Source organism: Aythya fuligula, chromosome 4, assembly GCF_009819795.1.
Source record: "Aythya fuligula isolate bAytFul2 chromosome 4, bAytFul2.pri, whole genome shotgun sequence".
Lineage (NCBI taxonomy): Eukaryota > Metazoa > Chordata > Aves > Anseriformes > Anatidae > Aythya > Aythya fuligula.
In genome coordinates, this window is record NC_045562.1 from 20,518,566 (window position 1) to 20,771,834 (window position 253,269).

A 253,269-nucleotide genomic window follows, 5' to 3' on the forward strand; every position below is an offset into this window, starting at 1 on the left:
TGTCATTTATATCACAAAGAATATTTTTGTTCAAAGAAATTAGTTATTCTGATTCCTATATTAATGGCGAGTTGCAATACCAGAAGCGACACAAGAATTAGATTATCTTTCTTAAATACTTGATTTATACTGAAGATATTCCCTATATTTTGTGTCACTCCACGTTGCGGCTCCGTGACAGTTATAGCTTTCCCCTCCCTCCCCGTTCCCCCCTCTACCTCCTCATTTCTGACTCTGGAAGGTCAAGTCGCAAGTCTCATACATAAACATCTCTCATACTTCTGCAACACGAAAGGGGAAGCTGTCTCCCTACCCACCCTCCATACTCTAAAAGAAAGACCTCTTTTTACTCACTTAAACAGGTATTTTGCAAAATTGTGTCCCAAAAACACACAGTGAAAATGACTGATTGGTACTAATAATTCACAGATAGAGCTGAGGTCACCACTTGTCACGTTTGGCATCGTTTTTCCTCATGGTGATCCTGGCCGGTTACTTTCAGCAGTGGCTCAATTTATGAAGTAGAACAACTCTGCAGCAGAGCTTAGCTTCTGACCGGGGGCATCACACATCTGTGGCATTTTTTTTTTAAATGAAGTTGGCAACTGCATGGACATTGAAAATGCAGATTACACTTACAGTGTCTAGACTTTCATATATGTGCTCAGTTACAATTAAGTGAAGCAAAAAGTGTACATATTATCCCTACTGCTATTCTGTTGCTACAGAGCCGCAAATGTGAAAAGCAATACCTTGAAATAAAGATTTCTTTGTTGCCCCTAGTCTACATAGCAGCACAGTTTAAGTAAACACTAAAACTGTGGTTGAGATGCTTTTTTTTTTTTTTTTTTTTCCCCAAAGATGTAAACATCAGTCCCAGTGTCGTAAACTTTACTGTATAGGATGAGACAGAAATTCTGAGGCAGGATGACTATCAGACACTAGTGACAGAAGCTTGCAGGCAGTTAGCTGGTTTCTGCAGTTTCTCAGCTTCGCTTGTCGGCGGGTCTGCGGTGGCTCGGAAGTTGAAGGTTGGGCCTGCCCCGCCGTGTGCAGGGCTCAGAGCGGGGTTCTGACGTCTGTTGCTTTCAACAATACTCGAAGTGTTGGATGCCAGGCTCTCCCGAGTACTAGAATGGAAAAGAAATATATATACACACTCGTATGTGACATGCCTATATATCTGTGGACCAGACAGGAAAGGAGAATAGAGTGTTTTATAATAGGCTTCCTGTGTTTGTATGTAATGTCACATCAATAAACCATCTCATGTTGACGGTTCACATGTGTTCCTCCAAAACGGGTTCCAGAAGTACTCAGCAGCCACCGTACTGCAGCACAGGTACAGCACCGAGCAGGGCTGAAGCTGTCACACAAGGTCTGTAACCTGAACCCGTATCAAGCATCTGGATCTTACGCTCAAGGAAATCAAATAGCTCCCATTTTGCACGTGGGGCATATTAATTTTATTTCCCAGATGGTGAATTTTTGCACAACTTCATCAAATCAGCACTGTGACTGGGCAGAGCTAGGAGAGTATTGTGTAGCACAGCCTCCTCTGCTGTCCCCTCTTCTCTCTCTGTCTTTAATGCAGATTATTTGTAAGCTAAAAACGCTACTTTACATTAAACCCATAATGCTTCTGAACACCACGCTGCAATTCTGCTTCCCAGCTGAGACAACTGCAACTTACAAGGCAGTGAGAGATCTTACCTGCCCGGTCTGCAGTCATTCTCTGAACACGAACGGGTGCTGTGACTGCATTTATGCAACAGACCAAGTCCCTTTCGCTCTAGCACACTGCTTGTCCATGGGAGTGACAGCACACTTGGCGCTTTTAAAGAGTAAACCTTTTAATAACATATCTAGCTATGAATGCAGAGAAGCCTTTATTTTATCCTACAGCTTTTAAAAAACTCAGCCAAGATATGCTAAAGGTAGTTTTTAGCAATACTACTCTTTTTTGCTCTCTTAGCACTCTTTATCTCTAAATAACGTTTTTCCATGCAGAGAGAAATTTGGTTTTCAGGTAGTGCATGGATCTTGGTTATGTATCTTTCACTGTACTTCTTTGTAAAATGACACCACATCTTGCTATGGAGGTGTTTGTAGGGTACATTTAGAGGACTGAATGGGTGCTATATAAGCACCAAAAGCAGAGATACTAATGACAGAGTTTCATGGTCGGTTTAAAATCAACCTAAATTTACCTGCTACTGAAAGGAGCAGCTCCCACCTGCCTCGTGTTGTCCTGACCCTGCAACATGTTCCTCTCCCAGTTAAATACTAGTCCTGAGAAAAAAGATAAGGGCCAATAACAGGGGAAGAGTAGGAACACCCAGCCTGGAATGCAGCAGGGGAGAAACGTGTCAGTGCATGGCACAGGGGAAGAGAGAAACACCTCGTGTAGCTGTAGTAAAAAATGCAGCTGCAAACCATCCGAAACTGACTGGATCTGGAAAAATCAATGATGCTTTCAGAAAAGCTCTCGTAGATACTTTTAATTTGATCAGAACTGGTACTGATCACCTCCTGCCAATCACCTTATTGTAAGTACCTCCAAACAGCGACAGGCGACGCTCACACTAAGCAACCTCTGGGAGCTGCAGTGATGTAGGGCGTGCTTCTGTTGCTCATTTTTTGATCCCTCTCCCTCTGCTTATTAATGAAAACAGATGCAATCTTTGTTTTTCAGAGATCAGCCAGCACTGTATCATTCTTTACGGGACCACCAATTCCAGATTTTCAAACCAATTTCAATTCCAGTGTTGCAAACTGACCATTGTTAACATCTACGGATGATGACTGCACTGAGAGTTCAGCATGCCAAAATTAGCTCTTAGGTGACCAGAACAGCAGTATTACACAAATTTTAAAAATAAAGGAAAAAAATAATATTAAAAGCTAGTGGATACTATATACCACTTGTATAAATGTGCTGAACAAAATACAGCGAGGCTGTTTTCCCAATGGCAACGTATTCATACAAAATACTCTTGAAGTCAAATGACCATTGCAAATCTCGTTAACTACATCCTGTGTTGGTGTTGTTTGCTTTTTTTTTTTTTTTAAATGCACCTTTTTTTCCTTCAGTTTGTCACACTTTGAAAATATCCTTTTTCTTTCACAGTGTAGAACTGGTAATTTTGATTCCCCGAGCAAGGCTGCACACTGCAGTTTAAATGAAAGATGAAAAGATACCACCACACCCCGGGAAGTCCAGTTACACATCAGTGGAGGCTAGGAGACTACACTTGAGAAATATCCCTAGAAACGTGCCCTGTTTTGATCCTCTTCCTGAGGTACCTGCTAATGGACACTCAGATCTAGGGGAATCTCAGTAGATGGATGCTGGATGGTGCTTTCATATTTCCTGGAAAAGGGCTGTGGAGTACATTTTTTATAAGGTAGGAAAGTAATAACAGCATGGTAATTATAGCCAAAGGGTTGAATTCACCCTCAAGCTCCACTTATTTTTATAGTTATATCAAGGAGTGACCAAAAGCAAGCAAAAGCATCCAATTTAATCATCTTGATGCAAAACTCATGACTTGGACATATAAAAGCCTTTGAAATACCCAGAATATATGCTGGCCTTATGAAACAAATACACAGAAAAAAAAACCTACAGAATGCTGCATTTCTGTACAAATAAAAAAGTTTACTTGCAAAAAAAATGTTAATAAATAAACAGTAAAATAAAAAAGGGATGTGTAGAGCACAATCATTATTAAAAGCTGCTTATCTGTTCCCCTTTTAATCTTGACAGAGTGGTATAGCAGTGCTAAATCCAGTACGCTCACAACGTTCTGCTCTCTTGCTAGCTAAGTTTAAGCTGAACATCAACAGAAATTTTAGCTTTTGTGTAAACAGTTAGGGAAGGAAATATCTGACTTTGCATTAAGCAGAAACGCAAGCTTATATTCAGTGTGCATGCAGCAGGCAAGACAGCAGTCTAAGAACTGATTTTTCTCCAGTCAACACCCTGTCCTGTAGATGAAATGCATGCTGCGGAGTGAGGCAGGCTGGGCAAGCAGCAGCACACATCATATCCTCCCCTGCAAAAACTGCCTGCAAGTATAGCACTTCAGCTTAAAGAAATGACATTTTTTAAAAAAAGCAGTGTACTCAGCCTCATACAGCACTTGTGTGTGAAAAAGATGCCGAGCATCTGCAGAACTGTAACAGGAGCAAATTCAACCCCTCCTTGTATTTAAGTTAGATTCAGTGTAAGTGCAATGACTTGCTCAGATTATTTTACAAAATTTTTACTCGGAAGAATCATACATGTGTTAAAAGCCTGCTCCGGTAGTTTGATGTTCCCTGCATGCTGCAGCAGGCCCAGCAATTCCTGCCTTGTCGTTAACATCAAGCAGGAGTAACCATCAAATCCAAAGGAATTTATTCCAGAGTGACAAGACTAACCGAAAAGGAAATTTAGTCTTGTGTCTAGGAGCAGGAAACCCTTCACATGCCTTTCTGAGAGCCTTGGCTATAGATTTAAAAGAATACCTAATTTTGAGGAATAAGAACACTTTTTATAGTGAAATAAAATAAAAATAAAAACTAACACCACAACGCCAAACAACATTTTCTTTCACCTAACACAAATCCAGTCTTGGAGGTTTTATTTTTAAACACAGCCAATAAATAATTTAAGCCTAAGCAAGACATTATAAGAGAACAACCATCGTAAATTATTTCTGCGGGTTTAGAGCCTTTGTTGTGAACCCTGATGGGTTGCTATCCAGGGCAAACAAAACCAGGCAAGCCCCACTCCAGCAGGGACCTACGGCTGCCAAAGGCCAGAGGGAGAAGGAAGAAGGCTCAAGTGAAGGATTCTTAACCTGGAAATGAGCTGGTGAAATCTTCAGGGTAGGACACACACCAGCAACTCTCTCCTCCCTGTGTCTGTGAGGCTCCTAGTGCAACTCCCTTCCCATATACCCTAGGCAAGGCACCTCTCTCTCTGCTGATGCAGAGCCAGGTCGCCTCTGAAGTTCAAATACCCTGAGCACTTTCAGCTGTGGAAGGAAAACAGCTCTTCCAGTCTCACCAGCTTGGAATGGTGACAGATAGATAAATACACTTCCAAAATGTTTTAAGAAAACAAAGAAAAAAGCACAAACCCTCAAAAATCTTTTTTTTTTTGGTGTCTGAGCCAAGGATAATGGCACCTGGTTATGTCTACTCTTCCAATTAGTCTTGATGGGGAAGGGGAGGGGGGAATATGCAGGAGCTCACCCTTTCTACTCTAAATGCAAACACAAGAAAAAAGGATACAGGGAGATTTTGCAGCAAAAGGAAAATTATCTAATGCACTCAATGCCGCAAACAGCCTCTGGTTACTCATGGTATGGGGGAAGACCCGCACCTCTGAATTGTGGATTCAGGGCTGCAGGAGACACGGTCTGAGAGCCTCAGTGTGCTTAGCACGGCCCTGTGCTCTGTCACCAACACTACACACACAGCTAATGAGAGCTTCCTAGCCGGTACAGCTGCAATTAAGGAGACAGTCCTACCGTGGGGAGTTGAACCCGCTGTCCACAGTGATGCTGCTGCTGTCCATGCTGTCCAGGCGGGCCGAGTGGGTGGCTCGCTGGTTGCTGCTGCTCTCCGACTCCTTCGGGGCGAGCAGCGTGAGATTCTTCTCGAACTTGCGCTGCAGGTCCCGCTCCTTCTCTCGCTCCAGGAGCCACTGCATGGTGCCCACGTCATCCCTGTTCTTCTCTTCCTCAGTGTTTTTGTTGGTCCCCTCCTCCGAGTCGTCGTCGTCGGACACGTTGTAGTAGTCGAAGGAGGCCTCCTGGTTCCCGGTCGTCTCCTGCTGCCTCTGCGACCCGGGCATGGCCTGCGTGACCGAGCTGACGATCGCTTGCTCCAGCTTCTCGCAGCGGACCGGCAACGTGTCAGAGGGGGTCTTCTGGTGGGGCTTGAGCAGGGGTGTGCTAGCCTTGTGGTAACTGTTCACCGAAAGAGTGTTGTGCAGAGGTTTGAAGAGCGTGTCCTTGCTAAATATCTCTTTCCTTTTATCCAGGCTGCTTGACTCAGCGCTGTGGTGTTGGACCAGCCGCCCGTTGGCGATCACCTCTGGAGTCTGGCCAGCTACTGCCGAGCTGCTGCTCGGGCCCTTCGGGGACTCCTCCTTGTGCACCCCGGGCTCCCTGACAACGTGCTGAGGCTGTCTGTCCGAGGGAGCCAGTTTTTTGAGCCCATCTGTCCCTGTCAGCGTGTCGTGATCCTCCTTGTTCTTGCCCAGCGGTGACGGAGCGGTAAGCACGGTCTCGCTGGACGTGTTGCACTGGAAATAGTCGTCGACGGCAGATTTTGTTGTGCAGGAGTTGAGCTCGCTGTAGGACGGCAAGTTCTCCGTCGGCTTGTTTTGTTCCAGCAGGCCACACGAACTGGGGGTTTCTGCGCTGCCACCGGCTATTTCAGGGATGCAAGTCTCTTTGTAGCCCGCGGCTGAGATCAGAGCCCTTTGATGACCGAGTGACTGGGACGGCCGTAAGGTACTATCGTCGATGTAAGTTTGGCTAGTCGTTTGGTCATCTGGGCTACAGCCCTCGCCTATGTCTTCAGGCGTGCCTAAAGTAGCCGAGCCCAGAGGCCCTTTGGAGTTATCCATGGATCTAGACCTTTCTTTAGCCTTACTGGACCGCTCGTTCCTTGATCGTCTGTCCTGCGTATGGCTGTGGCTCCGGTGGACCTTGGAGTGGGAGCTTCCCCTGGAAGGTTCAGGAAAAGGCATTTCAGTTCTTCTTTTGGCCAGCTCACCAGACACGTCCCATTCTGGTGTCATGGGAAAGTGAGATTCGATCATGTTAGGATTGCTGTGCATTATAAAATTATCTCCCTTGTGTTCTATTATAAAACAGCCTTCCCGCGGGGATCGAGTCAAGGGGTCGTAGAAGTCATACTCCCTTTCGGCAGGGATATCCAAATGAGAGCCATCTGATGGATCTCCTTTGGACACCCGAGTCTTGCTGTGCGACCTCGACTTCCCATGAGACTTTCTGTGATTCCTACTTTTTTTGCTTCGTCCGCTGTGGTGAGCTGAAGATCCTGCTTTGCTTCGTTGAGCCTTTTCTTCTTCAAGTTTCTTCATTAGTGCAGTGTGCCTCATGACATTTTCCACAGTCAAGTCTGGGTTAATGCGCCTGATAATCTCCATTTCTACTTCTCTAGGTATAGTGGTAGGGGTGTCCTCGTCCCTTAGCGGCCACTCCTCTGGAGGAAACTGGGCAGAGAAATTTGCCAACTGTTTTGTCTTGTCCTTCTTAAAACTTAATCGGAATAATTTGAGTCCAAATTTCTTAGACTGCTTTTCTACATCCTTGGGCTTTGTGAGCGTCTCTGCTTTATAAGAAAAATTGACAGTACTTTTACTTTTCTCAGTAGGTGGGACCTGACATAACGAAGGAGGACAGTATGAGTCTTTACAGTCTTTTGCTGATTTCCTCTGTAGGGTAGATGCATGCATGCTGTGCATGTCCTCTCTGCAACAATGGCAGGAGTCGCAGTGGTTTTTGGGTAGTGTTCGATCCCTGACGCATCCCGAGGTGGAGGGAGTTATAGTTCCTTGTTGCGGAGAGGTACACTGAGACCTGTCGGGTATCCTCTCGTCCAAATGGTACCATTTACTGTTAGTTCTTATGAGAGATGGTGTTATAAAGTAAGTCTGCGGGGTTACAATGAAATAACCATCCGGAGTTGGGTATATTTTCCTCTCCCGTACGAGCATATTCAAGGTATGTCGAAGGATTTCTGGGCTGGGTGTTGGAACTCCTAGAAATGACAGCAAACAACAATCAGGGAGTGCGTAAACCTTGGAGGACCTCTCTGGCTCCCCCCCTCCCCTGCAAAAACCTGTTTTCCCGATGTGCAGGCTGGAATATGCTGAACAAACAGCTCCAGTGAAGTACTTTGCTAGGCATTCTCTTGTCTGTTTGTTTTTCCACTTATCTCCTACACTTTAGGTGTATGAATTATTAAGTAGAAAGGAGGCCATTAATGGAGTGTTTGGGGGAAAAAAAAAAAAAGAGAGAGAGAGAACAACTAGTCACTTCCATTGCACAGGTGACCCTAAGCTACAAGATGAAATCACTGGAAAGCAAAGGGTATCGGGGGAATACTTCACTTTTTTTCTTCTTCTAACCAAATACCGATATCCCAATTCACCAGAAGTATTTAGAACAATGTACAGTCATGTATAAAACAGTGGTTATTTGCTTACTTGGATGCCTAGTTTTTTTCTCTATGGAAGAATACCACAAAGGAAAAAAAAAAAAAGCATCCCCCAAATTTAAAACATGTCTGAACTACAACAGCAGCTCCAAAAGATACACTTTGAGTGATACGGTTCAACTTACCCACGTAAACTTTTCTACTGTGCTGCAATGTATAGATCTAGCTCCTAACATGCTGCTTCTGAGAGTTCACTGCCTTTCACGTGAGACATGAGGGGTGCTTACCTAAGTGAAAATATCACACACCACGAGAGGGACAGGCTGTCAACCTTGCACCAGCGCCACACTAGACACATGGTAGACCTGGCGCTGTGAACCTGGTCCTTCACACTGCCAGTACTCCTGCTGGGTTCAGTGGTGCAGGAGCAAGTCTTTAATACTTTATTAGATAAAATACCGAGTTAGCATGCTGTGCACAGGAATAAGCTCCATCTAGAGCTAAGGGAACAAGAAGTTCAGTTCACAAGCTAGTTTAAAAAACCTGTTTGTGTTGAATGAAAAATAAAAATCTTGGATTTTTTTCAGTGGAAAAAGTTATCTTCAAGCAATAGTTCATAAATTTCTGGGTACTAACCTGGTTTACGTTTTTAGAATTGAAGAAATTGTTTTAACCAGTTAGAATTATTTACTCTAGGTTTTAGTTTTCTTTTTATCAAAACTAATTTAGCAAACAAGTACCAGAAACAGAGAATAAGTTAGGCTGGAAGGGACCTCCTGAAACCATGTGGTCAGCCCACCTACTCGAGACCAGGCCAACTTGGGTCACGCTGTTCAAGGCCTTGTCGAGTCAAATTCTGCATACCTGAAAGGACTGGAATTCCATGAAATCATGCATGCATTTCATCAAAGTATCTGCTTTTCACAAAAACACCTCATGGCAACATCCCAACCAGCTGTACTTGTCACAGACACAGTTACCTTCTGCGGCACCCAGTGTGTGGTCACCAGCTCTTCACTTGCCTGTCAAAGGCTGGAGTCTGCAAGCTCACCGAGCTCCTTGTGTGAGCAAATACGAGGATGACAGCACGGGCTGTGGCACTACCACCAACATCCCACCAAACGGGCAGCGTGCTGTTGATGGCACACATAAATGGGCTCCAAACTTCAGCTCCCAGTACCATAGCATAAATGAAAGGTGAGGCAATGAAAAGTTCACTATCTCAGGGTGTGCTCCATGTGACAAAGAAACCAAGAATATCCAGCTTCTTCACTGGCTAATCTGGGATGCTGAAACTGGATCAAATAAATAAACAAACAGGCCTGGAAGAAGGTTCTGCATTTTACCAACACTTTTCAAAATGCAAATGGATGCCACAAAGCTCATGTACACCACCGCTGAAATATGCTACCAAATAAAGAAGCTCACACAATATTTTTTTCAAAGGAAGTGGGAGGGGAAAGCTTTTGTACTTCGTATTTCAGAATGTCTGTGTTGAATGAACTGGAGAACTCGCTCAAAAACAGTTTCTTGCTGCAAGGGTAGCTCAGCACAGGCACGTTCTTCAGGACTGGATGACAGCCTGTAGTAAAACACTTGGTGACTCAAGGAAGCCCAGCCTTTGTGAACAAAGCAAGTCTTACAGTGCTGAACAAACAGCGGGTGACCAGTACCACAGCTTACAGCAGCTCTAGCATCCTGTAAGCCTCAGAAGTTTTGCTGCCATGCACCCTCACGCTTGATTTCATGATACCAAACAGCACACTAAGTAAGGAGAAACAAGTAGAAAGATGCTAGTCCCTCTTACGCATGTTATTATTGCACTGCTTTGATCTGCCAAAATCTGAAAATCCCCTTTTTGCCCAAACTTGAGGAGTGGTGCAGGTGCCTGCTCTCTCAAAACTTCCCTCCTCCACTCTTTCTGCAGAGTTGGTCACTTAATGAAGGAGAGAAAAAAAAAAAAAAAAAGCAACACAGCACTCAGGTTTATTTACAATAAACCACTTATAGCCTTGCCCACTAATACTACAGCAAAAGGACTTTCCTTTGTAATATTCATCTCCTTTTTCTTAACATGCATTCTTAACTTCTGAAACACACCTTTACCAAAAAGGCACACACTAAAAGCAATGTGGAGAACACCGGTGCCCACCTTTCATTTGAATGACTACATGGCTTTGTTTCTGTATTTTGGTAGCTGTAGCTGTTTTGTACTTGTTTTTGTCTTGTACTTAGCATTCAGCCTTCCTACAGACTCAGTGACAGCAGTCAAACAGCACAGGCAACTCAGTAAGTATTCTCATGTCTGGCTTCAAGTGTTATTTGAATTTAGGGGCATGGCCATACTGCTCATATCCAGTAGCATCTGGATACTACAACTAAAACCTTACAATGGAAACAGCAGTGTTAGGAGTAACACAGACATACGAGAGAAAGCAGTTAAAACAGAGAAGGTACATATATATGGGTCAGTACGCAGAGTTCACGGGCAGTCCATGGAGCTCAAAGGTGGTGCCTTATCCAGGGGAAATAGAAGAGGTAAGGAAAGTACATACTTTGAGAGAGTACATGAGAGTGAAAAATGGAAGGAATGCACAAATGAAAGGGATAAACAGAAACATGCCTCTTTTCCTCACTTCGTGTGGTAATTCTGGAGAGACGACACTTTTTTTTTTTTTTTTTTTAAAAAAAAGGAAGACATTCTCCTGTGAGTTTACAGAAAAGTGAGGGGAAAGAGACTGACAGGGATCTTCTGATGCCTTGCAAATACATGGTAGAAATAATCACGCATATTTTTCACCCAACAAACCATGATGACTACGTGTTGGGTAGGCGGGTCTCTGAACGCTGGGCGCACTGTGGTTACATTAATCCACTAAGTCCTGGGAGTGGAGAACGGGCAGACGGACATCAAGGAGGAAATAATCAGCGTGGCTGGGCAGTCAGTGATGCTGCACGTGAACTGTGCCAGCCTTCGCTCTGGAGTTGGATCCTGCCACTTCTATCCACAGCACGCAGACTTCCCCGTGCTTCACTGCCCCAGCGGTGATGGTGGCAGGCACAGCTCCCTGGAGTCCTGTGCTGCCAGCTAACGCTGGCTACAGGCTTTGTCCGGGTCTCCGTCAGGTACTTATGAAAGCAGGAACAGCCCCAAACCTGAATTATGCTGTCCTGTAGCACGGACAGGAGCAAGGACATCGCTCTGGTTCCCATTTTTGCTATTTTGAATACGTCTTCATCCTTAGTACTTCTGTGAGTACTGCACATGTGGCACAGCCTCAGCAGGGGTACACTTGAGTGGTGCCTACTGCTCATAGCCAGAGCCCAATGGCACAACGATCAGGAAGTGTATTTATACTGGGAAGTGTAAAATTTATCCTACCTAGCAATTCCTTTTTCCGCTGGGTTTTGTTTTCAAACTTGAAGCAGCGGGGCAGTGGCTGGCAATCCAGCTCAGTGCAGTTAACAGAAACATAAGATCCTAAGGCCCAAATTTACTCCACTGTGGGGTATGAAATAGAATTACACAAATTTAGAAGTCCAATCTTCCCATACTAACATCAGGAAGAGAAATTCTCCCATTTCACAATTCATATTCATAGAGTAAAAAAAAACAACAAACACACACAAAAAAACAAAAACAAGAAGCCTCCTTGTTCTCCTTGTTTAGTGCCATGGTTGGTGGGGTCTCCATATTAGATTGTGGCAGCTCGAATCAGAAGTAAAATAAATGCTCCTCTGTGTGGGTTTTTACTAAAAGGTCTACAACCTTTACAGATTAAAAAAACAGGTTAAAAAAACAGCACATGGGAGTTCTGTGGATGAAGACCCTAAGACAGCAGTGGGTCATTTAACTGTTCTGCATATGGCACTTCCAATGCCATTCATCAGGTGAAAAAATGAAGACACTGATGAGAAAGCATAAAACGGGAACACGCTGGGACTGGCCCTGCTCCAGCTGGAGCCACTGGCCAAGGTTCTCCTGACTTCAGCATGAACAGAGCAGGCCTGAAGGCTCTCAATGAATGAAAAGAGGATCTATTTTCTGTCAGTGTGCATTTACCGTTTGACAGCTCTACACCTTTTCACCTTTCGTGAGCCAGGGAAGCAATGGGCCAAAGTCGTTTCCCGTTGCTGTTATCAGCTCACATATCCCGAGCTGAGAAGTCCAAGCAGGAAGATCTGCACATTTGCCACTGGCCACTGCAAATGGGAAACCAGCGAGGTACAACTTGATGAGGTAACTAGCACAGCAACACTTTCATGCCCGCACAGCCTCTCCACAGTTACCACCGCCAGGACTGGGTTTGCCGGGGCTTGTTTTTAAATCAAGCCTCTTCCTCGGTTAGATCTGCAACTCCCCCACACCACCTCAGTTGTCTGACTCTTCTCTCACGTGGCTAGATACAACCCGTGATCGACACTCCAAGGACAACAAAGCATTTAAAATAGTCAACAAGACTTAGCAGCCCTATTGTGTTGGAAATACCAACGAGATAGAGAGGGCAAGGGACTTGTCAAAGATTGTGGCAACTCTGCAGTGCAAGCAGATGAAGCAGTCAGATCTCCTGGCTTCCTCGAGATTTTTTTCTTCATAGTAACCTGCCCACACCGTTTCTATATATAACCTGCCCCTGCGTTCAGAAGTCTCCTTATGGTCTCCCTTCCCGCATTAAACAGGAGCAAGAGGAAAAAAAAAAAAAAAACACAACAGTAGTTTAGAGACTAGAGTTTATCATTTAAAACACTGTATGACAGGAGTGGTGTTATTTAAGATTATGTAGCGTTTTAATAATTCAAGAGCAGAAACTGTCTGGACCCTGAATCATCAGACATGTACATTTTTTGCATCTCAAGAGAGTCTACTATGCCATCCACTGAGCTTCCAGACAGAAGATTATGTCTTGTTTGCTGCTCACAAAGAACACTGACCTAGAGTGAACTCGGTTAATGTAAGACACTTATTTTAAGCGTGACATATACATTTCACATATTCAAAGAGTGAACAGATAGGAAGGTGGACGTCAGAGGGATTTGCCAGCTTTCAGAAAAAAATGTTTGCTTCAAAAGTGACCTAGCCCAATGCACAGACAAACTTTCCCCACTGAAATCATGAACACCTTAATAAGATTTTAATAACTATGTGGACAAAACTGGAAAGAAAAGAAAAAGCCTTCCTAAAGGCAGCATAGTCTAAAACTTGATGCTTTCTTCAGCCATGGTCACACCGGTAAGAGGGTCTGGCTGCCAAACACAGGACCAGAGGTTACGCTCTTAACTCCTGATACTGGATTTCAAAGATTTACATTTAGTGCACGGGATTAAAACTGTGGTCAATAAATTATAAAGTGGGGCTGTACAAACATCCCATTGTTTAACTCTAAGTTAGAATAATGGGAGCACGTGCAGCAGGAACTCCTGCTTTTTAAAAACCCTAGCAAATAACAAATGTCACAGATAAGATGTGCATTATCATTACAAACTTTGTCAATAAAATAAATTCATGAAAAATACATCCGAAGTAGTATTTAAATGGTGTTAAATCTGCTAAAATGATTTTCTCCTGAGCTGATGCTGAGGCTTAACAAGGGATAAAAGAAATACTCTGATTGGCTCATGAAATACTAGTTAAGGATGTGGAGTGGTTGCTATGTGATGTTATAAATAATTAGCATACCTTATTTCACATAGAGCCATGGCCCAGATTTATGCCTGCACAATGGCTCAGCAAACTAGAGGGCTAGACTGCTAGTGTAAGACCCGCACTGAGGAAAGAGGTTTATTATTCTTAGGCAGTTTGAGAATGGCATCTGGGGTCTTAGGAAATTTATACATGCCATGAAACGCAGTGAAGCATCTGTTCATTAAAACACGAATGGCACAGGCAGACAAGTGCTGCTACAGGGTGAGACACAGAGAGGTTATTTGACAATGACAGATACATCTACACCGATAATGCTCTCCTCTCTCTCGGCGCATCAGAGCCTAATTAGGAAAAATAAACTATCAGAGTATGGGAGGACATCAGGTAATTGAAAATAGCCACAGTGATCACAAGGACTCAAAAAAAACCACAGCTGATTTTTGGGACAGTTTGGGCAGACAAGTGGAAATATTCTGCACAAGAAAGAGGCTCTGTTTATTGGAAAAAGGTGTGAGATGTATAGATAATCCTCATACACTGACAGAACATGGCATGTTCTGTTACACGTGCTACGGATGAGAGAGAAAGGCGTTCCTCTAGAGAGGGGAAAAAATTGAACAAAGGGTGGATTGTTTAAATGTAATTTTATTTATGTTTTGGGTAGGAGAAAAAAACAAGGCTCTCCTCTTTCAATCCCCGACTTGAGAAATGCACAGGCTCATGGCTAGTGGAAAAAAGAGGCAGCAAGAGACTGCGTGCTAACTTGCCTCAGGCTTCTTGTGAGCAGAGCCTACAAAATAATCCAGCCTGTTGAATTATTTTTGATGTATGGTTCTGTCCTGCAAGAATAGCTAGACCTGATAGGCACCTGATAACCATGCTCCCAGGAAACCCAGGGGATGCCACCAGTAAATTATCATTTCCACCATGCAATCATGTTTGTATTAAATGCATTGACAGAATCATTGGAAAAATATTTGCAGTCTACGGAACCTGTCTCACACATGGCTATATAGAAAACATGACTGGGAAAAAATCATCAAAATAAATTAAACTAGGATTAAAACTGTGAACTTTACCTTCTCTGCATGCTATCCCTTACAACTTTCACCATCATTTTCAAAACCTGCAAAGCATACTGATATAAACCCTCACAAGCAAAACCACAAACTGGGTCAGAAAGTCAGTATTTACAAAATATATTTACAGTAAGTTTTTCCAAAGTGTGAATGTCAAACATCAGACAGAATTGTTTACTTCAGGCATGGCTCCAGATCCGGAATTACATTTTAGAATTCAAGAACCTAGTGCCAGTCATAGTAAAAGCCTACATAATGTTCAAGGCTTTAAGTAACTCTTGCTCTGTAACTTAAAGCAGAAAAATTCAAGACAACACATCGTGGCTGCCCAGGTGAAGCAGATGCATCAGTAATTTTCTTACTGAAGAATTTTTAATGAACTGCTTTTACAGCTGTAAAAGAAGTACGATAAAGAGGTTTCTTAGCTAGTTTAGAGAATTGTAAACTGAGGCACAGAATGGTAAAACATCTCATCCAGGATCATACAAAGTACAAGTGAAAATATTGGGCTCTCTTGAGCAGTAAACCTCTGCCCAGGCCTTTACAGCACACTTTTGGATGTCTCTTCAAGACGCATTTTGATTGATTCACCAACTTCTGAAACAGGCTGCAAGTACAGAAGTGGCATATTCATGCATATATTCTTAATACAGTTTACTTTCGTTGATGTTGCAGTATCTTTAATGCAAGACATTTTCATTTTACTGTTTGATAAGTATTAGCAAAAGCTCGCAAGAAGTTCTCCTGAAGAGAACACAGCAAGCAAATTTTTGGTTCCCAAACTTTTTTGTCATGGACAATGTTATCAAGTAAAAAAATACATTTAAAGATTTTCAAGCTAGTGCAGTGCATAAGCAAAAGCCAGAACTGCAACCAAGATGACTCTGAAAGGCCCTGGACACCAGGCTGGCAGCCTCCTTTCAGTTTAATTTTAGCAATCCCCTGCTGATAGATCATCATCACTGGACTCAACTGCTTATATCAAGCCCCCTCACCCCCAATTTAAGAGTCTGTCACAGGTGGGAAATCTGTTATTTAAGAGAATGCTCTACACATAGACCTCTGTGAGGTTAGCCCTATGTTAGTCAATGATGACACTTGAAACAGGTTAATGAAGTCAAAGCTCTTATGAGTTAGCTTAAAACCAGCTTGAAAGCCACAAGGCAGAATAAGTCTGCTCTGGCTCCAGCATATGCTTTGTTCTCTGTAAGTACTAAGAAGTACTAAACTCTCCTGAGTATGATAATAAAGAACATATTTTGTGAGAAAAGAAACAAACAAGGTTATTCTAATATTGGTTTAAAAATAAAAATTAAAAAAAAAAAAACTATCCAATCCAGTTTGTTGTTTAGTACCTCAAGACTGTTTTAACAGTTACAAAAAGTCAGGAATTGACCCTGCAAAATGCATCACACGTGAACAGCCCTGTCAAAGAGAACTTCATATTCTGGATGTATGAAAATAAAGAATAGAAAAGGTTTAAAGATTAAAACACAAAGGCCTCCTTTACTTCTGGGTAGCATCATCTCTTGGATAGGATGGAAATATTAAGATAAACAGACTACTAAATGCTGAAAACTCCATCTTCTTACAAGCAAGCTAAAAATACAAGCATCTTTCGGGTAGTGAATCCTTTAATCGCCCTTTTACAGACATGAGCTCATCTGACCAATGATTTATTAATGTACAGTTACCTGGGAAGCAGGTTGTTAGGTGCTCCATTAGTGCTTCTTGTGTGACTTGTTTTCGGGCAGAGTTCATTGCTGAGATGGCCAGGCAAAGGATTTCCCCAAGTGGAATAAACTGTGACTGACTGATGGGAGACATGCTGATTGGTGATACATCACCTGCAAAAAGACAACAGATGTGCAGTGAAGCATTTCATTTGAAAGTGCTGCTCACAGAACGGCGATGAAGAGAGATGACTGGAGATGATGCCATACAGCTCTGCAGGCTCTGAGCTGTGCAGAATAAGAACCACCAGCTCGTTTCAACCAGCAAGCTAATTTCAAAGCTCAGACACAGTGAACTTTTGAAAATGGGATATATACAATGTGGACACAGCTTCCCAAAGGATGCAATAGAGAGATTCAGAAAAATGCCGACAAATCAGCACTGATGGTTGGAAAACCTTGTTTGAACATGCTACCAGGTAACTGCATAAACAAAATAGCTTCATGCATTTTTCTGGACATAAAGCTCTTACTCCCCTTTCAGAAGCTAGTGGTGTACTTTTAGAAGAGGAGTGTTAATGGTTCCATGATGGTCTGTAAATAAACTTTGTTGTAACTTCACTCAAATACTTTTTTCTCATGTCATCTTTAAAAATAATTCACTAACATGTACTTAAAGGATCACTGAAAAGACCTTCAAAATGAAAGTTACTGGAGAAACGACAATTTGGTAATACTAGCATGACTGCACAAATACACTTACCCATGTGCATTTTTACATACTTTATATATATAGAATTGATTTTATATGCTGCTCTATACCTCCTCTTGAAAAGATAACAGCTCCCTGATGATCTCAAACACAGGGAAGAAAGCAACTAGGAGATTTCCTTGCTGGTGGAAAATAAATAAGAGTAACAGGCAGAACAAGGGGTGCCAGACTACAAATCTTTTTCTGGCCACAGGTCATTTAATAGCCAGGGATTACATTTTACCTAAATTGCTTTGAAATCTCAGGAAAATCACCCTGTTTCTGCTGCCTCAGAGCATTGTTTTGTGATCAAAATCAGGAATCAAATCACTGGATATTAATCTAAATTCAAACTTTGCTCCCCTGGTATTTGCCCTATTAATCCTATATTCCTATTATGTCTACTAAACAGGAACAGCAGTCTCTAAAACTGATTACCTAAATGCATTTAGTCTTGTGTTATGCTCAACACTTTGAAAAAAAAAAAAAAAGAATTGGTGGGAGTAGCAAATTGCATAACCGTTTCAGTGAGACATATGAGCAATATTTTTCAATATACCAGCTGCACAATCTGTTGTACAACAGTGATACACATTACCCACGACACAATGCTGATTTAAAATACACATTGGTGCTACGCTGCCTCCTGACTGCTTCTGCTTAATCAGGCCTGACCAGATCATTGCCTCAGTCCCACCACAGCAGCTTTCCTCCAGCTTCACCGCAAGATCCTCCTCGTTCTTATATGACCGCAGAATTGCCTTAAAATATAAACTTTTCTGGACAATTTTTGTTTATACATTCCTGAAAAGTTCCTGCTACATGTACTTTACATACAAACAATGACGAAGAAGAAAACTGCAAACAGCTTACAGAGAAATGTGGTAAGACGCAATTTCACATGGCTCAGGAGCAAACACCATTTGTTCCCTCGTCGTTTGAGAATGGATAAAGAACATCACAGATATTAACTACTGTTTATTAATAATTTTACCTGCCATCAGATTAAATGTTTTCATAAATGAATCTTTGCTATCAGCAAGACCCACAAGTCACCACCTGCACTTTGTCTAGGGGAGCGGTTTCTTTAATGACTAAATTTCATGTTTAGAAAGCACCGGAATGATGATGGGAATTATGCACATTTAGCTAAGCAATTTAAGAAATTACTGCCCCTCACATGGAGATTATCTGTGCCATGGGTGTCCTTGTGAGCACCACTAAGTTTCAGCTGAGTGCAATGTCAAGCAGATGGGCATGTATCACCTTCAGCTGCGGTTTAACCTTATTAGCTTCACCAGGCACTGCAGTGGGCTAGCACTGCTCCCTGGGTAGCTTTCAGGGCATCCAGGTGAATGGCAGTAACTTCCTGAATTGCTTTACCTGCATCATCAAAGAGCTGGCGATTTCTTAAATTGAAGCCCTGTGGGAAGAGCATCCCCGTGCCTACCCCCAGCCACGCGTTCACCACTGCCTGCACGGGCACCAGGCGAGGAGAGCAGGAGGGAGTTCTCTTTCTTCCCCTCGTGCCCAGAACAATCCACTCACAGCTACCCAGTATTTAGGATGTAATGAATGGACCTCAGTACCACGATCAGCCCTCTGAAGTGGGAAAGGGACTCCAGGAACCTGACACACGAAGCCTAGCAAGTTTTGCTCCGCAGCCTCTCAGCTGTCCCCCGAGGGACACCAGGACAGAAATCCCACCATTTATGCTGCTCACCCTGGGAGCACCCATCCCTCTCCCCTGACTGCAAGGAGCCTGCAGGGAACAGTTTTGGGATCACCCCCTGATGACGCTTGTTAACTTAAAACTGGCTAAACACGAGTTAAGAAATAGCAAAGTTTCACTGGTTTTTAGTAACCGTGGGCTTTGCACAAGTCCCCATTCCGAAACAGGCCTCCAGCACGGAATGGCTTTTCTAGGTCAGCGTGCAGAAAACCTTCAGCCCATACATCTGATCCCTGCCAGTGGGGTCCCTGTGGTCAACAAGAACAAGCCAAGAGTTTCCACTGCAGCATGAACTATTTATACTTCACATAACTCATCAGTATCAAACATCCACGCGGTATCGGTTCCTCGACGCTAACACAATCTCTAGCAAAGCGTGCTAGGATGCCAGGGTAACATACATCCTGCTTGCAAATATCTGGGAGCTTTATAAACATTATAATTAATGCTACAATTATACATAAATACGTAAATTAAACATCTTTGAATGCCATGGAAATGGTCAATAAGTATTTGTTTATGAGGGAGCCTTCTTTTCTGTTGTGTATGGGACTACCACCAGCCAAGGCTTGCACTCTTCCATGGAATATTTTTTAACTTTCTCTATGACAAGGCAACTCTCGTTTCACCTTCTTTGTGTCAGAATCACCTCCCTAGCTTGTCGTCAGTAACGGTCTGCTGGAGGTAATTAGTGCCTCTCGGTTTAAAAAGGCTAGCACACATCTGTAAAGCTTTCAGTAGACCTAGTGGTCGAAAGCCAAAAGCCCCTTACTCAGGGAGGCTCTAATTTGCCAAGTTTTATCTTAAATATCCTGCGGCTCTGGGAAATTACAAGCACTCTGTGGTTATAGTTAAGTGAACAAACTTCTTTGATGCACAGCAACAGAAAATATCTTGTGTTTACGATTTAATATAATATATTAACATCAATTATGTGCATAAATACTGCACGTTTAGCCTCATGAACAGAAGGTTTACTACAATTCTTTAGGAGAGATCTGTTCAAAAAAAATCAAATATGCCTTTCCTACTTTTTCTTCTTTTTTGGAAGACCACATCACTTACATAAAACATCCAGCATATGGCTCCTGTTAGCTCTGACTGATGCTTGTCTCAAGCAGCTTTCTTTTGAAATCAAATTACTATCCTTGACTTTCATATGTTTATGTTCCCAATTAAATGAAAACTGGAGCTCAGAAAGCAGTTTTCACCAGCTGACTGCCTGTTTTGTTTAAATACTGTATATGTATATATATAGTTTCAGCTCTGTTTCTGCAGCGTCTTTGCAAACTTCTCTTTAAAGAAAAATTTTAAAAAGCTTTTCTACACTTTTTAAGTGGTACTTCATTTTCAAAAACATCCAAATGTCTAGCAAACAATGAATGGGATCTGTCCTCTATGCCTTGGGGATTTTTAGCGCTACCCTGTGGGAAAAAAATAATTACTGTTACTGAGAACAAAAGATTACACAGCAAATAAAATAAACACTTAGCTCTTACATAGCACATTTCTTCGGTGGATTTCAAAACATTCTGAAAACCTGGGTAACCATAACTATCTTTAACATACAGATGAGAAAATGACAGCCTGCAACAGAGCTGGGGGTGAAAATTCACCACACCAGCCAGACCCTTTCCAGTGCCAGTTTATCTACCCTCTCTGTCCTCGAAAAGTCTGGGTGCCACCATCTTGGGAGAAAATTGAGCAGACTGTATTCCACACCATGTATCAGTAATTAAACTGCCAACTACATACTGATGACAGAATTTTTATAAGTGATTCTGCTGCTGGAAAGAAGTGACCTGGAAGTCAAACTCCCTGTCTCATGAAGTTTGCATGAGGACTGTTTGAAAAATCACCTCTTGACTTATAAATGGAACCAATTCGGTACAGCCATTCAGAAGGAAAATTAAGGAAATTACAATGCAAAGCCACACTTTATTAGAATTTATACACACAGTTTCCTTGAAATGGGGAAGAGACCCTCTGACTACGCTCTGCATCCTGTGAAATACAGGAAGCCAAAGCCCAGCTTCTCTTCTCCATCCTGACTCTCAACACCTTTGCAACCTTTTGCCTCCTGTGGATCAAAACAAGCTTTAAACATGATTTTTAGCCTGGTTTCCACAGGAAACAAAGCTTGCACAGTCACAGTTTGAGGACGGGCATGTGCCAGAGAGGTCAAGACTCACTAGACAACAGAGACTCTGCAACAACGAGATTTGCGAGGCATGCTCCAACTGCACAGAGCTTCGGGCACGGCCACGTCCCACTAAACAGGGAAGAACTTGGTCAATAAACACATATCGAGTTACTACTTTTGCTGCTTACAGAGCTATGTAATTAATCAGAAGGCATTAAACAAGTAGAGTGGCTTCGTGGTACCTTGTGATAGTTTCAACAAAAATCCCCTACGTAAATTTTCTTGGCAACAACCTGTTTTGGTCAACAATCAACCACAGAGTCACTCCAGGAAGAAGTACAGAAAGCGGCTCTTCAAACAAAAGATAAGCGACAAAAACAAAACTGGTGGTAACGGACAGGAAGAGGGCTCTTCAGCCTAGAATATCGTCACCTTTTTTTCAAGAATATTTTAATTAAAAAACTCTTCTAGAAAAAGACAAGCACATATTCAGGTTGACTTACAGAAGGGACAGATGCCAAAGAAGTCAACTGTCTGGCCTGGATTGCACTTTGCCCCCTTTTCGCCCAAACCCCGACATGACTGAATCACTCTAATCACAGGGTACTTGCATACATGTGGCAAACAAAACCTTTCATATGGGAACTCACAACAATGACATATAATTGCCATTTTAAGCTAGACAATGCTTTCATCTGATTAAACCACAGGAGGGAACAGGAAGAATATGCAGATTTCTGTATTACGCAGATCACTCTGAAACACCTTGGATCCACGCTAGCGTAACAGAGGAAAGAACACATTTTACTAAGCAAATCTGAGATATAGAAAATCAGAAAGCATATTGCTTGCACTGTACTCAGCCATAGCTAAATCCTCATTTTAAAACACAATTCCTGGAGTATTTTATGAGAAAACCTGCAAGTTGTGTTTACTAGATCGTTACACATATCAGAGTATTCATTTTCAAGACAAAAATAAGTTAAAGATCCAGACATTTATTCACATTTAAGAGAAGCTTAAACAAAGGCTTCACAAGTGCACTAACACACATTCTCTCACCAGGAAGATCCTTCTGCAACTCCAGAACACATGCACACCAAAACATACCTTCCCTTGCAGATACAGTTATGAACAATTCAACAATGCAACCTGGCAGGGTGACCACTCCAATTCTAACCAGCCTGAAGAAAGCACAGCAATCGTAACAGTGACAAACCACATGGTAAACACTTGCCTCTGAACAAAGTTCTTCTCTTTTGCCAGTTATTAACTTTACTTCAATCACGTAAATTTATCTTTTCACTTGGTCAGACCCAGCTAAAAGCACAATCTCCAGGTTCACCAAGTGCTAGTATGTTTGGAAACAGGTGCTAAAACACCCCCAGTCACCAAACTTGTCTTACATGCATTCATCCTGTGTATTTTCTGTGATACAGATTTCCTTTTCTCAGTTCATGTCCTGTGGCCAGCTGCCTCCTGATCCAAAGTGATATCCCAGCACGTGTTATGACTGTAATCACAAAAAGTTTCTGCTGGAGCATGGAACTTTCCCAGAGAGGATTCAGTTGAGGAGATTTTTGTGGTGTTGCTTGCTTATCCTGGGACAAAAGAGGGCAGGATTTTTGTGGTGTTGCCTTTTTTTTTTTTTAATATATTGTGTGCTTTAGAATGTGTTTATTCAGTATTTTTCAAATGCATTTCTTAATAAATGTCCATGTCCATATTCCTGGCACACAATATGTTAAAAAAGGGGGACTTACCTGAACCCCTATGGTCTGGTTCCATGCTCCAGTACAGCATCCAGAATAGCTGTGATGTAACAACATTGTGCATACTGGGGCTTTATATCACTGTGGAAGCTGACTACAGCAGAGATCAGTGCCACAGGACCTGAAAGAAGGAAAACAAAGCATGTTTTTAGGCAGCAATATGCTGAACACCCACCTCTTAAAGCAGGAAGTAGAGGCTTCCAGAAAATAAAAGATAATGCAGTATCTAAGCAGTTCTTCCGAAAGCAATGCTATTTCACACTTAATTCTCACATACGCACAAGAAACAAACGGTTAAGAAACAACAGAGGAGGTGGAGGCAGAGAATCTAAAGGGTTCTACAAATACAACTCCCACACGGTGTTTTGAAAACATCTCTCTCCTTTTGCCCCATTTCCACGGAAAGGCTGGAATCACGCTCTGACACCACCCCCTGTTTCGAAGGCACTCACAGTCTTAGCAAAGCACCTCTCCACTGCAGCGCCTCAGGATTCTGCAGTGTCACTCCTCTTCTGCCTGGCTCTCTGCAAAGTGAAGTCATAGGAATGGATCAGCCAACCTGACTTCTCACTACCCTGCCCAGAATCCTTTGTGAACTGAAATGAGTCATCGCTCTGAAAAAATCCACCACGGCGCAACGTTCCAGGTTTCTCCCTACGTCTGCGCTGGCTTCTTTGTCTTTGAAACGAAGTGCCTCTGCTTCTGGAACTGTGCCCAGCTGCATTGTACAGGATAACAAGCCAGCCTCCTCATTAAGTGGACAAGAAAGCTATTTACATGCATTAGCAAAGACAAGTTAAAGCTTTAACCCTCTAGTCAAGGCAAGAAATTCACCCCTAACATATCTTCCTGATTTAACACACAACCGCACCGCACACAAAAACACGAATGCACAGACATATGTGTACACACACACAGACTTACAAAGAGCACTGTTTCCTTGAATTATTCGCTATTTAAGCATGACACCAATTTTTATTCTATCGATTAAAAGAAAAGACTTACTCTCCTTTGTCAGTCCCGAAGCATGCTGCAGACCTGCACGTAACAGACAGCTCTACTGTACTCGGGATCAAAGTTATGCTGCTGCAACTGTTTATCAAAAAATTAAAAGCAGTGGGCAAGTTCTTGCAAGCTCATTTTTCATCATCCTATTCACCGGTTGGGCTCACAACAAAGTGAGCCCTGAAACCATGCCAGGCAGAAAATGTCAAACTGCTCCAAGTGCCGAGAGCCAGCGGAGCTGCTTCAGCTCCTGCCGCTCCTGACAAAGGAAGTAATGCTCAGAACGAGGTCACTGTGTCACGATCTCGCTCCCGACGCTAGATCTTCCTCCTCTTCGTGAGGATACGCTAAGCTGGAGCCTCGGAAAAACACAGGCTAAGGGGTAGCAACAGCGTACAACGAGGGACAGACGCTGCGGCTCTGGAGAAACGTTTTCGGTTGTTTTGGTGTTTTAAGAGAGAGAAATGTTTAAAATTGTCTTTACTGCAAAAAGCTATTTTTAGTTGTCATCTGTCAAAATGAGAAGTCTGATAGGCAGAAACAGAGGGGCAAACAAAAAAGGAGTGCTGCCATGGGGCTCTTCTTTAAAGGCTCCTGTATGCTAAGCACTCCGAAGCAATTTGGTAGGCACCTAATCCTTAAATGCCTGCAACGCAGCACTTCAGGACTCACCTGTGCTGTGTTGGAACAGGCAGTCACCCCCAGCAGCGAGCACAGCAGGGGTTTAGGACTGTTAAACACAAAGGTCACCATCCCACTTTGCTGTGAGACCTAGCCTTACAACGACCCCCCCTCGCAGTGAAAGAGGCGACCCCAGCCTAGAATAGGTCTCTACAAGTGCTCCAAGAGGACAGCAAAGAGCTGGGTTAGGCAGCTAACAGATCGTTTTTGTTCACAGGTCTGTGCCAACTATTATGCAGCGAAGCCATATCATAACCAAGCTGATTTACAAGTGTAAGGTATGCAGGGTGCTCTGCTACACCTGTAGTTACACAGTAGCCAGGATCTCAACACTGAAAGCCGGGCTTTGTGCTATGCACACACTCTTCAACTCCCATGTTCCCTAAAAAGGCCTCATTCCAGGAAATCTTCCTTCAACTTTACAGGAGTTTTGCCTTCCCTAGGGCTGCAGGATCAGCCACAAAGCCTCTAATGAATCCAACTTGGCATCTGCAATGTTTGGGTCCCCCAGGATCATCCTGTGGAAACTTGGGTTGTTTGTCTGCTAAGCCCACACCTACTTTACAGCAACGAAACTCATTCCAAGAAGAAAAATTTCTGTGGGCTTAAAAGCGAATTACAACACACACCTACTGCAAGAAAAAACAAGAGCTCCAGCCTGCTTTTCCTTTGCACCAGACAACGTTCACGCACCGGGGAATAGCTGGGCTGGTGCGGGCGGCAGCGTTTCCACACACCTGCACAGATCCTTGCAGAAGCACTCACACTTTTATCACCCAAGTTAAAATAAAGGCAGAAGGAAGAGAAATGTAAAACCGGGATCTGAATGCCCTTCCTTTGTAACAATTATTTCTAGTACTTGAGTCTGACTCAGGGCAGCCTGATTGCTCTGAACAAATATATCTGTGAGCTCTCTGAGTCAGAGGATTCCTCTAGCATGTGAAGCCTGAGAGACAGCGAAGGCCTGCACATGGACCTTGTGTGCACAGGCACCTAGGCATGGCTTTATTTGGATTCAGCAGCTCAGAGCAGTACCACGCAGCCCTCTGATCGGCACTGTGACCAGCAACAAGTGCCTGACACCACAGGAATGGCAGAGAGCAAATGGGAATGGAAAGACCGGCAGCAGGAAAATGTGAACGGGAATGTCTGAAGGGCTGAAGTTGATGGGCACCCCAGCACTGCCATCAGCTCACAGAATCATAGAAAGGCTCTGGCTGGAAGGGACTTAAAGCTCATCTCAGTACAGCCCCCTGCACAGGCAGGGATGCCACCCACCAGGTCAGGCAGGCCCAGGCCCCATCCAGCCTGGCCCCGGATCCCCTGAGGCACCCGAACACCAGGCTGCGAACACAACCCACTGCTTCTGTGGCCGCAGAAGAAACCAGACTAAAGAACATCAGAAAGACACAAACTTGTGCTTGTATTTCCTGAGGAAATCTCTACATCCTGAAAATTTCAAGTTGTCAGTGCTCTGCTAGTAACGACTTACAGGCAGCATGCTAAAAAGTTCCACTTCACTTACCTGAACAAATCTCCTGGTTGTTTAAGAAACCACTTAAGAAAACACAAGAGGCAACTTGATCAGGATATTAAATTGAGCAATATCCCAACAAGGAATGCCCATCTGGTTTTGTGCTCCTGTTGTCTGTGAGTCTAACTACTCCTTCATACCCCCTCCAGCTGCTGGCACCCCAGTATATTTGCAGAGAACACACCTTGCTCCTTCAGATCTCGTCCCGCTGGCTTTAAAAGCACGTCCTTGTAGGGGTCTCAGATACCTGCCCATCCTGTTTCGTTAAGCTTTCTAACTTACACAACTATTCCTTAAAAAGCAACAACCAAAATTCTGCATCATATTCTAGCAATCCAGCTAACCTCTCACCTCTGTCAGGTAGAAGGAAATTCAGATTTCCATACTTTCACTGGAAATACCCTGCCACATACATCGTAAGAACAAAACTTGCTTTTTTTCACAGACATATTACCTTGGTAGTTCATTGTTACGCCACGCCTGAATTATCAGTTGCAGGTATCTTTTTTTTATGAGGAGTTTAAAGCATGCGTTCCTGGGTTTGACTCCCAGACCATGATCTTGCCCAGACACTTTTATCAGCTCACTCTTTGGATCTCCGACTATCCAAGTCTTCTAATTAAGCATTTCCACCTTATCGCACACTGAAGAGTCACAAAAAAATAAACTGAAAAGCAAATGATACTTTACAAGTTACCTAATGCAGGACAAAACCACAACCCAGTGCAACTCTTGCTAAGACAGCATCTCAATGAGCCCACCAGTCTTAGCAGGAAAAACAAAACAACCCACAGAGCTCCCCCCTCAAAAAGCCCAGTGGCTGAAACAATTGTGTTTTTAGAAAATTACAGCTCACTGGAAACTATGTGACATTTTAAATCACATGAAGAATTCACTAACAGATTTTGTAGCCAGGACTATGACAAGGGAGGAGATTTTTTTTTAGTATGTTTTAAAATATTTTTTGCATAGAAAACTTTACTATTGATTTAAATGATTGATGCTAAAGCTACAATGTCACTAACAAAAAAAAAAAAAAGCTACAATGTCACTGGAAAAAAAGCCTGCATATTTTCTGGCAGTAAACAGTAAATGCAAGGAAAGACAGAAGCATTAAAAAAATCTGACACTAGAGGAGACTTGGCAAGAAAAGATGAGCACATGAGAAAGAAAAGGAGAAAAAAACACCAAAGCAATAAACATAGATGCTTTGTTTTAGGGTGGAAATATTATAAAGGAAAACATTCCTTTGCAAGTACTCCTGAAGGCACAGAACATGGCTGTTGAACACAAGCAGCCTGCTGTAGCCACGCATTCTCCACTGCCATCCTCAGCGTAGCCAGAACACATTTTCAGTGTGGCTGGGGATGCTGCAGCAAACACACGGCGAGAGAGTCAGCAGCTAAAATTCCTGCGAGGTGGAGGGCTGATTAGCAATACGAGCCAACGACACAGCACACCTTCTCTCATTTCTATTGATTGCTGTAACCATGGAAGGATTTTCCTCCCAAAGACGATACTGCGGTGGTTACAGCTTTTCAAACAAATAGCGATGACTGGCAGATAACTTCAGGTTAAAATAAGAATCTGCAACACTGAACGCAAGTCCCAGGGTACTGCAGCAGCCTTTAACAGCACGGTTTTTCCTGGCTGGAAGAGACCTGATGAAAAGGCCAGGCATGGAATCAATTAAAACAGTGCCAAAGTGGTTTTAAAAAGAAAAGGTTAGACACTCCGAAGACTTAGCAGTTGAGAGTTTACTGGGTCATTTTTTTTCCCTGTGGTGGAAAGCAAAGGTTTTATTATGGCTGGAGTCGATTCAAGAAGATATATCTTAATGCTTAGAAAACTGAAATACCCTACATCTTTTACAAAAAGTAGCCATACTACAAGATTCTGCCCCTATCAATCTGAGTGGGGCAGATGCAGTGGCCCCTATTTCCCAGTGTCTCGACACACTTCAAAATCCTGTCCTTTGGTCTCCCCTGTAATCAGCTGTGGGATGGGAGCATGGGAAACACCATGGAACAACAGGGCAGCAATTCGCCCGGTCCTGTCGTGCTGGTCAAGTGTCTTAAGGAAGCATTAGAAAACCACAGCACGCGTGGCTGGTGTTGTATGCTGCATCTTAACGGGAAATGCCCTTGCTCCAGACAGAAACAACTTGTTCTTTGAGACCCTCAAGGCCCAGCAGATTTTCATTTTTTTCTTCCAAGCAATATAGCTATCAGCAAATGCAGCAATCCAAAACTACCTGCCCAAATAAACGACAGTACCTGGAACCAAGGGTTCCCACGGTTAAACAATTAACTAAATTAAATGCATTTCCTCCTGTCCATTTCACATGGTTTTTGCTTAATTTTATTGAGTACTCACTTTATTACAGGAAGCCATAAACCAAAACCTTCAACAGGCATTCTATTACAGCAGTAGCATCTTCCTGCCTCTTGCACTTTTCTTTTTTAAGCAAAATTTCAGGAATCTGAAAGTCTCACTGGCTGTGAGATACAAACCTGAACAAGGTATTCAAACCCGACAAAATTACCAATTTCGTAGACGTACATCTCTTGTGCGATGACTTCTTACGTACTGCCTGATTTACACAGCCTTGCGCTTACATTTTTAATTACCACCACCCGCTCATCTCCCACATTCACCACCCTGACCCCAGTGGCATGCAGACCACACTCCTAAAACAGCAGGAACCTGAGACGTGATTTTTTCCCCATCCACTGCGTTGCCTTGCACTACTACATCACCGATGCCATTATTTCGCAGGATTGCTCAGCTGTTTCACTCAGCTGTTGCTGAGCCTCAAGTCCTCCTTAGCACTGTTAATGAACCTGGCCAACTGTGACCTGACAGATAGGGTTACCACTTCCTTACCCAGCCCAACCTTCACATTTCCAATGTCACCACTAAAAAGCAACCATTTGGTATTGATCCTTGCTGCATAGGATCTTTTCCTGTGATGAGCATTGGCCGTTCCCCTTTTATCTCCTCTGTATTCTAAACAAGCCCTCGACGAGACTTTTGTGTTGGGTTTTCGGCAAACATTTATTAAGCACTAGAACCTGGAAGAGTCCCTGTGCTCCCCAAGTGTTGCTATGGCCCAATTTTCTGAATGACAAAAGTACATAAAAATAGTTGTGTCTTGTGTCCTTTTACCCAGTATAGAAGAGCCCTAAATTAGGACACAAAGACTAGGTTCCTGAGATGACCACAGGAGCTGCTGATGGTCTCAATTTACATTAAACTAAATCAAAAGGCCAGCAAAAGAAAAGATCGGGGATTATTTCTTGAACAACAAATTTAGCGAATATCCACTGGATACGGAGAGGAAACCCCACATACGGTTCTGAGATCAAAACTGCGGGATGCATAAATTTAAGTTCTGTGTACGTGTATTTTATGCCATAGCAAGACAACATTTTCTTAATGCACAGTAAACCAACAGAACTACAGTCATTCCCTATCTTGTCTTTATGTCATCATTCCTTACTCTGGACTGTCAGAAAAATGGCTTACAGTTACAGCCATGTCCTTTCAATGAGCTACAACCACAGGCAGTATGTTAACTCACGGGCACACAAATCCCATTTAGAAGGGTAAAATGTGCAGGGGGTGGTGCGTGACCCTCTCCTCACCTGGCCGCCGCCAGGAGGCTGCTGCATGGGGCCAGCCGCTGCCTACCCGGGATGAAAGCTAGCAGCCTTATAAGTGGTTTTTGAAACCTTCGCTGTTTCTTCTGCCTGTTTGGTACCTAGAAGTATTAGTGTTAAGAGCTAATGTACAGGCTGCTTCAAGAAAAACCTAGGCTATGAGGACTGAAATATGATCAGCAGCAGATTGCAGGGCAAAACAAGGAACAATAGACGTAAGGAAAAACACAAGAAAGGTTAAAAGGAAACGCGAGGAAAGAGATGAATTTTGTTTGACTCCTAAAGCAGGCAATGCAGCATATGTGACGTTAACGATGAAAGAGGACTTGCTAAAAGAATCCAAATGCTTAGCAGGGCTAAACGGAAGCAGGAATAACAACCAAATGGTGAGAAATAAACTTTCCAGCTGTACGAAGGCTGGGAAAATCCAAGGGCCTAGAGGATTGCTGGAGTAAGCAAAGTGGGAACGGCTGCATGTTTTGGTGAAGAAAGAAGTGAACAAAAGGACAGTTGTTTCGCGAAGGCTGATCTGCATGTGCTCTGCATCCACTGGGCGCTTGCCTTTGTTTTGTTTTCTAGGCTGACCTTCACCCTGTGCCACACAAAGGACTCAATGAAAGCCTCCCTTCCAAGTCTCAATTAAAAGCCTGAGGGAACAAATGCCTCTTGCATGCAGCCCAAAGCCTGAGCCCAAGTGCCAGTGACCCAGCAGAGGGAGCATCCCCGGCTGGCTGAGGGCACCTGCATCCTCCCATGACTTTGAATGAGCTCCCCCAGTCTTTGGAGCAGGCAGAATAACTAAAAAGGAACATTTAGCTTGCTCCCCAATGGGTCGCTCCTAAGCCTTTATAATGCAGAAGCAAAGCTAGTGGAAGGATGGGTGTTTAGGGGGACAATGAAGAAAGCAGAGAGCAAATTAGTAGTGTGCATGCTAATAAGGTACATGTGCAGTATCACTCCAGCGAGGAGCAAGCACTTTGGGCAGTCTGAACCAGAGCATGCAAAAGCAGTTAAGCGTGTCATCACCAACACTGTCTTCAGAAGTTTACTGCTGCTTTATGAGAACCTCTTCAAAACACACATGCACGTGTAGTTTCTAGAAAGAAGGAGTAATCCGCAAAGACTTGAAAAAGTGTGGCTTCCCAAAGAGCATCTTGTGTGCCATGTGTGGTCCGCAAAGCCTCTGCAGGAGGAGGTTTTTTTTGTCTTTAATTTGTGGTGTTTTATTTTAATTGTGGTACTACATTGAATTGAGATGTCACCCTGCACATTTGTTATGCAGCATCTGGTCTGGTACATCCCTGAACACAATCTGGGGAACCTCCATGTTACGGGGATAAAATGGAAACTGACCTCAAAGCTTTGGTCTAAGAATGATTTACTGCCAGAACTACCACCACGTAATCATACCTATGTAAATCCATATTTATTCTGGAATAAGGGTGCTTTTTTAACCTGATGTAGCTTATACAGCTTCCAAATATTACATCAACGATGGCAGTTGTATGCATATAATCCTGCTAAATTCCTCTGCAGGAACTTTCATACCACACATAAAACAGTAAAAATGAAAATCTGAATAATCAATAGTAAAAACAGAATACTAATTTTAATAGAGGCAAGTATGTGCCTTCCTGCTGTTCAATCATATTTTCCCCAGCATATTCAAAAAGAAAATGTTAAGACAAAGGAATTACTCTTTTTTAAAATAATATTTCTTCCTGAGTTCTGATAACTTCACTTTTGAAAATAGAAAACCACTGACATTTAAAGCTGCAAGTTCTATTTCTCTAAAAACTTCCTGTTATGGTGAAAGGCAGAGATCTTAAAAGCGCCAAGTTTGGTTCCTATTGCCATATGTTGTTTCTAATAGTCACAGCTTGAGTTTCAAAACTGATGTAGATTTGCACTTCCCTTTATCTCCATTGAGTGCTGCTGTACTCTAAGTACTTCTGAAAATAAGGACAGTTACTGAGGAGCCTAATTTTAGGCACTCATTTCTGGAATCTGGCATAAAAGCTCAGACTTGAATGTGAATAGAAACCATGCATGCGAGTTGCTTGGTAATATCTGAAAGTCTCGGGCATAATGCCTAAAATTATGCGTCTCCTTCATACCTCAATTTATAATTAAGAGCCTAGCAGGCTACTTTATGGCATAAAGGTTTAATTTGTGTTGTTTATCTTGTACCTGAGAAGCTTCTTTAAGTGGAAGTTTTAGGGCTTTTAGTATTTCCAAGAACAGTTTTGGTTTTGACAAAATGATATTTATTCTTCAGATGAAGAAGAGAGGGATACAAAACAAGGAGTTCTTGGTTTTAGACACAATAATTCTGCCATTCAGTGTCATTTCCTCGTGGTATCTTTGGAGGCAGAGGATGAGAAAGCTTTGTGTAACTTCCCAGTGACATTTTCCTTCTGGTAACATAACTTCTTTCAAGGACAGGAACAACCTTGCCAAACACAACCACCACACATTTTCCCCTGACACGACACGCAGCCTCTGACTGTATCGTTCATCACCTATGCGGGCAGATATTATGCAAACCTGTTCGCCAGGTATTGCTCCTTAGGAAGTGCTAGCTGAGCACCAGAAGTACTTAGCATCTCCCCCGGGGCCTGCAGAGAGCAGACGTCTCTTTCCAAGAGCAGTGAAGTCAGTGCCAGCCCTGTGATATCACAGCATTCTCCGTAGCAACAGCCTATGAGGTCACAAATGAAGGATTAGCACTTTGCCGCAGGATTAAGGGAAATAAGAAGCCGGTCTGTCAGGAAGATGGGTTTTACTTCAAATAACGGGAATTAGGAGAATGCTGAAAATAAATGGGCCGTAAATTGTCTTTGTGTGACAAGTTGGCTTTCTTCAATAGTACTGTAAAATAAGATAGTGCTTTCTTTGACAGTTTCCAAGTAACTGAGTGAACTAGAGCCTGTCTCTTGAGTTATTACACAGGAGATGAATCTTGAAACAACTTTCATATCTTTTGACTCATCAGTCATTTGGTTTTACGAGTGCAGACAGCAGCCAGACCCCTCTCCTCCAACTGCCTGCTAGCCAGTCTGTTCACAAGTGTTCAAAGTTGGCACTAAGTATCAGAAAGTGACCAAACAAACAAACAAAACAGAAAAGGAACAGGAAGCCTGGAAACTACTCGCATTAGCACATCTTATTGTTAAGGAGGCGAGGATCTACAAAGATGAACCAGATTGGGATTCTATGTTCCTAAGAAAGATCGAAAACAATACAAAGTCTAAGCTACAGTGCTCTAAGTTCTTGTTTGAAATGCCAGAAACAATGATTACTTAGGCCATTCCCCAAAGAACATACTTACAGTCACAGGAAGCATTACTGTAGAAAAATAAAATACTTATACAAACAATTTCTTTACATTTTTAAAGTTTTTGTTTTGTTTTGTTTTGTTTTCTCCAACCATAATTGGTTCACTTCCCCGTAAATACCTTGTCTGAAAGTTTCATAAAGTACAGCACTCCATAACCTGCTTGAAACTATTCCAAAGCCCGCATTTCTCCACTTGCCCCTCAAGGAGCAGATCAAGACCAGCAGTGACACGACCACCTTATGAACGCTTCCTGGCCCCTCAGGGAACCACAGAGGCTTCCATGCAACCAGTCAGAGCACAAGTTAAAAGGAAATTTGGTCTCAGCTTTTAAAAAGTTATATCCCATAAGGGGATGAGGGGAATGAAAGGAAGGATGACACGAGGTGAGAACATTTATAGTATTCCCAGAAATCTTATGTCCCATGCATGCTCGTACACGAAATCATCTTTCCCACATTGCTGTAGTAACTGCCCACTTTTCCAGACGCCTGGCAGCTCTAATGTCTGCACGCTAAGTACTGCGCTCATGTAAATTCATCGCACATGTGCAGCAAGTCCAACACATCAGGTGTACTACCCATGCATAATGTATCCAGCTGGGACTGTCCCAGATTCTAAGATTAAAATCTAGCAACCCTAAAACAGCCTGGTTTGTAATTTACAGCCAGGGCAGTGATGCAACCATAAAGTAGTTTTACAGCATGAGAGAGAGCATCTTGCAACTTCAGGAAAATTTGGAGTAAGGCTCTCCTTACAGCTTATTCCAGCCAGGAGAGACTTCCAGCACCCGAGTGTTGGCAGCAATAGTGGATTTCCACTCCAGGAATAGGAGAAAATACTGGGACAAATTTGCAGCAGCTGACCAAGCTTTCACCTGTGGTCTCATCCTGGAGTCTGGAGAATTTTGATCTCTATATTGCATTTGGACACGTGTAAATAAATGAATAAATAAGAAGAAATAACAGGCAGGCTGACGGTATGCCTTGAAATGCTGTAACGTATTTAAAACCTTCTCTGCCGTGCAGCGCAGCAGCGCAGAATCCCAGTGGCAGTGTTGAGCTAGACCAGCCCTACCTGCTCTGCCACCAAACCCTACAGCTTTCTAGGACTCACTAACGGCCGGACCCAGCCGTGCTGCAGAGCCACAACCAATTTCGAACAAAGTTAGGGGCTCGGTGCGACCTGCATCGCCTCTGAGGCCTCCACCAAGCCGTACCTCAGCGGCGGCCCCTCCCGCCACCCCCAGGCCGAGGCCTGCCAGCCTGGCACCCCCCTGCCCTCTGCTTACAAGGATGCTGGCGACCCCGAAATCAAGGAGGAAAAGCAAGAGCTGCCTGACTGGAAGAAATTAGCCCTGCCTTTGCACTTTGCCCAGTCCCTGCATCTTTTGAGCCAAACCAGGCACGGCGCTTCGCTTCAGCAAAGGCCACCCGTGGCCCTAGGCTTTCGGGCACATGAGACCTGAAGCAGGTGGAGCTCAAAGAATAAAATAAAACGAAGGCTTTTGTTGGTTGGCTTCTTTAGTGTTGGGATTGTAAAGGTTCAGGGTTTGGGTTTTTCATTATAGCATTTTATTTATTTACTTTATGAAGGAATAAAGTCAATTTCTATCCAATTCTCCTTCATCATGAGAAACTTTCCCATCTGAAGCAAGGGCACGACAGGCACTTGGTACTCCAAAAAGCAGTACGGGCACAAAAACCCCACTGCACATCACCTGACAGGACACGCTCTGGAGGCAATGCTAGCCAAGTGCTTCCAGAAGCGAACCAGAGCAGCTGCAGAAACCAAACCAGTACAATACTAAACCCTTCAAGTATTTTATGTGACTTTTTAACTCAACACTGCTTCACAACTGGTCTTTAAGAAAGCAAACCAAAGGACCACCACCAAAATATTCTCCTATGACTGGTATTAACATAGGCTCCACACTTGCAGCAAAACTCAGGTTGATTTTCCACCTGTCTTAAAAGATGTTATCATCTAAAAAGACAACTGGAAAATAAACAATGTTTTCCACAAGAAGGGTGAGCCCACCAGCCACCTCTATCCTGAATGAATGTAGGAGTTTCTGTCCCAAAAGTGTTTTGTAAAAAGAGACTAGCACATGAAATCCAGAGCAAACCAGAAAGTTGCAGCAAACAGCATGCTCAATTGCTTTTGGTTCTGCTTTTAAAATGATGTTTGACAACACGGGCTTAAAAGCAAGTGGAGAATTTGTTTCTAGAGCCAAATCACCAGGTAGCAAAGGTGCCTTGCCATGGGTCCAGAGCTCTGAACTTTGGCCGAAGGCTTTCTTTTAAGTCTCAATGGGCTTCTTGGTTTTTAGGGCTAGTCAGTCTCACGGCCCACTGGCATCAATGACGTGAACATCCCAACCACACAAGGCTGGTGGATGTTTAGGAGAAAGCTAAAAGAGCATTTATTTCAGAGTAACTCTGTGTTTGGGATGCAGCTGACACAAGCCCCGGTAGGACACGGGAGGTCAGCAGCCTGTTGTGGTCAAGGACCAGCACCATGACCTCATCCTGCTTCGGCACTCAGACGCAAGGAGGGGAGCTGAGAAGGGATGAGCAGACAATTAACCACTGATTCAGCCTGAATTTCAATGCTCTTTCCTTTATGAGCTCACTCATCACTTGAATCACTTATGGAAGCTGCATAGACGCTTTTATTCCAGTACTTGACTGGCAACCCATTACCAGAGTTGGCTAACCTGAAAGAAGTGGAGACTTTCTGCTTGAGCAAGGAAAAAACCTCAAGAAGGTAACATGGCAGAGTCTTGGTAACACTGAAAGGCGACCGCCACCGCACTTAAGCTAGACTGAGAACCGCTGCATGGCACCAGAAGTGCTGGGATCTTCCCTGCCCCGCAGCTACACACAGAAAATGCACACATGATGGACAAGATCACTGGTAAAGTCCTTTAAAATTAAATAAATAGCTGGAAGCTGAAAAAAAAATAATTAAAAAAATCAAAAAATCCAATTTTGCCATGCCAAGCAGTATAAAAAACAACAGCAGGCTGTTTCCTGTGATCATGGAGCATACAGGAAATCCCAGGCCAAGGCTCAAGGTAGAATATACAAATTCTGGGATAGTGCAAAGGTTTTAAAAAAGGCGTATCCCATATTGTGTCCACACCATTTTCTTGCTGACACTGCTTTCCCATAGTATTGTTTTGGCTCCTCTATTTGTCATTTTAGCCTTTAAATGTTAGCTCCTTCACTGAAATGACTGAAACCCATCACTTTCTCTTCAAGTCAGGTATGAAGAAATGGTTCCTTACAAGGTGACATCAGCAGTGTCTGGCATTTTACAAGATCTGGAAGAAGACACGTCCTGCCCCAAGGAGTTCACAGCCTGCTTCAGACAGAGCCAAGTCGTTTCAGATAGAATCTATGAGGCCATGCAGGCATGAGATCACTTCCTCCTTGTGATCTTCAGCTTTACATATTTATCAATTACTGCCATTTAAAAGGTTCCTTTGAAAAGGAGAAAAAAAAAAAAAAAAAAAAAGGCTCTTAATGATTTTATCAGCTTTGGTATTTGGCCTTGGGACCAACCCCGTATCTTTAGCTATTAAACATTCACAATTCCCTTTTTCCTCAAGTACAGGAGGAGGAACCTGGCAAACAACAAGAGAGGACAAGATGAGGAGCAATACCTTCCAGCAAAACTAGCAACTGCTCAACCAAATTGCACAATCTACAGAAGAAATGCCACAACTGTTAGCTTAAGGATAAAAAACTTACGATCAAAACCTTTAATTTCAATTGAAACTTTTTGTTTTTACTTAAAGAAAATAATGAAAAATCTGATGCTTACATATTTCTGCAATACAAAAATGCAAAATGATTCCTTGGTTTTCTCCATCTACTTTCTGTTACCTGGAAGCCTAGAAAGATCTGACTATCCACATACAGCATTTGGCCAGTTGCTAAAGCTCTGGATTTTTTCTGGAGGCTTACTAAACATTTTTGCTCTTTTCCTTCACTGCTAAATGGATTGATTATGGCAAAGATTAAACTAGGCTAAACACCATTTGTTCCAACTTCCCACTTCTCTCAGATGTCAGCCTGAACTGAGCTAACAGATGATGACCAAGCAAATGAGTTACAGCAAGAACCAAATTTGAGGCCCAGCACTGGCCAGTGGTAACTTCAGGAGGAGATGCTTAAACAGCACACGTCGATTCTCCCAGCCTCCAGGAAAAGCTCCAGGACAGATCCAGCACACCTAGCGCCTGCAGACTAATCATCATTACTCCCTGAACTGCGCCAGGAAGCAGCTGTGATTCAAAAGCAGGGGGTGGTAGAGATATGTAAAGCTACCCAACACATCTGTGGTGCGTTCAATGCCATGACTGCAACTGAAGGAAATGTGCCTTGGGCCAGCTTTACACTACCCTGTGGGGTAACTCCCCAAATATTCAAATATTTTTTGCTGTGTTGAGCACTGTGGTGCAGAACTACGCTGCTTATGTTACCAGAGCTGACTAGGTTAGAGCTAGCACTGGCCTGCCTGTACCAAATGAAGTCATGCTTACATACTCTAGCACTCAGCATATCCTAGGCATATGCTTGGCCCTCTTAGACTTTTTTATTAGTAGTATTTATTGGAAATCTAAGCATCTGGAAACCCCTGCTGAATGGTTTATGCAAAATGGTCTCTCCCGTGCCAGAAATCTTCCATTTATAACTGACAGATAGGGTTAAACAGCCAGTAGATAAACATACGTATCTTTATTGCCCTTGAAACACATTCGTGTCAGACACATACATTAGAAACGATATATTCTTGTCTATGCTTAAAAACTAACTAGCAAATTGGGTGCTTTCAACAGGCCTACCTAAGCTGGCAACAGAACCAGCACAAACAGAAGTAAACACTCCCTGCCCAGCAGCCTGACCCACTGCAGAAAGCAAAGCCATTGCAAATGACGTTTTTGCCAGGAACTTCACCCTGAACTTCTACTTTACCTACCTGGATCTCACACCTTGTAGAGAGGAACCTGTACATACCACATACACAGAGGAACCTACATTTGTCATTCCAAATGGCTGACAGGCACCAGCCTCACGGCAAGCCCACGTGACAGCTGGAATTTTCAAGGAGGGTTTAAATGGTTTTCTAAATTCCATCTGTTTTTATGGCACCTGGGTTTAGGTTTATCAGCACTGTTTTTATCAAGACGGCAACTTCTACAAAAACTCCCTGGAGCGGGCAAGCATTTTTTGTCATATCTGATAGACCACTGGCACTTGAACCAAGTAAGGACACATAGCTGGAACAAACAGGGATAAAAGTAGCAAGGACACATTCCAAGAACATGCTTAAAAATAGTGCTTTTCTGTCAGTGACAGCGTGTACCCATTTCTACCAAGGATCTGTTAAAAACCGTCACTGGCAATAATGAAGTTTCCCAAGGAATATGGTGTATTAGACATGAGAGCAACCATTCCAGTGGAAAATAACATGCAAGAGAAATAAGGCAGAATCCTGCATTTTTCCATCACTGCTGGAATACCTCCAGAAAGAATGGCTTCACATGAACAACATCCTGCTGTGTAGGTTACAGTTCTACCAGAATTAAAATGTATCAGAAAACCGTTCTGATATTATGAAATATTAGTTTGAGAGAGGGAGAAACACTTTGACAAATGTCAGAACTTCCTGTTACTGTATTCCTAAATGAAGTGCTTCTCTCTCTCCCTTCAAATTAGTTTGTTCTGAAAGGCTGCATTAGGTGAAGCAATATTTAAGACATTTAAGCAGTCAAATTTGAAATAGAACAGCCTGATCCTGATGGAATTAAGTATTTCATCTGATCTAAAACTACTGTTTTGGGGATTTTCTTCCACATGGAATTTGACTACTTCTGAGCTCTGTTTCAAATCAGAAAACAATTTCCTTTGAATCTCACAAACCTCCACAGAATAGAGCTTCTGTCTACGAGTGAACCGTATGTAGGACTTGAGTTTTACAACATGAGTGTCAACATGTGTCCTAACAAGAATATCCAGTATCATGTATTTCCTCATGTGAAACCTGAGAATCTTTACATATTACTTTCAAAATGAACACTTTTCATTCAGTGTGAGCAGAGCCTGAAGAAGCTGAAGCGTTTTTATTGCCTTCTTCTCTCTCTCAATCCCTGTTCTGGTAGTTTTTCTTGCAAATGCAATACTCGATTGGCTTGCATGTGTTTATAAATATGCATGTACATCTCAGAGTAGGAAAGCAGCAACACCATTACATCAGCCTGAACACCTGCACCATGCTGACTGAAGCAGGGAAGGCTGTCTATTGTTTCTCTTTCTTATTAACATCTTGCTTCCTACCCGTACGAACTTTATTTCTTTGCCAGTAAGAGCAATCAAGCTGACTGGAGATGCAGGTCTTTGAGAAAGAAACAGTGAAAATATCTTAACAATTATTCTTATAATTTTTATAATGTCATTTGCCCCAAGTGCCCATTTGTGTGGAAAACGTTTAAACTGTTTCATTAAAAAATCTCCAGTCCTAAGGGAGCTTTTAGAGTTATACACAAAACATTTTCATGCAGATTGAGGGCATTAAGCGCTTTATGCATGCAATAAAAAAAAAAAAAAAAAAAAAAAAAAGAGCTTGAAGAAATGTTTCAAAAAGCAAGCAGGAATATTTTAAATCCAAGACAGAGATCACATACATCACATTCATAGGGAAAACAAACTGAAAAGAAACCAAAAGGAAACAGTTGATAAACTATAGAACAGATTACTTCCAAATCCTTACTCAGCAACTAATGTAAATGACCGTCGCAATAATTTTTCTTCCAATTTAAAATGTAAACCTCAGAAAAAAAAACAAACTCATTCTGCACTGCAGAATTTTGCCAGTCTTTATGCTAAGCTATGTGTTTCAGCAGAACAGACAGCAAGGATCCAAGGGAGACTGCTAGGGGAGACTCTCACCATGTGTCACCCTGAAAATTCCTTGTTTCAGCAAACAGAAAACTCAGCCAGGAAATGAGATGAAGACTGCTAACCAGGACAGCGGTGGGGTAATGACACAGCCTTCCAGCAGCAGGGGCAAAACCCCAGTCTGTTTTCAAAATGGATCTAGAGCCATTTGGGGAAAAAGCTTGTAACAGTCATTTGCAGCAGCAGGAGATGGAAGTCAGAGGCCCCAAAAGCTTGTTTCTTCCGATTCTGGCCCCTATCAGAAGGCAGCTGTGGGAAAGGCATTAGCTGGAGAGGCATCTGAATACCTGGAAGACAGGCTACAAAGGAGCAAGCATTAAGACAAACCCCCGAGGGGCAGTAGGGTTGCTTTGGAAATGTTTATTTTTCATTTCAAATCTTGATTCTGACTTGATAAAGAGGAGCCCCGAGCAAAGGAACCGGAATGGTGATAGTCTGGAACATGATTTCATCTTCCCCACCTCACGAATCACCTATCAGCTCAGGAGGAAACCGTAAAAGCTTAGCAGCCCAGGCTTGCTGCTGGAGGAACGCAATCCCACCGGGAGAATGTGGAGCTAGCAGGGTTTGTCTGGTCAGGCTGGGATCTGCTGCAAGGCTGTGGGTGAGCGAGGCAGGAGGCTCGGGAGCAGACAGCGTACTGCTGCGAATAAGATTTGGAGTGTCACACCAAGCATTTCTGACAGCCAGCCCTCGGTTAGTTCCCACTTGGATGTCCGAGGGATCAGAAAGGGTAACATTTCTGTAAGTGAGCTAGAAAACACTCCACGGCACCCATCTCTAATGAATACAGAAACACTCTGAGAAATCCAGGGTTTGGTTGCTGCACTGCAAAAACTCCACAACTGCTCTAAAAATCTGCCGTGCTTTTGCCTTACAGTTCAGCAACACTCAAAGCCCATGAACAGCTGCTATCTTCCTGCTGCTAGTGAGCGTACAGAATAGCAATAATAAATAAGTGCTGTGAGAAGGATCCAACTGGTGGAGAGGGTCTTGAACCCTGGACATAACAGTTGGGCATTAGTCTGGTATCTCTGTGACCATGTGCCTGAGCTCGGTGGTCAAGAATATTGATTATTTGTGAGTCTCTTGTATTGGAGCCCAGATCCTTCCTAGGATCATTTATGATTAATTACCTATTAGCAACACGAAACAAGAAAGTCCCATGACAGCCTCACTACCTCTCACAACGATGAGCACCTGACAGCAGCTGATTTCAATGGATTAATGATGGATAGTGTCTCACAAAACAAGGTAGACATACCACAGGGAATGTCCCCATGCCTCTGTTGTACTGGATGCATCATTCTTGTAACAGTCAGGGCTATTCATTAACCAGCTACTAGCTGAAAAAAACAAAACGTCTGTTAAAAAGCAGCACCGACTTCTGCAAAGTGCAGTTAAAGTAAGACACAGCAAAACTTTTACGAATTTTGAAAGAATTTTAGCCAGAAACTTCATCCTGAACTTCTACTTTATCTAACTGGATCTCATACCTTGTAGGAAGCTGCCACAAAAATCCAGATGAGCATGTGAAAAAAAAAAAAAGAAAGGAAAGAAAATGATGAATTTCCAGGAATACCACAAATGAAGCCATGCAGCCTGTTCAGAAGAGAATCTCTCAGCTCAGGAATTAATTTCGTGCTGCCTTCTATTTACAAACCCCAAGGATGTCCACAAAACTGTATGGGTGAAAGTCGTATTTTAAATGTGTTTATAATTATGCTTGAATGAGGAGCTGCTTGTGGAGTCATTCATGCAAGCTATTTCCATTTGTTAAAGCCATTACCCCGATTCTTTGACTACTCCCCCCGCGCCCCCTTGAAAAGAAAAATAACAAAACAAAGAATAATTTAAATGTTTGGATGTGACAAATGCCAGACCCCAAAACACAGATTTAAATGTGCTCGAACAATGCACTTAAAACTCTCATCACCTTACCCCTTCAAATAAACTTCCTGAGCTCATTCAAAACGCAAGCACGTTAAACTTGCAAACCCGGGAAGAAATTTCTAGCCCTCGTAAAAAGATAATGAATCACAACGTTAACTTTTTGCTTTCAAGAAGACTCTCAATTGTTGCTTCAGTGATCTCGCTTTCAGCCTCACCCTGTCCCAATCCTGGCGTGCTCCGCTCCAGAACACACACAGAGATCAGAAAGGGTTTGCTCGAGATTCAGAAAGAAGATAAAAAGTCCTGGTGATGAGAAGTGTTCAGTATCAGGCTTGAAAGGATGGGAGGGAGGCCGGGGAGGGGCTGACTGGGGGGAGCAAAAGAGCACACATATAGTGAGAAAGGGGGAGCTCTTCCAGAGAGGTGGAATGGGGGAGAGCTCTAATGAGTTAAAAAGGGGAAAAAAGAGGCAAACCATCAGTTTTCAAATTGCAGCCTCAGCAGACACTGTCTTGCAGAAGACTGCTTGAACCATTTGTTCCTGCAATGCCTGCTCTCCTTTCTCCACAGCTTCACCCAGGTCTGTCCAGCAGCAGGGCAGACCTCGCCCTGCAGGCGGAGCGACACCCAAAAGGACACCCTAGACTTCTTCTGAGCCCCAAGGACGAGGAGCAAAAGCAATGTGATCTCCCAAGATGTTCTCAAGTGATGTAAATGACCAGTAACGAAGGACTGACCCTCCCCACTGAGCAGGCTGCACATCCAGGACAAATTTTCCGAGCAGCCAGGTGAAGGCAGACCTGGCTCACAGGCTCAGGGGGAGGCAGCCCTGGGAGCAGGGTGGCACCCACAGCCTTCAGATGGCACCCAGCACTTCCACCAGGAGACAAACTGGTGCCACCACGAGGGATCGCTACCCAGGTGGTTGCGCAACCCAGCAGTTCCCTCATCTCATCCCCACGACCTGCTACCCAAGAAGGATTCCCAAGAACTCACTTTCTCGTTAGTCTCTCTCTCTCTCTCCATTCTCAGGATGTAATTAAGGTTCAAAGTGAAGAAAGAAGGGGAACCAGCTCCGTGTTAGCGATTAGCTCAACATCCTGTTAATATCCAGTCGTAATCTCTCCCAGTCTAGGCATGCATCACCTGAGAAGGCTTCATGGAGAAGAAGTTCAAGGCATTTTACGAGACCCTGAACAGATTAATTTTCCAGTGGTTGCCTCAATGGGTTACCAATCTCTTCCATTTCTTGGTGTACATTCGGTTACACAAGCAACGAATAACACCTCCTATAAATGCAGACAGCTATTACACTTTACCTCCCCGAACCCTATCCTTCCCATACCAAGGCCTGCATCCCCCACATATGAGGACTATGATCTCAATGAGAAATGAGAAGCCCCGTTCTCCCATGAACTAGGACATCCTTCATTTTGCACAGTTAAAGCACAATACAGCTGAGAGTGACCTCAAAAGCCTTATTCCGTCGCTGTTTTTTTTTTAACTTCAGTTGTTTGGCTTGCTAACAAATCAAGCTAGTTTCACAGTCCATGGGTGTGAGTGCTCAAAAAAGAAGCAGGAGATCAGAAGTTATAGTCACAGCTTTTAGCAAGATCTCAAAGTTCCCCCAAACCCCACAAACAAGCATCACTTACGTACTAATCACCTACCACAGCGATCCTTACCAAACGTGCCCCACAACAGCAACCGCATGCCACCTCCCGGGCCGCACTGCTCAGCCAAGTCAAGCTGGCGTGCGAGAATATGGTACCCTACATTCCCATTTTTTACCTTTTCCCAGCCTAAGTGATGACAGGCAGCAGGCCTGAAACCCAGCACCGTCTGGAGAGCCCCCCAGGCGAACACTGCCGAGTCTCCTCGCCCCGCAGGCGTCGCGGAGGGCTTCACCAGCCTCTCTGGTGGGACAGTGCTGGCTGCCCTGGGAGGCCACGGGATATGGAAGCAGGCAGGCAGTTTTGCCTTTAGCCTTCCCAACGTCTTGAGAAAACAGAGAGATTAACATAAAACCACTAGAGTGAAGCGACCTAAAAGCTAAAAAATATACTGCACACTTGCTGCTGACATAGGGCTACTCGCTTCAGAGCGGAGGGGCCAGGTCTGTCTTACTGACACCTTACTCACCTTGCACACACCCTCTCAGCACACACAGGTCCCCACTGCTGGACGGTGGGTAAATGACAGAAGGTTGGGAATCATTCCCACCTCTTTTTTCTTGTTACTATTTTTAAAACAAAAATCTATCCGCTTTATGCATCATTTCTGGAGGTTGTTTTTAACTCAGCTGTTCTGCACACAGAGACAAGGACGGGGAAGGTAATGGCTTTGCTGCAAAGAAGGGCACAGAAGCTCCCAGAAGTGATTTATTCCACACTCCCTCAATTCCAAAGTGAGGCCTCTTGTAAACTATAGCGAGTAATGCGACTTCTTTGCTGCACTATTCTTTCACTGACAGAATTTACTGACAGTATAAAACGCAGAAGAATGCACATATTTTTCATCCCCTTTCTCTTACAGGACTCTCTGAGTAGATTGTTTAGATCCTAAGTCTTCAAGGCACGTACTATCCTTTATTTTCTGTGCCCAGCACAATGGGTAGCCCTTAGCCACAACTGCAACGCAAATAAAAAATGGTAAGAATAAATCAGGATCTTCTCTTCAGCTGCACACCACATGCATGGAGCTTGGTGAAGTGTCCCTGCTTGCAGAGTTAGGATCTGAACTTCCAGTCATGGCAGGTCACTGCCAGTACAAGGCGAGAGAGCTGGGCTGGGTTGGACTGGGACACAAAGGAAGGCCAAGTCCAGGACTTACCCAGCAGAGGTCAGGCTAAACCCAAATTTTGCCACCATGAAATTGTCTTCAGTCTTTCTTTCCGCACCATTTCCCCTCCCAATCATCCAACAAGTATTTTTACAACGTGATGGATACCTACATGGTACTGTGAAAAGTTTACTTAAAACAATAAGGCTCCAGTCAGTTGGCCAAAATACTCCCCCAAAAGACTGAGACAAAACAAAATATCTGACTCAGTATTTAAATATCTCAATGCTACCCTTGGGCAAAACTGTTGATGTATTAATTTACTGAAATAATAATAAAATTTCATTGTAGCTGTATCAATAAAACATTATACTCGATCTCCAAGAACATATCAACTGCATTTTGCTCAGAGAAATGAAGCATAGTAAAAACTTGTAAAAATATATATTTATGAGTATTCATAATGAAAATATTCACAGGGAAATCATGAAGGTTCTCAATGTTTGTCAACTATCCATAGAACCAAGGCAATGGCATCACAAATATGATTTATCCCACAGTCCAAAGAGCAGAAGACAGACAGAAAATACTTAAGACGGAAAATACAAGACATAGAGACAGAATAAAGCAAGCCTGCATAGCGTGCTCATATGCATGACAAAGAACCTATATAGGCCCCCACAGCTTTCACTTGAAATTGTAAAAACAGTACAAAAATCTAACAAAGCATGTGTAGTGCTCAGTACCACGGTATGCAAAGGTGAAATAAACTACAGAACATAATACGATATACTACATAATACATATACAATATACTACAGAACAAAATACAGAACAATAAAAAGCACAGAAAGGATTAAAAACAAAAACAAACAACAAACAAAACCACAACAACCTGCTGAATCACAACCAGAAACACGTGCATGTCTGTGTGTTTGTGATATATACGCATGAAGTGCATTACCAGCTCAATAAGCTTTTCTCGTACAGGCAGCATAAATGTTGGGGGTGTGAGGGCCTGAGTAGGTGACAGAGACTTCAGCACAGGTAAGATGTTTGGTTACGATGCTTTCTTTTTCCAATGGTCTGCCTACCTGGGGCTTGTGCACTGTCCTCTGAAGGCATCCCTACATTGCCTTCCCTGTCTCTGCAGAAAGGACCATTTCCCTCGGGCAGGTGGCAGCTGCCACTCTGCTCCTCTTACTCCACATTAAGGGAAACATCCAGTCTAAACGTTCCCAGTGACTATATTCGGAGCACAACTAGATCTGTTTTGCAACCTACCTGTACTGATATTTACACTTTCACTGAAGGCTGCTTTCAAGTGTTGGCTCTGCACATAGTCAAAAAGAAAACTGCCTGCTTCCTGGGAAAATGTACATCATAATACAGAGTTCCAAAATCAGTGATGCAGCACCATATGGATAAAATTATTCACACCCTTATAGGACATTCACAAACTATTCAGCTCTGAATAAGGGAGAAAAACATGTAAAAGATGCTGCAGGGATGCCAGAAAGAGTTACTTTCTAAAAGACACCTCCCCTGAACACGGCTTCTTGAACATGCAAGTCCTGCCAGGACAGAAATAACAACATGTGAAATTCTAAAGAAATAAAGTATTACATTTATTAGTCCAGCAACAGTTTGAATTGAGGACGGAATGAAATTCAAAATGAGCTGTGACACGGGTAGCAAACTTTGCTGTTTCCCTTTAAATACCTTTTCTGCCAAGCAATTACCAATTGCAGTGATTGAAAAAGCTGGGGGCAGTCTCCTGCATGACCTGAAAACCATCTACTGAAACTTGGGATGCAGTCAAAAGGGAGACATAATTCAAGACACGAAAACAAGACAGACACCACCGCTGCTCCTCCAGACACAGCCCATTCATCTGGACATCCAGCAGACAATTTTGCTTCTGTCTGCAATGCCAGCCACCCTTGTTCCATCTCCCGATAGTGATTAATCACTCTTCAGCAGAGCAATTCATCCAAACCTTGGAAACAGAAAGACACTGTGGGAATCTTACGCTTCTGAGTGCTTTCCTCTACTGGTGAAAATGAAAAGTCACGAGGAATCTGAAGATAGTTATTTCTGATTGTAGAGACTAAAAAGAAAAAGCATCTTCATATTAGCCACTTAGCTGCCGTTGAACACTTATCACATGGTGTATATAGTTCAGTGAAAGTTTCTTTGATGGAAGTGAAACATCCTTCAAAACCAAACATGAAACACACACACTGTACAAGCGGCACTGCATTCTGTGGTGATGTGTGCTGATATTCCAGCTCCGCCTTGGCTGTGCTTTGCCAGCCGCAGAGCTGCCTTCTTACCTCCTGCTTTTCCATTCTGGAACCCACGGCACTGCTGCTCCCACCACTTCATCTTCCTCCATGCACTTTGTGACAGTTCTCCTTAAAAACTAGCCACAAAGTAAGCTTGATTTATACGGCCAAATTACCTCACTTATATGAAAGCAGCCACCAAGCTTGCCTCAGTAAATTAAATTTACAATAATAATAAAGCAATGAGAACCATTCTCTTGGGCACATCTGAAATCCAGTGCTAGCTGTGATATACAGCCTGGCTCACTCTGGTACAGCTCCATCCCAGGAGGCAAACTGCACAAGATTTGTGAGCAGGTTTGTTTTTTTTTTTTCTTCCTTCTGTTTATTCTTGCTCATGTCACTGCATAGTCAGAGTTTTTCCATCCACTGGATGCAAGCGTAGACAAAAAATGAGTAAGGTAATAGACAAGTGTTGTGTAATTAAGAAAACTAATATTTTTGCCATTAAAGCAAAAATGGTATAAAGCATGCCGAGATGAATTGAACGGGCTTGTAGGTAGGGTCATTAATGACACAAATCGGTGGGCCTTAAATTAGGGGTACGGTTTATTTTAGCATGGGTTTCACAAGCTTTTGCCAAAGGCTCTTTTGTGTTTTGAATGTACTATGCTCCAACTAAATTTCCAGAATTACCTTTGGTTTGGTTTAAATAGCATTGTTTGTGCACAAATACTCCAATCCACTTGAGAGGACCGTCTTGCATCCACGTGAGGTGGAAGTTGGAGTACCATCTCCAGAGATCCCTTCCACCCTAAGTTTTCCTATGGTCTTAACGCTCCAGTACGTAGATGTTCAATCAGCTGCCAAATTGCACAAACTACTGTGCAACACTGAAGGCAGGGTCTAGAATCCAATACTGACAACGCGTGTCCCTTCTCAAGCTAAACTTCTAATGCAAATCATGCAGCAGTCAACACGATCAATACCAGGTCTCAGGGTTGCAAACTCAGACATACCTGGATCCTGTGACTCGCACCATCCCCTCGGGTGTGCTAGCGACAGCAGCACGATTAAGCAAATGTGCAGAATCTAGGCCTCAACGCTATCACTTGTGTCTATCTTTTGAACAGAATATTTATTAGGAAAACTTCACAGTCAAATCTAAGTAGAGTAGAGTCCCTGTTACCGTTGCTAATGCATCTTTAGATTTTGCTGATGATGCTATGGGTTTTGTGCAAGTTTGGGATTTTTTTATTTGTTTTGTTGGCAGGACCAAGGAAGTCCAGGGCTGAGACTGGTGGAGAGACAGCGTTCCCAAGGACTGTACAATAGAGCAGTGTTTCCTAAAGTAGGTTATGTGAAGGACAAGCAGAAAGGCACAAGAGGGAGGGGTGACTGTGGAGAGTATAGATGATGTCATCCTTAGGATGAGCACATCTTCAAAAATATACGGCAAGAAATTATTTTCTGAGTGGGAACTCTGCTTCCTAAAGCTAGGACAATCCAGATCGATCCCGGCGCCCCTTTGTTTAACAGAATCCCGTTAACAAACTAGTGCTGGAAACGTGGACAACCTGGTTATAACGGGCCACGTGCTTAGCCTTTGTCTTAAGCCTATGCCCAGATGACCCATTTTGCGCATTTCAACCAAGAATAAAGTGACCTCATTCTCAAAAGTGCTGAGCACCAGCTGTTCCCATTGTGCTCACAAGCCCCACTATAGGTTCCTGTTTTGAAATTCTTGTCCTCAAAAGAATTTCGAGGCAACGGAGTGATTATATGTTCTTCTACTTGCCATATGCCTATTTATTTTAGTTCAGATATAAAAGTCTGAATCAGCTACTTTAAAATCCTGAAGACCCAAATTAGAACAAGTACTCTTGCCACTGGAACAGAAGTGCACATAAGTGAGCCGCGTGATCCTTAAAGAATGTTTTTTTTTGCACAGAATGATGACTAGATTGAAGGTCACAGTATTTCGACCTTAATGCTTGGTTTCTTTTTTCTCTTCCTTCTTTTTAGTGAATGGGTTAAGAATGGGGGAAAGCTATCATCCCAGATCATTTAACACTTGACTTGCTATCACTGGGATGAAGTTTCCTGGCTACCTACTATACAAAGCTAGGTAAACAAATTCAAGATTATTTTAATACAGTTGCTAGCTAACAATTTTACACAACAAACCTGTATTTGCCTCTAAATAGTTTTTAAACTGTTACTTCAATGTATCACTGTCACCTTGGAAGCTGATATATCACATTGCTTGTGCAAAAAACACACGATTACATTATCTCCCCACCCAGCACTAAGGCTACAGATTAGTGAAAACAACCAAAACAAGCTACCCACCGATAACAAAACATGCCATGCCAACAGCTCAAATGTCACAGGAACCCTAAAATTGCAGGCAAAGCACACAACGAGAGGTAAGAGCTTTATTTTAATAACTCACAACACAGCCATTCACTGTGAGGACACCGACGGTCCTGAGATGCCTGAGGAAGTTTGAGGTAACACCTCAAGGTATCAATGAAGAAAATAAATAAAAATCCAGTCTCTCTTAGTGACACCACCTTCTAAACACGGCTTATTTTCTTAATGTGAGGAACGTTTATCAGTGACATTTTGAGGGTAGAAAAAAAAACAACATAAAACCTGCAGAAGCACAACTTACAAATCCCCTGATACTACAATACACTTGGCTTAGGGTCCTTGAAATACTTGTCCACTCTCCCTTAAAGGCTGTTGCTCCAAGTACCTGAACTCAGCTTCTTCCAGGCAGACACATTCCTCTTCATACAACTGATGCTAAGCTGTTTCTCTCAAGAACCAGATGTACAATCGGAATTTCTGAATACCATATTGCTCCTGAAGTCCGCTTGACCAATGCCTGAAGAGGTAAGGCTGGATGGGTAGTAAAAATCACAACATGGAAGCTGTGAAAGTACTACTAGACATGGAAGGAGGTGTTAAGCAATGCACCAGCACAAGCACATCAGTACCACCAAGTTGCTGGGTTTCTTGCCCCATCGGTCATGAAGAAGTACCTGCTTTTTTGGCTTCACTAGTCTCAGCAAAGAGTAAAATCAGGAATTGTGGTATCTATCTTTCTATTTATTTCCAATTGCAATATGGGAAGTGAAATGGAAGAGTGGAAGAGAGCAAGAGGGAACAAAGAAGAAAACTTAATCTCTGATTAAATCAAGATGACAAAAACAGGAATGCTGGATTTGAAATTAATAAAAAAAAAAACAACCCTCACACTTAAAAGCATGTGCATTTACAGTTAAGACCTTAAAAACACCTTTACTTGTTCCTTACAGCTGTTGTTTTGAGAACCATCAGAAAGTGCATCCCGCCTTTGGCCTCCAAAGTTAGACTGTGTTATTTCTGAGGTTTACTTTGCTGGGAGTCATGGAGCATTTGCTAATTCCAGATGAAGAGCTGGCTGGTTTATCCTAAGAAAAGCTATATATCCACTATTAATTGGTTCCCTAATGTCATTCATTCCTCCACGTAAACTATAGCTGCAATCACAATAGAGACTATAACTATAGAGACTATATATATATATATATATATAATATTATATAATATATATATAATATATATATATATTATATATATATATATAATAGAGACTATAACTATAACTATGTTTTCTAGATCTCTAAGAAGAAGCCATGCCTTGTTAGATCCTCACTGTAGCTCCGAGCTGGTTTCAGGCAGCTTTGACAGTATACAGCACAGCAGGAGCCAAGACACATCCAGCAAATTAACTCACGCTGCTTTCACAGGAGCTCGGTCAGACAGGCTTGGTGGCAGGCCATCGGCTCCTCACACGAGGGGTCTCCCAAGTCCTGCCACCTTGCCCCTGGCCACAGCCCCCTCTGGGGCTGGGAAAGGAGTGACAAGAGGGAACATAGGATTTACCCTCATATGATACTTATATGACTTTATTAGCTATATCCACATTTGCATTTATATTATTATGGACCTCCAAGAATGGCTACATTGAGATACACATCAGCTGGCAAATGTTGTGCCAATTTTCAGGACGCGCAAGAAAGAAGACCCTGGCAATCACAGGCCTGTCAGTCTCACGTCAGTGCCTGGTAAAATTATGGAGAAGATGATCCTTGAAGTTACTGAGGCACACCTGGGGGACAACACAGTCATTGGTCCCAGCCAACATGGGTTCATGAGGGGTAGGTCCTGCCTAACAAATCTGATTTCCTTTTGTGATCACCCATCTAGTCGATCAAGGGAAACCAGCTGATGTGATCTTTTTGGACTTCAGCAAGGCTTTTGACACAGTTTCCCATAGGATCCTACTGGACAAAATGTCCGGCATACAGCTTAACAAAAACATCATATGATGGGTGAGCAATTGGCTGACGGGCAGGGCTCAAAGGGTTGTGGTAAATGGGGCCACATCAGGCTGGTGGATGGTCACTAGTGGGGTCCCTCAAGGCTCCATTTTAGGGCCAGTCCTCTTCAATGTCTTTATACATGATTTGGATGTAGGACTAGAAGGTGTTCTGAGCAAATTTGCTGACAACATCAAACTTGGAGGAGTTGTGGACACGGCTGAGGGTGTAAAGGCCTTGCAGAGAGACCTGGACAGATTGGAGAGCTGGGCGATCACCAACCACATGAAGTTTAACAAAGGCAAGTGCCAGGTCCTGCACCTGGGACGGGGCAACCCTGGCTATACGTACAGACTGGGCAACAAGACACTGGAAAGCAGCCCCACAGAGAGGGATCTGGGGGTTGTGGCTGACAGCAAGCTGAATATGAGCCAGCAGTGGAGGCAACCAGGAGGGCCAACCGTACCCTGGGGTGCATCAAGCACGGCATCGCTAGTCGGTCAAGGGAAGAGATTGTCCTGCTCCGTGCTGGTGCGGCCTCACCTTGAGTACTGTGTGCAGTTCTGGGCACCACAGCACAAGAAGGACATTAAACTGCTGGAGAGTGTCCAGAGGAGGGCGACGAAGATGGTGAAGGGCCTAGAGGGGAAGATGTGTGAGGAGCGGCTGAGGGCACTGGGCCTGCTCAGCCTGGAGAAGAGGAGGCTGAGGGGAGACCTCATCACAGTCTACAACTACCTTGTGAGGAGGAGTGGGGAGGCAGGTGACCTGTTCTCTGTAAACACCAGTGACAGGACCCGCAGGAATGGTGTTAAGCTGAGGCAGGGGAGGTTTAGGCTGGACATCAGGAAGAGGTTCTTCACCGAGAGGGTGGCTGCACACTGGAACAGGCTCCCCAGGGAAGTGGTCACTGCACCGAGCCTGTCTGAATTTAAGAAGCGATTGGACTGTGCACTGAGTCACATAGTCTGAACTTTTGGGCAGACCTCTGCGGTGCCAGGAGTTGGACTTGATGATCCTTATGGGTCCCTTCCAGCTCGGGATATTCTCTGCCTCTATGACTCTACATGCTAGAAAGAAGGTATAAATGCAGCTATGAACATCACCTCCTTGCAATTAAAGTCATTAGACTTTGGCTTTTTCCTTGTGACTACATTATTTTTATGTCTTCAGAGATAAAAGTAGTCAGGCCAAAAAAATTACCCCAAACGCTCATGCATCAAACCCAGCTGCTTAGCATATTTCATTACCACACTGACTTCAAAAATACTGAGCAATTTAAACCTGCAAGCCACTTGGCTTTAGCGAGAGATAAGTGCCTGAGATAAGAGAGGTGTAATTGTTCAATGTAATTCTGCAGCGTGTTTTATATAAACATTTGCTAACACTGCACTTCGTGTATTTTGTTTCAGAGTTGTGAAATTCTGATGAATATTCCGGCATTTTTTGTGGTACATTCCATTAATTTTTCCAAGTCCAGGGTTCCACTTGATGCTGAATTAAATAAATCACCCTTCCCTCAAAGCACCAGTGGGGCAGTTATGCTTTGCAGCAGAGACAACAGCCTACAGGCTTCTGGGAGTCACCCAGCTTACGCCTTCTCACTGCCGAGAAGACGGGGGAAATCTTCAACAATTTGTTCCTGAAGAGCTCTGAAATTGGGATTAACAAGATAAACCTTTTGCTCGTAACAAAATGATCTGGGTGTAGCCTAACACGGTATTTTTTCCATAATCTAACTATTAAGTAAATTAAATGCTCTGAAGTTAGGGCCCTTGTATGTTTCTTGGATACTTTTTTTGGGGGGGGACGGGACGGGACGGGACGGGACGGGACTGGTTTCACGGTGTTGTCTCTCAGCCCCATGCTATCAGCTCTTCCACCCCTGTCTCTTCAATCTCTTGGACGATACCATGCAAAGGTCTTCCGTCCCCACAACTCTCAGTGACCCATCACAAGATCTCCCGAGGAAATGACTGAAGCCAAAGCTCAGCCAAGCAAGGAGACATCAGAGCACCCACAAGGGAGGGAAGCTTTATGAAAGAAAGCCACAGGAAGCAGGGCTTCAGAAGCTCCACGGCTCACAAAAACTTCCTGGTTTTCTTGACCTCAATAGCAACTTGCGAGTAACTGCTGGGGGTAGCCCTGCAGCCTCCACTCGGAGAGGTCTCCCTTTGAACACCAGAGTTTACCGCCTGCTTCCAGACCTGGAATTACTCTCGCTTCTCCTAAGTGTCAGGCTCTGGTCCAACTCCCTGCCCTCCAAACCATTGGTAAAATCAAAGGGAGAGACTGCCACAAGGAGATGGTGGCTCAGCATAAGAGAGAATGGTAAATTCTGATGTCACACCATAGCATGATCTAGCAAGGCGTGACATCTTGCCACAAAATCTGTCTTCTTACCCCAGGTTCAGAACTGTTTGCACGACTCAGCAAGAGCCACGTGATGCTCCAGTTCTCCTTCCCCTTCCCTAACCTACATAACTTTGACAGAAGTACCCCGGAGTCTTCGTCTTCACCTCCACCTGAGCACCAAGAGCTCTGGTCCCCTAGCGAGAAGATTACCAGTCTCCAGCTGCATGCAGGACCAGGCAAAGCCCACCGCTTTCACACCACCACCACTAACGAACAAATGATTACACAGTGCTGATCCCTGGCCCGCCCTGACCCTTTGCGGGTCACCTGGTGAAGTTCAATTTGTTGCCTGCCTTTCTGTCTGAAGAAACTATTCTCCTGTTGGCCAGAAACGGGCTGAAGGTCCTTCCTTTTGCTCTTATGTTAAAATAAACTAGTAACAACTCAGTTAACATCCGCAGAATTGCACTCATAGGTAACAAAGAATCAGGCCCCATGACCTATCAGGTCATTTTCAGTGATCCTATAATTAGGAAAGCCAAATTAAAGATTTAACATTTGACCTTTGCTGTTGCTTCTAGGTTAGCTAACACAGATTAAAAGTACATAATTTTTTCAAGAGTTCATAAAACACAGGTTTTACTTCCCGTAAGGAACATTTGACATGTTGTTGTTATTGTGCACTAGCATTTAAAATGCTAAACTTTTTAATATGTAATACTAATTTCAGACTCTAAATCATCTGCATGGGAGTTACTCGGTGTATTCTGCCTAAGAACACACTTGAAAGAGATTAGATCACAGGCTGGAGCGAACAAAAAACAATCTCACGAGAACCTGAGTGGTACAGTGGTGGTTAGCAACACTCCTGCAAAGCAAACAAGAAGTGACAGATTCTAAGATTGCTGAGACCGAATTCTTATTTTTTTTAAAACTATTTCCTTAAATTTCATCACATTTCTGTCACTTTTACTGTTTTGCATCCTACATATTTTCTACCATTTGCATTGTTTTTCCAGTGTTTGTATTTTGGTCTTGCTAGGAAAAACACCTACAACATCAATTATAATTACTAACAGCACGCACATCTAAATTAAACACCTGCAGATATGTACAAAGCATAAACAAAATGCACTCAGGCTGGTATAAAATTTTGCCTCTCCATATAGAATACATGAAATGGACATGCTCTGGTGCTACATTAGCAAGTGGAACATAAAAACTTCAGCAGGAGGGTGAAGATTAAAGACAGCAATCTTTAAAAGCATGTAAATATAAGGTAAAATGATATATAACATACATAAATATATTATTTATGCTATGTGCATTAGTATATGTACATATGTATAAATGTACACACAAACATACAACCTTTACCTGTTTCATGAAGTGAGATTAAAGAGCTCCTTCTGCTTTCCACCATTTGCCCTTTTGCTATGCAGTGAAGTTCTCCTGCAGAGTGTCTGAGTTTGGGGCTTACACTTAGCTTTTCCTGGTGTGTGAGACCAAGAAGCAAGCAGCTAGCACCCATTTGCCATGTGAGCTCCTGGAATACGTGGGGGAAATGGAAAGAGCACTGCAGTTTTCTGAGCAGCAAGAACACGAGAAGAAATTACCTGAATGGTAACAACAGAAGGGAGCAGATGCGTCTGAAGGTGGACGTGGCCCACCAGCGCCACCACCAAACACATTTGCTCCAACAAGGATCCCACAGGATCCACTTCTGCAGTACTTCCTCAGGACCACTCTGTCTTGAACCAGCCGTTCTGTCTGATTAATAAGTGGAAGACTTGAAGCTGGTAGTGTCTTGGCACCAGACCCTGCTCGCAATGTGAATCAAGAGCTGACATTTTGGGAATGTCAAGAGTTGATACAACAAGAAGCTTCTGCTTAATGCAAGCCTTTCATCTAGGCATGTGTCACCTTCGAGATGAAACAGCCCATGATGCTCAGGATTCGGAGGGGAAGGGAAGGGAGGGACTAAGGGAATAAAACAAACTGTAAGCAGGAATAAGTGGAATCGTAGAAATAATTGAGCAACTGCTCCTTCATGACCTCACAACCTATCTTACTTAAATAGAGAATGTGTGATGACATGCATACTATTAATACCCCGGTTAGAGGAATCTGGAATTTGTGTGTGTTGTATCTGGAGAGAGAGGATTGATGTTGCCTCTTGACCTAGCGGCTGATACGTTGCTATTCCACCACCAAAAATACCAGGAGCCTCAAGAACTTCTTCACAAGCACATTTATTCTTCGTTTGTGAGAAATACTGTGAAGCAGGGCAGGACGAGACCTAAACAAGTATGGCACTGATAATGCACACAACTCAGGGCTGCCAAAGGGCAGCTCCTCATATAGCAGGCGAGCCGTTGTCACTGCCCTCACACTTCCACTGGTACTGCAGAGTGTACCTGCAAGAGAAACTTGCTGAGGATTACTAAACTGCATGGCCTGAAAAAACTGGAGGCAGGGAAAGTACCACACTGCTCTCTTCTTCCTCTTCCCAGGGCACCTGTTTGTGGTCACAACTGGACACAGCACAGTGGGCAAGACAGACCTTGGCCTTATCTCATACAGCTACTTCTGGTTCTCACCTTAAAAAAATCAGAAATTCTTTGGTATATCATCACAGAGTCCCCAGTTTTCACACCATTTTTCCTATCTAATCCCTTGAACTAGCCAGCCTTTTTGTCCTAGCCACACTCCTTCCAGCTCTTGCACTTTTTTTTCATACACCACCTTTGCACGGCAACATATACCAGAGTGGGTTTGGATTTTTTTTCCTTTGTTCTTGCTGGTCCTCATGACAAAACAGCCTTTCTAACATTAAGCACAACAATCACATAACACATTCAGTTAGGAATATGATACCTGGGTCAAATGCTCCACTACGGAATGTTGGGTTTGAAGCTAACTTGCTACTGAGATAAATGACAGTTCCCAAAGGTTGCTGCACTGCCAGACAGTTTTGCCTCAATTAGTGTTTACAGACCTTGGTTAGACACCAAACCACCAGTAAAATCAGTCAACATAGTTTTCTATGCTTTTCTTTTTGAAATACACTGTCCTATCCAAGTGCCCCATTAGCTAGCGACTGAATGACAATGATACAGGAAGGTAAAGCTTTTTCCTCAACTTTTTAAACTTAGCTTTTCATTATTTAACTCTAAAGGCACACTACAGTGAAACACTTCATCTTAGTTGTGTACATTTCTTGATGTAAAAAAGTGAAAACTGTTGGGAGAAAAGGGGATATCATGAAAAGCTGAGTGCACTGCATTGTTGCATGCATATTACTCCATTTGGAAGAATCAGCAGTGGGATGGAAGCTGAATGAGGTTATCTTCTGGTAGGCAGAAAAAAGTTACATCAAGCATTATCCTTTGAAATGAGCTCAGAGACACTCAAGTGCAATGGTCCTGATTTAAATCCAGTGAGCTAAATGACTTCCATTGAAATCTAAAGGTGAGCTGGGGGAGCCTACTTCTCGTGGCCAGAACGCCAGGATACACGCCTGCTCCAGCAGAACAGCAATGCTGACCTTGATTCCTCTTTTTGTTCGCTGCCATCACACCCGCCCTTGCTTCTGGTTAGCCTGTCCCAGTTTCTCTGGCTTTCCAATCTATGACCCTTATTCAAAGGCAGACTTCAATTAAAAGGGAGCATTACTCAGCAGTTGGAGCTATTCGCTCCTCAGCCTTTATAATTCCCCAGTGTAGGCAAAGAATACATGCAAGAGAGACAGGTACATACGTTGGCTGTGGAGGAACAGCAGCGCTGCTGGCAGGTAAGATTTCCTACCTGAACAGTTGGACAAAAATGTGTGTACTTTTCCATTACGGACAGAATGGGACCCTTGGGGACTCAAGTGTGTATTCTGGTGTATAATGAGTAGCACATCCACACAGAGACCACTTTTGCAACACTACTAGTCAGCAACATAAAAAATGTAATAAATAGGGCAACACTTCAGACCATGTATCTGCACACACAAAGTTCCTGCACACATCTCCAAAACAAACAGCTACCTATCTAGCTAGCGCACTCGCTTGTGAAAAGTGGCAGTTAAGAACTTGCTTTCTAAAATGAGGTCTCCAAAAGACACCTTAATTTTATACTCGTAGTTCCTTGAGAATATTTCTGCAATTAAATGCAGAAACTAATGGATAATGCTGTTAATAATATGTTTCAACTTTCAGTTAGCCGGCCAGGCAGTTGGGCTTCGTGATCTTTGGAGGTTCCTCTCCTCGTCTCGCGTCGTCGGACGCCATTTTGTAGGCCCCTTCTGACTCAACTCTCCTCTCCTCTCCTCTTTTTGCCTCTTTATTCTGTGAAAACATTCCAACCAGGTCAACACTAATGCAGAGACCCCATGCAAATACGGTTTCAAGCTTTCACTCCCGAAATTGCGAGTGCCCCACGAGCGGACAACCAGCAGGAAGGCCTGGCTGCGTGACAGCCGCGAGCCCTGCTGCTCCCACCCACCGCCCAGCTCCCCCTTAGTCAGCCAGCCCTGAAGTTAACCCACGAGGCTGAAGGCCCCCGTAACACCAGGGCCTTGGGTGAACCCTCCACGTCTCCCAGCAGAGATGCTCTGCAGCCATGCCCGATTTGCACCTGGGGGTTGCAGCTGTTTCAAACTTAGCGTTAAAACCAATAAACCTTTTCCTCTGAAGTTTTTGTTCCCTCTACCCACCCAGACGGCCATGCAGGATTTACACCTAAAAGCACAAAGATCTTAAGAAAACCTTGTAAAAATATTTCCGTTTCACCCTGCTTAAAAAAATATTTAGATTAAGGCTTATGTGTAGTAAAACAAGGTCACTGTATGATCCAAGAATGTAAATTCTTTGGAGAGCAGAATTAGAATATCCTAGGAAAACGAGGATTGATCCTTTGCTCTAAAACGCTGTGGAAATTTCAGAGGCGAAGTGAAGTACCACAGTGAAATTCAGCACATCATCTTACTTGCCCGTGAGATAAGCAGTTCAATTTATGGCATTTACAGCGTTATCGCATATGGTCAGAAGTTCATCCTCTGAAATTAGGTCATCACAGGTCATCAACAGGAAATTCATAGGAAATTATGAAGGAAATTAAAAGAACACAAACGGGCATGAAAATTAGTTTATACAATCTAGGTTCTCCCAACACTGCTTCCTGTGTTATGATGTACTCAGCTTTCTTACTGAACTTTGCCTTTGCCAGGCCACATTAAGTAAGGATTGCTGAATTGTCTATTATATTCCTTGTGCTTCAAAACGCCGAGGTCAAATTCACCACAAAGGGCCATTCAGTTTTTCCTTTAAATGATGCAACTGGGGCAGAAAACGGTAGCAGAAAGAGGTGCTTTGAGACCACCAAGTACAGGTTTCTAACCTGCATATGGGTGCGCGAGGTACCTCATGGACCTGAACACCAGGCAGAGGACAGAGTCCAGAGTGAGGTACAAGCGATGCTCTTTGCTACCCATCTGCTACCCATCATCCTACTCTTCTGTGTTGTTTTCACATCCTATCAGAACCAATAAAACCATCAAGATTTATTTGTTCAACACTAAAGTTTGATTTTTATAATAATAAATTGTGTCAGCAATAAATTGTTTTAGCTATTCCCTATAGATGTTGCTCTCTAGTGAAGGAAAGGAACCACTCCTATAATTTAAAAATCGTAGGAATTGCATCTTCTACGATGCGTTGAAAAGCAGAGCTACCTTTGGGTTGTGAGGAGTTGGTCGACATGGTAGAAGTGCTAACACAGTACATAACAACCAGCACTCCACATCGCTTACTGCTGGCAGGAGCAAGGTTTCTTTTCCAGCTTGCACAAAGGAGAGATGGAAAATTCCTGTGAATGCCGTTGTGTCCAAAGGCTGATGGAAGGGAGAATTTCATTTGCAGGAGGACTTCTCTGTTCACACTGAATACACCTGTTCTGGATGTTCATTCTTACCCTGTAAGAATCTTCTGTTATCAGTTCCAGGCCTGGGTTGAGACAGTCCCTCTTTTGTGACAGGCAGCCTGGCAGCACAAAGCAAAGGACAGTTCTACTGAACAGATGACCACCTAAGTGCACTGAGCTGCAGAAATGGTTCAAGAGCTGCGGAAAGCAAAGCCAACCAGTGACACAAGTGGGATCACCTCCCTCACCTTCTCATCTCTTAAGGTCTCTTGGAGGAAGGGGCAAGGAGAACTTGCTAGGCTTTCTACAGTGAATTCAAGCCTGCTGAAAAGAAGTTTTCCTTTTTTCGGTTACCTTCTGCAGAGTGCTTTAGGAGCTGCCAGCAGGCCCCAGGGCTCTGTCTAAACTAGACAGCTCTACCCGCGCCACCATACTGCATGCCCAAATACGCTTCCTATAAAGTCGTGTCTTCCTTTCTTCCCATTCCCTGCAGTCTGTTTGTGCAAGAGCAACATCATCCCAGTGCCTATGTATTGTCCAAGAGCATGATACAAAACAGCACTGGTAGAGTACCCATTCAGGTCTCATTTTTTACCAATACTATTCCTTTTCCTTTTTCTGGTGTTGGACAGAATTGCATCAAGTATTTCTTAGATACTTCTTACAAAGGGCATCCATTGTGCACATCTAAGCCCGGATCTACATCCACTCCACCGAAGCATCCAATATCCAGTTTTGATAGTTTAGCGGTAGCTTGATCATTTAAAAATAATGCAATGTATCATTTTAATTTTCAAGAAAAAGAAAAAAAAAAAAGTATTGTATTATTTAGAAATTCTTACACAAGCTCTAAGCTATCTGACAATTTTTCACTGTGACTCTAATACTGCTCGGCCTTTTCCAGCCAGGTAAGAGCATGCTGAGGAGGAGGAGCCAGGAATAAACTGTACCTGAAAATATTTTCCAGCACTGCTTTGTTTCAGTCACAGGCTGGGCATCATGGCCTAGCGTTTAGATGACAGGAAGCTGACTCAGCTTCAGTGCTATTCATGGTAACACTCTACAACCTGCTATGGATTATGAAAGTCACCCTAACAAGCCTCCCCAGAACACCGAAAAGGAACCCCAGACTTTGGAGGACTTCTACAGCATGCCTAGAAAAATATCTTCCTTTCATTCTTCTCACCTGATTCTACTTATACTTCCCTTACCCGTATACAGAACCTTACAAAGATGGTAGTTTACCCTTCATTTACTCACTTCTGTGCAAACGAAGGGTTATTGTTGCTCACAATTGCACAGGTCACCGGCCTAAACCAAGGTGATCTGCAAAATCCTCACATTTCAGCCTCCTCCAACAAGTGATGCATTTTGCAAAGATGTGGCTGCAATTCGATTCCAGAACGGCCAGATATCCAACACCCTTCGGGTTTATCAAAACCTCCCAACAAAGGCGAAGTGTAGCTTCTGCACCTGTGACAGCTTGGAAGCTATTCATGATGAATCGGCGCTGTGTTTGTCCCGAGCAGTTGTCTGCTCTTGAAAGAGGAGCCTCCCGTATCATCAGTGAGCTATCGTGATGTCTAGCTCCCATATAATGAGTTACTTCAACCACAGGACTGCAGAAAACACACCTGGAAACGCACTCCGATTCAGAACCGGATGATAACTCTGCACAAAAGCCCTTCGGTGACCCGATCCCCATGCCCCTCAGTGCACCCTGACCTGGCCCAAGGTTCATGTGGCTGAGCAAAGCCGACACAGCCTGTGAAAGGGAGAGGGATCCTGGTAGCTCTGATGGAGCCTGGGGAGGAAAAACAGCCTGAAACTTAGCCCTGCAGGGTGAGTGCTTTGAAACGAGATAGAAACATGAGCAAGTCTAGCTAGGTAAGATAGACACACACACACGGCCTTCTGTTTCTTTCTTGTGTGCATTCCTCTTGGATTTTAATTCTTCTGCCATGACCGAAAAAGCTGCCCTGGATCCCCTTGCTCACAGGTCTCAGCTGGGACTCAGGTACTCCAGTGCAGCTTGCTCAGCTGGGAGGATGCACAGCCCATGCACTGTCCAAAGCTTGGTGTAAAGGGAAGAGTCAGGGATGTGCAGAAACCATCCTGCTACCTGCTGGGAAAGGACCAGGCCCGCAGACAGTGGCACAGCTGACAGGTAACAGCGTTGCAGTTAACACTGCACAAGGAGTGAAAGGCAGGGCTCCCTCTGCAAAGGGTGGTCAGACAAGATGTGTTTCGTACTCTCTCTGGCAAGAAGACATAGGGAGAAAGCAAAACTAGCTGGAAATGGTGCAAAAAATGAGTGGCCAACAAACTTAGACAAAGTTTGTGGTGTGAAGCCAGGAGCCTCCTCTCTCCTCAACAGGACCCGGTGAAAGCTCCTGCTTCTCTTCCCAGGCAAGCGGATGCCCTGGGGGCCGAAATGGACTGGAAGGCAAAGGCAGCCCAGAAGCAGCTTCCCAAGCAATAAAGCAAGCATAAGCCCTGAAGTAACTGAACGGAGCCACCCAGCCGGGTTCCCAGATCAGCACAGGCCGAAGCAAAGGATGCAGGGCAGGAGCTGAGGGGCAGGAGCTCTGCGAGCCACCAGCTCCTGTGGTTTTATGGTTCCAGGACTGGTCTAACACAGCCTCAACTATTCAGAACTCGGGGAGGCAAAGAGATCACATTACTGTTAAGCAGACAAGTTGGAAGGTGTTTCTTAACACCACACGGAGAGAAGAAGGTGATGCAATCCCGATTATTCCATTAAATATTAATTACAATACAGCTACTTTCAAGCTAGAACATATTCCTGTAGATAACTGAACTGAGGGACAGGAGAACTGAGCGAGCTCCAAGGCTCTGTGTAGATCTGTCATTTCTCAATTATGTTAAACTGCCTTCTTCAGATCACGCACGGTTATCTCCAAATATTAATTTTTGTCAGAAGTTGAAGCTAAAGGGCAAAAAAGAGACTCAGGATTCTGCAATTTGCTCTAATCTGACTCTCAAGATCCTTCTTTCTGTTCAAGAAGGCTGAAGAGGCAGCCCTAGACCTTCCATCAAACACCCTTGAAACGCAGGGAGGTACCTCTTCCTCCTAGGAACCCTGATTTGCACACAGATAACATCGTTGGCTAGCTGGTCAGCGTTACCTCCTTTCTCGCCCTTCTCTTCTGCTTCAGCTTGGGTAGCGAAGCTCCGGGAGCTGCACAGCAATGCTGAGACTGAATTCCACCGTTCGACTCCAGAGCGCTGAAACATGTGCAAGGAGATTTTATAGCAAAGAGCAATAAAGGCATTGCAAACTTTTTGGAAGGTGACCTTCAAATAAGCGAGCTCTGGAATTAGCTTTTACCGTCGTGGAGAGCTCTTCAGACACTCCTTCATGCTGCGTGTGCTAGACTGTCACCCCACGCCACCCCCACCCCAAATTGACACAGCACCTCCAACACCAAGATCTTCAACCCAAATAGCTCACCGAAGGCTGCAGAAGAAAAAAAAATAATATATATATATATATATATATTTCTCTGCAGAGCACTACTCAGTTCTGGTAACGTTTTACACCTGGGTCAACCACAGCGAGCAGTTTGTCTCCCCACCGAGAGAAAATCCAGGATTTCCCTTCTTTATTTAGGGGGGGGGGAAAGCAAAAGAAAAAAGGAAGTTCTGACATTTCAAACGCCACACGGTATTATTTCATGGGGCCTTTTGGAGCCCTCATTCCTGAGTTCCAGTGAGTTTTATTCTGCTTGGCAGTTTTATATGATTTCTTTATTTCCCCTTCAATTAAGTAACAATCCATCAAAAACATCAAGTACATCTCCCCCCTTGCAGCAACTTATATGAAATTTATTGGATTCAAACTTTTCAACATCTCTTTTCAACGCAAGGTCAAAGCTCTACATTGTTGTAGTTTTCTTTTTCGGTGTTTTTTTTCCAAGTCAGCCCTCCACTGGGAAATTAATATTCAGCATGAACAATGAACTCCTTGCATGGCCTTTGAACCTCGTGGTTGCTAGGAGGCCTAAAGAAACCCTCGAGTACAGCACATTTAATAGCACGTATCAAGAGATTATTCAGCGGTAAAAATGTGTGATTTTCTAAATTCCCTGCCTTTTTTTTCCCCCTCCTTACTACCACCTCCCTTGATCTGTCAAACGATCTCTAAATTTCTCATGAACTGCATCTGCATCCGCAGTAATTTTCTGCAATTATGGGCAGTTTGTTCCCAAAGTATTGAAAATGTGACTGCTAACCACCCAGCGCTGCTTCTTGTCAAAGAAATACCAAACCGGTCCTTTACTCGGCTTTACTGAAAAGGCTGCTTAATACCGGGTCTGCTGCACCATGCCAGCGGGAGGTCTGCCCTTCCCTGCAAGCGGGGTTCTGCTTAGAGGCTGCATGTCCCCCACAAAAGCTCCACTGCAACACCATTGCTCGGTATTTCTGTGCTGCTGAAAGAAATGTATATATACACGTATATGATTCTCCATAATATTAACGTCCCAAGCTTTTTAGCATCTTACTGAAGGCCCTTTGACTGTTTCGTATTTTCCTAACCAGCGTAATTGAGGCAAAAACCCAAGGTTTCTTTCCCACCCTCCACCCCCACCCCAAACAATGAGGCATCTAATTAAAAGAGAACCACAACAATGCTAATGGTGATGAGGTTAAATGGTTGGATAAACAGAATGCAGCCCTCTGAAAAGCCCATGTGTTTCAGGACACTTTCTCCCCTACGACATTCTGGGTGACAAAGACGGTGTTTGTATTCCCCATCCCCACAACTTTGATGCCAGAAGACTTCCTACAGGTTTCCTGCGAGGAAGAGAGTTTTCTTCAAGTACCCAGAAGTGTTTAGATACAGGAGCCCTTCCTCCCAAAACTAATATTTGGAAAGGCAGTGGACAACGATCCTTTAAAAATAAATGAACGTGGAAACTACCCATCAAGAGAGAACAACCGCATGTCCAGCCAGATGCCAAGCAGGCTCCCTTTGAGGCGCTTCTGATTTTAATTTCCAGTGTAGCATCCCTCCAACAACTTGAGCAGGTTGCTCGCACTGAACATGACATTTGTCCTTCTTCAGTTGTTGCAATTTAAACCAAGGCGTTGTATATTCATAAATACAGCACTCCAGGGGTCCGGAGATTACCGTAAAACATTCGTAGCACATTTCATATCCACGGGCCCCCAAAGACACAGGTATCAGCCAAAAAACGCAGGGTGACACATCTCGTTCTGAAGATCACTCGTGCTTGAGCACCTACTTGGGTTGCATCAATCTTGCCAAGATAAAGCTTTTGCGGAGCCCAAGATTTTCCCTGAAGAATTAAAAACAAGCAAAACCCACACCACTTGGCACAAAACGCTCCTGTGAGCTCCTTCTCTTTTAAATAGGGCTTTCCACACTGGAAGAAAGGCCTTGAAGTACTGCCTTCAACAGAACTGACACAGCATTGTATCCTTCTGTGACGAATATGAGCACATCCACGCAGAACGACCAAAACCTTCGCAATTTGGTCAGATCTGGCTTCGTGGCTGCCTTCAGAACCTGCAGCACCAACAAAACAAACACCCCCCCCCCCCCCCCCCCCCACACACACACACACACAACCATTCTCGTTTTCTTCAGCTGTTCAGGCATAAATTATACTTGTCATTTCCTCTCCATACGTGGCTTCCCAGGAAAGAGAGGGGGGGGAGGAATCAAAATGACTACTGCCAAAATAGCGCAATTTTCTTACACAGGCAGATTTTTTCAATAAAAACGCGTTATTTTTCCCCCTGTGCTCGGGGGTTAATGAAAGAACGGTCACAAGACATTTTTAAAACACGAGAAACCAATCCTGGCCAAAGAGAGCTGTTTATTGGAGACAGCGATAGCACAGCGAGCATTTAACTGACAACCACAATCTTTGGCTCAACCTTCGCAGCAGAAATGGGGAGGGGGGGGGAACACAGGACTGGAAACGTTTTCAGTAATGCATAATAAATACCTTCATTTTCTCCCGCTCCCTCTTTCTCTCCTTTAAAGGAATCTGCCTACTCAACCTAAATTGAGCCTTAGAGGGAAAACGTGCCTTCGTGATAAATTGGAATTTGACATCGTAGTAATGAAATGTTATGTCCGATCGTCACAATAAGCAGGCAGCAGAACAACAAAGAAGGTTTCCAGGATTTTCTGCCCCCGTCCCCCTCCCCACCAGCATTTTCCCAAGTCTTCTTTCTGGTGTTTATGAAATGTCTGGATTCCAAGGCCATTAAGATGCATTTCAGGATGGAGCAGCTTCCATTAACATTACTGAGGTTTGCTGAAATTGCACCAGCACTCCGTCTGAGGCCAAGCCTCTCCCTGATGCCTGCCTTTCCCTGTGCTGGTTTTTGTTTTGTTTGTGCTCTCTCCTCCCCATGCACAAACATGTTGGTGCAGTGTCCATTATTTCCCTACAGCCTCCCTTGCAAGCAACGACCAGATGGACATACATGCACGTGTGCGTTCGTTCCCCCACATACACGGCTCTGCTCCCCTTCTACACCTCAAATAACGAATGCAAACACGTTCACAGTCATTTTCACCAAAGCATGCTTTGCCACTGCAGAAGCATACAGAAAGCTGGAAAGCCTGCAGCAAGGCGAGAGAGCATTTGCAATCGCAGGTGACCCTCTTTCCTTCCCCAGCAGAAAAACACCCCGGCGCAATGAGTTAAACTAGAGCTAACTGCATTAAAAGGAGGCCGTGTGAGGCAGCAGTAAATATCCAGCACATGCTCTTATGCACAAAAGGAGCAAAGGGCTCCATGCTCTGCGCACCCAGTCATTTTTCTCCGCCTCTGCACGGCGGAGAGCCACGGCCGCTTCCCCCATGCATTTATTTCACCCGACTAATAGATTTTAAACACCATATTGCGAGGGCCCTGCTGTGAATCTTGCTGAGGTACAAAATGGTGGATGTATGCTTTTCTCTCTTTTTTTTTTTTTTTTTTTTGAGCATTATTCATAACAACTTACGCTCCCGCTCGCAGGCTCCCCTCTGTACCTACTGCCACAGCCCGCAGCCGCACACCTGCATCCCGCAGCCGCCTGGCACACACACACACACACACACACACACACACGCACAAATCGTGTTACAAACCTGATGTCATGTAGCCCCGTGATGCCTGCTGAATAAAAGCCGGTGGGAAGTGTTTGTGCAGCCGGTAGTCCTTCTCGCTGCGGGACCTCATGCGGTCGGAGGCCCGGTCGGAGAAGTCGGAGCTAGGCCAGGCCCTCCGCAAGGTCGTGCTCCGCGTCTTCTTCATCCTGAGGATGCCCCAGCCCAAGCCTCCCGCAGCCGCACGGGCCAGGCCTCGTGGCTCCCCGACACACGACGCCTGGCATCAGCCTAGCGCCGGCACCGCCGGGGCGCAACCTGCGCCCATGTCGCCGCCACCTCTTCTAGGGCGCGGGCGGCAGGTCCCTTCCTCTTTTTTTCCTTGCTCTCCCCCTCGAATGATCCAATTTTACACGCGTCCCACAATGCATTACACTTCATTTGCAAGCGGTCCGGCTTACAGCTTCCAGATTCGTGGGGAGGAAAGGCACATTATGTGGCTTCCCAGGCAAAAAAAAAAAAAAAAAAAAGGCAAATGATAAAAAAAAAAAAAAAACGGGGGGGGGGTGGGGAGGAGAGGGGGGGGGGAGGATTTGCAGCGTGAACGCTCCGGGATCCCAAACAATAGCCCGATTGAGCCTAGCGGTGCTTAGCCAACTGTGAGCCGCCGCACAAAAGCCCCACACAAGCGAGGCGAAGCCCAAGCCCACGGCCGCCGGTGATGACCCGAATCGCAGCGCGCCCGGCGCGGGGAGAGGCGGCGGCAGCTCCCGGCACGGCGGCGGCAGCAGCAGCAGCAGCAGGAGGAGGAGGAGGAGGAGGAGGAGGTGGAGGAGGAGAAAGAGGAGGGGAAGCAGCAGCAGCAGGAGGAGGAGGGAGCCTCGCCCGGCCGCGGGACCGGCGCAAGCACCGCCACCCCCCCGCCGCCCTCCGGCGCCCCGCGACATGGCGCCGGCCCCCGGCCCCCGGGCACTGCCACACAAAGCCCCCGGCCGCCTCCTCCTCCTCCCCGCCGCCCTCCTCGTCCTCCCTCCGCCCTCCCGAGCCCCCTCGGGTCGCCATCCTGCGCCCGGCTCCCCGCGGGCAGGAGGGCAGCGGGGCAGGGGGGTGTCCCCAGGGCATCCGTGCGTGGAGCCCCGCTCCGGCTCGCCCAGCCTCCTGACATTTTCGCTCCCCCTCAGGGCTGGGTGGCCCAGACCCGCAGCTCGCCCAAAGGTGGCCCGGTGGGCCCTGGTGGCCCACGAGGATCCCTCTTGCTCGCCCCATGGCTCATCCCATGGGTACGTGTGCCTGAGCGCCAGGCACCATCTTGAAGCGTTGTGGGCCCGGCTGGCAGCGAAGCAGGGGTTTGCCAACCAAAGCCACACAGGGAGCCTAAGTTCCTTCTAAATGCAGCTAATAAATCACTTGCGTTCACATTTTTTTACATATAATTCATTAACCATCCTTGCTGTGGGGTTGTGTCACATTTCTGAAAGCATGGAAAATGAGAGGACTGTAATTTTGACGGTAATTGAACACCTTCAGTAGTGTCGAAACATGGAAAGGACAATAGTCAACGAGCAGGACATCAAAGCCAACGGATGTGTAGACGCTGTCCCTTCCCGGCCACGAAGCACGGGGTTTATCCACAGCATCCTCCTCAGCTGGCCCTGCCCTACCACCAGATGACACACCAGAGAGTCATTCACGGTTTCCTTTGCTTCCAGCCCTTTCACACAATATACAAATTATGTGAATGAAACCCAGCAAGGTCTTTGAAAATGAAATACTTTGGAGGCCTTTTTCATCTCATTCATCCTCATTTCCTTCCAATGGTGCGAAAAGCCATCAAGAGCTACACGTTTCCATTGATGCTCGGTGCACTGGTAGCAACAGGCAGAAGTAACACAAGCAAAGAAACCTGGCCTAGAGCACCACTACTGAAGATGTAAGATATTTTCCATCATGCAACTTACTCATCCAGCAATTTTACTCATCAACCTACGCAAGGCTTATAATAGACCATGTTTTCATCCTCAGACCTGAAAAACCATAAGGAGAACTTCTAGAATCGTTCAACTTTTCCAATCTAAGACTGAGGCTTGAGTAGATTGGTTAGCACTACCTAGCTAAGTCAAACCTAAAAAACCTACCCATTTCAGCAGACGTAAAAGCAAATTAAATTCTACCCAAGAGCATAAACTCTCCTACTGTCTGCACATTGAACAGATGGTGGCCACACTGTACGAGTGGTTGAAAGTAGCCTGCAGTTGGCCAACTAACGTCAACCTACGTCTGAACTAAACTCAGTGTTTCTTCTACTCTAGACATAGCCCTAGATATCAATCTGTTCCATTAAAGAAGAAACAAGAAAAAGAGGCATAACCTGAGATGAGACAAACAGGAATAAGCAATGAGGAAGAAAAATGAGGTCAAAAAGTAGGAATACAGAACAAAGTGGGGTGGGTGGTGGTGACAAACAAGACCACAGTGATCCTGACACTGGCTTTCTGCATAATTATTCCTAACTAAAAATACTAGAGTCTAGTTTTAGGGCTAATCTAACAACAATCAGATCAGGGACAGCTCTACCACTGACAGAGCTGTGTGCCCAACCATAACCATCAGACAAAGCACCCAAATCCCAGTGCTTTTATAGCAATTTGCTGAACAGTAACGAACTAGTGACAATGCACGGGTTAAAGTACTTTTAATTGATTTCATTTGTACATGTGCAGGAATTGTCACAAGAGCAGTACAGTATTTAAAATTTCCATATGCTGTCTTCTCTTTTACTCATTGACTGTAGGAATTGGGCAGGTTTAGGGGCAGATAACAGGATGAGTTTGCATTGTTTGATAATTTTGAGCAAGTAATATTTTTATATTAAAGTTGAGGATTGGAGGAAGAACTAAGCAATCCATCTAGCAAAGCCAACTTTCCCCTCCCAAATGTAAGGAGATTTGCTTAAAAAGAATTTTAGAAGCTTTCCCTCAGTAATGAGACATTGCCACCATGGTCAGCTAAAGCTCCTTGTATTCCATCTTCCCACTGTTATCTTTTTAGGTTTCAGCTGAAAGTGTTCTTGACGTGGTATCTGAAAGAGTTCTTCACTTTGAAGAGAGGAATTCAGAGCAAGTTTCCTCCTGCTCTTGCATTGTTTGAAGTCAAGTGTTGTTATGGGGATGAATCAAATATGTAATTAAAGACCAAATTTAAGTTTTGGCTGTTTTCTTTGGAAAAAGGGCTAGAACTATGAGTATAATTGATTTTTTTTTGCTTCGGTGGCCAAACTGAAATAAACGTTTCCTTCATATGAACTGAAAACTAAAATTTGAGGGCTTTTGAAAAGAAAAAATAATCTTAGACATTTTATTATTTTTTTTAAATAAAAGAAAGTAAATGTCTGGATTCATACAGATATGTTGAAGCAAGGTAGGGAAAGAAGAGTTTCCAGCTACAAATGGCTCTCCTGCTTGGTGAGCAATGAATGGTACAATACCACTTTAAGCACAGTATGAAATAAATAAAAATTTGCTGTTTAATTAGACAGTCCCAACAGATGGGGAGGGGAATTTTAATTGTATTTGGCTGAAACAATGGGGAAATTCTGCTTTAATATACAAATATTATTGCGTACTTATGATATATTGGTAAAGTTTTGCCCAATTCTATAAATAAGTATAGAAATAGTCTATAAGTGGAGAAATAGCCTAATTCCTGTAGGAATATGGGAAAGCAGAAATATGCTTCTAAGCAGGAAATGAACTGATGGGATTTTGATACTTGCTATCAATGATGAAGAGAAAAAGGATACAGTTTTAAAACTGGTTTGTTTGTTTGTTTGTTTGTTTGTTTGTTTGTTTTAACCATTTGGTACTTAATGTTCAGCAGGTACCATCTCTTTCTTGAATTAGTAGAAGGAGAGGCGGGACTAGGTTGAATAGACCATAGAAACCTTGAGGGGGAAAAAAAAAAAAACTGAACTAAAACAAAAATCCTGCCTCCCTCTTAGCCTAACAGTTACATATCAGGAATTGGCAACAGAACAGTAGCCATTTCAAAGACAATAGTTTAACATTATATATTTTAAAAAAATGAAGAGGCCTAGGTACATTTAAGATACTGCAAAGGATTCTTACAGGTTCAAGCTTTTCATCACAACCCTACTTCAGCCAAAATTCATTGGGAGCCTGAAGGCTTTTGGAGAAGCAATTAAAAATGTTAGCTTCTGAAAGCCTTCTGTGTTATCTCTTAAAAAGTGAAAAAACAAATATTACCAAGGATATCTATTGCTTTTGATCTTCATAAACACTTACTAGTTGCTAAGCTGGTCTATTCCTATTTTCTTTATGGAAAAAGGCAAAAAGAAAAGCAGACAAGTGGCCCAAAACAGCATAGGAAATCCATGACAAATATACAGCCATATAATCAAGGGTCCCAGCCTGAAGTCCTCAGTTGAAAAATAATAATTATATGGCATGGTACTGTATGGTGATATATAGATATATAGAGAGAGATTTGCATGTGTGTGTTCACGTGTGCTTGTCCACGTGTGCATACACAGCAACTATTTTCCTGAGAGAGCAATACCAGATTATGGTATTTCCAGTTTCTCTCATGTAATCTGGTATTTCAAGTTTCAGCTGGGGCAACGTTCCTCCTCCTCCCCATGGCAAACGAGTTTTCACAGAGGAGGGGGGCAGACTTCAGCAGGGTGGGCTGGTGTCACTGCAGCAGCTGGACTGGCTTGGGGACCAACTGCATGAGGTTCTCAACCAGACAGGCGTTCAAGCCAAACAATAAAATAAAAATGGTGAAATAGGTGAAATAATAGGACCCACAAGGAGGAAAGCAGTGCTCCTCTTTGCTACGACAAGCTGCACACCTCCCCGGTGAAATTCTCTCTCAAACTATGCATTCAAAGCCAGGTTTCTCCCTTACCCTGTCACTACCTTGCCTGTTGCACGTAGTCAACGGGCTGCCCCGCCAGGAGGAAATTGAAATGTCTTTGCTTTATTGCTGCTGGACGAGGTGGTGTCTCACAGGCACCCAACACAATCAGAGGAATCAGCTCTGCTGAGATGCCGAGCACTCGGCACAAAGCCTCCTTGCTTCGCAGGTCGGATCGAGGAGGTTCCTCCCACGGGTCCCAGCTCCACAAGCAAAGACTGCGGATGGCACTTGTATGGCTGGGACGCAGGGGAGACCTTGCCCTAATGACAGCAGCTAGGTTATAAAACACAGAGCACAGGGGCATTTTGTCACCCATGGAAACAAAATCCTCAACTACGTAACTGCTCTGACATCCTATGCTGTTTTTTCTAAAACTAGCTATTTCCAAAATGTCTAAAACCAGACAGTAGACTAGTGCTATTTGGCAAAAATCCTCTGCAAGGGGAGCTAGCTCTGCTCCCTGTCTTTTATGCCTTGCTGGAAGAGGGAGGGTAACACAGGGGGCACCACAAAGGTGGTCTTTGGGCTCCTGTGTTCCTTCGCCCTCCCTCTGTTTTTAGACCACTCTTCTTTGGATAGTGCACTGAAAAAAAAAAAAAAAAGCATGCTGCAAAAGGAGGAAATGGCCCAGCACATCACTAAGGAAAACCTCTGTAAACATCTAAAACTTTATAAACTTTATATAAACTATACATTTTTTTAAACTATATTTTTTATATAAACTTTTTTTTATCTTCGTCTTTTCTGAAGGCAGAGACAGGATGCCGCAAGATGCTGGGAAGGAAATGCATGACCTAAGAAAGTGAAAAAGGGAGAGAAGAAATGAATAAATAAAAAATAAAGAGGAAAAAAAAAAAAAACTGTAGTGCAAGCAGTTGATAAGTAAAAGGAGTAGGGGGAAAGAAAATTTAATGAGGGAAGAGGAAGAAAAAAATGTAATTAAGAACTGGAGAAGAACACTGAACGAAGCCATAACATCCCAAATCTTGGCAATATGTGGTTTTATCAGAGGTACAGCTCTGCATAATAACATCCCTGGGAAGAGGCATAACCCGCATTTTTAATATTAATAAATGCAGGAAGAGGAGAAATTGTCCAGTGCACAAACTGCTCAGTTCTCACACGTACTCCTGTGTCTCTGCATTATCAAACGTGCCACCACCACCCGGTAAGGTGGGAGCAGGCCAGAACCCAGCCTCTAAATAAAATGCTTTTGTGGGACCCCCTTTTGGTTACGGAGGTCTGGCAACTGGTTGCAACTGTCCTTGGCTTTGGGAGGTCCTTGCTGTCCCTTCCAGGCCTTTGTAACCAGATCTACTGGCAAAAGGAGGCCAGAAAGCTGGTGGCGCAGCATATCCTCTTTCACAGGAGCTCTCAGGCTTCCGTCAGGAACACTTGCAGTTTGTCACCTCTCACTGGTACTCGGTACTCAAAATGCGAGGGAAGCCAAGCACTTGCAGTCCTTGCTTGTGGCCCAGGTCACAGAATGAGGCAGCCTCTCTTGGTGGGTTTGGTGGCTCTGGGCTTGCTCTCTCCTTGCAGAGAACATTGGAGAAACTCCACCAAACACAGAAAGAAAAAATCCCCAAGTCCAAGGTGCGAGTGAAAAAGCTTCCAAGTATTAAAAAAAGAGGAAAATATTTCAGAGCTTATCACAAGCAAGTCTTCAGTCCAACTCCAGAATGCTATCAGGTTATGTTATACCGTGGTAGTAATCCTGGCTTAATTACAGCACCTCTTAAACCAGTTTCGGATCATATTTCTCCCACTGTTATGTTTTGGGAATGTGTGATGACAGGAATGCAGTGCTGCTGCTGCACACATGCTGTAGTTCACTGATTCATTTCTCTGTGTGCTAGCTTATACACTGCGGTATTTATTTTAACTTGCATGACTTTTAGGAAAAACCTGCCTCTGTTACGAGAAGAAAGACTGCCCTGTATTTTTTTCGGTCCAGGCCTTTCTGATTGCATTTGTGCTTCCTCTGCGTTGAGGACAATTGATGCAAAAGGTTTTGTAATCTGGGGACCCGAGACTAACTCAAAAGGTAGCAGGGAGAGGCACACAGCCCGCAGGATGCAGCCTTCGCCTTGAGGCACGCTTCTCCCCTCCTGCTATCTGACTCAGAGCGGGGTAGCTGGAGTGGATGGGAGCTGGGGCTCCAACTCCTCGGCACACAAAACCGACCCGAGAGGGAGGGAGGCTGTGAATGCACAGCACGGGCTTCCCAGCAGTCAAGCGTTTATTGGACCCCTCACATGTAACAGAATTCAAAACCCTGGAAAAATGGAGCTCCAGCATTCATTCATTGGCTGCTCTTACAAAGGATATGGTGGCAAAAGATGTGCCAAAAATGTTGACCTCAACTTTTCTTGTTTTCCACTGGTGTCACATATCGTTAGTACCCTGGTATTTAAGTAACCTACTGATATATGGGGGCCAGCTGTACTCTGCGTTGGAAAGACAGCCTATCCTTCTGGTTTAGGAGGTTAAAAAATAGAGAGCGTGCGGCGTAGACCCCACCAGCAGTAGAAGCCATTATAGATCGTGTTTTTAAAGACTAAGTCACACGTCTCTTCTCACTCCTTCGTAAGCCCGTGTTTCTGCTGTGTGCTCGTGTAACACCTCACACGATCGCACCATCGCGAGCGAGCCTGGGTGAGCTCCTCGGTGCCACAGCAACACAAACCACAAGCAGCTTCTGCATGCCAGGTCGGCACCCGTAAAGGGAAAGGCCACTAAGAAAGGAAAAAAGCACTTGGCTTTAATGAGTGGGCATGGCTTTGCACATTGCATGGCTGTTATTTGTCCCTGTATTAGCTTCAACTTCCAAATCCTTGCCTGTAAGAATTACTCGCCATACTCAAACCTGACCCAGAAGCTGCAGCCATGTTTGCAAAAGGGACAATGAGCGCATTTGATGGGCAGCCTTCAAAACCCAAGCAGCATACCAAGGGAACTAAATCCCAGCAGCTGCTATAGCTCCACAGAGCATTTGCTGAACAACCCAGTACTAAGCTCCCTCTAAAAATTCTTGCTTATACAGCTGTGCAATATAGCAAGCATATTTTATAGATGTATATATATAGCATGTATAGCGGGCAGAGATCTTTAAAACCATAGAGAAGTTGGGAAGCCTGAATATACGCTACTCCACCCTTTGTAAACAACCTCTTGTCATGAATTTACTTCCATATGTGTGTGAAGCTCTGCCTACATAAAACGGGCTTTCAAAAGAGTGGCTTAGCACTGAAAACGTATGTTTTCCACCCATCAGCTCGAAGAGAATGCAAGCGAGATAAAATCCCAAGAGTGAAAAAGCCCTGATTCATCACGCCACCAAAAAGCAATTTAATTACTTGTTGGATATTTTATTAGAGTTTTAGACTCAAAGGCTGCCTCCTTGGCATGTACCAGTCTTTGGGCAGGGGAAAAACAAAAAAACACACCTCTAGAGAGGAGTCATAAACACAGGCAGAAATTAGGTGACTCAACACATGCCTGACCAAAAGGCAACACAAAACGCTCAGCCTGGATGTTCTCAATGCCGACCTGCGTCGTCGCTGTGTTTCAGCGGGATGCTGGAGCATCTCCATTCTCTCCTGATGCTGCATCAGCACCCATCACAGGGAGGGCTCTGCTCCTGGGACTGCTGCCCTGCCTGGCGCTGGCTGCCACAGCTTGCTGCCCCTCTCTGCTTAGCTTTGGAAGCACGGCGTTACCCTCCTGGGCACCCAATTTCCCATTCCTCTGTCCAGACGAAGGTTTAAGCTGGCATCGCTTGCACGTGCCTCTCCATGGAAGTTGTTCCAAGCATTTTTCCTGAGCGCGCAGGTTTTTGTATGCAAGTAGAGGAACGAGAGGAGGCATTTTACAGCATCGGGGCTCGAGTTTCTATCATCACCATGCAAGAAACTTAACTTCTTCAGCTGGGGACTATTCCAACTGAATAATTTCTGTTTTACTAAGTGACGCCCTACATATCAGCACAATCTGTTAAAGCAAAGTACCAGCCACAGGGAGCTTTACTGCTTTTTCTGCATACCCTTCTACATTACCGGGTGGCTGCTGGTTGTTTTATTATTAATTCATTTGGTTTTAGGTATGAAGAGGGACTGGCTTCCAAAGGAGCGCTGTTACCTCCCAGATTGTCTGGAGGTCAGTGCAAGATCTTTAACTCTTCCGTGGTGCTAAGCAGAAGGGAGCAGCACCCCAAGTCTTGGTGTGGAGAAATGCTTATAACGCAGCACTTCAGTGTAGCACTGGATGTAAGAGAAGTCTCTGGTGTGAATTTTTCAACCTACGACTTTCCTACCAGAATCAAGACAGAGTAAAGTGAAACACGTAGATGTTATGAAGAAAAACATACCTTATTACAAAGGAATATCATTGGTATAGCCAAATTAAAGTAGTGAAATTAAGAAAAAATAAACTAAAATCTAATCAGAAAACAACAACAAAAACAAGCCTCCACTCTAGCTCTGAAAAGCATACTCCTCACTCCCACCACAGAGGAGTACTTACATCTTTTAAAACGTGAACAGCACTGGCACAGGATAAGGTTTCTTTCAAAATGCTTTTCATATTATAATGGCTGTTTGTGATGCATAGAGAACCACTTATACTTAATATTTCTGGAAATCTAAAAAGATCCCTCTTTTTTTCCAAAGAAGCAAACATCTTAAGTGAGATAATTCACATGAAAGTGATAAATGTCTTAGCACTAGAATTCTGTTTGGAAGAATTATGCACAAAATGAAGAGCTGGGAAGTCCTTAGTCTTCATTAAAACTGATCACTATTGAGCTGAACTCAATACCTTCACCAACCAACTGTGGTAAATCTTATTAGCTATGGTGCTCATCTCAGAAGCTCACGTAGGGAGCCACCAGGTTTCCATGCATAAAAACTTCACGTGCTTTTCACCCCAGCTGTCCCAGGAACCAAGAAATAATCATGCCAAACAGCTCTTAGTTTCGGACAGAAATTAAGAGAAACTCCTTAAGCAAGTGCCCAGCAACTTGCTTGTGAGCTGTTTCGTGATGGGGGAGATGTTGGGCAACCTTTCCATCTCCCAGACAGGGTAAGGTAGCTCAGGGCACCTTCCTTCCCAACTGGCAGATTTCAGGAGATTTGTCAGATCAAGTTGCTAATGCCAAATCCTTTTTTTCCCTCCTCTCCAAAGATGGATCTTGTTGTTAGCCCAGCTGATGGAACCAAGACAAAATAAATACAGACATCAGGGACTGAAACAATGACAGACAGTCTTGAGAAGGCATTTAGGGGCCCTCCGTTACCCAAAGAGTAAAAAGTTAAAAAAGCAAGTACTTCTTTCTATTGCCCACACCCTGTTGTAGTACTTAAAAACAGAAATACAACAACACACAAACCCTACCGATTTCTACCCACCATCCAGTAATTACCGAAATAACAAAGAATAGGGAAAAAAAAAAAGTATTTCCAAATCCTGATGCTATTACTGAACTGCCAATGAAAAAACTCCCACTAACACCTCCTAAGTCTATCCTCCTGCACTCCTAATCTGAACACAAAGGGTTGGGTTTAAACCCCCACCACCCCGGGATTAAAACCGCCTGCAGTTTTCAGCTTCAGGCCAGCAATGACAATACTTTAAATCCTTGGCTACTTGCTTCGTGAAGATGCAGCCTCCAGACAGTCCCAAAAGTTCTTTGAAATGTTAAATACAAAGCAGGAGGAGGTCATAAAGGAAATATTCCTTATAAAAGGAGCAGATATCATATGCAGGCTTTTCAAACACATTCCTCAATTGCTGTGCTTTCAGCCACCATATTCTCGATTCTGCATTGTCTGAAGCTTTTGAAATAAAATTCGGGAGCAAAATGAAACACACAAATTAATGCTGAACACAGCTGCCAATATATGCATGTGTTACCTTTTAGCACTCATAAATCTCTCAAACGTAAATGGTATCCTAGTCCTTATCTGGAAAGACTAATTATTTACCTAATAAACGGTCCTACAGCAATTACCAAAAACCCAGCCACTTAAAAGTAACATCCAGGTTTTATCACATAATCTTCTGCACCATCTACCCAATTATTTCAATACGAACCAGCATGGCTCCCTGCTGCATTGGAAATCCAGCTATCTTTCTGCCCAAAGCTTTCCACTGCATACAAAAGGAATGAGGATTGAGAGACTTGTTTTATCCCCTCTTACCCCATACACTAACAAGCCTTTTCTCAAGCAATTTTTCTCAATAAGTGCAGGTAATTACGTAGGAGGACGGGACTTTCAAGGTAGGAGAAGAAAAATCAGTTTAGCTTGCCAGGTTTGCCAAGAAATGCTGTCAGCTTTAAGCTAGGAGGGGAGCAGGCACAACACGGTGCCCTGCTGCCAAGCTGGAAGCAAAGAGTGAAGCTCTGTGGTGCAGGACTGCTGGTAGGTGGCCAAGTTTTCCTGCCCACCTGCATTGCCCTGGAGGTAAGCAGGATGGCCCCTGCCCCACCCCAAACACTCAGTGTCTCTCCTTCCCCATTTGGGTACCTTAAACTCAACTTGAACTAATTGAAAAATGAGCTTTACATCCATTTTGAGAATGTGTGTATTTGGGCACCTTCACACGTCTCTTCATGGAAATATTCGAGCTACAGAAAAGAGTGCAAGGTGATGGCAAGCTCAGGAACATCACATGGTTTGGGCAAGGTGGGAGGGAGGAGGACGATAGGTTTATTTTTTTATTTTGATTTTTTTGACTGAAGCACACTGTAGAGCAGACTCTGCTGGACATAGCCCTGGCAGACAAAAATCCTCGCTCCTCCTGGCCTGATGCAAGGCAAAGTGCCCGGTGACCTCTGCCTGCTGTGCGGTCTGCTGGGCTCCTTCCCCCGACAAAACAAGCAAGAACAAACTCCAAGCAGTTGTAACCTGCACCTAGGCTACAGCAAGGTGTGAAGCTAAAAACTCTCTGTCCCACTAAAACCACCCATTTGCCTCAAAATAATTTTGATGGTTCCAATATTTATAAACAAATCACATATTTCGGATGAGCAGCCCTTCTGATTTCTTGACAATGTTAATGATATAAATGCCAATAACATTATAAAAGTATGTTTTTCTTCATAACTGTATTGCATCCACAACTCATTTAAGTTTTTGTATTGCTTCTTGTTTCAGTGCAACCAACTAGATAAGTTTACAACACATCTTACTTTTTCCCATTCAAAGGACAAAGAAACCCAAAGAGCAACACTGATCTCTGAGCGCATGGCTGCAATAATGCCGAATCCTCTTTCAGCAAGTTGAGATGTTGAGCAGGCCACTTCGAACGTGATAAGACCTCGATTCACAGGGTGTCTGAACAGATTCCTAATTGTCTGTGCCACTTCAGAAAACCACATTCTCTCTGGCTGCTAAGTCTTGAAAGTTAGTGTGAAACCTGGGGATTTGAGAACAGACCGAGAGAAGACACAGCTAGAAACACAAACCTCACCGTATCTGCCTTCCCGTAGCAATATTCCACCACCCTTGGAATGGTCAGGTGAGTAAGTCAAACCTCCTAAGTCATAACATAATGTTCAAGAGAAGAAACCTGTGTTTACCAGCTGTGAGAAACTCCAGGGTTCCAAAACCAGAACAAATTCAGAAATTCAGAGACTTTCTTTGCTGTTGCAAATTAAGAAGGGGGACATTGAACACCTTTAATGGAAGGAACTGCAAAAGTCCTTACCAAAACAGGATGCAAGTTTTAGTGCCAGTTATGGAGACAGCAACATGAACACAAAGTATTACAGGTACTATGAGCAGGGACGTCTTCCAACTGATGGAAGCCACTTACTGGGTACTAAATCCTCCTTGAGAAACTTAATTCTGTTTCCCCATCTTTGAACCAATCCTTGCACAAGCCTGGGCTCCATATCTGCAGAAATCTTTAGATTAAAAACAAACAACTCCAGCAGCAAAATAGTTATTGTGACAAACTGATTAAGTCACGTTCATAATTCATGCATCAGTTCACGGTTTGCTTGGCTTTCTTAGAAGTCAGCTTTTTTTTGGATATCATGACTTTCGTGGCCAGAAGCAAACCGTATCACACCCCGTTCCCCAGGATGGCCACAACACCTGACCGTCTGAAGACGGCGGGCAGAAGCTCTGTGATATATTTTTGTATCCGAAAAGCAGGCGATGAAAACAATGTCGCAGAGAGAAGCAGATGGCCAATGAGTTATCACTCTCGGTCTGATGACTTATGTGGGCTGAACTTGTTTATTTACTCACATATTTGCCAAAACGAAGCGTTCCTTGTGTTGGCAGCAGCTCTGCTATGTGGTCCTGAGGTGGCCGCAGCTACACTGCACGTAGCGCTACCTACACGCAGCACCGAGGGATCAAGCACATACCTTCAAACCACCTCTCATTTTCCTACAATGATAAAAGTTGACCCTTCCCCGGGCCAGGGAGTTAAGCAGCAAGTATTTCTAACAGTGGAGCCCGTTTGGAGGAACAAAGCCGCAGCCCCGGGATGAAGGCGGCAGCAGCAGCCCCTGCCCATCCTGCCTGGGCTTCCCATCCGCGGGGAGCATGCTTTGGAAAGAATATTCACATGGAAGAAACATTTCTTTGAAAGAGACCACCAGCTTCTTCAGCTCTTCGCCCATCTTCTCCTCTGGTATTTTTGACAAATGGAAGTAATGCTATTTTAACACTACCACACTTTTCCTTTTCTCCCAGCATCTTCATGCTAGGAGATGAGCAACTGAGATGTGAAGTTGAGCAATTTCTTGCCATGCTAAAGCCACCGTCATTCAGCGTGCAGGCATGTGCCGTGACGTTGTTCCCCGGCCACAGCAGCTTTGCAAGGAACGTTTTTAGGCTGTCCTTGCCTAAACTGTTGATGCAAGCCCTGTGCTCACCCGGGATGAGGCATGCTGAAGCTGCCGTCATATGGGTGTGAAGCAAAAAGCACGATTTGTGTGTCAGTGAGCCCTGTCACATGAACCATCCCGGAGAATACACATTCTTCTTAGATCATCTCACCCCCTCTTCAGAATTGTTCTCATTATCTTCTCTTTGATTGTTCTCATTACCTTCTGGGTATATAAAAATAACGCAGCCTTTCTCAGCACATAACAACCAATTATGTATAAATACAGTATTAAGAAAATAACTCGGATATTTTTGCCGATAAATTAGCTGCTGAAAACAAGGGGAAAAAATGTCATTGTGTGACCATTTAACCCGCTGAAAATCATCGGAGAGAATCGTCTGTCTGCAGTTACAATAACGCCACTGCCCTCAGCTACAGCTAGCAACCAGCCTTACTGCTGTAAAGGTCACAGACCTAAGACCTAAAACCCTAATGTCTTGGGTTTTCTGGACAAGGAGCTTCTATGTTATTTCCCCCCTAGCACAAGTTTCACCATGTTCCTGTCCTGCACCTGAAGCGACTAAAGGCTTAAAAGCAGTCAGCGTGCTTTACGTACTGCCAAGAGTACTGGAAGTAGATCGAGCCATCCCTGAGGGTTCAGCAGGTCTGAATGACCAGGAGGTGGATGTGACACTGGAGGTGCTCATCGGTGCCCTCGCAGACCTGTATGCTCTGAAACACGCGGGATGGCCGCACGGACCCGCCAGCTACGGGTCAGATCCTCTTCACACGCCCTCGCCACATCTCGTGCAGCATCCGAGCCCCAGCGCCAGTGCAGAGAAGCCTGCCCCAGCTCCCCGCCCACCCAGCGGTGTGGGAAGTGTTACACAGCGAGACTCATGAACGCCATCTGCTCAGCTGGGGAGTCGGACTTTTTTTTTCCCCTTGGTGTATAGCAGTCGGTGACAGTATAAAGTAGACTAATACAATCTCACTTCTTCCATTTCTGTACGCAGTGAAGAAAAAACAAAGTCCAAATGTACTTTCCGTCTCCCACAATATTGCTCTTAGTTTTCTAAATGAATTTGCTTGTACTGTTTCTTTAAAACAAGAAAAAAATCACTGGATGCTTGAAGTTTAACTAAAAGAAACTCTTATTCCAATAAAAAGTAAGAGGCGTAAATATGCACAGTGCTGACACCTGCACAGGAACATCACGTCTACAGAGGAAACAACCTTTTCAGCGGTGCCTTTATTCACTCTACTATGAAGAAAGAACACGAAATTTCACACGTTAATGCAAATACAATGAAAACTTCAATGCAGACATGGAAAAAAAAACCACAAAACACTCCCTTCGAAACACATGAAAACACTGCACATCTTTTTCCTATTCTTCACATCCACCAGTAAGCAATCTTTTTTTTTTTTTTTTTCCCAAACTATCCAAGTACTTGGGCTATCAGATCAGTGGGGCTGATTAGCCCCACACAACAGTGTGGTCTGTTAATTACAGCATGTGTTACTTGCAGCATTTCTGTGGCTTGGAATACCAATAACCCAAAGAGCCTCCCAGCTCTCCGGAAGATATGGCAGCTGGTTAGAGGCACACAGCCCAGGACTCCCCATTTTTACAAGCTGCCCAGTGTGATTTTCCTTGCTTCACCTTTCCTCTTGAAAAAGCTGATGTTTCTCATTTTTTTATTATTTTATTTTGTTTTGCCCACAGAAGTCCCTCAACTGCACATGCAGCCACTTGCCTCTCATGGGGTTTCCCAGGGGATAAAAAAAAAAAAGTAAAAAGGGAGAAAATCAGTTCCCAGCGGGCTGCAACTGAGTGTCCCCAAAGAGGAAGACCCCAGCTGACTCTCAGCAGCATCAGAGGGAGCTCGCCCTGCACCACGCAGGGAGCAGAGGTAGAAACAGCACTGCCATCTCCTGCGCACCAGCCCTGCATCCTAACAAGAGAACAAAGAGATGTTCCTCAGGCATGTATTACCTATGGGCTGCACATCAGCTTCCCCTAGACTGATGAGCAGATAGAAGGACATCAGACATGCAGATACAAATGATCCCAAACTTTTCTCTATCTTTAATGCTAAATCATCTGTGCAATATCCCCTAAAAATAATAGAAAAGGATTTTGTTTCGTTTCTCCACTTCACTAAAAAAGAGTTGTTTTGTTTGTCTTGGGGAAGAGTGGCAGAAGAAAAAGAAAATGTTTTTAACGGTGCAGTGATTTAGGGCAGGAAGAAGAGAGGAGGCTGTTCACAGGGCTCATTAACACACCAAAACCTTTCACCTGTAAGAGTAAGCCCCACCAGCCCCAGGCTCCTGCTGTGATCAGCTTACATCCAAAAACTAGTTCTGCTCCTCCTCAGCCCAGTTCCCAGTGGGCATGCATCCGCGCGCCTCTAGCCGATCCCACCATTTCCACAACCAGCAGTCTCTCTGCTCAGAGCCAGAAAAAAAGGGGAGGCAAGAGGATTTGAAGTGCTGATGCTTATCTGAGAGCGTATCCGCAAATAAGCTGAAGGCCGACTCCAAGCAAGGGGGTTGTTTCTGACTCCTGCAAGACACAGCAGCCACCAAATATGAAACTATTGAACCAAACGCAAAAGGGTGGCACAGTTTGACACTTGCGAAGCATTTGCATGTGGACGGGACTGGCTCGTTGGGGATGATTAAAGCAAAGTAGATCAAACCTAGGAGCGCACGCTCCTGAGCGCTCTCCCAGGCGGCCAAGCCTGGGCAGGCTGCAGCAAAGCCCAGCCAGGGGAAAAGCCATTCCTTCAGAGGCTGGAGAAAATTCGGCACGTACCGCGCGCCAGGAGCCAGGCATCCGCAGCACTGCGGTACCCCCGACATGTCCACACCTCGCTCAGGGAGCGTGAGCCCCTCCTGGGGAGGGGAACAGCCCTCGCCACTCAGAGTGGCTGTGCCACAAGCAGCCGGGCTCCCCCGCTCCACAAAACCCCTCGGCACAGGGCGAGGAGGGTGAGGCATTGCTCAGAGACTGTGGCTAGGTGTGGAGAGATGCCTTTGATGCCAGCGATGCTCTGCTGGACGGAGATGCGGCGAGCGCAGTGAGCGCACCCGCAGTGACCTGCTTGCTACCAGAAGACAAGCCCGGGCTTACTGCTGCGGCCGTGGGACTCCTGCAGCAAACACACATTAACTTCATCCAGTCGTCTACGTTTTTCATCACTTGAATAGCAGATGGCATTTGTAACCTGCTCAAATGCATCGGCTCTCAAGACTACGCGAAGACATTAAATAAAGCAACTAATTCGACTTACTGTTCCAGCATCTTGCAAATTAGAGATCTATTTGTGGAACTGACGGAACATGGGAGGTGGGGGGAGGAAATGTTAATAGCACAATTATGCAGTTAATACCAGTTTAGTAAGTTATTCAACAAAAAAAATAAAATATGAGAAAGCGGCATTTGAAAACATTTAGCAAAACACATTCTTAAGTGAGGATCGAAAGCCATCTGAATAAACTCGGCAGAAGTCTTCCACGGGCGTGGGTTTATAACTATGATTTATGTCCTGATAGCCAGGCAATGAATGCAGTTTGTCAGGCACCTGAGACAGCTTTACATTTATGATTCATTTGCACAAGAAATGCTTTCAACAGCTTCATTTTTTTTAATTTATATTGTAAGACTATCACATGATAGGAAAGGCCACAGCCAACCCAAATAGGCATCTAGCCTAATATTCGGTCTCCTGAAGTGACCAACAGTGCGGAGCCAGGGAATAACACGGAGGCAACGCTACCTGCCCGTAGCACTCTGCTGTCTCCCACCACTTGCAGCTCAAGGGACTCGTGCCCGCCGGGATCCCCCTGTTGAGTTGCCTCCACACATGAGCACAGATTTGTACAACGTCATTGGCCTTGCCTGATTTGGTAGGATAGCAGCTACTGGGCACCTGAAACGGTGTTATTTTTTGAGGATAGCACCACTCTCAATACAGAAATAATTCAGTACAGGCATTACTGAACACTGGGATATGTTCTCCAGGCTGCATGCACAAACATGACAAAAGCCTGACCACAGTTTGTTCTTTCTTTAGAGAAGAAGCAGTTCACCTTCTCATGTCTTACAGAGAAGGAAGTTTTCACCCCCGACGTATTGCATTTAAATACAGCGAACTCTTGCCTTATTTTAATTTATTTTTGAACCAGGCGAGCTGAATGTACTAAAGAGACGGTAGTGATATAAACTACTTTTTAGTGTAGGGTGATGAAACTTGTAATGAACCATCCCACACACTTTTTATATCAGACGGCTTCCAGAAAAGTTATTTTAGATTATTTTTCTGTTGAAAAGTGGTTATGGCACTGTGAAAAATAGCCTACCCGTAGAAATCATCAAATACTTAAGTCCCCAATCTTTCAGTCTAGCTCTAGGCTGGCAAATTATTCAAACTCTAACCTTGTTTTTCAAGGAATTCACCTACACCCTCATTGCAGGATCAGGCACCTCATCACAGGGATCTGCCTGGGTCTTCCCCAGTTTCATCATTATTGTGCTTGGATACTTAGGAGGAGTCATAGTGACAAGGATGACTGAGGATTAACAACAAATATATATATATATATATATATATATAATTTTCATTTTTTTCAAAATGCAAACCACCGTCAGACTGCCTTTGCATGGGCCATCTCCCTAGATTTTATGAAGACATAAAGGAAAGGACCTGGCAAAGCACACACCGAACAAGCACTAGACGGTGACCGAGGCGCACAAGAAGTATTTTCAAAGCAGCTCTCTGGGAAATGAAGACAAACACGCAGAATTTCGCTGTGCTCTAACCTGAGCACCACACAGTGCCCCCTGCTGCATACACAAGGCAACAGGCGAAACACCACCGAACAAGGACATTACCTGATATCAAACAAGATACGCTGCATGCTTGACTACTACTTATTTCCATGATTACTCTTGTTTTCTAAAAATACTAATAAATTATGCAAGCATCTTCAGTACTGGCTGGGAGCAGATGTTTTTCATGCTCCCTCTTCCCATCCAGCCTCCTGCGTTGTGTCTGCGAGCAAGCTGTCACCTTTCCTCCCACCACCCAGCAGTGGGAAATTCGTGCTGAGAGGGAGCCGAGGCGCTGGGCAGCCGGGCAGGGGGAGCACCCGGTGCTGTTATCATCAGATTTAATCACAGGACACTCATCGGGGCTAAACAGCACCGCGCGGCGTGGTCTATACGCTGCCCTTGTCCTAAATATCTAGAGTAAGAAATCTATTGGGGAAGTGATGAAGCCAGGGGAAGCGCCCATCTCCCTGTCCTCTGAGCTAGAAGAAACAAAACAAAGAGAAACAAACATAAGGGAAAGTCAAGCGTTTGATGTAGTTTCCAACTTCCAAATAAACGTGCATTAACAGCCTATAAAAGGTCCCTCACACGCAACATGAAAGAGGTAAATGCAGACTGAGGAACCGTGAGCCTGAAGAGGATTTATCGATTGTCAGACAGAGCCAGGGAGGTCTCCTAATGTGGAATACAAATATTTAATCTGATTCCGAAATCTTATCTGCTGCCCTTAAGAAGATTAACATAAATTCTCTTTCAGCAGACTATGAATTTCTGATCTATTGCATGAACTAGAAATATTTATCAAGAAGCAAGAGTTGAGCATTTTAACCATTTTATTAGCATTCTACTCAAAATCACATTCAACAGAGGTGGCCAAAGTTCGAATCAGTTCAAGGAAATTACATCACACCAATGTTATTTGCATGCATGCGTGTTGCATGATGCAGACATGTTGCACCCATACACAGAGGTGAAATCATAAGGAATTTGTTCAAGATCTCTGTTCTTGAACAAAAAATAATAAAAAAAATCAGGCATGAAGATGTTACAGCAGGAAAGTTCTTTCTAAAAAAAAAAAAAAAAAAGTTTAAAAAGTCCCAGACTGATAATATCTGCACTAACCTGGAATGAAAGGAGATATTTAAGAGAAGAAGCTATATTCAGGGGGGGAATCCATACACACACCCTTTTTTCTGCCGTACACAGACTGAGTACAAGGCAGACTGCTAACATCATGGCTGTGCACTGCTAGGCTCTGGCCTACGAATCCACATAACTAGCCAGGATTTAGGCTTGTCCTTGACACTTCTCTTCCCCCAAGTGGAAAGGGATGGGAGGAACAGCCATGCCGCAGAAAACTTGCTCCCCTGGAGCAACCCTTCTCGTTTCTCCCATTTCTGCCCATAAGCTCAGCTGGCACAGGGCCAGATAGGCGAGTCAAAAGCTTATGGTATGTATTTGCTAGAGATCTGAGGTCCCCGGTATGGTTGGTCTGAAGTAAGAAAAGCATGGTGGATGCCACGACGGAGGAGGCGGGAGGCTGCACAACCCTGCTCGAATTCAGCCTCCTCCTGCCCAAAAGGAGCTGACCTAGGTAGGGGTTCAGGTGGGATCGGACAGCACGATGAGGCCAACCCGGCAGCACACGTACTGACATTCCTGCTTTTTCCCTCAATAGCCAATTCTTAGGTGAGCCAGCAGGCCACAGCCAAGCATTATCTCTGTGCTATTAGCCCTGGGGCTTTTACCTGAGATGTAAAGCAAGTCAAATAGCCTTGCGCTTGTCATGAGCAACACACAGTTGCAGCACCTCACCTAACTGGAGCTGAGCCTTTCATCTAGCCTTGACCCAAGGGCACCACAAATGAGTCCTCAAGTACCATGTTGTGTGGGCTTCTGCTTGCAGACTTGGAGGCAATGTAACGAATGGCACATGGACATGTGAACGTTTGCATGTTCCCTGTAGTCAGTAAAAAATTAGTTTCATGATGAAGTACGAAATGCATTACCATCCTTAGGCTCTATACTAATTCTTTGTACTATCTACAGCAGAAGAAAACAGCACAGGATCACAGAGACAAATCATTTCCTTCCTATCCTGTTGGAAGCCCACATGGCCGAGGCCTGCTCTTCAGCAGGGCACAGGGAATACCTCTTTGTTCTTGCTTTTGCACACAATAGCTGCAGTCACAAAATGGGTCTCCCCTCAAAAGTGTACACCTTGCATAATTTCAGGCCGAGCATTTTAATTTCCCTGCATTTTCTTCTGGAGGTGCCTAGTTAGTGAGATGTATGAACACCCGAGGCAAAGCAATAATGTCACAGGTCAGACAAGTCCACTGACATGGGACACTTTTTCTAGTACAGCAGCCTAAATTCAAGTGCCCCTTGCTGTATTTTCCTCATCTACCTACTGTGCAGCTAATATGAAGCAGAAGTCCTGTGGAAAGCCACAGTAGACGATCACATATTCTCTCCTGCTCTCAGCTGTAAAATGGCAACAGCAATACATCCTCCCCTCAAGGAGTTTCTGTCATCACAGGAATGGAAAATCCATCATCCACGTTCTGCTATGGAAACAGTGAGGCCCACATACCTACCCCAATGGAACCTCACTCCATCATAATCCAGAGGCAAAAGAGTGTCAAAAGTTAAGTTAAATTTGTACCAGAAATTACAGACTTGCCATTTCTTAAGCCGTGAGCACTTGCCTTGTGAGCTTTTAACTTTAGGTTTTAGCACATAAATTCCTGAGGTACCTTAAGGAAAACAGAAAGGCTGCTAATTACGCGTGCGCACACACAACACACACATTGCACGTGTACACCCCTGGATTATCTGCTTTCTTACACTGGGAAAGCCATTCTTCCAGAAAGTACTGCCCTGGTGGGCCTCATTACTGAAGGCTAATCTCGTGTTGCCGCTACCACTCCTGCCACCAGGAGTACTTAGTGCCAAGAATACAAGCTTGTATAAAACTTTAACAGTTTTTCTTCCTTCTGCTTTATCTGCAGCCAAAACACTAATTTTCTGTGCGATATACCCAGTAATACGTATGGAGAATACTTACTGGCACCAGCAACTACTGCCTTATGCTCGTCACGAACTTAAACTAGCCCAAAAAGCTCCACGTGAGGCAGGTTGCATTGGACGCTGCCTGCTGGACTCGCTCCTGAGCTTCCTCATGCGTGTTCTCCACTTGAGCTACATCGGATGATAGGGACGGATGGTGGCTGCTTGGGGAGGAAGCAGGAGGAAGAAAGCCATGCAGTGCCAGCACCAAGCGCAGGGCCCGGGGGCGCTCCGGCCAACTCCCAGCTGGAAGATGAGAGGCTCCTTTATCAGCTGGTGCCCTCCGGCAAGGTGCTGAGGGTAGGAGCTGGGCGCTGGGAAGCTATCCTCAGCCTTGCAATTTCCTAGGCAATCCCAGAGCTGTTCTGGATGCTGCTTTGAAGGCTGCATGGTGAGACAGAATACATATTTTGCTGGCACACCTCAAGTTTTCTCAGGGGATAGAGACCACAGTAAGAAAATTTTCAGTTTCTCGCCTCCCCTTTGTAAAAGCAGAACTTCATGAATTGAAGAAAAGATGCTCCCCCGAGCCAAAGGCACCTCCTCAGGGGAATTTACAAGCCTGCCACAAACAAAACCAGTTTTAGAGCTCCTCTCCCCCAACCCCTGCTCCTCCTAAAACGGGGGAAAAGCAGTCTTTCATAACACTGTGCATTTGGTGGCCTAAATATAGGTGCTACCAGATGCCCCGCTGACGCAAGGGGGTCAGAATTTGAGAACGCGAGAAAATGACTCAGTTTCCGTCAGGAAAGTCGACCTGGCACAATTAACCTGAGAGCGGCAGCGGGACGAGGCTCCAAAGTGCTCGTTCCTGAGGCGTGCTTCTGCTGGGAGAAGTCAGGCAGTTCAGGACGGCCGAGGGTCAGTTCTCACATTTACACCTGACAGCATTAATTCCTCTGGACATGAAACACCCCCGGAGCCCATCTGAAAAAACAACGCCCTTCTGCCGCGACATCCTGATGTCATTTCCCAACCTCCTCATTCAGAGGCTGCGAGTAACACGCCGCCACATCCAGCCTCAGTGGCGGCTGCCCCCAGTGCAGAGAAAGGAAAACTTGGTTACGTGCCTGCAAAGCCATCGGGCTCCTTTGAGAAGCGTCCCCTTTCGCTTCTCACACGGGTACCCACTGGCCACACACCCCTCCTGATCATTTTTCCAAGTTCTGATGCACTTAAACATGCTTTTTGCAACTATAAGCAGTTTAACACTTTTTCCCTTAAATGTGAGAAGTAAAACACCATACTGTGCTCTGTCCCTCCACGAAACTGCCCACACAGCTTCTTCTGACCCAAGAACGCTTTTCCTCCCTCCCATTTTTCTCCTCAAGCCCACACACATCAGGCAAACTTACATTACTTGATTTTTATGATTAGCCGCCTGCTGGACCTCTGTCAGAGCAGATATACAGGAGCGCATGGAAAAATCACAACCAGAAAGAAGAGAGGCATACAAACGGGCTCCCACTAACCTTTCGCCAGGGTGGGGGAGCTGGGAAGGCTGGATCCACGGGGGCCCAACCCGGGCAGCAAAGTCGCTCCCGACGGCGGACGAGCAAGTGAGCAGGCAGGGAGAGCTGGTGGCTGGGCGGGGAGGAGGAGCGTACCCGGGCAGACGAGTGGTTAACAGCTAGGCTGGGGAGCAAGCAGCCAGGAATTGCAAATAACTGTCAGCTGCCTGGGAAGCGGCGCGGAAGGAGTAGATGTTCACTGCCAAACTGCCCTGAGCTGTCAAGTGGATGCTCTCCTCGCTCCACGTGGGGCTAACCCTAACCCTAACCAGCCCTAACCCTAACCAACCCTAACCCTAACCCCTACACCACCAGCAGGCTTCCCCGCAGCTCCCTTGCTGGGAATGATGGGCAGTCAGCAGGGAACAAGCACATGCATTTGAGAGCTACTATCATTTTTGGGCACGACCTGCTCCTGCAAGCTTTCCTTCATGCCAGCTTCAAGGCTTTGTATTGCCAAGGTAGCTGAGAAGTTGCCGAAATGCTGAGATTGCCACAGCTGCACTGATGGCCTCAGAAGGTCTCCAAAAGCCCAAAGCGAGGCAGACATTTAATAAAATTTCCAAATATTACTTTAGTGAGAAATAGCAAGCAAACAAAAACAAAAAAAAAACACAACCTCTGACCTACAGCATTGCTACCCAATTTTCTGTTAGAACATACCTCTGATGATTGTAACTCTCGTAATTACAAAGCTGAATGCATTTTCATCATGGATGGATTGTTGTGGGTGAAGTAGCTTTTGGAAGCCAAATGACTAAAGATCTTTCGCAACCACAGTCTCAGAGCAGACGTCATTCAAAAACCCAAGAGGATTCAGGTCCAAGCCCACAGACTCAAACCTCAATGAGATTGAGCTGAAGCCAAAATGGCAAAGACCTTAATTTTCCAGCCAGGATGCAACAAAACTCTCATACAAGAGAGGAGATCCTGGGGGTTGCCACTGGGGATAACAACCTCCGCATAGCTCTCAAAACATTTCTGGTTTAAAATAATCAAATTCTTGTGAGAATAATCAGCTCTTATTTACAGCATTTTTGACCAAAGACTTTGCAGGATGCATTCACAAGATTTCAATGTCACTGAACCATGTAAAACTTGGTCCTACCTCCAGCCCACATGAAAATATATTATCTTTTAGTTAAAAAGAGCCTTTACAGCACCACATCCTATTTTGACTCTCCTTTTGTTCACGTTTCCACTCCTAGAAGTGGTACTTAATCACCTTTTTCAACAGACTTTCTGCCTAGTTTTCCGTAAACATAATTTGCGTCAGAAGGCATTACCAGGGAGCAGGTCATAGCATCACCACACCTCGCTGCCTTTTCTCCAGCGGCATGCTCGGCCCTGCATTGTACACAGAGGCAAAATTGTTGTGTGGTGGTTAGTGTCAAGCTTTCATGTTAATGGCCAGCCTCTAGCACTGATAGTCTTCAGCGTTTTGTGCAGGCCTAGCAAATAATTATGCCTGTAGTGTTTCTGGCTATTTGATGCAGCTTTGGTTGATCCTAAGAGTCAAGTTCCTTTCAACTAGCAGAAATGCAAATACGCGTTAGAGAAAAATGCATCCTTGGCATTATAATTTCTACTTATGCAATCTCCTACTGGTGGTTCCACATAGTTCTGCTTCACGGGCTCTTTGTAACTGAAATTTACCTTCAGATGCCTACAGTTGTAGCACAAACACACTGAAGAGGTTTCTAACACCCGTCCCCAACCATTTTCTGATGGCAGAAGTGTTACAGGCAGCCTGGCACACCTTCCATCTGCAGCACAGCCCTCCTGTGGACAGTAAGGAGGGCTCTGCCTTCTTGTCCAGCCAAACAGATACATTTAAACAAGTGAAGAGCAAAAAAATAAGCGAGGAATAGTTCTACAACATAATTGCATACTTACTTATAAATAGCATGTTTTCCACGTGTGTCAGATATCAAATAGCTTAATGACAACTGATAACTGGCTGATTTCTGCAAGCTGCCATCAGCTGCTATTTTCAAGAGAACACGAGCTATTCCTAATACTGCAGTACAACTCCACTTAGTTGTGTAGGAAGCTTACATTTTTCAACCAGATGGCAGGTATATACTATTTTAACCAAAATCCTGTTTTAAGAACGCTGGTCGATATAATGACAGTGCTTGACAAGCCAAGAGGCAGATGAAAGTAGATAACTACATAATACCATTTAGTATCGCCCTTTAAAAAAAATAACATACTTATGAACGGCACCAGATGGGCTGGGCACACAGGCTGCATGACCTCATTTACTGAAAAAAAAAGGAAAAAAGTGGTTTTTTGTTTGTTTGGATGTGTTTTTTTTTTTAATTAAACTTCAGCCTTTATTTCCGAAATACACTTTGCAAAACTTGGATGTGATTTTTTTTCTCAGTCCAAAGCCTCTGTTCCCGAGTCCCGTGGAACAGAGCTGTTCTGCCCTATTGCAGCGTGATTAATGCACGCAACTGCATCAGCACCCAGCGAGGGAAAAAAGCCCAAGATGCACAGCCACCTCTAGAACACAGGGCTCGGTGCGATACAAATAATCTGGTGTAAAAGCTCTCTGTCATTAGAGCAATGTCTACTAATTAGCAAATAAATTATTTACACTGGCATTTCTATTGCAGCAGAAGCCCATTATCCTGTTCTGTCTCATTGGCATCTCTTAAATAGCAACAGCAAACAGGAGCTGTGAGCTACAGATCACATCTTGCAGAAGCGAAATAACTCAGCATTTTTAATAGGCAGGAATTCAGAACTGCCTCAGCCTGGACACATTTCCTCTTCCTTCCCAGCCCCTTTCCACGCCTGACCACCCGCAGCCCCATATTCCTCCCGCTGGCACGGGACGTGGTTTGCCCTCCCATACTCACATGGTGCCGGGGGTCCTTCCTTCAGATGCAGGCGCTGGCTCACGAGGAGAAGCAGGCACAAGTGAAGCAGCCCAGGTGATCCCCGCGGCTTCTCCTCTCCTCAGTGGCACACCCTCACAGGTAATCTGAGCAGAAAAGACCTGATGTCCTGCCAGTCACATACACCGAGCCTTTGGGTTCTCTAAAGCCATACCAAAGCACTTAGGAATAGCTGTCTGTATATTTACTTTTGTCTTTTTTTTTTTTTTCCCCCCTTGGATGTATGCCTAAGTGAGAAGGAAGCAAACTCTCTCCATATTTCACACCCATTCACGCTGCATTTTTTTAAGGGTGTTGCTTAGAAAAAATAAAAAAAAAAATAAAAAAAATTACAAGCTCGTTCAGCTCCAAATGTCCAACCAGACAGTCATGTATTTTCCTCTGGTTATACTGACTCGGTTATTTTCCCACACACTCCTGATGCAGCAAAGGACTTGTCTGAGCAAGCAAGACAACGCTTTAGGCAGCAGATTAAAAAATACAAATGCTCACGGAGCCCAGCACCATGTCCCATCCGGGAAGGCTCAGCTTTCCATCAGCAGCCAAGGCATCGGGAGGTGCACGACTCTCTGAAGGCTTACACCAGGGACACGCCACCAGGTTCAGGCACCCACCAGTGCAGCCCCAGGAGAGCCACGGGGCTGTGTGGGCTCCACGCAGGCACTGAGGGAGCGGAGTCATTAACAAAAAGATTCTCAGGAACATCTGTAAAGTGAGGCATGAACAGCACATCATAAGGAATGTCCTGGAGCACGTTTCCCAGCAAGGCTGTGCTGTCTGAGACCTTGGAGGCTCTCAAAACCCTGAGCAAGCTGGTCTGATCTCAAAGCTGGCCTTGTCCAGAGCAGGAGGCTGGCCTAGAGACCTCCTCAGGTCCGTTCCCACCTGAGTTTTCTTCTGGTCTTCTTGTGTCTGATGTCCTCACTCACTCCCAGCCTCATTCTCCCAGGTCACCTAGCATTTCACCATTGCAGATCAGTGCGCTGCTGGCCACGCACTACCCAGGCCAGCAAGCTCTCACGAGCCCAACACCCTCAGAAGAATTTCAAGGCCCATTCACTACAAAGGCCTAGCAAGGCACCCTCCTCCAGCCACGAAGGTCTCAGGCCTAAGATTTCCCTCATGGCCCTCACTGAAGAGCTCTTGGTTGACCCAGTCCCCACGAGGCCCACAAGCTGGCTGTCCAGCTAGCCCGACAAACCATCCCAACCTCCAGTCCCTCAGGAATGGTTTCCAGCAGATCCACAGCAGCTTTTGCTGGGAAACGAGCAGAGAGTTGAGCTCCCATTTTGAGAAAAGATGGTTCTGGGAATTACATTGGAGGTTGAGTCCTCAAAATTTTTCTAAAATGTCTGAAGGCTTTACAAAATCTCTGTGAAGCCATTCCTGTACCTGTGCAGAACACCTGGGGAGATGTAGCCGTACACTAGTTAACTGAAATGGTGTCAGGTAGTCATGGGGCAAATGCAGTCCAGGCAATGGGTTTGCCCCCATAACCCTTGGCCTGGGCAATGCAACCGATAGTTTGTCTTTCTCGGCTCATTTTCTTAGTAGCCAGCTCTTCGAAAACAGTCAGTTTGTCAGAAAAGGAAACCAAGTTAATCTCTGCAATTTCAGGTATTTGGAACTACTTTTAGCACACACCCCAACACACAACACGCAGGGGGGTAGGAGCCAAGAAATGCAGAGATAAATAACATCTCGGCTCCAAGGAAGGATTTTCTAGATTTCTCTGTGAGCTTGTACTACTCACTTTTTTTTTTTTTTCATTGAAAGAAATCTGCATGAATCTAGCAAGAATAAAGACATCACTAGAATAACTGAAAATTTGTGTCACGTTAAAATCTTAGCTGGAATAAGGAGTGAATTTTATAGGTGGCAATAATGAAACAATGCTGAGAAGTAGCACCCTGACACCTCTTTCCACAGACTCTTTGCTTGAAAATGCAATTACAGTAAGTAGGAAGACAAATCTGACATTAAAAAAGTGACGTTGTAACAAAAGAAGACACTGTTTTCGGCTAGAGAGGAGATCCTGAATCACAGGCATGGCTTTACGATGGAGTACAACCCCCTGGCTGCTGAGGCCCCAGCAGGTCATGCAGGGAGGGTTGGGCAGGGTCATCTCCAAGTTCCTGGCTCGTGCTGTGCTGAAGAGCACAGCCAAGGTGCCTGGGACCACGTCCCACCAGTCAGCAGCACAGAACAACTCGATTTTGTCTCCAGTCACTTACGGGAGCACCGGTGGTCTCCTGCAATGCCACTCCCAGAAAAGGGCTGGGCCGATGGTCGTATTCAAGAAAAAAAAAAGTGAAAAAGATGTGTCTTAATCAGATACATCAGATACAGACACATCTAATAAATAAGATGTGTCTGTTTTCTTTATTCAAGAAAAAAAAAAAGTGAAAAAGATGTGTCCACAGAACCCTGAAATGCAGACAGACAGCGGCCCTGCTATCACTGCTGCAGTTCATTTAAAGCTAGTATTTTTCTATGCTTTTCCACGCTGCAATCACATTTCCAGTTCCTTTGCAGACCTACCTGGAGGGACTGAACAATTTGCATCTATCTTCTCCCACCATTCCACATATTATTTGCATCTATCGTGAATGGGTGGAGAATAATAGTGCTTAGTGCAAGAAATAAATACATTTAAAAAACAAATCAGTCAGTGCTGCCAGTCAGACAGATGCAAAAGTTGACAAAATATAGCCTTTCATTATTTTTTCATTCCAAGCAATGCACAAAATACATGAAATATAAAAGAGTGCCTCACATAGATTTTTTCCAGCTGAATGGAGCTTTGACAGTCGAGAACACTGCATTTTTCACATAATAAAATGTGATTTTCCATCAATTGTGCCGGTAATGAAAATGTAACATACAGCACAATCCCTTGAAAGCCAAGGAGCCTATGCCAAGGGCGCGACTGAGAGTTGCAAAACCAGGAGCCTTGAGGCAAGAGGAGCAGGGGAGAAAGGAAAACGGGTCCTCCACCACTCATTGACTTTTCTACCAGTCCTTCCCCTAAAGGGCTCCCCCCTTCCCTTTCTTTCTGTTGGGTGGGAGGGGCAGCCCGAGCACAACCATCCATCTGGTTCCCATCACAGGAAAGACTGCCTATTCTAGCTCCTGCCAAAGCCTGTCATTAGCAATCAGCATAAGAGAGAGCATGAGAAAACACAGTACAGCTAAGACAACAAACCTAATACTTTTAATACACTAATCATAACAGCAGTACTCAATTTCGTTCTTTATAAAAATATCACAGGAGTCAGGTGGGTCATCCTGGTAGCCTCGCTTTATCAGAGAAACTAATTTAGCAGGCAACGCAAATGTCATTTTCTTCTGCCACAGCACACCCATCAGCACCTATTAGAAGCATCTGCAAGAGTGAAATATGGCAAAGAAGGATAATTTGGTTAAGCGGATGCAAAACCTTGCTACCCATTAATACACTTTGTCTCCTCCAAGCTACAACAGGACAGACAGGGTGCTTAAATCCCGAAGCAGCCGCTACATCCCAGATCTAGTGGTTTATGAAAGCTGGGAGGGATGACCACCAAACTTCCTGTGAAGGAGTCTTTTAATTACCCATCGGAGCTAATTAAACGTGACTGGGGTCAAAAGTGATCTGCCAGCAGGGGACAGAGAAAGCAGGCAAGCTCTAATCCTCTGCTATTCTCTGAAGCAGCCTCAAGGCTCGAACCAGAACCCACCAGAGCTCCCTCTTCTCCCTGAGAAGAGCAGCACCTGCTCCCGTTGGCTCAACCCCACAGCCCCGGAGGAGCACATCCGTCAGGTGAGCACCCCGAGATCTCCAGGAGAGCAATCTTTGCCCCACAGCTCCTCCCCTCAGTGCCTTGCACAGAGCAGCACCAACAGCACCACTGACACGTGCAATGGGTTTCTTTCTAAAGCCTTCCCCTCCCTCTGATGCTCTGTACTGGGGGCAGGGGGCAGAGATAAGAAGTGGGGAAGAAACCTCCTCAGGAGGAACCACCACGTCTCCGTGCAAGGATGACATGCCTTCAGCTCCTTAGGACATCCCTGTCACCTGGCTTGCCTCTTGCCAGCTTCCTCCTTTTGTTAGGTTGTTCCCACACAGGCCTAATAATAGCCTCAGCAGATGAGTGAATACGAGTAACAGCTCTTTCTGCCTACTTTCAGGAAACTATTCCCCCCGTTTGTTTCTCTCATCATCCTGCTACGGTATTTAGCTCCAAATTTTAATGGCCCATTTAACAAGGGGAAAGCGTCTTCTAGGAATAACTTACCCTGGGCTATTCCACAGGCTGCTCAGAAGTGAAATCTGATCATTTATACTCCCTTCAGTAGAAGGGGATCATCCTCTGAACCCAAATAAAGCACAACTAGACACAGAGATGGAAAGCAAGAGTATTTTTTTTTTCCCATTCTCCCTCTCATGCCCCTTTTGCCGTGTTTGTTATCAAAGTGCTTTGGAAAGTAAACATCACTGGGAGGCCAGAGCTGAGCTAAGTCTGCTCTGACTTCAGGTGGAATAATAAATAAGAAATGTTACCAAAAGTCATTAATGTTTGTGGGGCAGGGCATTTATTTCTCAGCCCACAGTGGTGAAGTGACACTGCACTCTCGTGTGCTGGTTGGTGACGCCCCAGCAGTACTGGAAGATGAGATAAGGAGAGGAAGGAGAGGCAAGCCCTTGGGCAGGAGAAAGCACTGAGACTGTGGGGTAGGAATGGGGGAGTGATGGACAATGAAGATGGAGAGAGAGAAGGACCAGGGATAACAGGGAATAGAGCAAGTGGAGGGAGGTGGAAGAAACATGACTACAATAGCAGGAGGAGGGGGAAAAAAGGAAAAAATGATGAGGGCTGAACAACCAGAAAGACTTGGGAAGGAAGATGTGGGAGGAATGGAAAGCGCAGCACCTGACCAAATTTTTTCCTATTGATCTCCCCAGGGTGCTCGACAGAAGTCTGTGCTGCAATTCCCCTCCCCAAAGGTCACACGTTTTAAAATGATTACTGGAAGGTGTAGCAACTCCAAAAGCAGCGTTACTCCTTCCAGACAGCCCGCGGCCCTCCTCTTTCACTCCTGTGACCCACACAGAAGCAGGGCTCAGGCCCCCATTTCACTTCTTACCTGCTACCACCTCACCCAAATATACCTTTTACACTGTAAAGAACGTGTAAATGTAAACTTTATACCAAAATTAATGCATCTGCATAGAGGAAAACAAATTCCTCTGTAGAATTCAAAAAGGAGCCCAGGATAAAATAAATATTGTACATGCAAGCCACTGCTATTCAGGGCATCCTAGTTCAGCCATAGAGAGATGTATTTTGTAGGAAAGTGAGCTAGTAGGAATTTATCTTTATCTTTTAAGTTATTGATCTTGAAGGCTTTGCTTCCCTTTCACCATTATTCTAGGTTCCTAAACATTTTTGCAGCTGTTTTTCACTTTGGAAACTCTTACTCTTAAATAGCAGAAGATACTATGCATGCGAAGCCTGTGAATTTTTAAGACAGTCACTCAGACCTGAGCAATACGAAGAGGAAAGAAGTGAAGGGTTGGAGACAGGCAGACGGTGAGCTGTGCAGACAAGCAGTGCAGCCGCAGTGTTATTGCAACATGCTAAAGCATGGCTTGCCAGAACTTCTAACTCCCTACTTTTACAAGCTTAAAAATGCAAATACAAAGTCTCACTGTAAGGCTGAAAGTTGGGAGCTCAAGTTTCAGCTAAAAAGTACATTCCTCGTGCTGCCATTACTTAAGATTATGAAAGAATTGCACGCATATTGAAAAACCTGATTTGGTGTGTCTCAGAACTAAAAAAAAAAAAAAAAAGAAAAAGAAAAAAAATAAAGCTGACTTTGTAATGATTTTGGAAAGGTAAAGAAAGGGATGAACAGCATGAAAGGTGCTTTTCATCAGTTGATTATGTATGTTTGTTTTGAAGTGATTATATAGGTATCGCTTTCACAAAAGTGCTCACCCAAACTTCAATGGAGGTTTTGAATGTGAAGGAGTACTTCAGTGCTGCTGGGTTACCCTGTGTTTGAAAAAATAGTTTGGGACATTTTTAAAATGCATAATGCTTACTATTATATACACACGACATACACTTTCTATACTAGAAAGTTACAGGACAGAACCCAGTAACACCAGTAACATGAGCACCCAAGCAGCTCTGGATTGGGTCTCTGAGCTGCCCTCCCTGCATCTCAAACTATGTCAATGCGACCGGGCTGTGATGAACTATCCTCATTAACAGTGAACTTCTGTGTTTTGATGAGGTAAATGAATAACTACGTTTCCTCCCTAAGTGGTCTATAAATCATCAAGGCATTTAGCCACTTAGCTGGGTGCTGTCAAATATACTTTGCAACGGCCAAACACAATCCATATGATGAACTTACACAGCTGGAATTTTCTGAGCACCGGTAACTTCTTCCCTCATGACTGAAAACAAAAAAAATTGGATGAGGAGCAAAGCTACACCAGTACTTTGTTGTCTACCTGAATCCACAAGCAGCCTGACCCCAAGATGCTGTAGGATGTCAAAGGTGTGAACTGTAAGAAAGGGGGAGAAAAAGAAAAAAAAGTAGGAGACTCACAGAGAAGGAGAAAAGAGAGAGAAGAGGGGGAAAAAAGGAAGGAAATAGATAATAAAGGAAGAAAAGTATCAGTGACCCAAGGGGGCAGATTTCCTGGATAATGTGCAAAGTAGAGGCAGAATAAAATAATCTATAGCTAAAAGGCAGAGATAATATTCACCACTTAGCTTTCGTGCACTGTCACACTGTGTGCCAGCAGAAAGACCAGTGTTCACAGATACACCGAGTCCGATTTGGAAACAGAGCTGCCCCTGTCCGCTGCTGGGGCCGGACTCACACCATTTTCAGCCACTTCAGCTCAGCTCAACTTTGCCTGTGGCACCGCTGTGGTGATGTGGTGGACAAAGAAGCAGAGAGTTTAGAAAGCATCTCCTCTGCCTTCCTTTCTGCTGAAGTAATTTTAACCTAAAATAAATGGAGGGGGGAAGGATAAAGGATCTGACTGCGCCTGACCTTCTTGCCCCTGGCAGCACAGTGAGCAGAGCCTGGGGGCAGGAGGCTGGCAGGATGCTTTCCGAGCCTCTGACACAGTCAGACGTGCAGCATCACCCAGTTCAGCTGGTCCTGCCAGAGCAGCAGCCAGCCTGCTCCCTTGTGCTTGTTCAGACCCATCGTCCCCAGGGGCTGCTAAAAGCGGAAGGATGTATTTTCCCTCACATTAATTAAAAAAAATAAAAACATTTGCACCCTTTGTGCATTCAGTTAAAAATTACACACCGAAAATCCCAGAGGGCTCACAAGAGGGAAGGAGCCCGCTTGCCTTCGGGCTAACCCCGCTAAGCCGGGCTAACCCAGGCCCCAGGCGTGAGGCCCGCAGGCCCCGCCATGTCGCCATGTCGCGCCCAGGCCGGCTGCCATCCCCGCGCCTGGAGGGGCCCCTAGCGGCACCGGCCCGTCCCCGGGAGCAGAGGCCTCTCCCTGCTGCCTTCCTAAAGCTGTGTATATATCGCAGGTGTTCCTCTGTACTCCAGACATATTTGCGAGCTTCACTTCACCCTGGGGCCGCGTGAGAGCACAAGCACAAACGCAAAGGGGCGCGGACACACAGCCCGCCACCCCTGCCCGTGATGGCGGGGGGGGATGTGATTAGGCAGGCAGAAGTCAACCAGCAACAGAATCGCCCACTAACACCAAGTTTAATGCAGACAGCACGGAGTCTCTACAGGTCCCACAGAAGCGGGGTACCAAAGGCCACCAGCTCAGGCCATGTGCATTTGGCTCCCCTCCAGAGGCGATGTGTTAGGGGAGGTCACTACATAAGGCTGATGAGGTGGTGACGGACCTCGGGAGGTCTCCAGCCCAGCCTCCTGCTCCAGCAGGGCCACCCTGACTCCACGCGAGGTTGTGTGGGGCTTGGTCCAGCTGGGCACTGAGAACCTCCAAGGACAGAGCACCCGCAGCCCCTCTGGGCAACCTGTCAGTGTTTAATTATCCTCCCAGAGATTTACTTTTTTTCTAATAGTTGCTCAGAAAATCCCATTTCAGTTTGCAACAATTGTCCCTTGGAGGCTGGCTTCATCTTTTTAACATCCCCATAGGTACGGGCAGGCTGCAGTAAGGTCACCCCAAAGCTGCCTCTTCTCCAGCCCCTGTCCCTCAGCCTCTCCCACAGCGCACGCTCTCCAGGCCCCAACCATCAGCAAACCCAGCACTCTGACTGGTATACATGATTAGCTACTGCCATATAAACTGGCATAAATGCTAAAATGCATAGATGTGAAGCCACAGCTGGAAGATTAGATAGTTGTCCAGCACGACAGCAACAAACTTCACAACCACGCATTCACTGAAATGAAAGGCTGGCAGCAGAGATCTTGTATGGTTTAATAAAAGGACAAGCCCCTGTCAGGGCAGCAGAGGGAACCTAGCTACCATTTTTCACAAGGCATGACTCACTATGAAATGCACATGAATATGCTAAATGCCTTTAAAACTTAATGCTTTCAGTATGAGTCATGCTCCAAAATGCCAGTGTGCTTTACACCAAGAGAGCCCTCTGATTCACATACCAAGGAGGAGCATAATGAGAATTCGATGCAGGTAAATTATTTGTAGCAAGACAGACGTCACACTAGACAAATACGAGCTGCAGTCCAAGAGACCGTGCTCAGTGCCTCACACTTGGGGAAAACTAGAGGAATGATTGGCACCTTCGTATACATTGCTGGGAGTAGCAATAATTAGAAGAGCATTAGTGGGGGAAACATACCTCTTCCAGGAATTTTGGCTCAAACTTGAAGCCTACATGACCACAGGCACTTAGCATCCGATGACAAAACACTTTGAGAAAATGCGGAGCTCTGACAGATTGCCGGAGACCCCTTCCCTTTGCACACCATCAAAACCCACCTCTAGCAGAGAAAGGAGGCCTGAATAAACCTCACAGTCAAAGGAAAGACAGGAGGTGGATCTGGGCACCCTGGGTGGTTCTCCGGGAGCAGCTCTCCTCTGATGTGGCCAGGAGCCACATCCCTGGGCAGAGGCAGAGCAGTGCTGCACCCAAGCTGGTCCCTCGCACCCACTCAGGTGCCCTGCAAGTCACCGATGCGTACACAGCAAATTCAACCCCTGTGCAAAACGACCTTGGTACACCCAGTAAGCTGACACGGTCAAGAGCTGCTGCACAGAAGTAGGCACAAACTCAGTACCCTGGCTCAGGGACACTGAACAAAAGTCACAGATTCAGCTTCTGCAGCCTGTGAAGACAGCATCAAAACCGCCCAGTCAGACTGGTTAGCTGGCCACTCCACTCCCCTGTGCTGGAATCAGGATTTCCAACTTGCTCCCCGAGAGAGCTGGAAAAATAAGTTGTCACCATTACAGGACTGCGGCAAGACTCCCACCGACACAAGTAAACTCACCCAGGGACCCCAATGGGCTCTAAAGAAACTTGACCCAGAAAAAAAAAAAAAAAAACAAAAACAAACAAACAAACAAAAAAAAACTGCTATTCTGAATGTGGGAAAAATAAAAATGGGAAAAAAATGGAAAAAAAAAAAAAAGAAAAAGAAGAAAAAAAAAAGTACTCCTTATCCTTTCTTTTTCCTTCCATTTCTTCCATTTACAAGCTTGTCTCTGCCTAGCAGCTAATCACTCATTTGTCCATGTTTCTAAGGGAAAAGCACTGAACATGCCCAGCACAAGAGAGTATCAGAACGGTCAGTGCGGTCTGCCCGTGAGCTGCAGAGCCATTGATCTCAGAGACACAGACACACATTTCTTCTTTCAGCTGCCATCGATCACTATTTTTTCAAACTAACCAATGCAGAAAAAACACCATGAACGTTCGGCATGCCAAAGCATACTTGAACTGCTCCGACACGTTACGCTGGAATTAAAACAAAGAGTTATTTCTGGTTTGTTTTATTTCCTTGCTGGTGTGTCAACTGCTTCAGGATCCCTTGCCGACAGCAACTACCCTTTGCTGAGAGCTAATGAAGTTAACTTCAAAAGCAGCCGTGTCCTGGGCTAGACCTGATGCTGGGGATCAGGCGGAGGCTACGTGGTGGTACGAGGGCACTGACGTGCTGCTCGAAGTACGGATGGGATGCTATGGATTGTGAACTCCCCAGAAGTGAATCAAAACCTTAACACACCTGTGGGGTCTCTGAACAAGACAGGCTTCCTGCCACTGCAGCGGGGAGAGGGTCTGCACACTTGTCCTGGCTTGAGGACATTCACAGCACAAGAGCATCCCACCAGAGCTGGGGCTCAGCTACAAAGGGCTGGCAACCAAGGTGCTAATTCATAATGTATCCGTAAACACTTTTATTTTTCTGGAGCTACATCAAGGTCTGGAAGCAGAAAAAACAGTTACTCCAACCCAAAACTTGGCACTGTGACCCTGCTTGTGATTATTTCAAAGCCAGCAAATTCCCAGGATAGTTAATAGCATAGTGCTCTGCTTAGCAGGGAGAAAATCCACAAAAACAAAAGTGGAATAAAATGGAGAGGCAGCGGTACCCCTGAGACACCGAAAGTACAGAGGGCTGCAAACCAACCAAGGGTCAATAGCACACAGCTTTTGCAAAGACCACCAAGGCACAAGCTTAGAGGAAACCACAGACACATCTTGAGAGGTAGCAGCTACTGCTCTCTGCTCAGCCGCGGTGAGGCTTCAGATGGAAGACTTTGCCTGGCCTGGGAAATAACCCTTGCAAAAAGAGGTGGGCACATTTGGGATAGCGTCCAAGAAGCAAGCAACATGTTTAGAAGAATGATCTATAGATAAAAGCTCAGAAGACTGAGTGGAGAGAAGGCAACAGAGGTGCCAAATACATCCCAAGATGTATTGAGACCAGGTAACTGCATGGAAGGGGCAGTTATCAGTTCTGCAAGCAGAAAAACACCTTCCTCTACAGCTTGCAAGTTTTAAGTAGAGGGTAGTAAGAAAATTCGTTTTGACTGCACGGAGAACGAAAGCCTGGCATTTTTATTTTTTTTTTAACAGGTTGTGAAATCACCCTCATCAGAGGTTTTGAAGATAAATATCTATCCTTCTTGGGGGCAAGGAGATGGACTAGGAGATACCTTGAAGTCCCTTCTGGCCCTAAATTTCTAGAAGTATTCTACTTGCACTGTTATACACTTCCTTGTCAGTAGGCTCTTATAACAAGTCTTAAATAAAAATAAATAAACAAATAAATTGCCCTTAATTTAGTTCTGTGAAGATGATTCTCATCTTCCCCCTCGCTTTGATTTTATTGAGTCATCAGCCCGTACCTCTGGGTCACACCTCGTTGAACAGAAGAACCTCTGGTGCTCACACGTGCCATAAACACGGTGGATGCAAAAGCCACCGGCTCTGGCAGTGTTATGGCAAAACAATGTCACAAGGGGAGCTTTATGACTGCATGGCAGCATAACCCCGGGTCTTGCACAACACCCACAGATCATGGCTTACTGAATATACTGAATTTCACCGAGGAGCGGAAAGCAAGTCAGAGGTGAGGGGCAGCAATGGATAATTGAAAGATTTAAAACAAATATGTAATAGTCATATCTGCTTCCTGTTTCCAGAGTTAAAGGAATTTCCTGTTTCCAGAACCAGCTATTTAAGGAAAATACTGACAACAGAGGGTGTTTTTTTTTTTCCCCTCAATACCGCCAAATAAAATAAGTTAATAGGGCCAGTGTTCCTGAGCACATTCTTTGGGGAGGAGTGGCTGCTCGTTCACAAGCTGCGCAGATCAACGCATCCCTGGTGGACGAGCCACCAGCCTGCCCAGCCACCACGCGTGGTGGCCACCTCGAGAAGAAGGACGGGGAGAGCTTAGAGAGCACCTGCAGCCCCTGCACAAAGAGGGTTCGGCCTTTCAGCTCCTTCTTTCAACCCATGACACTCTCACCTGCAGTAAAAATTGGGGTCAATCCAGACTGAGTGGAATAGCTCCACCGGCAAGGTGGGACCCTGTGTAGCAGGACCAAGGTCTGCAGAACAGCCTCAGCAAGGAAAAACATGACAGCTTCAGTGGTAGGTGCACTGAAAATCAGGCTGGATTAATCCAACCTAAAGACACACAGTATGTTCAGCTCCATCCCTATCTTCTCTATATCGATATTATCTTTAAATTGAAAAAAAAAAAAAAGTGGTACAATAGATGAGAACAGAATAGTTCAGTTGGAAGAGACCTAGGAAGATCATCTGGTCCAACCGAGTGCCCACCCCAGGGCCAAACAGAAGTTAGAGCACATTACTGAGTGCGTTATCCAAGTGCCTCCTGAGCACCAACAGCATGGGCATCAGCGATCAGATGGGTGGGAGCTCCTTTATCACTTGGTGCTGGATATCAGCACAAGTACAAGGTTTTCAAATATGCACTCGGGGAAACTAGTATTCTGGTGGAAGGCAAGACAAAAAGCAGCAACGATTTCCATGCTGCAAGAGGAAAATGACTGCACCCACAAGGGTGGCCAGAGCACCAGAGGCAGGTGCTGCAAGAGGGGGATCTCCGAGGGGCCTGGTGCCATCCCCGGGGCCACCCGCACCGCAGAGGGGAGAGCCAGCACGGGCGAGGGGCCCCACAAGCAGCCCCAGCTCTCTGCCCCTGCGATTACTCGGCAAAATACCTGAAGACTTATTTTCTCCGAGGATGAAGCCGGATGCCTTTCATTCCAGCTGTTTTTACAGATTAGTCAGTCAAGGAGACACAAAAGAAATCCTAGATTGCTCACTTGTGCAGTATTGCTGTCATGCTGTAATTTCAGTAGTTTCCATCTCCGCTTCAGGGCAGCTCAGACATGTAAAAGGAAAAAAGAGGGGGGTATCTGCAGTTTACAATAGCAGCTGAATGTTTGCAAACCGCTTTAATGTAATGTTTAGCGAGGCATTAGAGAGAACCATTTGCTCACTTTTAAGTGACTTAAAGGTATATCCTTGCTGATAAATGCATCAGGGCTCTGACCTCCCCAGAAATAAATATGAAAAAAGTTTGTAAGCAGGACTTCATGCCTGTTTAAGAAGAAAAAACAGATGGATGGGGTTGGTGAAGGGTTTGCTGGGCTCAGGGCTTTCACGTGGGAGGCTGTGCAGGCAGAGGGGAGCTGGCGCTGCTTTATGGGGGGCAGAGGTGGGTCGCATGCCCCCTGCCACCTCCCTGCTCGTGGCACGGGGCCCTTCCAGGGTGGCAGTGGGTAAAAGACGTGATGAAGCACTTCTGCTGGTGGAGCAGCAGCCTGTGAGCAGCCTTCTCCTTCCCGTCCTCAGGGTCTGCTGCCCTCCTCCATACCTCACACGGCACGGGGCTCAGCCCTAGCCTTGATCTTGATCAACGAGTCTTCAGACACAAAAATGTTAGGGCTCTGCCATCGTCCTGATCTCCAAGTAGAAAGCGGAGCCTGAGAAGTCGCACCAGGCTTCATGATCCAGGAGTTTCCTGATGGTCTTCTTCTTCCTGCCTCCGCAGGAATCCACGGGCTCATCCATCTGCGGTTGCGCAAAGCGCATGTAAGCAGGCGCAAATTTGGGGGAAAGGAGGGGAAGGGAGTTGGACGGGATTGCCGCTGCCCTTGCATCACTGCCATGAGTAACCGGAAAGATTTGTTCTGGGGAAATGCACCAAACGGGGGGAGCAGAAGGCAGCGACAAAGGCCTGGCAATGCTCAGTCTTGGTGTGAGAAACAGACAAAAAAAATGTTGGTTCGGATTTTTGCAGTATTTAAATTAAACGTTCTTGTGTTACTGATACTTCTGTCCGTGAAATATTTGGGGTGTTTGAGTTAACGCACAGACAGGTGTCCAAGCGATCTGTTGGTCCCATTTCCTGCCGTTTTGCACCAACAACCACAGCGCTGGATGGAGACACGCCTGTCAGCCCCAGCTGCCAAACCACACGTGCGTATTGCACAAACCCGGCGTGTTTTTCCTGGACACTTTTTCCACCTGTTTCCTGGAAGGTAATGACAGCCAGCGGGGAAACAGCAGCGTGTCGGGGTCAAGGTGCTGTCAGCGGCCACGCAAATGGGTGCAAAATCCATACACCAGCTCTGTTCCCTTGGGGACGCCATCGCCCCGTTGCACCCCTGTATGGTTTTCTGGTGGGGATGAAACACAAATCCTCCCGTTTCTCCTCTCAGGCCCATGCCCTGCCCCTCACCCCAGTCAGAGGGAGCTGCATGGAGCTCAGGTAGGTGAGCGGGTGCTGTAGGACGTTCCTGTGGCCAGCACCTTGGTGGGCTTGCAGAGACCTCCAGCACCAGGCTGTGGCACTACCAGCTGGCAGCTTCAAGGGCTGGGCCAGAGCTGTGAAGGCGCCGTGCCCATCCGACCACGGAGTAGCTGCAAATGTTCTGGGACGTGATCAGCAGAGCCTGTTTGCCACAACACCGTGGGATTCCCAGCATGCAGCCACCGCGGCGTTCCCGGGATCCCAGGGCCTGAATGTGTGGTGAGCTCAGGACATGTCCCAACAGCTCCAAGTGCTAGCTGGTGCTGAAAGGCAAATCCTCACCGCCTCGCTCGCACTCCCTGTAGCAGAGCACGGGGCTGGACACACCAGAGCTGCTCTGCGAGCCCCTGCCGAGAGCTGTGGGAGATCCTTCGGACAAGGGAAGGACCAAAGTTGCCTCCAGACCACGCAGAAACGGAGCACACAGTGAGACAAGGCTGCAGAGCCGTGCCCAGAAGCCAGGACGATGCACCACCAGCAGCAATATGTGACTCAGCGACCTGAAGCACCGAACCTGGAGGACCCGCAGTCGCTCAGGAAGCCTGGAAGAAGGCAACCTGGGCTCCGATTTCCCAAGCAGCTGAACAAGTGCAAGCTTGACAGCACCTAATCTGCAGCTCCTGACCTTCGGAAGGTAGTGGAAAAGGTGTTGAGCAGGGGGGAAAATAAACATTAAAAATATAACAAAGAAATCATCCCCAGACTGGCTATACCCCAGCATTTCACAGCCGAGCCCTCGATGCCATGAGCTGGAGGTGGCTGCAGGGCTGAGCAAGGAGGGTCCCCGAGGCTGGTGGTGACAACCCGAGTGATGTGACCGGTGGGAGCCACGAGCCGTAAGCCTCGCTGCAGCCCCCTGCCAGCCCTGCCAACACCAGCGGGAAGCATCTGCCAAGAAAAACCCGGTGCAGACCGCAGCAAGGCAGGGAGCTGCCTGCCGGCCGGGGAACACAGCCACCAGCGCTTGCCACACCGCGCTGCGACACCTCACTTCATCTGGAAGAAATGGACGCGCAGGAACCAGGTCTTGTTTTCTTTTTCCTCCCAGTGTCAGAAGAGTAGGCGGCAGCAAGTTGGTCTGCTTTCTTGGCCTGTGAGCTGCGCCCCAGACAGCACAACCGAGGACACCAAGGGAGGGTTTGCTGAAGGGGAGTTTTGGTGAGGGATGCCGCAGGGTTTTCCTCCCGCGCCAGGCACAGCCACTGGCCTGGATCCTGCATACCTCTGGCTTTCTGCACTGTGATTTTGTGCTACCGCGGCTGCAGCCTGAGTTAGTAAGACAGCTTGCATACCAAGAAAATATTTCGCTAATATTTACAAACGAGTTCTGGGTTTGCATGCTAAGCATAACTGAAAGAGAGAAGTTAAAACACTCCGCGTAGGCAAGGTGCGTGAAAAAAGTATTGCAAGATATTCTAACACCGTTCCTATGAAACCTGGGTTACCATGAATTGCTCCAAAGCCAGATATCCACAGACCACACACATCAGCAGAACCTAGGTGGAAGTTATGCAGAACGTTCAGATAAACAAGCAATTGCTGATCGTGTCGAAATCAAGCCCAGCCACTTTCCCCTTGTTCTTTTACAGGTACCTATAATGAAATTATAGGTACATATATTTTTTTTAATCTTTTAAGTGCTGTTGAGATGCCATTTACATTTAGCAACTTCCATTTCCCATTGTTTCAGCTACCGGGGGTATACCCCCAGAAATCCCAGGCAATTTTAACCACATTTTACCCCTGGTGAACTGGCAAAAATTGACACAGCAGAAATTCAGGCATTTCTGTGCATGAATTTGTCCCAAAGGGGGGCTGGGACTCCCTGCCACTGGCTTGCACTTCTGTGAAAGCTTATCACAGGCTCATCGAGAAGAAAAAATGGCTTTCAGAGCTGTTTTAGGGGAAAAAAAAAAAAAAAAGTTTGGCACATGCAGCAGTGGAGACAAAATGGGTTTGCAGGTGAGAGAGTAAGAAGAGCAGACGTGAAAGGTAAATTCAGAGAGGAAGGAGCTGTGGAGGGCGGGCAGCTGGAAGACACAACAGCAGCGACGCAGGGAGGGAGGGGGGACAGAGAAGGCTTGCACGTGCAGAAGGGAAAATATAATCCTCACCTCCACATAAAAGGAGAGAACATAGCAATGGAAGGGGAAGAGGAGAGAAGTGGTGAAGAAAGGCAGGCACTTTGTCAGGCAGCGCATGTGATGCAGCAAGTGGCCGGACTGGAGCAAGCTTGCTGACATCGGGAATACCCTGAGACTGGGATTTTCAGGCTGCGTCCATTAAGTTACATTTCACATACCCAGCAGGGAAGTCAGGGCTCTCCGCTCCACCTGAAGGACACGACTTTTTTACTGAAAGGTACCACTGCTTGCATGAACTGGGCAAGCACACTGAAATCAAACAAGAGATGCAGCAAGACAAACCCATGAAAAACAGGGAGGATTTCATCAGCTGCTAGACAGCAAAGCACCTCAGGGCTTCTAAAACCTCGGGGCACTTTGATCTAGTTTTATGCTTACTACTCGTTTTACCTAACAGCATCTGATGAGAACAAAATGTAACCTAGCCAGATGCAGTCCTACTAGTGGCAGACACAGCAACACGCAGATCCAAGGCTGAGTTAACAAATCAAAGCAGGTGACATGGATTTGGTCTCATATATTGATGTCCACACAAACCTCCTGGATCACTATCAACTCCCCAAACTTTTCATGGAGGAACGCACGACTCTAATCAGATCACTCCTTGACGACATAAAAAATGATGCGACATTGAAGATCAGCTCCCAGCCACGTGAAATGGCCTCATGGGCTGCCCGCTGCTTTCAAGGCTCCTTGAAAAGTTCCTCCTACTGAGGAGACGGAGGAACTGCTAACAACAGGTCTCGCTTCTCAAAACTGTTGATTCCCACATGCAGCTTCAACAGTGAGATGGGGACACAGCCTATGTGCACTGAATCCGAGGCCTCAGCCTTTGCACATAGGCTTTGCACAACTGGTGTAACGCTACGGTGCAATGCAATGCTTTGTGTCATTGCTTCATACTTTTTTTTTCAAAGCCACTGGTTTATTTGCAGGGTTTAAACATTTACTCGTGAATGGAAAGATTAAAGACATACAGACAGCCTCAGCTCACATATACCTATCGTCAGACCCCAACACATCTGGAAGGCACGCACGCTGCTATCAGCCTGCCTCCAAAATCTGACAGTCCCCTTCTAAAGCAGATTCTTCCCGAGATGAGTTTACCTTTGCCGGTGCTGAAGGCCAGGGCCCAGCTCAGCCGTGGTGCGGTGATGTGGGGAACGCAGCGCTCACCCTCACGGGTGTTCCCCATCCATGGCCGGGCTAATTGAAGTACGAGCAGGCGGCCCAATAATTACATGTTGGGCTCGTATTTGGGGCTTTTCATTCGTCCACCCCGAGTGCATTACAAGAGGAGAGGTGTGTGGCTATTGCTGTGCGCCGTGCGGGGAAACTGAGGCACGGAGCGGTGAATCTCCCTGCTGCGCTCACCTAGTGGGTTGCAACAAAGCTTGGGAGGGGACCTGTTAGCACAAGTTTGAACCTAAATAGCAAAGAAAATGAAGTTATTATCTGCATTCCATCGAGTGCCGTTCCATATGGTTACAGGTGGGCACGAGGCCAAGCTAAGCACCCGAACGGCTCCTTCGGCTCTAATGAGACAAACAAAGCCCAAAACTTGCATCCTCCTATTAATCAGAGCACTCCTTGCAGCTTTCCCCACGTTTCTGCTGACACTGAAGTATGAGGATCCATGTTGAAAATTTAACAAAGGACAAACCCCGCAGATGAGAACAGCCTTTAACGCGATGTGTACCTGATCCTGTCTGCTCAAACATCGCAGCTTCCTGAAGGATTTTATTTATTTTTTTTTAACATGACTACAGGCTCTTTCCTCTTCTGGCAAGACAGTATCTGGAAGTAAATTTTAACAAAGCTCTTGCTAAGAGCACCTTGGTTCCTGATTACATCTGCAGCGTGTATCAAGCAGATACGCATTAATTATTCTTTAGCAAAATCAGAGATTCTGAGATTTAATAATTCAGTGCTCGTGATACAAGAACTAGCAAGCCTTTCATTATTCAGCAGCATGCAGCTTCCCAAACAGAAGAAAAAGCAAATGAAAACTGGGTATAAACTGTTTGGCTTTTCTTGGAAAAATTCCTTTGTCCTGCGGCCCTGCTGCTTCAAGCATCTGACCTCTCCCACTCCAAACTCGTGTGAGCTGGGGAAAAGGAGGCAGGGGACAAAGGACAGGGCAGGAAAGTCCTCACCTGGGTGCCCTGCGCAGACGGGATGGGCATGCAGAGAGCTTCAGCATGAAAAGGCTTGGTTTTGGTTTAAAATGATGCTTTCCTGGGTTTCTGCTCTCAGATGTAGGATCCACCCGTTCTGGATTGCACCTTCTCTGCTGCCAGAGGGTTTCCACGGAAAAGCGTAGAGAAGACCCAGGGTGACACCTCTGTTACTCCCACCACACCAAAATCAGACGAGCACATCCAAGCCGGAGTGAATGCAGCAACGCTACTCCGCTCCCACGTTCAGAGGCTCTTCCTCCTCTGCACTGTACAGGCTCAAGCATTAGCCCAAGAACCAGAGGCAGCCTGCTCACACAGCACGGGGCCAGGCAGCCCCCAGCACCGCGCAGGTTCCCGTGCTGCGGGGAGGAAGGGGGCATTCCTGACTCAATACTTACATCCATCTTCAACTCTGAGCTTTATAAGATCTTAACACCTCTTCCATACCTCTTTCCCCACAGTAGGATGTCACCAAGCCACTTCTCTAAGAAATCCTACTTTCCTTTTATGCCCTCCATAAAGGTACAGACACCCTTGGGACTAATTGCCAAAGTGCCAAAATGCTTTTTTCTTCTTTTTTTTTTTAGCATGTAAGGATCAGTATAAGAATTTAACCTCACCAACGGAGAACATCACCCCAGGAATGAGTTGTTAATAAGTATTTTGGTACCAAACAGGATGCTGTGCACTGTCCAGAAGAGGCTGAAATCTAAAAGCACCCTTATCTAGATGGATGCCTGCCTGCCTCAGACAAGAGGGGCACTAACAACGACAAAATCGAAGCAGTTAACATGAAGCTGGGTGTTGGAAGGGGGCGGGAGATGCTGAAACAAAGGGATCTCCCCACAAAGATTAGGAAGGCATTCAAAGGAGACGAGCACCGAGGCTATTTCCATAGGGCACAAGCAAGGCCTGGCCAGCCCAGACAGACACAACCCCCCCTCATCATCCACATGGGGAAGGGGTGACCGAGGGTGATACCTGGCTCAGCAGACGGCAGGAAAATTAGGCAGAGCCCAGAGCAGCTCAGCAAGGGGCACGGAGAGGCAGCGACAGAGCAGATCCAGTGAGGATGACCCAAAGTTGCCCAGGCTAAAGAGGCGCGGGGGAAGCGGGGATGCTATATAGGTGTACGTGTTCGGATGTGTGCCTGCGTGAGGTAAACCAGAAGGAAGGAGGTCTCGGCGATGACAGAGAAAGATAATTACAGCCTGCGAAGGTCGGAGCTCGTAAAGACGGAAGCAGATTTCCTCGAAAGTTCGCAGCTGAGGATTTGTACATGTAGCCTGGACGCAGGGGGTGAACGAGAGAAGAACTGCTCCCTGCATGCCCAAATGGGATGGGACTGGCAAAGGCTGTGCAGGGATTAAGAGAGGGTGTTTGGGAGGGAGTCGTGGCCTGGAGGCAGAACAGAGGGAGAGTGAGAGGAGGGGAAAAAAAAGAAAAAAAAAAAAGGCAAAAAAAACCCTTTGTATATAGTGTTAAAACCAGATCCCCAAAGTGAGGTAGCCCAGAGGTGAAAGGACTCAGGAGCTTATACAGGTGTTGTGCCTCATGCAGCCCATGCAGGACTTCAAACTGAAGACGTGCAATTTGCAGGTAGCCCATTTAAAGCCTGCTCACCTCCTCCCCTCTCCACAGAGGAGGATAAAAGGCTGGCTGGATCCCTTTTAGTTCATGGTTTCATTCCTCCTTGCACCACGAAGTCTGAAGCAGCGTGGTGACAAGATTCAAAGGGATCTGTGTTTATTTCCACTTGTAATGTGCAGTGCAGCCCAGCCGGAACGCTAGCAACAATTATTTCCTACAATTATTACCACATTTCACACCCTTTCCTCTGGGTTATGAGAAGCAGCACCCCTTCCTTGACAACAGCCACAGCCAGCTTCCTTCCTCAGAGACCCGCACAGCCCCCATGTGTTTCTGGCTTTCTCCTAATATCCCGGCTCCCCTTCCCCTCCCTACAGAAACAGCTTTCAGGCCTCTACCAGAAATAACCTAAAGAGTCTGTCACCATTGTGCAGGGTCCTAAAATGCTTCAAACCAAACACACACCCCGTGCAGGTCATCTTTAAACCCCACACACCTTCTCACCCCTCTGCAGAGGACAATAAGTATTCTTACTAGAGGAAAATACTTTATCTCAGTTAGGCAGCAACGCCCCATGAATGGACAGGGTGATGTGAGGAGAGCATTGTAAATGAAATCTACATCAAGTGGCAAAAAGAAAAAAAAAAAAACACAGCACAAATTGGACTCTGAGGGAGCAGAAATCTCTTTTTTTTCAGTAAGAAAGACACGGTGATGGCTAGAAGACACTTGCACATACTTTCTTTGCAAGATGCTTCCTGTCCGCAGGCCCAAACACATTCTGCCTCAGATCAGTCTCAAGCTCCAGCTTCCTGACCCACCTCCTCTCACTCGTTCCCAGGTAACACACATTTAATTACAACCCAGATAAAACAGCTAAATGGCCACTAGCAGGCTAATAATGACAACACACCTACATGCATAATTTCGGGAGATTACATCAAGCATTCCTAGCTGAGCTGAAACTGCTCGCATAACTGTGGGGGGAAGAGGAACGTGAGCTCACCTCTTCACCAAAACTTGTGGATGTTTTAGGAGAAAAAGCAGGAAGAAGGTCCTGTGTCACCTTTAGGAAAGGTCACTGGAGCAAAATAAGGGTAGCCAGGTCTTCAGTCTGTGGGAGAGTATTCAGTGGATCTGTTGCACCCTCTCGAATCACAGAATCACAGAATCACAGAATTTCTAGGTTGGAAGAGACCTCAAGGTCATCGAGTCCAACCTCCAACCTAACGCTAACAGCCCTCCACTAAACCATATCCCTAAGCTCTACATCTAAACGTCTTTTGAAGACTTCCAAGGATGGTGACTCCACCACTTCCCTGGGCAGCCTGTTCCAGTGCCTCACAACCCTTTCAGTGAAGAAGTTCTTCCTAACATCTAGCCTAAAACTCCCCTGGCTCAACTTAAGCCCATTCCCCCTCGTCCTGTCACCAGGCACGTGGGAGAACAGACCAACCCCCACCTCGCTACAGCCTCCCTTGAGGTACCTATAGAGAGCGATAAGGTCGCCCCTGAGCCTCCTCTTCTCCAGGCTGAGCAAGCCCAGCTCCCTCAGCCGCTCCTCGTAGGACTTGTTCTCCAGGCCCCTCACCAGCTTCGTCGCCCTTCTCTGCACCCGCTCAAGCACCTCGATGTCCTTCTTGTAGCGAGGGGCCCAAAACTGAACACAGTACTCGAGGTGCGGCCTCACCAGAGCTGAGTACAGGGGGACGATCACCTCCCTAGCCCTGCTGGTCACGCTGTTCCTAATACAAGCCAGGATGCTGTTGGCCTTCTTGGCCACCTGAGCACACTGCTGGCTCATATTCAGCCGACTGTCAACCATCACTCCCAGGTCCTTCTCTGCCTGGCAGCTTTCCAACCATTCCTCTCCCAGCCTGTAGCTCTGCTTGGGGTTATTGCGCCCCAGGTGCAGGACCCGGCACTTGGCCTTGTTGAACTTCATGCAGTTGACCTCAGCCCATCGGTCCAGCCTATCCAGATCCTCCTGCAGAGCTTTCCTACCCTCAAGCAGATCGACACACGCACCTAAATGCCTGCCCAGGAAAGCACCACACTTCTGTAGACAAGAGGTAGCTTGGCAAGCAATGAAGATGAAAAAAATAAAAAAAGACGGTGTGAATGCTGGATAGTGCTCTGGTATTTGAAGCATTGTGGCTATTTCTTAGACTTCTTTACCTGTCAGAAATGTCTAAAATGCAGCACTGCTTGACAGCAGCACTTAACCGTCCTACATTCTTTATCGAGATAATTACACCCATAATAGCTGAACCTCTGCTCTGTGCTGCGTCAAAGCATTTTACCCTTTGTAATATAAACTCAAGAAATGGCTTAGAGCAAAATGAACTACGCTTTACCCATCGGCTAGCGAGATGCACATATCTTAGCTTCCACAGGGCAGCTAATAGGCTGGACGGACAGAAACAAGAAAGAGTAAAAGCAGTTTGCTTACACAGCCTGGTGCAAGATGCCCTTTGCTAGAATGCTGCCCTGTAGTAAAAAGAAGCTCACCAGAAGTAAACATAAAAGCCCTGTTTTATAAAGCTCTGCCACTAGTTTAGAAGCTCAGGGTGAGTACCCACAACGTCAGTGGAGCCAAGCAGGGATAAGTCCTCAAAATGTGCACGAGTACTTGGCAGAGCAACCCTATGTGACAGCAAGGGAAGCCACTGGATTCCATTCCAACACGTATCTGATCTGAGCTTTTTAATGGGAATGAAAGGTTTGGAAGGAAAAGAGCTCACTGGCATACTGAGAACCCCATGTTCAATCTCTATTCGATCTTACATTAAATTTGTAAACTATTTCTTGATTTTCAAGGGAAAGGGTCCTTTGGACACTGCTCAGAAGTCCACAGCAACGCAACCCCAGGCACGTCAGGCACACAGCCACAGCACAGCATACACACAGACACGTACAAGGCCCCGAGCACGACATGCTCTGACTTTCCAGTGGGTTTGCTCTTCACACAAATGCATATCCCAACTGTTCTGTTCACTTTTACTATTTCTACTTTTCACCCCTTACATACAGCCCGATACAATAAGAAAAAATTGGCAGATCATTCTCATCGCGTGGCCCAAGCTGAAGGAATGACGCCAACAGAAAGAAAGCCCACCATGACTCCTTAATGCCACGTAATTTGCCCCAATCAAGTATTCCACCGGGAACATTAAGCAAAACAACAACACACAAACCTATGCAACAACCAGAAATTGTCAAAAATCCTAAACGAGACCCCATGTTCCAGAAGAGTTCACCGGGTATGTTTTTACTTGCCAAATAGTTTCACAGCACACAGGTAATGCTCTTTTTTATTTTCTTTTTTAATTTGTTTCTTGGAGGAATTAACAAACTGTATTACCTCTGTTCTGCTCATGCTACTCAAAAGAGGTGGCAGAAAGAATTCTCCTCACCCCCCTAGATTACATGTTACCCCAAATGTTTGCACGTTACGGTCACGCTATGGAAAATACTCACATGAGTAATCACACTGAAGTCATTATAACTACCCCTGCGAAGACGCATTTAATCTCTTTACGCATTTGCTGAGATCAGGACCTGAAAGACACGAACGTGCTGAACTCATTTTGTGCAACGCACAGCATCTGTAAGTTAAACAGTCCATTTCTAAATGAATGCCACAGTAAAAATCTCCTTTTGTAATGAGCGCCAGACACCAGGAACCCCCGGCTTCACGTAGGCCCCTGCAATCCTGTAAGCTCTTGGGAGGTCCCCATGTTTTTCTTTCAGTGTCAGGGGCAAATACCACAGACTCACTCTTCTGGTCCTTGAAACAAATTATCAGATGAAGAAAATGATGTGTCTGTACAAGGAAGACTGTACAATCAGCGGCATACCAGTGCACTGACCCCATTCAGCCCCACAATGGGGAATTGAAGCCCAGCACTCCCAAGCTGGGATCTTTCACTCAATACACCCACGCTCGGGCTTTCAGCTCGAAGGGCTCCCTGTCTCCAATTCCTACTGCCCAGCTTCTCAGTGAAGTCAGACCATGGATGGCAAGCCATAATTGCTCCGAAACCACAGCCAAGACACTTCCCTTTGGCCCCTTGGAGTCGGCGACCACCTGTGTTACCTGGAGCAGAAAGGAAACATCTCCATGTGTGTCATCTCCTGTAACCCAGGAGCCCTCGGTGGCTACAAAAACTAGCTTCACATGTGGCACAGGCGGAACAAGGCAAGAACTGGCCGTGCACAAAGAGGTTCCTGTGTATGATAGATTTTTTGTTCTATGAATGTATCTATTTACTTTTGAACAGAAAAAACCTTCAGGGTTTTTCATTATTATTAAGAGAAATGTTTCATAAAGAAATATAGAGCAGGCTAAACCTTTAAAACATGGCTTTCTCATTATTTAATTACATGTTGTGAAAAAGTAGCTCTTTTGTTTGTTTCAAACTTACCTCCTAATAACTTCACTTGCATGCTCCCAAATTCTTACATCAGAAAGGACATAAGAACATCATCTCCCTATTAATTTTCTCCATAGGACTCATAACTCAACAAGCTCCCACAATATCCCTCCCTCAGACACCTCTTGTCCACGCTGTCGAGTCATGACCTATTCAGCCTTTCCTTGTACTGAAGCTGCTCTGTGCGTTGCAGCACCCTCATTACCTTCCCTTACATCTTTTCCAGTTCTACTTCTTTGTGTGTGTTTTGCATTCTTGTTGCTGTTATTGTTGTTGTTTTGGCGTTTTTCTCCAAGATGGGGAAACAAACTTCACAACATATTCTACATTCCTATGCACCACAGTAGCTATGCACTGGTATAATATCAACTTCAGTTTCATTTTCTATTTCTTATACAATAGCTTTAGAGACAGAATCACACAGTGGTTGAGGATCACACATTACTAGGTTTGAAACAAACTGGTAAAACAGTATAAATTTAAAAAATCAGGGAGGAAGCCTAACTTCCTGTCTTGGTTTCCCCAATTCTCCATCTACCTTACTGCTGTCAACTGTATGTTTCTTGAATATTTTTCTATCCTTTCGGTTGAAGTGCCTGAGTACTTGGGCCACTGCCCAAAGAAGACTGACCAAAAACTTAGTCCAGTTGTCTTCTCAGCCAGAATAAGTATGCAAAAACTCCTCCTGTGGAAAAGCTGTGACTTTCAACAAATAAATAAACCAACTCCAGTTAACAAGGTAGTCCACCCCCCTGCAGTTAAACTCCCATGACAAACACGTTCTGATGAAAAAGAACAAAGACATTTGAATTGTGTTTGTAGTGCATCTGCCTTCTCAGCACTGTCCACTCATCATCAGTCATGAGCGTTAGGAGCACAGCATGCCCAGCGCCACCACCATCAACTCTAACACACACTGACACCCAACACAAACATGGGATGGCAAAGGAAAAGAGATTTCATTTAAATATGTGGCAAGCACACAGAGAGAAGGAAATAGAAGCTGCACCAACAGCAAGCCTTTTGACATAACATCTGTATTTTCCCCTCACATGCTATTTACGATGCACAGCAATAAATTTCAAAAAGGAGCAACACCACAGCCTGGTCAGGGTTGAAGCTTCCAAAGCAACAGGACAACGTTTTACTTTCAAAGAGTCAGGAGCTAAGAGTGTGAGATAACTTGCCCAGACACTGCTAGCTAATCAGAAAAGAGAGAAAAAAATAGCTTTAGTGACTTGGTCAAAAAATAGACTAATAAATAAGTTATCACTCTAATAAAGTGAGGTGTGCCCTTACCAATATATTAGTCAGAGAGGCACCTCTGCCTTCTACATTTATAAAATTGTGTGTATAATTGCCTGGGCTTGCAAATGACACTATATGTATTTCTAGCAGTGCTTTGAGCAGCATATTTTGTATGAGCTCTACCGTCAGGAAAGGTATATATTCTCACTCAACTGGCAGCAAACTTTGCTTACACAGAGACACTGCTGTAATGTTTAAATGCAAAAGTGTTCCAGAGTAACTGGAATACACAAGGAGGGAATAGTTTGATTTTATTCCACTGTATCTTTTATAATCCACCTGAAACCAGACACTTACAGCACTAGAAAGAAAGACACAGTTTGTCCAGAAGACAAGAGAAAAACTGTGTTTACTCCTACTAGCAACTAAATAACATGAATATTCAATTTCATCAGCAGCCTTCAGTGTTAGCCTGGAATAACTAAAAAATGTGACCTCTCCTCTCTACTGAGTCCAGGGTGAGTTTGGCTCCAGCACTTACAGAATAGTTTTACCCAGCTGATGTTATTGATGTTATCTTCACAACCATGAGGAGAGCTGTAAATTGTTTCTGAAAGAGCACTCTCATTTCTGGAGACCAAGAAAGTATTTCCTGGCTGGACTCTTAGAAGCTGATCTGTTAATAAATCAACAGAAAAACATATTTTCTTGAGCAAGAAGGGGATAAAATGGATATTGTTAGTAAGAAGAAAAAGACAAAAGAAATCACGTAGCCTAGGTTTTCATATATTCTCTCTCCTGTTTTCCTCTTAGCTTGAGGCATCTCTATATCTCATTTCTCTGGAAACACAATCGAACTCTTGCTGTCTTGATACAAATAAAAGTTGTTTGTCTTTTATTCAAGAAGGAGTGAGAAGCTCTAAAGTTACCAAGCTTGCTTCCTCCTCCAGCAACCCAGAAGGGTTTAGGTAACTGCTGCTAAAAGCACATTGGTCAAACACCTAGATGGCTTCTTCCTTTAACTAGTCCCTGTCCAGAAACTGTGGTGTAGTCAACCGTATCTGCTAGCCTAACCCTGCATGAGGAGCAGATAAACAGATCCGTCATATTAGCAACAACAGCAGATGGGCCAGAAAGCTTACAAACTTTATGCGGTTTCTGTATTTTAGTGACATCGTGGTCCATGCAAAAATATGTAACTAGAGTTTGAGGTAGTCTTTTTTTTAAATTCATTTATTCAGAAGATGAATGAAGATGAAGCATTTTCATAGCCCAGAGGGTATCAACCAGGCTGCATAAACACTGAAATTAAAGCATGAATGGTCAATGTCTCCTCCAACCTGCCTTCAAGGAGACCAACTTCAAGGCCTGTAGCCTCTGTAAAGTGTTTTCCGCCCAAAGGCCGAGATAAGAATGAAAGGCAGGAGATAAGAAGGAAATGCTCACTAACAAGAGTAGTTAGTAAGTCTAAAGCCAGACTGAAAGCACGATTTAATGAGCTGAGCAAAGACTGGGGCTGCACAAGGAGCAGGTCAACTGCAGAAAGAAAAGTCACACAAGAAGTAGAAAATGAGGTTATAAGACTTAAAAAAAAAAAAAAAAAAAAAAAAAAAAAAAAAAACTTGGTTAGTTTGTTTTCTGGCACTTCCATTCACCAAGTCATTACAACCCCCATTTCTCAGCATTTAAAATAAAGAAAGGTCAGGCTTCCTGGCCATTTCAAAAGGTCTACTACAGTTACTTACAGCAGCTATAGCTGGGTTTCTGGCAAAAAAATTGTAAACCATGGAAGTGGCTGGCACAAAAAACAGTCTTTCCCAAGAACAAGCAATGTGGTAATAAGTGATCCTCCTTTAATAAGCCGCTGGCAACTATGGCTCTGTCAATCACCTTAAGGTCTGTCAAAACAGACAAGTGCGGCTGAGGCAGGCCAACATTTTGTGGTGTTTTTTGCTGTGTTTTGTTTTTCTTTAAAGAATGAGCCCATTGCATCCGAGGGCAGTAGCTAACTAATCTTGCTCACATCTCTGTGATTCAAAAAGTTATCCCATTTGCCTCAAAAAAAAGTGTGTCCAAACAGCATGGGTGGAACATGCCAGACGGCACTTGGTGCTCCCGGGTCTCCCATTACACAGAGAAACCTGAGGCTGGAGGACCCAGGGGAACCTGTTATACAGGAGCCAGTTACAAAAGGACCCGTCCACAGCAAAACACATAGGAAATGTGGAAATCATCCACCAAATCTGCTGTTAGGTGCCACCACCACATTCAATGGGGCGTTACATCTAGATGGCCTGGCCTACTTTCATGGCTGGCCCTGCTGCAAGCAGGAGGTTGGGCCAGAGACCTCTGAAGGCTCCTTATGAGCCTTACGAACTAATTTACAATCCCACAAATATCCGTTCACAGACTGTAATGCAGAGATAGGATTGCATGTCCGTAAGGATTTATGCAGATCTCTATCCTACATTAGGACCCGGCTCACTGCGGGTTCCATGTGAAGGGGAGGGAACGGGCGAGGAGACCTTCACAGCGCTGACCCACGCCAGCTGAAACCGTGGTGGCGGTGCAGACCAAGAGGAAGATTTGTTCCTGCTAAAAATGTGAAGGAGGGACTGTACTCCTGTAGTCAAACATTTGACCCAAGTGCTTTCCGTAGCTACCCTATGAGCACCGAAGACGTCCCCATTCTCTGGGCCCCAGCAGGCTGTTTCTCAGCCCGGTTGTTCCCACGGCTGTTTGGCACCATGCCTTGCCTTAACCATCTCATGGTTTTAAGGGTCAAAACCACACTGTTTACAAAACGCGTGGTCTGACTTCACAGCGAAACACCACCATATCCACTCCGAGAGCCAGCTTTTGGCAGCTTCGCCCCGGCTAGCACCCCCTCCAGCCTAAGACACTTCTGGAAACCACTAGGAGCGACCAGAGGAAGGACGGTGGTTGCAGAAGCAGCTAGAGGAGCTGGGGAGGGCAGGCTGTTACCCACACTTCATCAGGCTGGCGAGATCCTGGCACAAAGCCACCTGTGGAGAGGAAGATGAGAACCTGCATGACAGCACCAGCTTTTAGTCAGCCAGACAGCGTTAAGAACAGGCCAGTTACGGATGAAGGTAAAAGCCACGCTTCCTAAGCTGACAGAAAAAGAAATTCAAAAGGCAGGAAGCAGAAAGCCACAAGGAATTCACTGCAGCAGCTCAGTTTGTAAAGGAGGGTTGCAGTATCCCAGCACTGCAGTGTAGTCTACAAACCTGAGCTACTTCCATCCAGGGACTGAAGCCACTTACTGCAGCGGCTCGTCACAGGCTGCCAGAGCAGCAGGATGAGTTAGCCACTGCTGAAGTCCATAATTACTGCTGGAGCTGAGGAATGCAAACCAAACCTGAGCTGGCCACTTCGAAACTAGTTCACATGCATTTATGTTCAGCTGAAACATGACCAGGAAAAAATCAAGCAGCCTAATGAGGCAGAAAAGTTTGGTCACCTTGCAAAAGCACTGAGACCTTGACTTGAGGTGCAAATCTCACTTTTTTCTTTTTTTTTTTTTTTTAAAACAATAATTAGGAAAGAATGAGCTTGCAAGAGAAGCCATGTATCTAAAACCTACCTAACATCATTCAACGACCATTACCTTGCCGTTCATTGAAAGAAACACCATATAACCATGTAACAGGCTCCAGTTCCCTTCTGCAACACACTATGCAATTACTCCTGGCGTTTCTACGGGATATACTGAGAGCACAATACCACAGACTAGGACAGTATGACATGCCTACTGACCCAATGGGCTCTGTACTCATTTCTTAAGTGAACAACCATAGCAAATAAAATACAAATAGCCATTTATGAAGCATTGTGTGTTTATGCCTTCATATTCATGCCAAACGTATCTCTAAGCATGTGATTGCAAACTCACCACTGCTCTCTACTAAAGCTTTCAAAAACCTTATGCATGCAATTCATTCACGAAGGAGGCTGAGAGGTGCCACAACACGTAATTACTACAGCCTAAGTGGTGAGAAACAGGTAAAGCAAATCCAGGCAGGTTTTGAGCAAGAACTCTTTGCCCTGTTGCCTATTTACAGACTACCTCTCATTCACAAGTAACCTCGTGTGTGAGTACAATCACCTAATTGTTTGCACTGCAGGAGCACCTACGGACTTCGGCCTTGAGTCCGTGCCCACACAACATCGACCTGACAGAGCTACCACCAAAGACCTTGGCCCCAAAGCACGTGTGTTGTCAAACACAGGCAAGAAACAATGTTTGGACACACCAAAACAGGTGGGAACTATGAGAAGGCAAGTTTTGATGAAATCTGCAGCATGCTGGGAGTGGAGCACAAGCTTCGGTAGCACAGGTACCTGCACACTTGGGTGTTAAACATAGGGCTTGGCAAGGTCATCGGTTTTCAACTTGGTGTCTGCATAAGCCCAAGTGACCTGTAAACTCCTTTTGAAGAGCCTACGGAGAGGTAATAGTGAAAAGCGAGGCTTATATTTGCTGTATTTCTGCTGGAAATAGAAATAAAAGCTGAGGACCATTACACCATCTGGTCATTACTCACTGAGACAGGAGGCAATGTAAAGGATTCAAAACCATGGAAAATCCTCAGGAATTGGAAATGGATGCACAAGCCACTGAGCAAATGTGTTCATCAGCATGGAAACAAGAAAAAATTGAAATAGTGTGTCTCAGTTGTTCAACAACTTCCTAGCTAGTGGGAAAAAAAAAAGCCAAACTTATTTCCTTTTTACCTTCATCATTTGTCACAAAAATCAACCTTATGAATTTTATAGCTCACTTTTCTTCCAGCTCACAAGATGATTGGTGTCTAGCAACTCCCAAAAGATAGGATATATTTTGCCCTCTGTCTCAATATAAACATTGGAGACACTGCAAAGGAGGCACTAGAGCTGATTTAAGTAATCACTGAAACCAGAAGCCTAAAAATCGTTTGAGCAGGAAAATGAAAGAGACTAAGGCAATGGGCTACAGATAAATCTGCTTTTCCTCTTTAAGATCAAATATGTCACTGAATGAGGCTAGCTATTGACACAAAAAGCAGAACACTGATAGATGTAGTGATTCTGACACTAAAAAATTTCACAGCCATGCTGTGCTTGAAATGTAGCCAAGAAGCGTGTCCCTACAGACCTTCCAACAGCTCTTTGGCATCAGCCTCACCAAGGAGCTCTGGCTGTACAACTCTAACAAAAACTAACAACCAAGAGAAATACCTTGGAAATAAAAGCAAAGGACTTGAATTAATAAGAAATCTATAGACTAAAGGCTATCACCATAAATGAAAATGACAAGGTGAGAGCTACTAACTCCTGCCCAATGAAAGAAACTGGAAGGATTGTAGGTCAAGCTGCCTGCTTTTTGTTACTTTGTCTTTATTGACAAAGTATTAATTAAGATTTTTGCTTGATACTTTTATTGATAAACTATTAATTAAGACTTCTGCTTGATGCTTTACCTGAAGGCACTTGGATTAATTCTTCTGCTGTTTATTCTTCAGAGCATTAAACACATCAAAAATAAAAATGGAAAGAATACTAGTTCTGATTTTGCAAGTGTAAATCGCAATTAAAGGGCTCCTGGCTTAGACACAGACAACCCACTCTAGAAACAACCAGACAGACCAACTCCTAACAACAGTCAGGCAAGTACAAGAACATGCAGCATGCCTACATATAGGAGTGTGAATCCTCTCACTGAAGTCAGGCTTGAGCAGCTACGTTCTCATGCAGGCATCGGTGTCTTGCTGAATTTGGACTACTCAGGGAAAAGCAATGGGAAACCTCTGTTCATACAGCTTTTAAAACCCACACAGATATACACCTGCACATACACATCTATATGAAGGTTACAAGAACTCCAGCTGAAAATCACTTTAAGCCTCTACTGGGGGATGCTGCAGGAAACAAAATTTCTCTGAGAAAAGCTGTAAAGCTTCACAGCCCTACGAGACCTACGCTCGTCCTTCTACACCTCGCAGGCATCTCCTGGTCAGCTGAAAGACAGGATATGATAGTACGTAGCTAGCCCTCCTAAGAAAATGCTTGAAGTACTATCAAAGCCTCCACTTTTGATAAAAACAGAACAGACCTAACACTATCAGACTTGCTTCCCTACCAGAAGAAGCACTGTGTTCGAGACTACCTGTCCATACCACTACAGCCCTGGCTGGCCTCCCTCCTCTCCGAGTCTCCCACTCCTTCCAGATGTTCGTATTCATAAAGGAGGCTTCTCTACAAGGGTGACACCTCTCCTGAAGATGCTTGTTTGAAAAATACTACACTTGTTTTTAGAGCATCTCAGATTACAGACTGGAAGTTTTAATTTTCACGCTCCCTTTACAGCAACTGTTTACATTACCTCTTCACGACTATTCTTTGCCTGTTTTGGCTTCCCACAAAACTAGGGTTTTCCTCTTTAACTGCATAGGTTTTCTCAGCCAGTAGGAGAAAAAAAAAAAAAAAAAAAAAAAAAAAAAAAAAAAAAAAGGAAGTATAGTATTTCTTTTCAACAAAAAGGAAAACTATGACAAACTAATAGTGCTGTAAGGAAAGCTCAGTGTCCTCAAACCTTTCTTCAGCTCCACTTTGAAAACAGTAGGTTTGTGTGCTCCTTAAATTCCCTTTTTTTGAAAGAATCTAGGGACAAAATACACACCCGCTTAAAGAAAAAATAGTAATAACCTGACATGCTATGTTAATAATGCCTAGTGTGTTAGATACAATCTTTGCTTGAAAACAGACCTTAAAATCCTGATTTGCAACTGGTTAAAGACCTACCTAGTGAACAGCAGATGCAAGTCGTTGACCACCAGCAGACCACAGCCGCTCATAACATGACAGCAAGCACCTGAGAAGCCCCATCCAGGCTCACTCAGCCACCATCACTCAGCTGGTAGGTGAGCTGAGCAGGATGCAGGCACCTCGCTGGGCGCAGGGAGTACCCGGGCACAACCTCCTGCCGATCAGCTCTGGAAATCTTCTTTCTGTACGGGTGCTGGCTTACTTCTGGCTTCAGAAGCCAGAGCACCTTGACAGCACACTGGGATTAAGCAAGGTGTACGGGTTTCCCTGAGTGGAGACGGTGAAGACAAAGGAGGCCCTTTAGGGAAGCCCAAAGAAAACACTGGGCTTGCTCTGAACGCCAGCTATTGTTATTTCATCTGTCAGTGAGAGGGGAACGTGTCTGGGCACCAACCCTGCTGTACACGACGAGCACAGGAGCAAACGTTCAACGCCGGCCTGCTGGAGCAAGAGGCAAGGCCGGAGTCTGCTCCCACACGGGCTGAGCAGAGGCTGGCAAGGCTGAGGGGCAGCTGAGGTATTCATTAGCTATCAAGTCTTACTCACAATAACGTGGAGAAAGACTTATGCGTCCAAAAACCTGTTTCTTTCATATCCACTGCCTATAGACAGAAACATTCATGGACATTATTACCAAAGTAGAAAATATAACTTGAGTCTGAAAGAGTGAATAATAATTTGCCTATTTTTCTTAAGCTGAGAGTTTCTCTAGATTTTACACAGTTTTTTTTTTTTGTTTGTTTTTAAAGGACCAAAAAAGTTCCCTCAAAAAAAAGTCACACTCATTTTATAGCCCCACAATACCTCATAAGACTCCGCTGCCATGCCTGAAACACATCGTCAGCAGCCAGCTTCCCCTAATGCTAATAATACACGGTGAGTTTTACAGCCCCGGTGTTAAACACCGTCCTTGCAGTTTTACTCCTTTGTTCCCTCTGAGCACCCAGTGAAAATGCACGTTGCAGCATGTGCAGCTGGAAGGGAGCAGATGAGCAGGAGCTACCACAGCTGTGGTTTCAGGTGAGGGTGGACACAGCGATGCTCTGTCCTGCGACCAGTGCAGGGGCTGAAACGCTGCTCTGCCGCAGGCCAGACCCAGGTCTTCCCCCCAAAACACGCCTACTGGGCTAGTGGGAAAGCCACCGAGGCTTGTCACCTTCCCTCTCCTCTCTCTTGGTGGGATTCCCCATACTGGGCCTAGCACTGCGGCCTTTGGTATCTGCTCTCCTCCCAAGACAGGTAGCCTACAGACCTTCTGAAGCACTAACAGCTAGCAAAAACTGCTACAAAAATACACCTTCATGGAACTACCCAAACTCTTCAGATAGAGGCATTTTTCACTGTCACGGTGTATAAATTTTGCAAACAAAGTATGGAGTTGTTTCATAGAGTTCAGGTGGTTTGCCTTTCTCACTGATACACCCTCGTTAATCGCTCCATTAATCAGCAGACAGTGGAACCCAAGGTTATGCTAATACAGCACTGTGTTTGACTGCTTCCAGACTTCTACTTTGGCCTCCCCAGCCCAAGGCACAAGAACAACAAAGTCTCATGTTGCGTGGTTTAGAAGCATGTCCAGCTCCAGAAAACATACTACAGAAGTCACTATGTGGTACGTGTTTAAGTGCACTGCATAGTGACTTCCTTTCATAAGAAAAAAACAGAATAGACTTAGTGAAGAAGAAGAACCCTTTGACCGCATGCTCTGCTGCTGCCATGACTCAGAGCAGGAGCCTGATTAAAAAAGAGCTGTGAAGATGCGCTCAGATGTCAACAGGAAAGCACCTTGGTTCATCCAAATATACACGCCTGTACGCTCTTAGCATTCACACACATCACACACAGGGCTCAGGTGAAGCTCCAGGTCAAACCGAGGGATCAAATACACCGGACAGAAGAAAGCATGTTTATATATTAGGTGAAGGGATTTTATTCCAAGAAGAAATTAATATCCTTAAAAACCTTTCCCGATCTGGCCCACCCAGGGAGTCACTGCAATAGTGGAAACTGGATATTGCAGTAACATTTCCAGCAGTCAACATCATTAGAAAACAATCAAAACATTTATGCTCTATATTTAAAGCAGAAACAAGTTCGAGGGCTTGAAATTTCAGAACCCCATTAGATTTCTGCTGCTGCAGGAATTGATTACTAAGATGTTCCTTCCATCCCCACATCTCACAGCCACGGTTTCTGCGACGGAAACCACCAGCTGGGTGCAGCTTTTGGTTTATTTCCTCCAAACACTTCTGGCTTTCCTTGCCTACCAGGGAGGGAGAAGCCCAGCCATCGCGTGTTTGCTGAAGCCCAAGGCAGGCGTGGTGCACTCCCAGGGCAGGCTTGAATGCCAAGAGCCCCGGAGGACACCTGATACTCCCGGGCTGCAACTTTCCTGTTACTCTCCCTAACTAGACGTCTCGAATGCAAACACCAATGTGGTAAAGCTCTTGGCATGCCCTACCTCGGGGACAAGCTGCAACGCTGCTGGCCAGGAGGACAGGTTCATGATCTGGATGAGTGGCCCAAGGCAACAGCACGAGAACAGCTTGGAGACAGGGCCCACGTCCCGGCCTTCCACTTCACAAAATCGCTGAATGAAAAAATCACCAGTCTTCAGCATGTTTTCATACACAGCTGACTCTTCCTGTAACATCTCTGCACTGAAAGCATACTTCATGAATCCAAACCAACCCATTCAAAGCCAGATTTTAAACTATGGCAACATGCGTACAAGGTCCAAACTCAGCCCACTACAATCCTTACAATCTGATAAATATAAAATTGGGCAATATGCCTCCACAAGCAAATTGCAAAGAGGACCTAACCGTGACACAAAAGGAAATCACCGGCAAGACTTGCAGTCAGAGCTTGCTGAAGGCTTCAGCCTGCCTTTGACAGGTTAGGAGAAAGTACTCGCCTCCTTCCTGCCGAGTTCCTGCACTGGAAGTTGAAAATTAATAAAAAGGAGAAAAAAAAAGCTTGTTTTCCTCTTTAAAAAAAAAAAAAAAAAGGGTCAGGTGAAGAGGAAGATGGGGCTCATTCGGCGCACAACGAAGGCAGCCCAAGAGCCCACTCAAATAGAGTTTGCTGCTAAAGTCACAGCCACCACCAAGGGCTCTCCTCCACACAATGGCACTCTTTGTGGGGGAAAGGAGGTGGAGAAGGCAGAGAGACAGCGCGAGCTGTCCATTAACTTATAAATCCTTGACTTGAGTTGCACAATGAATACAATGCATCAGTGTGTTTGACTTTGCTTCTTCATGAGGAGTGGGAAGGGGGGGGAGAAAAAGAAATTAAACGAAGTCGTATCTTTCCTTCCTGCGTGTTTCTCATTTTCACCGTGCATTTTAGATAAAGGCAGTAACCTGCCTGAGTCTTGCAAGACCTTCTGCAGCTTCCGTTAAAGAGCAAAAAGCATTTCCAGCTCCAAGGTTTCACGACCAAAACGTGAGCACAAACCCCAGACACAGAAATCAGGCACGTTTTATGCAGTCCGTGCTCACTTAGCTCTTACCCCCCTCTTCCCAGCCTCTAAAAGCTGCTCCAGCAAAGTGCATTGAAGGCCCAACCCAACACTTCTGAGCTCTTTGCTCAAACTTGGGAGCAAACTCATAAGCACCTCAGTCAAGCTACTAGTTTAAATATACCCAAATCTACCTTTTGTTTTAGGTTGCAGTAGCCACCTCACAGAAATAAAAGCAGCTCTAAGTTGGGGTGGGAGAGAAGAAAAAAATGTGTAGTTTGAATCCCCTCAAGTTCCCATGGCAATACTATGAGGCATACAAAAGGTGTAGATGAGTGTGCGGTCAGCTCCTCCTCAGAGGTTTTATTACTATGAAACCTAAAACTCCCTTGCTGAAAAGAAATTTTCTTCATTTAAAGGAGATAATTGGGAGGGGAAAAATAGACACTTCATGTTTTATGACTGGCTATAAATGAATAACATTTAATATCCAATAGGGTACGTAGCACCATAATCATCCACTAATGACTGGGGAAAACTCTGTGAAAATTAGTGCACCTAAATTGGTGGAGTGTTAATTTAATTTTTGGTGCCAAGAGGGAACGGGGCAGGGAGAGGGAAGAAAGGGAACACTTAGCTCCAGCTCCCAGCGTGGCAAAAAATCCTCGTCCCCCCCTGCGCCTGGCTGAGCACAAACAATGGGCAGCAGCCCAGCCCCACCGACCTCGCTGAATTATAACTCATGCTAGTTAGTTTAATTATTGCCCATACATTTCTTGAAAACGCCGATTGAAACCTCAGCTTGTAATTGCAGAAATTGCTCTGGGCATGACCGCGGGAATACTGCAAGGTTTGGTCACTTCAGTGGAGCTCACTCACTGCTAGAGCAGCCCTTGCAAAAGGGCATGGCCCTTCCACAGAGCGTGTGAAAACCTCTCAAAGACGCCCATTGTCCAAGACGCAGAGCTCAAGTGCAAGAAATACAGCAGGAAGTCCCATCTGCGAACACAAAAGGCGATGGAGACAGGGAAATGAGGTGGAGCACCCTCAAGCCTGCTACACCAGCAGTGCCTTGCTTGGGGAGGCACCGAAGAGCTGAAAACGGGGGGGGGGGGAATCAGCTTCCAGGATGACAAACACTAGTGGGAGCAAATGGAAGGTGTGTCAAAGAGATCCTATTAAAATAATAACGCTCATTAAAGACTTAAGTTACAAAAGCCTTGCAAAGTTACAAGAAAGCTTCAAGTCACTCTTAGCAAAGACGCCGAGTTTCATCACGGGACCTACGGGATTTACAGGCGGGTTCCTCGACCCTCCAAATCAGCAAGCTTAGCACACGCTGGCTTTGTGGCTTTGTTTGCTCAAAGTCCACGTGGGCTTCCCAACGTGTCCCCCTCAGCCAGCTCAAAGCCCAGACACACTCACCCGTTTCCTAACACGCGAGCAACTCCGATCATGGCAAAAACGGAGGCCAAGCAAGCTGCTCTGATGCAGCCCTTCGGCTGGAGGACAGCGCCCCAGAAGTGCATTTTCACGTTACACGCCAAGCACTAAGTAAGTGCCTCTTAAGTAAGGCACAGTCACTTACACCTAATTGAGCTGAAAACACAAATACACGGGTTTAAGCAGCTGCTCATGCCCACAGGCCAGGCCCGTTACTTTGCCTCCTCTTTAACTGAGAAACTCCCCCGGTCTCTTTGCAGTAAGTGCATGTTGAATCTGCTTAGACAGACGACCGGCATGATCAGTCTGGCCGTGGAAAAAAGGCAGTGAAAGAAAGCATAGATCAGTTGTTCCCATCTCCTTTAGTGCAGCTGAGGACACTGCACTACAGGCAAGACTCTGGTGCAAGAAGCAGGTCCCTGCTCTTCTTCCATAGCTTTAATCAAAGACTGAAAGGCACTTTCTATTTTTAAAGTCAAATGAAAGCTTTGGGTTCAAGCCTCCTGCAAATTCACACTGAAGATAACCCGCCAGGAAAGCACATTATTTACACACAAGGCAGCTTACTTATTAACACAAACCCCTAGCAAAAGCTGTGCTTCCGTACTTTAAAGCGGGCTGCAGAGAGCTGTTTACATTCCTTTCTGCCACCAGCAATGCCAAGGTCTGAGCCCGGCACTCCATGGCCCCTCTTGCGCCACGGGCTGAGGAATGTCACCCCTTGGGCAGGGCCCACAACACCCCCAGGATCAAACACCGACCCCTGCACACGGCCAGGTAACACTGCCCATTCTGGAGCTCCTCCGCAGCCAGAAGGCCCAGGGAGGTACCCCAGCAGCCAGCCTTTCCCACAGCCTTGTCCCCATGCCTACCACCACACTCTGTTGTTCCCCAAACGAAGGCACGAGCATCTAGCAGCCCTTGGTGGGAAGCACGTGCAGGCTCTCCCCCCTGGCTTGCTGGCTGCAAACGGCAGCCCTGTCCAAACCCCAGGCACAACGTAAGCCCGCTACCTGCCATGCAGTTTTCATGCTCTTATACACACCGGTGGAACGCAGAAAAACTTTTGTATCCCCGTGGTGGATCTGCCACCCATTCTCCAGTGCTGTTTGGTTGCCAAGGTTCATAGGGAATTTCTGTATAATGAGCAAAAAGGGTCTATCCACTCATTTTTAAGTGGGCAGCTTGTCTCGAGCTTCCCCCTCAGCACAGGACAAATGGTCGTGTTTGAGCAGATCCAAGGGGAAGGCAGCAGGTGGCAGCGAGGTGGTGGCTGGGAGCTGTGCGAGGGACACCACTGTGCGTGTCCCTCTGTGCTGCCCACTCCAGAAGGCCAGTGACAGCTAAAAATACTCAAAGCCAAGATTAAAAAATGAAACCGAGAAGCACGGAATATGCAGGTTCCACTCTCAGTGCTGCAAACATTTCTGCTGTCCATGCTGGGATTTAAATTTTTCCCCGAAGGAGTTTCAGGGAGAGCTGTGCCACTTCCCAGGCTATATATACCACAGGCATGTAGGATTGTGAAGGACTCCCCTTGGGGCACAGCACCATAACTCAAACCTTCAACCTACCGTGGCATGACCGACTTCTCCATTCACCGCTCCGAAAGCCACCTGCCTTACACCTCCCCAGGTTTCCACCCCTCCATCCTCTCGTGCTTCCAACCACCCCACAGCGACACCCGGACACAAGACCGAGCCCCCCCAGCATCCCACACTTCTGCCGAGACACAGCTTGCCCCGAAACACGCAAGACTCCTGCTGGGGACCGAGGGACGAGGGCTGGCACCAGCACCCCACAAGATGCCCCACAACCTGCCAGCATCCCGGGGGTGGCCGGGCCGTGTCCTGGGGCCGCCTGCTGTCCCCTGCTGTCCCCTGCTGTCCCCTCCCGCCCCGTCCCGTCGCGGTGGCACCCACCCAGGCACTTGATGTGGAAGCCGCTGGGGGGCTTGAGGGACCGGCGCGCCCAGCCCTGGCGCAGCACCTCGAGGTGCTCCTCCTTGCCCTGCACCAGCAGCACCTGCTCGTCGATCCAGCCCAGGAAGAAGGTCTCGGCCACCGCCGCCGTGGCCCGCCGGTCCCAGAAGTGCTGCATGTTCTCCCGCTTGAAGTCCGCGAAGATCTCGTAGCCGATGCGGTGGCGACCCAGCTCCGACGATGCTCCCCCAGCACCCGGACCCGGAGCCGCTCCCGGACCCGGTCCCGCTCCCGGAGCCGCTCCCGGCCCCTCTCCGCCGCCCCCCGGCCGCCCCCCGGCGCCCAGGACGATGGCCAGGGAGTGCGGGGCGATCTGCAGGCACCGCTCGGCCCTGCGCGGCATGGCCCTGGGGCATGCCCTCCGCACCGGGCACCGCACCGGGCTGCCCCTATCGCAGCCCTGGCACGGCTCGGCACGGCTCGGCACGGCTCGGCACAGCCGCTCCGCCCTCGGCACACCTCCGGCACGGCTCGGCTCGGCTCGGCCGCTCCGCCCCTGCCAGCGTTATCCTGCCTCCTCCCGGCCAGAAGCAGCGCGGCGCGTCCCTCCCATCCCTCAAGGGGTGCTGCCCTGTCCCGGCGCCGAAGGGGTCCGCCAAAAAGCGCAGCCAGCCCCGCTGCTCAGCCCCGGGTGGTGCCCGATGGGTTGGGGATGGATCCCAGCGAGTCTCCTCTGCGTGGTCTTTGAGCTCCATCCGGACCCCACCAGCCCTGCCGAGCCCATCCATCACCGCCCTCATCACCCGTAACAACCCGTTGGTGTCTCGGGGGTACTGAAATCCGGTAGTGATGGGGAAAGTACAAAGTCCAAAGTTCTCAGAAAGCAGTTTTAAGAAGCTCACCGCACCATCTGAAACACCCAAGACCACAGCAAAACCTCATGTTTTAGAGGAGGGGGCAGAAGGGGCGAAAGGGAAGGCAGAGGAAAGGGGGACGCGAGGAGAGAGGGGGCAGCAGCCAGTTGAGGAGGCTGCAACCACCACGCTCTGCATAAACTGTGGTATTTTACCTGTTTTTCCCAAATTCACTCACAGCAACATCCCTTAGCACTTTTTGCCCCCTCGAGCTATCCCCCACTCGGTTCTGACCTCATTCAGATCCTGTGGCACTCTGTCTGTTCGCATTCATTGCCTTCCCCGGGGCACTGCCTACCAGCCCAGGCTCCTCTGATATTCCCACTCCTTGCTTTTTGTTCTCTGGCCAGTGCTGTCTAGAAAATTTGTAAATTTGTAAGGCCAAATTTACCAGCATCCCAAGGAGTTTTACAAGGAGACAAGCTGTGTGAACCCATCGTTACCAAAGGGGAAATGAGAGGTCAAATAAATTGCCCAGAACCACAGCAGGTCCGTCAGAGTCAGGAGCAGAGCGTAACAGCTCACAATTCTGCAGCCCCTGCTTAAGCAGCCAGCACAGCAAGGCCTTGGGACCCCCTCGCCTCAGCACCCACCAGTTCTGGTTGTGCTGCTGTCAGCATGTCCCAGGAGCACTTTCAGGTGCTCATTCAGCCCTAAGTGTTGAAAAAGAACCCCCCAGCATCCTTATTGTCCTCCAGGCTGCTTCACAGCATTCATCTGAGCCATTGATTGCCTGTTAAAATAACTAGTCTTAGTGTGTTGAAACTACTGTCATGATCCTGTCATGCTAGTGTTGTTATTACCTGGTGCCTTCCTCCTCTCCCATTATGCCAGCCTTTTATCTCTCCCATCACGCTTCCATTTCAGCTCTGCTGGGCAGGGCTTACCTTTGTGTCGCCTTTGTGCGGAGCACTTCATGCTGACATCTCAGCCGCTGATCAGAGTCAATAGGTAACTTCAGGGCTTGGTTGGGCTCTTCTGTTTCCTTATTCCTACCTGTAAGAACAAAGGAGCCAAATTACACCTCTGGGCTTCTTTTAGGTTTCTGCTCCTGATAGGCACTGAGCGTTAACGTCAGGGCCGCCATTTTGTCTACGCCCCCGAGGCCCAAGTGCCAGCCACATCCACCACCCTCCTCTCCTCTCTGGCAGCAGCGCATGCACAGCACCTCGGCCACCACATTGGCCTTGCTCTCTCCATTACCTGAGTTTCTTCTTCCACCACCACTGCTTTCTGAAACAACCAGTGTGGTGAAATATGCCACACAGTTGTTTCCCTTGCACTTGTAGCAACACTTTGCCCACTGTCAACATCTTCCCTGCCCCTGGCTGGTTCTCCCCTAAAGGCTACTCCTCAGCCTGCTGGCCCACTCCCACCCTGCTTTCATCACCTCTTCTCTCACCTTGTTTGCAGAACTGTTCTCTCCATGGGGCACACCACCTTTCCCTGCACATCGCCCAGTTATCCTAGGTGATAAACACCTGGGCTCATCATGCCCTGAAGTGATATCGGGAGGATGCTGGCATTTTGTGGGTGCTGGTGGCACCCGCTCTGCTGGTCCACAGCGCCCGAAAGCAAGAGCAGCAGCCAGGACAGGTGGGACGATGCTGGAGCTGGTCCCACAAGTATATACTGAGTGAACTTCATCATTCCTTATTCCCCATTCCCCCTTCTTTCACCTCTCATTACCAATTCAATATTTTTTTCCTCAGAATTTTGGTGGGGGTCGGTTTAACTTTGGTTTATGTACATTTTGTAGCTTCCTGTTTTGGGTAGAAGAGCATCTCCTTCCTTTCCTGGCACTCTCAATTCTAGGGATTTCTTCCTTCCAAGCAAGCAATGAAAGCTGACCTGGTATTTCCCAGTAGGGATACAGGCAAAAAGACAGCCTACAATGTTTTTATAGTTGAGTGCTGAAAATGGGTGAAGTGGCACTTCTAAGTACCCCTGAAGTGTTTGGAAAAGTAGAAGTTTACCTTGCTGCTGGTGAGAAACCTCTGAAGACCTAGACTGGTCTCTTTGAAATTTATCTGCAGTGGCAGGAGGTCCCCAGCAAACAGCACTATTTATGGTGTTAAAGGGCAGAAAGACAAACCAACCTCAGGGAAAATAGTATTCCCCTAGAAATCAGCAGGGCCACAGAATGGAAAAGAAATGCTGAGGTAAAATATGTATATTTTAACAGTGGTTGTGCATCTTTCACTTGTTTGCAGTTTTGCAGCATGCAAAGTGTGTTAGCAAGGGATATGTGTGATGATTTGGGGCAATTCAGAGTTGTCTTCTCCTCTTGCCTCAGCGGAGAGCTACACGTGGGCAGCCAGCATGGCCCTGAAGCACACGTGGAGTCAAGGTAAGCTGGCTCAGGCTGCTGGCTTTGAAGCAGTGGACTTTTGGAGAAGAGAAGGGCCAGGAGGAGATGTGCCCACAACATGAAGGCCTGGTACTCTTTTTGTCATGCTCTGAGAAAAGGCAGGAGCACGGTGTTTTTTTCAAGTGAATGCCCTAAAACAGTGGAGATGTGAGCACTGATGGCAACTTCTGCCTAAGAAAAGGAAGATCATGGAAGAGGACTTCTGTTAGGTGTTTCTTAAAGCTTTTCCCAAACTCGTGACAGCCTTTGTAGGTAAATATAGATCCACATTCACTTAGTTCACATCATATGAAAACTGGTTTGCAACCAAGAGTCCACAAGGCAGCACTTTGTTTAGCTTTACCCTTTGGTTTTGGTAACCTGTTTTGTGACATGGGGACAGTAATACTACTTGCATTTGTGAAGTTCCTTGAGACCTGCACTTAAAAGTCACCACAGGAGTTGCTATTTGATGGTCCCTGCTCTGCCAGGAGCCAAGCGTTTGTGCCCTGAGCCCTATTCTGCCACCCTTCCTGAAAAGCCCTGCACAGAAGCCCTTACTCAGGCACTTACCCAGTGAAATCTGTGGGAGCCTCCTTGCGAGGAGTGATGGGCCAGCCCCAGCCTAAACAGCAGCCAGGAAACAGCTGACTGCTGGCTTTTTAAGCCCTGCACCTCTGCCTGACTCAGCCCTGCTGGCATCAGGGATGCCAGGGCAAACCAGGCCGTGGGACACAAGCAGGGAAAGGAGCGGAGATTCCTGGCTGTAGCAGCTGTGCCCATCTTCCTCCTCAGGAAAATCCTTGGTGATTGAGTTTTGGCAATGAGGTGGCTGCCATCTGGGTAGGGGAGCAGGTGGGGTCCACTTAGCTACAGTCTGCTTAACAGAACCCAATGCATACTGGGGAAGTGAGGCTGGATGCGGTCAGGAAAGCATATGAAACTACTGGCTGGCAAGGCTAGGGAATTGATGAGAGCAGAAGGGCATTATGTCTTAACCCTCTAAATGTAGTTATCTACAGGAGAGAAACTTGCATGTGCCTTCCGACTTTAATTGCCTTTTACTTGCTGGCTATTTGGGGCCATTCTGATGGTGGCTTTTGACCAGATTACAGCCAGGCTCGAGGGTGAGGCTTAGGCAACGTATTTGACAGAGGTAGGATTACTGCTTCAAACTATGCAGCTCAGCAATATCGCCATCATAAAGGACTCATACTTGCAGGTAACATGCAATTTTAATTATGAAAATGGCACACCAGTTTGCCTAAAATATCCGCTTGTCGCTTTGCAAAAAAAATAAAAAATAAAAAAATAAAAATGCCTTCAGGCAGCTCATGCGCTGATATACTGAAAGAACTGTGGTGGTGTTTTTTTTTTTTTTTTTTTTTTTTTTTTTTGTTTGTTTTTTGTTTTTTTATGATTCCCCTACCAGTAATACAAAGAAATTGTGAATGAAACAGCCATTAATTTTCATGAGTGCTCTGGAAGAAAGTGCAATAAAATCCATTTCTCTGCCCATTTCCCTATTTCCTTGCGCAGCCTGTGGCCCGCAGCAGGTGGGCTCTTCTGATCCCTGACCCAGCCAAGCAGAGGCGTGGCGCTGGCACCCGATGGCTCTCACATCACTGACTGTGGCTCCCAAGTCAGGCTGGCTGGAAGAGAAGACCTCAGGCAAACACTGAGTCCTACTCCACACCTCCACAAGCAAATTCCCAAATGTTTTTGAGGTGCTCCTGGCACAAGCCTCGTGATGTCCCCTGTGCCATCATAAAGTTGGTGGGGTCACTGCCACCTGCACAATGAAGTCCCCAAGGGATCATCATGACCGGTTGGGTCTCCATTCACTGCTCCCGCTGCAGTCTGCAAAAGGCAGGGTTTGCTCTGAGGGCCATGCAAAGACCCGCAGGTCTCCGGAGGGCCAGCTCTGGGGCCTGCCATCTCTCATGGGCCTTGTTGGCAGCCATCTTGCCTCCTCCCTTCGCCTCGGCTTGTCAGGATCAGACAGTTTAACCGGTGACCCTACTTGTCATCAATCTCAATGCTGAACGCGCCGAGATAATGCAGACAGCTCTCCTCTCTGTGGAGACGGCTGTTTATGAAGTATTTGTGAAACCATTTTAGCTAAAGAAGACAGACAGCTCTATTTGGTGCCTCGTATCGCCTGACAGGCATAGGCACACCCTGGGATAACTCCCTTGTCATCCCGCTCCAAGGTCAAGAGTCTGCACTCGACAGAGAAAATCGCCTTTGGCACTCAGACAGAAAAATGAACACACAGCAGCATCCAGGGTGAAAAGAAAAGAAAAAAATAAAAAAGAAAATCTTTGTAAACCAGGTGTGCCAGATTTCAAGCTTCCCAGAGCTTAATGCCTTTTAAATTTTGTAGCTTCTCTTTGAAGATTATCCATGGACCCAGCACCAGGCTAAACCAGAAAGTTCAGCTTTTGTTCTTCCTGGGACAATAGCCATTATCAGCTTATTGTTTTACGAATCTCAGGCACCATGAGCAGTGGCTATCAGCGGTGAGCAGAGCACGAACAACCCTTTATAACACCATCTCTTCATACGGCTTGGTGTGCTGGTGGATGTTCACCCCGATGCTGAATTTCTGCCTCCTATTTTGTCCCTGCTGTGCTCCCCTTCTCTGCTCTGCCCTCTCCTCTCCCTGACACATCTTCATACACCCTGCCCAGCCCCATCAGGATGCACAGGGCTGGCTTAAATGGAAACTTTGCCAAGAGCCCCTCATTCTCTGCACTGTAAGCCATACCAGGGATTTTCTGAGCCCTCCTGGGTTAGTTCCTGCTCTCTTGCAAATTTCAGCAGCTAAATCTGAGCCTACTTCACTGGTAAATGTGAAATGCAGGAGGAAATATATTTTTTTGCTGGGGCAGCAAAGATGACTCCTGCACATGAAATTTCTGTTGATTTTAATGTAAATGTGTTTGTCTATTTGTTTATAAAAATGAAGACACTGCTGCTTCATCTTCGTGCAGAAGAGACGTGTGTGATAACAGCCAAGAACAAGATAATTTCTTTCAAGGAAGAGACAAGAATGAGTAATTTTTACCATGACTGCATATACAGGAGGAGCTTTGCCAGGGCATGTGGTAGAAGTAGAAAAAAAAATATTTAGACTTTTCCTTTTCCTTACTCTTGGAAATCCTGCAAGTTACAGAAATGAACAGGTAGCTTTCACACTTCTGCTTCCTGGAGCTGAAGGAGCATATTGAGAGACACCACAACTATCGACTGCTAAACCTGTACTTGACATTGATGGTCCATTTTGAGGCCAATCCACTGTTGCTTTTAAAGGGTGGTGTGGCTTCTGGTTGTTCATACTGGCACGGGCTGGAAGGAGGCGTGAGCTTATTGAAACGGGAAGGAAGGAGGAAACCTCCTCCCAGAAGAAAAAATTAAAAAAAAAAAGGGGGAAACCCCAAGGAAGCCGGCGGCAGAGCTGCTACTCCACCAGCGCTGGTTTAGGTGCCTTTGGGGTTGGTCCTCCAGCCCTACATCTCCCCCTTCCCAGGGCCAGGGGCTGCTGCCCCACCAGGAGAAGGGGAGGAAGGAGGTGGCACCGAGGCCAGGGCAGAGGTGGGAAGGCTGGGTCACCCCTCTTTTTGGGACACCAAGCTCCAGCTGGGGACCGCTTGGGTGCAGGGCAGAGCCCAGGCGGGTGATCCCTGCAGGGCTGCCCCTGGCTCTCGTCCCTGTGCTGGTCGGGCCATGCTGTATCACTCATAACGGGCTCAGAGCACACAGGAAACTAAATACAATGGGAAAGAAGAAAAAATGCAGTTTGAGATTTATGTAAGTATGAGGGCTTTTTGCCATGCACTGTGTGCTTTTGGGTGTGCAATCATGTTGTGACACTAATTGGCTTTTCCAAGGAAAATACCGAGCTGATTTTGAAGCCCAATGTGGTCACCAAAACGTGATTTAATTATTTTGTGAGTTATTTTGTGGGGTCAGTGCAACGCCCATACAGTAGCACGCAGTGGGAGAGGTGTGCGGGGCAAGCCTCAGCTCCACGGGCTGCGGGTTGGCACGACATCAAATACAAACCCAGAGCGCAGATCAAGCGTGCTGGTGCTACAGAGAAAAAGACTTTCTAAAAGCAAGAAAAGGAAGTTTTAGCTAAGTATTTACCAAGCGTCAGTAATGCAAATAGAACCGAGAGCTTCTCAGAAAACTGTTTCTCTGAGGCTTAATCGTTTTGCTCAGAGATGTACACCTGAAACCTCCTCCTGGAGTCAGGTATCTACCCCCTGACTTTAAAAGAATTTAAATTACAAGAATTAGAAGTTGCCCAGAAGATTTTTTAAGATCTCAGTTCTGGATTTAAGACACGTTTTATTCTACTCTCATTTTGCCTTGTGTAATTCCTTCCTGGGTCTGCTTTGTGGTCCTGTAGGTAGATTTGGTTGAGATCCATTCATTGAGGTCTAGCAGAGGCACAGGCAGACACAATCCTGTCCCTCTAGCATCCATCCCAACCCTGAGGCAGCCCCAGGCCTATGAAAGCAAAATCTTGGAGGGATGCCAAACCTTTCTTCTTCTTTTGAGGGAGAACTGGAGAAAATTTGCAAGTGGAGTTGGGCAGAGTCCCTCTACCTTGGGCACAGCAAGCCTTGTGGAACCCAAGTGGGAAAATCCGTCCCCTATTTAACAGTGAAAGCAATGTGAGGAGCTGCAGCGTGGCCGGTGGCTGCCCCAGGAAGACGAGCCAGGGGAGCACCCCATAGCTTGTTCCTGAGCCACAGCGCGTGCTCACGGAGGGGAGCTCCAGCGTGTCACGATCCTGGGCTGCAGGAAGCTTTGTGGCCAAAGGAGGCAGCTACTTGCAGCAAAGCCGTACAGCACCATTCAGATGGCTTGTTGAGTTCCTCACAGAGATAATTAATAAAACATCAGCTTAATTTACCTAGAAATTGGACAGCAGTCGCAAGCCAAAGCTTACCGCTGTGATTAGCATTACAGTAACAAACATGCAGGTTGATCACAGCCATACATCTCCTCATGGAAGATGCCATGCCCTCTCCCCACAGTGGATAGCTCGTCACTGATAGCCAGGGCCCATTTACCCCTAGCAGTGAAATCCCAGGTGTGCCAAAAACTCCTTCACTGAGCACATTCGCCATCCTTACCAGCATCCCTTTGGTCTCAGGTATGCGTGTTTGAAGTAAAAGCTTCTCAAGTCCAAATCCACTCTGAGCGATCGGCATCTCCAAGGTCATCAACTAACAGAGGCGATTGCTGCGCTCCTCGTGTGATTGCCCTCATGGAGCGGTGGCCCTGAGAGAGGCCTCTGAAAGATGACAGCCCTCTGCCCTCCCTGCAACCTCCAGGCCAGACAAAGGGCCTGCAAACAGGATTCTTCGTAGTAGAGAGAGAATAAATTAATTTTCTCTGTTATAACAAGCCTGGTAGTTGAAAGCTGCATTAAAAGACCTTTATGTTGCTTTTTGGCTTCCTAATGTTGGTCCACAGACAAACTCACACAGAACATTACAGTATTATTAAGCACATTTCCGATTTCCTTCCCCCTGTGATGATCACACAGGCTTTGATATTCGCTGCAGCTGCTTGTCCTGTCACCCGTGCAGTACCCCGAGGAGCACAGCCCTCACAGCCTGTTACGGATCAGGTTTGGGTACCGCACAGGCTTCCAGGACAGGCTGAGGCACTCCGCGATCCCCCGACACCGATCACGGAACAGAGGAGGTATGTAATATACACGCATGTACACACGTGCATGCATGCAGCTCCAGGCCTTTACTTTGCTTTTAGGGGTGAAGCAGACGTTTTTAATACCCTCTGGTTGATGCTTCGCAAGGAGCTGCCCGCAGCAGCTGCCAGCACGTTTACCTCACTGCGCCCTTGGGGTAGGGCTGTCAGCAGCAAACAAGAGCAACCAGGACACCAGAGCAGAGTGCTTTATGCTTCAGGAGCATCCCTGCACTGCATACTGACCGCAGGGCTTTGCCTTTCCTCTCCTCCCTTATCGTGCCTAGTTCTGTAGGCTACAGAGAGAATTTAAGCCCCCTTTTATCGCACTGCAATAGAGCTACCACTGCTTGGACAACTCAGAAACCGATGGCGAGATTTCTAAGACGGCATCACGAAATCTAAACGGTGAAGAGAAATCCAGCTAAGTTCATTGAGTGCTGCACATTAATGGCACATTTTCTGTGCAGGTCAGGAAATTCAAATACTGTGTGTGTGTGTGTCAATCCTCATTTGGGTATTTATTTCGCTGATGTACATAGGTGTGTGTACACACACACACAAATATGAGCTGCATAAAGAGAAGCATCTGGATTCAATGCATTACATACAATAACTTATTAAAATAGTTTGGGAAATGCATAATTTAAAAAGGAGGTGGCCAAAATTTTATTCGCATAGGGAAGAACAAATATTCTTGTAAAATAAGCTCAAGTTTTTCCTTTAGCTACTTTAAGATGTTTGAAAATCACACAGTAATTGCTAAAGAGTGCAGATAACATAGAAATGCCAAACATTTACGTGCAAAATGGTTTACAGACAGAAAGCATGTGCATGCTCTGGAGCAGGAAGACTGTTGGGTGATGAACAGCTGAACTTCTGGAAAGAATAATTGAAATCTCAGCTCGAAGGTCAGGTTTGAACGTCCCGATGGAATCAGATACTTTTCAGCAACTCCTAAACGCGGGAAAAAGAATGCCAGCTACGTGTTTTCACTTACTTTCTAGGGAGAAATTTTTTGACTCCCATATTTCCTCATCCCACTGGCAAGTTCAGACTATGGTAAGCAGCTCGCATAGTTAACATAGTTTTGCATTGATACAACACATCCTATGAGCATTGCTATATAAACTTGATCGCCTTCACACAGTATCATGTTCTCTAGCAAATCTGGAGATTTGGCATGGAAACCTGACATAATTTTCTTTAAAAAAATTAGAATAACATTTACATTCTGTTCAGGTGAGGGAATTCATACTGTCTTGAACAAATCCTTTGGGCATTTTAAAATTGTATTTAAATACATGAATGTCTGGTTTTAATTATCCGACACTTGCTATCTCTTTGGAAATAAGAAGAAACTGCAACACTGGAAAACTGTTCTGCTTTCCTATATCCTGATCCATCCCCATTTGTGTTTGCGGATCTTTTCTCCTCTCTTCCAAAATTAAACCTGCTTCAGGACAGTATGCTTCCTTAAGGCTTGCAAAGAAAAAGGGCAAACAATCTAGCCCATTCTTCTCATCCAGCTTATCATGCTCAAGTCTACCTATTTCACATCCTGCAGTGTGATCTTGCATTTAGTGAATTTTCACTGACTACAAGACAAAGCCCTCTGCAGCAAAAGGTGAGGAAGGCTCCTTACTCCTCACCTGAGGAACTTCCAGATATATGACCAAAGACATACACTAACGTGGGAGGCTTTCTAAGCTCTACAGCACACACTTTGGGGTGCAAAAGATGAGGGGATTCAGAAACCAGGTAATAAATGAGCAGAGCTCTTAGACAATTTGTCTACTTTCCACCTATCCATGGCAGAGTCAGAATTCCTTATGTTTTTTCCCAGGGGAACCTTGAAATAAAGGAGAAAGTACAAGCATCTATTAAGCGCCCATGTGAACATGCACATAAATACCGCACCTTGAAGAAGCTGTGGTTAAATGTTAAAGGTAATCATCCTCTTCCTGCGAGCTGCTCCCCAGAAGTGCACTAAGCCAAATAACAGCCATTCAGCATCCAGGCCGAAGTGCACAAAACTAAGGTTTGGGAAGAGCTACGGAGATGCTGTAAAAAGTGAGGTTTGAAGAGAACAAAAGCTCCTAGTCTTCTGAACCAAGAACTGAAACTGCTTTGTCTTCTGACCCTTTAAGAGCTTAAAGCAATAAAAAACATTGTGTTGAGTACTTCTAGGACACAGGTAGGGATAACTAGAGATTCATCAGCTATAAGGAGGAAGTAGCTCCCACAAAAGTTAGAGGACCTTGTGTAGTTCCTCTTCTTGCTCAGACAAATGGGCTGCGTTTCCTGCAAACAACCCAGTAAAGCAGATTGTGAGGAACAGCAGGAACGCAGAGCTTGAGAGCTCACAGCCTCAGCAAAATGCAACCTTCCTGGGAACCCAGGAACCTTGCTGCTGCCTATGAGCAAAGGGAAGGGTCATCAAATTCCACATGAATAGCATGGTTGCTGGTGCAGAGATCTGTCTGAGACATCTGAGAAGCAGAGCAGAACAGCGGGGATGAGTTTTAACCACTTTGTGTATCTCAGGACCAGTCCATATCTGTATTAGCTGAAGTCACCTCTGTGCTTTTTGTAAGCGCACATAAATGTAGCCTACCATACCAACTCTTAATTTAAAATGAATTGGATTTGTTACTTCCACCAGGCTTGTTCCTTATCCCCCACTTAAAAAACAACTAAAATTATTACTGTTTACTTTAGCAGAAGCCTCAAAGTAGTCAAAACTATGCTTCCACTTCTCCCCATCACCAGGGAGAGCTCCAACAAACCAAACTAAAGTTATTTTGTAAACTTCTTTTTGAGCCTTCTTTAATCATAATGGCTAGTTAGGATACATCTTAATTTTCATTGACCACAAAACTCATTTTCAGCAGCACTTCACCGCTATCAAACAACCTGAGTAAAATGCTTTACCCTTGGGTTAGCCCTGAAGTGGCCAGGCAGTTGGACACGATGATCGTTGTAGGTCCCTTCCAACTGAACTTTTCTACTCTAACCACGTTCTTTGCATGGTAAGCAGCGTTATAAATGAAGTCTTTTATAAACCAGTGTAGTACCTGTAGTTCAGGTGCCTGAAAAAAAATCCATGCTTTGTCTTTTGACAGGTTTTTTCTTCCTACTGTACATGTGGCAACCTCAAACCTGAAGGAGTCATAAGAGTATATTTACCTAGAAAATCCCAATCTCCCAGAAAAAGGCTAAGAAAGCATGAAGACATTTTGTTCATTATGACACACAACAACGGAGCTGGTAGATCTCCAAAACCTCTCCGCAAATCGAAGATCTGAGAAGACATAGTGCAAGGCCATAAAAATTTATAGGGGATTAGAGCCTTTTAATTCTTTACTTTTCCTGAAGTTCACATAACTAGAGCTTAGTTAGGCAATGAAGAAAGGCCAGAGCTCCTTTCTTGGCTCCAGACTTCACTGTAGGCCGGATCTGAGGTGATGGGACATTTTCTTCCCCTCTCATGCACTTGGTAGTATACCAGGGGAGGAAATAATGTTACTAGTGCTAAGTTTCCAGTGCAGAAGCAGTCTGAACATGTTGATCTCAGTTTCTTTTTTTCCCCTGTAAGTTATTTTTAAACCGTTCTATAAGTAGCTTCTCTTTTCTTTGATGCTTAATTAGTTCCAATTAAAATAGACTACATTTAAGTAGTATACGTTTAAGTTTAAATAGTGCTCATCAAAATACAGTAAGCAATAAAAAACTGCACTTATACTCAAGTAAATGCACCCTTTTCATCTCCTCAAGACTTCCAAAGGGATTTGTGTTGTGAATCGCAAACATTCCCCCTCAGCATTAGTCCTATGAGTCAGTAAGATAGTCATCATTAATCACTTCTCAAGCATTTTTAGCAAGGTGGTTCCTGCTTACTGCATGTTTTCATTCACATCAGTCATTTACATAGCATAAAAGGCGTGCCTAGTACTTTACAGACAACTAAGAAAAGTCTTTGCTTTGTAGTGTTCACAGCCACAGTAAGATCACAACAAAAAACAAGAAAAGATTGCCTTTGCAGATGGAAAAAGAATAGGAATTACAACTATAGCAGAGTATTAGTTTTTCCTCCATGGGGTAAGATAAGTTTGCATTTCTGTGTTATTTTTATACAGCTCCTATTTTTACTGCTCATGATTTAAAGTAAAAATCTATTTATGCCATTCACTCAAGACTTCAGTATCACTGTAATCATGAAAGCATTTATGCCCTCCCCTTTCTCGAAGGAATGCACATTACCATTTTGCAGGTAGGCTGTTTTCAGAGGGGGGGAAAGAAGGCACCCTAGTTCTCCACTAAGTTCTCCACTGTGCACTTCCATCACTTGCATCAACATGTCTTTTGTGAAGCAGCAGCAAGGATTGCAGCAACTCTAGCACCTAATTGGTTACCTGAAACCAAGAAAACACTTCTGGAAATGAAATACTTTTTCCATTCTTGTCTTTTAAATAGAGATAAGATACTTATTCCAAGACTGCCACCTCAGCAAAGACTAAGGAAGGTTTTGCATGTTCTTCCTACCATAGTTTGTCAGTCATCTTCTTTTCCTTCTCTACACTAACGCTTAACCACCTCATAATACAGCTCCATCTGTACTCTACAGAAAAGCTACCTATGCTCATACATATTTTCTCAGGACTGCCCGTGAGCCTGCAGTCCTTTCATTGTGTGCCCTGTGACCACGCTTCTCCAATGCTTTTGTCTGAGTATCAGAGCTGTTATTTTAGACTTCAGTGCCATAAAGGTATGTCGGCGCACAAGACAGATCAAAGTTATGACAACAGCTGTGAAAACAATAAAGGACACTGTTTCAGAAGTACTCTGTAACAAGCTGTTTATTAGAACTTCACTTTGACAATAAATAAGGTATTTTCCAAGCAATCAAAATGTAATTATTCTGAAAGTTAAACAACTGAAGTTTTCTGTTTATTTTTAAATATATACATGATTTACTCTATTTTAAACACCAGTTCATCTGCAGCTGTACAACAGTAGGATTTTTATTTTTAATTTTTTTAAATTCACGCACCAGGAGACTATCAAAACACGTCTTTAATCTGGAAGCTGTGTGGGTAAAAATAATCCAAAGCCACATCAAGTCGAGGTTGGATAGTCCACCTGTTATGAATGAATCTCCGTTCATTAGACTGGCTGTTGCTGAGTTCAAATTCAGATGTATGGCTTGCCCAGAAGAAACAGCGCCTTTTAGATTTATGGTTTTAAACGACCAGTAAGCCACTTGATTCCAACAGTACGAGTTAATCATTTGAAGTTTGCTATGCTACTGCATAACCTGTGTTCTGTCCTCAACACAAGTGGCACAGAACACATTTCTGTAAAGAATAATCATTTTCAGTGTTGTAAATCTCAGTAAAAAGTGCAAACTTAGCACTTAGCTTACTGTTAATTAAGAAAAAGTATTTTGGTTTTGGTCAAATAAATCTGCATTTCTCCACTTAAACATTCAAGACATTTAATATGCTTATAAAATAATACCTTTAAGAGTTTGACGTACAGTTAACTTCAAAAGAATGTTTCTGTTAAATAAAGCACCAAGTTTTCTCTATGATTCTTCCTTAAAGACAGTCTGTGAAAGACTATTTTTTTTTAAACATTAGTTCTGTTAAGAGGTGTAATTTAAAAATAAAATTCTTATGGTTTGATCAAAGCCATGTTTCCAAAGCAAGTTTTACATATTCTGTGCAGCTTCTCCTTTCCTTTAAGTGCAGAGGTACGAGTCTCGAAGTCACGCAGCTGCAATTGAGTTGTCATCTGCTTGACGACCCTGAGGCTTTAAGAAAATAAAGATAGAGACTTTTAGACTATGCAAAAGACTAAGGCTGTCATGAAACTCACTTTTCAATACATCAACTGACTCCAATCTTTACTTCTAATGGTTTCCAGTAGTAGTGGTACAAACTGGAAGGATACCCAACTGAAATGAGTTTGGCCTAGTGAGTACCTAGTAAAGGGTTCAGCTCCTTATAGATGTCCTGTTAAATATCAACAGCATCTCCATACACATTTGAGCAACTCAGCGCAAGGACTGGCTGATCAGAGTTCTGAGTGTTATTGCAGTATAAAAAAGTTGTTTAACAAGGCACAAAACAGGAATGGGACTGAAAGCTGCTTCTAAGAACTTTGAACAGAATCACTAGAGATGGGAGAGAGCAAGGAAGAAGTTTTAAAGAAAAAACAACCTCCTTACAGAAAGGTTCTTTGAGGTCCTGACAATTTTAAGGCAAAAAAACAAAGTATTCTGAATCCTGAGAGGTTCAACAGAAGCACTGAGAACACTATGCTTTTGAGGAAAAAAGCCTTTTGTATTGACTTATGAGGACATCTTGACAACCAATCCAGAAGAGCCACTGATTGACAGCATACATAAAAACTAAGTTCTGCCCATCTCTTCGGGCTGAAATAAAACTGGAAGAATGCCAGGCCTGTGTCCTGGAAGCAGGATCACATACGTCTGAACAAGTCCAATTCAAGTCATATAAACAAACTCTTCAGCTTCCTTGCTTGCTCAGAGTCTAAGAGGCGAATACAATATTCTGGAGACAGAAGCAGTAGAACAATAAAGCACTGTTTTGGGCAACTGGATTTAAATTATTATGAAAAAATTAAAAAGGCACAAGATCTATTTATTGTGGTATGATTGAACTGTCTTCAGATCCACACTCCTTAAAAAATCTAGACAGAGTGATTCGCAGAGAGCATGTTTTTAGAAGTTATTTAGGGAGTTGTGGGATATTACAGTGTTTCTGAACCTAAACTCAAGAGATGTTACTCAACCCCTATGACTTCAGCCGTTAAACACAAGACACTTCTCAGTCTTACCTTTACAAAAATGTGTGTAGGTATGAATCTTCTGAGCAGCTGATTAGTGAAGTTTGGGAATCGCAGCAGGTTAACATGAAGAGATGGTAACTGTTGATACCCAGCCATCAGAGGATAGAAGTTGTATAACACCTCCTGCTGTGTGCCTGGAAGGATTCTTAATCGGATCTTAGAAAGGAAAGTAAAAAAAAAGCCACAGTCAGACAAGTTCTGTGACCAACTGCAGATTCCTATTTACTTTCTATTTATATTCTTCCTACTTTTGGAAGTTGGAAATAATGCAACTACATTTTCTCTACTGGTTAAAACCATTAATTTATACTGAAAGACCGTGTTACCTACAAACACAACACACAGCTCCTAGGCAGGCTTCCATCTGACTCTTCTTTAAAAGGAATCTGCATGTACGTGTCCTTCCAGACAGAATTTACCACACATTTGCAAGCAGTGAGCTTGTCATCACTGCAAGTCTAATCAACACATTCTTCACTACCAGAGAAGCCAGGATTAGAAAATGTGACATTTAAGTACCTGCTTAAGGCCGGAGAACATGAAGGCATCACTTGGTTCCACTGACACCTCCACATCTTGGACTAAATTGGTCTTATTTTGCAGGTGGTATCTGACAGGGAGGGATTCTCGGACTCGACCAAATGAGGGTAGATCTTTGGAAAGAAAGTAAGCCATCTCAAATAAATTGTGTTTTAAAGTTCCATAAATAAAACCCAAGTCCAACAAAGAGCACTAAAAAGTTTCAAGAAAAAATAACTAGGTATTTAACATATTTCTGATGAGATTAAAAAAGACTAAGCAACAGAACATAACTTCATTAAAGTTTTACAGTTGTTTTCCCTCCCTCTCCAGTTTTTCACTCATTCAATACCTAGTTACAAAACCCCTTGACTGTTCACAGTATGCAGAAAGCTAACTAAGAAATCACTTTGTTGCTGGGTATTTTCAGCTTGCCAGCATTTTCAGATATTGTGAGTAAGCTCCTCCAAAATATAACAGGAAAGGATGATGGAAGAATCTCAGTACAAGAGAAAACAAACTGAAGAAAGCAGAGGAATTGTGTGTTCACAGCGTGCTCCGCACTCCTACTCTGCTCTCGTGCAGGTGAAGTGCTAGGAGAGAAACAGTTCACCTGCCCGCAAGCAGCTCCAGTTCTCCAGGCTGTTTCTTTCCTGGGATGTGGCCAGAGCGTGGGTGGATGGAACAATTCTTGCCATAGGCATCTAGAGAAACCTACTGGGAAGGCTGTGTCAGTAGAGGTAACTGTGGTCTCCACGCTGCCACGTAACACAACTCAGTTGCTTTTAAGAGAACACATTCACATACCTACCCTTGAATTCTTTCTAGATGAGGGGAGTGGGAAGAGGGGCAAGGCAGTTTAAGTGATAACGCAGTTTCTTTCACTACCTCCATAACATTCAGCACTAATTTCCTGTCCCTTGCAACAGTAAATGTAAGCTCCAGATGCTATAAAACTCATCAGCTATTTACTTTGGAAGATTTAAAAATTCTAGGCAGCACACACGCGTTGCCAAACTAACATTACCTGTGTTAACATGGAGGGGAATGGTCTCTACAACCACATGAGGCAGAGTGATGACTGTACTAACAACAGGCACGCTTTCCACAGGTGAGCTTCTGCAGAAAAATATCACAAACACACAACACATTGAGAGCTGCACAGCATCAAGTGAGCATGCCAGAAGAACATCACTTACACGTGACTAAAATAAGATGACAGTTATTTCAATGGTGGGAAAAAATTCCATTATGTTTTTTGTTTGAAGTGAGCGCAAAAAGTGTCATAGCATGGAGATAAACCAGCAATAGGCACATAAGAACATTGAACAGCTCTACATCAAAATAAAAATAATTAAACAAAGACAGATATACCTGAGCATGTATTTTTAAAAACTGAGTGAATACATAAACCCATAGTCTAGGGTGATAAAACCATTTGGTTTTCCCCATTTTAACCAATTTTTGTTTGTTTGTTTGTTTTTGCTATCCCAAACTATTCCTTTGACTTGGCTTCAAATGAAATGTTTCATGGTTGGAGGAAACAGAAGTAGTTAAAAGAACAGCTTTGAAATTGACTGAAGATACTACAAAAAAAAAAAAAATGAAGCTTCATGGAATGTTAAGACCATAGCCATATAACATTTACTAAGTAAAATAAGTATTTGCTCAAAAGTCTAACCAAATAATTACTTAGATCCAAAGTCTAGACAGTCCCTGTTACTGGAAAACCCAACACCAAAGAAGTCAAAAAATAACCATCAGCCCAAAACCAAACCAGCTTATTTCCTCTCCCCCTTCAGGCCAAGAGCTGCCTACCTCTTCCATGAAATGACGTAACATCCAGTTGCCACTCCACTAGCATTAGTGACTGGAGGACATCGAAGACAAAAGCACTCACTGGCACTCTCACCTGTCTGTAAAACAACTATCAGCAAAATTTTGTTTAAAATCAAAGCATAATCATTACTGCAGAAGCCACCAAGTCTAAAAAGCCAATATTACACAGACACAATTGTTCCAACAGAAAGGCATTGAAGTACTTTGCAAACTATTTCTACATACTACAAGAATTCAATACGGACTGTGCAATATCCCAGTACTTGAAAGTACAGCTTACTTTCTGAACAGCACTGTGAGGATCTTTTGTGTCTATAAATTTGCAATGGCTTGTTCTATAGAGTTTGTATGCAGAAAAAAAAAAAAAAAAAAAAAAAGGCAAAATAACACCAAATCAAGTTCTATACTTCTTTGCCACAGAAGATTCCAAGACATCAGCATGTTTTAAAGTTAAAATAAAATAAAAATTAAAGCCACTGCCATGGACATTCCTCCTTTCCCACCCAAGTGGATGAGAGATGGGGAAGAGGGGGAACACAAGAAAGATCTACCATCTTTGAATTCTCACTTTTTATTTAAAGTTATTTCAGGTTTTTAAAGAAGCCAGTACTTTTTTGATTAAAGAGGAATTTTTGAAGACAAGAGCACTCAGAAAATAATTGCTCAGTCATTCAAAATTAAAGTATCTTTAAGTTTTACAAGGAAAAAAATGACAAAAAAAATTGGCAGCTGAATAGCTTATACATGTATTTGAAGTGGTTCATACCTCCTGGCTGTTAGCTCTTTAGAAATAGCAACTGGAAGTCAAGAAGCACAAGTGCCAGAGCTAAAGATGCAATCTCATACTTGGGCTAAAGGACCTGGGAAATCATTGCTTTCTAGAACTATAGGCTTGCAAGCCCTTGAACACATAGGTGGGCAGCTGCCCCACAGTCAGTCCAGGTTGCCTTCTTTATATTCCAAGTTTGAATAGAACACTTGTTTTCTGTCTCTTAACTCGGCAAATGCAAAGACAACATTTTATTGAAAGGTTTTGAATCAGATCTACTGTGAAGTACTCCATTTGATTTCAGAGCTGACAAACTGAACTCAAAGTTTGAGACTTGTAAGATATACATATATTTTACATAAGTAATAACCTATTAAGCTGCGTTAATGTTTTAAGAAACTCGTTTGCTTTTAATTGATCTTTTTAGCCTACTCTGTCTAGCTTCACATCTTCCAGTTTCATGAATGTGCAGTCATGGACACAGACCACTTTAGCCTTTGGATGTTCCTTCTGTAAAGTGATAACTTGTTTGCAATCAACAAAATGTACATAGTTCATAAATACTGGAAATACTGAGTAACTTTTCACACGGATACCTAAGAAGCTAAAGACCAGAAGAACTCTCAGCTGCTTTCCCTTACATCTGTTACATTTAGCATTTTGGTTACCACCTATATTAGTCAAGTCTATTTGTTTGATCTAGCGAAGCAAAACTATGTTTGTAGCCTGTTCTAAATTCTGTTCTGGCAAGCAAATAAGGCGTTAAGCAGCTTGCTTCTACAGTTTGATGAGTAAATACCATTTAAAATGTCACCTGCTTTTACTCCCAAACTACGCAAAAAGTATCCTCATAATAGAAAGCATAATGTAAGAAAACTCACCGTTCTCCACATAAGATTCCAGCTGATCTACTGGAGTCATGGAAGCTGACAGCTGTAGCTGGCTGGTTACAATAGTGAGGGGCCAAGGAGAGGCACTCAGGATGTCTGTCATCAGTAAAAACGGTATATCTACAAAGACTCTGTCCAAGTGCTCCAGCTGTCGAGACAGAGACAAAAATCTGACTATTTCTAACTAAACAGGGTAAGATTATTGAAAGTAACTTTTCAAAACACATACCTTTGTGGAGACAAATTTCACAGCAACATCAAAAGGAAACACTGTTTCTATAGTTACAGTTTCATCCTGTATAGGTAATGAAAGGGGTGGGTGGAAAAGGGGATAAAATTATATTCAGTTTCAGACCTGGCTACTGATGTCAAAGGTTACTAACATAACATTACTTTTAGTCATCATTTTAACTAACTTCTTCCAAGGGCAGAATATATCTGTGTTTTTTGTTTTGTTTTGTTTTTTTTTTAAGAATAAATATTGAAAAACTTTCTTCCAATTATACTTATGAAGCTGCTCACCTTAAATTAGACTACTATACTGCTGATTTTGCATTTTTTTCCTACCTACTAGAAATGCTTTTAAGAGACTTGGAATTACATTAATGAAACGGAAGAAATATTTTCAATCTAAAGGCTGCACCTCCAGCAATTGGTGCATCTCATTATCTTACCCGGTGGCACTTGCAGAGAATTTCTTTCCCCTCAACAGTAGTGTTGATCAAGTAAGAAACATAGACCAGAAACATCCTTGCACCAACAGTTCCACAACGAATGTATATTGGTTTTTCTATCTGCACGATAAAGGAAACGATATGTATCAAGATAGACCTAGAATATATTAATGAGGTCTAGGACTGGCCAAAATCTTTTAGATAATCATCCTACTTAGACCAAGAAAGCAATAGTAGAATGGATATTATTTTGACCATAAACAATCTCCTGAACTGCATGATCTTAATCAAATAGCACGTGATTTTAATCAGAGTAGCACAGCCTCCTTATTTTGTGCCTTCTCTCAGCTGTATCATCAATACCAGAACACGTCCTATTCCCTTGGCCAAAAAGGGAATCTAGCTGAAGGAATGCTACACTTCAAGTAAACATTAGGCAAACTATACACCGAGCATTTAATTTAACAGTTCAGATACTGGAAACTAAATATAGGCCCTATTCTGAGAGCCTTGTTAGTTGATCCCCATTTTCTTGACTGTGATATAGAAAGAAGGCTGTAAGCTATTACCTTTTCCCCTGGTTGCAAGTCCCCTATGGGGATATCAGGAAGCAATGCGGGAAAGGAGTCATCACACGTGTCTGTTCCATGAAGAGTCACCTGAGTTTTCTGCGTCAGGTTGGCATCTTGCCCTGGGATTAAAGACAGTCTTTGTATCCACATAGGCTTACACTACCAAAGCATGTAAATAATAACTAAAAATAATAAAATATTCATCTCAGAAAGCTATATAATAGGAATTGACATTGTCATTTGGTTGAGAGATGCTTTCAAAAGCATAAGCAAAAAAACAGATTAAAAAGCACCTAAGTTTTCTGAACTGTAGGGTTCACGTGCTGCAGCTTTTTCACTTCATCTATTTAGGCCACAAGAATCTCAAAAAAAAATAATAATCTGAAGTCCTACCTAGATATTCCCTACCATATAAAAAACACAGTATTGCTACACGATTCAAGTTTTTCTTGGTATTCTATGTGAAATGAAATGCAAGTTTTACATTTCTCTGATTATGTTCTCAAAAGCACAGCTTAATGATTTAAAATCCTTTAAAAAATTGTTCCTCCAATTTTCCAATCTTTGTGGTGAAAACAGGTGGAAAAAAAAAAAAGAGGGGGGAAATGTTAGATGACACTATTCTACAGTCAGGGGTTGACTAGATTAATGACATTACTGCAATCACATGGAATAGTTTCCAAAGGAAAACAAGTCACATCTTGCCAAAAAGTTGCAACCACGGAAAATGTATCATTTTTGCTATAAATGAAGTGTCAAATTTCAATTGTTTTTACTGTAAAATCAGCAAGCCCAGAACGACCTTGCATATCAAGTGTTAGGATTCATGATCAAGGGGGAGAGGGAAAAACAAAAACAAAACAAAAAACAAACAAACAAACCAAGACCAACTATTCCACACTACTTTAGGAGCTAAGCCCAAACATCCAACTGAAGTTTAAAGAACACTCAAATGACTTGAAATAGCTATACAACTGTATAAGAAACGTGGTTCTATTTCAGAGGGAACGGCAAACATTGTATCCTATATGCTAGTTGCTTAAAAAATATTTTTGCCTTTTAGGGTAACTGCTCAAATATTATAGTCAGCATGCCTATTTGTACTTCACATATGAAAATTGCTAGTAATAGCTACATACAGTTAGCTAGAACATAAACAATATATTTTTTTGTTTCCTTTGTTATAGTGTTTCTTTTCAAAGGAAACTGTTTCCACTGTTTCCTTTTCAAAGGAATATTCTCTGTTCTCCACTGCTCTCCAAATTTGAAGTGGGAAAATTGGGGGTGAAGAGGGAGAAAACCCATGTAAGATTATCCTTAGAACATGTTTATCAAGATCTGACTGATGCTCACAGTAAGAAAAGTAAGTAGGTATATATTTTGGGAGAAGTTTAGATAATGTGCAAATTAAATAAAAGGTTAAGAAAGAATACAAAAGCTTCCAAGTTTTCTTTCACACTTGTAAACATAAATGCTACTGACAAACAGTGGTTAAAATGACAATAACTAAATGAGACTTAATTTCTCTTCTGATCGCTACTATCCCATTATTCCCAACCTTCAGCCTTAGTTTGTCTCTTAACTACTGCAGCACAGCCATTTACTATAGTTCTCCTCATTGCATCAAAAACAAAGTCAATTAGGATACTGCTGGATTAAAAGAAAATAGCCCCAAATACCTGGCTTTAAACCTGCTGTAAGCTTAACATCTTTGGCCACTGTCTCCTCATGTGACTGGATTGTCACAATCAAACAATACATTTCATTAGTCAGGGCAGGAGGTTCATGACGGAGCTGAACAGAAATGTTTGGCACTCTAGAAATAATCCTTTAAGAAAAAAAGACTCAGTTATTTTATGCTTCTTAATTAATGAGTTTAAATCTCCTTTAAACCGGACTTCACTTACTGTTCAAAGAGTTCTGACAACAGGTGGGCCGTTCAGCTAGGAGAGGTTATATTCTTGAAAAGCAGCATGATGGCAACAACTCCAAAAATACTGATTGGAAACCCACCAGTAAGCACTAACAGTTCAGATTTTCTGCTAGTAAAGAAAAAAGTGCCCCCACCAGCAGCAATCGGATGTAATTCTTTTGAATAGGTCTGGATAGTGTTAACCCACTTATTAATGATTATTTTCCAACACATTTTCTTGGAGGGGGCGGGGTGGGGTGAGCAGGGAGACATGACTTTAACGGAAGAACACTAATACCTCCTAGCTTGCACAAAAATCTGGGAAAACTCTAACACAGTTAAGCGAAGGGAAAAGTTAAAGCTTATTTGGCATGTTTAGAGAACGGTGCAAGGATTTTCTGTACTTCTAGCTATCCAGAAGCTCAGAAATCACAAAGAATCAAGACAGGTAACGTTAAGACTCAATACATCATATACATTTTCAAGTTTTTACTTACATAGTGCTTGCCTGAATAGCCAAGCTATCCCAATGAACTTCATTATCTGGAAGCTTAGGTCTTCGCCTGAAGGAACGTGAGGCCTGCAACGCTTCTTGAGAGGAAGCAGCATCTCCACCTCCTCCACGCCAGTTCAGAATCACACAACGGCCAGATTCACTTCCCAGGACCAAATCCACAGATGTGATCTGACAAAAAAAATTTAAACACATACTGAGAACTTCCCATCTTGTGTCCTCAGATCACTCACAGTAAGAGCATAGCTTTCCAACATAAGCATCTTTATTGTGCCTGTGTATCACCCAAAACCCTCTGGCAGCTTCACAGACTGAAGTCACAACAACTCACCGCCACAGAATTTCATTTAAAACTGCACTGGAAAAAGGAGCCAAGCTCAAGAGCATGCAATGCAGTATTTTCTAGTTTTCTACTCTCCCATAGCGTTACACCATTTTTAAAAATGTATTACACATTTTAAAAAATCGAAGTAATGCAAGTTTTTGTGATAATTCTGGGCTTTGTTATTTTCAATGAAATTTTATGCTCGTTTTTGACATTCAGTTTCAAAAGTTCAAACATTTGGAACCGCACTGTCATAACTGGTGTCAGGTTAGAGATAGCTTTGTAGTTTCAAGTTCTTCAGAAACGTCAGTAAGAAAGGAGTGAAACAAACTGACAAACCTCAATCTTCTTTCCTACATCTTCAGTTTTTGCAACAAATTTGAAAGTGAACTTTCTTGTTTTACCAGGGACTAAGCACATTGTTCCTTGTGATGACTGTTCTAGAATATCACTTTGTTGATAGGCTTCTTCTACCACACAGTATTGGTTGTAATCCTACAGCGGAAGAGTAGGGAAAAACATTGGTAATTTCAGACTTGAGACATCTGTAGAGAGCAATTCTAGTATAACAAATGTTAAGGCTCTGTGCTACTGGATCAAACTACATTGGTTCTTAATGCTTTTCACAGTAATGAAGCTAGACTTAGCAGCTACATTACAATGAAATTTTTTCATAAAAACATCCATTATATTCACTAACATAACTTTGTGCAATAGCATCCAGAGAAATAAGGCATTAAAGTTGCATAAGGATCATTTCAGCATACAGTATCTTTGTTCTTCTGTGAAGATCTGACTAATCAAACTGGATTTGGGGAGTTATTACAATATCAATACAGTTGTCAAAAGGGATAGATAATTCAAAAGAAAAAACAGAACACCTTTCCAACTGAACTGTTCACATAGTTTTTGGAAAAGAACTTTTGAACTATTATTTTTTGTTTGGAAAGGCTAATAGATACTATTCTACTCTTATAATAAGCTTGTCACTAGGTCAGAAATAGAATGTGGTTACCTGATTATTGAAACTGATGCACAGCTTAGAAAACCTGATAGGATGAGGACAATCAGCTCTCAAGTATATATCAAATTGCACAGGAACATCAACATGAAAACTTGGAGAAAGAAATTTTGCTTTGCACTGCACTACAATTTTAAAAAAAAAAAAAAAAAGTTAAATTACAATACTATATTCCGGAAGCATTCATCTCTAATAAGAATTATAAAAAAAGAATTGTTCCGCATATACACACAAACACAAGTTAAAGAGTACGTGGGACTCATTTGGCCACTGGCACTGTCACAGAAAGCTACTTTTCAGCACTTGATTGAAACCTTTGCGAAGAGGATGAGAGGCAGGCATTCAGCAGAAGAATAAAACCTGGACACATAACTACACTTCTGTAAGTAATGCTCACTCACTTCCCAAAGCAGGGACTCCTTTGCATGCTCTGCCTTTTTTCCTCAGAGTTCTATTTCAAAGCACACCAGAGCAGAAGTTTGTCAAAAAAAAAAAAAAAAAAAAAAGGTTTACTACTTCTACCATTTTAAAAGGCACAGGTGGCCTCAGTAGAAGTGTTTGTTTTTGTTTATTTCTCAGACATAATGCTCAAATGATTCTTTTCCAGTAATCCACATTGGGGATGAGAGATCACTGGCTTCTCCCATGATTTCTTAGCAACTTAGATGAAGAACAGACCTGTGCTGACATGAGAGTTTGTGTTGCTGGCTTTAATATATTCTACATTATATAACGTATATTTTCTCCTAATAATTTATTTCAAAGACGCACTGAAATTTTTGGTTTTGTATAAGATTGCTTGAGACTTTATTACTTACCAAACGGTATAAAATCTTGGACTTCTATTGTAAATACATTGCTACCTGCTAAGGAAACACGGTCAGCCCACAATTTTTGTGAAGCTTTCACAGCAGTAGCATCACAATCAGGCTCAGGATCGGGGCTCTCATTCTGTATCCAGATAGAAGATTAACAACAAAAATAAGAAATAGGATACCAAACACCAACTCCATCTAGAGAATATTTAAAAGGGTAATAGGAGTTTTATCCACTTACCATTAGAACTTTTATCAGATTTTTTTCTATTCGAGATTTCTGATCATCTTTAAGAGTAGATGCTAGCAAACAGGAAGAAAAAGATTACAACACAGAAACAAATCATTCTACTATGTCTTTTAAACTTAAAAATAAACCTTTCCTTTAGCTTGCATCTTTGAAAAAACATTCTGAAGAAAACACCTGATTTAACATCCCTCTGCCAATGATAAAGTACTTCAATTTTCAGAAGTTCCTAAGTGTTCCCTCTTTTACTGGAACCAAGTAAAATATTTGTTTGGATAAGCATTTCATAATTTATCAGAGGAAAACCCTACGAGAATGATGTCTCTAGCTTCTTGTTATTGCTGTTTAGAAACAGAAAAAAGAACAAAAAAAGTCTGGAACATGCAAAGAGGCAAACTTGGCTAAGATTAGAAACAGCAGCTCAAAATGGTGAAAAGAAGAAAGGACCAATTAAAATAAGGAGTCCTCTCTTGAAAATGAAAGGTAGTTTTGTCTCATTGACTATTCCTTAACATAAAGCAGGATAGCCTGGCTAGCTAACAGAAGATGAGAAACCATTTTTACCACACCTACCCTGAAAGAGGTATTATTTAGCGAATTAGGGCACATAAGGATTATTTCTGCAACTTCAAGTAACAACCATTACATAAACCAGAGTATTTGCATTACTAATGTGCAGCTACCTTAAGACACATTTTGTCTTTAAAAGATACATGCGTATTTCATCAGCAGAGTTCTGGTAAGAAGTTTGAGTTAAGCATATTTGCTATTATAAGGCCTAGGAAAAAGGCTTTAAAAAAAATAAAAAGTTGTAGCCTAGTTACTTACTATGAAAAACGTTTTTCCTTTTAGCTGTATTAGATTTCTTCTCCCCATCCCCAAAGCTCAAGAAATTGTTATATTATTTGAACTACGCAACTTTCAGTCTGCAATGAAGCTCTGTGCCTCATCTATTCTGACACAGTCTATTTGAATTCAATGAGTATTATAGGAGAGCATGAAAATTCAACTCCCTGCATACAAGATGAGAACTCACCATAGGCATACAGGGTTTTTTGTAGTCAAATCATATGAAGTACTGCAAGCACCATGTCTGACAATGATGTCACACTTTCAAATATATGTAGTTTAATTTTTTCTACATAGGTTAACTGAGTACATTTCCTGAAAATAATACCTCTACCCAGTAGCTCTAAAGAGTATGTAATATAATCCTTTATCTGGGCCATCAGATATGAACACTTGAGAGCTGTCGTCAATATGGAAGTGAGAAGTGTCCACCATCCTTCACTCCGATATTCACACATAACATAATCCAACAGCCTGTAAAGTATGAAAATTGAGAGGAAAAACAAGTTACACACCCCAGTATTTTAAGACGTTCACATTTTTTTGGTATCGTTAACACAAAGATTCATCTCAACTAAACCAAACACCAGATTAAAACCAAGTCGACTGCTTGTATACATGCGCACTATATTGGAATCACCAAGAAATTATTGTAAAGAAACATTTATTCCATTAATTTGCTATTTCAGGCTAGAGAAACTTTCACAAGGAAACAGGGAAACTCACCTGTCTTTACATAGAGAAGTAAAACAACTGGACATAAAAGTCTTAGTCCAGCATTGAATTAGAAATACACTTTAGTGCTGAATATGCTGCAAACTTCAAGGAAAAAACTAGAAACCCACAAAAAAAGCCCCTTTCCAAAGTGAAGAATCTTAAGCATCTTAGGAAAAATAATGGTTTTTATGCTTTATCTCCTACCTCCTTTTCCCTTCAAGGGTTTCCAAGATCTACAGCCAACATATGCAACCACCTATATCAGGCAAACCTAGGCATGTTATTGTGGTATTAACACTGAGCAACTTTCACTTAGTAGTAACAATGCAGAGAAGATTTTTTTCTCTTAAAGGCAAAAACTGCTGTCTATCTAAATATAAACAAGAAGCGCTTGTTTAAACTCATGCTTGTTCATATAAAAATTAGGCTTGGTACGAATCGATCTGCTTATTCTAAGATATTTTCTTCTCCTTGTAGCTTCCAGACAGATAACAGTACATCTCTCTTCCAGCTCAAACATGCTGCCTTTAGAACACGTGATCATGAAAACACCCTGCTTAATTAGGTTTCCATACTTCATGTTTTAAGCAAAATGTTTTCATTAACATGACCTTGACTCTGTTTCCCCTTAAAAATACAAAGTCGAAAAACTAAACACAGGACACCTCCTTCAGAGGAGGCAGTAGCTGTACCTCAGGGCTAAACTTTCACAGCTCTATAGCCATTAGTCATAGAAAACTGTATCAACAGAAGTAATTCCTTTTGCTAATTCCCTTGCAACATATATAAAAATTAATTCAGCTTTTTTTTTTTTTTTTTTTTTTTTAAGTTTTTAACTTCAAAGTCTTTAATTCAATGTAATTATATTCTTACTGCAGTAACAGGGAAGTTTCAGAAATAAATTCTGGGGAAGAGAACACTCCATCAGCAAGATAAAAATAAATAATAGTAAAGATCTGCCCAATAAGGTAATTTCCCACCATGACTTACATTGTAAAGTCTTCTTACTCTAATAACTGACTCATCATATCTGCTTTGCTTTCTTTAATAGAAATTGAATTGACACACTCCAGAGCTTGCACTTTGATTAAATCCAGGTACTAGGAGCATCTTAGATAAGCTTCCAATAGTATTCCGTATCAGCAAGACATGTGGTCTCAGTGAGAACAGTAGTGCGTAAAGGAAACAATCAGGGATGGCACTCACTTCAAAGCTTTGGCGTAATCCTTCGCAAAGTAATATTCTTCACCCATTTGAACCACTGTTTTAACAAAACAAATGAACAAGAAAGATGTATCAGATCAATACTGAAAGTGTTTGCAAAGTTAATTTTAAAGACACATCTCATCATCCATACTCACTCAGATGGCTTTTCATTCTTGGACATTTGTATTTCTTGAACTGCGCAACAGCATTACTCAACAAAGTAATTATTAGCTCCTAACAGATAAAAACAGCATTGATGTCATTATATATGTAACATTAGGGCAACGTCAGAAAAGGTTTTTTGTAGAAAAATACTTACTGAGTGAAGAACATTCTTCTCTTTCAACTGAAGGGACAAAATCCCCATCTTCTCCTTTTCAGGATCAGAAAGATCAAAGCCTGCATAAGACAGTGAAAAATCCATGACATTGGAATTTTGTCCAGGCCCAAAGGGAACTAATTCTGTGGTGAAATACTGTAATACACGCTCCAACTCAAGCACACTCAAATTCTTAAACATTCTGTTTCCTAGGAGATGGATACAACCTTTCAAGAACTCATCTGTCTGTTCTGGAAGACAAACTCTGGAACAAATATTTTGCTTTTTTGTTTAGAAGAAGTGATCTGAAGCTACTCAAAAACAACAAAACACAGTTGGTCAACCAAATCTTTAGACTGCATCCGTTATCATTTAAAGCACATAAGACAAATTTGTAGCCTCTTTCCTGTATTATCCTGAGTAAGGACGCAAGCTTATGTTTCTCTAGCAGTAGAGAACACCAACATATGACAAACTGCATACAGCTTTAAAAGACTATCAACTCTCGTCTGAACGTGGCGTCATAAACATCATAACAGGTAAAGTTTCACCTCTTTTTAAACTGTTCAACCTTGGCAGTAGATTCTAAGTTATTTTAAAACTATAACACTTAGAGATGAAACAGATCAAACTTGCGTATTTACAGCAGATGAAAGGAAATCTTTAGAAGAGGACAAAGAAAGTTACAATGCTCTAAGGATATACAGAGAATAAAAAATGGGAGACCACATGGAGAGAGGGGAAGGGAAGAAAGTACAAAAAAAGTCAGTCATCCACAAAGATCTCAGATCTCTATGCATGTCCATACACATATTCTACAGCTCAGAGCTGTGGATTCAAAGTTCAAATTCCTGATAATACATCATCTTTAACAGGAAAAACACAAAACTCCCTTCTTAGATTAAAATCTAGTCATGGAAACCTCTCAAACCATTTCAAAATTCAAAAAGTTTTCACAGAATCACAGAATTTTCTAGGTTGGAAGAGACCTCAAGGTCATCGAGTCCAACCTCCAACCTAACTCTAACAGCCCTCCACTAAACCATATCCCTAAGCTCTACATCTAAACGTCTTTTGAAGACTTCCAAGGATGGTGACTCCACCACTTCCCTGGGCAGCCTGTTCCAATGCCTCACAACCCTTTCAGTGAAGAAGTTCTTCCTAACATCTAGCCTAAAACTCCCCTGGCTCAACTTAAACCCATTCCCCCTCGTCCTGTCACCAGGCACGTGGGAGAACAGGCCAACCCCCACCTCGCTACAGTTTTCTCAGAAAAATATCATGAGTTCCCATCTGTAACTGACAAGTATGGACGGAAGGATGAATTTATAGCAATTGCATTCAGGGGGCACTGTTACTTTTGTTGTATCCAATTCTCCAACCTCTCTTCCCAGGAATGCATTCACTACAGTAAGGAACTATTGCAGCCCATTGATCACAGGTAGCTCAGGCAGAAATAGAAACGAAGCAGCAGCAGAGCTTCAGTATGGCCCAGGCACTTTGCTGAAGACCCAATTCTGCGTAAGCTGGATATTCCTTTTTCTATTTGTTACAAGGACCAAACACACTTCCTGAACTTCAAGCTGACACCTGTTCAAATCCTGTCACCAACTAACAACACAGTAAGGTCTCAGCCCTGTATCTGGCTCTGGAAGACAGATTATATGCTTGTGCCTATGAAGTCAGCTGGCAGGGTCTGCGACTAAAAAATTTTTGTCTGAGCTCCACAAATACAAGACACAGAAACATACTTAATGTTCCCTGCCGCCATGGTCTTTGCCCATAGAAGTCAAGCACTCCGGTCTGGGTTTCCAGGGGATCCGGATTGGGATATACCACAGACGACTGTAAATTCAGCAAATATGGTCATAAAAAAGAGTTTGTTTTATTTTAAACCATTAAGTGATCTGATGCTCCAATATGCATGCACTCCAAAGAATGAATTTGCTTTAAATTTATAGCCTTTAATGCTCCTGTATAAAAATAGTATAGTGCAAGTATAGAGAAACATAATGGAAAAATAAAACAGTATGTTTTCAGGTACCCAGAGGCATAGAAAGCGTGCTATTTTAAGTATTTTAAAAACATGTCAGAATTATTTGTAATAAAAAAGTTTGTTCAGGGTTATCTTTTCAATATAAAGTATTACTTTGATTACTTTCAATATAAAGCATTACTTTGATTTCAATATAAATCATTACTTTATATTGTAATTGCATTTAATATGTATTTGAAGTTACATTTAATATTTAATTATTAGCAAGCATCAAAAGACACATACTCTTTCCTTATTATTATTTTTAAACATGTATTAGGGATTTTTACACTACAATTTGAGAATGAAACATCAGCTAATTCACTACCTGCTAACCTGCAAAGCATTTTTTCCCCTCCCAACTTACATCATGGTTACAAAGCATACTTGCTAGTTGTTTCCGCTCCTGTGCGTAGTAGGCTGCTTGCTGGTAATAGAAACCTGGATTCTGAGTTTGAATTGCTGTCAAACCCAGCTTAATCGCTTCATCAAACAAGTCACCAAAAGCCTGAAACCTACAAAAAAAAAAAAAAAAAAAAAGATTTTTGCATTTAAGTTCGATGGCTGCATTTCTGTCGTACCCTGTTCTTTCCCAGGGAAAAGGTAACAATAATCAACTCTAAACAGAATGACAGCATGCAGCTTTTAAGACCAAGTGCATCTTTTTCTTAGAGAGCTCAAAATTTATCTTACTCAAAGAAAATAGTGAGCTTCATAAAGCTGTATGGGAGGTAAAACAGAAACAATACTAAGCAAAAACATACTGTTTAGACATCCAGGCAGCATGTTCGAAAGCCAGTTCTGCACTTCCTATTTTTTTCTTGCATAAGTCTATATGTTTCCTGAACTGAGCAATTGCATCCAGTGGAGTATTGTGTTGAAAACAGAGGCGACAGATCTAGAATGAATCAAAAATAAATAAAAGAAAACCCTCACTAACTTTACGTACTTCTTAAAAGCTCAAATAGCACAGAAAACAGAAAAAAGGTGTAAAATGTTAACGCACTACCCCTGAAACCATGTGGTCCTCCATTTCATCTTATGTTATTTTGCTTCTTCTCTCCCTCAAATAATTAATGAAAGAGCATAACTCCCAGCCAACTTCAGGTTGGAGCTGGAGAGCCACTAGAAAGACCATTAACTTTGAAGCCTGCAGTCACTTCAAGAAGGACAATGGAATTTGATGAAGTCCAACTCCGGGATTATTTTAAATGGTACAACAGTGTTGCCTCACCTGAAATCCCCCAGAACACCACAGAAGTATGGCCTGATTTTTAAAGAATTACTTTCCTCCTCCAAACAAGCAGTAATTAAACTATGGTGACATACATTTATGACAAAAATATTCGAGGAACAAGCAATCTTTCTTTTCATTCCCCCCTGCACAGAGCAAAAGTTAAGTGTTTAGCCCTCAAGATGACTGCATCTCAAATTAACTCTAAATCTTCAAGATACTCCTGAACTTCAGCTAAGGAATTTTGTGTGGAATTCAGAAGTCTTTTCAAGTCGGAGTCTAAGTTGTCCCCCATTGATGGCTGTACTAATCTATTTCCTTGAAAGCAAGGTAAAACGGAACATTTAAAGCCTTCACACATTAAATATGCATCAACTAATACATTTATTTACTTGTTTTAAGTATATGCTGTCAAAAATAAGGAGCACACTTGTTACCTTGTAGTTTATAAATCCTGCCATTGTCTTGATTTCCAGCATGTTTGTTTCATGAGCCCTCAATTCATGTACAAGATTATACGCAGTTCTGTAGTTTCTAGGTATAAACATTTTGAGTTAATACATACAAGATAAAATTTAAGAACAGAATTACTGACAGCAGAAAACTGTCTTCTAACTAGTGTACTTCCCAATTAAGAATACACCCCTTCCACATTTAAATGATTTTGCTTTCAGGAAAATATAATATTCTATGGCTTAGCAATAAATTGGGGTCAAGATGATGGAAGTTTACACAAGTCTTACTTGAGAGCGTTCTGCGTGTCCTGTTTCAGCTCACTGAAGAATGCTATTTTGAACTGGTGTCTAACAAACAAAAGCTGGAAAACAAAGTCAGTACACATCATTCACAAACATCTGAACATGCCTGTGACCTATAAAGCAGATACAGGTGATGATTTCAGAGGTTTACAGAACAGACTGACTATGCTACTATTCTCTCCCAGTTCTCTCTGACACCATGACACAGCGGTGATCTTTGACAGACTGAATCTATTCCAAGCCTTTCACCCTATGACAAGATGGCAATAAGATTATAAAGTAAGACACACATATATATAAATAGAATAAATTTAAGCAACAAATAATCCTTATTTTCATGTTTCAACATGAACTGTAACTTGCAAAGTATTTCAAAAATGAAGCAACACTACCTGATGAGTAGTTTTATTCAAAAATTCCTTGTGAGATTTGACTCTTCGTATTTCTGTATAATAGTACGTCTGTGCGTGCTCATAGAATGCATTTTCCAACCTGCAACAAAGTTTAACCAAGTTTGTCTCAAACAATGAATCTGAATAACTTCAGAGTAAGTCAATTTTAATCATGTTTATTTTAAGGTTGGCAAAAATAGCTTGAAATATTCCTGAAGTCTTCTGTAAGCTACTATACATGGTAAGAGCAAGCAGATTAAAACTCTTCACACAAAGCCTGATGTAGGGGTAGCACGAAGTAGGTTCAGAAAGCATTGATTTCTCGTACAAACTAATATTTAACTTAAAGACCAAGGATAAGCTGTCAGGATTTTGCAAGGCAATAAAAAATGGAGGTGCCTCAGTCAAAGCAAGCAAACCTTGCAGAGGCTCCTGGGATGAGTCTGAACAGGTCAAAATCTTATTTGCCAGGGCTAGGCTGGGGAGGGAGGAGTAGAAAGGAAACAGTTGTAATAAGTAAGATGCAAGATTACAAGAGCGGAGACTAGGTTTCATCATTGCCCAAATAATGTCTACCTGGGTTATAGAAGTGACAGTCAAATGTGTGTTTACAAGATAAATAGCCCAATGGCAAGTCACAGGAGGAGAAAGAAAGAGGCCCAGAGCACTGAGTGCAGCATGAGGCTGCAGAGGATCTAAATATATGCTGCACAATCAAGTTATAAAACCAATTAGAGGAAGAAAAGGCCAGAGAACAGGAGAGAAATGCATTCAGTAGCACAGATACACACAAAATAAAGGGTGAAGTACCAGTTCTGTGATTTGGCCAACAAGGGATGACTACAGACTGACTGAGAGATCACAACTTGAGTTCTATTTGCCTCACAACAGAGAAAACAGGGATAAAAACAAAGGAACAGAGCACTGAACAGCAATTGTTAACTATGAGCTCAGACAGAGAAGGAAAACACGACACGTTCAATGTCCCTAGCATACTTATTTTAGCACTATATTGTAACTACCTAGAGAAGCCAGTCCACTGGGGGCAGGAGTGCTTAAAAAATAAATTGATTTTACTATGACATCTCAATTTAAAATGTCAAGACTAATATCAGAAATTCTGTACTTGAATATATGTTCAAAATTTTTTTTTTTTTAAATGTGCATGAACAGCTGTAAATCCCTAATGATGCAGCCTTATCTTCATGAAGTTGGAGACAGTCACAAACCTCACGGCACAATGCAACTACATGTGATCTGCAAAAGCTTATAGTAATCAACGTGCAGCAAACACTCTTCAGCACTGAGCATAAGATGAAGAACTGGAAGTTAATAATTGGTTCATTTTGATGAATTCCAGTAGCTGTTTGTGAGCAGCTTGGACACACTAACAGAACTGATTTTATTTTAAGAATTTTACTGTTTATATGTAAATACAAGAGTAACACAAGGAAGAATTAGGCTCTCAGACCATGATCCCCTTCTCCCCATATTCAGTATGCTTGGAAAAATCAAAATTTGTTCCAGTAAGCCATGATTTACCTTAGTTTGAGCCTGTCTTTTTAGATCTGCACAAGACAGTCTCCCTCTACTGTTTCTTGAAACACCTTACTAATCTATTTGAAGCTGTACTCCCTGTTACATATTAAAACAGAAAGAATGTAAAAAAAAAAAGTGACAAGGACAGTATTTGCCTCCAGATAAATGCCACTTAGCAGAAATAGGAAGACATATTTCTACAGCCAGGAAGTAGAAGTAAAAAAATAAGCAAAGACTTGCTCACACAGAGTTGCACCTAACAAAATTTGCAGGGCAAACTTTAGCATCAGCACTGACAAAACCACTGTAGAGGTAGAAAAGCCCACTTTGCCCTTATCCAACTTGAGGAGGGGAACATCTTGGGATACCTAACAACGTGTCTTCGAAAGCCCACATAGCAACATCTCTGTCATTGTAACCCAACCTCACATAGGAAGGGCAGATGTAGGATTGCATCTGGTCGCAGAATAACATGAAGAATTTCAGCCAACAGATGAAACATTCACTGTCAATCTACAGTGGGAGTGCCAGACAGTGCGATTTGATAGGTTGAGATGACAGCTATCTCCATCGGCACACAGAGCAAAACAGCGTTTTATGGTCACTTACCTTATAATATAACCAACAAGATGATCCGTGTGTGGAAGCACAAAGAGAGATTTTCCAGAAAGGTCACAAGCGTTACATAAAGCTGCTGCCCTCTCTGACGCAATAACGTCTTCCCCTAGAGAAGGCAAGAAAAGCACAAGTAAGCACTATGTGGTGCTGCAACATCAAGCTAACTCACACAGTTTGACCAGTACAAGGTACGGACAAACTTAATACAAATAAAATTGAGACCACGCTCCTTCTTCTTTCTGGATACTGCACACTTCATCCAGCAGAACATATAGCAGAAAATAGGAGTGGTTTACCTTAGTAGGTAATGTGTTCACATGACAACTTTTTTCTTTAAATTTCTGATTTCACACAGAATTAAATATCCCCCCATCTTGAAAAATAATACAGCATTCTGAAAAGACATACATGTATATACACACAATATGCAGAAAATAATAATAAAAAAATGGTTTGCCGGACACTAGAAAGTATGCACCTAGAGCTGAAGCAGTTGTTCTAGAACAACATAAGGTTAAAACAGATCATATTTAACAGCTCTGCTTGAGTCATGTTTTTCCTTCACATTTCCCACTTTGGATCTTGCCACTAAAAGGTTTCTTCTTTCCTTTATAAAGAGCATTTGCTCTCCTTCAAAACCAAAGCAGAGTAGGAGCCATCTGAGAAACAATGACTTCCCCACCATGTTTAAAAGTTGGCCTAAGAAAGGTTCATTCAAGGTGTAACCCCCACAAAATTCACCTCTTCACAAAAGTTCATGTGTGGAGAGGGGAAAAAAAATGGCAAGCTTCACAAATGGTCCAAGAGAAGATCAAAAAAACTTATCTGAAGACATAAATATTGCTTATCTCCACCCAAAAACAGCACTCAAAGAATAGTCAACAGAACGCCAAGCACAAAAGCACTTCCCAGTGCTGAGATGGCATGCCTGAAAATTACAAGCTGTCCTTCCTTAAGCTTCAAATTTGTATTTATTAAAATAGAATTAAGCTAAAAGGCTTTTGCAAGTACAAATAGCCTTCCCTTTAAGTTCTCATTGCTTTTACAATTTTTCTTCATCTTGAGTAAGTTTTAGAATATAACTTACAAAAGGCATGTCATAGGTATTACACTAAGGTACCATTTGTGAGGCACAGTGTCAAAAAAGGACTGGACCTGTAAGTAAGTAGGTACAGGTAAATTTCAGATGTTTAGGGTCAACTGCCCTTAGCACTCCATTTGTGCAGCTACAATGTACTTAATATATGTAGATGACATTATATTAAGTGCTGCAGACAATGAGGCAAACAATAATCAGCTCAATCAGGTTTTCTGAAAAATGAGATCATCACAACTGCATGCAAAGCTTTCTAGTACCTGGAGGTAGCGGTGTTTTTTTCTGAATCAAAACCACGGCGACTTTTGTATTTCTTCCCTGCAAACTTTGCCTGGAATAAAAGTGACATGACACAGTGTAAAGATTTAATCAGAAGAAAATGGCACTTCAGTCTAGATAGAAGTGATGAAAGTATAAGAAAATAAACCAAACAACAAAATGCTGTATCATCCATGGCTTGCCGCACTCTCTTTTTTAAAACGGGACTGAAGTGCATTGAGTTTAGCAACACTTTGAGTGTTTTTTATTTAAGTGACTTTTCCAAATAAGGCATTCAAAAAAGCTTCTCTACTGTCAGCTGTATGTTAAAAAGCAAAATTCAAGTTCCCCTTTTGTTTGTGCCTGAGATGCGTGTTTACTTGTAAAATAAGTCAGAAATGACTCTACAACTGACATTTGCCCATCAGCTTGGAGCTGCTCAGGAAGCAAAGGGCGCACGGCTACCTGACGATTTCCACGCGAGTGGCACACTCCGACTGCTTCTCCTTCCACTGCGGCTCGTCCCAGTCCAGCTCGTAGAACACCACCACCAGCGCGGGGACCAGGTTGAGGTGCTTGTTCATCCAGCCGGTCTTCAGGATGCCTTTGGGGATGTACCACTCGTAGGAGGTCCTCTGGAAGCACCGAGGCCGTCAGAGCGCGATACTCGGCCAGCTCCCCCCCCCCGCCCGGGCTGCCCCACGCCCCGTCCCACCTTGGTGCGGCACTTGGGGTACTCGTGGTCGCCGGGCAGCACCTTGAAGGAGATGGGCACGCGGTCGGCGCGGCGGTTGGCGCAGAAGGCGTCCCACACGGCGCGGTGCACGGCGTTGTACACCACGTCCAGGCCCGTCAGCGTCACGAAGGCCATGGGGCGGCAGCACAGCTCCACCGGGAAGTCCCACTGGCTGCCGGCCATCCTGCGGGGGTGGGGGTGGCGGCGGCCCCTCACAGCACAGCGCGGCCCGGCCCCGCTCGGCTCCGCTCCTCGCGGCCCCGCTCCCCGCCCGCCTCAGGAGCGGCGCCGGCAGCGGCCGGGGATGAGCAGGAGCCGCCCCGGGGCAAGGGTGCCGGCCCTCCCTCTGACGGGCAGCGGGAGGAACCAATCAGCGGCCACGCTGCTGCCCGGCGGGCCAATCAGAGTCTCTCCGACTCGTCCCGCCCCTCGAGTCATAGGGGGGCGGGCGGCGCGTGCGCGGCAGCCCGGCTGAGGCGGGGGCGGGTGGGCGGGAGGGAGGAGGGGGGGGTAGCGCGCGTGGCGCGCGCCATGGCGGCCAACGAGGACCAGGAGGTGAGGGGATGGGGGGAGGGGGGGGCTGCGTGCCCCCGGCCGCCATCTTAGGGACGGGGCACCCCCGGCCCTGCGGTCACCCTGAGGCGGGTGTGGGGAGGAGGAGGAGGAGGAGGAGGAAGAGGAAGGGGTGTGGGGGTGTGCTGGTGGGTAACGCCGTGCTCTGCCCGCCCCGCAGATGGAGCTGGAGGCGCTGCGCTCCATCTACGAAGGCGACGGCTGCTTCAGGGAGCTCAGCCCCGTGTCCTTCCAGTACCGGGTAAGGCGGCGCGAGGTTCGTCCACTCCATCCCCGGGCCCCAAAAATCAGCCCCTGTGTGTGGGAGCGCTGTCCTGCCGCTCCTTGAACCCCGACAGGCTCCGAGCCCTGACTGCTTCCCCGGGGAGCCTGCCCGCCGGCTGAGGAGCCTCCTCCCAGCAGCCTGCCTGCACTGCCCCTCTTGCAGCTTCTGGCAGTTTTCTCTAAAAAAAAGGTGCTAGATACCAAAATAGACGCTTGAAAATAATTGCACTTAATTTCGAGGAAATGTAGAATGAGCTGTAAGGAGAAGCCTTGGCATCGTGTTGATCAGGTGTTCTGTTGATCAAATATTTACTCCTGGATGCCCCTGGAGTTCAAAACTCAAGTCCATATAAATTGTCCTATGAGTATAAACTAATCTCTGAAAGACTATTCTAAAACAGCTTCTGTTGTTATTATATACTCAAATTATATACTCAACTTTATTCAAATTTGAAGACCTGGAAGTTGTTCTGGGCAGGGGCAGAGGCAGGTCTTTGTGGTGCCATGGAGCTTTACAGAGACGCCCGAAAATGCTCTGCGTTTGTGTTCCACACTGTAGCAGGGAGAAAGCATCTAAAGTCACCTTTTTGCAGCTCTCAAGTAACTTCAGAACGACATTGGTAACTGTAGCAAGCTAGGTTGATTTAATAAATAGTACTTGAATCCTGTTTTGTGTAAGTGCAGCATTCCTTCACTGATAGGACTGGTCTAAGTAAACTTAATTTTCTCAGAAGAGTGATTGTGACCTGCCTGCAAGTCCAGAGGATATTGTTCTACGTTTTGATAGATTTAGTTGCTTGTAATTTTTAAAAAACTGTCAAAAATTAGGAGAACTCAATTGAAATACCATAAAGCTTAGTGTCAGATGAAGGCAATAACACATTCCTGTGAAAGAAAACTTGTTTTATGAAAAGGCATAGTGCAAGTAAATGCATGACAAGGTCAAAGAATTAATATGCCATTTTTCTGAGCCTTATCTGTCTCAGACACGTCTCACACATAAAGATGTTTTGTAATCAGTGTGCTAAGAAAATGAGATGAAAGAAAGACTTTTGCAAACACTGGGAAAATGTAGTAACATCATTTGAAGTAAGGCTACTCTGTTTTTAGGTTGTGTTGACAGGAGGAGCATGGACGTGCAGCTTTCTGCATGGATTTGCTCAGTGTGCAGACAGTGCTTTTCCTGAGAAAGGGAGAACTGTAAACCACAGTACCAGTTTTCTTCTTGATACCACTGGGAACTGGATAGAAACAATGTAGGTGTTGTCTTGATAAATATTGCAGATGCCTGACTTAAAGTTTTATTTATTTCACCTCTAAAACAGGTGCTGCTAAATTTACGTCATTCTGCTGGCACAGACATGCAACTGAAATAACTTCAAAATACATGTATGTGTGTATATATATATGTAGAGAGAGAGAGAGAGTTAATTTGCTTTTCCTAGAGTAGAAACTGTAGGTTAGAGATGAATGTTCAAATCGTAAGTTTAATACTTTTTCTGGATAAAAGTTTTATTTTCATACTGGTAGCTTTATGAAAAGAGTTGTTACCTTAAATAATTTGGTTGGTCTTAGAGAAGTGAGAAACTTATGTATTGGCATTGCAGTTTTTAATGAGTGACTGGAAACTGTTGATTACTGATTTTTTTTTTTCTTTTTTCCTTCAGATAGGTGAAAATGGAGATCCAAAAGCCTTTCTAATAGAAGTTTCTTGGCCAGAAACATATCCACAAACAGCACCGATTTTATCTATGGATGCTTTTTTCAACAACACAATGTAAGTCCTTGTGACAGCTTCACTCCGTAGTCTTTTAAGTGAGGGCTTTTTGGTTGACAAGCTTTTCTTATTCTGTCTAGATCATCATTGAGTTTTATGATTTCTTTCAGATCTTCAGCTGTTAAACAAAGCATATTGGATAAATTGATGGTAGAAGTTGAAGCTAATCTTGGAACTGCTATGACTTACACACTTTTTGAATATGCCAAAGATAATAAAGAGCTGTTCATGGAAAATCAGCCTGTTAACACTGTGGTGAGTAAGTTTAGATTTTAATCTCTTCCTTTTAAAACCACAGAAATGGTTATTCCAACTCTGAATGCTTCATTGCTCTATCTTTAAGGTGTTAGTACATCGGGTACAAATGTGTTAGGTACGAACAGTGGCATGTAGTGTGGTACGGTGCCCCAGTGCTCAGTGGTCATAATTGTTATGCTTAATTGTTATTTTGCTGTCACTGCCAATGTTATGAGCTGTAGTTCTGTCTTACAAAGTGACATAAAAATGGAGGCATGGAGCAGAAGCAAAACTACAGAGAGCAGATGAAAGGTGTCTGCCTGGGGGCAAATTATTGAAAGCTTCCTGGGAAGTCGTGGATTGCATAAATGCACCTCTAGGGTCTTCAGTGAGTCAGGCTGAGTCTATTTTAGGCTTCTATGTTTTCCTTCTCATATTGCTTCCTGATGTGTAAGGATATTATTTGCCATTGTGGTGCTGCAGACTTGCTTTGAGGAAGAAGGAATGGTTTTCCTATTTTGGAAATCTGAATCCATTCAGATCAAACCCCATGATCAAATTTACAAAGTGTAAGAAGTGCCCCTTGCAGCTGTGAAAGGAAATAATTCCAGTCTCCTCCATGTGGTTCTGATTGTCATGATTGTGTGTTGATTAAAAGCTGCTGACAGCTGATGGCATTGCTGTTTTTTTGACAGTCAAGACATTTTACTATGTCAGATTCAGTAATCACACACAGAGCAGTCTGTGTTCGTACTCTGTATTATTACTGGCTTCTGAAGTACGATAGATGAACTAACATACAAAATACTAACAACAATTTTCATCCTTCTCAGACTTCTGTAAGCAATAGTATTGTGATTGGAACTCCCGATGGGCCAGCAAGTAAGAAAAAGGACAAAAAGGAGCAGTTATCCAAAACCCAGAAACGAAAGCTAGCTGACAAAACAGGTTCGTCTGCTATAGTATTGTTTTGCTTGAGCAGTATGAGACTCCAACTTTTACAGCAGTGGCATCTTCATTGAGTCAGAATCACTATTTATTTGCATGTAGGATTAACTGCTTTAAATCCGTGGTCTCTTGTTTTGTTTGGTTTGGTTTAGATTAATTAATTTTGCCCAAGATGTTTGTTCTGGCTGAAGCAACTTCCTAGACAGTAGGGACTTGAAGATGTTGTTGATTAATTTCATTTTTTATTTCAATTTGTGACAGAAGTGAAATTCTCAAACGTACTTTTTGGGACATCTAAAAATTCCCTTTCAACGAAAGGCGTATATTTTGTTGATGGGTCCAGATAAATAACTCACGTTATAAAAAAGTAATTTCTAAATGTAACCATTTGCTTTGTAACTCAAAATGAAATCTTTAGCTTGTATCTTCAAAATGGAGGTGTTTTTGTAGACACTACCCGATTTCAGTGAAACATGGCATTTTTGACAGAAAAATATTCAGTATTTTGACAAGTCCTGCTGACGACTTTTATGTGTTCAAACGTAATTGTTAATGATTGGGATAATATTATATTATTGCAGCAATAAATTATACCCCATGATAGTCATTTCTGTGTATCATTTATCTAATCTGAATGCATAACTGGCATTTTTAATATTGACCTTATTAGGGGAAATCTTTGTGAAGGAAAATCTTTGTAAAATTTTGTTCTTTTTCAGAATGTATCACTGGTAGTTAACCCAGCTCGTTTTAGAGTTGCCTTATAAATCAGGTGGACTGTCTTGAGTCATTTTTATTTAAACAGAATGACTTTGAAGAACAAGATATGTTCAAGACATTAACGTGTTGTTTTTTTTGTCTTCATGGCTTTGTAATGGTGGAATTAAGACTCCTGTCTCTTGAGAATTTTGTGTTGATTTTAAAGAAAGATAAAGGTTACCTGTAGCTTGTGTATTGAAAATAAAACCACCTTGTTCTGCAGATCACAAAGGGGAGCTTCCTCGAGGATGGAACTGGGTGGATGTAATTAAGGTAATGTGACTTTATGATATGCAGTATTATGAAAATACTGTCTATGTGCATTAAAATAATGTGTACTTATATCTGAAGAAAACTTACCTGATTTTTTTTCTTGCTTTTCTTCCTAACTTTGGGATTTGACTGTGGTGTCTGATTTGTTTCTATGTACATCCAGCATGTAAGTATTTTCAAGTTATCTTTTAATATTAAAAAGATTTACAAGAAACAGTAACAACTACTGCCCGTTTTAGGTTCTAATTCATGTATTTCTCATGCTCTATATTGGTTTTCCTTGCTTATCGGAAACCAGCGTAGCTGCTTGACAATTTTATTAACAAATGATTTTATTTCATACAATTATAATTAATTGTCAGCATAAAGGCCTAACACCACTTCCAGTTGTTAAATAACATTGAGCAAATGAGGATGGTGGTTTTAGGTAGAGTTCTCCCAAGTCAGAAGAGGCTATTTGTAGTGGGTGTTTTGGATTCCAGATACATTTCTCGATAGGTGCACTACGTTTAGTAATTAGAAACTTGGATTTAAAAAAAAAAGTTAATGTTTGCTTTTGTATTGTGCAAATTACTGTATGGAATCTCTTCTGGAGATGTGTGGAGATACATTTTTAGGTTACTGCATCTGTTTTATTTTGGAGAGATGAGAGTCTTCAAAGCAAATAGAGTGCCCTGAAGTTTTTGTTGTGGTTTAGGTTTTTTGTTTGTTTGTTTGTTTTGGTGTGTTAGTTTTGTTTTTATTTGTTTTAAATCAATTGCAGCACTTCATTTTGTATTTTTTGGAAGTAATTTGCAAAATGCATGAAGATAGTTTCAGGTTCAGGAAATAAGCTTATTTAGTGCTTAAGCTTAAGAAATAACTCGATGCATTTCAATCTCTTGATACAGTAGCACAATCAGTCTGTATTATTAATTAAAAATCCATGTGGTCTATGTAAGGTGGAAATGTTCTTATTTCCTAATAAATGGAATGGCAGTCTAAACTTTGAACACTTTCTTTTTGTGTCTCTTTTATAGTTAAGCAAAACTGGTTCTAAAGATGATGAATAAAGGACTTTGGTACAAGGACTCCACCTTTTAATACAGTGCAATTTTGGGTCACCATCTTTCTCTTAATAACTTTCTTATTTGTTGAAGTAAATATTTTATAAAGCTCAATTTCCTAACTCGTAAACTTAGTCATATAAGTTTATCTAGAGACTGTGGTCTTCTTTGGAAACAAAACTTGCCTTAAACGAAGGTAAAAATGTGACAAAGGATATAGAGAATGAATGTGCCGAAGTGAATAGTGCAGTGTTTAATAATTTATATTTTACTTTGTAGTAGAATCCTGTTATAGTGAACCCAGTGATACTGTAAACATTTCCTGATGTTCTTATTCCAATGGAAGAAAAAAGCACTATAACAGTGATTAGTTGCTTGACAGCATAATTCGTCAAAATAAATTATTCCATGGAAAGAAAAACCTTTGTCATTTGTTTATCTAACACAAATGTAGAAGGCGAACATAAAAATTGTTGCATCATAATACTGACTAGAATTTGCAGTTCTGTTTTCAGTAGTTATTGGCTAAAATAGCAAATACTATTGAAAGCAAAGACAAGTCCACTCAAAAGCGAGTGGTTACAACATGAATGTTTTATCCTCTACGGCATGTATCTGTGTGTCTTTTCTCCAGTGTGCATCCTTATAGAAGTTCGTGTGTCTTAGGGGAGGGAAGAGTGCTATCTTGTGTGTCTCAGTGAGTGTTGGGGTTTTGTAGCTCTTTTGTTGGAGAAATGATTATTCTTTGGAGAGGTTTGCTGGCGGAATGGTAAAACAGTGGGTCAAGTCAGCACTCTGACAAATGTGTTGGGAAAACGTTTTTTTCCTAGTCTGCTCTCGTATCAGAAAGAGATGTCATCTTTACCATATGAATGGTTATTGAATACAAGATGCCTTAATGTCCTTTATTATTTTTGTTTGATTTGAGATGAACTTTAATAAATACCTATTTATCTGCTGTGGTATGTGTTTGTTTTTTCCTGTTGTACATATTGTACTTTTGAGGCTGCATTTGAATTTGCAAAGGATTTTCTCTTACCAAGAAAGTGTTCCTAACAATTGACAGATTATTTTCCCTCTTACAGTATATGTTTGTGTTCTTCAGGGTAGCTGTGTTTGTTACTAATAAGAGAATAATCATCCCACTAAGAAACACGGGAAAACAGCCATCACACCAAGTCCAGTGCCTCTTTGAAAGAGTGCAATCTGCTGCGTGAGCTATGCACAGCACGTAGTGAAACGAACGTTGGGCTGGGTGCTCTGATCAGTGGTGCTGAGACAAGAGCCTGTGCAGCCAATACAGGACAGCTTACACAGCTGTCAAGTTAGGACTTCAGCTGATGAAGAGGAAGTGTTTTTCCTCCTGCTTAGGTCAAGGGAGCTTATACACAACATACACTCCTACAGCTCTCTTATTCTCTTAAATTCCTTCTTTTATCAGAGGAGGATAGACTAAATATACTGCAAAGTTACTGCTTGTCTGTACGATATAAATATAAAGAAAAAAGTTCTATGAAATGCCGTGACTGCAGATGAAGGGAAAAAAATTAATTTCTTCTATGTTTTCACTCTTCTGAAGAAACTGAAGAGGTCTGGAAGAAATATGGTCTGCGCTGCCATTGTCCAATAAGAAAGGGTAGTTTTTACTGAAACTGTAGAGTTACAGTGGGAAGATGTGTGCCTTTTTAATAAAGAAAACTATCGATTCTTAACAAATGCTTGATTTTGGAATATCTGGTTACTTTTTGAACTCCAATCACATTTAGTAAAGCCTAGTAAAGTACACAAGGTAGGACTTTATCCAAATGTTGTGGTCTTCTGTTTGACCTAGAGCGGAGGCTCGTGGCTGCAACCCGAGCAGGAGTAACACTGCAGGGAGAAGGTGGTGTTGCCTGTGATCCGGTAACAGGGAAGGGCGTTGAGTTTTTGTCTCTGCCAGCATCGGAGTGTGTACGGCTTTCGCTATTCAAATTCTCTCCAAGGGGAATTGACTCGTCTTTGCTAGTATCCTTGGTGTCTAAATGGAGTTGCCATGACAATTTGTCTGAATAGATTAGTTAAGGAGCATGGGGGAAGGACAAAATAAGAACCATATCTTGCTTTTACGAAGCTACCATGTGTAACAGTAAACTTGTTAACCTTGTGAAATGCCTGATATTTCAGCTTTTTGTCTGCCTTTAAATCACGTGCTCTTAGGAAGATGCCCTAGCAATCTCCTCTGGTTCTGCTAGCAGGGATTTAGAATGTGTATTCGGAAGTCTACTTTCAGGGGAGTCGTTTTGCTTTGGGAATACTTGTGTCAGTTCTTCCTTTCTGTGTAAAATTTGAAAGGTAATTTCTGTTTGACCGTTTTATATTACGACATGATAGCTGGAAGTGGGCCAGAAAAAATCTAGGTACTCGGTGTTATGGAGAAGCCTGTGCACTGGAAACTGAGGGGAGGGAAAATGATGATTTTTAGTAAGAAAGACACATCAGTGTCTCTGAAAATGAGACACCTATAAATAGAGAACGTGACTAGGGAGTGACTGAGTTTTAAACACTGCTGGAAAATACCTTGTTCCCCTTTTTTTAAGTAAACTAATGTCGCAGGCAGTGGAAAAACTGATTTGTACTTCATTTCTGTAGGGCAAGAGTCACTTAGATTACAGGGCTGCACCATTTATTTAAATTTTCTGGTTTTGAGCTTTGGTTGGAGAGAGAAGATAAATGTCCTAGTAGCAGTAAAGTAGAAGTAGTAGGGCCCAGGACGCAGGATGATTAAAAAGGGATTTGTCAGTCTGGAAATGTTCCATAACGCACGTACATGACTGGTTTTACTGAAGCATTAGAGGCATTGGTTGAAGGGACTTCAAAAATAATAGTAATTTTTATGCGTGACGGTATTGCAGTAAGCACTTGGCAAAGCCCTTCTGCTTAAGCAAAGAAGAAAAAACATAAGTAAGCTTTCCCCCCCTTCTCAAATAAATCTCAAAGGTTTTCCTCGGAAAGACTTGGTGCAGAAAATGGAGGTGGTGTTTAAATGAAGTTTTTAATCTTTTAAACTGCAATTTAACTTAAAATATCGCTTTCCTTCTTAAGCCTTTCAGCATGTATCTGAATTGGCTAATATTTCGAATGCTTTGGAAAGCTGTTGTTTTGTGATCAGTTCGCTCCCTGTTGAACAAGGATTAAATTCTAAGAATTTACTGTTACAGTTCTGTCTTAACACCTAAAATGACTTAAATGAATTTGCTAAGTTCTCCAACTCAAATGTTCTGGTTCTTAAAGTTTTAGTAGTATATGTAGTTTAAACTCTTCAAACCCCAGCATTTTGTGGTTTGTTTGCTTGTTATTTAGAAGGGGGGTGTCCCCTGAAATGTCATTTTCCCCCACCCATTTCTGTTTTTGTTTTTTCTGCCAAGAAAAGCAGAGCTGATCGTGAAATCAAGGCTGCTGCCTTCTGCAGTGCCACCGCAGCTGGTGGGGTGTGAGGTGGGTAGTTCTCGCTCATCAGTTGGGTATGCTTTGAGATTTTGGGGACTAAAAGAAGGATAAGGGGGAAAAACATCATTTCTTGGTGCCCAATGTTTGGTAGAATAGCAGAGGGAGGAGGCTATCCTCTTTTTAGCTGAGGCAACACAAGTGGTTCCAGATTGTGGAACCAAGTTCACACGGTGAAGTTGGTGCAGTGAAACTCATGTGAGCTGGGCTGCACCAAGAATAGTTCTCTGGAAATTGTTTCCTTCGGCTGTGCTGCGTGGCTTATGGGATGGCACCCTCAGCGCTTGTGCTCAGCGGTGGAATGAAGGGGGAAGGAGATGTTCGTTCAACAGATAAAATAACAGAGGTGTGAGAACTCTGGAAGGATCAGAGGAGGAAATGGAGAGGGAAGGAAGCACACAGGAGATAAAACTTTTTATTGCTGCAGGGCAATAAAACGCAGCAAAAAGCAAAGCTTACAGCTGTGGAGCTATACACTTCAGAAGGTTGGGATATGGCAGAAGACAAGAGGTTCATAGATTTTCTATTATTGACACCTATTTTTTTCACCAACGTAGCTTTGGCTTTGTCTCAGAACGGGGCTCTTAAATGGTTGTGAGAAGAACTTCTCGTCGTCTCACTGCTACGCTTCCTGTTACTCTTTCAAGACCGTCCAAGTAACCTCTGAAAATCTGTTGTGCTGTTAGTTAAGACAAAACGTGTTGACCAGCACTGTAAAAACATGTCAGAATGTTTGGCAAGGATGAAAGAATTAACTGTTTCCTCTCTCGTTTTCATTAAGAGCAAAGTGAGGAGTGACTCCAGATAGCTGAATTACACAAGACACATGAGAGTGCAAATGCTGGTACCAGTGTCCTATGTAAGACTGAAAGTTCATCCATCTACTTTAAAGTTTTACGTAGGTATTCCATGCCACGGTGTCTGAGCATTCATGCCTATTATTCATAGTACGTGTTTTAAGTACTCACATTTACAGTATGGCAGAAATTTGAAAACCCTGTGATTGCGTACTGCAAGTTGCTAGCTCTGGGATCCAATAAAGTCACACCAGTGACAGACAGCCAAACTCTATCTGCACTACCTTAGTGGAGGGCACTGGGCTTGTGTGGGTATCTCTGAGGACATAATTTCATGCCCAGGATCTTTATTACCAGTAATGACCGGTAAAAGGAGTTATTCTGGGATGAGCTTGGAAGATATCATACAAGAAAAGATAATCTTTCCTTCTAAAACAAGTGTCTGTTACAGTGTCACCCAGAGGCAATAACCATAGTCTAGTATGGAGTCAGTGTTCAGAGCGGGATCTCACTTTAAGTCATATAAGTGTCACCAGTAATGCATTTTATGATTTCCTGGAGGAAAAACAAGTGCAAAGACAGCATTACTATCTAAAGAGGTGCTCTCTCCACCACAGGGAACCATATGATATCTACTTACAGAAAAGCTATGGTTCAGTTGACCTTGAAGAGAGATTTTTATAATAATAGTACAGGGAAATTGTAGCTTCCCGTTGATAAAAGTCTAATGGAAAGTATACAGCTTCAGTAGATGGGTAATACATTTTCACAGCATTATCAATTTTATATTCTTCTCTGAAGATCAGTGCTAGAATATTACCAAGTTTCAGTTAACTGGCGTACAGCATATGATTATTTTTTCCCCTCATTCCATGTCTTTAGACAATAAAAGTACAGCATGTAGTATAGAAGCTTATTTCCTCGATTAAAATTGTGCTAAAGTCACAAATACACACAAAGTGAGGAAATCAGTCTTGTTCAGAGGTAAGGACACGCCAAAATTAAAGCTACCCACGTGACGTTTATGTGAAAAAGAATGCACAGAACGATTTCCTTACGTGACTACGTGCTTCACTGCCAGTAGTTTCCAAGCAGATGCTTCATGCTTTGCTTCCTAGTGTCCCTGCTAGTTGGAAAGTATGACAAAGACCTGAGTTTTTCTATGCTCCTAAATTGGAAAAGGAAAGAAGACTTTCACTTTGTGGAAGTAAATAAATTAGCAAAGCTGTCCCTGGAAGAAAGTGGACATTTGAAAAAGAATGTCCAGGTGCAGAGGCAAAGGAGTCTGATTTAATAAAACTGACTGGACCTGAGCAGTATTAGTGTCTGTTTCAGTCCATGTCCATGCAGTGAAACTGTGGCATATAAATGCTTATGGATAATTTTAGGTTAATTATGTAGCTATAATCCATGTGATTAAGCATTGCTTTCAGTAAAATTCATGTTATAGCAGTCAGTGCAGATTCAGTATATTCTGTTAATGAGCTCTAGTGGTATCCTTTTCATAGGATGGAAGGAAATACACTGCTTACCTCTGCAAAGAAAGAAATGTACGGGCAAGCTGTCCACAAAGGCTACCTGGACGTGGTTAACACATTGCAATCAGTATGAAAAAGTTAAAAGGGAGAAATTCTACAAGATGATTGTGGATCCGCTATTTTCAGATGTTCCATTCTTGCTTATTTTGATATTTTAAATGTTTTGGATACAAGCAGATGTTAGCCTATCAGCCAATGTGCATGCATGTGTTGAGTGCCTGCTAAGTCAGGTGATTTGAAGAGCTGATGAGGAAGAACTTTTATTCCTTTCCTTTGGTTTCTAGCCTACATTTTTCTATCCTACAGTAGCAAGACTTGTAGAGGTTGTATACATTCTTCCTCGTGGTTCAGAAGTCTTCTCCCTCTTTGGGTGCAGAGTAGCATTAATGAGATATATGAATATTTGAATCTCTTCTAATAATTCATAGTGATACTCATACACTTGGGCTTTATCTCAGGTTCTGCTCAATATTTTGTTTTAGTTTTATATTAATCGGTTCTTTCACCTCCTTGTTTTTGTAGTGAGAATTTACTCAGCCCGGAGGACGGGCAGTTTTAGGGTACTGCCTTCTTCAAACGCCTATAGGCAAAGTAGTGCTGGACAATATTTATTTACAGCAGCCTTTGATAGGCATGTGATAACCTGTAACCTCGCTGATGTTTTATAAATGTGTTGACAGCTGATAAGGACAGAGTCTGGTTCAACCCACCCACCTGAGGCTGCTTTCACTGCCTCTCAGCGGAATACCCGTGTCTGGGAAAGTTGCACAAATTTTGGTGAGTGTTAGCAGAGGCCCCTGGGTGGATGCCTCCCTCCTTTGGTAACAGCAGCCGATACTGGAGCAGAATGCCTGCTGTTGGTGTAAGCAAAGAGACCGTGTCTATAAACCACCAATAGCGGAATCTGCGTGGGTCGTCCTTCCAAGAAAAAGCAATGATTGCTTATCTGTGTACCGCTGGTGGATTTTGTTTGTTTTCACAGCACCTGTTCCGTTTGGCAGAGAACCTCAGAAGTCTGCACGTAAGCTGGAGTGCTGCTGTGTACAGATCTCTGTTAGCTCTGGGCATTTAGTGTCTGGGCTTCTGAGCCTAGGCATATGTGCAGCTACCTGGGGAGTGGATGAATAGAACAGATGTGTTCTTTGGTGCGGGCATTTCATAGAGTGCTCTGGGATGTGTCTGTAGTGATTAGCAAACCACATGCTGGGTAACTGTACTCTGTACAGCTCTCAGGTGCTGGACGAAGTTGGGGGAAGGCTGAGGAAGGTCAGTCCTCTTTAGTTACTGGATGAGGTTAAAAGTCGGAGTATCCAGAATGCAAGCACAGCCACAACATATACCATTGCCCAAAATATGCCAGTCTGTGCAGTATGGAGGACCAAAAGTGTACGTAATTCGTGTGGATAGCATCTTCTTCACAAAACATTGTTGGAGAGTGTACAACCATCATTTATACCTTCTTTGCTTGATTGTCATAACCAGAGGCATCAAGTTCAACTTCTTGAACTTTTGATCTCCCCTGTGAGCTCTCCTTAGGCTGGAAGAGATTCAAAGCCGCCCGATGTGAGAGAAACAGTCAATAGCCAGAAAATTTGCTCCTGTTGATGTGTACAATTGGTTGTACTGTTTAGTCCTTGTCCTATATGTAGTGTCTCCAACCTGAAGTGAAATTAGAATTTAAAAAAACAAAACACCTCCAGAAGACAGGAAAAGCTTGGTTGTTAAACACAAATGGAGGGTAAAATTTTATGTATTTTTTTTTAATTATTATTTTTTCCAGTGAATAGCCTAGTAACCGCATACTGAATCACAGAGGTGCAGACTGGAAGGAACCTCTGGAAGTCACCTGGTTTGACCTCCCTTTTACAGGAGGGCTGGTGGCAGTGCTGCAGCAGGTCACCAGTGCCTTTTATTCACCGTGTGTTGACATCCTCAAAGAAGAGATTGCACAACCTCCCAGGACAGCTTGTTTCCTTGTTACTGCTGCCAGGTGGTACTATTAGGAAGTGAACAGCAGCACTGCAGGGAACTCCCAGAGCAGGAACCAATCTTGCATTTTCAGTACCACTCCCTAAGAGTGTGAAAGTATTTTGAAAAAACAGTTACTGTTTTTCTGCTTAATCTGAACAAATGTGCCAAGACCCATAAAACCAAACAATTACTTTCCTGCTTTGAGGGACAGCCTGTTACAAAATAGATGGTAATGTCTATAAACGTGAAGTTCATTTGGGGCAGTACAATCTTTGCTGAGTAGAATTTAGTTATCTTTAGAACCCTGCTCATTTAGAAGTTACAATTAAGAATTAAATTATATTTTGGATACTATTTTTCAGTTATCTCCTTCCCTAGCCGCCTCCTCCGTAAAACACTGTAAGCTTCTAGCTGCCTTGTTGCTGCAAAACTGATGTAATAAGCTGGTATAACAGCATGTTGCTAATGACAATAGTTTCCCTCTAGAAATACAAAACTTGAAAACAGTTTAGACCAGAGAAAAAGAAGATGTGCTAGAAAACAAAATACTTCTATTCTGCTCCCTCCTATAGGAAAAATAAATAAATATTTTTCCTGCTGTGCTTCTAATGTATTATTTTTTTCACATATTGGTAGCAATAATTCTTACTTTTGAGCTCAGTATGTTGAGATCTGGTGTGTATTTACCAGAGAAACCCGTGTGTATCAGTGGAGGTGAGATGGGAAGTGTGAAAGAAATGCTGCAACCTAAGCAAGCAGAGCAACTCAATGTTGCAATGGAGGTGTTTGAGAACCATTAATTACAAAATTCAACAATCACAACTAACTAACAGGTGGGTAGATAGTAGTTTTCTTTGCTGTTTGAAGATTGTTGAGAAGCCAGCGTAAATAACCCCTCATCTCATGGACTCCATACGTATTGTTCTTCTGTTTTCTGCACAGAATTCAGGATTCTGGAACCTTGGAAGTCTACAATTTGCTGATAGCCACAGAAGAGTGACTTGAATATTTGTGAACAACTCCTACTGTTGTCATTCCATTGATTTATTTTTTAATCCTTTTTTCCGAAAAGTGCTGTAAGAAATTGCAGAGACTGTCTCGTGGAATTTTGTGGTTTCACAATGAAAGAAGGGGAAAGCAATGACATAGGGCAGAACAACATCAATTAAAAGAAAATGGAAGGTTTCAAACTTCTATGTAATTCATCTGCATTGTCATTAAACTCTTCCACAAAAGAAAAAAGTGGGCAGCTTATGGAAAAGTAATTTTTACTCAGAAACTTCTAAGCATGGTAAGAATTTTTAATCTAAGGATTTGAATCGCTTATGATAATATTTGTCAATTTTAGTATACAAAAGCCCTTATTCTTAGCTTAGTTACAGGATAGCATGTCTATGTATACTCATTGTATAAAGTAGGTCATATTGCAGACACAAAACAGTCAAAATGATTTTTAAGTAGGTGGAGTGCTGTCAAAGAGAGTTATAGACTTTACTATGAAGAAAGTTGTTTACCTGATATGAATGTAATTTTAGAGTATTATGACATTCTGTACTCCAGTCTTGTTCTTCAGGAATACAGAGGAACAACTTTGACTTCGCTTTCCAGAAAGTTTCTGGAAAATCTAGTTGTCGTAAGGATTCAAACGACATATTAATGAAGCTTTTGCCAAAAGCTATTTGTCATTAATGTATATAAATAAATAAATAAATAAATTTGTAACTAAAAATAAACTATGCAACACACAGTGAGAAATGCACTGATTAACATGGTTCAAAACCTGTGTTGTTGTGTTCTCCCTTTATTTCAGCTCCGTAGGCTGAAATCCTCTCTGCAGTGCTGTCTGCATAACAAATCCACAGTGTAATATCAAGGTTCCTCATCAAGTTCTAATACGTGTTTTCACAAAGTCCAGTTCTCCTATTATACACCCATTTTATGGATGGCATTTTTAGAGGAGTGAAAGCTGCGTGATTACTGCTATGCAAACAACATTGTCATGCCTAAGGCTGCTGTACTGCTCACTAGAGTAGGCCACTAACAAATTTGATCTTTTTATGTAACAACATATTAGCCAGGACCTGAAAGCTGCTTTTAAATTCAACATGATACATCAAACATGACTGAAATAACCATTTTCAACTATATTCAACTATATTTTTGAAGTTATTATACTTCAAGGGAGCAATCAGGAGTTAGTTAACCCATGCAAATTCACAGTAGGGCACCTATTTGAGCAGTGAGCTTCTGTAGAGCAGTTCAATTTTTATGATTTCAGGATTAAATGTCAGCATTAATGTCCTCAGTCTTCATGAGGATACAATGCACGTATCTTCAGAAATTATAATTAGACTATTCAGATTAGTGAATTTAGTTCAGTTAGAATTTTTTAGGTTTGTTATTAATATGATACTTGCAGAAAGTATGACCAGCAACTCCTTGAGCAGTGTAAATGAAGGAGTTTCTGACTTACCGTTGATCACCACTACCTCTACAGCCATAATTGCAACTGGCATGTACCCTGCCATAAATGACAAGACAGATGCATATGTGAATACCTGTTTAAAGGTATTTGATATATATACATAGTTTTTTTTCTACAATAAGCGAAACTTGTATATTTATCTGCTTTGCATTTTTGAACATCAGATGCACCATCGTCTTGGTCAAAGATTGAACTGCAAAAATTTCTGGAGGATAAAAATCAGTCAATGCTGAGAAATAAACTCCTACTATAAAGGTAAGAAATCAGCCCTAAGGAATCATCCTGCAGCCTAAATGTAGTAGAGCCATTCATTAATTGTTTGCAAATAATGTTTAACATGAAATCTGAATTTATCAGGTGGATTAATTATAAAAGCTCAAAAACTGAGCTTTTAACTATGGTTGTTTTGTTAATCCTAATTTCACGGCGTGATGAAAGTTCTCCAACTCCAAAAGTTGTAAGGGTTGGGGGATCTTTTTTATTTAATTTAGGGGTTCCATTTTTTTCTTTTTTTGTGAGGGTACAGTAAGTGCTGGCTTTACTGTATAAAGAAAGTACGTGTTTTAAACCTAGAGTATGAAAGAAGAAGAGGGTAATGAAATAAATTCTTAACTGATACACACGCTAAGAAACCTGTTGGATTGGCTTTTGTACTGTATGAAGATCAGGGTTGTATTTGTTCCCTTTGCATGTGTGTTCCTTTTTTTTTCTCATTACTCAAAATCTTTTGTTGGGCAAAAACCTGATGATGCTGTCATCACAGGGAGATTATAAAAGAATAACATTAATTACAGGTATAATTGAAAGAATACAACTAACTGAAATAAATAGAAGAAAATGCTAAGTGTTGCATCTCATGGGGAGTCAAAAGAGGCACTTCTGACTGAAGAAGCAGTGCAGATGGATGACTAGCAGGCAGGTGTTGCTTAACACTTTTTGGGAACTGGCAAATCATCAAAAGAAAATATAACTGAAATGTACTGTAACAAAGAATCAAACTCCAGCAGATCCTGCTCATCTGAAATGTTTAATGTGTCATCCTCATTCCTCGAGCGTAAACCTGCTCGAATGTGATGAATAGCTGCAGCTTCTCAACCACCAGTACAGACTGGATAAAACTTTGTTTCAAGTATTTATAAACTGCAGCCTTCCAGGTTAGTACTTAGTTCCTTTAGTTCTGAAGTTGTTTGGTAGAGGAATAAATGTTTTTTCTTCCAGTCCATTAAGGAGATTATTTTTCATTAGTCTGAAATTGCTTCACTCCTTTAATCATTGGAAGCTTTATTGCTAAGCCCTTGCATGAAAGAAATACTAAGTCTGAAAAGTTTCTTTCAACATTCCTGCCTGCAAATGAATAGTAACTTTATTTAAATGAGAAACAACACTTTTCTCTTTATATTATGAAGTGCAGTATTAGAAGGTATCATTTAAAGGAAAACTTCTCTTGAATCTTTATTAGTAATGCCCGTATCAAGATCATCAAATAGCCATGTGAGATTTTATCTCCCATTTTAGAGATGAGGCCCATGTGAGATGTGTACTTATTAAAACAGAGGCACTGGGACTATATTGCCTATCTGCCAAACTGTGCAGCACCTACCTGAAGTAACTGCGTTTTTTAATTATGTTTTATGATTAGAGCAGCTTCTTAATTTTCTGGTAAGTTCCCCAGCTTGTCTTTTACTTGTCTTCATGGCACATTTTACAGGTAGGTTTTCAGCAATGATCCTACATGCAGGTAGCAAGCTTCGAGCAAATGGCTGAGCTCTTTCCAGGATGTATGTAAGATATTTCAGGAATATGCACCTCTTGCTCTCGGACAGGAAGCATCTACTGAACTTCTTACACAGGTGAGACTAGAAACCCAAAATGAGGAGAAGGTCACAGCTGGAATGATTAGCAATGCATTATTTCTTAAAAAGAGGAGAAATTTTAATTTCAGTGATAAAATGAGTTAGGGACATCACCAGTTTTGGCACTCTGCAGAAACCTGTGGTGGGATAACTAATACCTAAGTGAGCGTGTTACTGCTGTAATAAATAGTAAAGTAGAACCTCAAAGATGTTAGTTCTCCATAACCATAAATGCCTTTTCCTGTTCAATGTACTGTTCAGTCCATTAAGCGTATGTAACTCCTACAATCTCCAGGCTTCTGTTTGGGCCCTGCTAGGGGAGCAAAATGCCTGGACTTTGGCCAAGCAAAATAAAATACATGCTGTGAAATTCTGTTTAACTGCAGAGAATGAAATTACTACTGCAGAATAAGCTTAATAATGCAGTAATAATCTACCAGCAAAAGTTTCACTGGGGAGAATCAATGTCATTTTAAATCCTTGAGGAGGCATGATGAGTTAGAGTGATGTTGAAGGCTGAAATTATGTCATCCCTAATTTGTGCTGGATACCCCACTTCACCAGCAATTTCATCAGAAACAGTGGCACTGGCATGAAATTAAGGCAATGCAAATCGAGAATCAAAATCTTATAAGCAGTTGTTCATTTATGTTTAATTAAGATCTGTTTCTGCTCATTTATTGCTATTAATTCTTTGCATTAGTAACAAACTCAGCTGTGTCTCACAAATCTGAAGAAGCCAAGGGAAGTATTAGGTACGGCCTAGAGCACCTTTTTCTTTCAGCTGCAAAATGAGATCTGAGTGGACTCATTGGGGTTTCAGGCATGATTTTCTATTATATGAACTCACAGACAAAGCATTGTATTGATATGTTGAGAAAAGGTTTAACACAAGATACCATGCATCAAGTTTTGGCTTCTTATGTTAGTTCTTTCCTTCAATCTTTATCTTAGATCAATTTTCTTGTCTGTGGTATGGGCTCCGGACTTCACAACATAATTTGTAAAACGACATTATTGAGCACAAATCTGCTCTGTGCTTCTGCCTATCCCACCCCCTTCATCTCCTCTCTTTTATCTCAGTGAAATGGGTTTGCTCATTACTTGTCTGAAGAGATGTTATTTTCTTTTCTTGCTGCAACCCTAAAGCTGTCTGGTAGAAACAGTAATACTTAAGCTATCGTCTAGGGTTGTTAGAAAATAATTTAGTACGACTTGTGCAGAAAGTCTTATTTATCAGTGTACTGGATATAATGCTGACATTACTTTGTTGTAGCAAGAGTTACCACTGGTTGCCTTTCACTATGTGGTGATTCAGCTAATTTCCATGCATGAAAGGTTTGTTCTCTCATTGTATCTTCATTGCACCGGTGTCTATAAGAAAAATGGAAGCTAGAGCAAAGATGGAATTGACCCCATCAACAGCAGATTCCATTCCTCCTATCTTGAATTCCTTTGCAGTGACTTTTGGCAAAATTGAAATCACCCAATTAACATCGTCAGCTTGGCCAAGAACCTTATTTGAGGAAAAGTAGCAAAGACCAGAAGATACAGGAGCTGCAGACAAAAGGCTGTGTTATAAAGTACTGAAGTACTTCAAAAGTACTGGAAAAAAATCCCTTTGTATTTAAGTGCATCTAAAAGTGGTCTTGAGGCTACCAAAAGCATGAGCAATTTGCCTGGTATCAGGTGAGGGGGTTCTAGGCAGCTGGCACAGACAGCAACCTGCTTACTGCTGAGCAAGGATAGCATTTGCAACATATTTTTATTTTATGAATAAAGAATTGAAGAAGAATTAGAAAATCAGATCGGTAGATTCTGGGAATAATAAACCTTTGTATTGAATTTTGCCTTTTCTATTAATTTTGATGTTCCTTTATCCACACATGATACCTTACACGAGAATATTTTTTGATTTGCACCTACACAGGTCTGTTGGGACCTCCACTAAGTTGGTGACTTTGACCTCTACCTTTGAAAGTGTTTAGTGTTAACTAATGCAGTTGAAGATAATGGCATTTTTTCTGCATATTTATGAAGGCCTGTGTCTGCAATTATTTGAAAAATTTGCACATAAGGCAGCTGGTTTAAGAACTTAGTTTGCATTTTAGGTAACTTTCATGTGTACTTCCAATGTCATTATGAAATAATGGTGTTTGGTTTGCTGTTCGCAAGTCATGAAGTGTTATTTATTTACTTGTAAGACTGCTGGAAGATTTGCAAATAATGAAAAGGAAAATGTGTTTAGCTAAGTCTTTCTCTCTTTCTGTTTACCTAGAAATATCAATTCCAAGTTTTTCTCACAAGTACAGTACATGTTGGGAGGAAAAGGCAAGTGTTTACAACTGGGATGAGGAAATTCTGGCACATTTGGCAGGGTCGAGCTCTGTGAGTTCAGCAGCAAGCTGCTGTTTGTTTTATGTTTGTCAGCATGAACTTATGTAGAACATGGCATGGTAGAGAGAACTTGGAATGTCTCACCTGTCTGTAAAACTGATGTGTTCTTTTCCTTTTGAGTAATGGTTTCCAATAATGTTTTAGATCAAGTGCAAATTCCCTTCCCTGCTCAGCCCCTACTGTCATCATAACTGTTTTTCTGGATCATGCCAGTGTGCTGCTTAATTGGAAGTGATCAGTTCAGGCAAGCTCTGGGGCCATAAGCGATGTCTGAGCCTGAATGAGGCTTTAATATGGCCTCATTTCACCATGGGTATTTCTTTACCTTTACTGTCCTTAGCTTTACTAATTTTGTTTCCATTTTTGTGCACCCAGCTAAAACCCAGTTGTCATTCCAGGCACAAAAACCTGCAAACCTGCTGTCCTATTAAACTGATATTGTCAAATATATTGTGAGCAAACGAGTCACACTCTTCTTATCAGGCAGGGATGCTGATCACTATGCTAGTGCTGTTCCCAAGCCAAGGAAGGGACAGGCATTGTTGCCTGTAGAGCTTCATGTTTTTTTATCTGCTAGTCTGGGCTCCAAACCAGACTTCTGGGACCAAGGGAAATCAATATTCATATTATTTCAGCTTTTGCAGCTATCATATCTGAGAGATGTTCTTCATGTAGGAATTCTGGCTACAGTGTATTGTGTGCTGTGCCCCTGAGAAGCCCCCACAAGCACGTATTTCCAATCTGCCGTATTTTGCACATGATATGCACAGCCATCAGTGCTGAAAGCAGTCTCAGGTCAAGAGTGCAGCAATTGTCAGAAAGCACTATTTTTCTGTCAAGTGAGCAAGGACTTTTTGTGGAAAGCAAGTGAAACCACCATATTTTTTCCATTTGTAAGCGTCTTTTCCAGTGTTCTTCCATGTGGCTGACCTGGAGGAACCAGGTGGTCTCTCAGATCCCACGAGTGGGAAATGGATGAAAATTGCAAAAGTAATGTACTGCATTTATTCAGCATGAAAGCCTCAAAACTTTAAATGTAAAGAGATGCCATTTCACAGCTGCTCTGTATTGTCACTGGAGTAAGGGTTTGGATTAGTTTGATTCAGCAACAATTAGTCAAAATCAGTTGGGTGGAAAGGTAGTTATATGAACGTACAATTAACAAGCTAGCCTAGAAAAATGGCCATCCCACTTGGCATAGTTTTTGTGAGGGATTAAACCCCCTGATACATTTGAAGTGAAGTTACAACAAAGAAAGGATATAAAGGGAAATTATGAAGAAGCCTTATTTCAGTGCATGTGGAGCTCTTTCTCTAATTACTCCCTATATTATTTTGGCTCTGTTGTGCCAGATATTTAGAGCAAGTTTATCTCTGTGTGATGGCAGATTAATCTTTGTTTTTTTTTGACAGAGGAATTGCATTTTTCACAATGTGAAAATAAACGAATTTGGATTTCTTTATACAATATGACAGCCTTGTTTCTCAAAGTATCAGAGGACTTCCCCAAAGACTTGTGACACATCAGTTTCCTCTCTTTTGTGTGTTTGCCCTTTTTCCTTTCTCATACAGGATCAAATGTTTCATTGGAAGAAAAAAAAAATTGGATGACCTAAAAAATCAGATAAAAGGTTGATTGTAGAGTAAGAAGAGGTAGTATAGAATTTACAAATTACTTGGGAAAAGTGGCAAAGGCAGCCCCTCTCTAGCTTATGATTGGTTTTGTAGGTAAGTTAATTTTGATAAATTGAAACAGAAATATTTAAAAGAGAAAAAATTACATTGTTGGAACAGATTTTTTTTTTTTTAATTATTGTTTACCCAGTCAATTATGCACTTGTCCTGGTTTTGGCTGGGGTAGAGATAATTTTCTTAATAGCGGCTGGTATGGTGCCATGTTTTGGATTTAGGACAATAATCATGTTGATAACACCGGATGTTTTAGTTGTTGCAGTGCAGTGCGAGTCCAGGACTTTTCAGCTTCTTGTGCGTCCCTGCCAGTGAGGAGGCTGGGGGTGCTCAGGGAGCTGGGAGGGAACACAGCCAGGGCAGCTGGCCCAGAGGGATGTCCATGCTGTCCTGTGGTGCCCCCCCGAACAATAAAATGGGGAGACTTGGCTGGGGGGGTGGGAGGTGGGCAACTGCTGATGGACTGGGCATCAGTCAGCTGGTGGTGAGCAATTGCACCGTGCATCACTTTTCTTTTTAATTATTATTATTATTTTATTATTATTATTGTGGTTTTCTTCCCCTCCTTAGTAAACTTTCTATATATTAACCTTTGAGTTCCCACACTTTTACCTTTTTTTGATTGTATTCCCCATCCCACTGGGGACAAGTGAGCAAATGGCTGTGTGGTGCTGAGCTGCCTGCTGGGCTAAACCACAACAGCACTCCTAACATTAAATTACAGTGCTGGGGGGTTTGGCATGGACAGTGAAGTTAGCAAGGACCGCTAGATATATCAGATTGTATGACCCCCCATTTATTATGGGACACTGCATTCACAAGGAGACCCCATGTTAAATTTAGGAAGATAAGAGCATTAGCATCCTTGAGGGACTGAGCTGTGTGCTGGCAGCAGGAGATACCTGGTGTCACCTGTTGAACCTTATGGCCAAGAGATGCAGAGAAAATCCTGGCCTGATCTCCCAGCTGGCCCTCCTTGCAGCAGGAGATTGGACTGGAGACTTGCTGAGGTCCTTCCCAACCTGAGGTTACCTGTGATGGTAAGAAGGGACACTGTTTTCAGTGCTGCAGGAATAAAGGAAAATCTTCCAAAATAATAGCCAGTCTGACATGGGAGAATGATTTCCTAATATCTAATATTTGTCCCTATAGACAGATATTGTCTATACGCACACATGCATTGGTGGAGTCAGTTATGTATGAGAAGGAAAAGCAGTTTTCCTCCTCACCTCTGTAGATAAATGCCAGGAGCATGAGTTTTGTGTGTCTTATTACAGTACTATGAGCGTTATAACAATTCCATTCAGTCTCCAGGCCACCCAGAAGCAGGGGATTCATAAATTCACCGATTAATTAGCCTGCAGAGACCACATGGAGGATGCAGTCCCACATGCCTACAAACAAGCCCGTCTGTACTGTACATAACTCACACCCTAAGAACCTTGTGCTAGTTAATGTAAGGCAAACATGAAGCACCATAAGGGGAGAGGGAAGTAATTAAATTAACTCTAGGGGAGGTTTCGAGGGTATTTTATTAATTGCTTTGAATTCCAATTAAAACTATGTATCTAGTGAAGAGCTTCTGAGAACAAGTTCGTTATTTGGATCTGGCAGTTGAATGATTTCTTAAAAGGAGAAAATAATAGAAAGGATTGTCTTTTATAGAATCTGCAAGGGGTTTTTTTTGTTGTTGTTCTTGTTTGTTTGTTTCTTTGTTGTTTTTTTTAATCCAGAATGAAAGTTGTGATGTAAAAGGTATGCCTACAGCTTAGTGTTTTTTTTTTTTTTTTTTATGTATGATGTAACTCCATATATAATTTAATGAACAGACTTTCCAGTTGATTCAGTTGGTACTATGCCTGAAGAAAATAGACTCGGTCAGTTGAAGACCATCAGCGTACATTGACAGTCATGAGTTCATGTGACTATTCTTATTCCAAATGCTCTCATGCTTGGTTACTGTTTTCTGATGGGAACATTGTTTTTCTCCCAACAAAAATCTGTTAATAACAAAACATCTGAACTTGTTTCAGATCAACAAGTAAGCTTCTGAAAGGAAAAAAATAATATATATATATATGTGTGTGTGTGTTTTAACATAAGGATGCAAAAATTATTTGATTTATTGATGCCAGTGGTGAGAACAGAAATGTGCAATTAATTATGTTAAACCTCTGCTAACAGATTGCTGATATCTGCAAAATCTCCATGCATTTTTCTGAGGTAACCAAAATTTCAGTACTGTTTTGTAGCACAGGGGTTACTCATGTTTATTTTAATTTTTATAGCTATTACAAATTACCATTATCATAACCCAAGTGTTTAAGACAATGCGATACAGTGTTTGCATCATTCTTGTAGAATGTCTTAGAATTGCATCCAATAATATAAATAATAAAATTTGCTTTAATTTTCAGTTGATTCACCTTGTAAATGTGTAGATGTGTGTGTTTTGTAGGTAAGATATCAGAGACTTGAAAAGATATTTTCCTTTTCCACTGAAGCTAAAACTTTTGTAACAAATTAATAATCTTTTTGGTATGAAATTCATGAAACAGTGAATATTTTCTGAATCCTGAGAATAACATGCTTTTGAGAAAGGACATCAAACTTTAGCCTCCAAAATATCAGTCAAGAATGGAAATCCGCGAAAATGTTCTTGTCAGAAAATAAGTGCTTAACAAGTTCCTTATTTTATTCTAATGGACGTTAGATGCTGAAAATAGGTTTCCACCTGGGACAAACCCTCAATCTCTTTGTTTTTCTCCTCTGAATTTGATGAGAGTTCAGTTCTAACATGAATCTTGCATCTCCTCTTTTCAATGCAAATTTGTTGAGTCGTAGCTCAGAGCTCTGATCTCAGTTCTAATCATTGCTCTGTCAGTGTATTTCTGTGTATTTGAAGAAGACTTTGGCAACCTGACTTACTTTGTTCTGTTTCAGGGCTGTTACCTGGACCAGTACTACTCTGCTGTTCTCTGCAGTAAGCATTACCCACCAGAGGGAGCCGAAGCCAAGAGCTGTCAGATTTTGATCTGCCTTCCAATTCCCTACTGCAGGTCTTCTCTTCCACTTCACAGGAGTTTGGATTCAGGTCTCTGTCCTCAGGTTAGCTTGGGAGCAGGTGAGAACTATGTGGAAAATCAGAACTCAGGTTGCTCTTTGATGCAACCATGCTCCCTCAATATTGGGATAATAGAAAAGCAGGGCTATACTTGACTCCTTCTGAGAGGTTCCCTTAAGCATGAGGTCCAGCTGCCGCTAGTGATCTCTAGCAAGAGAAAGAAACCAGCAGCCAGTCTGCTTTACACACATTTGCAGAAAGGAGCTGGATTTAATTCATGGTATGCTTTCTTTTTATTTATAAAAATGAGGCCTGTGAGTGTTCTTCAAATCAACAAAGATAAACCAAGCTCAAAAAAAATAAGATAACTAAGGTTACCTTATTTCAGTGCCTTCCATCATGGAAAATAATGCCAGCAAAACATTTGTAAGAAGCAGCAAAAATCTTCCCGTTTGCCTTCCCTGAATCATTCCAGATGCTCGACAATTCTCTGAACTCTACTTTCAGTGCATATGAGTTTGCAGAAAGATTTCATAGCAGTGTGTGGTTGAACTCTGGACTCTGATAGCTGTCACAAGATTCGCAGTGGTTTGTAACTCTGTTGGTACATGCAAGTTAATCCTTTGTAAGAACATCATGTAGTTCTTACAATTCCTGATTAATTTCCCTAAAACTGTTTTAACTCATTGTCATAATGTAAAATGAAAAGTAAGTACAATGGGATAAGCTACAACTAAATAGAGTACTAAAAACAAGGTGTTAGATACCTACAATACCTGAAGTGTCTTCTGTTTTCTTTACCTAAAGATTTTAGAGCATGATTTCAAGAGATTTCCTAGTTGTTGGAATTGTTTGTAAAGAATACAATGCTGCTGATAAGTCTGGATGGCTTAGATGAGCATTCAGAAGAGTATAGAGTTAATTTTTCTTGGATCTCTCATGAACTGACAATATAAACGTTATTGTTTCTACATCTACAGGACCAAACAGTAAATCCTGTAGAATGGTGACAATAAAATCTGCATGTCATTATAGTGTATACACTACTAATTGCCATCTGATAGGATGACTCATTTGAATTTTTATTCACTAAAGATGGTGGGCTAAGGCTAGAATTAAGAAAAAAATCATTTAGAAAAGGCATGATATGCTGACACTTACTTAGAAAATGCTGTGGCATATTGTCGTTACGATTCCCTTACCACAAAAAGAAAAAAAAAAAAGTAGTGCTGTATTTTAACCATTCTGATGTTTGAAATTAAAGTCTTCTGTTCACCTCATTACTTAGAGCATTATATCCATTGGCTTCAGTGGAACTCTGCCTTGAGCAGTATTTTACCGAATAAGGTCATTGTCAAGGAAGGTCCAACCTCACAGCAGTTTAGGCAAGTATCTTCCATTCTTTATAACTTGGGCCCTGGTATCACAATTAGAATGTTGTGGATCAGTGACACCTGCTCAGATTCCCTGGAATCAATGGAGATCTGTTCAGGAGATCTATTCAGGTAGATCCAGACAAGTTTAGAATGATGAACAGATAATAGTTCCATCTGCTTTCTACACCACTGATTGTGGGTAGACAGCCTGCTAGACCTCGTGTGAGATTATTTTTCAAACTCAAAGTCTTGTCATACAAAAGCAGTAACAATCAAAATAAATAACCTCAATTTCAACTCATGTTTCTGCTCCTTGACAGCTTTTCAAGCCCCTCAGAGGAAGATACAAGAAAGTTGATATCAAATTGCTGTCTAATAGAGTTTGCTTTATGGCTTTCTCAGTTAGAAATTGCCACATATACTTAAACATGAAGTTTTAATAGATTTTTAAAATGTTTTATTCTGTCTGGATTCTATCTAACTTACAAAGGGCTCATTATCCATATTTCAGCATTACAGAAAGAATGATTTGTGTGTTTATTTTGCCATCAATTTAGTTAAATAATGACATAACTTCTTGGGATTTTTTATAGGCATTTTCCAACATTTCAATGGGAATTAATCTGTCAAATGTAGTAAATAGAAAGACAAAAGTAAAGATTTCAGAAAGATTAGCAGGAGACTCCTAAATTTGAAAAGCAAAGCAAGCCTTCAATTATATAGTTTACAATGGTTCCTCCTCAGCAATGGCTATAGAATAAATAATAGAGTCATACGACACTTTGAATGTACATTTTAGGAGTTTCTTAATTAAAGAAAATAAAAAGAGAGAAAATCATACAACTATTTTTGGAAGAGGAGAGAGCCTGTATTATAACGCCTTTCAGATGCAGTTACCTAGCTATGAAGTGACCCTTCATTTCTTTTATTTTTCTTATATTGCTTTTTTACTCTCCTAATTATTTTTGACAGCTTTTTATTTTTTTTCTCCTTTGTTTCTGCATTTCATTCACGCTGACATTTCAGTTCTCTCATTTGTTTTATTATTCTCTCTTGCTTTTTGTGGGGGTGATACTTTCATATTCTCTGTTTTCACATTTCACTTCCTTTCCCCTCAGAGTTGTATTGTCTCATATTTTATTCTGAGGTCAGGGAAGAGAAGGGAATATATGGCAGCTGCATGCACAGGAAATATGCTCAGTTCTGTGTTTGAACCTGTGCTTTTTTTTGGTTGTTATTTCAGGTTTTTGATCAGACTGTCTCATGCCAGTTATCGCATGACACGTTTATTCATTAGATTCTCCTATACACAGAGATTGCTTCATACTTATATCGAGGAATTCAGTGAAAGATTATATTCTGTATGCACATAGGTTAGTTGAAAATATTTTCCCCCACTGAAAACTTAGGACAAAAAAAATCCCTTTTCAGAATTCAACTAAATATGAGACTTCAGTCATCATATTTTTGTTATTTTTTTGTTAGATCTGTTCATAATTTCGTTATGCTTCCTCCATTGGTCTATATTTACTGTTTTGTCATTATATAATCCAAATGTTAAAAGGAAATAGTATTAAGAGAACATTTTGTAGCTATGAATTCCCTCATCTCCTTATATCATCCACTCAACAGTCTACTATGTCTTCCACTAATAAAGTGCTAATACAGGTACTTCTTCTGAAAGTAAGATGAAGGGCATGCTTACCTGGTTTGATGTGCCAATCCAACATGCAGTGTTTGTTGAGATTGTCAAACTGAAGTTTCTGAGAAACGGATTTGTGCTAATGCATGGCAGGAATCGTTCTCTCAGTTGGTGTCCTACCGTTATTCATCATTGCTCTGTGTAAACATTGTAGACACTGACAAATTACAGGTTTTTCCAACTATGACTAGTCCACTTCTCAACATACAACAGTAGAAAAGGGCCATCATAATTCCTTCTGCAGTGGGTTTGACAGGATTAGAATGAGGAAGTCCAGTGTCTGCCACTCATAATTTGATTTTCATTTGCATTGGAAGTTTTCTATATTAAAGATAAAAATAGTTTCCATAGAGAGGTAAGACAAAGTGTGAGAGGATGGAAGAAACACAAGATGGCCATATTTTCAAGAGATCATTAAGAGAATATTCCAAAATGCATGTTGATGTATTAAATCCTGTATTTTGTCACTGGTACATCTGAAGGGTTTAAAAGATAGATTTGCCAGGTGGTAATAACTTTGGGAGAACAGCAAATCTCCATGCATGCTGCATGGAGATTCAGTTCAGGCAGAGATGGGGCAAAATATTTCAAAAGAATGAAACTCAAACCACAGTAATCCCAGCTACTGTTCATGGTGTTCTTTTTTAGCATCACAATGTGTGGTTAATTAGTACATATGGCAATCCAATTGAATAAAAACCAGATTTTTTATTCATGAACAGTCACTGCAAGAGTAGTAACGTTGCCCTTCCCCTCCTTGTCATGTCATAACTGGCATGAGAAGTCCAATCAGGCTGCATCAGAGCTTCTGGGTTTTATTCTGTAATGTACTCGTCTAGTTGATTCTGACAGTAGAGACCTGATATTGTCACATACCTCTTGCACTGTGTTGCACATATACGTCTGGAATTTGGTCTGCCTTGTATATGTGCTTAGTCTTCAGGTTTTATTTGGTGATGTGACAAAACAAGGCTACTGACAACTTTTCTGTTTTAACAGACTCTTCTTTTACGTTGGAATGGAGAAGAAGCCATGATGTTCAGTGCTAGCAAAAGCAATGTGCTTGGTGTAAGCTTGGTATGCCAAGACTCTGTGACTGCTGTTCTGGGAACAGGAGGGAGCTAATGACTACTTCTTTGTGATTTTCAGGTAATGCAGGTTTAGAAACTATATTCTTCTCTAGAAAATGAACCTGTGCCCAATTTGGTGGCCTATGAGCAACTTCAAGAGCACCTTTTCTAAATTCTTAAGGAGTTTTTGAAAATAGTACTGGCTGCCTTCCAGCAATGTGAGGTACCTAATTACTTGTAAAAAATCTGTGTTTTTATCCCTTTTTTTTACCCAGCCAAGTTCCATTTGAAGGCAGAAAATTTCAGCAATGACCTTATTTGCACCTGCTTCATTAATCATCTGGGCTCTCATCACGTAGTATTCAACCATATTCCAAATACTAATACCACTGAGATAATATTCAGGAACCTGAAGACCGTGGGCATATGACCAAGTTACCTTCAGTTCTTCTTGGAGGTGAGTGGTTTAATTTGTTACCATTCGTTCAATAAAGGAGAATTGTTTCTATGGATCGATTCACTTCTGATAGAATCATGTAGATGGAAATCTCAAATGACCAATATTGTCATTCCATATTCTTCAGTTACTGCACAGTCTGTACTAATGTATTTCAATAATCTCTTTTACTTTACTGTGATACATTATGTCATTTCCTACTGTTTCGCATGAACATCTCTAACAAGATTGCAATGAAAAAAACACAGATGGAGGTGAAGTAATTGTGGCAATGCACAATTGTCCCAGGCAAGTTCAAAATAGGCAGCTCCCTGTTGTCTATAAACATTCTTTCAGATTAGGGGTAGTAGACAAGGTGTCACAATAGGCACAATGCTGTGTTTGAAAATGACTGAAGCCTTCAAAAGGTGGTTCTGCTGTAAAGAACCAACAAAATGTCCTAATTCCGTAATTTGTGCCTGCGTTGTCTTGCCCATTTCTGAAGTAGCTTACACATTGCTGCAAAGGGCTAACCCTTTGCAATGGTGCATTCACCACTAGCATAAATGTACACAATGCTAAGCATGGCTGGAATCATCCAACTAAAAACAAGTTTTGGCTAAAGAGCCAAAAGAGTCGTCCTCACAATGTCTTCCTGTGGAGACTTTTTAGAATCTCTCGGTCAAGTTTTGAAAAAAAAAAAAAAAAAGTTTTTGTTTGTTTTTGTTTTGTTTTTTATGTTGAAAGCTCAGAACTACGAGAATGAACTCCTGATTTCACTGAGACCAGGATTTCAGCCATGTGTTGCAACCAAACACATATTTACCTGTGCTATGGAATTAAAGATCAGTGTGATAGGAGTGTTCAGAATATACACGAATCAAGCCACTTTAAACTTGAAAACATAATAGAGACAACCCTGTAAGACGAATAACTACCAGTCACAGATTGGTGTGTGGGTTGCTTTTTTGTCTTGAAGGTAATGTTATATTCATGAATAGCAGTGTCATAGATATTACAGTGTGGAACATAGTAAAATCACAATGCAGTAGTGTTAGAATGAATAAGGGACTTGTAGAAAGCACTGAAATAGTTATGATGAGGAATACAAACTCTTTGCCTTTACAGATGAAGAATTGGCCTCAGAGATTCTCCAAGGCCCATTTTACATGTACAAAACGCAAGTTTATTCAGTAAACTGGGGGAGGAGTGTGTGCATGCTTATGGATTTTTTCTCATTTATGTAAAACCTAACTAAACAGGACATTTAATTAGATAATTCATTATACAAAACAGGCAGCATGGTTTCTTTTATATTTTTACTGGATTCTGTTAATTTATCAGCTTTTGAAAAAGAAGTATGTGAAGAAGCAGGTGGGTCATTACATTGTTATTTGCCAAAGAAAGGAGTAGACAATTCTTGAGGGAGAACTGCTGCTTGGCCTTTCTGAGACTAGGTAGCACTTTGTTTCTGATGTTGCCTCATCCATGAATATAAGTATAGAAAAATTGTATGTTAATTCCCTGTGCAACTAACTGCTAACTAATTTTAATAGAATAATAGAATATTCTAAATAATAGAATGCTTGTTTGGTCAACTGTCATTTTTATTTTTTTTGGAGTCATGATAATCATTAACATCAAAGACATTCTATTAAAATCTATTAGATACTCATGGAAGTGTCTCTAAGCAAAATTAAAAATGGAAAATAAGCAATTCTTTACAGTATATTGTGCATCTGAGTAGAAACTTCAAGTCTAGTTAAGGTCAACTCTATTTGTTAGTTTCAAAGCTACCATGGGACCCAAACTGTGAGCTAAGGCTGCCTTCCTTCTCCTTTGAAAATGTCACTTTCTGGGGATAAAACCCTCTAACAGCAATAAAGACTTCACTGGAGCAGGAAGATGCGACTCATTCTTCCCTGTGCCAACTGGAGTGAATTGGTTTTCCCTAGTGTTTGTGAGGTCTGTGAGAAATGTTTGGATAAGATCTCTTGGTGCTGTTCCCAGAACATGTGATATCAAAGAATCCTATTGTTTTGCCAGAGACCTTCTTGTCATTGGGAATTTGGAGACTGGGTTTGCAAAGGGTCAACTGAGGCCAGAATACAAAGACAAAGCTCCTGTAGAGTCTATTCTGGCAGGCCATCTTCTGTCAAAGGCCACTGTATTTCTTCATCTACGAGAATTAGTGACTGTAGCTGCCTAAGAAGTGGGAAATAGGAACTGTGACTATGCTCACTGTGATACTAAGTAGCATCATTGTCTCTCTAGACATCACTCTAGACCAGTGGTCTCCAAACATTTTTTTCATCTGTAGCCCATATTTTTTCTCTACTGGCAAGACAGTCCTGGGTGAACTGAAGGTAAGCACACTGACAGTTTATCTCACTACTTTTCATGGACCTCATAAAGTCTAGAGCTGTAAACAGTCTGTTTGACTTCTGAGTAAATGCAAGAAATTTATCTTGAATCCACCATTGCTGTTCGTTGTAATTTAAGATGCAAGCTATCATCACTTGCTTACAAAAGATGAAAAATAAGCAGGTTTTCCAGAAACCTTACACTTGTAGTGACCAACTAGTAAATGGTTTGCGTATCTTCCTTCCAAGGAATTTTGTTTCAATGAATATGGTCAAAAGGTTGTATCAAGTGACAAATGGCAATATTTATTTATTTTTTTCCAGAACCTTGGAGACTGGAGAAGGAGGTAAAACAAGAAATGGAAAGACTGCAACTTGCTATTGGAAAACATAATGCCATTGGTCAGTACTGCTTAGTGGAGATGAAAAGGTGAGAAACAACATCTTAATATGCCTTTTCTTGCAAGTATGATTAATTTGTATGAGATGAGGTAAGTGGGATTACTCTGTCTTCTATTTCCATGTATTTATAATAACATTTTTGAAATGTGTTGCATTCTATGTGCTATAATACAAATAACCAAATGCCCTGTTGTTATACAATGTGATAAGAAATTATATCACATAGTGAAACAAATTATTTCAGCATCTGGTATGACGCAGATCTTTTTTTAAAACAAGACACAAAATTCACAGCATCACAGTTTCTCTCAAATCCCAAGATACTGTTCGGCTTACTGACAGGTATATTATGCAACACCTGTTAGAATGCTGAGAAACTGTTTTGTCCTACATGATGTTCTTTTTTTTTTTTTTTTCTAAAAATGTCACTCCTTTCTATCTTGCTCTAAATCCATAGTTTCCATTATGATCTGGTATCAGAAAGTTCTTGATTAGGCAAGTGTTTGACAGTCATGGTCATAATTAAGTCCACACCTTGATTGCTTAATTTTCTAAGTGAAAATTCTATTGATACAGATCTGCAGAAAAGGTCTTGAACTTGTGACTGACTTATCAGAGATCTCATACCACGTACACTGTCTCACCGTGTTCAGTTTGCAAGCCCATATTCTTGAAACTAGCACATCCATCCTCTTTCAATACACTGCTGTCTTGACTTACATTGGCCACTGTCTGGTGCTTCTCAACTAGAGCGAAGAAGAGAAAATTGACTGTATCACACTGTTCAACTTAGAAACTGGAATGGTGGGTATTGTGTTTTGTAAGCTTAAATGCACTGTTCACATTGAAAAGCGGCTGCTAGATGTGATATTTATAAAAATAACTGAGAGTTTAGAGTGCAGATATTTGCATGAAAGTGCTCAGAATTGATCAGCAAAGTGAGAAGTACTTAGTGAACATGTTCTCTTGCTGCTAAAAATTCATGAAGTCATTTTGCCACTCATTTTCCCTTCCACCAAAAATTAGCACTTATCAAAGAAAATACTGCGAAACATTCTTCCTGTGTTTTTTGAATGAGTAGAAACCAAAGCATAGTATCCAGGTTTGCTGCTTAAAATATCTGAACATCTATCACATTTTCTGTGGGCATGAAGAATATTACTACTTTGTGATTAGCTAATTACATATGCAACAAGAATTCAGAACTGGAAATCCCTTTAGGAGGTCGTTCATTTCAGCAGATCTCAAATGCATTGTTATAATATTATTTCCCTGGGAAGATAAAGGACAGTGTTCCACGTGGACTTTGTACCACTATGGTAACATAACCTCCAACACCATTCAGCTTTTCCCACTCTAAGTTCCCACTTTCAGCTGGGGAACATGAGGAACGTGCAACAAGCGTCCACCCAGCTGGCTGCTGGTGATGCTCAAAATGTGCCCTTATGTAGGAGGTATGTGCTGGCTCTGCTCCCCTCCTATACCACAGGCAGAGAGCAATACATTCTTCAAATAGCTTTCAGAGAGAAGTTTTAGGGGAAAAGGTAGGAAGAAGGAGAAAGATAAGATTATGTTCTTCTGGAGCCTTGTCTAGGTCTCCAGCAGTGTGTCAGTGCCTTCCCACAGCTGAAGAACTGCTGATCCAATCCATTTCCCATGCCCATAGGCAGGATTGTGTATAATTAAACCACCACTGACATGTTTGTTTAGCCCGTCCTGTAGCACCTTTGTCACTGGAGATCTTTAGTTTCTGAAGTAATATATTCCAGTGCTTCCCTGTCATTATGATTGGTCAGTTCTTTTTTTTTTTTTTTTTAATTATTTTTTTTCCTAAAGCCTTGTTTAAACCTTCAGTGCTCAATCTGAAGGACATGAATTGTTGTACTTCTCACTTAGGTTATTCCTTTCCTCTCACAAGTAAACTTTCACTTAAATGAGGGCTCTCATTCACGTCAGTCTTCTTGCTTCTAGGCTTTGTTCTATGTTTCATTAGAAGTCGTTGTCTTCTACAACTCTTCTCTTGTTGCTTATTTGAACTCTATCTACCATTAAGTGTGGTTTCCAAAACTTAGAATTTCAGAATGTCTTAAAACAACTTCCTTATTTATTCGTACAAGATTTTGTGTTATTTTGCAATGACACAAAATTATGCCATGTTTATCCTGTCCTCCTAAAAATCTGTTTTTTAATTATAATTGATTATTGTACTATACTAAATAATCCTTAAAGTGCTATTCCTTAGACTAATATCAAATTAAGGATAAGGCTTACCTGACATACATATACTTGAAATGACTGTTTTTCTAAATTTCAGGTTAAAAAATGGTTGAAAAATTAACCAACTGTGTACTTTGTGGCAATTACAGATGATCCCATTGGAATTGTTTTTGGAGTCATGATGGAAGTCAGGTAAATTCCTGAATATGTTCCTGTTTTGTTATTATATGTATGGCACACATAATCATTAGTTCAAGCTCCTGTAATGAATGACTTGCTGAGACAGGAAAAATGAGGAAGCTGGCTAATGCTGATAAAGTAATTTCACAAAACACAAATAATAATTGAATAGATTTTGTGCTTCTGCTAGTGAATCAGAGATCAGTGATCTCTAATGGATTTTGTTTTAAACAGAAATCTGCTTGAAACGATAGACTGAAAGAAACTATGCCAAAGTTATACAGTCTGTATTTTAGTGAAGTTACTTATATTAGTACATGTTCAACTGAAACTCATAATACCCTGTTATATAATATCAATGTAATATAATAAAGATATAATAAATATTATATCTTCCTATGTTGTTCAAAAGCATGGCAAAAAGTGCAATACCACAGTCATTGCTTCAGTTCCTTGCCATTGAGCATAAAAACCCTGACCCAGCAGAAGGTTAGCCCTGTTGTAGAGCCTGGAGTTAGATGACTTCAACTAGGATACCTTAGTAAGATACCTTACCTTAGCTTTCAGTCGATGCACTTAAGCTAAGCCTTCAGTGGAAACCTGGGCACTTTGCTGAAAGCACAAACACTATCTTAATGGAATGAGCTTAGAGCCATCTCATTAATCAGGGTTTGCATGACTGGCTTTAGTTCAGGAGCATTTACCTATCACCTCTCCTCAATTTTGCTATGCAAGGCAAAAGTAAAGTTTCAGCATCATTGTGTGTCCGTGGGTTTTTTTTTTTTTTTTTTAAATATCGAGCCAGTTTTTGAGCAGTCAGCTTTGTGTAGATTCCATATTTTACTGGTGCACAGTTTGAAATTGAGCCTGATTCAGTTATTTGGGCTGTTGAATAGGAGCATACACTGTAGAAAGTGTGTAACTGCACAATGCTTTTGGAGAAATGGCTGGAGAGGAAAGACACAAGCTGTTAGAAAATGATTATACATTTGGAAGTAAAAGGTATTTGAAAGCAGTCAGCCTTGGAGAACTTAGCTTCAGCTATAAAGCCTTGAATGAAAGTATGTCTTTCATTATTATGCTCATTAGATAATTGCATTTAGAAGCTGTGCTTAATTTAGTGAGAAGGAAAAATAGGACTAGAATCTGGGCACATTCTGCTTATCTTTGTGGGGATTTACATTGGCCATAAGGTTTGAGAAAGAGCCTTAACAAGTGATCTGTTGTTTTGGCAAGCATACAAACCTGATCTTAATAACAACTTCTTCCTATTGAATTTTTTAAATCAACCTCTGCTTAGAGGCTGTATTCCAAAATACCAAGTTTTTTTCTTTTCTTTTCTTTTTTTTTTTTTTAAATCCTTCATCTGGAGACTGAATAGATACAGGAATATTTCTGGTTACAGTCAGCAAGATCCTCCTGCGATGCACTTACAGGATTTGAAGTATTAGGAAAAGTTTTAAGCTGCTTTTTTTGTTCATTTAATTCTTGTAAGTTTTAGTAGCCTTTTACAGTTGGCAGTTCCTGAAGCTGCAGCTGAATCATTCTAGTGCATGCCACAAAATCAAGCCTTTGAAATTCGTGGGTGCTTTCTTCTCTGCTGTTGTTGTCTGCACTTGTTGGCATGAGGCGCAAGTCATTAAATACAAGAGAGAGAGTTGTTATTGAAAAAAAATTATTTAATAGGAGACTTATGTCTGACCTGCTTCCCCAAATCAATTCTGTCTCCATGGCAACAGTCACAAGTGTGTGACAAAATATTCAGGATTTCTCTAAAGAAAAATTAAAATACTTAAAATGTCACTTTTCATGGAAGCATCATATTTTATCCTTGAACAGGTTTCCAAAGCGCGTACATAGCACATGTACAGGAAGATGAGCCTTTTGGCTCAGTAGAGCTTCATCAGCTAATGCATCAGAGTACATCTCCCCATGACAAACAGGGCCCACTGCAGTACAGACATAAGAATTAAGACGTGCTCTGGTAACTTACCTGATCTGGCGATGCTTTGAAAATAGGTAGGTATTTCTTCTGAAGTCGACTTTAGAGTAGCTCTGGTATGGTAATCATCACGGTTTAGAATACAATTTTATTATGATGTTCTTTATGTTGAAATCACCCAGAAGTACCTTCACAGTTTACCACAAATAGCATAAGAGGGGAAGGACTCAAAATTATTATCAAAATTATTCCGCTCGAGTGGGCAGCCGAGCTCCACCACAGCCGCTCTCTCACTCCCCCTCCTCAAAGAGGAATGGGGAGAAAATATGTGAAAAGGGCTCAAGGATTGAGATAAGGACGAGAAAATCACGCAATAATTATTGTAACGGGCAAAACAGACTCAGCATAAGAAGATAGTAAGATTTATTGCCTACAACTAACAAGCAAGAGAAGTGAGAAAACAAAGGAAAAAAAAAAACAAAAGCACCTTCCCCCCCATCCACCCCTTTTCCACCTCCTCCCCCCAGGCGGCGCAGGGGAACAGGGAATGGGGGTTACGGTCAGTCTACAGCGCTTCTTCTCTGCCGCTCCTTCTCGGTCACTCTCGTCCCCTGTGCTGTGGGGTCCCACCCACGGGATGCAGTCCTTGATGAACTGATCCGACGTGGGCTTCCCACAGGCAGCAGCTCTTCCAGAACTGCTCCAGATATGGGTCCGTACCACGGGCTCCATCCCTCAGGAGCAAATTGCTCCAACCTGGGTCCCCCATGGGCAGCAGCTCCTGCCAGGTCACCTGCTCCTGCGTGGTCTCCTCTCCACGGGCTACAGGTCCGGCCTGGAATCTGCTCCAGCAGGGGTCTTCCACAGGTGGCAGCCTCCGTTGGTGCAGGGCCACCTGCTCCACCGTGGTCTCCTCCACGGGCTGCAGCGTGGAACCCTGCTCCGCCGTGGTACTCCATGGGCTGCAGGGGGACATCCTGCTTCACCATGGTCCTCACCACAGGCCGCAGGGGACTTCTGCTCCGGCGCCTGGAGCACCTCTCCCCCTCCTTCTACACTGACCTTGGCACCTGCAAGGCTGTTTTCTCACTCCCTTCACTCTCCCAGCTGCTGTCTGGCGCAGCGTTTTTTCCCTGTCTTAAATATGCTCTCACAGAGGCGCAAACAACATCGCTTATTGGCTCAGACCTGGAAAACAATGGGGCCCTTCCCAAACATGGGGCAGCTTCTAGATCTTTCTCACAGAAACCACCCCTATAGCCCCCTGCTACCAAAACCTTGCCACATAAACCCACTACACCTTCTATCACTAAATAAAATGCAATTGTAATATAGATGAATTTGTCACTCTGGTGTACACTATCATGAGATTACAGATTACTGCATTGGAAATCATAGATCATTGAACAGTTTCTAAATAAAAACATCTCCTTTTGTTGGATATTTGTGGATGATTTCATTTATCATTATTTGACATTTCCAAGTTTTACAAAATTAATATAACATTTCTTCACAGATGCAGAAAATCCAGTGATCTAAACAATATTCAGAAATCCAAGTCATTTGCCATTTCTAAACTTCCTTAAAAGTCTCTCAAAAGCCATTTGCAGCCAGTGTCTCCGCTCCAGCAGCTAACTTATACTAGTTACTGTGTTCAACTGACAATACACACGTTTGTTAGCATCTCCTTAGCACATTACATCAATATTAATTTGGGGAAAAAAATAAAAATTAGGTTTTGCTTTTCTGATAGAATTTACTATCTATACATATTTGAGGTTTTTACTTTTTTTTTTAAATCTGTTCCTAGCATTGAAATTTTGGTCCATTTGAACACCAGCACAAAGTTATTCAAGTTATGAAGGCTGTGATCAGCGAACTCCAGCTACTAGAAGGAGCAAGAGCAGTCCAGCTTGCAGGTCTGTAAAAACTGGTTATTGTACTGGTAATGCTTCTACAGTTCTATTTTCTCACACTTCTCCACAAAGTGAAGAATGATTGTCTGTTAGTGTTGAACATTTAAAAAGCAAAGTTTCTAAGTAGGCAACAACGTAGTTATGAAGTGGGCTGCAAATTTAGTATAGTTTTATTATCTTGGTTGTATTCTTGAGAAACAACGGGTTCTTTCTCATTTAAAATTGGATAGCAAAGTTTAAGTCTTCAATATCTGATAACGCCAAAAAAAGCATTACGATAATTTCAGGTCTGTATAGCTCCAGAAGAAGAGCAGCAGGTGACAGACCAGGGAGCATGCAGCCACTGCAATAAAGGTGTCCACAGGCAACAATTAAAGGCACTCTTCAAGGCCTGAAAATAAAGTGGTCCAGAAAGGACAGGGTCAGAAACAGTCAAGGAGCAGGAAAGTCAAACTAAAGAAATGGCAGTACTAGACAATCTCCATGTGACTAGGCAGAGATCCGTTTTTGTTCTTGTTGTTTACCATGGACTCCCTTCACTCTAGACTTCTAATGTCCTTTTATATTCATTTCCATCACACAAACCGAAAATCTCTTTGTAGTTATAAATGCCTCAAGAAGCATATAGAGTGTTTCCATACAAGCTCCAAAGGAGCGCACAGTTTCTGTGGCACATTGTATGAGCATGAATGATGGGGCACCTGTGGGCAAGCAAATGAACTGCACAACTTTTGTCCATCTTGCTCCCCATTAAAAAATAAATAAAAAAAGACAAAAAACAGGCAATAGTGTTCCCCCTGCCAGCAAACATAGCTGCTGTGGTAAGTTGCTAATACCCATCTGAGATACTGACTCCCAGATGAACTTTACTATATCCTTCATGGGAAGGCTACAATAGCAAGTAAATTCCAGTCTTTTCCCCAAAAGTATGAAACAAATTTGTACACTTAAAACTTGACACATTTTAAAGTTTGTACTGCATGGAGTTAGATAGCATCCTGTTTGCCTCCCACAAAAATCTCTGCCTCACTGAGACCCTGCAGGGGCAGAATGAAGTTTGGGGTGGCATCTGTAATCCTACCATTTCTTAGCATGACTGGTGACCTAAATAAAACTTTCAGTATTAGGTTTTTCCAAGATGTAATGTATACTATGGCTGTCAGGAGTTAAGATAGCAGTTGCCATGGAGCTTTAATCTTTTTTTAGGCTTTAGTCAAAGGAAGCTGGAAGTCTGCATGGTGGGTAGAACCCAGCTCAACAGAGTTTTATTTAAATTGGGACAGGATTTCATCCTAATTTCTTTACTGAAAGTTACTCTCAAATATTCTCAAATTCTTTTTAGTCCATTCTATTTTTCAGCAGGAGATGAGAGAGTTTCCTTTTAGGCTTCTTAGCTCATGTTACATTCAAACATAGAAGTACCCTGTTGCTCCCCCCTGCTCCAACTATGAACTGTAACTTTCTCCTAGTTCTGTGCACACTTACCGTAGTGAATTCAGTCACTAGTTTTACCATTTCAGTGGTAACAAAACTATAGGGAGGATTTCATTTTCTGTGCTAAACACATTCTATGCTGTAAAATAGGCCTTTAGTAAAGGAGAAGTAATTAGAATTTGAATCTTTGTGTATGCTGCTTATAACTTCCGTGAGGTATATGTAAGAAAAAAAAAAAAAGCATGCAGTGAGTGAAGTGCATCTCTGAGAAGTATTAAATCAGCTGCAGTAGTGTTCTGCTGGAGCAGCACCATCTCCTTCCTAGCTGTTTGCAGGAATGGAGATGGACTCCTGCCTAACATTTGCTGTTACATTCAAAACATTGCTGACTTACTTAAACCTGAACTTGCCCTACCTAGTAAACCAAAAGGACACGGGGGAAAAAATGTAGAATTTGTCAAAACAAGTTTGTAAAACCCCTTTCCCTACCAAAAATTAGAAAGGATTCAGATGTAATGAGCTTGATTTTAAAAAGAGACTTGGATTTAAATGAAGCTGTCCTTTGTCTTTAATGAAAAAATTGTCAAAACTTTCACGAAATAGAATTGTCTACCAGCCAGCTCTAGTGGAAATCCGTAATTCTGTAGCAGTTCCAAGGACTGCAGGATAATCAGAACATTGTTACAAAGGAGATGATTTCAAGCTCATTGAACTCTTGCCTGACATACCATGCCTCTTCTACAACAAAATAATAAATGAAACATTTTCTTCTAGGAGATACAAGTCTGTGGGACTTAATCAGTTGTATCATTTGTTTTTACCACTGACAGCAAAATCTATCTAACTAGCACTGGACAGAAAAACAATTCTTGTGGGTGTGAGTTACAACCTCTCTCTCAGCATCTTAAGAGGATCAGATGCAAAACCAACCATTGATTCCACTGGAAAAGGACTTTTTTGAACAAGAATCCACTAGCAGTGAGGAAGACCTTAAGAAGAATTAGACTGTCCAATGATTAAAAACATAAGGAGTATCTCAGATCTCTTAAGACCAGCTATTCAAAGAGACTTAACTGTTTGCCATGCCCAAGGAAAGCTATGCATTGTAAATAGGATTTAGAAAGCCATTTCTCAAGGAAACAGCATAAAGTAACTCAGAAGTTTTGAGAAGGGAGGTGAATAGGCTATGAGGTGCTTATCTTCAAGATCAGATGCTTTACTCTGAATTGCAGAGCGATGCACACCTGAAAAACCATTTGAGGTTTTTTAACCTTTCTTCAGCTAGGGTTCTATAAGAAAGTCTAAAGAAAAGCAGCGAGTGCAACTACTTTTGTAACCTCACCTCGCTAGTCTAGTGGGAACTTTATAATGTACAATCCTGTTTCTTCGGACTGTTGCATTTCCACAGGTCAAAACACACTTGCCCTGCCTCAGATTTCTTCCACAGGGGCTAACCAGGCTTGCTAGTGCTGATGGAGAACAATACAGATATCCTGCTTCCAAACTGCAGCACAGACAAGTTGTTTTTTCATTGCCTGCCCATGATACTCTATCTTTTTTCCTGACTACACTACTAGGTACCTTTCAGGACTAACATACCAGACACTTGAGTTTAATGCAGGACTTTAAGCAGACAGTATTACCTTTGATACATGCAATAGAAGGATTTCAGATGTACTACCTGACATGATAAAAGTATCTTCATGAGCTGGAGGGGCTTTTATCATTGCTCTGTTAGATCCAGGTACACAAGTATAAAGAAACTGGGGGGGAAGACGAAGAAGGGTGGGAGTCTACATGAAATTGCATTTAAAGCAAGAAAGGCTTTTATATGGAACCTACAATATTTTCTTTAATCTGAGGTGCCAATATCAAAAACTTGAACTCCCAGAGACTAAGACCTCTTAATGAAAGACATCTGTATGCAGATGAGAAGAAAGAACCCAAAGCCCTTTGCTTTGCTCATGTGGCAATCACTGCGGTTTTATCACGATAGACTGGTTGGACTTTAGGGGAAACTGAACAGTGTGCAGTTCAGCTCCGCTGACTCTAAAGAACAAAAAGCCAGATTGGCTTTAAAAGTCTGATCTGTTGCAGCCAGAAGTGGTACAGCTACAGAAGTGCCAAACCGCTCATTTTTAAGTATGCATTCAGGCAAATGGAAGTCCTTTCTTTCAAGCTGAAACTAGGGGCTTGAAATGGAGAAAAGGTCTTCGAAATTAGAAAATACCACCGTCTTCGCAAAGGCCCTTTCTTTGCTTAGATAAATTCAGGGAAGAATGGAGCATTTCACTTACCGCTCTTCTATTCTAGTTTCAAGACTTGTCAGTAGCACCTTACCATTTCAGGATGCGTAGATTTAATGTTTGGTGGAGAAATACAATTAAAGTTAGTTTGAATACAGAGGAATCATCATTGTGCTCTGTAGCAATCAGCAGGTCTGAACGTATGGCAGCATGCAAAAGACTACCTTTAAGGTATTTGCACCTGTTGCAACTGCTAATTTACCACATTTGGATTCAGGCAGATCACACAATAAAGTAAGACGCAGCAACTGGAGGAAACTTCTACTGATCTTGCAAAGTATCCAAGACCTGTCCAGAAATATGCAGTAACTGCTGCAGATACCAGGATGGCCTCATAATATAGGCAGTAAGTTAAATTGTTCATTTTGCTTTTAAAATACTGAGCTTTCTATTAGGTCTATTTTTTGTTTTGGTTTAATGCTTGGTTGGTTGAAATTGTTATTTTGTCAGGATTAACAAAACTGGTCCATGGGACAGTGCTCAAGAAAGGATCTTGCTCCGATGCCATTTTTTTTTTTAAATAGCTATAAAATACCTTTCATTGCTGATGAACTTACATTACTTCAAAACTGAAAGGCAAAAAGCAGGAACTTAAAAATACATTGCATTTTCATAAGCTTAAAGAAAACAAAATATAAGCTTGACATTTGATCTGTGCTGAATTAAGATGAAGTACTAATTTCCAGAGAGGAAGCAGTTTCCTCTAGTTACATACACTTCTATCAACTTCCCAACACAGTTTGTTGCCCAGATTATATTTTAAGAATCTAATTTTGCTTCATGATAGCCAATGCCTATCTTTGAGACGAACTGACTAGAAGTTCATATTTCCTTTTCACTTTGCAAGTGAGATTCATTCCTTTCAGAATACATTAAGAAGCAATTTAAGAGTTCTCTACTTACCTTTGATTTCATAGTAGCATCTTGCATGTGTCTTCAGTAATTACCATTGATCTTGCATGGAAACAGATGCAAAACCACAAAACCTGAGTTTGGTTAAAAAGGTGGTGAAATGCTGACAGCCAGATTGTATCAGGTCTTTCCTCATGCAGGTTTTAGCAACAACTTAAAAGTATGTAAGGGTGGTAACTTTAGATGCACCCACGTATGTTCGAGGCATGCTGCTTATCTGCTTATAAACTAGTGCTGAATTATTCCTGCATTCGAGTGAGTTCAGTATTAGGCAAAGCAAATGCTGTTTCCCCAGCAGTATCTTCACTGGGAACCTTGAGAAGTCCTATTCCCTACCAGAAGGGCCGTTAGCATGACAGAAAGCATCCCTTTGTTAGATCTGAACCACTGTCAGAAGCTGAACTTTTCTGTACCGCCACAGCGTATGCTAGCCCTACTTCAGCAATTATTCCAGGTGATTATACAAGGCCCACAAGCTCCCTTCTCTGCCTTGAAAAACACATTCTTGATCTAGCTAGCAGAAATAAAAGTGTACTTTCCAATTTAAAATAGTAATGTTACTAATTACAATTTCACTTGCATTTTGTTACTGCAACTTTGGTGTTTACTTAAATGGGTGTGGTTGTTTTCTTTTTAACCCTAGGAAGCATCACCATTTTATGGACATACTACATGTTGATACAATCCCCAGCCCAAGCCTTCCAGTCTTCCCAGGAATGCAATTCAAGGATTATTAAGCTGTAACAAATAGAAGAAGGAGTAACATGCACCAAGGAGAACTTAAGACACTCATCTGCATCATTCTCTGGACAAAGTCACTAACAATGATCCCCTCTTTGCAACCTTATCACGTGATAGCCTGGAAAGTAAGTCAGGGCCTTAGAGTAAGATTTACATTCCCTCCTATCCCACTGATGGTCAAAGCCCTTGGGGCAGTTTCCCACAAGTGCAGTTTCCTTACTGCAGCATGGATCTCCCCAGTGAAGCTGGTCCACTTAAACTAAAGTTTTAAAGCTCAGAATATTGGCTCCACACTCCCCTGCCATATGTTAACTAATATTACTTGCAAATGCTAAAATCCCGTTAAGGAATCAGATCCTAATTGTGGAAGCAGGCGCAGTGTTTTATGTAGCTAATAATATTTGGAGACCTTCCCGTTGATTCATACCATCTGGCCCAGCAGCGATGAGGCTTTCGTTACGCTACGTGCAGCACACCTAGCCCTCCAGCCCCAGCCAGCACAGCCCTCTAGTGGAGATGCAGGATTGAGCTGGGATGGCATTCATCCACAGCAGCTCGCTTTTGCTCCTTTGCCTTCCAGGCTGTTCTCAACTCAGCTGTGCTTTTCGATCGTACTTGGCCACAGATGGTGTCACTTCTTCATCTGTGCCCTCATGGAAGACCGTAGCAGCAAAGAACAGAGATCTACGCAGACTTCAGAACACTTCCAGCCCACCTAAAGATAACCTGCGCGCCTGCTCTACCTGCCCTGTCAAGACTGCCAGGGCACGGGCAGCCTTCCAAGTAAGAACACTGTTGAGCATAACCCTAGGTATAAGCTTTGGTATACCGTTTATTTCTCCTCTGTTAGTATCTCCCATTGCAAAGGAGCAGAAGCAGCTGTTTCTATCTTTTTCCACCTCCTCTAGAGGGTGGAGGAAGTTAAAAAATAAACTTTTAACAACCAGCTAAGTTTAGACACTATCAGCATACTTCAGAAAAATAACGTTTAATGTTAAAGCCCTTCAGAAATCTGCTAGGATTTGTCTATTGGCTGTATGCCAGCCACACTTTTTAAAAAAATAAAATAAAATATTATCATCATCAATACTTAAGTGAAAGCTTTTGCTTTCAGGCTTTTTGGATAGTTGCCCAAGTCCTAGAGCTATTGTGCTATACTTAAACCCAGGTGTGGCCACACATGTATCAAAATTCTACTGAAGGAAAGCAAAGTTGATGTCCCAAAGAATATCAGTCACATTCCAGATCTCTAGAGATTATGATGAAGATTTCACCACACTTGCAGTTTCTGTTCCCAGAAATGTCAATATCCCCTCTCACGGGATCCTTCTACAGCTTCAAGACTTGTATAGGCAGTGGCAAAATACAAGTGATCAAGGAAATGGTTTCATCACTAGAGAGACCATCTTAAACAATAAAGACCATATCAAGATGCTCAACAGAATCCCAGCAGAACCCCACTAAGAAAATCCAAAACTTCTTACACACCACGTCTGTCAAATCCAAAAATTGACGCCCATGTGTCAAGTCACAAAGAGTTTAATATCAACAAAAAAAAAAAAAAGCTTAAGTTAATGGTATTTTCTTCCTTGAAATAACATACTGGTCATATGAAAGTCACTGAAGAGGTCTGCTTTTAACCTGGAAGACTTTAACAGTTACAGCTGAATTCATAAACCCTATTTCCAAATGTGTGATGTTAACACAAAAATTGGAAAGTTAAGACCTGGGATAAAGAACAAATTCAGTTGTTAAGGTTAGCAGTTAGGTGAGGTGTTTCAGTGCCTTCCCCATAACATGAAAAGTTCTTCAGTATCTTTCCTACCACCATTATTTCAAGACTCACAAGGTTTTTTTGTTTTTGCTTTTTTTGTTTTTAAATACTAATGGGGTTAAATTGAAATAAAGCGCCATATGCTTGTAATGTCTTCTGTGAAGGTCTGATGCCACCCTGTTTCAACTATTTGGTTATTCAGTGCAGAAAGTTAAAGATTCACAGAAGGTATAACAGCTTTTAATACTCCATTAATATTAGATTAAAAATTATTGCATAGTCTTATGCATTTCCTAAAACAACGTTCTCTGGAAATTAAACATTTTAATATAAAAGGACCAACTCTTTAAAACACAAATTGCGTTCACTACCTCGATCTTCTATCCTTTTTTGATTTGTCAGTACATTTGTCCATAGTTTTCTCATTATCTCCTCTGCACTTGGGGCAGTACCATTTCCCCTTGGGTTTATAGGTGAGTCCAACACACGAGAAGTGGAACCACTCGATAGGACACTGTTCGTTATCACACCCTATCATTTCGCCGTAAGACACTTGGTTGCATAAGCAGTAAGTTGGTTCATTAGGGTCAATTGCAAATTCTACGGGTGAGACTTCTCTCTCTTGTTTGGCTTTGGAGCGTTTTTTCTTCTTCGAAGATTTAGATCTCTTCTCTTTAGGTGGCTGGTCATCGCAGTCATCGATCCCGTTTGCTATATGGCACAGGTCGCGGCTTTCGCTGGTTCGCTGGCGACGAGGTCTCCGTGAAGACCTCTCCGGTTGGCAGGACTCCATCTTTGCCTTTTCCAGAGGCTTTTCATTCTCAGACAGATCTTGAAAACACTGAGAGTGTGTTTCCATTTGCCGGGCTCTATTCTCTACCAGTTCTAGCATCTGAGTAACTATTTGAATTTTTTCATCTCCAAGTTCCTGGCTGTTGATTAACGCACGCTGAAGATGCTGCTGCAGGCGTTTCTTCTGAGCGGGATCATTTTCCGACTTGTATTTTTCATAGACATCATCTATTTCTTTTAGCGCTTCTACAAAATGAAGATAATAGAAACAATTAAACGAGATTGAACACGCTCAAGAAAATATAAAAACGTATTTCTAACAGAAAAGAAATAGTACAACTGTTAATTATAGTATACCCCAGTGGGCTAGATCCGATATTTAATTCTAGTTGCATGTGAACATCAAATCAGTGTTTAAGATTGCAATCTGTTGCGAGAAAAGTTTCTCATGTTCTACAGAAAAGCAAGCTTATTAAAGCCGTTGCAAAAAGAAAGGCGACCACTGCTGAAGCGTGGATAGTCCAGATGCTGCCTCAGCACCTGACAAAGCAGGAATTTTTGTTGAGGTCCCTTTCTACGGTAGTTCCTACACCTACAAACCAGTGATAGCTTATGTCATACAAAGAAGCTGAGAATTCATTATAATCTCACATCATTCGTGTAACCATCATGTGTCACAGACAGCACTCCAGATATTCAGGTCCTCTTCCTTTCCCTTCTTATTCACCTAGGAGCTCTGGTGTTACATTTTCAACCACACTTGGTTATAAAGACGTATGACGCTTCAAGTTACACATTAGCAAACGTACAATTGGGATTTAAGTCAATATAAACCACTCTAACTGGTGCGTTCACATTACAAAGAAGCTACAGCAAGTTTCATTTTAAATAAAGGCTGAACTTTTCAGAACAGATGACCTACAGTTTAGTGCATCACAGGATATTTTTAAGCTACTAGTAACGAGTGTTTCGGTTTCACTGCTAAGCTTTTTTCTTTCACAAGTCATGCAAAATACCTGCAGGGATTGCTGCGAATCTTTCACGACATTTAGTTCTTAGAAACAAGTTTAGTGAACCCAAAAAGGAGATGAACAAATGCCTCATCAGACAGCCTTTGTCTGTTCTCTACTTCTCTATGTTGCTGGATTTTAAAATAGTATTTTCTAGACCAAAAGTTACACTCGATCTATTCATAAAAGACAGAGGAACTGCTGCAGTGGAAGGAACTAGATCAGTAGAACCGACAGCGAGATCTGATGTAGTGTTAGATACAGCACTGGTTCCTTTGGAAACAGCTTGAAGATTTTAACAGGCAAGGGAATTTATGTACGATACTCAACTGCGTACTTCTGTGACCAGAATGCGTGTAGTACAATCCTCTTTCTGCAGACCCGTGTTTTACAAACTGGCTTTCATTTTTAAAGAATATTGCCTGCTTTGTACGGCTCTGAAATAATTCAAGCTCCCACTGAGTGGAAGCCACAGATATTATCACAACTTTGTTCACCGTGATTTTTTTCCCTGCTGACATCTTGAAATGGCAGCTTAAGTGCAAACAGCCCCTTTTTACTATAAATTCTGCAACCTGTGTGACAGGAGAAGCCAACAGCACTTTGTTCTAACTCGAGACCTTCACGAGGGGAAGATAAAAATCGGTGCTCTGCCCGTCTAATAAGTCACGCAGCCTATTTTTCCTCAGTGCTAGTATTCCGGCTAGCGTTAAAAGCACAGGCTCTGTTTGCCTACAAGCGCAGCCACATCTGCTGCCTTGGCAGGGAAAAAAATTCTACTCTGTTCCTGAAGAGTGCAGAGCCAGGTACTCCCCCCACACTATCTCCCACCTCAGCTTCTCTTGTGAGGCAAAAAAAGTGGCATAGGTGTAGTTCTGGATTTCCTAGATTGGGAATGCCCTGCCTGGAAGAATGCACGAGCAGTAACTGTTTGTTTTTCCACAGTGACTGAGGAAAAAAAACGCTCCGCATTGCAGACACCTCCTTTTTAAGCTGATCGTCCCCTGGAGCAGCCTGTCCGGACCACCACGGGACCTGCTCTCCAAAGGGGTGCCGGGTTTCTCCCAAGCAGAAGGCAGGACTTCGGGAGCGGCGGAGGGGTGAGTTCACCAAACCGCCTCCGTATTCACCCCCAGGACCGGGGGTACCCGCACACCCTGCCACACGGCTCCGACACCTCTGGTTTTGAAGGGGCCGAGGCACGACCGAGCGCTGCCGGCAGATCCCGCGCTTCAGCCCGGCGGAGCTACGAGAAGCTGACGGGTTTCAGTTTGCCAAGCCCAGGAGCGGCGTCGCTCCTCCCCCACGAGCTATCACCGCCTCCCCCCAGCCAGAACCGTACGAGCAGCACTTCCAGCTGATCCGCAGGCCCGGGCCTAGGCTATATGGATATCTATATATATCTATATTATTGTGTTTTATCGAGTTTCCAGCCTGTTTTCCTGCCTTTTTTGAAGCGGCCGAGCAGCGTGGCGGCGCACGGGCGGCTGCAGGGCTCCAGGGCGGACCCACCCCGCGCCGCGTTAGGGGCAGCGCCGCCCGCCCCAGGGCGCTGCCACAGCCCCCAGCGCCCCGCGCAGCCCCCACGGCCCTCGGGGTCCCCTCAGGAAGCCCCGGCCCGGCCTCCCCCTCCCCTCCCCTCCCCTCCCTTCCCTCCGCCCCGCCGGGCGCATGTGCGGCGCTGCCGGGCGGTTAAACCGCCCCAACGGCCGCCCCCCCCCCCTCAGCCCCCCACCCCAAGGGCCGGCGGCGCCCACCTTGGCAGCGGGTGTCCACCTCGCGCAGCAGCGACACGTTGCGCTGGATGTCGAGCGGCAGCGACTCCACGCACTCCAGGTACTCCTGCACGTACAGCGACAGCAGCCGCGACCGCTCGCCGCCGCCCGCCGCCGGCCCCGCCACCAGCTGCGGCCCCGCCAGCATCATCCCCCCGCGGCCGGCCGCCCGCTGCCCGCCGCCGCCACAGGAGCCGGAGCCGGAGCCGCAGCCAGAGCCGCTCGCAGCCCCCGCCCCTCGCCGCCGGGCAGCGCGCATGCGCGGCGCCCTGCCCTTATAAGGCGCGGCCGGCGGCGCCGCCAGGGGTTCGCATTCTCCCGCCTTCCCCCGCCGCGCGCTGCCATTGGCGCGGAGGGCGGAGGGGGGCGGGGGGAGGGAGAGGGCGGGGCTTGGCTTAAAGGGCCGCGGGCTCGCCCTGACGCGCCGAGCGGGGCGGGCTGAGGGGAGGGGCGGGGCGGGGATACCCCAACGGCCGCCCCAACGGCCGCCCCCGGCACAGCACCTCCGGGTCCGTGAGGGAATTTTGGGTCGAAACCCGCCGAGATTGGGGGTTTGGTGTCGAATCCCGCTCCCTGTCGCCCTCCGCAGCGCCCCCGAGGCGTGCCGGTACCCCGAGCGGGGGGGGCGGGGCGGTTTTATCGCGATACCGCGCTTGCTGTACGATATCGCCTTCATATCGCACTGTCCGTCTGCAGGCGGCTCGCGATGTCCCCCTGAGGAGCTGCTCGCCGTGAGGTGAGGCTGGGACCGACAGCACGGCCACAGCCGCCCTGCTTAGCTCTAAAGGGGCGCCAAACGATTCACGACAAACCAGGACTTAGGGAAGCGCAGCGACGTTTTATCCCCATTTTGATCTTTTCAGAGGATTCTAAATAGGGTGGCAGAGAAGTTTAGCCTCTTAAAACCCACTCGCCTGCCAACAATCTCCCGATTTTCACAGGGTATCCTGTCTGCCCCAGGGCTGCTGTGGGATTTGTATCAAATGCTGGCCACAACGCCTGTAGTAGGCAACAAAAGTAGAAATCCATGTACTTCTCACATATAGCACTATTGGGAGAGCGGTACCAAGCACTTAGAATTATTAAAAAAATAATAATACCAAGAATTGCTTCTCTGTCGGAAGTTTTCCTGTGGCCTTCACTACATGGAAAAAAAAAATCATAAGTGTTAAAAAAAAAAAACAACACACAACTTGTGGAGTCTTGGAATATCACCAGGAAACCTGTAAATCTTGCAGTATGTTGCATTTATATTTCAGGCACCTGAAAAAAAAAAAAGAAAGTGGGAAAAAATATGAGATCTTGTAAACTTGGGGGAGGGAAAAAAAAAAGCATCAGAGATGACTGCATTCAAGAGTGAAATATATATGTTATTTATTATATTACGTATTCCTACCTGGAGGTAAGTGGCCAGCACTAAAAGAGTGGCCATACTAATCCTATAGATAACATCATTTTTGGATGGAATGATCTAGAGCGGTGGATATGCAGCAGCATGGCTTGTGCAGAGGGGTTGCGTAGTCTCCATCCTTGGATATTTTTGGAGCCTGGCTGGATGAGGCCTGGCACAACCTGATGTGGCTGTGAAGCTGGCTCTGCTCTGAGCAGGGGGCTGAACTAGATGGCCTCCAGAGGATCCCTTCTGGCCTGCTTTTTTTCGTGCAGTTCTGTGAGTGTGTTGACGGTGGGAGATGGCCCCACGGCTGTCCCCATGGCAAAAGCAGCGTGTTGAACCTCACTGGTTCATCTAACCAGCAGGGAGATCAGCATCTTACATGATGGCGGTCTCCAAGTATCGTTTCCTCAACACCCAGTTCAGGAAGGCTTCAAACACATTCTAAACTTTCGGCTCATGCAGCTGCTAAACTGGTATCCTGTGACAGTGTTTTTCTGAATCTACAGCTAAGGTGTTGAGCAATAGCTGTAGAGAGATGTCTTTGCCCGAGTCATCAGTGTGCTGGCAAGTTCATAAAATGAATGAAAACAAAGTTGTAGGCAGTACTTTCAAAACATTGTGCGTTACGCTGATGTCACTCTGGCCATAAAAGCAGGAAGTCTGCAAGTCAGCGAGTTCCTCAGAGGACGTTGCAACGTTAAAATCTGTTCACCAGTAAAACCAGCTCCTTTGTGTGTTGTGACAGCTCGGATTAGCGAAGCAAAATCTCGTATCGTTTTATGCCCTCTATCTCATTTTTGCACAAATAGATTTAGAAAATGAAAATAACCTAGCTACTTCCAGTGACAGTACAGTGCTGAAACGTTATTGTGTGGTGCGTGTTGCTGTCAATTCTGAGTAACTGAAATCCAAGCAATTGAATTCCTCCATATAATATTAACAAATAACACTTACTGTGCAGGCAGAAAGCCCAACTTACACACCAGTGCAAAAGGAACACAATCAACACCAATGATACAAAATTCTTTAGAAAGATGTTGTCTGTTTTGAGGGCTTCTGTTTCTGCTTGTAGTAAGTTTGAATAGCTGCATCATTCTGCTACCTCGTGAAGAAATAACACTGAGAAATAGAGATTTCCACTATCCAGCAGACAAATAAAGCAAAAATGTTAATTAAAAATTAATACATTGTTTAAAATTAAATGTTAATTGCAATTAAATGTTAATGACAAATAACATTTTGACTTCACTTTTGACATCGCTTTTTCTGACAAATTGTATGTGCGGCATCAGTAAGAGGAAAAAAAGAATTGAGAAAGTCATTGTAGCGTAATGCATGAGGCAGGCTACAGGTGGTTTCTGTGCTAAAAACTTGCTGTTTGTCACTATGTGGGAGGCAGTATCTGAGGTAGTAGAGCAGAGACCAGCTAACATTCTCTGAATTTCAATGTTGTCTGCTGCTTTTGAACACTGAAGGACAGATTTAAATTTTGAGCAGTCTAGGAATGCATCGTTATTGTTAGACCAGATTTCCCTAGGAAAATGAAGCCTGAGCTTGCCACATGCTCGAAGCCCTGGGGGAAGGGAAATCCAGAACAGCAGGCTGAATTCTCCGGCTTGGTAATGCCCCGGAGTGCCTGGGAGCAAGCACTGGAGAATTTCAATGCATTGGACTATTTGCAGCTCAGTAGCTTCCTGACCCAGCTATGTCTGTACTTTTGATGACTGTGAGAATAATCTGGAGGTAAGAGGAGGCATGGCAGAGCAAAACCTTGCTCTCTGTAGAGATGGTAGAGATGGACAGGCAGAAAGACCATAAATTTCACTCTAACCCTCTCCACTGAGTGGAGAATTGTCAGCGCGAGCTTGATATTAGTGGTATCAGAGATACATTATTACAAAGTAATAAATCTGCAGTGCATTCATATGTCTATAAACTACCCCACTTTCCATGGAGAAAACAACATTGTTGTTCCTTTGTCATGTCCTAGTGTATTTTTAAGAGTCCCAACCAGAGTATTCCTCTTCCTGTGAAAGTTTATTTCATCACATTATAGATTTTACCATGATAAAATATTTCCAGGTATTTAATCTAAATTTGATTTCCCCCAATCACAGTTTTGCCTGTCTTCCATCTTTTGTAATCTTGATTTTACATCCATGAATCATAGCTGCTTCCTGTCCCATTTCACCTAATACTGCACAAACTATTTACATCTTTTCAGTTTTCCATTGATAGCCTAGGAAGAATTTCAGCCTGTGGAAAAAAATAACGAAAAGCAGCATTATTGAGGAGAAGAGGTCTAAAAAGGGGCAGTCATTGTGAAAGAGCTACCTCGCATTTAGGAGAAATGCTCGAAGGATGATAGCAGGGTGCTTCTTTTAGGCAAATGGAGCAGCATGGATAACAGAATTGATTTTTGACTACGTGTCTGTGTTGGCAGGTATGCTTATTTGGTCTCCATGGGATGAAGAAGATGAAGAATTCTGCAGTGTACGGAGGAAAGAAACGGAAATAAAAGAACGAATGAGCACAAGCCAGACGGACTTTTTTAAAAGTCAGCTGCAGGGAGCGGTAGGCTGTAGGTGGCCTCCACGTAACTGGTATTCGTGGAAGAGGATGGCTTTTCCAGGGCCACAGAGGTAGTGTGTTTGTTCAGGTAGGTTATTCTCGAACAACTTCCCTAACGTCAGGTCATCCAAAAAAAGGTACTTCCCCGTAATGGCAGATTTGTCACTTCTGATTTTCCTTAACAAATTAGGCTTGGTTTGTCTGGCAGATGACAGCTCACACTGAAGCAGCCACTACTACTTTTCTCTTTCATTTATGCGTGTGAGACACCGAAAAATTAGCTATCGACTAAACACGAGATTATTTTGATAAGGCGATCGATTAAAGCGGTACATTTCTTACAAATACTAGCATGTGGTTTGTTTCCCAGCTAGCCTCATTCTCGGCTGTATCAGAGCCCTCCGGCGCCAGGTAACGGGCTCCCCGCGCCGCTCAGATGCGGGCGCTCCCTGCTCTGCAGGCAACCACCTGTGTGGGAGTTCAGGGCTCGGAGCGAGGGCAGCAAAAGGCGGGGACGCCCTGAGAGTGAGCCCCGTGCTGTTGGTGCGCCCGCTGCGCGCTGCGCACTACCTGCGTGCCTGTGGCCGTGACGAGGGCCCGCCCCGCGCCCTCCCGCTCTGCCCGGGGGCGTCTCGGCGGCGCTGCTGCGGGCGGCGGGGCGGGGGCTGGCGCCGGCGGCGCGCGGCACTCTCTGCCCCGCGTCCGGGGACTTTCCCCTAGGCGGGCCCGCGGCCCCTGAGGAACGGCGTCCTCCGTGAGTGGCCTAGAGAGCAGGTCTTCAGGGCGTCCTGCGCACCTCCCTCCCCAGAGCCCTTATATGGCGCCGCCGCGCCGGCTGCCTCAAGGTTAGGGCGAGTGCTGCTCGCAGCTCGCTCGCCCCCCGAATGGCCCCGGGAGGCTGCACACAGGCGGCACGGCCGCACCGCGCTGTCCCGGGCGGCGGCTCCCCGCGGGCGGCCCCCGCAGCGGCACCACCGGGGGGATGCGGCGCGGCCCCGCCCCTGTGCATGCATTATGCAAATGAAGCCGCGAGGCCCCGCCCACCGGAAAAAATTTTTACACTGTACGAAGCGATTTTACTCGTTGTGATTCAAATCTTGGGTCACACTCAAGCAACACCTGGGGGCTCCTGAGAAAGGACCAGAGTTAAGGGTGACCCAGGAGGACAGGGGTGAGGTGGAGGTTCTCACCCAGCCGTCCCGAAGCATGAGCAACTCCCACCCAGCCAGCCCCTGCTGTTCAAAATCACACCGGGCACAGCGTACCAACGCCGCTGTGGTTTAGTCCCAGAAATCACAGAAGAAATCAAAGTTTTTAAGTGGATGAATATGCTAGCGAGATCCCAGGGATGCCTACTCACTCCCCCAGTACTCCATCAATGGATCTGTCAATCAAGTGCCAGGCCTCCATTAAATGATACTAACTACTGTAATTAGACAAGATTAATTCCAAACAACGCCGAAGACATCATGTTTTTACAATTACATGTCATTATCCAATATAACAGAACATGCAATTTGTGCAGGTATTTCCAGAACATCGAAAACAAGGTCATCTCCCGCTTCCTTCGCTCCAAACCACTGTGAACATCATGTAAAAAAGTAACAAAGGGCTCAACTCGTGTGAACGCTTCACAATACGCCTGCTGTCCCTAGGAGACAGCAACAGCTTGATTTCGCTCATCTACCTCTCAGTAAGTGTTAGAAAAGCAGAAATATTTTACAGGTTCACTCAGTATTACAGTATTGCAACTAGGCATCCCAAGAAAACAACTCAGCCTAGTGGGATTACATCTTGAAACCACTCAGAGTAAAGCTTTCCTTACAGTGTTGCAAAGTCATTGAAATGGTTGGAATAGCTCATGGCTAAAAACACAGTACTGTAAACACACATCCCAGAGGTTTTATTGTTCTAGTAGCAGTCAAAATATGCTTCGTATAGAAACCCACGTTTATTTGAAAAAACTGTAAAGGATTTTTCACAATATAAATTAGATCCGCTTACGGAGCTTCGGTGGCTGAAGTAGCTGTGACTTGACTGCTAAATGGCAATTCGCTAGTATAATGTTAAATGGGATCTAACTGCTAGTCTAACATTCAATGGGATCACGATGTCATTTATATTGCAAGTATTACAAGGTCTCGTAGAAACAGTCAACCAACTATTTTCTCTCCTAATAAGAGGAACAGTGAACATTATGAGCAACACGTCTGAAACGGATGATTTAACTTTTTGATCGAAGTTCTTAAACAACTTCCAATCATTCAAGTATTATGGTCCCTATATACATACGTCTACGTGGCTAGAAAAATGACATGGTAGACAATTGAGCACACCGCCATCAAATCGTAAGAATTACAAAATTGTCAGGTTTTAAACAGCAAATTGTACCTTAATTGTTTAATTAAAAATAGAAGAATTAGGTAGACTATTTTGCAAATAAAACAGCACACTAGTGTGCCATGTATTAAGGCATACCTTTAAATGCACACTTGTCATCTCTAACAAGTTTTATACAATTGCTACCAAGTGAAAGGAAGAGAATCATCTTGCAAAACTGAGAAAGAAATACAAAATACCTGGAAGCCTACATTTTTAAAGTACAAAATCAACCTTCAGTCCTTGTATTGAAATACTATTCCTGGTACAAACAGCGACTCTTGCCTACATGATCTCCCGAGGATTTCTTAAAGCTGGAGGTAAATTTGAGGGTTTTGATTCTTCATCCAGAAGTACCAAATCTTCGATTTCCCTACCTTTGTACTTCCTTTTACATATCTTCACAATAACTTTCTTCTTGAGGAATAATTTCAGGGCTTCTCTTGAAGCAACTGCTTTGGCATTTTCCATACTTTTACCACAGCCAGTACCCAAATAGACAGACTTGCACCTCAGTTCACAAACGATATTTTCTAGAGAGCTCTTGTTTTGAGGTAAGTCTGCAAGCTCCTTCAGGGGAACGAAAGCAACATCTAAGGTAGCTTTTACAGACTGAATAGACGAGTTCAGAAGTTCGGCATGATTTACACTAGGGCTGAAGCCTCCCACAGCAACCAGTTTCCAGGCTACAGCTTTGTAGAGTCTGTTGAAAAAAGGCTGTCTTTCCTTTGCATCTTCACTGGTTAATGGTTTGCACAAAGCCTTAGCGGGACTTTCACCTGCCTGTGAGCCGCTCTTGGAGGCGAGCTGCTGCGAACCAGCCTGAGTGCCACCCTTGGAGGGTGCCCCAGCCCGCGAGGGGCCTTGCTGAGAGCCGCTCCGAGCGGCCAGCAGCGAAGCAGCTACCTGAGCACTGCTCTTGGAGGTGAGCAGTGAGGCACCCTGCTGAGTGCCGCTCCGAGCAGCCAGCAGCGAGGCAGCCACCTCCGCGCTGCTCTTGGAGGCCAGGAGCGAGGAGCCCGCCTTGGCGCCGCCCTTGGAGGCCAGCAGCAGCGAGGTGCCGGCCTGGGCGCCGCTCTTGGGCGCCAGCAGCAGCGAGGTGCCCGGCTGAGCACTGCTCTTGGGGGCCAGCAGCAGCGAGGCACCTGCCTGGGTGACGCTCTTGGATACTGATGGCGTGGCACTCGCTTGGTTTTTGGAAGACAGCAGGGAAGCGCTCGTTTGCGTGGCGCTCTTGGCAGTAGTCGCTGGCACCGCTGCTGCCTGCGGGGCGCTCTTGGCAGCGGCAGGTGGCACTGCTGCCGCCTGTGGAGCGCTCTTGGCAGCAGCCGGTGGCACTGCTCCTGCCTGCGGGGCGCTCTTGGCAGCAGCCGGTGGACCCGAACTTAATGTAGTTTTTTCAGGTGACGGCTCATTTTCACACTTGCCTTCCTTAGGTGGATTCTCTCCCGACTCTTTTTCGGATGAAGATGGGGTTGGACTTTGCTCAGTAGTATTTTCAGCATTAACAGGTTTTTCTTCTGCTTCTGTGCTCAGTGCTGCGACTGCTGCTTGATTTGAACTGCAAGTTGACTGGGAGCTTTCTGAATCTTTGCTACCCTCTTTTTCCTGCTTTTTTGGCAATGTGCTCTCTGTTTCCTTAAGAGATTCTGCCTCGGTTGTTTTCACATCCTTCTCAGTATCCTCAGTGTCTTTGCTTTTCTCAACAGCTCGTTTCTTGGAAGGCTCCTCTACCCCTTCTGCAAAACAAAGTAAGTGCGTTACCCTCTTCAGTTTCTGCACTGTGAAATATCCATCTAGAAGCAATTTATTTAAAAACTTCTCACAGATATCCCTCTGAAGTTAAATGGTGTATATTAGGATTACACCTTGAACCATAGTTTTAAGAATTAAGTTATTACTTCAGAATATTTTAGTAATTTTTGACAAAAAAAAAAAAAAAAAAAGTGCAACCTACCATTTCAGAACATTTTAGTATTTGTTTGACAGAAAGAAAATAAAAAAAATCTAAGAGTGCCCATATGCTAGACTTCAGGTTTTGGTTTGGGATCTGAAGGCAAGTATGTACTTGTATTCTTGCAGGCCAGAACAAAAGTGACCAAAGCACATTAAATAGATTGTCTGACCTAAAAAAAAAGAAAAAGCGTGTTTTGTCTACTAATATCATAAAAAGCATTTAAAATACCAATTTAGTAATTTCTTTACAAAACAGAATTCTAAGTTTCTTACAAAGCAGCAGCATTTGAATAAAAAGCAGAAAGCAAAGCAACAAGAATCTAGTTAAGCTGGAGAACAACCATCTACATGGTATTAAAAAGTTGGCTTAAGGCGTGCATGGGCCATAGATTTACAAACATCATTGTCTTCAAAACAAGAGCTCTAAATTACCAGCAGCGTCTACTTTAAAAGCGTTAACGAGGGAGAAAACAGCATAAAGAGGGGAGACGGTTAGGGATTGTGGAGAGCAAATTAATTGGATTACTGTAAACCCGAGGTAAAGCCCGAACACTCGCAGGCAAGCATTGTCTATCTCCTATGTATTGTCACAGCTATGATCTGCTAACCATTGCTACTTGATATGCCTCTTTTCTTCACCTTGGCAACCAGTTCGTCTCTCGTGGTGCGGACGGGCGCGTCGCTCACTTGGATGCCTTCGGCCATTTCCAGCGCCTTCTCCATGACCTGCGGCGGGTACCTGCAGGGGCGACAGGGGGCGGAGGAACAGGAGGAGGAGGAGGAGGAGGAGGAGGAAGGCCGTCAGGCGCCCCCCCGCACACAGCTCGGTGCCCGCCCCGCCCCGCACTCACCGGCAGCCCAGGAAGACGTGGTTGGCCCAGACCATGGAGAGGGACACGAGGCGCTGCAGCTCGGCGCTGCCGGCCGCCGGCGGCCGCCCGACGTTGCGCAGGAGGAACTCCCGCCGGTGCCGCCAGTGCTGCTCGGGCTCGCAGGCCCCGCGCAGCGCCTCCGCCCACGCCACCTCCTCCGCCGTGCGCCCCAGCGGCTCGCCGCGCGCCGCCTTGCCCGCCATGGCCCTAACCCCGCAACGGCCCCGACCAACGGCCCTAACGGCCCCAACGGCCCCGCCGCGCCGCTCCCCTCCCCTCCCCGCCCCGCCCGGCCCCGCTCCGCGCCGCTCCTTCCGGCCGCCGGCGATGACCTCACAGCCGCCGCCGCCCGCCCCAGCATGCCTTGCGGCGACAGCGCGCGGCAGGCGCCAGGGGGCGCTCGCGCCGCCAACGGCCGCCAACGGTCGCCAACGGCCGCGGGTCCCTGAGGGGAGGGGAGGGGAGGGGAGGGGAGGGAAGGGAAGGGAAGGGAAGGGAAGGGAAGGGAAGGGAAGGGAAGGGAAGGGAAGGGAAGGGAAGGGAAAGGAAGGGAAGGGAAAGGAAGGGAAGGGAAGGGAAGGGAAGGGAAGGGAAGGGAAGGGAAGGGAAGGTGTCCTCAGCCCGCTGAGGTGCTGCCTGTACAATTAACGCTAGGAAAAAAGATGCTCTTTTCCTCAGTGTCCGTTGCTAGAGCGGAAGGGTTTTTCCTTTACCTCTTTAGTTAACCCGCCCAGTGCACTCTCTTGCCTCAGTAAGGATAACTGGGGGCCGGGGGAGCAGACCTGGCAAAGTCGCTGGTTTGTGTTTGCAAGGAAACAGGAGAAGGTCTGTGTGCTGCCCGGTGTGGGTGCCTGGGAGCAATGGCTTTGTCCAGAAGTGTCAGAGTGTTCAGAGGCAGCACTGTGGTCATCACCAGTGTGGTGTCACCCGTCTCTACCCAGATGGTTGCTAATGCTGTGTGTGGTTATCCGGTAACACAGCCTGAAATACTGGAGAGATGTGATCTGTCACACACAGTTTTCCAGGTAGAGACAGGGTGGGCCTGTCTCCCAAACCTCTGACTCCGTGATAGCAGGATTCTGGACTACAGGGTTGATACAGACACTAAAAGGCAATGGTGAATGGAATCCCTGGCAAACCAGTCTGAGTTTGCACTGAAGATGAGGTCCTACATGCTGCCAGCCTCTTCACAGCCCCAGATCAACCAGTTCCCTTTCTACCAAAGACAGATGAGGCTGGGCCCAGACTTGGGACCTGCCCCTAAGGGCCAGCAGAAATTCAGGCAGGCCTGGATAACTGGCTGAACTGCCAGTAACCGTGTGGAGGTAGCAGAGCGCACAGCACAGCCTTGAACACCCTGTCTTCCTCTGCAACCAGCTGAGCTGCCAAGTGAAAATGCTGAGGACCAGCCCGTGTTTGAATTGGTAATTTACCAGTTAAGAGTAGGAGCTGGGCAGGGTTGGACTTGAGGGAGGGAGAGTGGCAATGCTGTATGCTCAGAGGGATCACAGAAGTTGTATGTGCAGTGTTGATATCTGGGTATCAGCTGTGAGACCTGGGCTCCTCTAAAAGCATCATTTTATGGAGTGTTGATGGCTCAATACAGCTACAAAGCCTAATGCATGATCTGGTCCTAGAGTGGCTCAAGAGCTGATTGCACCTTTTCCTTGCCCAGTTTTATAGGACAAATGGGAGTTGTTTCACCTCTTTGCCCACTGACCATATGGGTGTGTGCAAACATAGGTGACAGCTGGAGAAAGGTCAGAGTCATCGTGCTCCTGGCATGCCACGCAACAGTTTTTGGCTGCAGTGAGCAACTTCTGTGATCTGGCACCTTTCTGGCACGTTGTGCTGTTAGCTTGGGGTTATTTAGTGCTTCTTTTGAGTCAACATAGCCTTTTTGTTGGGACAAAGGTGACTGTGTGCTTGCACCACACTGGAAACAGGCTTGATGCCAGCCCCAGAGCGTGTGATGTCATGCGCGGGCTCGCAGACACACGTAGATGTACGCCCGCCGTGCTCGCCGAGCACTTGGGACATACTGTGTCTCAGGTTGATTAAAAAAGTGTGCTTAGCAGAAAAGAGAGAAAAACACTGCTGTTAATTTTAAAAAAGGAAACAAGTAGTGTTTTCATTCTCACCAGGAGAGGCAATTTTGAAGTTAAACACCTCATTGATGGTGCTAATACTGTGCATTTAATTTTCAAGATTGGAAGAAAAGAGATGTTTTTGTTCCCACTAGGGAAGGGACTTCTAAATACCACATTGATAGTAGTGTTGTTAGAGTCATTTGGGGCTTGATAATAGCTTCTTTTGGCAAGATACAACTAAAATCTCAAGGTGAATCATACCACTGTCTATAATCACAGTATTGCAGCTGCACTCGCTGTATAATAAAGAAAGTTTATTTCTGCCTTTGTAAACTAGTGAATTATTATTTCTTCAGACTCGAGTCCTGCTGAAACATAGAGGGCAGCAGCCCCATTGAGTTCAATTATGTTCTGTGCAGTTAAGGTTAATATATAGTGACACTCTTTATTCAGCTTAATATGAGAAGTGTGCCCTTAACATCACAGCCATGCAAAAGATAAAGCTCGGAGTTCTTGTCGCAGAAGGGTAATAGCAGTGGGATCTGACTGGCCTGGCACAATAAATCCTCCGGGCACCTTCCGTAGGTTGGTGCCTACAAGTAATAAGCAAGCACTCGCGAGCCCTGGGTTGTGTTCTCTGGGAATGCAGCGTTTCACTGGAAGGGAAAGAGACCTTTTGCTGTTTCTCAAGGTAATGTTCTGGTTCTGCTGGAGCAGAGCCATGAATGAAGGTCTCCTAGGCAGGCAAGAGACAGCACTTCAGGGGGACGTGTCTGCGTGGGCCAAGGTAGCCGGTCACTGCTGTTCAGTAGCCAGATGAGGAAATGTGCGTTTGCCTTCTGACCTCATTACCTGAGGGCGTGGAAGTGTATTAGATGCCATCATTTCAAGTCGTCCTTAGAATGACAGAAAATACTTGCTGAAAGAGCGTTAATGACTACGTAAGCCTGCCAGTGGAAGGAAGGTTAAAGTAAATCTGTTTTTATTCCACCACAGGTATGCTACTGTTATGCTGCTGTAAGCAGTGCTGGATTATGAAGTCACCCACTCTCCTGAGACTTCTCAACTGAGGAAAACGTACTGTGTAGTTGCAGTGGACAAAACTAAAGGTAAAAGTGAAGGGCTGAGTTGATAATCATTTTCATTTACACCTGTGCTCTTACTACTAAAGTACGGTTTTGCATTTATGACTACGTTATACTTGAAACAATGCCTACAATAGGGTTGTCAGTTATTTCCTTTCATATGAGTTAGCTAAACTAAAGCATACAACATCTGTTGTCCAGCATGAAATTTTCCATGCTACAGGTGGGAGTTTAGGATGATTTTACTGCTACCAACCGTGATCTAAGAACAAAAGCAGGGGAAAAAAGCACTTTGTCTAGGGTGAAATATTGTGGAGATCTTATCTTTGAAGTGCCTTTATGCCCTAGAGCAGATTTGGAATTTGTCATGAAAACCTGAATTTGGGGCAGGTGTTTTTTGATCTTCTGACTACACTTGGCCAAATTTATAAGCATTTGAAGAAATTAACTTTCCACAATCCTGACTTAGCATGTGTCCTCGGTCCTCGCCCCCAGCCTCTACTGCTGCTGCAGTCAAGCCTACTCTGCTTATGAGCTGCAGCTCTGTTTGCCACACTGGACTAGGATGGAACTGGGGAGTAGAAGTGAGGCTACACAGACCACTCCCTGTGCTCCCCAAAAGCTGCTGATTCCTGTTTTTCACTGGTGCTTGAGTATGTCTGATAGGAATAGTAAGGGGATATGTACCTGACTGAGGGGAGGGAAGCAGCAAGAATTGAGGCAGGGGACATGGTGAGACTGAAACTACTGGGGGGAAAAAAGTTAACCTGGGATAGGATACTGGAATTAGGTGAGGGAAGAAATTGAATTCTTGAGGAGAAACAAATGAGGTAGAGTTTAAGGCAAAAGGATGAGTACATACAGATGAGGGGGACTGTATGCCGGGAGCCTAGGACTAAGAGGAATGAGAGGATAGATCCGGAAGGCTGTTTGTATTGGTAGAGCAGAAAAAGTTGCACGGAATCAAGTCTCAGCCCTGAGCCAAGGGACAAGCAGTGATGGAAGGGGGAGCATTGACAGAGGAACCACTGGGATTTGAACAGAGACTTAGAGAAGGGAAAGTGAAATCTCTGTGAGCACAGAGACATTAGCATTTCAATAGATTTTTCCTTTGCAGTAAGCATCTGCTAGGGTAAGTAACACCAAGAAAATATTCTGCCCTTCTAATTTTGTATAAGACGTCTTCTTGTCTTTTTTGTGTGACAGGAAGGAACAAAAGAGGTAGAAATCCATTTGTTTGCAGAAATCCATCTTGCAGAGCCACCTTTAAAGAGTTTTAGGTAGGAAGCCTCAGGCCTTTGGCAGACATCTCTAGCCTAGAGTTGGAGAAAGCAAGGAAACAGCATTAAGAATCTTAATGCAAATATTGGCTTGAGTTCATTGTAATTCAAGAGGATTCAGGAAAGCACTAAAAGGGCAAGAAGACCTTACCTGAAAAAAAAGAATCTCTAATGAGGCTGTAACACACTGAACTTTTGTGTGTACATGTATATGCATGTCCACACGCACGTATCTAGTACCATATGTATGTGAGTATGTTTTAAATATACTTGCATTATTGAGAGTGTAAGAGCCTGTAAATCTAGATACCCGAGCTCCTTCAGTCAAACTATTCATGCCTTGGAGAAAGAGAAAAATTACAACTAATATTTTATTGGCTTGGGTTGTGGATAGCTGCATTACGCAAATGGATGCTATTAAATCTTTATATCGTGCTGTACCCGTATGAATTTTGTATGTGCTACATATTTTGCAGACACAAATAACTATTTTAGAAATGATATAAGGAGCTTTCCTGAGACTCCAGGCAACAATGTCAAATCTAATTTGAATTATTGCTATTGAAAATCATGGCTCTGTTTTTCATTATTGTTATACCAATATCCCTGACAACCTGCAATTTACCTGGTATGAACAGCACCTCCTGAAAATACAGAGCTGTTTTGTGTGCTCTGGGGTTTTTGTATATCCTCTCGGATATTTCACGTTAACGCCACTGGATGGCACTGAAGGAGACAAGATCGCATGGAAATCTCTCTAGATGTTCGGTGTAACCTCAAAAAGTGCGAATGGCTTACTTTTTCATTCCATTACTGAAATAGACAAATGTGGACTCATTTTCCTTGCCGATGTAATACTTTGTCATCAAAACCAGCTCTTAAACACTCTCAGCTGTACTTCTAGTTTTTGACAGTCGCAAAATTACAGTGGAGGCAAAGTCTAGGTTTCTGAATCTAAATACTTCTCCTGTCAAAAAGGTGAAAAGTAAAAGATGCAGCTTTGGCTCTTTCTGGATTCTCATGTGAAGATTTGCAAAATATCCCAACAATTTTTGGTCTCTGTCCTGCATGGCAGTGCTGTCCATATCGGCCATTTCTAATATCACGAACAGGTACACTTTTCAGTATGTTAGTTTTTAAGCTCATTTAAAAAAAAAAAAAAAAGCATAGGAATTCATTCAGAATTAAGAGCTTCCACCTGCTGAGGAACTGTTGTATAGTGTTTCAGAAATCCTCCCAACTTGAAACTTCATCTGCAGTCCCTACACAAGGACCCCTGTTTTTTTTCTGGGCAGGGACTTTGATCCTGCCTGAAAGGCACACAACTACTCACTGTCAATCAGACCTATAACCTGGGAGTCCTCTTTGACTCCAGTCTGTTTTTTAAACCTGTTTATTGTGATGTATATGAATTTTGTTTCCTTTTCTTCTCCAAAGTCTTGTTATCTCTGTCCACATCACAGATGGGCTTTTTTTTAGGTTTTTATTATCTCTCATCCTGCTTATGACATTTTTTTTTTTTCCTATGCTTGATCTGACCTGTCAGAGAGGTTCCTTGAAACACTATTGTTACACTTATCTCCCTGGGCTCTTTCTGTAGCTCCTTTTTGTGCTCTTTAGCATATCTCCATAGATTTCCCTGTGTCTGCAAGCCCTCTGGCCCTCTGAGAGCCATTTTTTTTTGCCAGCAGTGCTGGCCTAAGACAGTCTCTGCTCACTCCTGTCCCTTTGATATCCCTGCTAGTCTGCTGGCACAGTTGTTTTGCTTGGCTGCGTGGTAATCCAGATTAGGAACCTGATTTGGCTGAAAAGCAACAGGGGGGAGGGAGGAGAGGCACCTTTTCCAGCTGCCTGTTTCTGTGGTGTGGTCTATCACACAGCATTTTGGCTGGTGCCATGGAGGGGTTAGGTCAGGGGCAGGTAGAAGTGGTGAGAGATGAGCAGGTGCATGCAGGCTGCAATGGCTTGTGCTGGTTTAGCTGGTACTGTTGCTAGCTGTTGAGCCGTGACCTGATTTCGATGATAGAGGTAAGCCAGCTAATAGCTAGCTGCTTCCGAAGGAGCAGTGCTGTGCCTCCTTCTTCTCCCCTCCTCCTGGATTCCTGGGACTTTCCCTGTGCCAACACCGCTGCTTATCTAGCTCCCCAGCGAGCCAGATGTGGGAGCCAGCCGATCATAGAAGTACTCGCCGCTTCTTGTAAGGCTGTTGTGCTGCATGCCCGTGGAGCCTGCCCTCTCAGCAGCAGCTGGGTGCTCTGTCAGCTCAGCTGCATTCTCAGTTGCACAAAAACACTTCACAAACTTTGTCTTTTCCTGTCATCTGCTGTCCTCTTCTCTCACAGTCTCCTTATCTAGTCCATCTGCTTTTCTTGTAATTGTGTTAATGATGTCCTTTTGATCACCCTCAACATATGGAATATCCTCCCTGAGGCAATCACTGCATCCTTCAAATCTCTCAAGATTTGAAGATGCCACAGTAAACTGCTAGCTGATATTGCCCAGTTTGGTTGCTTGTAGGAATTACGGATTTCATTACTGCACTTAATGTGTCTGTGTATTGGCTTGAAATAGGTATGCTCTGCCAGTTTATCTGAGAAACTAAAAGGGTTTAAACTGCTACAGAATGTTTTTATTATTATTAAAACAAAAACAAACAAACAAACAAACAAACAAAAAAAAACAGCACACAACCTCCCCCCAAAATACTCTCAAAGCTATGCCCTGAAGCAGATGTACTTCCCTAAGGTCACATATAAATAGCAGAGACTGATTTGCTGTTGCTTCGCACCTTGGATCATCATTCATGCTTGTGCAAATGGACACAGCATTGCTACTAAGCAGTTTACAGTAACATCTAACAGAATTGTAAATTGCTGCCCCAGAGACAAGATAGCAGGGAGTCAGCGCTTAAATGAGCAGCTGAGCATAGAGACCTGGGGATTTCTTTTCACCTAGCTGTTCTTAGTGTTTGGGTTCCTTTTAGACACCTGTATAAGCATACCCTAAACATATTTTATTCTAGTATTTTGGCATGGTAAGCATTTTTTTTCCTATTCATTTAAATAGAAAAGGTATGGAAAAAATAAAGAGTGAAGTTTCACATTGCCTTGGAAACAATAAAATAAAATGACTTGAATTTGTTATTATAAAAATACTTGTCAGAGCGCCTCTAAACAGTGCAACAGAGCACAGGAAGCAGTGTCGGTAGACTTGCATACAAGTGTTGCTGCACCCAAAGCACTTAACCCTGTTGGTGGGTGGTGCTAATTAGGCTGGACACGGTGCTAATTAGGTTGGACACAACATGGTGGTCATGCAAATACACCTGTGACTTTCTGGCTCAGACCTGGCTGGAGGATTCCGCACATAGTGCTGCATCAAGCCATATGTGCATGTCCAGCGAGAGAAATCGTTGGCCCATGGCCTTTTATTCATTACCCCTGTAGGGTTTAGCTGCAGTAGCAGATGCATTTTTCATGTACAGGTGTCAGATGTGGCTTTGTGCCAGCATTTACCTCCCTCTTGGTAAAAATAGAAGATGCCCTCTTAAGCGTGTATTTCAGGCTGTGCGTTGTTGCTGTGAAATAATGGACATCCAACCTAGCTGCTGCTTGAAACAGGTCTGTTTTACCTCTTAATTAGAGCAGTAAGTATTGATGGAGAGCAGGAAAGATACCAGGATGGTAATTTTTTCAGGCACCATAACTTTATAGAAATTGTGAGTCTACTGCAAGGTCACAGTGGCAGACAGCAGTGTGGCAAAGAGCAAAGCACAGTCTCCTCCACTACATTTATCAGGAGACCTACCTTTTCCTTCCAGTGAGACAAAGCAATGTTTCAGGTTAGAGATACAATCACAACTAAAGCATAAATTCCCTGTCTGGGTGGCAAGTATGCTCCCAAAGCACTGACAACTGAATTACTGTACTCTGAAATAACTGGTGAATATATCCATAAATATAACATTCTTTCAAAATAATTTAAAGGTTCAAGTTGATGTTTGTATGAAGGCAAGTGCTTATTTGGCATCCCTGCCCATGGCAGGGGGTTGGAACCAGATGAACTTTAAGGTTCCTTCTAACACAAGCCGTTCTATGATTCTATGATTGTTAGTAAGAAAAAGTTAAACTGAAGAAGCAAAGGAAAAACATTATTCAACAGGCAGTATTCAGAATGACCTGTGGGATGGAAGCAGTGGAACGTCTCTTCTATTTTTTTTTTAACGGCCTCAAGTAGTCATTTTGGCAACTTCTCTGTGTTGTTTCATTTCCATATGACAGACAGATGAAATAGAGGTTTTATTAGAATGTAGTGAACCATCAATAATTAGCCCATGGCAAGTCAGCAAGGAACTATGCAGCACAATATACTTGGGCATAATGGATTAAGATTTGACACCTGTGAAATTATGAAAATGATGAAAATTAATAGCTTCTTGCTATTGGAATGGTTGTTCCTGGTGTTTTGTAAATTGTTTAATGTCACAGGGAGGGATCCGGTTCCCTGAAGATTTGAGCAATCATTTCAAACTTTATAAAGTCATCAACTTATCTTTTTTTATCCAAGCTATGACAGTGATAGTGAACACACAATAGCAGAAACAGAATTTTATAAATAACATCGCTAAAAGAAAGGCATACACAGATTAAATAGTCACGAAAACAAAGTTTTGTTTTTCTTTTTTTATCCTTTTTGTTGCTAACTTCAATTTTTATTTATTTTTTTTCCACTGTGTCTGCCAGGGAAATTTATGCATGCACAGCTAGATATCTCTGACTTCGAAAGTCACGGCACTTAGCAAAATGCTATTAAAGAGAAACACACAAAAGCCAACATTAACCATGAAAATTTTGTAAATATTTATAGGCAGTGTATGTTTGATTTCTGATTTTTTTTCTATTTTAAAAATCCATCTGCTGCTAGCAGATGATAAATATTTAGATCAAATTTGTGCCTGGGATATGAGGGCACATTTTCTTCCAGAAGGGACATTATAAATTTGATACTGTAGGCCCAGCCCCAGATCCCCAGTTCAAACAGCATAGCTGGCACTCTGGTGGGCTGTATTCATGGGACTGTATGAAAAGGTTTCTTGGCTGTAAGCAACCTTAGGCATTTTTTTTTTGCCTAATCTCCTTCAGTTTTCCTAGAGGCTGGACTGAAGTATGTCTCCTGGAAAAATACCTAATTTTGCCTTAAGGACTCAATCGATGGTGACTCTACCACCTCCCCTGGTAAGTTGTTCCAGTGTTAATTACCCCAGCTGCTAAGAAATTGCATCTTATTTCAATCTTGAATTTGTCTCATTTAATTTTCCAGTCATTAGATCTTGTTATGTTCTTGTCTGCAAAAATGAAAAGCCCCCCACGGTGAGGTATCTTTTCCTTATGTATATACCTGCACATGGCGATCCTGTCAGCACTCTTACAGATTTAACAGATGTCTTATACCTTATACCATAAAGATTCTTTTTCAACCTCTGGATCGTTTTGCTGCCCTCTGTCTGCATTTTCTCTTGGGTTTATGCATCCTTGAGTCACTTGAGGCACTGGCTTTTCTGGTGTGTTCAGAGCAAGGTGACACCCTAGCAGTTATTTCCTTTTTTCATACAGCCAGTGAACAATTACTAAATATTGCAGCTGATGTTTGCTGAATATGTTGCACGTATTGATAGACTGGTACAGACCCTAGAACTACAGGTGTGACACTTGCACACTGAATGCCTGTTGTAAATTAAAAGATTAACACTGGATCTTCTGACATATTATGTCCCTTTGTGCTAGTCAGGTTATCCATAAATCCCACTAATACAGCTAAATTGCAATCCCAAATTTTCTAGATAAAGGCTAGGTTGTAAATAGAGAATTCTGTCCTTTTCATGTGAGAGGTCCTGTATTACGAAGAGAAGCAGAAGAGCTAGTCTATTGCTGAGCTCAGAGTAGAAGAAACAAGGGAGAAAGAGGGCAAAAAGGCATTCAGGGAGCACATTAGCTGTCTTCCGAGGAAGCTCTGAGTGACTGCTTACCTAGGCAGCAAGAGTGGAAATAGCAGCCAGACAGGAGTTTTCCCCAAGAAGAGCTGAAATTTAACAGAGCTGGCTGGCTTAAGCCTGGACATCTGAAAACTGCTAAGAAAAACATTGTAATTAATAGCTTGTGCAGGTTTAAAATATACTTATTAGCACAGTTCATTTAGCACATTGTACTAAAACTGCTGTGAGTACTGGGTTACGGCTTTTTGTTCCTGTAGTAAGAAAATATAAAATCACAGAAATGCAGTTTTGGAAGGGGTGTCTGGAAGTCATCGTGGCCAGCTCTGTGCGTGAAGCAGGCTATCACCAATACTCGCTCAGGAAGAGACCTCCTCATGTGAAAATTTTGTCAACAGCTTCTTCAGCTCCTGATCTGCCAAGCATATCCACTTTTTGTTGATCTGCCAGCAAGCAGGCAAATCTTTTTTGGTTTTAACACGAACCTAACCAGGGAACACCCCTGGCTGAAAAAAAAAAATGATTCTTTTTTTTTCTCCAGACTTCTTAAGTTTGATTGGGTCCTTCATCCTGTCCATTGTGACCATGTATGCTGGCCCACAGATATATTATTATTATTATTATTATAGTATTATGAGCATTTAAAGGGAACTGCTTATGCAGTGTAGCTCTGCAATACAACCATGTAACTCTAGCAGTTTGCCAGTCCAAAGTGAGGTGGTTCTACTTCTCCCCTCCTCCTTGGCCATGCATTTCCATTTCTCTAGTGGCCATGGTGAGCTGAACTAGAAGAAAACAAACTCCAGCTCAAAAATGAGTAGTTGTTGAATGGTTCACTGAGCAGAACTGCCAGTTGGGGCAGAATTGCATGGAACTGCTCCGTTTGGCAGCAGCTGGTCATTCGGTTGGCGTTGCTGCTAAGAGCAATTTCATCTCCAGAGTGCAGTTCCCTAGCAGTTTATCGTCATCTAAGTCAGAGCTACCATGGTCCCTCCTGATATTTGTGCAGCTGAGCAGTGGGTTGGTCCAGGAAGCATAGCAGCCAAGACCTAAGCTTGCCAAAAAAAGAAGCTGGTCGTTCTCGACTGGTTTCAGGAAGTTGATGTGGCTGAAAATTAATCACTATTTTATACAGTGAGTTTTCAGCCAAACCTGCAACCCATTCTAGCACAGTGTTCTGCTTTATGTGGTGAAAAAAAGGGAGAAAGGCTGGATCATGAATCCACGTCCTTGGACGCTGACGGTGTCCATGATTTCACTTGTTCATTTCCTGACGCTCGCTATCAATGTCACTTTTTGTGTTCACAGTAGGTCTTAAGATTATTATAAGATGTTGAAAGAGGCCTGTTGTGTATGAAGGCGTGTGGAGTCAATATTTTGTGGATCGTTCTGGACTCGATGATTATTGAGTGGCAGCTTGTGTTTGCAGGGACTGACTCAGCGACCCAGCTGGTGTCTTCCAGACAAATGTTTCCCGCACTATCCTTCCCAAGAGCACCCTACTGTTAAAACTGTTGAAAACTAATTTTTTCTTTACCCTGTATTTTACTTTAGCCAGCTTCTAATTGGTGGCATTTGCTACCATTCGGTTTTATATTTCTTTAACAGCAGAGTGAGAGAGAATGAGATTTTGCTCTTAGCTATGCTAAAGATTTTCCTCAAATGCAGCCATTAGAGACCAGCTGCAGACAAAACAGCACAGGCATTTGATGTTTTCAACAATGTTACATTTTGAGCTCCTGTCTGCAGTAATTAATTAGTATCATTGTTGAGCTGACTCCCTGCGGGACTGCATGATCATTACTGCCAGTGCAAGGAAGGGAACAGGAACTCCCAAACCCCCGAGTAGGTTACTGAAGCAATGCTGGCATCTATAGTGCATTTCAAGAACATTTCAAGTGACACTGGTGGAAAAGATTCATTTTCTCATCTCTATGAGGGCCTTGCCCAGATTCAGTTAGGCTGCTGGCTAGGATCAGACAAATTCACTTCCTGGGCAAGGTTTTGTCAAAGGCTATCTAAAACCCAAAGGGTTGCTGTCAGCTAGTTCATCTTCAGAGCCATCAGGGTACAAATCAATGATGATGTACAGTACGGGGGTTGCAGTGCCAAAAGCTAGCCCAGAACCAAAATTCTGTCAGTTCAAAATCAAACTCGAGTCCAGCAGAGACACAACTGAATCCAAACAGGCCAAAATGAAGGTCTTGGCATGAAATTAAACAACTCCTTCAGGTGCAGAAAAACAGCAGACACTGAGAGTATTTACAAAGCGCTTTTATGAAATATTTTTGCAGGCTTGGGCTGCAGTGTAATATAGTTTAATCTCTTCTCTCATCCCCTATGCCTGTTTCAGAAGAGAACAAGAAATTTAATCCAAACAAAGGATTAGGAAATTTCAATAACTGGACTGTTGCCATTATCCATACAATGGGCCAGCTCTTTAAATGCTTGTTCTTGATTGAATTGAAGTCAATGACTACATCAGAGGGAGCAGAATTGGAATGCAGGAAAGAGGAAATGAAAAGTCTAGAAGAGCTACACGATTATTTCACCTATTACGCCCTCCCAGCAATGTATCCCATAAACAAAGCAGCTCTGAGGAAGGATCTCTCCTCACTGGAGAATAAGGCCAGGGGCAACTTCTCAGAGATGGACAGAGGAAAGTGAAATGAGATTTAATATAGATAAATGTAAGGTAATACACCTGGGAAGAAATAATAATCATTATATATACAAAATCAAGCACTGCTGTTTAGAAAACAGTAATAGAGAAGAAGGCCTGAGAGTGATGGTTTATAATTAATTATTGCAGACAGGAACTTGAAATATAACACAGGCAAAAATCAACTATATTCTAATTCTGGGCCAGCAATAGAGTTTTTTTTATTATTTATTATTATTTTATTTTTTTTCCCCTACGGTGACTGCACAGAGATCATTCACACAAACAAGAGAACTGGCAACAACACAAGCAAAATACTAAGCTTATGGCTACCATGTTTTTTGTTTTATTTTTAAGCTAGAGCCTTGAGTGCTGATACCATGAGCACAAGCTTGTGGTTTTCTATTTGCCGAGTACAGGAAAACAGTAAGATAATGATCTCCAAGATGCAAACTTCCGATGAGTTTGTAGAAGGGTACTTTCTCTTTCCTTCTCTTCATATATAAATGCAGAACAGTGGCTTAAAAGTGATCAGATTTAGTCTTGCCAAGATTGAGGGAACAAAACCCCTTTCTTAAAGAAACACACTACAGCTGGAAACAGTATAGAGAGAATTAAGGCAATTCCACAATTGAATATGAGGGAATCCGTCGGTAAGAAGTGAACGCCAAATGTAGTGCTCTGCTTTTATTTAGGTAAGAAGTGTTGCTCAACAAATGCATTTAGCAGATAATGTACAAAGATATAAAAACTATCTGTATTCTACCAAATACCAGATGAAACGTTACTATGCTAAGAAGACAGTGTCATGTGAAAGTCTGCCAGACAACCCAGACAGTGTGTCATAAATAACTGTCTAATTGCAAGACCTGATGGCTCTGTATTTAGAAGTTCATAGACTTGTAGATCAGAACAAAACACAAATTGGTTTCAACCCTAGAAGCGGGAAGGGGGAGAGTACTAGCAAGGCACAAGATAAAGAATATTAAAAATTTACAGGACTATTTCATCTTGCTAATGCTACGAGCTACCACCACAGGGTAGTCATGTCTTTGATTCCTTACAGGCCATGCTGTAAAGGTGCACATTTTTCCACTGTAAGGCAACCTTGGGGAGGTACCATTTCTTCTCAGGCTGGATACAGCTTGGGATCAAAACAGCAGACTGTATGCAGGCACAGAAAGAGGCATTGATTATACCAAGGCAACTTTTTCTCCTCCTGGGAAAGGGTGATAGACCATTTCTCAGGGGCATATATTTCAAACAGCATTTGTTTAGATAAGTGCAAAATTGAGTAACTCTTTTTCTAAGGCAGGAAAAAGTACAGCAAGAGTGTATAACAGCCTTTGAAACTGAAATTTCTTTCAGGTTCCTCCTCAGAAGTCTCCATCTGAGAAGGCACATAAAGCTACATAATTAGTCAGGGAAGGGTCACTCCCCTTCTCCTTCTCACAGCCTCTGGAGGATAAACTCCAGATAAGCTTTCAGAGACTGCAGAGCTTCAACTGCCAAGGGTTTTAGTCTGTGAGAAGAGGTTTGGAGCACATGATAATTAGCAGCTCACAGCTGAAGTTTCCTAGCTGTCAGAGTATTCCTTGCTATTGCTGCATGAAAGTACTCTATAGACTCTCCTGAGTCTCCCTAAATGTTGTAGTCTGATTTGTCCACATGGAACTTTTTAATACAGGATTGGTCAGTGTACTACTCTTAAAGGCTTACAGCAAATCCCTTTTCCCTGACAGAATGACACCTGGCCAGAATAAGAAAAAAAAAAAAAAAAGGTTTGTTTCTTGGACAAAGCAGGAATTTCATTACTGTTTATACTACAGCCAGACCTTTATCATCCAGGGGAATTTAGTACATGTATGCTGGGAGAATCTCCGGGTAGCCTGCTAATCCAAATATACTTCTTCGTATCCCCAGATCAGTTCTCAAGAGCTCCAGCAGGAGACAGGCCTTTTCTTAAGGCTCTCATTTTTGCTCACAGTTTTTGGGTCTCAGTGGTAAAACCAGAGACACTGGGAGAAAGACAGTAACTGGAATGAAATTGCCTTAAGCTTAATCGAGGTTCACATCTGTTTTAAGAAAGACCAAGAACTGTCCAGCTTATCTGAAGTTCAGCAAGTGCTTACATGTTTCAGGACCAGTACTGTTTCTGAGTTACAGCCTTCATTATTGCTGCTTTCCAGACTGCAGTCTCATATTTATGTGAATTTCTTACAAAATATTCCTAACCTTTAATTACGGGACATGTAGTGGTAGAATGCACTTGTGCTGCCTCATCTCATCCAAACCAGCTGTTCAGGTTGTTAATCTGTGGGCTCTAGTCTGTTTTCAACAGTTGATTTCCATCCAGTTACTGCTTTTTATCTTTTTCAGGCATGTCTTGCTTACCTTCTCAGCTCTTGTGGCCTTCTACCCTCTTCTTCCCCAAAATAGCCTGCTGGGAGTTGTGTGCGCTTAACAACACTTTCATTGTCTTTCAGTCCATTTACAAAGGTTATTTTCTTGGCTCTTTGTCCCAGTCCTGTCACTCCTCTGTTTTGCACAATGCCATTGACTCCCGTTCCTTCACTGTATGAAATACGACCGACTTCTCTTTACTTTTCAAGCCGTCTGTTCTACAATACCAAGAAGTAGTCTGTTGCTGCCATTATATAAATCATGTCAGTCTTTTAAAGCACTGTTGTACATATACTTTCAGGCTTCCACCCATGCTGCTGGTTACACATAGCACAGAATCTGTGTAAATACGCATAAGCCCATCTTTCTGTGCTTTGTCAAACATCTCTTCTCTGCCCCTAGGTTTGTCAGGGGCTAAGCGTAGCAACACAACTGTTTTGCTAGACACTTTCATATGAACTAGCATCACATTCTCTTCGTGCTCATCTTCTCTCTGTGAGCCAAATAATAAATAATAAGCACTTCCGAGACAAAAGAGCCTCTTTGTTTTGTCTGCAAAGTGCAAGCTACAATGTGGGTAGTTTTGGGGTGCAGGAATTTTAAATTTTAAAAATTAATAATAAAACCGAAGCAAATTAAATTGTCTTGCTTGCAAATCTCTCAATAACTTCCAAAAATAGCTCCAACATAGGATGTTTAATTTGCCATCTTGAAGTCTCTTACATCTGTTGATTCCAGGAACAAATCTGCCATAGGGGCTAAGAGAGAAAAAGGGAGGCTGGGACTGTGCCTTCTGTGGATGTGACCATTACTGGCTTAGTAGTATCACCAGCCTGCACCCCGAGGGCTCGCAGTCACCCCATTTGTCTCACTCAGTGAGGATCATGCTGAGGATGGTGGGATAGGAGCACAGTGGTGGTTTTTATAGGTCCCCCACCAGCATCACAGTTGTATCCGTCCACAATGCTGACTGGACAAACAGTGGCCACATCTGCTTTTAATTTTTGTCTTCAGAATCAGTAAACTTATTTCAGAACCACAGAACATGGGGCTGCATGCTGTTCTGCATAATTCTGTTTTATGAAGAGCTGATATGAAGTGGTTGGTTGTTTCTGTTTGTTTTGGAAATGTTTCGATTTTATTATCTCACGTGTAGGTAAAGTGAAGATTGTGTTGTAAGCTATGCCTTCTGAAAAGCAACTGGAAGGGGTGAGAGTGGAGCAGAATATAGGTTAATAACCAGGGTATGCAATTTAAGATTTTTAGAGACGTAAGTCATCACTGAGGGGTGGACAGAGAGCTAGGGAACTGGGAGATCTACAGGTTTTCAATATTTAGGAGCTATAATATCACATTTTCATTCATGACCATGAAATGCCTGTTTTATTCAGAAAAAGCAGGTCTTGTCAAACAACTTTCATATTGTTCTTTGGCAAGATTACAAGTACAGTTGATAAAGATGGCTCTATTGATGTAACACGCTAGAGTTTATGAAGGACATTTGTTTTATTCTGTATGGCAGCCTGCATAAAAGAGATGTTGTGTGGGAAGCAAACAAATGAAACCTGACTTCTGTATAGTTGTTTGCTACGTCACAGCTCTCTGCAGTAAGCCTGCCTTCTTTCCATGATTTCTATGACTTCATTCCCTCCTAATGCCTTCAGCTGGAAGATGTCCAGTCTTTGACAGTACCTGACTTACTGAGGTGTTGGTAATACCAAATATTATGAATATTATATTGGGTGCATGAACCAAAGCAGTTGGTCAAATATCTGTCCTTTTCTAGTTACACTCCAAGATTACGTTAGATGTGCCTTTTTTCTATTTTATAAATAAACCATTACCACACACAGACAAAACCTCTCTGACTAAAGGTAAGGAAGGCTCCCTCCTCCTTGATGTGCAGAAGTCTCAGAGGCATGAATGTGTAGCAAGCCGGGGCCCTAAACAATTATCTATTGTGTGAGAAAATGAGGCAGCACAGAAATTATTTTGTATAAAGTCAGTTCAATTGTCAGCAATCAAAACATTTTGTATTCTTCAAAATTATATTTCAACTGAGACAGTGCTGTAAGAAGACAGACTGATGCTTTCCTTGGCTTCATTAAACTAAAATTTGTGCAATTTGCTATGAAAGAGAGAAAAATAATCATTTTTGTTGCTTTTAATCATCTGATCTCTCCTAAAGCAACAAAGTGCAACTTGTATTGTTCTTAAGACAGTTTCTTGGGATTATGGATATGGCTCTAACAAATGGCTGGTGTTATCAACAGAGATTTTGAGTGAAGACTGTGCTGTGATAGACTTGTCTGACTGGGATAACAAATTCTTTAATATTGCAGCCTGCACATCCTGAAGAGAAAGATACTGTCCTCTTAGTTTACTGGCAAACTAAAAGAGAATATTTGTTTGCAGAGCTCCACAGAGTTAACATGGTATTAGTTAATGATTTCACAATGGTAATTACATTGCAGGGCTTGTCAATCAAGCGATTTTTATGCATTCAGCATGGGGCACGTTAATTTTGTGCAATACAGCTATTTTACCTGGTTTCATGTCTTGGTCTATCATTTTGTTCATAACAAGTTTGGAATCTATGGACTGTTTTCAGCCACACTTAAGAGGAAAATTGTTTTTACATATCAAAGACACTTGAAACCCTACAAGTTTTGTGAGCATTGACAGGTGGGGAGAGAAAAATTGACATGAGTGCTCCCATGGTGAAAAGGTTTTAGAACAAGCTGGGCTGTTACCATTTCCATAAGGTGTGCTAGATGGCCGATTGGTATATGCCTAATTCAGAAGCCGCACATCATGTGCTACCTCTTGTCAAGCTCACAGGTAGGAGATGAGATGGACTAAAGAGAACATGCAAACGATAGTTGTGTGTTTTTTCAGGTTCACTTGTCCACTGTGAACTGGATTGAGTCGTGCCCTGTACTGGGCTCATTCTCAATTAACAGTTCGTGAGCATTATCCTATGTTTGCATCATTGAGTCAGGCATGTTTTATACAAGCAGGCATCTAACAATACCGCTGTTCTAAAATAGAGAGATGGCAGTTCTGTTCTTATAGTTTTGAGGTGTAACTACGAAGGGACAGCTCCCTGACAAACTGCTTTGGCTCTCGTGCCTATTATTTTGGTATTCTGATTACCTCAAGGCATTCAAAATTATGCAGAGACTGGACTTTTAAAAATTTGAGTTCACCGAGTATGCTTGCCAATGTTTGTAAAGGACTCTGGCACCCAGTTGGAGTGCTGACATTGGTTTCAATTAGTGTGTGATGAGTCCCTTTGTCGTTGAAAGCTTCATGTTTAATAGTATAAATAGACAGAGCAACTGGCTAATAAAATGTAAGGCGAAATAAAATCAGTTTTAATATGTTTGTAGGAGCTGGGTCATGACTTTCTTCAGCACAACAGTTGGAGTCACAGCTTGGAGAAACTTGAGAACATCTGTTATTTCTGTTGAAAAATACAAGTACATTGAGTTACTCACACCTTTGAAATTCCTTTGTGGGGGAGGAAGACAACTCATCTCAACACAAAGCCGATTTACTCAGGATTTGGAAAACATTTGACTAGTTCATCTTTTAGGTCTATCATAATTCAAACACAAATGTTCTTTGGAGGGAAGCTTTGAAAAGGTTTTTGTCTTGTGTGACTAATCAGTGAGGTTAGTTGATTCCAGAAGGAAAGGGTAAAAAGTCTTACAAATTTGTGACACATAGCAATTAATTTTGCATATAAGCTTATTTATTCCGTAAAATACATAAAGTTGATGTCTTTAAAGAAGCCAGAAGAACTCTAGCTACAATTGAACTGTGATACAAGATTGAACTGCTTTTGTACTTCTTAAATGCCTGTTATCAAAACAACTATCTTGCTGTATTTTTTGTAATATATTTTTGGAAATGTGTTTTCTTCTATAACAAGTCCTAGGGGTAAGGAAAAGATCGGCAAGAACTGAAAACATTTCTTATCATCAGCACACCTATCATATACACACACATATGTGTTAAACCCCTGGGCATACACATCACAACACATAATTGAAAAATGTTCTTTTTTATATGCTTGAAAGTCTTTGTTGGTGGTGCCTTTGTGTATGTGTGTGTGACTTATAAATATGTATTTCTTGTGCCAGCACACACCAAGAGCTTCATGTATTACAAGCACACTCACATCCTCAACTGACCCCTTAACTAGCACTGGCTAAGAAACTTCTTATCTGGGCTCATGGAAAGCGTCTGAGTGACAGCCACCTGAGAATGAAGATACCTGGACAGGCAGATGCGCCCAAAATAACAAGGGGAGCATGTAACCTTTCACAGCAGACATACTAGTCTTTGTAGCAGGCAGAGTATCTAGTAAATAAAGATTGGGTGGGAGAGAAAAAGGGGTGATGTGGAAGTAATGATAAGAGATAAAGCATGGAGCTTAGAAGTAACTTTGGATGTGAGGGGAGGTGAGGACTGGAAATTGAAAGACATCATGAGAGAGCAAAAAACAAGTACAAATGGGAAGAGGGAGCTCTATGCAAGAAACGCTTCTGTGCCTCTTTCCCATTTTTGTCTTTAGACTAGGTGCCTGTTTAGGCCGAGTGTCCCGTGACATCATGTTTTTCCTGCAAATAGCGTCCAATCTAACAGTTTTAGCAGATGGGAGGCTGCAGGATTGCAACCTCCTGGAAAGTTAATTCATTGAAAAGAATGTGATATTTGAACAATAACTTCCCAGAAACCCTACAGCAATTCATACAGGAAAAGTTTAGTTATAGATTAACCCATAAGGAGTCTTTTTGATTGGTTAGGCAAACTTAACACCAATTCAGTTTAAGTCAGAATAACATATTTTGTTCTCCTTTTCCTAACAGAATAGGAACATTTCAGGAAAAGTGAGTTGGACATTCACTTTCCAGGGAAAGAAAATATTTTGTAGAGCTTTCCTGACGTCCTCTAAGTCAAACAGTAGCGTTGTAATTTAAATTAGATTTAATACAAATGAAGACATAACAAATAGCCTGGTGTTTTTTTTTTTTTTTTTTTTTTTTTTTTTTTTTTTTCTCTCTCATGTTTTTGCTTTCCTTTTCTATCTCATGTTTTGTAGTACAGTCTAGTGATTTTTTCCTGGTAATTTTCATTTCTTCTGCATCTGCAGCATCAGTAATCATTGCGGTTTTCCTTCTCACTGAACTATTTGTATTTCTTTCTCATGTCTGCCTCATGCTTTTCCCTTGCTCCCTTCATTTACCTCACTGTGACATCCGGTCAGCCACCCTCATTTCTACACACCTTTTCTTCATCATTCTACCACATTCTATTCATTCATCCTTCTCTTTCCTCCTCAGCAAATTCACCGAAAGCACTCTGCTGTGCTTTTCTTACTTTAAACTGCAGCTCTCTTCCGCCGTTAACTTCTCCTTCTCTCCCTCAGTTGCATACTGGGTTGTTTTCTCTCACATTATTAGAAAGTATGTCCTTAATTTTCCTTCCCTCTTCACTCCACTCAGCAGAACCATGATATAATTTTTCTAGATCAAGACTTCTTTTTTTGTTCACACTTATTTTAATTCCAACTTCAACTTTGTCTGTAGGAGAAAGAATAAGATGGTATTTGAATGGCATTCCTCTCAAAATGAGGAAGGTTACTTCTGTTCATGCTGGTGTTTAGTCATTAACAAACAGACTTTGCTTTGCAAATATTTGTCAGTAGTACAGTTAATTAGTAACAAAAGGTAAACTGTTTGATTACAAATCCAAAATTCATTCTTCTGTAGTGATTCAGGTGTTTTAGGTCATTCTTGAAAGGGAAGATCAGGATATAGGGTAAAATGTATAAAACAAGGCTGTGTAGCATCAGTAAGTGTATATGCTGCAAGAACAATTACAAAAATATTCCTATTAAAAAGCACGTGTAAAGATGGGAAAAAAAAAAGTGAGAAGTTACCTTATTAATACTTTAAAATATATTAAAACTAACTGAAAGAATACACACATTAAACTTAAGACAACACAAGGCTTATTTTTCCCCAGAGAAACAGAAATCATGGCCAGAGTACAAGAGTAGAGATAATTAGAGATTTGTTTTTTCTCTATCTCCCAAGGTAAGGCTTAATCCTACAGTAATCTCTTTATTGACAGCCAAATGTTAGTCAGGGAGCCTGCTGCACAGATTTCAAACTAACATTTTGCCCGTATTTTCAGTGTCTGAGAAGGAGAATATATGAATATATAGATTGCATTGTTTTAAAGATGTATCTTGGTATGGTTTTGATTTTATCCTGCATTATAATGTAAGGGTATGGCTTCAAGACGTATTTGCTAGTTTATATTGTGACATACAGAAAAAATTCTCTTTTGTGACCAGTAAACCTCCACAGCCCTTCTGTCTTCTAGCACAGAGAAGGGGTTTGTACTGGGCATACAATGAACAGCACACTGTGCATGTGCATAAACCGATTATACCAGAACAGGTTTGCCTTTGAGCATTTCAGCATCTTGTTGCTGAAATTGAATGCTGAACAGTTGAATGTGCTGTAAGGATAAATGCACAACAAACTTGGGGTTCATTTGACTAGGGTAGATGTTAAGCAAATTGAGTTTCTGTCTTTTTTATTTCCAGACTGGTTTGTGGCCTTGCTGTGAGCTTATTGGCTCTTTTATTCCCAGGTTAGATGGGAAAGAGAAAGTAGGTTCTATGGTTAATTTTATTTTTAAAAGGACTAAAGGTTAGATCCACAAATGGATTTAATCGGTATGTATGTTTGTATGGTTAAAATTTATGTCCTCCTGCAATTTTGCATGAAAGGATCTGTAATCACTTCTCTGCTAATAGAGTTCTCTCCAGGCACGTATGCCCAGGGGTGTCTTGGACCTGATGGTGCTGAAGAGCTCTGTTTAAATTGGATACCAGCCCAGGAAGAGAAGTGGGTAGCCCAGCGCTGGGTGTCTCTGGAAGGGACAGTTATTCAGTGGGTGTTGGGGTCCAGGTGACCCTACATGGCAGTGGCCCATGCCACAGTCCAGCCTGAAGGGTCAGGTGGAGAACATGTTTTGCACCTTGGTGGGTTGACATGTTATGGGTAGTTTTTGTTTGTGTTTAAAAGGACGTTGGGATAGAAAGGTTTTATTTATCTTAGGCTGGTAAGAGGCAAGAGTGGCTTATATCCTCTCCTCATTTATCCAAGAGCTTAATGATTAGAGCATTCATGCAGGCATAGGTACACAAAGTCCATTTATTCACTGCTTTCAGGACTTTGAAAGGCAATGCCCTAATTGCCAGCATGTAAAGTGTTCCAGCCTCCTGCTCACTGAATTCCCTTTCGTGAAGTTTTGCATGGAATAATTAAATATGCTTTGGATCAAGAACCATGAGTGTCATTTGCTGGCGAGAGCACTCCCAAAGAAAAGGGAAGATGGGGATTCTAGTTCTTATGAATTACTAGTGTAGGATAGTTGCTAAAAGAGGGACTGAAATCCGCGTCTTCCCTTGTGCAGATCTAACCACCAGGCTGCAGAGGTTACTTTCTTTACATGCAAAACCAAAAAATTGGGCTATTCAGTTGAGTTCTTTCATGCTGGGCTAAGGAGCAGCTCCTTGCTTTGCTCCTGAACCTGCTGAAGCGTGGTGGTGAGAGTGCTCTGTGTTCACCTTTGCTGCAGTAAAGGCAAGAATCTTTTTTCTAGTCAGACCAAGTACCCCCATGTGAGTGTACCCAGGTGACCAGGACACTCATTTGCAATCTAAGGGACAGAGGTCACAGTCAGTTTAACCTGCATAGTGTCTCTTTGATCTCAGCAAAACAACCTAAATTTTGAGCTGTTTGCTCTTCTGGAGCAAGCAAGTCTATCTCAGTTTATCCCTGTAGATTTTAAAACATATGGATCCATCTCAAAGCAAAACTAAATGTCTTTCTTAAACTGCTGCAGATCTTTGCAGTGGTGGAAAGCAGTCTGTTTCCTGCTCTGTTCAAGTGCAAAAGCAACCCCAAAGCTCCTGAATGTCTTCTGTACATAACAGGGATTTAAATCTGCCCTCTTTTCCCCCATCGGGATGGAAAGTTGTGGTGGGATTTCAGACTTAGCAGAAAAGAGCCCCAATACCTAATTAGCCCTGAGCTACACCTGGGGGTGAGGAATGATTGCAGCTGGGTGCTCTGGCAGGAGAGGTAAGGTAGGGGAGCAGGGAAAAGAAAAATCTCACTGTGGTGACAGGGAGTTGGTGCTTGGCTTCAGGAAAATAACAAGATCTTTGTGAACAGCGATCTGAAGGAGAAACAAAGCTGGAGGAAGCCAGGTAAGAGCAGAAACTGCTGTTTATAGCCTGTGGTTTGAAAGCTGGAAGGCTGGGGTGAGGGAGGGGTTGTGCAGAGAATTGTGCTGTGAGAAGTTGAGACCTACTTGCTCTGCGGTGGGCTTTAGCAGGGGATGCGAGAGCTGAGGAGGTCACACTCCAGAGCGCGAAGTGCTGCAGCAAGGCCTTGCTTAGCTCTGGGAAGGAGGCTCTGGTTTTTGTGGTGCTCATGCTAGCTCCTGACCGGGGCTTCCCTCGCACAGCCCAGCAGGATTTGTATGGCAGCACTGGTGTGGAAAGTTGCTGTTTGCAGATAGAGATTAGCCTGAACAAAGGCAAGTGTGGAGTGGTTCCTTGGCTGAGGCTTTCTGTGGACTTTTCTGTAAATTAACCTTTTCCCTCCCTGAAGAAAGATGTAGCAAGATCTGTGTGTGCCTACAGCAGTGCAGTTGGTGCTTCATAACTTTGGTATTTCTATTTCCGAGACAGTGCTTTTCCAGTTGTTTCCTGGTTTTCATAAATAGCGTCCTGTCTGTTCCTTCATGTGAATGGCTGGTGATAGG

The 253,269-nt window shown here is 43.2% G+C and overlaps 5 protein-coding genes and 1 long non-coding RNA gene across 9 annotated transcripts; 2 read left to right on the plus strand and 4 right to left on the minus strand.

Moving 5' to 3' along the window:
- Positions 1-832: 832 nt before the first annotated feature.
- Positions 833-132,905, minus strand: STOX2 (storkhead box 2). 3 transcript variants are annotated; one of them, XM_032186425.1, is made up of 4 exons: positions 132,503-132,905; positions 16,605-16,757; positions 5,523-7,788; positions 833-1,130 (listed from the first exon to the last, which is right to left on the minus strand). In XM_032186425.1, exons 1-4 carry the CDS (start codon positions 132,903-132,905, stop codon positions 935-937), a joined length of 3,018 nt encoding a protein of 1,005 aa, XP_032042316.1. In that variant the 3' UTR covers positions 833-934. The 3 variants fall into 3 exon arrangements, with proteins under 3 accessions (XP_032042316.1, XP_032042317.1, XP_032042318.1); XM_032186426.1 differs by lacking the exon at positions 132,503-132,905 and adding an exon at positions 66,904-67,360; XM_032186427.1 differs by lacking the exon at positions 132,503-132,905 and adding an exon at positions 41,433-41,474.
- A 13,437-nt stretch (positions 132,906-146,342) lies between these two features.
- Positions 146,343-170,436, minus strand: TRAPPC11 (trafficking protein particle complex 11). Its single transcript, XM_032186557.1, has 29 exons — positions 170,206-170,436; positions 169,956-170,125; positions 169,493-169,563; positions 168,128-168,242; positions 165,980-166,079; positions 165,573-165,646; positions 165,267-165,363; positions 164,360-164,493; positions 163,963-164,110; positions 163,312-163,405; positions 161,561-161,640; positions 161,397-161,475; positions 161,242-161,296; positions 159,647-159,792; positions 158,464-158,525; positions 158,226-158,358; positions 157,402-157,532; positions 156,726-156,881; positions 156,045-156,232; positions 155,315-155,463; positions 153,633-153,754; positions 153,064-153,183; positions 152,619-152,684; positions 152,381-152,537; positions 150,710-150,818; positions 149,919-150,010; positions 148,892-149,025; positions 148,361-148,528; positions 146,343-147,311 (listed from the first exon to the last, which is right to left on the minus strand). The coding sequence occupies exons 1-29, from the start codon at positions 170,407-170,409 to the stop codon at positions 147,267-147,269; spliced, it is 3,399 nt and encodes a 1,132-aa protein (XP_032042448.1). The 5' UTR covers positions 170,410-170,436; the 3' UTR covers positions 146,343-147,266.
- A 292-nt stretch (positions 170,437-170,728) lies between these two features.
- On the plus strand, positions 170,729-177,063 carry RWDD4 (RWD domain containing 4). 2 transcript variants are annotated; one of them, XM_032187415.1, is made up of 8 exons: positions 170,729-170,781; positions 170,960-171,040; positions 172,731-172,840; positions 172,951-173,095; positions 173,911-174,025; positions 175,008-175,057; positions 175,221-175,223; positions 176,077-177,063. In XM_032187415.1, exons 1-8 carry the CDS (start codon positions 170,758-170,760, stop codon positions 176,107-176,109), a joined length of 561 nt encoding a protein of 186 aa, XP_032043306.1. In that variant the 5' UTR covers positions 170,729-170,757; the 3' UTR covers positions 176,110-177,063. The 2 variants fall into 2 exon arrangements, with proteins under 2 accessions (XP_032043306.1, XP_032043307.1); XM_032187416.1 differs by lacking the exons at positions 170,729-170,781; positions 170,960-171,040 and adding an exon at positions 172,207-172,319.
- A 31,869-nt stretch (positions 177,064-208,932) lies between these two features.
- On the plus strand, positions 208,933-215,248 carry LOC116488917. Its single transcript, XR_004253229.1, has 3 exons — positions 208,933-208,986; positions 214,279-214,501; positions 214,957-215,248. It is a non-coding gene; the product is annotated as an uncharacterized LOC116488917 (long non-coding RNA).
- A 699-nt stretch (positions 215,249-215,947) lies between these two features.
- On the minus strand, positions 215,948-220,403 carry ING2 (inhibitor of growth family member 2). Its single transcript, XM_032186228.1, has 2 exons — positions 219,710-220,403; positions 215,948-217,188 (listed from the first exon to the last, which is right to left on the minus strand). The coding sequence occupies exons 1-2, from the start codon at positions 220,401-220,403 to the stop codon at positions 216,518-216,520; spliced, it is 1,365 nt and encodes a 454-aa protein (XP_032042119.1). The 3' UTR covers positions 215,948-216,517.
- A 4,737-nt stretch (positions 220,404-225,140) lies between these two features.
- Positions 225,141-229,124, minus strand: CDKN2AIP (CDKN2A interacting protein). Its single transcript, XM_032186916.1, has 3 exons — positions 228,881-229,124; positions 228,638-228,768; positions 225,141-227,812 (listed from the first exon to the last, which is right to left on the minus strand). The coding sequence occupies exons 1-3, from the start codon at positions 229,102-229,104 to the stop codon at positions 226,359-226,361; spliced, it is 1,809 nt and encodes a 602-aa protein (XP_032042807.1). The 5' UTR covers positions 229,105-229,124; the 3' UTR covers positions 225,141-226,358.
- Positions 229,125-253,269: the final 24,145 nt, after the last annotated feature.

Excerpts from the sequence above, each read along its gene's own strand:
- STOX2 (XM_032186425.1), bottom strand. The coding sequence starts at position 132,905 with ATGCCGCGCAGGGCCGAGCGGTGCCTGCAGATCGCCCCGCACTCCCTG. Across the intron at positions 16,758-132,502 it reads CTTCCACATCAAGTGCCTGG|GTGATGTATCACCAATCAGC; the intron begins GTGGGTGCCACC and ends GTCTTTTTGCAG. Across the intron at positions 7,789-16,604 it reads CCTAACAACCTGCTTCCCAG|GAGTTCCAACACCCAGCCCA; the intron begins GTAACTGTACAT and ends TGTCATTTCTAG.
- TRAPPC11 (XM_032186557.1), bottom strand. The coding sequence starts at position 170,409 with ATGGCCGGCAGCCAGTGGGACTTCCCGGTGGAGCTGTGCTGCCGCCCC. Across the intron at positions 158,359-158,463 it reads ATCTGATAAAAGTTCTAATG|AATGAGAGCCCCGATCCTGA; the intron begins GTAAGTGGATAA and ends ATCTGGATACAG. Across the intron at positions 153,184-153,632 it reads ACTTGCAACCAGGGGAAAAG|ATAGAAAAACCAATATACAT; the intron begins GTAATAGCTTAC and ends TTTATCGTGCAG.
- RWDD4 (XM_032187415.1), top strand. The coding sequence starts at position 170,758 with ATGGCGGCCAACGAGGACCAGGAG. Across the intron at positions 171,041-172,730 it reads CCGTGTCCTTCCAGTACCGG|ATAGGTGAAAATGGAGATCC; the intron begins GTAAGGCGGCGC and ends TTTTTCCTTCAG. Across the intron at positions 172,841-172,950 it reads GCTTTTTTCAACAACACAAT|ATCTTCAGCTGTTAAACAAA; the intron begins GTAAGTCCTTGT and ends GATTTCTTTCAG.
- ING2 (XM_032186228.1), bottom strand. The coding sequence starts at position 220,403 with ATGAAGGCGATATCGTACAGCAAGCGCGGTATCGCGATAAAACCGCCC. Across the intron at positions 217,189-219,709 it reads GGTGGACACCCGCTGCCAAG|AAGCGCTAAAAGAAATAGAT; the intron begins GTGGGCGCCGCC and ends TTCATTTTGTAG.
- CDKN2AIP (XM_032186916.1), bottom strand. The coding sequence starts at position 229,104 with ATGGCGGGCAAGGCGGCGCGCGGCGAGCCGCTGGGGCGCACGGCGGAG. Across the intron at positions 228,769-228,880 it reads CACGTCTTCCTGGGCTGCCG|GTACCCGCCGCAGGTCATGG; the intron begins GTGAGTGCGGGG and ends TCGCCCCTGCAG. Across the intron at positions 227,813-228,637 it reads AGGCATATCAAGTAGCAATG|AAGGGGTAGAGGAGCCTTCC; the intron begins GTTAGCAGATCA and ends TTTGTTTTGCAG.